This window comes from Lathamus discolor, chromosome 1 (assembly GCF_037157495.1).
Source record: "Lathamus discolor isolate bLatDis1 chromosome 1, bLatDis1.hap1, whole genome shotgun sequence".
In the NCBI taxonomy this organism is placed as follows: domain Eukaryota; kingdom Metazoa; phylum Chordata; class Aves; order Psittaciformes; family Psittacidae; genus Lathamus; species Lathamus discolor.
In genome coordinates this window covers 59,970,477-60,231,652 of record NC_088884.1, presented here as the reverse complement: position 1 = coordinate 60,231,652, position 261,176 = coordinate 59,970,477, and the positions used below count along the sequence as shown (strand labels likewise).

General features: G+C 41.3%; 4 protein-coding genes and 2 long non-coding RNA genes across 10 annotated transcripts; 5 read left to right on the top strand and 1 right to left on the bottom strand.

The window, feature by feature from the left end:
• Nucleotides 1-32,845: 32,845 nt before the first annotated feature.
• Nucleotides 32,846-54,440, top strand: LOC136011378 (patatin-like phospholipase domain-containing protein 2). Of its 3 annotated transcripts, XM_065673071.1 has the most exons (10): nt 33,422-33,735; nt 39,003-39,235; nt 39,974-40,039; nt 42,906-43,115; nt 44,208-44,268; nt 46,372-46,587; nt 47,533-47,665; nt 48,864-48,980; nt 52,524-52,569; nt 53,257-53,343. In XM_065673071.1, the coding sequence occupies exons 1-9, from the start codon at nt 33,549-33,551 to the stop codon at nt 52,552-52,554; spliced, it is 1,254 nt and encodes a 417-aa protein (XP_065529143.1). In that variant the 5' UTR covers nt 33,422-33,548; the 3' UTR covers nt 52,555-52,569; nt 53,257-53,343. The 3 variants fall into 3 exon arrangements, with proteins under 3 accessions (XP_065529133.1, XP_065529143.1, XP_065529125.1); XM_065673061.1 differs by lacking the exons at nt 33,422-33,735; nt 52,524-52,569 and adding an exon at nt 32,846-32,917 and having other exon boundaries at nt 53,257-54,440; XM_065673053.1 differs by lacking the exon at nt 52,524-52,569 and having other exon boundaries at nt 33,423-33,735; nt 53,257-54,440.
• Nucleotides 54,441-55,841: 1,401 nt separating this feature from the next.
• On the top strand, nt 55,842-72,730 carry SAMM50 (SAMM50 sorting and assembly machinery component). Its single transcript, XM_065673039.1, has 15 exons — nt 55,842-55,981; nt 58,174-58,284; nt 59,409-59,510; nt 60,367-60,454; nt 61,647-61,753; nt 63,653-63,783; nt 63,990-64,077; nt 64,645-64,773; nt 65,461-65,532; nt 66,654-66,740; nt 68,864-68,934; nt 69,681-69,748; nt 70,569-70,715; nt 71,596-71,737; nt 72,529-72,730. Exons 1-15 carry the CDS (start codon nt 55,961-55,963, stop codon nt 72,572-72,574), a joined length of 1,410 nt encoding a protein of 469 aa, XP_065529111.1. The 5' UTR covers nt 55,842-55,960; the 3' UTR covers nt 72,575-72,730.
• Nucleotides 72,731-81,084: 8,354 nt separating this feature from the next.
• Nucleotides 81,085-84,625, bottom strand: LOC136011368 (uncharacterized). Its single transcript, XR_010611359.1, has 3 exons — nt 83,970-84,625; nt 83,391-83,567; nt 81,085-81,793 (listed from the first exon to the last, which is right to left on the bottom strand). It is a non-coding gene; the product is annotated as an uncharacterized LOC136011368 (long non-coding RNA).
• Nucleotides 83,230-150,946, top strand: PARVB (parvin beta). The gene is made up of 13 exons (XM_065673018.1): nt 83,230-83,595; nt 113,658-113,747; nt 116,461-116,531; nt 125,858-125,960; nt 129,238-129,378; nt 130,241-130,356; nt 135,921-135,979; nt 137,789-137,808; nt 139,596-139,657; nt 141,334-141,402; nt 143,664-143,765; nt 145,595-145,667; nt 150,783-150,946. The coding sequence occupies exons 1-13, from the start codon at nt 83,481-83,483 to the stop codon at nt 150,857-150,859; spliced, it is 1,098 nt and encodes a 365-aa protein (XP_065529090.1). The 5' UTR covers nt 83,230-83,480; the 3' UTR covers nt 150,860-150,946.
• A 5,348-nt stretch (nt 150,947-156,294) lies between these two features.
• On the top strand, nt 156,295-180,520 carry PARVG (parvin gamma). 2 transcript variants are annotated; one of them, XM_065673006.1, is made up of 14 exons: nt 156,295-156,463; nt 159,563-159,801; nt 160,951-161,052; nt 161,521-161,585; nt 164,618-164,720; nt 165,724-165,864; nt 166,290-166,405; nt 168,431-168,486; nt 169,382-169,404; nt 171,312-171,373; nt 171,491-171,559; nt 172,860-172,961; nt 176,749-176,821; nt 178,661-180,520. In XM_065673006.1, the coding sequence occupies exons 3-14, from the start codon at nt 160,974-160,976 to the stop codon at nt 178,738-178,740; spliced, it is 969 nt and encodes a 322-aa protein (XP_065529078.1). In that variant the 5' UTR covers nt 156,295-156,463; nt 159,563-159,801; nt 160,951-160,973; the 3' UTR covers nt 178,741-180,520. The 2 variants fall into 2 exon arrangements, with proteins under 2 accessions (XP_065529078.1, XP_065529070.1); XM_065672998.1 differs by lacking the exon at nt 159,563-159,801.
• Nucleotides 180,521-205,864: 25,344 nt separating this feature from the next.
• On the top strand, nt 205,865-214,518 carry LOC136007157 (uncharacterized). Of its 2 annotated transcripts, XR_010609511.1 has the most exons (4): nt 205,865-205,972; nt 206,592-206,711; nt 213,516-213,610; nt 213,700-214,518. It is a non-coding gene; the product is annotated as an uncharacterized LOC136007157 (long non-coding RNA). The 2 variants fall into 2 exon arrangements; XR_010609512.1 differs by lacking the exon at nt 213,516-213,610.
• Nucleotides 214,519-261,176: the final 46,658 nt, after the last annotated feature.

Sequence of the window (261,176 nt, the reverse complement as noted above, 5' to 3'; positions counted from 1 at the left end):
AGCTTGAGGCGGTTACCTCATGTCCTAGCACTCGTTACTTGGGAGAAGAGACCAACCCCCACCGCACCACAACCTGCTGTCAGGAAGTTGTGGAAAGCAATAAGGTCCCCCATGAGCCTTCTCCAGACTGAGCACGCACGGCTCCCTCAGCCACTCCTCATAAGACACATTCTCCAGGCCCTTCACCAGCTTTGCTGCCCTTTTCTGGACCTGCTCCAGCACCTCATTGTCTTTCTTGTAGTCCTTATCCTCGCGCTGAGCCAGGCACAGTGCAGGTGTGTGTGTACAAGACAGTGATGAAGGGGGTATGCACCCACTTTTTTTCAGCTACTAAGATTGTTCGCACCTTTCAATGTTCAGGTTTAAACGCGTATCTGTTTTTTACGCACTAAGCTTTTCTTCCTGGTCCCCTCTTCCCGATTTCTTTGCATCTGGTAGGGGAACAGCTTTCATTACAGCATGAGGCAGGTGGCCTCAGGCCTGAGCACCCAGACCCTGACTGGACAGGTGTCCAGCACATCTCCTGCCAATTCTGACTTGCTGCCTGGGCTTCCCAGGCAGTCATCAGAGCTGACCCATTAACTTCCTGTCCTGGGTTCAGCAGTAGCAGTCATTTTTCTCCTTCTTAGTAGCTGGTGCAGTGCTGTGGTTTTGACTTTCAGCCTGGGTGTGAATCTGGGCTGGTATGTGTTCCCAGTTACCTCTATACTTTGGGAGGCTTTAACCACTTGGCTTGCTTAATTGCAGCATGTTTCACAGTCGTGAATAACCTGGGCAATAGTGTCGATTGTTAAGTACACCCCTCAATCATGAGCTCATCTGCATGTTGCATCTCTGCCCTGATGGCCTGAAGTGTCACGGGCCCACTGGGCCAAAAATAATTCACCCTTATGTTGCCAATCTAAGTCCATCTGGGCCACTTCAATCCTAGCAGCTTTATCCACTTGTTGGTTGTTCTGGTGTTCCTCAGTGGCCTGACTCTTGGGTACATGTGCATCTACATGGTGTACCTTCACCACCAGGTTCTGCACCCAGGCAGCAATGTCTTGCCACAGTACAGCAGCCCAGATAGGTTTGCATCTGCGTTGCCGGTTACTCTGCTTCCATAGCTGCATCCACCCTCATAGGGCATTAGCCACCATTCAGTGTAGAGATAAAGTACTGGCCACTTTTCTCGTTCAGCAATGTCCAGGGCCAGCTGGATGGCTTTCACCTTGGCAAACTGACTCGATTCACCCTCTCCTTCAGCAGTTTCTGCAACTTGTCGCCGAGGACTCCATACAGCTGCCTTCCATCTCCGATGCTTTCCCACAATTCGGCAGGACCCATCAGTAAACAAGGCATATTGCTTTTCACTTTGTGAGTCTCATGCCCTGCCAGGGAGGAGGGGAAGCTGCGAGGAAGCAGAGACAGGACACCTGACCCAAACTAGCCAAAGAGGTGTTCCATACCACAGCATGTCATGCCCAGTATATAATCTGGGGGAAGTTACCTGGAAGGATTAGATCACTGCTCAGATCAGGCTGGGTATCGGTCGACGGATGGTGAGTGGTTGTATTCTCTTCCCTTGTTATCTCCCTTATCATTATTATCATTGGTGGTAGCAGCAGTGGTTTGTGTTATACCTTAGTTACTGGACTGCTCTTATCTCAACCTGTGGGAGTTACATTCTTTTGATTCTCCTCCCCATCCCTCTGGGAGTGCGGGGAGGAAGGGGGGAAGTGAGCGAGTGGCTGCATGGTTCTGGGTTGGCAGCTGGGCTTAAACCATGACACTTACTTTGTTCAGAGGCCATTAGCAGCAGAAACCATCTCTATCCCAACACTACTGGGGGCTGGTTACTGAGGGGACAGCCCTGTCTGCACCAGAGCTGCTGACTGCCCATCCCTCATCCTTCCTATTACAGCAGCTCCAATCTCACTGCTCCTAGCAGCACAAATGATGCTTATGGCAGAACTCAAACAGTACTCCCAAGCTTATGGGAGTACTATTTAAGTTGCCCAAGTTACTTGCCCAAGCAGGTAACTACCCTGGTCTTGCAGTTCAGGGTATTTAAGGCCTATCGGTGCCTGATGGGAAGGTAAAAAAACTTTAGCTTCCATTAAGATGTTTGTACTACAGAAATTAAGACCATTTTAGCAGTTTGGTCTGGCATGAATGAAAAATTAATAGTAGTTAAACAAAAAGAAGACTTCTGTTAGTTTCAGAAAGGTTAGTGAGGAGTTTTGTCTTTGCTTACGCTTATTAGCCTTATAACAGCTGATTTATTTTGTGTTGAATTATTGTCCTGGGTTTACCAGTAGCTGTTTTTCTCCTTCTTAGTAGCTGGTGCAGCACTGTGTTTTGACTTCCAGCCTGGGCAGAGAGCTGATAACACCGATTGTTTTTAATTGTTGCTAAGTAATGTTTATTCTGGCTAAGGACTTTGTGAGTCTCATGCTCTGCCGGGAACGAGGGGAGGCCGGGAGGCAGCAGAGACAGGACACCTGACCCAAGCTAGCCAAAGAGGTATTCCATACCACAGCACGTCATGCCCAGGGAGGTAGCTGGGAGTTACCCGGAAGGGCACGGTCTCTCTTCAGGGGGGTCAAACTCGTTCGGCAGTGGTATTGTATTCTCTTCTCTTGTTATTTTCTCTTATCATTATTATCATTGGTGGTAGCAGTAGTAGTGATTGGTGTTATACCTTAGTTACTGGGCTGTTCTTATCTCAACCCATGGGAGTTACAGTCTCTCAATTCTCCTCCCCATCCATCCCGGAGCAGGGGAGGGTCGGGGGAGGAGGGGGGGTAAGGAAAGAGGGAGTAAAAAAAAAGGGGGGGGGAGGGGGGAGAGAGTGAACGAGCTTTGTGGTTGGGTTTAAACCACGACAATTATGTATACTTCTGTAATGGTGATGAAATGGAGCTCTTTGAAAGCTTCAGATACAAAGCGTTTGTAGCAGATATTTGAAAGAAATAAAACAAGCAAAACAAAGGAAGAGGGCACACTGACTTATAAAATAAATGTATCTAAGTACTGAGTAAATTGTAGCTCATTTCAACCGAGTTTACTAAACTGTGAACAGCAACCAGCTGGAGGTTGTGTCCTGTCAAACTGTTCTACAGGAGCAATCCTGGGAAAAGCAACAGTGCAGACAGCTCAGGGCAGTAACTACTTTCAGCCTTTATAGTTCCATCTACCAGCATGCATAAATCAATGATTTTTCTGTAGTTTACTGACATTTGTTCATATTAATAATAAACTACAGACATTGAAACTATGATTAGGCCAGGTAGAAAAAGTCCACCAGAAACTAACATCGAAAGTATTGTTTCATTAAATGTAAATGGTTTGCAGGAAGGTGTTAGGTAAACAAAAACCAAAACAAAACAAAAAAAAAAAAACCCCACACACAACAAGCAAACAAAAACAGAGAGAAAAAAATCATCCTACAGTCAGTGGTTGAATAGTCAGATTTGCCCTAGAAGTTAATAATGCAGGTTCAAGTCCCTGTGATGCTGTTCACTTTTGAGCCTGCTTCTTCAGACACTGAAATCAGAATTATCTTTTCACATCTAAAATAACTTTTCCAAAAAATAAAATAAAATAATGGTTTGACAAGAATAACAGGCAGCTGGTCAATACATGTTCTGTGTTTTAAGATAATGTTGTAAACTCAGCAGCAACTGGCATTCTGGCACTGGGGCCTGTTCCTTTCTTTCCTATAGTGTTTTAAATGGTTTCATTTCTTCTTTTTCTTAATAAAATAATTCAAAACTGAATTTTTTCTATGGGAAGTAGAGTTGGGGGCGGTTTAGCCAACCTTTGAGGTAAAATTGATTTATTAGTCTTTTCTGACAATTAAAAGCATTACGCTATACTAGTAATTAATAACTTTAAAGTCCAACTAAGCAGACTTGAATTCTAGTCTCTATTACCTTTTTTTTTCTTTTTGATCCAGACTTCATCCTCAGGCATGGATATGATCTTGGCTCAATACATCAAGTGGAAGGAACCATACTGACAATATGAAAAATCTGTTTCTGTTTTCTCTTTAAGTTAACAGGAGTTCTACAAAAGCAGCTTATGTAGAGCCAAAAGCCAGGCAGGCATTGCACAAGGGGCAGAACAATACTTGGAGCTATCTATCTCTTCAGCAATGGCTGCCTTCATTTATCTTACAATGTTTTAAATGAAAGAGCAATTGAAGCTTGGTGTGGCTAAGAAATCAGGTGCCCTGGACTAACTGTGCTTGGAAAGATCATCTCTGTGTTACAGTTACAGTAAATCCTAATATAGGGATTTTGGATCTGTAGTGCACAAGTTGCACAACAGATATATCCATGTGGATATTAAGTATACAGGTTGTACTGCATGCATGCAGATCACCAGCCCGGTGCTTACTCACATCTGACACATCCAAGATGCATCAGATTTTGCTGGGAATTCAGACAGCTGAACTACAAAATGCATGAAAACTGTTTTTTTGGGGGGAATTCCCTATTAAAAAAGACTACAGTCAGTACATTATGCTCAGAAGCAGTGCCTCATTCACAAACAGGGTAGTCTACAAAAAAAGTGGTGAAGCTGGTAGAGCATTTTTCATTTACCCAAGGGTATATGCAGACATCCTGAGTGTGATCCAGTATTAAAGCTAAATAAAAATCAAATATGCTATAACTGATGAACCATGCTGGAGTGTTTCACTTACCCTCAAACTTGAGAGAAGTTGTGGAGGGATTCAAAATATGTAGCCTTCTTTTTTTCAGTTTTAAAGAAAACCAAAAATTAACAGTGTCTTGGTCTAGTTGAATGTGTTCCCAACCTTTTCTGTCACACTTAGACCATTCTGTAATGTAACTGACTGCAGAATGTATAGCTATCCAGTGTCCCCATGAAGCAGCAGGAAGTAAAAGTTTGGATTCTCTCAGAATGCAGCCTGGGACCAACTTCACAGAAGTCACTAGATTCTCCTCTTTACAAAGCTCAGTTAAGAAGAAATTTGAGAAAAGAAGATCATAGAAAAAGAATGAAATAATGTCCCTACGAAAATGTCATTTTAACATCTGCGAAAGTAGGATTCAACCATGGAAACATACTGCCCTATGCTGGTTTGGTATGTCTGTATTTCTCTGGTCCATCACTGCAAAAAGCACTCCTATACCTTTGCACTCCTGAGGAGTCAGAAGCTGTCTCCCTGTTTCTGCTGTCAGATGTGCCTACTTATGAGCTGAAGATAACATAAGAATGGCCCTGGCTTGAGATGCATGCCTACTATTGCACACACAGGAATGAAGTTTCAGTTTTCAAAAATCGGTCGGATGAAATAAACATAAATCTGGCCACAGTCTTACCTTTTTATTAAACTACCGTAACAACAACTTGCATCGTGGTTGGAGGGGCATGTTCAGATGAAGAAATTGTTTGCACTTTTTGGGATGCCAACTGCAGTTTAGATTTAGACATGAAATCTGTAAATGCTGTCATAAGTATTACATGAAGCTGATGTAGTGATATGCTAGTAACAGCATATGACATTGTATTAATGGACCAAACATCTGTGCACTAGATTGGTGTTTATAAAACACTGCTGTTCAATGAAGACACGTGAACATTTCTGACTCAGCCCAAACATGAGCCATAGCTGTGTGAGGTTTCAGCACGTGACCCTAACACAGCATTTAACTCTTCTGCTGAATGTGGCTGAGGATCAAGCCATTAATCAGCACTCACCATCTTTTTTGGTTGTTTGTGGTACCTGTAACCAGGAGTGAGTGCTCTCACCTCACAATCAGGATGTTAAGGAATATGATCCCTTTCTGCTAGAATTTCCATGTAACCTTAACTAACCCAGTCTCCCTGTGCTTTTAATTTCCACCTGTCAACACAGTGCAACTACTGTAATTCACCTCACAAGGCTATGTGAAGATAAATCTCTTGCCTTTCGTTACACAAGATTCACGGTCTTTCTAGGAGGCAAGATTGATGCAAATTATTACTTCTTTGATGTGATCCTCATCAATGCAAGGGTTTGTCTTTCTCTCAAAAGTGTTTATAACTGGCACTTCAAAGATCCAGTTTCTCAGTGTCTCAAGCTGCAGAAGACCACTCAGCATTAAATTCAGTAGCAAAGCAAATCACTTAGTGCACCAACTCTGAGCTGGGGCCTTACTATATAATACCTTTCACAAATTTACAGTGCTTCTAAAATTATACCCTACAGCATTTCAAATTCAGCAGACTTGGATTATGAGTACATGTAGAGGTCATATATCATCTTTATTCTTAGCACGACACTTTCCAGCAGGCCATGTAGGGATGGGGTTTTGGACAAGATCAGCTTGCCTTACCACCAGCCTACACAGTATAAAGGAAGCCGTGGTCACTTTGCTGATGCATCATATACATTAAGCGCAAAATGAGGGCAGGAACATAAAAAGGCAGATAACCAAAAACAATCACCAGGCTGTCATATCACTTCAAGGGAAAAACGTAAGAGGTGCATCAATATCTTTGGTGAGTCAAAGCAGAGATCACGTGAAAGGAAGATGAGCAGCAAATGTCAGCACTGCGGATTAATGGCTTTGCTTTCCCAAAAGGTCAGAATTGCAGTTTTGTAAACCCTCACCACAAATTGTGCAATGATAATTACACCAGACAAGACAGTATGGGATACCTTGCATAACTTGGCAAGCATTACTGTAAATATTTCCCCAGTGGGTTGTAGGTGGCTCTAGCTATCTGCACATTACTATGTCCACTTTGAACTTGTGACAACAAACAGAAACTTTTATTAAAAAAAAAAAAAAGAAAGAAAGAAAGAAAGAAAAAACCCAAACAAATGAAAAAAAGAGCTATTTTTTAATTGGGGATAATTTTTGTAGTGTAACTGTTTATGGCTGGGACTAAGCCATAAAGAAAGAAAATTTCCAACTTAAGGTGCCCTAGGTTTCATCAGAAATGTTTCCAAGGTGGCCTTACAGGCACAGTGCTGGCCCAGGACACAGGGTAGCCGGGTCCCATTGCAAACTCTTGCCACTTCTATAGGTGAAGTTGGGTTAGTTACTTTGCCACTCTTTGCTTCCATCACCCTTCATTTTAAAGGGGGACAGAGACAGTTGATCATATTTATGTGTTCATGGGAAAAAGTACAACTCGATATTGATGCATAACAATGCTATAATTATGCTTATTATTAGTCTTACATTCATTATTTATGTCATTATTGAACTTAAATGGTCACTAAAGTAAACTTAGGGCACTGAAGGCAAATGATTGTTTCAAGGCGGTAACTTGTTTTTCAATGTGTTAGGAGAGGCATACAGCTGTGCCCTTTGGGTATGCTAGTTACATTATCTCTGCATAATGAAGGTTGTGCAGCTATCTCATATAAACCTGCTTTATCTTTGAGGGACTTGAACATCTCAGTGATTCAGTACCACAAAATAAATCAGTTCTACAGGAGTTTTTGTGATAGTTACAGCGGGAACACCATAGAAACTGAAGCCTGATAGGAGGTGAACTGAATGTGGCTGCTTTAGCACTACAGGTTGAATAATTTTCCCTTCTAAATGCCTTTGAATGTATCTATCTCAGAGCAAGTTGCTGTAGAAATGGCACAGATGCAGTTATTCCTGATGAGAATCAGTGAGAAAATTTTCATTTGTATTATGCTTCTAAAAGTATATTAGTTTGGGTTTTTTTTATCCAAACATGGACATTGAGGTATGAGGATGGATAATCTTGAAGTCATGGGCATTAAACCACACAAGGTCCTATGATGAGTTCCTGAATGGAGTTTGAAGTGTATGCTTTTGTATCAGTCTTCTGCTGTTCAAACAGCTGCAGAATGTCATGTCCAGTTAACTGGGAGCATGTGTACATGAAAACACAACTCCGAGCTGACTCTGCACGCATCAGGCTGTGATGTAGCCAGATTTGTGTAGTGATGTAGGGAGGCTTTACTGCTTCCAGACAGCAGCTCAGCCTTCTCTGAAGGCCTCAGCTGTGGATGAGCAACAGTATGTGGGTTTGAGGGCTTGGGACGGTATTAGACTAGGGGACTCTTCACTGTGCTTTGTGATGCCTATCCTTCAGGCACTTTCATAAGACCAGCAACCCCTAGCAATTACAGCTTTATAAATCAGGCCTCCAGGCTTGGGGGAAAAAAAAAACAGTGTTAAAGGAAATTAGCTGCTATAGCTGTGCAGCTATTCTTACAACAAGGATGTAGATATCAATAGTGTCACAGCAAAGAAAGGAGCTGCTCAGCTGGGCTTCTGAGAGTTGCTTTAATCATCAACAAGTGTTGATCATGGTTATAGGCTACTTACCTCAGAAGGCAGTAAATATGCCATCCTAGACAATGTCTCATATGATTTCAGAAAGGTACAGATCAACAGTCTCCGCTACACATTCATTACAAAAATTGCCTCGCCCCATTTACTATTGAGTTTCTGGGAGGTACAAGGCCAGAAGGAAGGTTAGAGAGACTGAGGGGGAAGCATTTAAAAAAAAAAAAGTGTGTGTGTGTGGGAGAAAGAGATCTCTGCTGCTGAGGTGAGCTACCTAGAATGTTGGGGAAGAGACAGGACGATCAAAAAAGGTCAGTGTAGTCAGTCTCAGAAGAGTGGAAGTGCTTACCAGTGCTTAATAGAGGTGGACAAAGGAATTGAGGGCAGTGGGAAAAGGAGGGCCACATAAGGGGCTAAAAGATAGTAAGAGCAGATTTATATGGCAACATAATCCACACTGAGCTACTCTAAATATTTATTAGGACTTAAGATGAAGACATTGAAGAATATGTGACTTGAATTACATGAGTCCTGTCAACATGAATGTGGCTATTCACACACTTAAAATGACCATGTGCTTTCATACTTTATTGCATCAATGTACCAGTAATAGAGGTGTTAAAATGAGTGGGAACTGATAGTAGTAGTGTCATTAGTGACACAGCTATTAGAATGTTCTGTATGTTTATGCATGTATGTATCACATACATATGCACTTAACTAGTCAGCTACTACTTCAGAACAGATGTGAGACAAGCTATGATGATCAAGAAAATAGTTGCTGTTGATGTCAGTCCTGACAGTTCCTCTGCAAGTTGTTCTACTTCATATTCTGTCTGCATGTGAGCACACATCCATGATGGTTGTCAAGGTTAGGCTCATTCTCAAAGGCAGAGAGTCTGGTATTGTAAGTTACATTACCTGAGCCTCAAAGCATACACCTCAGGAAGTGTGATGAGAACCTTTATCTGGGACACTAAGCAGCTGACTCACATGGTTCTCACAAATATGCCCGCTTCTTATTTTTAACTCCTGGGGCAATCCTGGAGTAAGGATCACCTTCATGCTGTGTGAGACACTAAATAGCAACAAAATGTATATCACATAGACAGCCTGTTTGTAAGAACATAATTGTTACAGACTAGAATCAATGCAAAATCCTCCTTCCTTTTCCCTGGTCAGCATCTTTGGAGCAGGTGGTGCCTGGTATGTTACCTGTGAAGTTGAGCTACAGTAGTACTGCTATCCAACACTGACCTCAGCTGAACACATCTATCACATTCTCAAGAAAAAGTAGGTAGTACCATATATGATTTATCATACATGATTTATCATACATGATTTATCATACAACTAGAGTCCTTCTTTTAATCTTCAGAAGAAGCTTTGGGAGTTTTCTTGTCTGAGTCCAAAATCTGTTTCCTGAGTTGTTTCCTAGTTACTCATTTAATTCCTAGGTGTGTGGTGAAGAAAGAGGAATTTTGAAGGACTATTTCATCTTCTGTAATTGTAGGCAGTCCTACATTTACCCTATCAAGGATGACAGACTCGATGGGGTAAATATCCTGGGCACCTATCAACTGCTGCTGCTAAATTCTAGCAGAATACGTAGCCGTGGGGAAGCATAGTGGTTGGAAAGAACTTGAAAAGGTGGAAGGAAGTGTGGTGACAGATGCCTTGAGGCGGATAGTTGCTCAAAGTATCAAAATGTCATTCCTACAGCTCACAGTATAGAGAGTACAAGTTGCAGGTGTGAACCACAATCTTGCTGCTAAGTGAACACAGGGTAAAGTAAATCTCCCTTGCAGTTATTCGAGACAGTGGTGCAGTAGCAGGCACAGGCTGCTGAAAGGGAGGGAGACACTTTCTCATGCAAGTGTTTGAATAACACTTCTTATTATGTAGAGGTAGTGCAGACAGAATAGCTGATAGCATTTGAGAAACTGCAGACTAGATTTTCCCCATGTTTTACTAAGGCTTGTGCAAGTTGTGGCAGCCACTGTAGTAGTCTTCAGACCACGTGTACTTTCTGATCCTGCCTGTTACTCCTTGCACAAAATGCACTCCCTGAAGGCTTGTGTGGCCCTGGAAAGGAAGAAGCGAGGCTCTTGCACTATTCTTACAACAAAAAGTCTGTTGAGCAGGGAGCAGAGATGTGAGCAGTGCCTACAGCATTGCCTGCATGAATTCCATAAGGCATAGGGAGAAAACCCCTCAGGTACCCAAGAATGACTACACAAAACTGAACCTTCCCTGCATGTCAGATGCCACAATTGGTTCTGTGAGAAGAGCTATATTTATTCACAGTGGCCTGATCGTGCCCAGGTATCTGTAATGAAGATTAACAAACCACAGTAGTAATGTGCATATAGTAATGCATGTTATATGCCAGACTTCAAAGCCACTCTGCCCTGCAAGTTATGAAGAGATACACAAGTGGAAGAGCAGACTTTTTTAGTGGCATTTGCTGTATTTGGAAGTGAAGCAGTTCAGCTGCCATATCTATGTTGCCTATTGCAAAGTTTAGAGATTTTTATTTCAGACTACCTTCAACTCCATCCTGATACTAATGCTTATAGCTAACAATATGGTTCTTCAGACAGTCACAAGGACAAGTGCAGTATGTGCTGGCATGTGGCAGTATCATGATGATTCTGAGCATATCATCAGCTGCATCATGGAAGCACCTGAGAATAGTTCAGATGTATCATGTCTTCTGCAATTGGCTGTAGTCATCTCCTGTGAGTGGACCTGTAATGAGGACAGAGGTTACAGGCTTTCAAGAATATGTCATATGTTCAAGCGCAATATGACTTATGTTAACCGGACTCATTAATTAAGCTGGCAGATAGCTCTGTATATTTTTCTTACTCTGTATGTTATAACTTAAGTAGCAAGCCTACCTGTTTGCTAATGTCGTGGTTTAAACCGATCCACACATCTTATTCATTCACTCCCCCCCACCTTTTTCTTTTTCTCCCTCTTTCTTTCCTCCCCACCCCCCACCCCTCACGTCCCCGCCCCACCCCCCACCCCCCCCCGGCTCCCAGAGGGTTGGGGAGGAGAATTGAGAGAACGTAACTCCCATGGGTTGAGATAAGAACAGCCCAGTAACTAAGGTATAACACAAATCACTGCTGCTACCATCAATGGTAATAAGAGAAAATAACAAGAGAAGAGAATACAATACCACTGCCGAACGAGTTCAACCCCCCCAAAGAGAGACCTTGCCCTTCTGGGTAACTCCCAGTTACCTCCCTAGGCATGACGTGCTGTGGTATGGAATACCTCTTTGGCTAGCTTGGGTCAGGTGTCCTGTCTCTGCTTCCTCCCGGCCTCCCCTCCTCCCTGGCAGAGCATGAGACTCACAAAGTCCTTGGCCAGAATAAACATTACTTAGCAACAATTAAAAACAATCGGTGTTATCAGCTCTCTGCCCAGGCTGGAAGTCAAAACACAGCGCTTGCACCAGCTACTAAGAAGGAGAAAAATGGCTACTGGTGAACCCAGGACAGCTAAATGTAATTTGGAGCCTTTGGAATATAGTAACCTGATATTATTTCTACCTTTATTATCATAGTTTTAATCATAGTATCACCTTTATTATAGTATTACCTTTATTATATATAGTAATGGTCCATTCTATTTAGGTACTGAATGTTAAGAAAGCATAGGTGTGGGGTAAAAAACCCCAAAGCCAGCAAACCCCTAAGACTGCAATTTACATACTCGATCTTGACTCTTTTCTCACTAGTTTCTATGGTACTGATCATATGAATTAGGAATGTAGGCTTAGTCTCTAAAAAGAGAAACAATACGAAACAGATGTACTCCAGGAGAGATTGCTCCGAAATTTAAGCATGTGGATGGTAAACAGAAGTCTTAGTTTCCAGTCCCAGGTTTGCTTACATTTTCTTGAGGTTCTTAAACCTCCTCTTTCTGCACTTATGAAATGTAGTGAATGTCTTTATCTTAGTGTCTCGGAGTCTTTATGATGATTTTACTGAAGCTTCCTCCCTTATAGCAGCTTCTAAGCTAAATGTGAGAGTCCTAACCACATGTCCAGTACTGTGTTCTTCTCACCAGAAACTCCAGCTCCAAGTACTTCATACTTGTTCAGCCTTCAGTCACACAGCAGAGCACATGACTTTGAAAGATTATTACAACATTACAACTTATTCCTCTTATTTGTCTTCTCTTGCAAGCTTAGTAACTCTGCCACCAGGACATGTATGTGTTACCACCTAATGAGATGAACAGTACAAATCCACTCAGGGAATAGCTGATGTCTACACATTTAGTATAGTTTCTATAAGACAGCAAGGGGGCATCAGAGTAATAGGAAAAAATAAGGCCCAGGGGAGCTACTTTTATGACTTAGGAAAACTGAACAAAAACTTACTTTTTGTCAAGAGGCAGCTGCAATGCAAATGTAATTAAAATCTTCTGTGGGAATGATGTAGAGGAAATGAAATTTATCTTGTCAAGCACTGAAACAGAGATGACAATTGCTAGGGAAAGAGGCTGTTAAAAGGTAGCTATTGCCCACTAAATTCTGTATTGTCAGGTGTGGGAGTTTCTGACCTGGTACTGCAAGCTATTCTGGTTGTGTTCAGTACCTTGTGTGGCTTGAGCAGGAAGCTGTTCCAGGAGCAACAGGCAAGGTGTCTGAGTCTGCCTGTGCTCAGATGCCATCTGAACTGACTGCATTAAGCCTCAGAAATACGTCTCATTTTCTCATATATGAACCTTCCTTGTGTTTACATTGAAGGAACCTGAATGGGGGCCTGGGGAAACAAAGATGAAAAACACATTTGTGAAAAAGCTTCAAATCCCCATCATCCATCTCCTGGACTGTGTTATACATGTTATATGTTATATGGACTGTGTTATCATGTTATACACTGGGTGAGAACTGAAGCCTCCCCTCCCTGCCCCCTCACTTCCTGTGGATGCTGCAGGCTAGAAAAGTTTTGGGGCCAGGAGGAGGGAAAACTTCAGAAGGGCATCCCAGGAGTCTTTGGCTTCTGCTAGTGGGCAAACAGGGTGTGGGGGTATTGGCTGGCTTAGTGATGCTGTTGCGATTAGGCTGGGATTTGGTACCCAGCTCTAGGGCCCTACGGGTAATACATTTTTATTAAATTTATAATATTTCTCCCATTCTCTTATTTGCTCTAAAAATCGTAGTAGAGAGTTCTTCAAAGTCTTGAATTGCACTGAATAGTCATAATAAATACAGCTTGCTCAGGTCGCACATAACTGAAAATGCTCTATTCAGCAAAATTTTAAATAGCAGACAGAAATCAGGATATAATCAGATGTCACTAAATCTTTGCACTACTTTGAAATAGGTAATAAAGGAGCTTTCTTTGGATGCACATGAGAAATCAACATGAAGCATAAAGTAAGACAGAAGCCAGTCCTAAAGGGGCTATGTGCAGATGAACGCAAAGGTCTTTCAACCACTGTTAGCACAGATAAAAGCTTCCTGGACAATTTAACCCCAAGCCTACTAAATCAACAACTGAATCAGTGATGGGTGTTCTGAAAGGCTGTGGCAGGCGGAGTACTTTCATTGTGGAGGTGATTTGGAGAAATGTGTACTCCAATTGCAAAAGCAGCTCCAAGGGTCTTACGCACTTAGGAACCTGTCAGAACCAGAGGAACAAAAGACTATAAAACAGCATCTTCAATTCCAAATATTCAAGCTAGCATGCTATGGAGAATTTGTTCTATTCATCTTTAAATACCAAGCCAGAGTGCTTTAACTTTTCATATTGCAGCTGTGACATTCACATTGCTGTTAGGTAGAAGTGCAACTGGCACTGATGTGCCAAATATCTTATGCTTTACAACAGTTATGCTTAATTTTTGAAACGATCACTAGGAAAAGGAAAATGCGTGGGAGCACTCTCTAAACTGTAACAACAGTGAAAGTGTTCCAGTCTTTACTATTCTCTTGTTCAGCTGTAGTCTTCCAAAGTACAGCTTAATTATTTGAATTTTTTTTTTGCTCAGAAGCTCAAGCTGAAGGTGGTATTCTGGATTGCTGCTGAAGATAAGGCTTTCCTTTGTAACAAGGGATTTAAAGGCTTCAGTTGTGGCAGTACATTTGGGCAGGAAATGCTCTTCGGGTAGGTCTTGTCTGCCTTTCACACATAGACCCAAATCCATTATCAAGCTTCAACTTCTTACTCATAAGGGAAGGATGTATGTTCAAAAAGCATTAATGGTTCCTAAACTACTTAGGTATTTACACCAAGAATTACACTGAAACTGCAGATAGCCTATAGAGGCTCTCTAAAGCACCACTGTACATTGACTACGGGCTGTACTGAACAAGTAGCCTGTATTATTCTTGTCAAATTTCGTTTTCAAATGGAGACTATCTTTAACCAGAATCACTGTTTATTCATTCCTGATATGGCCTTCACCTGAAAAGCATTGCTTTCAAGTGATGAGAAGTTGGGAAGCTGCAGTGTTTTGGATGGGTGTCACTGCTTCTCCAGACAGAGTACATCAATAGGAATGTACACACACTGTGTGAGCATCCCTCTGATCTGTGTTACTAGTACGTCACCTAAGCTAGCTCAGTCACTCTTGCATTTCTATAGGAAGCTAAACTAAAATGTATGGCTCTGCATTGTGGCAAATTAGGTACGGTCCCATTGCTTTTACCAACTTTGCAGTTGGGAAGAGTTATCTCTTAGAAAGGGGTAGCAGGGAGACAAGCCATAACTGCTCCATGGATTTACAGCCAAAGTGAAGTTTACAAATTAAATAGCATGTCATTGGTCTTCAGTGATTCGACTGCTTTTGGTTTGCACTGCAATAGACATTACCAGTCAAAATTTCTGTGTTACAAAATGAATACTTTATTATAGGAAAAAATAATGTGTCCACTACTTGTTTTACCTAGCAGTATTTCCAGTGCTAGAGTACATGTAATAGCAGGATAACTTCAGGCAATTTAAAAAAAAAAAAAAGAATACTGTAAAATTTCCTACACCGAGGTTCAGACAATGCAATTTCCATTCACACGCTGAAACTGCGATCACTGATGCAACTTCAGATGCTGCTTCTTTCAAGGAGGTGGTTTCCAATTGAGGGTTACAGATGTCATCTCTCTAACACTAGTGGCATTGGGCATAAACTGCATTGCTCTACATCTCTCCTCTGTCACAGGGATGAAGCAGTCATGGATTTAAATATGGATTTAAACGGATTTTGGTTAAAAAAGGATACCTCATAGACTAGGTACATATGTGCAAGGAGAAAGCAAATAAACTGAAGAAAGAATGGCACTTTAGCTGTAATAGGGAGTCCGTTTTCCTTCTCAGTATTAGGTACTGCATGACCTAACCTTTGTAACTCTTGTTTAAACTATCCTTTAATTATACTGCTGCATTTGCAAAAGCCAGACATGTGCTGAGTGCGGTTGTTAGGATTTAGCAAGAAATTCAGCCTGCCAGATTTTGAAAATCTGACATGAAATGGAATGTTCCTTCTTGCACAACAAACTAAATACATTTCTAGTACTTTTGCACCTAGCATTTCTCACTTGATTTATATCAGTATTATGTTCCATGATGTTCTGTGCAAGTGAAACTGGAAGAAATTAGTAAGAAAGGAAAATCTGGCTTAATGGGTCTGGCTTTGGAATTGAGATACCAGAACCCCCATTGCTTTTGCATGCACTTTCCAGCTACTGAAACTCTGAACTCTGCACTGGAAATAAGACTGCATTAATCTGAGCTGGACTGAGTGGGAGTTACATTCTCCTGATTCTCCTCCCCATCCCTCCGGGAGTGGGGAGGGTCGGGGGGGGGGGGGGGGTGAGTGGACAACCTGTGTGGATTGGTTTAAACCACGACATACTTTCACATTCATATATGTTTGGGATACATGCCTCAAAGAACTTATGAAAATGACATTATTGCAATGAAATGTTCTACTCTGCTCTGTAATCTCTTTTCTTTTTTTTGTTTTAGGTGCTGTTCCAAGATTTATAGGCTGTTTCATACAGCCTTTCTTCATATTGTTCTTTTTTCTAATCATGAAATGAACATTTGACAAGCTTGGTTGCATTTTCATGTTTTGCAATGTTGCTCTGAGGATTGAACTTATTTTGTCATTCCAGGAAACCGCAAATTAACCAAGCTTACTTGACCTCAGGAATGTTTTTAAACAAAAGATAAAATCTTTAAATAGGATTAGGGCTGTCCCTTAAACTTAATTAAAGCAGCTATTTTGTGTGCATTGAATTTAACCATTCCTGTTCTGCAGCAATGACAGCACATATTCCTGATCCCACAAAAGCTTATCACATTAAAGAACAGTTTCAGACTGCTGTTCCACCATACTTTCTCATAATCAGTTACTTCCCTGTCTCCTCCTTTTCCCTAGCCTCAGCTGTTCATTCTTGCTTATTTGTTTCTGTGCCAGCTTCTCAGTTGTGTTATTTTGACTGATGCTGTGGCTGCTTATTCACCTTGCAAAATAGACCATGATAAGGAGATATGATGAGAGAAGATAAGCTGAAGTCTTCTGTAAGTTGAGTTTTAATTAGGAGGAGGAAGAAAAGGTGTGAGGGTGTTGACAGTAAGTGCTTAACTGAGAATGATTTTATATTAGAGTCAGGCTTTTGGTTGGCAGAATATCAGTGAATGAAATACAGAATTTATACAGAGTAAGATTTTGCTTTACAAGAAAACCAGAAATAAATATGCATTAGGAACAATGCAACATAGAACTATTCCCTATTTGTACTGCAGGGTGCTGTTTCTTTGACTTAGAGTCTGTGCACTGCTGATGGGCCACAGCACATGAAAAAGAACAGAGAAAACTTGGCAGAAATGAAATAATCTCACATCCATTTCATTCTGAGAAAATAAAAATATTTTATAATCCAATATTTAATTGGTGGTACGTGGTGAGCAGGATGACTATGATGAACACATTTTCTTAGGTTTATTTAGAAAACAGTTCAGTGGTCATTCAGATCTCTCTTCCTCTTTTTAAAGGTAATATGTAGGTCTGAGGAATTAGTCACTTAGCTGCAACTGGAAGATCACAGCGAGATGTGGGGATAACTTTGTTTTGTCCACATTTTCTGCGGGTATTTCTCTGCAGCTGAGTTGAACGTATGCACACTTTCTTCAGAGCTAGGAAGCAGTGTGTTATGGCTTCAGTGAGGAGACTTGGTAAATTTTGAGGACAGCTTTGGTCTGGTTTGATTTCTAATGAGGGGAAAAGGAATGATAGTGTTGGTTTAAACAGAAGACTGGGACTGAAGTTCTGGATTCACTAAAGCTAACAGGTAGCAAGGAAGGGAACGGATACATCCCTATAATAGGGGACATCACGGCCAACTCACAAGATTAGGACTTGTAGGGTTGTGTTTATCAGTGTTCATTGCATTTTTTAAGGCTTTTTGAGGTCTTAGCCTGAGAGCTGACTAAAGTCTCTATAACTCAGGATCAATAAAGTGCTCATGAGTGGTTTGGGATAACTACTGGGCAAGCTGTGCACATCAGGCACATCTGTTGTGCCTGACACCAGACCTTTTGTATTTCCAGGATTCATCAGTAAGTGATTAACAACTGGACAGCCAAGAGCTTCTAGCTGGACCTTCCCATTGAACTATGGGGAAAGCAATTCCTACACGCCCCTTCTGTTGGACATTTGATTTGAATTTAAATTATATGAAATTGTGTTTTACAAAGTGACTGGCAACTTAGATTTGTCAAAAGAGCCTGTGAAACTAGCTATACCCCTACCCCACTGATTTAGAAACTGATCCAGGATGAGTGGTTTATCTCTGCATACTCCTTGAAAGAATTATAGAATTATAACTAATCTCAGTTGACCCATCAGTGGTGACCTACATGAAAATATTTTTAGCTGTAGACTCAATAAACCTCTTAATGCCTCTTTAAGAAGGCACCTGTGAAAAATTTTCTTTTCTGGATTTTTCATTTTCCATTGGACCAACAGCCCTTGGAGTACTGATGTCAAGGGCTGGCTTTCATAGTTTACTCGTTGTTAATAGATGTTTTCTATGAAGAGAAATGGTTTCTTGCCCCTGACAATGGTAGGAAGTCCCACGGTTATCAATATTTCCACTTTGAAAAGCCTTTTGGCCAGATTAACGGGGACAGAGCTGCAGCACTTGCTGGAGGAAGGCTGGAGTGCTGCCTTGTGTTAACAGCAACAGAGCATGGGGTCTGCTGCCCAAAAAGGCGAAAAGGAAAAGGGCAGTCAAGGACACACAGAAGCTCAAGTGGTAGCAGTCCTAAGATTTTAGGCAGGAAGAGTTTAGTCCTGGTAATGTAAAGCCACCTGATGTCACCTTCTCTTCTAGCAGTCATTGTAATGAGTCAGGAACAGAGCAGCTGGTGACTCTTGAGCAGGTGCTGCAGCTTGTACAGATACCTGGGTCATGAACTTGTTGCAACAGGCTTCCTATGCCTAGAGGACAGAGACAGGCATCTACAAAACAGTGCTCCTAAGAGTGATCTTTTTGTCTTTCTCTCTGACCTTCACCCTGTCCCTTGTCTAGCTTTGTCTAGCTTTGTCTAGCTAGACATGCTCCTAGGCCAGCTTCCTTGCTCATTAGGTGGCACCAGTATGTCTTAACTCTCACAGTGGCCAAGTACCTCTTAAAGAAATAACCTCTCATCATGTCTGGATAGCAAACAGAAAGTGGATTTTTACTTCAATTGTTCTCTATTATAGTCTCAATTATGTTACTAAACATACCTCAGCCTCAGTAACTACTAGATGTGAAATACAGGCATTAAATGGATGCTTATAGAGCTTTGGATATAGAAACAATTGCTGTAGACTCCAGTATGGTTTCCTGTATGTCTATAGCAAACACTGTGGTCTGTGATTTGCCAAAATTGAGTGAACAGCCTAGAAACAGCCAATGTGCATGGACTGAGACCAACTGGATTCACCTTTGTGGCAGCTAATCATGACTGAATCTTGGTATTTCAAGAGACTGCACCATGCACCTCTTTAAAGGGTGGCTACAAAAAAAGACTGACTCTTTTCTCACAAGGAGCTATGTAGAAAAGACATGGGGTAATGGGCATAAGATTCTCCTGTGGAGAATCTAACAAGAGCAAAATTTTTCCCAATGAATGAGAACAATTAGCCATTGTAATGATCTCCCCAGGGAAGCGGTGGACTCCCCAGTGTTGGATACTTTTAAGATTCAGCTGGACAGGGTGCTGGGCCATCTAGTCTCAGTCATGCTTTGCCTGGAAAGGTTGGACCAGATGTTCCTTCAGGTCCCTTCCAAGTTGGTATTCTATGGTGATGCTTTTTGAGTCCAGGATTTCCATGGCCCACACAGAATAGCATTCTCTTGGTACTCAGAAAAAGGCTGAAAAAATGTAAGCAGACACCAAGGTTAGAAAGTGTCTTTAAACACTTATGTGTCCATGTAGTCAAACCATTTATGCTAGTAGTTTGTCGTAGAGTATCACCTCAGTTTATAAACCTATGATGCAGGACAGGATCTAAAATTGTATTTCAGTGTTTCTGCTGTTAGTTGTTCTGTAGATACATGCATTATTTTTTGTGGTACAATGGAGGTAGGCAAAACCACATGGAAGTCTTACCTGAGTAGAGAGCTATCAAAATATGTACAGTAAAGTATGCCAGAAACACAGCTAACCCTGATGATACACTGAAAGTTCCCATGCATAAGGCATTATTATGTAGCTGAACTTCAAAATGTCCCCATGAAATCATGCTAAGCTTCTTGTTCTGCTTGGCAAACTTAATGCAAGATAAATATTAAAGCTACCAAGCATGCTATCCTTGTGTTTTCTGAATATGCAGAACTTGTGCTTATTTTGATCTTGGCAACAAATGAGATTAAAAGAGGTCATCTAAAGATAAGATTGCTTATCCCAACTACTTGTATTCTTTCTTCCTCTTAGTCTCCCAGTTAATCTTCACTTATATTGCTGCATGCCTGGGACTGGGGGCTGGGGAAAGCAGCGGTGCTTCTTCTGAGCTAGTCTAGAATTACCTCCCTCTTGCACGGAGCATCCAGAAATGATTAAACACTTTTGTGTGGTAGGAATAAACCTACTGTTGTGTTCAGAGGCAAAAATGTAAGAGCTTGCTAAAGGAGAGTGAATCTTCTGCCTGGCACGTGTTGCAGTCCTTATGACCTTCCGGTGACCTTGCTGTATTTCCTGGTGTCGTGGTTTAAACTCAGCCACAAAGCTCATCCACTCACTCCCCCCCTAAGAAGGAGAAAAATAACTGCTACTGCTGAACCCAGGACAACTGGCAATAATCGGTGTTGGCCTCATCTCTTGCACAGTAAAATACATATCATCCCCTTTTAGTGGTGGCAGAGAAGGGATTGACCTGCTAGCTATCAGGGCTGTGGTGTCTTACTCTGAACACCATCTTTTGCTGAAGTGAGGAGCACAGTTCAGCTAGATGTAATGAGTTTGTGACTGTGCTTTGCCTAGGTGTGTGTGCACACTGAGGAGGGCTGAATTGGAAATCACTGGGCAACCTAGCTAGCAGACAGCGACAGCATTCCCTGGAAGAGGAGTGGATAGAAGTAGGGAATTTTCTTACTGAGAACTTGACTTCAGTGAGATTAATCTTTATTCTTTGCTCTTAAAATCGACTGAAGCAAACCAACTTTGTTTCTTGCATTGACTGAAATAAATATTTAGTTAGGAAAAGGACAATTGCTGTATTTGTTCCTATTTTGGGGGTAATAGAATCCATTCCCCATGACAAGTCAGGGCCAGACCTATCACTGTGGGCAAAGTTAAAGTTAAGATTTTCTCTGAATGTAACAGCTGGGAATTAAGATCAAAGTCTTGTTGCTTCACAACATAAATGACATGTCACTCCACAGCCAAATTTCATATTGCAAGCCAGCATTCAGCAGCTGGGAAAGAAGTGGGGGAAGTGGTAAGCATGGGGTGATCATGTGGCACAGTGGCCTAGATTAGTAAATTAGCATGGATTAGGGAAGGGAAAGGGAGAAAATGACTTTGTGCGTTTGTGCATTGTACATGGACAAGAATTTAAGGCACAAGGAGGTGACAAATACTGTTTTGTAAAACAACTTAAGATTGTTAGAAATGTAAACTGTGTGGTCCACTGCAGCGTTCCTCAGAATGCATACATACAGACATCAGAAGTACATCAGGAAGCATCTGTATGTGCCTGGGGTCTACTGAGAGCAGATCGGAAAGGGTGCCAAGAAACCCCCACTTTTGTCACAGCAGAGAGAGAAACGTCAAAAGACTGGAATTCTGAAAGAACTGAAGGCAGATACAGGAGCAGTCTGTTTTCCACATCATGTTTTTCTGCAGGAATAGCAGAGGGCAGAGGAGGTGAAGGTCAGTGTCTTCCCATGCCAGGGGCAGCTGACTGACCCACTAACAAGCTTTGGCTGCCACTGTGCTGTGCTCTGTCCCTCATTGCTGAGGGAGGGAAGCAGCAGCTTCCCACACCTTCTTGGCTTCTGCCAAGAAGGGAAAGACTGCCTCTGGTAGCCAAATCAGCTTTCTAATGGAGTAAACTATCCACTTTCATCTTTCTGAGTTTAGTGGATTGAATTGACATACAAAAATGGAAGAAGAGGAAGAAGGCACATATAAATCGGGAGTGCAACAAGAGGCAAAGGGATAAAATATGGAAGTATTGGGAAGAACCCTTGGTCTTGCATTAAAATAGAGCTGGGAAAGATGTCAGTACTCCTGGTCCAAAGAAACATCTTAGAAGCTGCATAATTATTTCAAAATAAGAAATCCTACAAATAAGGACAAAATAGTGAGGAAGGTCCCAGAGCACGGGGTATCCCTGTAGAGGAGGGGTTTGAGCAAATCTCACTGAGAAAAAGGACAAAGTAGCTATTACAAAAAAGGGACCAAGAAGAGATAATCAAGCACCCATACGTCCTAGGAAACCAGTCACGTGTTTCTCTTGTGAAAACAGTGGGTGTCTGTAGATGCCAATGGCGATTATTAGGGTGAGGCTTAAGGTGAATAAAGGCTGTGATGTCCTATATGTGGCTCTCAGTTTAATTGTCACTGGCCTTGTCTATAAGCACAAGTGAAGATCAAAGAGGAGAATTATTCAGACTCTTGTGATTTAACATTTGGCCAAAGAATGAACAGGTAAAAATAAAATTTTATATCAGTTCCAATTAAATGACAGACATATAACACAGGACAATTTCTTCATTCAGAAAACTCAGTCTCACGGAAATAAGAAATCACATGAATGTGGCAGTTTTGGTAATTTTCCATGATAAAAGAAGGATTGCTTCAACTCTTATTTTTAACTTTAATAGCCAGTTCCCTTCCAGTAAGGTAAAATATTTAAAATCCTTTGGGTTTAGCTCCATATTAATAGTAATTTGGTTCATATATTTTAACATTACCAAATTCAAGATTTTTTTGTATGAATTTATTTCTCTAATGACAAATTTTGCCATATATGCTTATCAAAGTAAAATCTGTATTACAAAATGTGTGTTGTTACAGGCTATTCATTTAACATAGGACAATGGCCCTGTGGTATGAATTTGACTGAACTGATTGACTGAGAAGTAGAAAACCAGTAAATGTACAATGAGAATGTGCATGCATTTTACTCTTAAGAAACAACAAAAAAAATATGTAGCAGTCAGCTCTGACCGATAAAAATAACTCTAAAATTAACTTACTCTACATGCAATATCAAATTCCGATTAGCTACATGAGTTAGTTTCAGAATGATTCAGTTAGAACAGGGAAATGAGATGCTTTTTTTTAGTAGATGAATCTTGGGATGGGCTGCAATTTAGACAACTTTTGTCACTGCAGTGGCTTAAATGATTCCTACAATCTCTTCCTATGGAGGCCAACAGTAGTTTCTTGAATGATGCAGACCCTGATGCTAACATTGTTTATGCAAGCTGTTGCTAGCTGAAGAAGTAACCCTAGTTATATTTGAATTATAGACAGTAATGGCTGGACTGTGGGGGAAGACTCTATCTTTCACTTGTCATCTTACGTGCTCTCAAATCCCTCAATAATTTGTTCTGCTGAGTTACTTATAATACTTTTGGGTAACAGTAGAGAAGTGGTTAGTCCCGTAGCAAGGGGAGTGGAACTAGATGATCTTTAAGGTCCCTTCCAACCCTAGCCATTCTACGAAGTCCTGTCAAATACTGACTTTGTAGAGAGATGGTTGTTTAACTGCTCCTTCACCATCATGTCCTACACTGTTGTGTGAAACCCAGGCCTTAATTCTCCAAAACCTTGGAGGATGTACGCCAGGGTCTCTAGTCAAAGGAAAAACTTTCACTGACCTCACTTACTCACGGTAAGATTGGAGTGTGAGTTTGAGTGCACTATGAGAAAATCCTTTTCATGTAACTGTTTCAAAACTGATAGAGTTGCATTGTTCTGATCATACTAGTCACTGACTGGGGACATTGGGCAACTTCTGAGCATTGTACATACAGAAGACAACAAATGACCTTTTCTGCTCTCACTGTCTGCCCCTTCCTTTGTTCCTCCTCTTTGCTGTTTTCTTCAACCAAAGACAGGGCTAGAGCCCCCTTCTCTGGACATGTTTTACTAGGAGAAGAGAACGGCAGCAGTTCCCATCCTGTCATTCCTAGGGTAGCATGTTTGCTCAGGATCACAACTCCTTCCTCACCCCAAACCATACCACAACTACATGCAGCCTCTCTTCTAGTTATCCCTGCTCCTCAACTGAAGTTCAGGCAACCATACCTCTCAATGGCATGTCTCCTTACAGTTCATCACTGCTGTCCTATTTTACGGGTGTTGGACAACATTTTGTCTTTCTGGTTCAAATTTTATATTTTTCTCACTGAAAAGCATCACTGGAGCAAGGGGGGAACACTCAAAGTAAAAGTGTTATTCAAGCAGAGCAGTTTACTGATTTCTAAAACTAAATGCAAATTCACCAGCAGATTTGAAATGTGAATACAAGGATTTGTAGCAATTCAAGATCTGGACCTGGCATTTATTTTTAAATCCTAATACCAGTGGATAGGGAGATATTGATTTATAATGGCATGTAAACAACTGGAAGTCTAGAGTAATATTCTTGCTGATTGTGAACATCTGTAGTATTCCTGGTTAAGTTGGGAGCTTAACAGGCTCTTATTTTCTTCTGCATAGATTATTTGCCTACTAAACAATTAGATTGCATCCAGTGCCATATAGATGAAAATGAAAAGGTAATTAGACCAACAAAAGGATATAGGTATTATTATATTTGCCATTTCATCAGCTCTTTTGAAACACTTGATCCCCTGGGATAAAACTGACAACCTAGAGTTAAGGCTATGCCTAAATATCCCGTGCAAAACTTGGGAAGAACGGTGATTCTTGCACAGTTAGCTGCCTAAAATAACTGACAGAAGTGTGATGAGGACGGATGTTTACTTTGGGCCAATGAGAGATGCATAGCTTAAATGCCTTCCTCACTGACCTTAAATGACATCCTTCCTCTATAAATAAAAAGCCCTCTATTCCTGCTAAAGCAGAGCTATAGGGCAAAGAGCCTTCCCCATGTCGTCCTTGTTACACTGTAATTCAGTTATTAAAATCCTTCCCCAGTTCCTCCTTGTTACACTATAATTCAGTTATTAAAATAACTAACTCCTAATAATAACTCCTGGAGCAGCCTCCTCCAGGATGAGGAAGGTCATAGAATCATAGAATAGTTAGGGTTGGAAAGGACCTCAAGATCATCTAGTTCCAACCCCCCTGCCACAGGCAGGGACACCTCACACTAAACCATCCCACCCAAGGCTTCATCCAACCTGGCCTTGAACACCGCCAGGGATGGAGCACTCACAACCTCCCTGGGCAACCCATTCCAGTGCCTCACCACCCTAACAGGAAAGAACTTCTTCCTTATATCCAATCTAAACTTCCCCTGTTTAAGTTTTAACCCATTACCCCTTGTCCTGTCACTACAGTCCCTGATGAAGAGTCCTGCCCCAGCATCTCTATAGGCCCCCTTAGGTCCTGGAAGGCTGCTATGAGGTCTCCAAGCAGCCTTCTAATCTCCAGGCTGAACAGCCCCAACTTCCTCAGCCTGTCTTCATACGGGATATACAACAACTCTTGTAACACAGCTGGCTGGCCCATCGATGAAGCTGGAGCCAGCTCTGGTGGTTTCAGCCTTTCTTCTTTAGCTATATTCTGCTTATTACTTACACAAGCAATATTTTCTTTTATCAGAAATGTTAGTTCCACACTGCTCTCATGAGTTTCCACCTCTCAGGGTTGCTGAATGAAGGACCAGCTGTTTCTGTGTCCACAGTTTCTCTGCAGAATGGGAACCTCTGTAAACTAGTGCATATAGAACAATCTTCATGCATATTTCCTGGCTTATGTATCATTGTGCTGTAAGACAAGATTCAAAATGCATCATAAATCTTAGCAAATATTCTGCCAGAGAAATTGTTCCTTACGTACATATCTAACTCTAGAATAATTCCCTAAATATTATTGATCTTAGAGTTGGGAAAATCAGTATCTAGCCTTTAGAGCAGTAACAGGTTTGAAATATTTTCGTAGGTCAAGGCCAAAGAGGAGGCTTTGCTGAGAATCCCAGCAGCTGTTGCAAGGTGCTAATGATTAGGCCTTTTTTTATGACAAAATATTAGGTCTTTAAGATGCAATATTATTCACCACCCAGCATTTACCACAGAATCAACTCGATTGAAAAAGACCTTTAAAACCACCAAGTTCAACCATTACCCCAGGACTGCCAAGTCCACCACTAAACAATGTCACTAAGGGACTCATCTACATGGTTTTTGAACAACTCCAGGGATGATAATTCCACCACTTCCCCAGACAGAGTAATATCCGTAATTGTAGTTAAAAATAATAACATAGTTAATGTAGAAATGACCCAGTTTAAGAGAGAAAACAGTAGCCCCATTGCAAACAGAAAAAAGAACTTGTGCTCTGTGAGCCAATATTTGAAAAATCTAACTCTGGTGGCTACCTGAATCACCACCACCACGCGCACGCGCACACACACACACACACACACACACTCTTCATAAGCTGTAGTAATTTTTCTTAGTTTCTGTCTTCAAGAATAACAAACCCTTCAAATTAACTAATAAAAAAAAGCTAAGGTTGCAAGTTAGCAATGGGCATGGTCATTGCTCTATCTTGTTTCTACAATACATAAAGCTTTGTGGGATCTTTTGCAATAAACTGTTGCCACATACATATCAGGCCACAAAGTTACAAAACTAAAATAATGTGAAAACATATTTAAAAAGGACCATTTTCATATGAAATAGTATTAAGCTATTTGTTCCATGCAATAGTTCTGAAATTATGAAGAGTAAAGGCAATGGTTGTGATACTAGACCTGAGAAGCAAATTGTAACTCTTGGTATTTGTCTATTTAACTTTGAGAATGAAAAACACAGATCACACCAAGGAATTCAAGACATGACAATTTATTGTTTCTCCTACCAGAACCAGTTACACTGGTTTCTAGCAACCCTTCAATATGAAAACATGCTAAGAATAAATGCTGAAGGATTTTTCCTGCATTTAGAAATAAATTGACAAAGCAAGACTGGTCACAAAACTCAATTGTTGCTTTTATTTCTTTAGCATGAGGTGGGTAGCTCTTGATTATTGGTGACTGGATTACATGTGCTGTCTATTAACTATACCCCTGCCAGTAGTGCAGTGATGCCAAGTGCATGGTGTGCAGCCTGTGCACCTTGCACTGTGCTCTTCTCTGTGTGCTGTCATTTAAAACATGTTGTGTTCTTGAGAAAGACCTACTCACAAACAAGTTCAAAGTTGGTCAAAGGCAAATACGCTTAACATGTTTTGTTAGTTAACACATGTGTGGTATTATCTTTTCTAAGTTTGGCTTACCACATTTCTCCCTCCCATGTCATTTGGAGTAAGCGAGGGTTGGCAGCAGAACTAACGTTTCAATAACCAGAATTTTTAGGACATGGGATGCACCTAGATCTAAGAACCTTCCATATGTTTTGAGATTCAGCAACAGTTAAACACAATAGTTTACACGATACCAGCCAAAGTAAATAGAGAAAGTGCTCCCAATATCGCTCCCAAAATTAAGTTTCCAGTCTTCTAAGAGTGTACCGCTTGAAACAGGGCCCATTAAACAGTTTTTTTCAAACACTAGCCCTGCTACCCCCATGCTTCACCTACATGACAGAGAAAAATAAACTGACTCTACAATGAGTGCTGGATCCTAGCAATGGATGCTTGATTATTTTTTTTCTTTAAAAAAGCTTATGGTAGAAGCCTACAGAAAACTCCCGAGGTTGCTTATCTACCTGGTTTTAGAGCATGTACTGTTCCTTTCACACAGATCTCCATAGCTCATTTCCCTTTGCCTAAAGCAGAGCCTGTTAGTTCACATTCTCAACTAAAACTCAGAGAACAGACCTCTTAGCTTAGTTCAAAGCCACCATTAGGATTATTATGTGAACTTGGAAGCTGCACTGAAATTGCTTAAGCTGTTAGTATTAGATGTGTACAAACCAACTTTTGAGAGCATACTCTTAAATTTCAACAGCTTCATTATACACTACCATAATCACAAATATAATCACCAGACTCTTGACTGAAAACCCAAAATCTCACTCAAATGCTGGAAGATCAGGCTAAAGGGAAAAGCAGGTCAGTAACTTTCACTAAAATGACCTACTTTCCATGACTTGCCAAAGAAACCTAAGAGTAATTAACTTGAGACCTTTGCAAGCTTAATGGGCCATGATAGGATATGCATAGAGAAAAAAATCCCTGCAAAGTGCCTGTGTCTTTGCTGGTTGGTACCACTGACTTAATCAGAACTGGAAGCCAATAATGGAACAAGAATGATGCTTATGCCTAGTGTAGTTTCTCTGTGAAGGTTAGCGCAGGGTGTAGTAAAGGTATTTCAGTTGGTGCTGCAAACAACTTAAAAACTGTGAAAACATATTTTGGCCAGGCAAATGCAAATACCCTTTCTTCACCCCTGCTCCCCAGCATGCAGCCCTGCAGCAGAAGGCGGGGAAGAGTGGCTTGCATGTGGTGGCTTGGCCCAAGGAATGTAATGTGATTCCTTGTGCAGGTTATGATTTGTATTTGTCCTCAGCTTACCTCCCTCTGTAACACAACACTCTCCACTCCTGTCCTGGGGCTCTTTTTGTATTTTAAACTGTAAAGGCTGTTTAACAGTCTTCTGGCCACTGATCCAACAGGATTTCCTGTATGATCTGCCCAAGTAGGATGATTGTACAGGATGATCATACAAAAGGGGTAAAATTAATCTCTTATTGATTATAATTTCTGTGACAAATTGGCATCTTCAGGGAAACATAAACAGGAGTTACCTGAATAACAAAGTATAGCTCATACTCTTTCTCTCCTGCACGCATTGAAACAAGAGGGGTAAACTTGCAACATCCCATGTAAGAGATCTCAAAGAGAATGTAAGCAATCCCTTTGTTTTCCTCTTTAGATCCTTTTAGGAAGAAGAGAACAAGGCTTTCTATCATGAGACAAGGTTGCATTATTCACCAAAGGCACCTAAACTGTGTTATCAAATGTTTTGTGTTTCTTCAGAAGGTTTTCAAAGTATAGCACTCCCAGAAAGGTGTTAGGCAGAGACAAAGCCTTGATGGTTTTAGATTAGGTAGATTATAATTTAATAAGGACAGAATAATGTCACACAAGTACTCAACAGACTGTACTAGCAAGTTAAGGCAATTTTCCTGCTCCAGAAATTCTAGTGGGTACTTTGTCGTCCTTCTGGAGAAGTGCGAGGCTATTGATCTGGCTTAGCACTCAGTAAATCAGTCTTTCCCCCCAACTTTGAAACTGACCTTGCTAAGTAATAGTGGGCCAGCTTTACTACTTGTAGGTGTCCCTTTCCACCTCCCCAAGAAAATGGCTGAGGACAAATCAATCTCTTCCAAAATGCTCTATGTAAAGTGAGAGATCAGTGATTACTAATGAATCCCTGAAGTCGAAAAGATCAGAGAAAACATTTGCTGTTTCCAAGCAGGGCTCAGCAATTATCTCTTGGAGCTCATATCCCTTTCTTTCTGGTGACAGAAATTGTCATCAGATTTTGAAGACTTGCCCCCTGTCCAGGAGAGCTCTCATTACCTCCCACTGGTGCTCTATCCTCTGTGGTTCCTTTTCCTATAAATTCTATGCCTTCCGCTAGCCTAGTACTTAAATGGTACCTTTCTTCTAAGGAGTTGAAGGCACTTTAAGTGCACAATCAGTTTGTCTTTTCTTTTACAATAGATTTGATTTAATCTGCATTTTAGGAAAATGTCATGCTTATATAATAATTAACACTGTATCTAAATGGAAAGGATTAAGAGATAAGATCTTGGTGGTTATATGATAGGATAGATGGCAAAACTTAAATTTGTCATGTTTATTTTATTTCTGGCATAGCACATAATGGGGTTGGGTTGATGTCTATTTACAGAAGGTTGTTAAGTGGCATACAGGTTTCCTGGTAGATTGTATCCCCATGAAACTATATTTGATTTTCATCATGTTGCCTTTCAGGCCTTACTTCATATTCCTGGAGTTATGGCGAAATGATTACAGACCAGATTCAGTAAAGGGTTTAGGATATGTCTACAACACAGATTGCAGTATAGTATATGTAGTAACACTTAAGATAAACTGGACAATCTTCAAACTGCGTATTATACAACCACAGTAGGGTTAGTTGGTAGTGCTTGTGATGAGGTTGCATCAGCTTTCTCAGATGTCCCAGATTTTAGAGGTAGCTCCATGATCTTTATCCTAAACAGCTACATGCAGGGCAGCTAAACCTCTAATTGGATTTAAATGAACAAACTGAAAAATTTGAAGGAAAAAAAGAGAAGGAAATAAGGTATTAGAACAGGTTTTGGGAGGAAGGACAATTATCTTTATAGACCTGAAGATAAAAGGGAGATGAAATAGACAGTGATTAGCCAAAGGTTCAGTGTTTCAAACCAATCTACCTTTTTGGTGAGACAGCTGCTTTTCCTGGGAAGGGAAATGGGATCCCTTCTGCCTATACGCACCTCAGCTGACTTCCTTTTCTTGCATCAGAAACTATTTGCTAAACTGGAGATGATGTAGTGAAGAAATAGCAAGATCTGTCAGGGAGCAGCCCAAGTATATCAAAACAGGCACTGAAAAAAAGTAGCCATATGCATGAAGGGGAGTCCAGTGTGGGGATCAAACTTTGTGTTGCGTACTGGGAAATTGCAATACATGTAAAAAAAAATCTAAGATGAGAGGGGAAGGACCTGGATTTATCAGCTGATCCTAATATAAGTAATCAGAATCAGTGATTCAGATTCCCTAGCAAAGACTGTGTAAGAGTCTAGTGAAATCCCATCTGAAGGACTGGCTGAAGAACTGATCAGAGAGCATTTGCAGCAGCTTTCTCATGAGAGGAAGCTAGAGGGGCTCAGGTCCCCAGGTGCCACAGAATGGGGGCTGGCAGGGAATAAGGCTTATCACTCAAAACAGCATCAGGGAGACATATAGGTACTAGTGTAAAAGGACAAAGTGCAAGAGCAGATGGTTGTGAACTGGCCATGTATCATTTTGAGGTGGAAAAAAGACTCCTCCTAACTGTTAAAGAAACCAAGCTCAGGAACAGCCTCCTAGTGACAGTTTAGAGGTACAAAATACTTCTAGCTGGGGTTGATCTTAACTGGCAAAACTGAAATTAGCCCTCAAAAACCTGTCGATGGGATAATGCTCTGAAAATCCCCTGCTCCCCTGCCATTTCGTTGCTCTCCCTGACAAAACTCTGGAGGTGTTGAGAAATGTCCCTTTCTGAATACCTCAGTGTCCCTTTTCCAAAAACATGTATTAAAAAATGCACGTCTTACTCTCCTGCACTTAAGCTCTGAGTAAATAGCATGAGAGTATATATGGAGAGAATATAAAATATAGCAGAGCTGGCCCTTTGGAAGAGTATCAGAAAAGACAGGGGTCACAGTCACCTTTCAAGTGAAATAGGACTCTTCCAGGAAGCATGGGATATGATTTCATCTCCCTTTTCAGCTCCTTCCTTCCCTGTAAGCTGAAATCGGTTCAAGTCTCACACCTTCCTCTTTTCTAAATAAAGAAAAGCACTCAAGTGGCAAGGCAGGATTGGGATTGGGACACTCCCTGCTCTGCTCATTGAAATGAGACATTGAATGGATGAAGATGCATGGCCCAAAAAGACAGAGGTGGCTAGAGAGCTAAGTTAGATGTGGGAAAACTGGAAGTATGCTCAGTGCTTGTGGTGCTCACTCAGAGGCAGAATCCTGAGTTTCTTATTGTAGTGTTTTGTTTGAGGCTTGCTCCCTGGTAAAACTATCCAGTGATTGCTTAGTACAGCTTCAGCTCGAATCCTGCGCTATCTACCTGGCAATGTGCTTTATATAAATAAAAGTACGAGCTCCTCTTGGACTCTTTTGAGATGTTTTTAAATCTCATCATTAGGATATGATGGTGCATGCAAGTAGCTGAAGAGGTTTTTTGCAGTCCTTAAATTCTAGGGGATTTCAGACATGCTGTTCTCTGGGTTGTTTTGCTTGGTTTTTTTTTTTTCATAGTCCAGCTCTAGGGAGCTTCCCACTGGGCAAAGGTAATTGTTGTGAATTCCCTTCTGAGCCACTCAATCTCCGCCAGCAGTACAGAAGGAGCATAATGGAAACTCTTGTATTTGTGGTGATGGAGAGAGGTCACATCAATTCCTCTAGCAGCTTTTAGAGGAAACCAGCTAAACCCTACCTGGACTTGTTCAGATTAATTTATGACTTCCAGAGGACTGGAGCAAAGAAACATTTAGGGCACATCTCTGGCCTGCAATGCAGCACTCTGCAGAAATACTTGAACTAGTGGAGAGGCAAATCATGTGCATGATGGCATTGCTACACTGACATAGAGAAGAGTCAGGGCTCGTTGACACCAACACAGCACTTTCTTCATCATACAGGCATATTATGTATCAAATACAGGTCTCACACATGCTGTACTAATAAACGGACAGGCGTGCTTGCAGCCAAGCTAGGCATTGTGATGGGCCACTCCATTAAGCAGTTCTGTGAAGACAATTGCAAGTGATATTAATCAGTTGGTGCCAGTCACTCTGTCAGTGGACTTCAGATTTTCTGGAGGTCTTCTGGTGCTTAAAGATGCCATTATAAGACCTCCAAAAGCCCATCAGTACCTGATCAGTGCTTGGTTTTGATGAATCAATTAGCTGGGTGCTATTGAAACCCTGTTGGGTGACACTGCTCTAGGCTTCAAATGACATTCGGCTATTCTGTTACTTCTATCTGTAAAATGTTGATAGAACATCAGCACAGAATTGTGTAAATTAATGATTTGAGATACTCAGGAAAAAAAGCAGATCATCCTGTAACCTTGCCCTTTTCAGCCTGGTATTATTATAATTCATTTTCTTCACTATCACTGCAGGTTTATTAACCAGTGCTTGCTTTTACAGGAAATACATATGACCGTACGTGGTAGCGTGACACAACCCTTTGAGCCTTCCGATGATCAGGCAAAGTGCTAAACCCGCACCTCCCGCTGCCGGTAAGGACTGTGGGAGCTGGGCCGTGTCTCGCCGCCCCTCCGTGCCCGGAGCAGACAGAGCCAGCTCTTTCTTACCCTAAGACTAACGGGCGCGTTTCAGCGTTACGAGCCGGCTGCCAGGCTCTTATTACCTAACCCAGCTTGGGCCCTGTTCGGCGGCCTGCGGCTGTGGGTGAGGGGTGCGGGACAAGCTCCGCGGGACCGATTCGTTCCGGAGCGGGGACAAGCTGTGGCTCGGAGGGTCTGTGAGCCCGAGGGGCCGCCCTGGGCGAAGCGGCTGAGAGCAGGGAGGCGACTGACGGGGCTGCGGGAAGCTGCGGCGGCTGAGGGGAATGCAGAAGGTGCGCGGACAGAGGAGGCGAGCGGGTGCCACGGCCGCTCTGACCAGGGAAAGAGCGGGGGGAGGCGGGGCTCCATCTGCATCTGAGCTTGGATTAGCTGGGGGCGTCTTGGGCCACTGGCTGCGGGGCGCGCGATTGGCTGCTGCGCCGGCCGGCGGCGCTGGGTGCGGCCGCCGCGTAGAGCGGAGGGAGGGCTCTGCCGGCCGTGCCGCAGTCGCTCGGTGGCGGCCGGTGGTGCGGAGCTGGGCTCTTGTTAGCAGCGCGCCGCCGCTCCTCGCCCGCCGGTGACGATGTTGGACCGCGAGGGCGGCTGGAGTGTCTCGTTCGCCGGCTGCGGCTTCCTGGGTGTCTACCACATCGGCGCCGCCACCTGCCTGCAGGAGCGCGCCCCGCACGTCATCCGCGACGCCCGGCGCATCTACGGCGCCTCCGCCGGAGCGCTCGCCGGCGCCGTGCTCGTCGGAGGCGGCTCTATGGGTCAGCGGCTGTGCCCGGCTGTACCGCGGGCTGGGGCGGGGGCCGTGAGGGAAACGGGGTGAGGCGGCCGCGGTGGGCTGCGGGAGCCGGCAGGTGGGGCAGGCCGGGCCGGCGGCGGGGGGCGGCTAAGGCACGGCCCCGGGAGCGCCTCGGCCCCCTGCCACCGGCGCTGCGGGCTGGCAGGGACGGCCGCGGGGTCTGCGGGGCTTCCCTCATTTCCTTTCCAGGTCCTTTCCAGTTCCTCTCTTCCTCTAGCTTTCTTGTTTTCTCCCCCAGAGAGGAACCTGAAACATTAAATCTGAGCTGGTTACGTGTCCCTGTAGGTGCCGGGCTGTCTGTTTTGATCCGTTCCCTTACGTCTCAGTCTGTTACCTCTGTATAAAATACTCATAAATCATGAGTTTCCTTGAGGGCAGGAGAAAAGGCAGGTGGTAAAGTTTGCGTGTCTGCACCACGGCTGGATATTTTGCAACCTCCCGGGCTTAAGAAATGATCTTGACAGTGCCTCAGATGATTTCAGCACTTGCATAGTCAAATGGTTGAGTTTACTAACCGGGTGCCAGGACAGATGTGTGTCCCTTTAAGGAGTTCCTGTGCCTCTTGGCTTTGAACAAGTTGTGGCTGGAGTTGCACATACCAGGGTTGATGACAACTGCTCTTACCTTAGTGTGAGGTGGAGGAATTAAAAGCTTTTAGCAAGTAGCTGGATCCTAGCAACTGTCAAAGCAAATGGACTAACACTACCATCAGTTTGAAACAAAATACTCGCGCTTTATTGGGAAATAATGCGTCTATTCTGTAGACATCTTTGCATATGAAGTTTCAGTTAGCTTTAACTTGCTGCTTCTTAAAGCTTCTGCTTTCTTGAGGTAAGGCTAAGATAAGGTCAGGGCTTAGGTTAGCTTTAACACGCTTTTCCTTTTTAATCCATGCGCTGTGTGTATTGCATAGCTCACTTCGGTATATGATTAGAAACAGTGGATTGGTTAAAATCACTGATTGTAATTGTGATTTAAGTAATAGAGTTGATCTGGTTTTGAATTTATATAGGATAAAAGATGTTAGTTTGCAGCTAGCCACAATCCTTGTGATAAGCACTTATTTTCTAGCAGTAGGAAAAGTATACCTTGCTTTTACCCATTTAGGGTTCATGAGAACCTAAATGTCTATCATGTCTGATTCACCAGATAAATGTACATTAAAGCAAGCTTGATACAAGTAAAATATCTAGGTGTTAAGGATGGTGACTGGAATGCAGTTATGAAGTAGATGAAATCTGAAAATGGTTTTCCTTTTCAACCAAAGAAATCCGTTGACTAAAAGCTTGTCTAGTTCATTACTCAATACTGACCAGTTTTGATAATGGTACCCTTAACAGATTTAGAACTAGAAGATTTTGTAAATTCACATCTCATTTTATTTACAGAAGGAGAAGGAAAACAATGAGTACTTACTTTGGGGATTTGGGGAGGGTTTGGGTTTGCTTTTATATTTCTGAGGGAACAATCCACTGACTAAACCAAACAGAACTTGTTGGTACGTGCAAGAGGATAATGCTGTGAAACACTTGTCCCTGCTGCTTAGCCACTGATCTCCTCTGCATGTGCTTAATTTTTTCAGCTTTAGCAACAAACTTGTGCTACTTGAACTCTTTAGTTTGCTTGCTGTAATGTCCTAACATAACACAATTGAGTTGTTATGAGCCTAACACCAGCTTTTAAAACAAATCTTATTTAGCCACAATAACTATTTTTTGAACATACCCAATTTTAAGTTGCAAATCGTTGTAAATGGCTTAAGAAGGAAGCTGCTTTAAATATTTCAAGTGTTCTTAAGCACAAAAAATGTGAATTATTTACCTAAAAGCATGTATTATTAACAGCTTTTAAATTTTTTAGCATTTTAGTACCTGAGACTTGTGGACTTAATATTATTCTGTTGTCTTTCCGTTCTCGTATGCCAATTGAGATTTTTTGCTTTTCTCTAATAGAATATCTGAAATCTGTGAATCCATGTAAATTCATCAAACTAAGAAAATATTCCCATGTTTATTGTCTTTTTAGCTTTTTTTTTTGTTTTTTTTAGAGTTTGTGTGAAATCAGAGGATTGTAAATAGGCTCTAAAGAAACACTATGTTGTAATAATTTATTTCATTAGTTCATATTGTATGCCTCCCTTACACTGATGCACTTTAATATGCAGTATTTATTTTGCAGTTGTTGTTGTAAATCATAGAATCACAGAATAGTTTGGGGTGTGTTTTCACAGTTGCATTTCACTGTGGAAAGACAGAGCCAGACTCTTCTCTGAGATGGGTAATGGAAGGACAAGAGGCAGCAGGCACAAGTGGGAGCATGGCAAATTCTGGTTAGGTATAAGGAAAAGAAAATTACTGTAAGAGTGGTAAAATGCTGGAACAGGTGCCCTTAGAGGTTTTGGCATCTCCATCCTTGGAGGTGTTCAAGACTTGATTGAACTCAGCCCTGAGTTAGCATGCTTGCTAGTGCAAGCTGAGCATGTATGTGTATAGATGAACAGGGCTTTTGATTAAAATTGACATGCATCTTTCATCTTTTCTTTGTGTTTCATGTTACCTGTTGGATAGGCAAACTGAGAGTCTGTAGAATTTAAAGTTTGAGTAAATGTAAACATCAGCCATTCAGTGGCGTGGGGAAGTGTGCTTTTCCAGACTGAGGAAGAAGTATTGTTTATTGAATTTGGTGGAAGGTAGAGGGAGAAGCTTAGAAGTAGCTGTGCTTTTGAGGATGAAGTACATTCCAGGCTATTCTAAACTGGAACTGTTAAGGTGCACTCCTTTGTTGGATCTTCCCTATGGATGTCCTGGAGATCTGGTATTTCTGTGGTGATGCGGTCATCCATTCTTGTGGGGCGCTAAAAAGAGCAGGTTTGGAGGGGCTCTAAATATGATGTCAGGTTTTACTCTGCGGGAAACTAACAATTACTTACCCATTGAAAATAGAACTGTAGAAATACAAGAAACAGTTCACATTTAATAGAGGCATTAATTTCTTTAGCACTCTTGTGTTCCAAAACCTAAAATCCTAGTCTGTCAGCTTTAGCCCTCTGTCCCTTTCTGAAAGGATTCCATTTTGTAATACAGCAGTCTAAGAGGTAACTATTTTAGTCCTGTTGAGGAAGGAACTGAGAAGGAAAATAAGTTGGAATAATTCAACAAACTTAAAGCAGTAATGATCAGCTTTTAAAATTTTCAGCGATGGGTAGTTATTTTCTGAAAGGAAGTTGAAATGAGAGTTCAGATTTAAACTGTTAAAGGTCATAAGTTTTGCTGCCTTTAATGGGTATGTAAAATGAGCTGATACTTCCTGATATTTTTTACGCTGAGAGGTAAATAATCACAAGACAAGGCTAGTAGAGGGCACTGGTTTACTTCGGTTTTCTGCGAAAAAAAGGCCTGCAATGCAAATGAGTGAAGATGTTACCATGCTTTAAACTTAAGTAATAGCTTGAGCTTCAATTTGGCAGGATGCTAGCTAGAAAAACAGGATCAAGACCCGTCGGAGAAGTGAGAGCGTGTATATTTGCTCATGTGTCCATGCATCCACTGCTCTTGGTCTGTTTGTGGGGTTTTTTTTGTGCCTAGAAGATTGAACATTGCTAAATTAGTCTATTAAAAAACAGTAAAAAAGGAGGTGGTAATTTATATCTGAGTGCATGAAAATTAGAACTGATAAAACTGTCTATAAGGCTGGTTTTGGACATACCTTCTTTACTTGCCAGAATGTGACTTGTGCCATTGTTTCAGTTGCATGTAAAATGTGTTTTACTAACATAAGCATGTATTTGACTGTGAACAGTGAGCTGTATTTAAGTTGTTTGCTGTCTTCAGGAGTGAGAGAAGGGGTCAGGCTACTGGTATCAGTGGATTCATGGCCCAAGGCAAGGGTGAAATGACAAAAATTTGTAGTGGTAAAAATGGAATGTTCCTGATAGCTCAGGCTTTTTGGAGGTGTTCTCTTTTGAACGTAGACTCTTGATTTACTGTGTTAACAGTGATAGGTATTGCTATTTCAGGTGGAGGGAATAACATTGTAAAAGGATGCTATTATTTTATTATTTTTTTAATGAATCCAAACTCCAAGGCTTAAGCAGGATTATTCCAGTGCAGTGCTCACAATCACCTTGATAAGTTGAATCCTCTCCATTCTGGAAAGGGTCTGTGTAAGTTGAAATAATGCAAGTTCTGAAAATATTTTTAGATGACCTTGCAGCATATCAGTCAGGTTAATAATCTGTTACTTTGACCTTCCTCTCCACTCCCTTTCCTTTACCAAGTTGACAACCTTATCAGGGAATTTCCTAATAGTATGCCCCGGAGAAACAGCATAAAAATTCAAATGAAACATTTCAGGTGGATGAACTGTTGTTCTTGCTATGACTAAGTGTGTGGTTGTTAAAATGATTTTAGTGTCCTTCAGGAACAGTCATGTCTTCTGTATGGGTTTTGTTTAGTTCCCAAATCCTGATTTAATTGGAGAAAAAAATGATTTTGTCTGTTACATGTTGGTAAGAACGCACCTGTTTAGGTGGAGACCTGTGTGTGAGGCGTTACAGATTTCATCCGCATTCCTTACCTTACTGCTTTAAAATCTTCCCTCCTGATATTCCTTACCATAAATCCACCTTTAATATTCACTTTATTGTGTTTGTATTTAAACGAAGATGAATGCTGCTCTGAAACCTTAAGTTTGGTTAAAGTCCAACAAGTGTTACTAGCTGTGACAAACCCTGTGCTCTGCTTCTTTAGCAGACATACTGTGGACCTTAAATCTGTGCCTCATACACTCCAGGTTTTTATGGATGTTGTATATGGAATATTTCCGTGCATACATGCTTATGGAAGATCACTCATCTTTGTTTTTTCTTACGGAATGTGTTTCTTGAATGAATAATTCCTAATGGAAACACTTTATATGGGTATTTTATACCTATAGTCTACATATTTATTACTTTTAAGTAACTTAGTGTCTGGGTCTTTACCAGGAGTTCTGTTTAAAAGTCTCAAGTGACTCTGTTCTCCCAAAACCTCTTAACTGTCCGCTACTTTCTAACAGAGTTTATTTTTGCTGTCAAAAAGTTCTTGAATTTTCATGCTAGCAGTCAGAGGGAAAAGTTGGAGCTCTCGATGTGCTTTATTACTGGAAATGTGGGTTTTTTTTTTTTTTGTATTTTTTTTTTCTTCAACATACTTCCTGTTCTTAAATAAATGCATTTTATATTTTTTTCAGCTCAAGCTTGTGCAGATGTCTTGGCATTAGCCAAAGAAGCTAGAAAGCGAAATCTTGGTCCTCTTCATCCGTCCTTTAATGTGATAAAGATACTAAGAGATAGACTGATGAGAAATCTTCCAGAAAATACTCACCAGTTGTCATCAGGCAGACTGTGTATTTCACTGACCAGAGTATCAGATGGTAAAAATGCATTGATATCTAATTTTAACTCTAAAGAAGAAGTTGTCCAGGTATGTTTATTTTTGCCAACTTTTAAAAGTTTCTGTAATTTTAACATCATCCTTTGGATTTCCATTTTAAACAGTTTAGGATATTGTGACTTTGCAGTATATTAAAGGTGAATTCAAGTTTCATCACACTGTATTAATTTACTAGTTTTCCTAGCCAATGTATCTGCAAGCTGTTGGAGTAAGTACAAGGGATCATTCATAGAAAGAATAAATGTCTTTGAAGTTCAGTGTATCTAATGAAAATACATTCTTCACGAATTAGATTTTTTTAAAGGTAATTTTTACAAAAGCATCAATCAAAAAGCAGTCAAAAATGGGACTTCAACATCCTTATTATCATTTACAAAGCTAGCTTAATATGATTCCTGAATGTTGATAATTGTGTCCCCAGTCAGTTACTTTGATTAATCAGATAATGTATAGCTTGAGTGATAGGTCACAGACTTTGCCTTCCTGATTAGCATCTCCAGAAATGGTCTTTTAGTGAGTCTTGACATTTTTTTTAAATGGAGTGTGATTACATTCTAAAAAAGAAATGTTGGAATACCCTCACCCTGTTTAAAATAATGCTTTTCTTCTCTCCCCCACTTTTTTTTTAATTCAAATGTACTTGCTGGGGATTATTTTTTTGATGCTTGCTCAATTGTTTTTGCTAAACATCTAAAGAGAGAAAGATAAATAGGAATTTCAATAGTAGAACCGTTACTATTTAATTCATATGGTCTCATTTTCCTACAGGCTTTAATCTGTAGTTCCTTTGTCCCTATTTATTGTGGCCTAATTCCACCATCATTTAGAGGTGTGGTAAGTCTCTATTGTTAATATTTAAAAGTAGTCCTAGCTATTCTAAAAATATTAAGAGACAATGTATATGGGTTTTTTTACTGTAAAATAAATACCTTCATCATAGCTTCTAGTGCTGTAGCTGTGTGTTACAACTTTTCAAAAAAAGCGAGGAAACACTAAATGTGTGGATGATTTGTTATGTATATTTCTTCTCCACCCTGCAAAACACACAGACACCATGCTGTCCCTTCCTGCCCCCATCAATCTGTTGCTTTCTGATGCAGTAATTAAAAGAGGGTATTCTAAGGCAGCAAATATTTAACTTAAGCATAAATATCCATTGAAGGAAGTGATGCTTATTCACCTGCACAGATTTATAGGAAGGATCACTTATACTTGTGTGTTTGTTTAAAAAAAAAATAAAATCTTGTAAGACAGTGTCCTGATTTTGGCTGGGATAGTGGTTAGACCGTGACAGACAGTTTATTGTATATCTTTGTGTTCTTGCTGTAGGTACATCTGCCTTTAAAACAGGATTAAAGTTCAGTTAGATATAAAAAGAACTTTTTAATGTCTCTGTCATTTGTATTTAGTGTAAGAAAGGTTGCTTTATAAAGGTGAAGTGTCAGCATGTTTGTTCTATTACATTACAGGAACTGTCGGTTACAAAACCTCTTAATACTTCACGGCTATACTGGGTTTTTTAAAATCCTACATTAAAGGGGCAACAACTGCAGAAAAGTTAGTGTAGTTTGTTGCAGGAGTTCTGATTAACAAGCCTGGAAGCAGATATACATGTGTTACGGTGTTGTATTAACTTGCATTTGCTTTTCTTCCAACTTTGGTGTTTCTTACACAAGGAAGCAGAAGGATATGGAAAGAAAATTCAAAACATCTTCACGAGTGGTTGATTTAAAACTGTTCTCAAGGCAATTTGGAAGTGCTGAAAGGTCAAGGATAGACATAAATGTATTTTCTTCTTCATGCTGAAATTTAAGCAAAAGTGATAGAGCTGTATAGGGATTTTTCTTTATCTGTACTTTTAAACCTTGTATGTCTCCCTAAACTCTTCCAGATTAAAGGTGTTATGAAAACAGGACGTTGGACTGAATCCAAGGTTTAGGTGGATCCAGGCTAATCTGGCTATTCAGTTCTTGTCACCAGACAACGTTATTTTAAAAGGCTTAGTTCAGAGTACAAAAACATACAAGTGATGCTTTATTTGGTCCTATTTTGAGGGAAGGAAAAAATCATTTTTTCCTTTTGATATTTGCAGTTTTGATTTGATTTTAATATTTAGGAGGCATTTTGGATGTAACTTTGTAAGAGCACCACAGTGGAATATGTTTGCCATGATTCCTGTAGGGTTTAAACACAGTAAAATGTCCAGTGTGTAAACTTTGTAGTATCTTGCTGTTTACTGGCTTGGTGCTTCAGGCATGTATACTTTAAAACAAAAAGATAGAAGGATAACTCTCAGTAGGTATATGTAACTACCAGTTGTGAAGCTTTTGGGTGTGGTGGGTTTTGTTTGGGGTTGTTTTTTCTTTTTAACCCTTTCAAATACAGCAATGGTTTTTAGATTACAAAATTACTAGGGGGAAGAGATAGGCAGATACTCCAAGTAATTAAAGCCATTTACCTCTGTAGAACAGTGACTCAGTTGTATACTTACAGCTTTTAATAATTTCATGAGAAGGCTGTGTGCTGTGGCTCCTCCTTTGACAAACCTGTTGTGTTGTACTTGGAACTTCCACTAAGGACTTGGTGATTGCACATGTACTTTAGTGATTGCATTACACACCTATAGGAAGTTTGTCCATGGCAGCTTGCTGGTGGATCTAGAATATTCAGGAAAGCTGCCAGGTAGGAGTGGGCTGCTCTACAAGAGTATTTTGGACAAATTGCTCTGAGCTGTCATCTTCCTAATTCCTGATTTGTTTCTCAGAATGGTGGGGGAGTGAGTTTCAAGGTAGATAAAACTGATAATTCAGGTTGCTCCTGCTCAAATCACCTATTCTGTAAACATTTACAAGGACCTATGGATCATGTCTGTTGCCTGGTTAGGAAGAAGGGAAATGAAGCTACTAAACCAGCAAAGCTTGTGCTCTTTTGCCACTGTCAGACCAAACTAGCTCTGACTTGTTTGACCCCACTGAAAACATGGATATTGTGAGTGAATGGAGATGTTTTCAGCCACAGCAGCTGCTGCACTAGAGATTAGTTGCCCTGATACAGAACTGTTCAGTTCTTTGATCTTAAAATGTCTGAGATGGTGAGGCAGTGACACTACAGAAGTGGGCAGTCCAGCATGAAGGAGACAAAAGCATAATCTGGAACAGCTTCTAAACTTGCACTCAAAGCAGAATAGATATCCATGAATGCTGGCAAAGTTTCTGAAGCATAGTCTGCCTTTTACATGCAGTTTCTTTATGTCCAAATATGCTTTTATATAAAATTCTAATTGCTGAGAGTACGTTACTCTTATTCTAACTGAATGGTTTAGTATCACAGACCTTTAGCTTTAAAAGGTAGAGCTATTATTTTACTTGTATTTTTTCTGAAGTACTGCCCTCTTAGCTCTTCAGTTGGTGCTGCTCTCATGTGAGGAAAAGGAGACACTTCCACTACTTTTTCTCTGCATGTTGTATAGGATTATGATCTTTGAAATGGACTTCCTCTTTCTTAAACATGCAGAAATATTCCAAATAGAGTATTCTTGGGCTGTCTTTGGAACTATAGGTAGCAATGTGTTATAATTGGCATTAGAGGCAGGTTACTCACTGTTGTTGCAGTCTTAAATACTACTTAATTCTTGCGTGGGAAATATGCTAGTTAGAAATTTTCAGCCTTTGAGACTTCTTATTTCTGTTAATTTTTGTAGCGCTATGTGGATGGAGGAATCAGTGACAACTTACCTCAGTATGAATCAAAGAACACCATCACAGTTTCGCCTTTTGCTGGGGAGTGTGATATCTGTCCAAAGGGGAATTCTGCCAACTTCCATGAAATGAATGTGACCAACACCAGCATTCAGTTCAGTTTGGGGAACCTTTATCGTTTAACACAAGCGCTCTTTCCACCAGAACCTAAGGTAAGTCACTGCCTTCATGTCATCACTAAAACATCTTTCCATATAACGGCCTTGCTTTTGCAGAAAGCAGCAGTAATCTTAGCATTTCATTTAGTCATATAAACTTTTTTGGTGACATTTCTTGTTCCTATTTTTTTTTTTTTATCCATTCTCCTTATTTTTAGTCTCACTTGGACTGCAAATGCATGTCCTGCTATTGGCTTTCAGCACATGATTCTATCATGGTATCAACATTGGTAAATTAGTGCCTCTTAGTTTGTGGTCCTTTCATGTTTACCTGCTAACCAGGTGCTTCAGAACTTAGAAGTTCTAAAGCTTTGTGGTTTTGTGAAGTTCTCAATCAATATTTCACACAGGCAAGTTGCCATTAAACTTGGCTAAGCGCTGTTAATTGCAGATCTGATGAGGGAAATGCTCGTTAATTGCTGTTGTGGAAGCTGAAAATAAAGAAAGCAGACCTTGTGAATTGGATTGGGATATACTGCAGAGGAGAATTAATGTTCCTGTCTGCTACAGATGTTTGGGTTTATTTTAATGGAGGGCTTTTGACCACTTGGAGAAGAGTATTAAATTCAACTTGTGTAGGTTTTAATTCTCTATTTTGTTCTGTCTAGGAGTACTGTGTAGGTGAGCTGGTGTTGCATCTTGTGAAATATGTTTTCATGTTGAAGATTAAGTCTGAGTTTGAGCATGAGAATTGCACAGCTGGCTTTTCATAGTTTTGGAAAGTGGGAAGCAGGGGCATTGGCATACTCCAAGCCACCCTGTTTCACTGTTGCTTGCATCTGCTGAAAAGCTAGTCAATGAAACAGGAGAGGAAATCTTGCAAACTGAATGCTATCCTTTTAGATGAACAATTCAGGATGTCTGTAATAGGTAAAAAATAAGTTTGTGTATGCATGATCCTGTATGCATAACTACAATATGCATAGATATATTAACCGGGATCTGTTGAATTACAGCAATTGTTCATGTAATATTTCTTAAAAGAATGGAGGGTGAATGGAAGCAGCTTTTCATTCTGCAAACTGTTGATCTTAAGTTGACTCTCCTTTTATTTGTCTCTCTGACTCATTTACCCTATGCTTGCAGGTACTAGGAGAGATCTGTGAGCAAGGATATTCAGATGCTCTTAAGTTCTTGAAAGAGAATGGTATGTTACACTTGTGGATTATTACTAATGATGTGGTCTTAACCTGAGCTTACAAAAAAAATAAAAGGGTGAGGGGGGCTTTATGTAGCTAAAAATGGGCTAGGTCTGAGGTTTTCAAAGGGATTATAGTTAAGTTTATTTCTTGTAGAAATCACAGTTGTAGTAACTATTCACTTGAGGTAAGTTGTGCTGGTGCACAGAAACTGAATTTCTGGGGTTTTGTCAAATTTGTGTGCAGTGAATATTAAGGTATTGTTAAGTGAAATTACCAAAGATTTCCAATTCTAGGGAAGTCATTGTTATTTTTTTCTGTGTTAGTCATGAAAGATGGGAATAAGCTATTGTTTCCCATTCCTGTGAAACCTGTATTGTCATAATACCCCCTGTCTTCTATCAGCCAAGTGAATTTCTAGGTAAAGCCTAGCCAGTCTAGAACTGGATAACAATATAAACTCAATCACAGACAAATTCTTACTCTGTATCATGAAAGACTTTAGAAGAAGACCACTTGTAATGCAACAGTTGCTGGGACACAGATAAGTCTGGGAAGACTTGAAGGTTGCTATGTTCCACTCCTAGAATTCTTGTAACATATTTTGTATTAATATGTTAATGGTCTGCATGCTTTGAGACAAACAAGTTAAAGACAGTAACTTGATATTGGCATGAAGTTAACCATGTGTTAAATATGCCTAATCCCTGTAGTCCGGTTGGAGAAGCAAATGGGTACTAGGTCAATTTTGAGGAATGAACATGTAAATATGATGTTTGCACTATTGCAGATAGTATCAGCTACAGTACCGTAATGCAGTCATATTGATGTGCTCATTGCTTATACTCTGTTATAACTAAACATTAAATATTCAAATTTCTTGGAACAATTTTCTTAATGTCACACTTCTGTTTAAGAGCTTGATTTTCAAGTAATAATATTAAATATTAATCAGAATGTCCTGCTTTATACCTTTTTACTAGGTGATTCAAAGCACAAGCTATACAACGAGCTTATAATTTGTGTTTGTCTGTGCTAAGATGGGTTTTATTGCTGTGCTGCACCCATAAGTTTCCTGCACCTATGTTTCCATCTGACACTAATACTCGAGATTCCTTGCAGCAACTCCTTGGAGGAGGAGCTGTCCTCTCCCCCATTCCTCTGTGTATTGCACTACTGTCCTCCTTTTCACACTACTGATCCTGTGATCACCTTTGTTCTTATTCTGCTGCAGGTTTGTCTTGCTTCAAGCTTAGTCAGTGATAACTATAACCTTTTCAAACTCATTCATTATACATCTCTTTTCTTGTTATTTCAACCGTAGAAGTTAATTTTCCTCTTAATCTCTAGCACTTCAGATAACTACCCCCCCCCCCCCCCAAATTCTTTGTATATTCTTTTGACATTTGTATTTTAGGAATAGTTGTAAGTAGGATGCTGATTCTGTTGTATGTAGGTATGCATCCCAATAAAATTTGGTAGCCTTTGAGTCTAAAGAACTTCATAATGACTTTCTGGAAACCAAAGATAAATACCCTTCTTTGTTTTTCATTTGTGCTCATTATCTAGTGCTTGTTTCTAAGGTAATTACCAGTTCTATTTCCTAACTGGCATCAGTTTTGCAAGGCAACCAGTGTTGATTTAGATCTGTACTTTGGATGTATCTTGTACCCTACTCAGTTTCCTTCTCCACCCTGTTTTAGCAATGCCTTGAAGTACTCATGTGATACCTGCCACTTCAAATTTCCCAAATGTCTAATGTGTTTTAGGTGTGTTCTTTCAAATAAATCAGTTTTTCTCCTCTCATTTTGAATTATTTGCTTTCTTGCTGGAAAACAACTCGGTAAATGACCGTATATTTCCAGTGCTGTTCCAGTTAATTGTTCACTTTCTCGTTTAGAACCTGTTTGAAAGTAAGACCTAAATGTGCAAAAGAGTATTCATCAGTGTGATCAAACATTTGTGGGATTATAACAGCAAGTGTATTTGATGTTGGGTAGATTATGTTCCCTCGGGGTAGGCCTCTTTACAGATACACAGACTTCAGGTACTGTACAGGTACTCTGAAGACCTGCAGATCAAGCCTAAGTGGAAGCTCTTGACTCTTTCAGGTATTCTGAATGACTCAATTTATATCCACTTGTCCCTCACGAAAAGAAATCCTCATGAGGCTGCACAACACATTGACCATACAAAGAAAAAAGTACTGACAGAAAATAATGGAGTAGAAACTTTGAAAATGGAAGCACTCGGTGACCAGCTGAAGCAAAATCCTTGGCCTTTGGAGAAGAGCATATTTGAAAGTCTACCTCCTAGACTTCGTAAAGGTGCATGCTTGAGAGTGTTTCCTGCAACTATGAATGGCAAATTTTGATTTATTTTTTCCCCTGCTTTCTCTTACAATTTTCCTAAGATGCTTTAATTTAATCTTATAATTGCCTGTGATATTAGACTAGCTAATAAAAAAAAAAAATTATTTATTTATTAAATGTGAACATTTACATTTTAATTTAGATTGAAGCGGGAGGAAGGAGCTACTTTCAGCACTGCAGAGTTGTGAATTGAATTCTCATTTGGTTTTGAATAAACTTTGTATGTGCACAGTATTTTTGTAAGCGTATATTTCACACCAAAGTTGAGCATCAAATCCAAACACTAGTTGTCCCCATCTCATTTTTAAAACAGACTTCTGTAGATTTCCAGTTCTGTTTTTCTTGTCTTTTTAATAAGCTGTTAATAGACTGAAACCACATCTGATATTTCTTTAATCTATAACTTTCATCTGTATTTTTTTTGTGGATGCTGATTGGTATTTACAGGATCTGAAACTTGTCATCCTAGTGACCCAGGAGAACAAAATTTGAAGTGAATTTCTTACAACTGTGTGTAACAACTGGAATATGCACAACTCTGGGATTTAAGCAAAGTCCTTAGAGTTAATTGAGTCTCTAAAAAGACGAATGCTATCTAAAATACATAAGTATTTTTGGAGAGGTGAACTTCACATCCTCTTAGATCCTCTTATTATAAATTGATTCTTCGACTTACTGTCTAAAAGTTCTGGGTAATGCCTTTTATCCCTGTGGTATGAGTCTGTGTTTCTCATATTTTAAAATAGCATAGAGAAGGTTTAAGGAGATTAATTCTTCCATTTTCTGTCTGAGCCCTATTCAATAACACTTTATAATTTTGAGTGAAGATTGCCAAACTTTGAATTATTTAAACTGTTTTCAAATAGTCTAACATCTTTTTCAAAAATAATTATTATTAAGCACTGCAGGAAGCTTGTAAAGAACAGAATGGATTCTACGCTCAGTTCTCTAAGCTCTTCCCTATGCGAGTGATATCCTATCTGATGCTACCATATACACTACCAGTGGAGTCTGCTTACTCCATTGCATTACGGTAAGGAACAATTTTAGAATTATTATACTTTTGGAAATTTATTCATTGAAAGTTTATTCAGTGTTATAGGCATTCTGGTACTCTAAAATTTCAAGTGGCAACTGTCCAAAGGCTCTTATTTCTACCTACATGATGCATCCTCCGAAAGTCCGTATAGTCTAAGGCTAGACAAATAAACAAATTGCTGTTATTACTAGTAGCTGTCTTATAATTGTTCAAAAGAAGCACCCTCATTTGTATTTCCAGAAGCACAATTTTATTACTGTTAGTACATTCTGCAGTGGTATTTGAACTCTATCCAGATAGTTCATGTGCTTCAGCTTCTTTCTAAAGTCAGGAGTGAAATTCAGTGTTTACTCACAATATAAATTTTCTTACCAGGCTTGTTTAGGTTGACTGAAAGTTGTGCTCTTGAAACAGACTTAATTTTATGTCTTTTGATTCTCATAAATGAGAAATTACAGTAAATGAATGCACCATGAAACCCAAGCTTTGTGCTTGCTAAAGAGAATTCCAGTCCTTGAGCAGTAGATGTCATTACTGTCTTTAGAAAACACTAAAAAAATTGAATGCTGTGTAAATGGAGCCACATAGAAGTCCACTGATTTTTTTTTTTTTTTATTTTTTTTTATTTTATTTTAATGTGCCATTTCTGTGCCATTTTGTGGTGGATGGGAGGAAGCAAGTTTCAACAGAGTTTTTATGTGGGTTTTTTCCCTTTTTCCCCTCTGGTGTAAGTGACTTCAATTAATAGCTTCATAAGGAAAAAAAAAATACATTTGTGACATAGTTCTGTTTCTGCCTTCTGTTTGTTCTTCTATCGTGCTTTGTTTTTTGTTCTTCCTTCCTCATCCACCTAACTTTAAACTGACCAGAAAATTCCTACTGTGCAGAGAAAGAGGTCTCAGAGAGAGGAGTATTTTGCAGGCTTCCTAAATGTTGGTCACGGGGTATGGAATGCACATATACTGGTCAGCCACTCAGCAAATCAGAGATGAATGGTCTGTGCTGCCCCTTTTAGCTTGTAGAGAAGATTGGGCTAGGTGGGGAATTAACAGGAGGTTGGGAGGACCTGGAGACCTTGGTGGGCGGTTAACTTGGGGAAATGAAAGCTGTGGGGGTGTTTTTTGAGGTTGTATGTAAAAATACAATGTGAACTAGATCTACTGCTTACATAACAACTTGGTTTTGATTGTAGATTAGTAAACTGGTTTCCTGACATGCCTGCTGATATACGATGGATGCAAGAACAGCTTTGCCAGATTGCTGCTACAGTTTATTCCCAGGCTAAAAGCAAGCTGTTCTGTATATCCAGGTAAAGTGGAGTGCTGCTGCCTGCAAATGATGCATTTTTATAGCTGCTTTCCCTTTTATCAGAGCTTGAACATGTTTCTCTCTTAAAACAGGGTTTAATAATTTTCTCAAAGGTAACACAGAACAGTTCTCTCTGCTTCTCATCCTTAGCATTGTTTCTGAAGTATATTTTTCTGGTGTTTTTTATAACTGATGAATGACTGCTACACGCTGTAGATGAAGATCTGCTTGCCTATTGGTAGGCTTATGGTTTTTGGGGATAGAGATGGGTTATAGAGCAGGCATTGGACTGAGAACAAAGACCTTGCTTCTTCTGCTCCACAGTACCTGGAGCAATCGGAAAGAAAAGAAGAAGAAAAGGTGGCCCAAGATGTTCTAAATCAGCTGTAGTGTGTAGGAACTGGAAAACGTTGAGAGAAAGACTACATTCTTAGGAGTCTGGACAGGAAACATTGTAAGTTAATAAGCAGATTAATATGAAGGACAGTCTTGTAAGATAGTTGGGAAGAATTAAAATAAGACATGGAAAAGTTTTAGGAACCTCTATTTCTGTGGAAGAGGAACCTCCACTTGAACCTAGTTGTAAGTGGGTTCATTATGCTTCTCTTGCCAAGCTGGTCTGAGATTTAGCCTTTTAGACTTCTTACTTCTGTAAAGTTTTGTAGCACTATGTGAATGGAAGAATCAGTGACAACTCACTTCAGTATGAATCTAAGAATACCATTACAGTTTTGCTTTTTTATGGAGAGCGTAGCATTTGCCTAAGGAGTTCTGCAGACTTTCACAGAATGAATGTCAGATACTCAGCTTAGATTTTCCTGCTATAAATGGACTTGTTGCTGGAACAGAGCTACACAGCTGTGTCAGAGCAGTGCTCTGTATAGCAAGTAGAGAAATGTAAACTGTCTTTGAGGTCCAAATGCTTACAAATATGAATTGGAGGGATATCAATTTCATGGATGGACCACTCGGTGGATAAAGAACTGGCTGGATGGCCGAACACAGAGTTGTGGTCAATGGCTCAATGTCTGGCTGGAGACCAGTAACGAGTGGTGTCCCTCAGGGATCGGTGTTGGGACTGGTCTTGTTTAACATCTTCATCGCTGACATGGACAGTGGGATTGAGTGCGCCCTCAGCAAGTTTGCCAATGACACCAAGCTGTGTGGTCCGGTTGATATGCTGGAGGGAAGGGATGCCATCCAGAGGGACCTTGACACGCTTGTGAGGTGGGCTGATGCCAACCTTATGAAGTTCAACCACGACAAGTGCAAGGTCCTACACCTGGGTCGGAGCAATCCCAGGCGCAGCTACAGGTTGGGCAAAGAAGAGATTCAGAGCGGCCCTGCAGAAAAGGACTTGGGGGTGCTGGTCGATGAGAAAATGAACATGGGCTGGCAGTGTGCGCTCGCAGCCCAGAAAGCCAACCGTATCCTGGGCTGCATCGCAAGGAGCGTGACCAACAGGTCGAAGGACGTGATCCTGCCCCTCTACTCGGCTCTTGTGAGAGCTCACCTGGAGTATTGTGTGCAGTTCTGGTGTCCTCAACATAAAAAGGACATGGAACTGCTGGAACAAGTCCAGAGGAGGGCCACGAGGATGATCAGGGGACTGGAGCACCTCCTGTATGAAGACAGGCTGAGAAAGTTGGGGCTGTTCAGCCTGGAGAAGAGAAGGCTGCGTGGAGACCTCATAGCAGCCTTCCAGTACCTGAAGGAGGCCTATAGGGATGCTGGGGAGGGACTTTTCATCAGGGACTGTAGTGACAGGACAAGGGGTAATGGGTTAAAACTTAAACAGGGGAAGTTTAGATTGGATATAAGGAGGAAATTCTTTCCTGTTAGGGTGGTGAGGCACTGGAATGGGTTGGCCAGGGAGGTTGTGAGTGCTCCATCCCTGGCAGTGTTCAAGGCCAGGTTGGATGAAGCCTTGGGTGGGATGGTTTAGTGTGAGGTGTCCCTGCCCATGGCAGGGGGGTTGGAACTAGAGGTCCTTTCCAACCCTAACTGTTCTAGGATTCTGTGATTCTATGAAGTCTGAGATTTGGTCTGAGAAAGATATGACCTACTCTGTAAATCCTACTTTACTGTAATTTTTCTGATGATTGTCTCAATGCCTGCAGTTGCTACGTAGGAGGTAGAAGGGGAAGAGAAATTAGCCTGAGAAACTATTAGGGTTTAACATAATTCTTAAATTCTTCATAAAAGCTTCCAAGAGGTAGCTGTAGCACTGGAGACTCCTAAATGTAGCAGTTATTTCAGTTAAAGCATTGCCGTATTTTACATACAACACGTTCTTAAATTACAATGAAAAATACATTTCTTTTTGAGCCAGGAGTCCTTTGAGCTTTTGTTTTCCTGTTTTTAGTAACAAAGATAAAGAGCAAGATCAAAGATGCTCTTTCTATCCCTGACAATGCTATACAGTGAACCATTAGAAGTGCAGGGTTGATATGTCTGAGAACTGCTTGATCCGACTTCCTTATAAAAAGCTTTGCCAGGTTCTGGATGGGCATTCTGAAAGATCCAACTGATAAGCTTCATCCCTTAGAAGTACAGAGTAGTCAAACATACTGTTAAAGGCTCTGGCTTAATGGAAAACTTAATGAGGATGAAGCTTGGGTCTCCTTCCACCTTTGGAAGTATTAGATGCTGGCTTTCATATTAGGTTTCTTTTTATAATATTCATATTTATCCAGAATTTAGAAGCATCTAATTCCTGTGTACAAATAGCCTCTCTTCTCCCTTTCTGAAATTCATTAAAGCCTTTCTGTGTATAACCCTAGCTGGCTTTTGAGGCCAGCTCTCTGAGCAAAAATGTAATCCTTCATATATATATTTGCTATCATCTGACTGTCATCTCTTCATTTATTTGATACCACATGTAATCCAGTGTCTACTTTTTTCTTTCTCAATGATATTTCTGATTTCTTTCCACAAGAAATATGTGTATAGTCATCTTCCTGCTTTTACCCTTATTGAACAGCTTCTTGATGTTGCTCATACTCCAGTCTTACCAACTGCGAGGCTCTACATCTGAAACAGGCATTTGGAAGGCTCAATATCACAAGACTGTGCTATATCTAACCTCCAAGAGGGGTCATTTGGTCACTGAGTCATGATCACCCAGGAACATTGTTTCTCTTGTGGAAAGAAGCTCTTGGCCTTAAACAGAACTTGATGGTCGTGGCTTTTCCTGTGTGCTTTTATGGTATCTTCAAAGGGGATAAGCTCCCACTAAACTGTTTACACTCTCAAATTTTTCTGAAGCCTTCTGTTAAGTAGATTTTCTCTTCAGGTAGAGAGGTCCTAAGACTGTTTGTAGAATCCTACGCTGTATTCTACTGGTGGGCTCTTTGGGCTTATACTTGGTTTCAGCATCCACCAAGAACTTACTCTGCTGCTTTTGAAGAAAGTAATCTCTACTCAACCTTTTTTTTTTTTTTCAAGCTTTTCCCCTTATGTCATCAGATCTAGCTTCTGTTTTGAAATCAGACTTAAATCTCAATGAAAATTTGAGGTGTTTATGGTTTGAAAATCCTTTTAGGAAACTTAACCTGGTGGATGGTATCTTCTAGTGCACCTAAACTCAGGTATGGAAACTGGTGTTCAAGTGTGTGTTGCAAGTTGGGGGGGGTTTGTGCATGAGAGAGGGCATTGCACATTGTTACAGGAAGGTTTAAAGAAAAAATCTGGTTTGTTCTTGGTGATAACTTCAGTTTCTTATTTTTCAAATTGAAAAATTTACCTGGTGATTCAGGTACTGGTGTAGAGTGTAGAAAATTTCTGTTCCAGGTGGGTGATAATTGGCTGATTGTAAAGGTGAATGCAGAGATGACACTTGAGAAGCTGAACAACTGCATTTGCTTCTCAGCTTCTAAATGTTGAGACTATTCTTGTTAATTTTCAGTTAGTGCTGTGATTCGTAAATCAGCAAATATTCCAAATGGGTAGCTGGGAGTGGGGAGATAGGACTAATTAAGAGGTAATGTACAAACTGGGTCTACCCTTCTGAGCTCATCAGAACAGTGTGACTTCAAATGTAAGTATTTTATACTTACTTCTGAGGACAGCACATAGAGCTGCCCCTGTGATGGTTTCAAGATCCTTTTCCTGTTGTCCCATATCCTAATGCATTAAATTGCATTTAAAATTAACCATTTTCCTCTAGCCTTCTTCCTTATACGAAGATTGCCTGTAAGACATCTGAACAGTAATAAAAAATAGTAACTGAAACACTAATAATCTTTTCTCTTTTTTTTTATTTTTTTTTTTAACAGGAAAGACAAATACACATCACTAAGAAAATGTCAAACTGTTCCATCTACTATGGAATTTCATTCTTCATACTGCCACCTTAAAATGCCTCGTTCTTCTGCAGACCTTGAAACCTGGCTCTGGGAATCTTCATGCTTCATGCACTCAGTTATGAAAAATGCTTCTGCTAATGTACAGGAGCGTTCAGACATGAACTCCTATCCTAATTTTCCCCCAAATCCTGATGAGTCTGGGTTGGAAATAGATTTTGACTCTTCCTCAGAGTCAAGTTTCCAAACTGCTCCAGAGTATTAATTTGGAAGTAGCTTCCAGAGTTTCCAAAATTCCAATTTGGCAGAGAAATTTCTTTCCTAAAGAACTAAAGATCACTTTGATTATTGACAGTAAGTCTTGGAAAATTTGTTTACAGCTTCCTGACAAATCTGCCTTGGGAATCCTATTGTTGTAAGGATTATAAAAACAGTGGCTGCTATACTAAGAAACAGACTACAGTTCTGTCAAAGCACCAGCTCAATCAACTGTAGAAGACATGTAGTAAACAGTGTTTCTCTGGAAATAAGTTCTTTTAAAATCTACTTTCAGAATAAAAATGTAAATTCTGTAGCCAGATTTAGACAAACAGGCACCGATAACAAAACCTTTTAAAAAATATAATTCTTAACAGTAGTATGTGTTAGGATTAATTTTATAGCACTTAAATAAAATTGGACTTGACTACATAAAGGGAAATACACAAAGGAGCTTTTTAGTGGCCTCCAGTGTCCATTTGCCTTATGTTTAAACATATTGTTGTGTTCACTGAAAAAATGTCTGCATGAGATACTGTAGGAACAGTAATATTCTAGGTTACTGTATGTATTCCATAGTTCACATTGCTTCTGCTCTATGGCTCTTTCCCTCTTCAAATACTACAAGGGAAAAAGACATAGGAAATGGGATGCATTCCCCTGAAGTGTAAACAGGTACAGTTTCAGTGGTTTTTTTGAATATAAGAATTTAATACTTGACTAAGTATTGAAAAGTAGGTAAAATAGTGACTGATTAGTAGTAAACAGTAATCTGACAAGGATGTTAAACTTCACAGAAGATGTTAACAAAAGAAATCAGCTTATAGCAAATGGGGAATGATGTTTAGTTCTCATCTCTTAATTGCTGCCCAATCATTCCCAATTTATTCCCCTTCTCCCCCACCGACTTTTTTTTTTTTTTCTTCCCTTCCTTCACTTTCCTCTTGCTAAAGGAAGGAAGGAAAAAAGGGTCCCTGCTGTCTCAGTGAGGTGTGATAGCCCAGTGGAAGTTTTCCAAGACCAGTTGTTAGAGGAAGCAAATGTGTAAGACTTGGTGGGAGTATCAGTATCCAGGAAGCTGTGCAAAGGTGTCAGATAATATACAGATAAAATACAGATCTGTATTTAGTTGATGAGCATTTTAAACACTTTGCACTACAAAGGTTCTGCATGATTTTAATAAAGACAGCACATTAGTGCATGAATACATCAGGAGAAGTAAATAACTGCTAAGATGAACCACTCTTTTCATGTTTTGTTACCATGGACAATTTTTTCCAAGTAGAAAGAATCAACAATGGGTTTAAAATGGAGTTTGTGTGTGTGTTTGGGGGTAGGCTTGTGACATTCGGAACCTTGTCATTGAAGAACGTGAATTGCATGCAAGCTGGGTGCAGCCCAGGGAAGAGACTACAGATGCTTGCTGGAAGTAGCTTGTACAAGAAGTGGCAATGATGTTGAGACACTCAAGGAGAGGGAACTTTGGAGTCTGAGCTTTGGGATCCAGAACTCTGTCAAATAGCAAAATGTAACATTTATTTGGACCAGCCTTTAAGCAGTTTCTGAGTTGCGATTTTCTTAAGCTTGAAGTGGTAAATTTTGCAATGTTATGGTTGATTTTAGAATGGTGGGGGAGAGGGGAGAAAGTGTCAAGCTGTTTCCCTACCACGGAAGGATGGTATTCAGCTCTTTTGTTAATTTCTTCTGCGTGTGTGTGTGTGTGTGTGTGTGTGTGTATGTATGTCTTTTCAAATTTGCAAGAAAAGTTTGAAATGTTACTCTAACTACAGTTAAAATACACAGGTTCTGTTTTCTACTGTCTTCATTTATAACTTTAAAACTTTCTATAATTTAATTTTATAATATTCTGCAAAATGTTGGTTTTACCAGTATGTGTGAATTCAGGCAGGAATGCCGAGTTCTCCTTCTTTTGTGTGTTGGAAGAGTCTATTACCTACATTTAAACCAACTTTAACCACTTGTCCTGCGGTGCACAGCTCCAGTCCTGTCTCCTTTTTCTAAAATAAAAAGACAATCTGTTACCGTGTTGTCTGAGCTTTCCTGCCTACGGTTCACCTCGGAGGTGCGTTTCTTTCACTGACTAGTTCTGAGATCGTTAAGAGTGGTGACTTGGGTTACCACGCCGCTACCGTCCCTGCTGCCACATCAGTTCACGTCGCCTCCGTCGCACCCCCAGCAGACAGCAGCACCTACCGCTACCGCACGGGGGTACACCCTGACCCCGGGGGCGGAAGTGTCCCGGCAGCACCGGCTCCGCCCCGCCTCTTCCCGCCCCTCCGCCCAATGGGAGCTGGGGCGGTGCCCCCTGTCATGGCCGCCCCCGTGCTGCGGCCTTGATCACCCGCGGCGCCCGCCGTCTGGCTTCACTGTCCTCGCCCGCCGCCTCCCCTTGGCCGCCATGGGCACCGTGCACGCACGGGTAAGCGGCGCGCAGGGGGCGGGCCCGCAGCGGTACGGTCCCGCGGCCGCGGGTCGTGCTCTCCGCTCCTCGACCTTCGGGCCGGGCCCGGGCGGGGGCAAGCGCCAGCCGCCCGTCTCCGCCGGGTGCAGCTCGGGTCGGAAGTGGGACTGGCAGCATGGTCTGGCCACCTTGCTGGGCCTGCCTCAGGGCCTCCGTGCCTCAGGGCCTCCGTGCCTCAGGGCCTCCGTGCCTCAGGGCCGCGCGGCGGCGCCCCGGGCTCCCTGCCCAGTGCCTGCGGGGGCAGCCGGGCCCGTGCCTGCCGTGCTGCCAGGGGTGGGGGCAGGAGATCGGAAAAGGGGTAAGGGGTAGGAGAACGGAGAGCGTCCCTGCCGCTGCCAGCGTCCCGGCGCTCGGAAGCGCCTTTCCTTCCCTCCCCGGGTCTTTCCTTCCTGGCCGGCGGCGGTCGGGGTTGACCTTGCCGCCGGGGCTGGCAAGAGCAAGGCTGCGTAAATGAAAATACTAAAAGGAACAACCCCCCAGAACAAACTACAAAAGGGAAACTGTGCTACACGTGCAGCCCGTACGGTGAGAGGGGAGGTGGGAGGTTTGCACTTCCCTGGTAAACTGCAGCATTCCTTACAGAGGCATGTTATGTCTCGCACATCCAGAGCGGTTGGAGGCCTTTGTGAGCAGATGCTTAAATCTCTATATAGCATTACTTAAAAAAGGAATTTAAATAGTTAAGCGTTTGTTGTGGTCAGACAAGAGGTAGTGGCTATAATGGTAACAGGAAAAAGTCTCTCTTACTTGTCAGAAAATAATTTCAAATACAGATATGTAGGTTCGGAAATACTTCAGGCTGGCAGTGAGAAGCTTCATTAGAGAAGCATCTCGGGATGTTCTAGGTAAGCAGTCCACTCCTGAGCAGTCTGCTGTAAGAGGTGTGTGAGACAGGTTATGAGAAAGTCAAGCTGTAAGAATACCAGTGGAAAGGCTGGTGGTGCTGTACGCTGTAAAGCAAAAGAATCACAGAGCAAACGTCAAGTCCTTGTGAATTTGACTTGACCCCTAAAGCAACCACAGGGCAAAAACTGTTGTGGATAATTCAGGTGTAATTAATGAGCGACTGACTTATTTGGGAGCTAAGAATAGACTGGATGATTCCTCAAGATCCCAGCTAGAATAACACCTCTTCAAAAGCCTTTCGAAAACCAGCAGGTTTCTCTGTAGTGTTTGGTTAGACTGAGGAACACCTGCTGGGGGCTGTTAGGGCTCCATAGTATTTCATTACCAAGCCTAATCTAATTTCTGTTTCAGTTTTGTTTTCCTTGTATTCTTGGTTTTGTATCCATCTGTAGTATAAACTGATACACAATATTGTGTGGATGTGGAGTGTCTCATGCTTGCCCGAAAATTGCTGGGAGTGAGAGAGGATTCTGTCTTCATTTAGGTGGATTCTGATAAGTAACAGCAATTTCCTATTCCATCTGTCCTTAAATAATGCAGCAAATACTGTATTAGTGACTTAAGACTAAAAGTAGATTTACTGAGTTATCCCGTCCTGACCTCTGCTTTTGCAGGCAACCCGCTATTCTGTCATGCTTGAATCTGTTATCTTCTGATAAAGTGTTATTTTAGGACTCTTTAAGGTATAGGAAACAAAGCCCCACTGTGCTGGAAAACATTTTAATTAAACTTTTCACCTGTGATCCATAAGGCCTGAAGTTCTTAAGCATTACTTAGAAGGTTACTTTAAAAAGAAATATTAAAGTATAGATTTGTAGGAACATATTAAAAAGTAACAAAATGCAGACACCCTTTTTAAAAAATTGTTCACATTTCTCTCCCTCTCAAACCCCCAAAATAAGTAGTAACACTGATTTTTTTTTAGATTTTTTTGTTTTAAGAAGGTAGAATTCATCTTTCGAACAGGAAGCGTGTCTTAATAATAAGGGGTGTTTTTTGGAAGAGTGCAGAGTGCTTTAGAGAAATGACTCAACATGGAAGCTATTCACAGCTTTCATTAGAAGGTGCAGAAAGCAGGTAGGTAACAAGTGTGCTGGTAATTCCCCTCATTTTAGTTCTTCCCTTTTGCTTTTTTTTCCCTTAGAATCTGATGAGCACATTGTCAGGAACTGTATTTTTTTCCTTTGCAAAAAGCATAATTCACAAATCGGTGTGCCATATTAAATGCAGTTTTATGCTTTCAGAGTTTGGAGCCTCTTCCAATGGGTGGCCCAGATTTTGGTGCCTTGGGAGAGGAAGCTGAACTGGTTGAAGTTGAACCTGAGCCCAAGCAGGAAATTCTTGAAAACAAAGATGTAAGTACATGAAAAACATCTGGATTTTTTCTCTTAAAATAAATGTCATGGCACCTTGCTTGTTTTTCCCATGTGAACTTTCTAAACTTTGGTTTTAGATGTGAAAGAATTAAATGTAGTACTGGGACTTGAATCTGGTGTTGTCTAGTTCCTGTGTTTTTTAACCTACCACAAGAGTTACTAAATTCAGCTCTGAGATAATAGACCTGTCTCCAGATGCTGCTTTCCCCTCTCTCATAAGACATCGCTGCTTGGGAGAAAACCAAGCAACTGTCCTTAATCTGCTAGAGTGCAGTATTAGCCAAGTTAGGGTAAAACACCACCTCATGAATTATGTTGCTAAGCAAAACACGAACTTCAGCAGAGGATGGTAACATTTGGGTTTTTTAACATTTCACTTTTAAGATCGTGTCTGTCTTTGCCCATGATATGTTTAGTCATGCCGGACGGCTGAGATACCATTATTTTAGTTTTTATTACGATTTTCCTTTCTCTTGTGGTATTCAGAGTCATCCTCTCTAGAAGCTGGACAGTAACATTCGGGTTTTATTGAGGTCATTATGTATATGTTCTGATAGGGTTTTCTTAAAGCAATTTGCAGTAATGCTAGGTGGCTCTCGTGCTGTTTTATTGTATGTGAACACACGAAGCATTTGCAGATTGTTGTTTGTTACACTTACCCCTGTATTTCTAACACACTGTAGTAGTGAGCATGGCTAGTAGGTTTGTTTTTTCTTGTGTGGCTGATACAAGAAATAGCTAACTACAACAAACTACACGTTTTGTTTTACATGTCTTAATATCTCAGTGTGATTTATGCAGTGACTTACTTGTCCGTACAAGACTGACAACTAAAATCCCAGAAGCTACAATGTGTTACTCTCTCTTCTGCTATGACCAGTATTAGCTTTGTTATTAGAGTTCTGTTTTCTTTAATTTTTGAGTTAAGGGAACAACTTTCCAGAATTGTAGATAGCACTGTTTTCTGGTAATGTAGATCAGCAGTAAGACCTAAGAATCTTCAGGATTTTTCACTTGGACAACAATATTTTTTTGTGCACTGGTGATTTTGATACTGTTAGATGCAAACTCAGCACTTGTGTTTAAACATCTGTTCTGTTTAGGTGGTGGTTCAGCATGTGCACTTCGATGGACTTGGAAGGACCAAAGATGACATTATCATGTATGAAATTGCTGATGTTTTCAAGGCTAAAAATCTCATTGATGTAAGTACTGTAGTAACAGACCTACTGTTTAAAAATACAGAGTAGGATTTTCTTTTTCCTGCTTTGGGCTACTCCTTTCAAATACAAGGCAACTTTGTAAAGTTTTATGATGATTATGATCTTGTGATATGGAAGCTAAACTTAAATATGAAATACTGGCAGGTATTATATTTTCTGATGTATTCAGCTCAAAGAGGTTGTGAGATGGCAAAGGGTACTCTCAGATATTTTTTCAGCTTCAATCTTCCTATCTGAGAATTGCTAACTTGATAGGTGACACTTTCAATTAACTTCTTTACGATAAGTTACTGTATCTTGGCACAGATAATTGATGCCAATCTCCACAATGGATCAAAGTGAGAGTTAGGCTGTATGCCCTTGCACTCATAAGTGGTGATTCTTTCTGGAGTATGGCTGGCAATTAGACCTGTAAATTGATGTAAATTTAAACAGATTAAGGTGTTTGAGGTTTTTGCCTAAAGCATAGGCCCCATAAATAGGTGTGTAAATTTTAACTACTGAAAGTTAATAATTGAATAATAGGTTTAAATATTTATAACAATTGGGAAGCAGACTATCAAAAAGTAGGCAATGTGCTGAATGCACTGTGTTTATTTCTTTACAGATTGAAGTATTAAAGTGTTTGTGATCCGTTTTTGAAGGTGCATATATGTGTTTCTATACAAAATCTGTGAATATTGTATGACTTTACTTGCATTCTAACTTTTTTATCCTAGTTGGGTTTTGGTAACCCGAAAATCTCAAATGGACCAGAGGGTCTTTGGAGGTCCCTTCCAACCCAAACTATTCTCTAACTCTATGGTTCTGTGACTAAGCTGCTTATTTCATCCTGTAGGTGATGAGGAAATCGCATGAAGCTCGTGAAAAGTTGCTTCGTCTAGGAATCTTTAGACAGGTGGATGTTCTGATTGATACCTGTCAAGGTATATATTGCCTCCTTAATCCTCACTTTTTTTCCTTATGCAAATGTAGACATATATATATATATACACATGCGTACCTATAATGTATGTTTTCGTGTGTAATAGGTTGGACTTTTCTGTGTAAAAAACTTACTCTCTCATATACCTTTATATATTTTAGATGTACACGTAGGTGTGCTATATATACAAGTGTATGTCTGTAGATATATATGTGTATATATAAATAGCACTTGTATACATGCAAAAATGAGAGACTTTCCAGCGCTATAATAATTACAGTACATATTCCTTCATACAAAGTATCAGAGGGACACTTGAAGAAAAGCTTGAAAATGTGTCCTGTACTTTCACGTATCGCACATCACATAACTGATATTATATCAGCACATTCCTGGTGCTTGAGGAAATGCTAGTAACTGTATCAGTGCTTGTGATTAAGAACTGGCTTATACTATATGTGGGACAGCTGAATGTGTGCAGGTTTCAAAGTAAGGCTCAGTCTGCATTCTTGGACTGGGGGTTGGTTTTCAAACTTGTTGCTGTTCTCTTCAGCAAAGGAAAGTTGTGTTATTGAGAAGGAAGTGCAGAGCAGTCGCACAGGTTGCTGTCACATTTACTTCAAGCAGAATTAGGTACCCTTGACAGCTGTGTTTTCAAACAGCTGCTGTAGCCAGAGCCCTGAGGCTACTGGGCAGTTCTGCTGTTCAGCACTTGACTACAGAATGCTGGGAGTTCTGCCCTAGTGATGGTGTTCTTCTTGCTATGTCAGGACCACTTTAATTTCTGATTATTTTAATGTAAGAATTTATATACATCTTTATTTTTGTGGGTAGGTAAAAAACAAATGTTGCTGTTTCATAATTAAACTAACGTGTTGATAATGAAAGCTAGTCACGCTGCAGTTGAACCAAATTCTGCACTCATATCCAAAAGACATCTTTTTCTCAAGCATTTTTCTTTGTAATGTGGACTTACATTATCATTTAATTCAACCAGTTTTCAGATAATTCAAGGCCTCTTATGTCTGCGGGGTTTTATAGTAGCTTTTTGGAGACAGCATAGATTTGTTTGGCTGGTTTAGTGAGAGGTGTCCCTGTCCATGGCAGGGGGGTTGGAACTAGATGATCTTGAGGTCCTTTCCAACCCTAACTATTCTATGATTCTATGTTTGTTTGTTTATTTGTTTATGTAGGAGATGATGCCCTTCCAAATGGTTTAGATGTAACCTTTGAGGTAACAGAATTGAGAAGAGTAACCGGAAGCTATAACACTATGGTTGGCAACAACGAAGGCAGTATGGTATGGATTATTTCAAATAACTATTAATTCCTTCTGATATTCCTCTTTCTTGTTTCAAACCTAGCAAGGAATTTGGGGATCAAAGCCAAATTATTTTCTTGATCCAGCTTTACTAAGGCTTTGCCAGGCCTTTGTCTCTAAAGAGTCTTTGTATTAGTCAGGCTTTCATTCAGCAAAAGCCTATTTTGAGCTAGGGAAGAATGCTGTAGCTTCCAACTCAGTAGGTTAATGTTTTAATTCTTAAAATTAAATGATTTTTTTTTGTAGTATTTAAGATGCTTTATCTAGCGGAGAGGTTTGTAAGGAGTTTGGCATTTCATTTCTGTGAGATCTGTTTAGAATGTTTTTCTTCTCAGTTGAAATGCTTTATATTTAACTTAGAAATTGTTCTTGGGTTTTACTATTTTACCCTAGTACAAGTTAGTCTGGGCTGCAAAATGCAAGGTTTTCCAGAACCATATAAATTGTGGAACTTGTTTCCATTTGATTCAGTTAAGGGTGGATCAGATTAAAATCTTGTGTGAAAAATATTTATCAGCTGAACAAAAAGTAACAGCTGTACTGTTTTCTGTTAATGTCTTGTTAACAGAAGTGCTGGTGTTAAGTACATCATGCTCTCAGGTGCTCATTCCTGCACCCTTTCTGTCTTATGTGCACAGTGCAGCTGTGCCTGGGGCTGGTAGATAAGCCAGATCAAGGGACTCATCCTTTTCTTCTTAGGGATATTTTTAACATGGATAAAATACTGCACGACTCAGGTGATGCTGTTTTGTAAGTGCAAGATGAATAGGAATTCAGTGAGTTGAGAGCTGCTTATGCAGCTCCTCTGCCAAGAGCAGTGTCCAGATATTGTGGTCTGAATGAAACCAGTAAGAAATCCATGTTGGTTCTAGTGCCTTTGGAAACAGTCTGAAAGCTGCTTTGGTTTCTCTTTTTGTACTTGGCTGTTATTTGATTTTAATTTGTTGTGGAGAAGCAAAATGTTTGAATGATACAAAGGCATGATGCTGGTATTGGCAGCAGAGATTGTTCCCTTAAAAGCTGAATAGATTTGACATTTATTCTAACCCCTTAAATTCATCTGAAGCCTATAGGTCTAACATTTTGTACTAAAATTTCTGGTTAGTTGGATAATTATATTGTAGCCATCATCACAAAGTTCAGGTGCCTGATTTGTTTCCAATAGCTGTTAGACAAAGGCAATCAGCATTTTATACCTTTTTTTACATCCTTTTAAAGTAGAACATACAAGAGTAGAACAGTCCTAGCACAGGTAGTGTCTGTGCTTGGAGGAAACCTGCTCCATCCTTTCTGCCAAAGGACCAAGAGCTGCCAAAGGAATTTGTGCCAGAACAGGCAAAAGCGTTTAACTAGTTTCTGGAGAACTGTAATGCTAATGTTGTACTGCCATCGGGACTGATTGCAAAAGTATCTTGTTGCTCAAAACAAAAATACAGAAAAGTGGCTCTGTATTAATAATTTCCCACTGGCTTATTGCTGTGGTTTCAGTGAACCCTACCTGATGATCAGCTAAAAGTCTGTAGTTGTAGAGCAGCTGCTTATGCCAAAGATTTACTCTCCTGAGCTTTGAAACTGGCTGGGAGATGGTGCTCAAAATAATAGCTGTACTGATGGTACAGTGAGAATGCAGATTAAGTCAGCCACTACTGGTCAGCAATAAAAATTGGATGATTAACTGTAACTTCTGCTGTTGTCATTGCTTTTTCTAACACTGTAAAGAGAAATCGAATTTAAAAGAAAAAACAAATTCAGTTGCAACTGTATTGTCTTTCTCATTCTCATCATAGATATGCTTGTCTTCAGCATGTGATTAAGATGTATGACTGCAAACTATATGAAATGTGAAGGTTGTTTTGTTTTGTTTTGAATTTTCCATAGGTACTTGGTCTCAAGTTCCCAAATCTCTTTGGTCGTGCAGAAAAGGTAACCTTCCAGTTCTCCTATGGAACAAAGGAAACTTCGTATGGCCTGTCACTCTTCAAACCACAGCCTGGAAGCTTTGAAAGAAAGTAGGTGATACATTTTTAAGTACCTTTTCTTTTAGTTGAAGGAATATAATACAATAAGATCTTTCATTGAGTAGTAATTAAATGTATTCATTTCCTGAGGATCTGTTAATAATGTGGCAGAGCTGGTTTCTTAAGGTTTTTTTGAGAATTGAAAATTCCACCTACTTAGTTTCACTTTCAAACCTACCAATAATGTTGTGTTTCAGCTTTTCAATTAACCTGTACAAAGTAACTGGGCAATTCCCTTGGAGCTCTCTTCGTGAAACCGATAGAGGGATATCAACAGAATTTAATGTAAGTGTAGCACAGGTGTTTGTGGAAATCATGCTTCCTTTACATGTAATTCAAGTCACAGCTGGCTTTTGCAAATATTTAGCTGACTTTTTCAATGATGGAAACACTTGTGCACAGGGCTAACTTGCCATTATTTGAAAGAGGTCAACATTTTTAAAATGGTGGAGGTAATAAACCTTAGTCTTGTTAGAATTCAGTTTTATTTTGGCTGTATAAAAATACCAGTGAATTTTTTCTCCAAATTTTAAATCTTTAAAGTATCATTTCAGAGAGGTGGCTGGCTGCTTACCTCACTATATCAGCCCAATTGAAGATACTTCTCATTTGGGATGGAGCAAGTAATGTGCACCTACTGGGAGAAACTGTTTGCTGGTGCAGGAACTCCCTGAAAATGGGTTTCTCTCTGATCCTAGCAATTTGAAAAGAAAAAGCGTATTTAAGTATAAAACAACGTTCATTAGAAAGATTTTTCAGGGAAATGTTTATTTCCAACCCTAACTATTCTATGATTCTATGATTTTCATTTTGTAGCAGTTTTTCATGTCATACTCAATTTTTTGTTTGTAGTTTCCAGTCTGGAAGACCAATCACACACTGAAGTGGGAGGGTGTGTGGAGAGAGCTTGGCTGCCTTGCTAGAACAGCATCCTTTTCTGTTCGAGAAGAAAGTGGACACTCTCTTAAATCTTCTCTCTCTGTAAGGCTTTTTCCTGATATTTTTTTAAAGCACGTTATTTTGAGTCATAGTTACAAATTACATCAAAGGAGCTTTTTGTCTTAGCAGGTTCTGTGTTTTACTTCAGACATCTCTTGCTGTGTTTGGTCATTCACACAGAGTCATCCAGGAGGTCCGAAGAGAGAACATATTTTCATAGTTGACTTGCATAGGCCAGCTTGTTCTTTCTGCGGGGCCTCCCTCTGTCTCCCCCTATGTCTCTCTTTTGCAGAATGGTCTTGTTTTTGTAAAAGACAGGATCAGCAAATTTGCTCATCCTAAAGCTGCTGTGCCCTTTCTAAATATTATTTCCTATAGCAGTTTTTGGTCACTTATCATCTTTAACTTGTAGATTACGAATTGTAGGAAAGAAAGTATTTGCAGGTTACTGTCATAGGCTTGGTAATTTACACTGGAACATTGTTGCTGCTATGTTTCTGGTGTGTACCATGGTCAAAAGATATAAATGCATGCATTTAGTGTGGCCTCTAAATTCAGAACTAAATTAGTCTGTAGGTATATTGTTCCCAAGTCCATGGAGCTACACTAGCCTTAGCTGGAGCTGTGGTAGTCTTCTGCTGTTTGCACAGTTTTTGAAAGAAAATAATACAGTCACTCTGAATCTCAGCAGGTATGAGAACCTGAAAATACATTTTTGATTCTTTTCAGCATGCCATGGTAATTGATTCCCGGAACTCCTCAATCTTGCCAAGACGAGGTGCTTTGCTGAAAATTAATCAGGTAGTATTAAATCACTTATGCTATTACTGGATTTTATCTGTAAGCGTATTTGAATAAGTCTTCACCTAATTGATGTTCATGTTAAAAATGTCTACAAAGTTAAAATTAATCATAAATTGACCAGGAGTCAGTGATGACCAGTATTTACTTTTATAATGTGTGCCTTTTAAAATCGTGAAACTGGTTTTATGATGGCAGATTTTCATTTTAAGACCATTGGTCTAAAACAGCACAGCCATTTTGGCTCGCCGTTAGCATTAAATTATTTTACTAGCTGAGATAGATACATTATCCCTGACTACACTTTACAGTAGGTATTAGTCCTTCTTTTCTAATACTGCCATGTAAGACTACTGGACTCTTGGCCTGTTGCTACTTACAAAGTCTGTAAATCTTAGATTTAAAAATGGAAGACTTGAGTAAAACTAACTCTCAAAGTCATACACATGTATCATCTTAGCACAGAAAATGGTTTTCACTCTTGCTACTTTCAGAGCGTTTAGAAAAGCTGGCTTTTCTGGTGTATGAGTTACAACTTCAGAAACATTAGCTTCTGCAATGCTTTAGAAGCAGATTGCTTTGAAATGCCCTTGGAAGTAGAAGTAGTACTGTTTCTATAAGCAGCAGGGAACTATTCTGTTTCTGAGTGAAAAAGGTGGTCATAATTCAGGGTTTTGTTAACATACCATTTGTTAGGTGCTCCCTCTAACACTGATTCAAGTCACTTGTTACTTTCAACTTGCATTGGTGTAATGCAATAGGCCTGCTGGTTCTTCAGCGCTGCCTTAGTGCATATGAATCTTTTCAGGTCTAGGTAAATACAGTAAGAGTTCTGATTTTGGGTGTTGAATTTTCCAGCTCCATTCTATTTTGCCATCATGTACAAGATGACTTAGAAAGCAATACCTTGGCTTAATATGTGGAGGAGAAAAATGCTGTTCATTGTTCTAAGGGTCATGTGTGGTTTTTTGTTCGTTCAAAATTCAGTTTTCTCTCCATACCAGTGTATCTGTATTTCTTGTACAGAAAGCACTGCTTATGCTGATGCAGACATGATGAACTTTTAGAAGGAAGAGACATGTAATATCCATTACAACTTTCATAAACTTATGTCTTTGCAGGAGTTGGCTGGCTATACAGGTGGAGACGTGAGCTTTCTGAAAGAGGATTTTGAATTTCAGTTGAATAAGCAACTTATCTGGGATTCGGTAATTTTTTTAAAGATAATTTAGTGATTGATCTGATTTAGCAAATGAGGTTATTAAGTCTGTGTCTTATGATGATTTTTCACCATAGATAAGAAGATGATTGTGGAAGTGAAAGATGGATGGTGTAAATATGTTAATTTGTTTCTTTGAAAGTGAAATACTCTTATTTTTAACCTGACGTTCCGCCATGTGCAGTCACGTGAGAAGTGGGCACTTTGGAAAGAATGACTAGTCTGACAGCTAACGATGTGAACTGTTCTCCTTTCAGAAGTAATGTTGGGCATGTCTGTTCTTTGTGATCTTTATAAAGAGTGATTTTCCAAAACCGATGACAGCCTTTGTTCTGTCTCTTTCATCTGGTTATGAATATTCTGAATAATCTTGGTTTAGTTTTCTTTTGTCATTGTAAATTGTGAATATTTGATTGTTAATTTCAATATCATGGCATGTAATTATTTCTTCTATGTAAAATTACTGGGAAAGAATGGGAAGACTGATTTCACTGCAGCGCTAAGCCTGCACTAAAACATTTTGTGCTCAATGAACAATTCAAGTTCCAATAAGAAAGGCATGTGCTGCAATGAGAAGTTTATATGAGACCCTAGTCTGCCACACCATAGGCAGAACACATCACAGGTTTTATGGTGCAGTGTCTGCAGTAGTATTTTGGTTTAGAGTCACTGTGTGGTTTTGAAATTAAATTCCTATCCCATCATCACTTAAAGTCTTGATTTGGTTAGCAGAGCTGTTCTTGTGTATCCCAACAAGATTTCCTTCAGAGGAAACAACACTGTTCATGTTTAATGAACTTTATGGGAGCATAATGATTAGGAGATTCAGGCAGCTTTACAGTTTCATACCTGAATGGGGAATTAAACAGCAACTTCTATTATGAAGATTTAAAAATCAGAGGTTACAATAATTTGCATCCCAACATACCAAAAGAAAAAAACCAAACCCAAACCAGAATGAAAAAGCGTTTAATGTGAGGCAAATCGGTTTGACCAGTAAGGCCAACACATTTTAAGGCTGTTTTCTGTATCCCTTTCTGACTATGTTATTATGTTTGCGCCTTCCATGTGGTAGGAGAAAAGGCATTGCCTGATGAGTGCACTTCTAATCATCTTACATTTATTTGCTGACCTTTAGCTGAGAAAGACAGTGTATTCCCCTATGAAGTAATTTAATGGCTTCATAGCTACGCAAAGAGGACTTGTTCTTACCCATGACTGTTAATATGACTACATTGTGAATGGAAGTGAAGTGTATCTCATCATGTGGTGTACATAATTTTATATCACCCATTGTTCATGAGTGTAGATTTGGCATGCAGCTGGCTTTTGCATATGCCATGTGTTGTGTAACCAGACGTGTGTACTGCCTGAATATGGCAGGGGAAGCATCTGGGGACACTTGGGGCAGAGGGTAGCACGAGTGTGCTGTAAAATTAGAGATATTATCCAACACCTTTAGGCTAGGTGTTGCCAATAGATCTCACCATCTGGCAGTAGTACTTCTACTTGGTACACAGGCACCAAGCAAATGATTAGATCATTAATCTATTTATTATAATGATTTGTCTCCCAAGAATTACCATATAGCAGTATATAGCATATCAGCAGTAATGCTGTATGTGTATTTGATGCCAGTAAAGTGAGTTGCAGAAGGTGGTTTCCTTTAATTCCAAGGCTAATTTACAGACAGGTAGTAGTTGTACATTTTTGCTTGTTATTTGCTTGACTTAGCCTCTGTGGATTTAAAATTGCCAGGTCTAATTTATGGCGGCAGTGTTGTCTTACTTCAAGACGTGAAAATTCATCAGAAAATAGGAGCTGGATGAGCGTTCTATTCAGCAACAGTAAAACTGGCGCTTGGTGCCCATGTGCTATTGTCAACTTTTTCAAGGTGTAGCGCTGCATAAACGAAAGAGGGCAGCAGTGATCAAGAGCTCCCTGAAAATGCCGTTGCTGCTGTTGATACCTATGCATACACTGTGATCATCTGTTAGTTTTTGTCAGACTAAGGGGAGCTCTGCCTGTTACTGAGCGATTAAAGTTTACTAATACTGTTTTAGGGAAATTAAGTAGCATGTATTAATAAACAACTTCTTATTCTCTCCAAAGGCTTTTTCAGCATCACTTTGGGGTGGAATGCTAGTACCTATTGGAGACAAGCCATCCAGTATAGCTGACAGGCAAGTTTTTAGATGGTTCTTAATTTCTTTCTGCAGGTAACATAGAAAACTATAGTAGAAGAGCAAAGTCATAGTAGTTTTGTTTCTGAGGAGAATCAAACATTTCTAGTTAGCTTTAATTGCATGTTAGTGCTCAAGCCGTACCTTTTGGTTTTGATTTTCTTTTTGGGATAGTTCGTAGTAGCTCTGCCTGCCAATATTTAGGGTTGCAAAATGATACTTATCATCTGCAAAATTTTCTGTCAGGCATAGGTAACACTGTAGGTATTTTTAGACATAAAGCCATATTGTAGGTGTTGGCTTTTTAGGCAGTTCTGCTTTCTTAACACCTGTGTTTAAAGATCTCTAGCAGAAGCCATTTAGACTTAAGTTTGTTTACAATAAATACTAAATACTGAGTGTCAACTTCATATATGATTGATCTTAACTATAGTATTTCTATCAAAATTATTACAACGGACAGAATCAGTATTCTGATTCTTCTTTAGTGCTGGGGATGCTTCTGTTTTGATGTTTGTAATTGATGGAAGACTTATTTTTATTATTAATACTCCCATTTATTTTGAAAATTCTATCGAATGCATGAGGATTTAAATATCATTTCTTGTATTTCTTTAAATACACTTTGCTAAACCAGTTACAAAGTTACCTGTAACTCTGAAAAGCATTGACAGAATTTTGGCTAGATATTTTCAAAGACATCCTTTCAAGGGAAGCTTTAAATTGAATTTGACTGTATTCACTAGGTTTTACCTTGGCGGACCAACAAGCGTGCGTGGATTCAGTATGTACAGCATCGGACCCCAGAGTGAAGGTCTGACATGCTTAAATTCCACTCCTCTGACAATACTGTAAATATTAGTGTGTAACAAAGAGTCCGATTCTGGCCTTAAGCTTTGTATAGCTTAAAAATAATTGTTCCCACTCTGCATTTTGAATCTGAGAAGTGTTATGTCATTATGTGTTAGTTCACAATGGAATACAGCCTGGTAGTTCTTAGTAAGGCCATTAGCTAATTTTATAAACCAACTGTGTGTTCCAACTTGCACACTTCCAGTATGTCAATTTAATTAGTAAGCAACCTTCAAGCTGAAAAGGGTCCCAAAAGATGGTTATAGCAACATCCACATTAAATCTGTTTACTACAGTGTATATTCAGGTAGCCTAGGGGAAAGGTAATCTGATCAACAGAGGTGTTTTGAGAGCTAGGAGCTTCCTCAGTTTTATTGCTATTGCCTTGCTGTTATCAGTGGATTCAGTATTCAGTATATTTTAAAGCTAATTGTTTAATTTTATCAATTTCCCATTTTTAGAACCAAGGCAGGTGTTTCAGTGGTGTTTCAATGTTCAGGAGGTAGTCTCTGATGAAACACAAGTGGGTGCTTGTGTCTCAGGCGGTCCCTGGTGAGGGAGAGAATTAAAAAGGCTCTTCACTTGGAAGGTTTAAAGAATTGTGTAAGTGCTAATTTCTTTACTTGATAATGGTGAGGTTGGAGAGAGCCAGAAGAGAATGGCAAGAGTTGGAAATGGTAGACCTAAAACAACTTAAGGATGTGTTTTTGTACCTTTTAATAACTGGTTCTTTGAATATATGTTACAGTATATGCTTTTACTCTAACATTTTACCAAAACAGGTGATTACTTGGGAGGAGAAGCCTACTGGGCTGGAGGCTTGCATCTATACACCCCTCTCCCTTTCCGGCCAGGCAGGGGAGGGTTTGGAGACCTTTTCCGAACACATTTCTTCCTTAATGCTGGAAACCTCTGCAATCTGAACTATGGTAAGACTCAGTAGAACTATGTATAATTCTTCTATATATATGAAAGCAAAAAAGAGAGCTTTTTCATGTCTGTTTACACAAAAGCAGTTTACTTACGATGTATATTTTGGTGCCTGTAAAAGGCTACTGCTATTAACTTGTATATTTGACAGATTGCCAGTAATTTTTTTAGCTCTTTGCATAAATTCAAGCACAACTTGTACAGAAGAGAACTGGAATGGTAACAGTAATATCTGTGAATAGTTGATGTTCTCAGACTAATGGGGTAATTGATTAACACCTGCTATCGTACACTGTTCTCGAGTGAGACTGGAAGATGATGTTCTAGTGGGATTCTAATGTTTCCTAGGATGAACTAAATAAAAAGTGGTAGCATGAGTGTAGGTGAGGGTGCAATAGCTGATGTGACTTTTTCTCCCTCTCCCATTCCCAACTTTTTTCAAGATGTATTTAGTGTATCAGTGTATGACTTTTCAGTATCATTTTAATCAATTTGGGGGTATCGTGATATTTGATGACTGCCTCACTTGATGGAAGAGAAGCAGCATCCATATGGGAGTGAGACACTTTATGCACAATTGAAGAGCAGGTTAACTGATTATAAGAGACCTACTAAAGATATTTAAGTCTTTAGTATTCACTTCCATATTCATGCATATAGGTACCCTATAGTGGGAAATGAAGATTAACCAGCAATCCAACTAAATCATAGTAGTTTGGGTCCAAGACGGAGTTCATGAGAGTTACGGGTAGTAAATAAATTTTGAGTCTGCAGGTGGTGCTCCTAAATAGTGTGGCTTCTAGCTATGAAAATCCAGGTAGCTGCTGACCATCTTGACAGCTTACTTTGATCCTTGCTCTCCTGCTCTTTTGCTTTTAGGTGATGGTCCCAGAGCTCACTTGCAGAAGCTGGCAGAGTATATCCGATGGTCTTATGGTGCTGGAATAGTGCTCCGACTTGGAAACATTGCTAGATTAGAACTTAACTACTGTTTCCCCATGGGAGTACAGTCTGGTGACAGGTTTGTTTTTTACACTAAATCCTTTAGTAGTAACTGTTTTTAAAGGTTACTGCGCTTATATCTAGTTTTGTCAGAGAGACTTGCTGCCCTTTAATTTTGTTTATTCTGTGCCAGTTTAGAGATATTTCAACGCTTGATTCTCTTCTTTCTGCTTGCTATATTCATACTGGTTTCACAGTGCTTCTTGACTGAAGACTCTGTTTCTTGAGTTTCAAAGATCACTGAAAGCAGCTGTTGAAATGTATGAATAGCTGTGCAGCAGGTTCTATGTTTTTATGGGAAATGATTGCTCAAACAGATCATGGTATTTTCTTAAGTCTTCCGAAAACAAATGAGTGGATAAATACCGAGTTTAATGTCTGCTTGAAAGATGAAAACAAGTTTAACTATAGGTAAAGAGAAAGGGAGAACAAAATAATTTGTTAGCAATGAATCAGCAGTAAGAAAGCATCAAGCAGTAAGAAAGCTTCAGGGGGGCTGCTGTTACCTGTGAAAGCTATGTGAGAAACTGTATTTGGTACGGGAGTTGGATTATGTTTTTGCTTCTCGTTCATATGAAATGTGAATTAATAACAGCAATTTGAAAATTATGGGCTTGATTTTGCAAATGTAAATGCTCTGTTTGATACAGTGGCAAAGCATTTACTTAAAAAAGCCTATGTCAGCTAAAATTTGAATTATAACTTTCCAAAGATTGAAAACCTTGGAAATTTGGGGATAGGGAGAATTGATTTTAACTTCATCAGGGTCTTATATATCACTTACGTTATTTATTACTTGTTTCTTTTCAGGATATGTGATGGTGTTCAGTTTGGAGCAGGAATCAGATTTCTATAATACAGAAACATTTTACATCAGTATATGAAATTGTGCTCTGCAACTGAAATCAAGACTATAATACAGCTTGATACTTTTGAAAAACAGTACACATCTGAGCGATTTACCTCAGACTCCACAAGAAACTGCATTAAAGAATTATGCTGTAAAGGTTCATTGTACTTCTGATTCTTATCAAACATGGGAGAGTGTGTGTAGGATTCTAGCTACTTGAAGTTAAAGCTTTTAATTATTAGTTACTTAAAATATTAAAAGATTTGTGTCAGGAACTGGTTCTTGAATACAGTTCACATGATTATAGTTGTCATTGGTCTGCATAGTCTTCACTCTTCCAGCCACAAGTTTCACAAGTGTTGGGACAACCAAGTGTGAGTATGGCTAAAAGTGGAAGTTGAGGGGAAACAGTTTTCCTCCATCATCAACTTCCGTGAGCAAATGACCCTGAAAAAATTCTGTTACTCATCAAAAAATATGTTACACAAGTAGTGGTTGTGAGTGAACTTAAATGTTCTGATTTGAGTATCTTAGAGTCATAGAATGATTTGGGTTTGAAGGGACCTTAAAGATCGTCTAGTTAAACCCTTGTGCCATGGGCAGGGACACCTTCCACTATGCTAGGTTGCTCCAAGCCCCGTCCAACCTGGACTTGAACACTGCCGGGGATGGGGCAGCCACAGCTTTTCTGGGCCACCTGTGCCAGCGCTTCAGCACCCTCACAGTAAAGAACTTCTTCCTAAAATCTAATCTAAATCTACCCTATTTCACTGTTGTAAATCATCTATATTTAAATGCCTTCTACAATCTGAATTGCATACTGTAAAAATTTAAGTTGGCTGTCTAGCACAGTAAATACTAAAATTCAAGAATGTCTTTGAAAGATGCAGAGTTCTCAACTTTGCAGTGGTTTTGAGTGTTTTGATGCTCTCAGCAAAACTATTGATTTGGGTCTTCGGAACAAATCCTTTTGTAGCAGCTGCAGAAAGGGATGTATATACGTGTTCATGTGATACTGCTTTGTTTGATTTTGTGTGAGAGGCATGCCAATCTACTGACTTCTTTAGTTGCTGATTACACTTAAAAGTGACCTCATACTTTATCAGCTGGCATATATTCCAGTTTCTATAAGGTCAGACTAACTCAATAGTAGTCCTAAAAAATTATCTTTGAAGGTAGTTACAGACTAATTTTTTTATATGTATTAATCCCAAATTGTCAATCCTAAGAGAATCTGAACCTAGAGTCCACTTTCCCTGCAACTAAATTCACATTTTTTTGTTATTAAGTTGGTAAATTTAAAATCATAATACAAAGAAGTAGAACAGAAATACACCAGCTATTACACACCTGGTTTCTCCTACCGTGGTAAAGACACAGGTTTGGACATAACTGGCAGGCTACTTTGCTGAATGCTATGAGGACTGCCATGATATCGTGTTCCCGGTCAAGTTAAGCTGTGACCCCACTCTCTTGAAAGAAAGCACAGTTTTATACATTGCTTCAGCACTGGTATATATTGACGTTGCTGTAGTACAGTAGTTAAATCTGTTGATAACTCACTTTCTAAAATACAAAGTCTAGAAACTTCTGCCTAGTTTTGCAGAGCTCCGCCTGGGTAAACATCCTTTCCTTCTTGCAAAGGCTCACAGATGTTCAAAACAAAACTGTGGGAATGACAGAAGTCAGGTCTATTTCAAAGAACAAAGTTTACTATGAAAAACCTTTTTCAGTGTATGTATCTAACAGCTACTGTAGCAAATTCATGTTTAACAAATAACTTTCTGATGTTTTGTTGTTGTTATGAGATAAAACATGGCACTATGTTAAGAATGTCAACAGATGTTACTAGTTTTTCTCCAGCACTATCTACATTTTGACATATAAAAGTATTTTTAATGGGAATGTTTAGATACCAAAATGCTGTTAGGATTTTCTCCTAGGAGTTTGAAGGTTTTTTTGGCCCTTTTGATAAAATTAGATGTATTTTATGGCCTTAGGAACTCTTTTGTGCACGTTTGTTACTAAAGGCTGCTCAAGTGTAATACTTGAATATTACGCAAGAGAGCCCTAAGCGAGTATCAGTTTTAGAGGGCATAGTCATCTTCCTGAGTTGAGCAGGCCTACAGAAACAGCCTTGGCCTCAGGCTGCACACCAGGAAGCACCTAGTCCACAAGTAAGTTTTGAAAGAATTGTGATCCATACGAGAAATTAAGGGATGAATTGGGGAAATGCTGAAGGCTGAAGAGGCCTTTCGGGCACGTCTGCTGACAGATCATGCTGTATCACACATAGGAGGATTGTCCAGTAAGGATAAAGGGAGGAAAACTATGTTACATGAGCCTTTATCTGGGTCACTCTTTCCCTACCTGTATTGCAGGATAACATTTCCTTAGAGCGTATAATAAGTGCACAAAAGCTATTACAGTATATAACATATCCCTGTATTCCTTGGGATGACAACTGTTACTTCTATAGAATATTGATGTGATTAATATATCCCCATTGAAAATTTGTTGCAGAGGCTCTTAACAGATGGATAAGATAGAGATCAGAATCCTACTAGAAGCTGCTGTCCTGCTAAGCAAACTCTATGGCTGAACAGCTCTGGACAGATCTGAAGCAATTCTCTTGGGTGATTGCATGTCTGTCCAGAGTACATCTGTGAAAGGATAAAAGGTGCAAGGATGGCCTGCAATCATATCTGTGATTCAGAAGCATGGTATTTTCCTAAATGGATAGTTTTGGAAGACACTTTACCGATTGTGTAGTGAAGGTGTTCTTGCTTTTATAGCCATGTGCAGCGTTAGGGACAGTAAGGTGGTGGTAAATGCTTTCAGGTGGTACACCTGAAGTGCGCACCCATGTGCTTGTGAACATTTTATGTGAACAGTGCTGAGGATGCAAATGCCATCTGAAGCACAGAGTTTCTTCAGTCCTCTCTAGAGCCTAAAGGAGGCCTAGGGAGGAAAGGAAGGCTTTTGAGGACAATGGCTGTACAGCCTTGGTGCTGAGCCATTGGGAAGGTAGCAGTGATGTGTCAAAAGCAGGGCTAGTATTTGTATCACCAGTTCTAGGGTGGTGATTTCTTGGAGCTGTTACATTAAAAAGTTGAAAATGCTCTTTGTATCGGGAGATCTGGTTGTATTAGGTACTGTTAATGAGTGAGCTGTTAGGGAGCTTTGGGGAAGATGGAAGGGGACACTGGGAGGGTGTTAGAACACATGGGGCAGGTTTGCTGCCGTGCTGTTAAGAGCAGAACTGTATTTGATTTAAAAATAAAATACAATGCTGACCTCAATAATACTGAAACGTGCCTCAACATAAGTATGTTTGGGTTGCTTTGTGCCTTTTTCATAGAGCTCTGTACTTGCTGCCAGTGGAAATCTCTGCAGAGATGTAGCAACTAATGTGTGATACGTATTTCCCTTCCAAAATACCTGTTGGTTTTGTTGGGCGTCTGTGTTGAAGTTGCTGTCCACATTCTGCTCCTTGAGGGGGGCATTGAGAGGCTTCCTCTTCTGTGTGCAATAAAACGCACAGGTCCACAGAAAAATAAGTGGGGTCAGGTTGGGTCTCCCTCTTCTGGGGTGTTTGAGCAGTTACTCGGATGAAAACATCCCCTGTGATGTTTCAGGGGACAAAAAAAATGTACTCCTTCATGGGAATATTAATTGGGCAGATGTTTGGGAGATCATCCGGAGCTTTGTATGGGGATAACATCAGAAATTCATCCTAAAATTACAGAATTTGGGTGTACGGGATTGTAGGTTTGCTCTACCATTCTTGTCTTGTTTTTAAAAGGGCTGGAGCTTGGCAGCTACAGCAGTAACAGTTCTTTTCAGGAGGATTTTTACACAGCTTCTCTCCCACGGAAAGGTTTTTGTATCAATGCAGATATTATCACAATAGAACAAGACTGTCTGTAATGACTTTCTGCTTTAAAAAGTGTGTGGTTTAGCTTTGCTTCACTACATGAAGAACTGTGAAAGACCATATATTCATTGTTTTGTGATACATCTAATTACAATAATCTCAGGTTGTCTAAAACTTTGAAAATAGTCTAAAATGCCATAAGGCTGAGGTAGAGGAAACTCAACAGCTCCATAAAAAATAAGGTGAGCAATGTTAAAATGAGCAAATGTAAATTCAGACTTCCGAATGTTCAGCTAAACATTAAAGCTGACAGTTTAGGGCTGAAATTAAAAACAGATTTTGAACTAGGTTTAGTCTTTCCAATGTAATTATTTCCTAAAAGACATGTTTATGCTCTGGCAGTTTTCTTAATGAATATTCGCTCACAGGAATCTCATCCCTGATGAGAGGTGGGGCACCAGGGAGCATTTTCTGGGCTGTAGAGCGCTGGTAGCTCATTCAGCATGGAAGGTTTAAACAAGTAACATAGCTGGCTGCCTTTATCTTTCTCTTTAGACAGAGTACGCACTTCAGACTAAAGGCCGTTCCACTCATGCAGCAGCTGTGTCAGTTTTAATGGCCATCAGCCAGTTAAGTTATTAAAGACTAACACACACTTGATGAAAGTACGGTTACAAGCTCTTCATTTCCTATTTAGAAGAGCTCTGTTTGTTTGAACCATCGTGATGTGAGTCAAAAGACTCTAGGTTTTGGTTTGGGTTTTTTGAAGCATGCATAATATTACTTTCTGTTGCCACAGGCTCTCTCCTTGTCTCAAACAACCCAGCCTCCTTTTACTTTGCAGAAGGCTGACATTTTCTGCTTGGCTACAAATTTAAGCATTTCTTTATAAATACATAGGACACTGAAGTCAGAACTGAATGGGTCTGTGTGGATTTGTTTCAATTAAAAGGCGCTTGCTTATAAGTCATTGCATCTTGAGTGCTGTACTTGAGTCAGTTAATTTTATATGCCGTTTGGACTGTCTGTATAGCTTGTGAACCAATTTGTCTGCTTTCTTGTTTGAAATATGTATTCACAGATTTTCTGATTACAATTTCATTTAAAAAAATATGAGGATTGATCTTTTTCTTCCCTAGAGATTGAATAAAATGTTTTTTCCACACTGCCTTAAAGCTAAATATTATATCAGACTTCAGTATGAATTTATTTGTGCCTTAGTGTCACTTGTGTTTTTTGTATGGATTCAGGTTATTTTTGATGGATTGAAAATGGAGAAATTGCATTTGTAAAGTGTCTTGTTTGGCTTGTGCCAGCAGAATGCAGTTGACGTCCTCACTAATTATTTCGTTTTGCAAAGATGCATAATAACCTTAAATGAAACGGGCCATTTAACTGATGAATGTCTTTCTGTGCACCTCTTCAGCATAATTAAGGCTACTCCTTTTTTTAAATCCTTATTTTTATTCTGACTTATTGATTGCAATTTGTTAACTTACAACATAGAAAGTTACCTTACAATATAGAAAGAACCACAGGGACTGTTCTCTGTGGATGCGATGTGTGCCTTGTCTCTGTCTGGGCGCATTTGCGGCATAGGAGTTGATTTCACCATCAGTATTTATATTTCACACACAAGTCTCATAGGTTGTAAGTTGCACTCTAGGAAGATTTTGAGGGCATCCCTCCAAAAAGCTGGAGGAGCTGTATTTGAATTAAATTATTTAAGAAGTGATGCAACTTTTCAACACTCACCATACTGGCGCTACTGCTGTTAAATGCTGCAACAACACACTTAACTGGCAAACCTGGTACCGAAGGAGCATGGCAGCTGTGGCTTTGGATATGTAGACACAGAACTGTGTGAAAGATGCATGTATTCATACCGTCTGTGAATCTGGATGGCAACCGGTTATGAATCTCATTAGCAACTCCAAGGGTTGAAATATTCACTTGGAAAACATGGAATAGTTGAAGTGTAGTATTCAAAGTAAAATAAGTTTTTGGTATGCTAATCCACTTTTTTTACTAGCAAGAGCACAGAGAGAGCCCCCTCCTGCATAGGAAATCAACATAAAGCATTCATTAGATAAAGCCTGAAACCTCAAAATGATTTAAGTGAGAGGTGGATTTGTAACTGGTATTGATCCCACCCTCAGGAAGCTCTCACGCTCTAAAAGCCTTTGCTATGAGCAGCACGCTTGTTTCAGTAATAGAATTTATTTGTTCTACTAAGGAAACAGTATTGATAAAAAATAATCATCATCATTGCCTTTATGGGCAAACACAAGATGAGCTTATCTTGCTGTGAGGAATAAAGAGCAAGTATTTGCAGGGATGAAGTTATTTCACAAAAGCTGGGCAGTGTGCTAATTAAGAAAAAAATGCTCCATTTTAAGTTTTAGATTTTCTACACACTCCAAAATCAGCATAGCATAAAGTTCGCAGCTTTTTAAAGGCAGGGTTATCTATGAGCTAACGTAAACCTTTCTGTAGCAAAGCACAGCCTGAGTGTCCTGGTGCAGCAGTAACCTTTAAAGAAAAGCTGAGATGGTTAGGGAAGTGAGCGTGTGAGAATATTTGTTCAGCCTGGAGAAGATAAGGCTTTGGGGAGACCTTACAGCAGCCTTCCCTAAAGGGGGGCTACCGGAAATCTGGAGATAGACTTTTTACGAGGGCATGTAGGGATAGGGGAAGGGGGAACGGCTTTAAACTGACAGAGGGGAAATTTAGATTAGACGTTAGGAAGAAGTGAGAGTAGTGAGACACTAGAACAGGTTGCACACAAAAGCTGTGGCTGCCCCATCCCTGGCAGTGTTCAAGGCCAGGTTGTATGGGGCTTTGAGCAATCTGGTCTAGCGGAAGGTGTCCCTGCCCATGGCAGGGGGATTGGAACTGGATGATCTTTAAGCTGATCCCTTCCAGCCCAAACCGTTCTATGGTTCTGTATCATAGTGCTCAGTACACAGGAACATGAAGCTGGGGCAATGTGAAATAAGGCTGTGTGGTCACTGCAACTTGCACTGACAATGTATCAAACATTTGGTGCAGATAGAACCTTATAAAATCCCTTCTGTATGCTCCATTCAATATTGCTCAGAGGATGCTTCCTCATATCCTGCAATAAAACCTGATCAGAATTGAATGCTGTTGGCAAGTTTGGGGCTTGCCAAGGAAACAGGAAGAGAAGTTGAGGTTATAACCAATGTCTTAAGCAGGATTTCCACTTACTGGAATTTATTCTGAAATCAGGAGAAAGAAACTTTGGGAAGGAATAAGAAAATAGATTTTGTGTCAGTTTCAGGATACCCCAATTAGACCTCCAAATAAAGGGCATATTTATCTGGACAGCAATTTATTACATGAGCCCTTAAAGATCTCTGGCATCATCCTCTGCTTGTGCAGCTCCCACACTTGACAAAGTGGTTCTTTTCATCCTGGACAGTGCCACTTACATACTAGAGTTTAATTAAGTATGTGGGCCATATTGGTTATTAAATTGTTCTGCACCCCTCTAAGATAGTCCATGGGCTGAATGGGGGTCTGGTCAGCAAAGGTCATTTCCTCAGTCCAGAGCTGCTGTTGCAGTCTGCAGTACGCTGGCAAAAAGAGGTGGGCACCACTGCTCTGGACTGGACTGGTCTGGGGGGCTAGATCTACTTGAATCTGGAACATGTAGAGAATGCTCCACTAATGTGACAGTGCCAGGGTATGCCTCATTTGTATGTTCTTTGTAGTACTTTTTACTGTTCTTATGCAAATAAAATAGTGAAGTTTTATGCTTGTTTCCATGATGGATTCTATAATCAATTAGAGTGAATCCGTGTTGCTCTCAGGTTTGGGCCAGATGCGAAGGACTGCCCTAATTTACACTGGGGCTTGCTGTGTTCCCTGAAGTTCTCAAACATAATGCAGTTACAATTTTGCCTTGCGTGTTTTTCGAGTCACACTTTCCTCAGAGAGGCTTTGTCTGCGATTTCCCAAGATTTTTGTTCGTCACAAATCCATTCTTAAGGTCAGTGTTCCTGGGGCTCCTGAATGGAGAAGCTCAGCTGGCCAGGATTACCACTCAGCATCCTGGCTGGTGAAGCAGACCACAAGAAGTGTGGCTTGCATGAGCAGCTAATGCTGCTTGCATAGCCAGTGAGAGTGACCATTATGTTAAAACCCATAGTATGCATTATTTTGTGAGATGTTTAAATGATGTGATAACACATAACAAAGTGGTAGTATGTGGCTGTAAGGAATTATGGATGTGGAAATAATGCTCATTAATCTGGTAAGGAGCTCCTTGTCAAAGCTCCCTACAATGCAGGACTCAGAGTAGAAACTTCACTCCTGGTTCTTGATGGCTTTTGCCAGTGATGCACAGCAGTGCTGCAGGTCACTTCAGATCTCGCTGTGCTGGAGCAGTAGGTGGCTTGAGCAGAGGAATGTTTTAAACTTGAAATTTAATCCATTAAAGGTGAATATGAAAAGTAGCTGCTCCAAACCTCCCACTACCCCTCAGTTCTATGCCTTGAAACAGTATTTGTTTATCTGCCACTCTGCTGTTGATTTGCAAATACAACAGAAATGGAGCCTACAAGGCAAGTCAATAGTTCAAATGCAGAAAGAAAATAAATCAGAGAAACAGGTGTGCAAGCACTATTTTCTTGAATCCTTCATTAGCTATTGTGTCAGATATTACTTTCAACAGGGAAAAGCAAAATATTTTTACACAAAAATTCACCACAGATTTTATACAAAAATATATCAATTTTAAATTGCAAGATAGGTAAATTAACATTATCTGTAGATTTGGAAACTGTTCCATGTTCTGCTAATAGCAGTTATGACAGAAATGCAAAATGCTCAGTCTCTTAAAAATGCTTTCAGGCAGAATCAAACTGCATCCTGTGCTGTGTTCCTCTTTGGACCAAAAGTCACATTCCAGTTCAAACACCTTCCTGTTTTGTGTCTGCATTCTGAAGGATGGCTGCTGTTTCATTTAAGGAAAAGACATTCTCATGAAATGCAGAGTGTTGTGCAGCTTTGCTTTTCTTGCAGTTTAGGGCATGAATAGTATCATAGTCTCAACAGACACAGTAGGATAGTTGCTGAGTGCAGTGGGCCCCTTTGGCCTGTGACTGCAGCATGAGTTACATACAGGCTCTTGATTAAAGTTCCCTGCATTGTCCACTCCTGAAATGTGTAGCTCTTCTTGAAAAGCATCTGAACTTCCCTTCACCACTGTTCTGCCACTCACAGAAGCAACACTCCTCCTGTTCTTCAGTAATGCCTTTATAATTGCAAAGCTGGATTAAAACATGTCAGTCCAGTCTGGCACCTTCCTCTGAAAGCACCATCTTAGAAGAATAACATAATAAAACAAAGTTAGTGTTCACACTTGGATGTATTTAGAGTTGGAATTACAGTCTACTCAAAACAAGTCATTATTCCATCATATGAAGCTGTAAATTCATGATAACCTCCAGTTTATAGAAGCCATTTGAAAGGGTCTTCCCAGCCATAGTCATGTGTTACGTTCCCTCCACTTCCCTTCTGCAGGCTCTTGCCTTTGAGTGACTTTATGCTTAGTCACACTGGAAAGCTGGGCTTTGGTTTTGGTTTGTTGGGGTTTTATTTTGATTAGTTGCCTAAGTGCCTGTAGAAAAGCAACAAGCAGCAGGAGGTGAGGGACAAGGGTAGATCTTTGTGAAAGGCGGGATTAGCTCAGGTTAAAATCCCTGGTGAAATGACACAGTAAAGTATCTCTGCTATTTTATGCTCTGGATATGTTGTGTAGTGTTACTTCTGTGTCAGGTCAAGCATGAAAATCTGTCCTGTACGCTGGGTGTGCAGATCCGATGCCAAGTTCCTTTGGCTTGCATGCCGTTCTTTGTTGGGGCAAGGGCTGCCGACAGGGAGCCACTTGCAGGAGCACAGCCAAAGGTTTTGTGCATGATTTTAGGTACCCAGTAGTCTCATTAAAGTCAATAGGACCACTTCAGGGGCTTAAGTATGTACATGGGACCTTGCAGGATCAGAGCCTAACACCATAAACTCTTCAGGATCTGTTTTTAATGTATATTCCACAAAGCCCTTGTCATGCTCCTGGGTGCTGTAAAATGATAAGTAATAAGAAATTCTCTCTGTGGGATCAAAACTAACTTTCCAGTTTTGGCCATTTTTGCATGCATTCACTAAAGCTTACGGCTGCAGCAGTGCTCAGAGACCTGAGGGGTGACGGCTTCCCTCTCAGAGGTGCCTGTGAGCCTCAGTACACGTGAGCTTGGCAGAGCCTACGACCCCTTTCTCAACCTTACCACATGAGAGATGCCAAATCTAACAGGCTATATGCCAGGAGGAGAAGGCAGTCTGGTCATACAGAAGAGGTGTGTGGCTCAAAATTAGGAGGCAAATCTCAATGTAGCCAGCAAGAAACTGCTAAGCAGAGCACTTAGCAGTGGCAAATGGCACACGCTAAGAGTCTGCCCTCAGTTTTGTCCTCTGTCCCGGCTGTGATGGGACCGGGGGATTTGCTTTCCTGCAATGCTCTTTACCCGCTTTTCCCCCACCCTCATGGGTCTGTCACAGAATCACTGGGTGGTTTGGGTTGAAAGGGACCTTAAAGCTCACCCAGTTCCAAGCCCCTGCCATGGCCGGGACACCTTCCTCCAGACCAGGTTGCTCCAAGCCCCGTCCAACCTGGTCCCTGTGAGGCCGGCCGGGGGCCCGCGGGCCCGGGTCAGCCGCGGTCACCGCCCTGCGGGGCAGGAGGCCTGGGCAGGGGGCGGCCCGCCCCGCCTCCGGCGGACTTCCCGGCCGTGGCAGGGCGCTGTGGCCGCCGGCAGCGGCTCCCAGCCCGCCCCCTGCCCCCGGCTGCGGCTCGGGCTCAGGCCCACACCCCCGCCTCCCGCTGCCGGCTCTGCTCGCTCGGTCGCGGCTGTCCTGCTGATTTACCCGCTCCCGGGCTTTGTTCGGCGCCGCCACAGCGCCCCGGGCGGGACAGCACTCGGGCAGGCTCCCCCGGCGAGACCCTAAGCAGAGCCGATGTCCGCCGCTCCCGTCCGATCCCCGACGCTGCGGCCCCACAGGATGAAGAAAGACGAGTCGTTCCTGGGCAAGCTAGGCGGGACGCTGGCGAGGAAGAAGAAAGCCAAGGAGGGTGAGCTCGCCTGCGCGGCGCGCAGGGACGAACGCGCACCCGGCCGGCGTGACTCCCTGCGGCTCCCTGTCCCGTCCCGTCCCGTCCACCCGCGGGGAGCCCACGCTGTCTGCGCCGGCAGCGCCTGCGGCTCCGGGGGGAACGGGGCCTCGCCCGCCTGCCTCAGCCCTGCTGAGCCCCAGGAGGCGCGCGCGGCCCCGGGGGGCGGCTGGCAGTGGGGAGGGGGGGCTGCCGTGAGGCATCCGTGCCTTAGGGGGTGCCGGGAGGCGCCGGCCGCCGGGCCCCCCTCACGCCGGTGTGGGGTGTCCGTTCATGAGGCGTGCCTCAGGGGGCTTGGCCGCTTCTGCTACCGCTTCCCAGCTCCGCTTTCGTACCTCTGCCTGGAGCTGGGAGCGGAGCCCCCGAGCCTGCTGTGAAATGAGTTCCTGGTGACCAAGGAGGCAGCGGGTGCCGTTTCTCTTCCAGTTGAGAGTTGAGGAAGCCACGAGGGAACGATTAAATCCACCTGTGTTTCATTCAAGGCCCACTTCATCCACAGGCTTTAAACCTTGCCAGAGTGCTTTTCATAGCCAAACGCAAGATCACCCAGCCCTCGAGCACCAGAATTTCACGTGGGCACATCTGCGCTGGGTATTTGTTTGGGCTGTCACCACTGGTGCCCGCCAGTGTTGGTCTCCCTCTTTGGTGTGGGTAGCCTGGAGGAGCTCCCTCAGCTTCAGTGGACGGGCACCCACTCCCTGTTGGGGTGCTCAGCCCCACTGGCACCCATCCCCGCTGTTGAGCGGGGCAGACGCCTTGGGCTGGCCTTCTCATGCGGGTGCGTGCACAAGGCGTTCTCAGAGCAGCCCGCTTGCACAGGAGGCCATGCGGAGATAGCACTGTTTAGTCCCAAGCAACACGACTCTTTTGTTGTTGTAGATAGGGAGGCAGCGTCTTGCCGCTAGACTTGATAAAGATGGTCCATCCCTGTGTGCACAAAGTGTACCTTTCTCCCGAGTGTTGTCTTCTCCGACACTGGTGTACTCTGTGCTCTTCCCCTTCCCAAACTGACCGGATGCTGGCTTCTGTGGACAAACTTTCCTCTGTGTTATCCGCAGTCTGCCAGCAGGAAACCTTGGTGCCCTTGCTGTAAGATTTAATGCGATTTTGACTAGCTGCCTCGTTAAAACTGGCCTTGGTTTTGTTTTAGCGTCTGCTGGGTACAGCATAGGGATGAAATTCAACTTTCAGCCTGCTTTCAGCTGGCTGTTGAGTGAGCATGTTTTATCCCCATTGGGTATTGCCAGCAATGTTTACAAGGTAGGTTTTTAATATTTAAAAATAAAATATTTGGCCTCCAAACCTTGTTCAGGGAAATTGCTTCCCTTTCCTTCTGGCTGTTTTGGTGTGGCCTACTGGTATTTCCTTTATCATCTATTTTTAATCACGTTTCTCTGACGTGGTTTTGCTGAGGAGCAGCAGAAGCGGTTGTGCCTTCCTGATGATCTCATTTGCTTCTGAAGGAAGATGGGGGAGAAAGCTCATCTCCAACCACATGCTCCACAAGTGTGCATTTCATTCAATGGTGGCTTCTAAGCTTAAACAGGTTGGCATTGTCCCTTAAATGAGAAATGTGGTCATTGCTAGGTGATGGTTTTTGGGGTGACCGCTTTCAGCAGGAGCCACCCTCCTGTTTTGCTGAGTTTACATGTTATTTTACCTACTCTGGTGGCCACAGCTCTTCCTGGTGATGGAAGGGCCTGTTGTGGTTACTGGCTTCCCCACTTAGTGGGGAACCACTGCTGTGGCTGTAAAGCATGACAGTCATGCTTCTGTCAGTGTGATGGGGAGGAGACTAAAACATGTGATGGGGCTTTTAGTGTGAGTATTTCTTCCAGCCTGAAAATGTGAAGGGAGCAAGACTGTCTGCAAGCCTGTGGAGCACCCATTGGGTGTGACAGACTGAGGTCCTCCTTGTAAGGGGAATCAGCTTATTACTCTTTACATTTCACACTTTCTCAGTGGGGTAGCTCCCAAATGCAGGCTCTCCAGACCACGGCTGTCAAATTGGAGGGGGCCAATGGCTAAGCCGTGGTGAGGTAGTGTGGTGAGGTCTGTGTCAGGGGGAGAGAGCCAGGTCCATGGCTTGTGGGTAGGACCTGGGCAGCAGCAAGAGCAAATTTCAGGGCTAGAAACTACATCTCTGTATGTGAGTGTGAAGCAGAAGTAAATTGGAAGCTTATGTGAGTGGCATTCCCTAGCTGAGTTGATAGACCGTATAGGAGCCATATGGTCAACTTTTCCTGTGCACTTGGGCGATTCCTTCCCTCCCTCTATCCCCTCAGGCGGTTTCTGCTGGCTTTCTCTAAGGGGACCAGCAGAGGTCAGAGTGATCTTCCCGGAGTAAATGCTGCCTTCTCCACCGGCAGCTCTCCACAACAGCAAATGGAAATGCTGACTGCTGATTTGCCACAACCAAAAATCGGTCTTGCCTCCTCTGCCTCTAATGGCATGGAAAGCAAGGAAGCCGAAGGGTTCTTTGTATGTGCTCCTTGCTTCCACTGCCTGTCTTTTGTATCGTGTAAATACAGGCCTGCTATCACCATCTCAGCTGTATTCATATAACCACCTTATCCAGGTCTGTGCAAGAGCTGTAATCCAGTTATATGTATCCTTTTCGTCTTTGTGGGCAACATCTGCACCACACAGCTCAAAGATCCTTATAATGATAGTGAAAAAGTTTTTTGCTTGTTACTTACAGTTTTCTTTTAATTATGGGTGGCAGCCATTTCATAAATGGCTACATTGTGGGGCTACCAACCCACAACAGTTAAGCACTTTAGATAACAGTTAAGCACGGTTAACACACTCTAGTTAAGCAACTAAATTTAAATTTATTTATTTCTAACACACTGCAATCTAATTTTAGAGAGCCTATATTGGGAGAGAGGAGTGTTCATCAGGCTTGTCAAGGTGGCCAGTGTAAGCTCATACCCTCACTGTGTTAAGGGAGGATAAATAAGGTTCCTAGGTGCACTGGTGATAGTCCCTGTGGCAGTATTTGAAGTATTTACTGTATCATATAAACAACTTTGCTGCTGCTCTTGCTTTAGCAGAATGACACCATTCTTTGTAACCGAGTGCTGATAGGTGAGGTAGGGTTAAGACCTTAGGTCAAATTCATCTATGTTTTTAAGTCCAGTTCTACAGGTTTTGGAAAACCTGTAGAAAGGCTTCCAACTGAGGAAGCCTTTGAATTTCTATCTCAAACCCTGCTTTACACTATTACACCTTATGTTTATGTTTCTGAATTTTTATGGCTGAACTGACTTACTAGGCAGTCCTGACAGAAAAGAAATAGCAGCCACTGTTGTTCATGGGGAAGTTGTTTTTACCCTGGTTTCCTATGGAAGTGTGGGGTGGGTGATCTCACTGTCTGTTTGGCTCCTCCCTTCCTCTTCCTTCCCAGGAATATTTTTAACAGTTTGGCTAAAAGTGCCCCTAAGGGAAAACTGCCAGTCTTGAGGATTATTAAATGACTACAGATTGTGTCAAAATGAGTCACCAATGAGTATAGAAAGACCTTAGTGGAGTCCCGCAGCAGAAAAACTTGCAGATGAGCTCAACCCTTACATACTACTAAGAGACCTCACTTGGGAGGTATGCAGCCAGAGAAAGGACCTGACCATGGGGAGAGCGCTGTGTGGAGATGCACGTTCTTAATCTTGCAATCAGTCGTGACACACATCCTTAAAAAACCAGGATGTTCCAGTGCTGGTGTGACCACTTGGTTTTTACTCCTCACCCCGCTATTAGGCTATGTGGAAATCTGCAAAAATCTAAGTTTTCCTGATGTTACTGTGATGTGGCTCTGTTGTCCTATATCTTGGGCTTTCAAGACGTGCCACATTAGTGATGTAATTAATAAACTTGTTGCACCTGTTCAGGAACTCCAGAATCCACTTTAAATACCTTAGGAAACTATTGGGATGCTGGCAAAGCCCACAGTGGGGTACAATTAGTAAGCTAGATGATCCCTTAGCTTCTTTTCAGACCCTGTAAAAGATATAAAAGATACTGTTGCAGATAGTGCTGTGTTTCATCTCCCTCTGTAAAAGGAACTTAAAAAAAAATCTCCCCTTTCCTGTCGGTCAGAATGATGTCTTTGTACTGAAATAATGGAGGGGGTTTGCTGCAAGCTTTGCTTCAAGTCTGCTTGCAAAGCTTTGTTTTCTTTTCCTCCTAACACACCACATGAAAGATCTGGGCAGCAGGTGTTTGGCTAAATAAACCTTCTATTATTGTATCTGTTCATGTGTGTGTTTATATATAGCCTATATGGAGGAGTCAGTGAGAGAAATACAACAGACTTAATTGCTTGCTGTTGTTTCCCTTGACACGATTTTGGGGTGGGCATAAGGGTGAGGAACCTGCTCCAGATTTATTGTGCCTGATGAAATCAATAGGAGGGGGAGAAAAGAGATATGACAGTGCTGCAGAGGGCAGAATTATTGCGACAGTAGCAGAATAATGTAAAGGTTTTACACATATCAAGGAAGTTAAAGTATTGATCTTGGGGTGTGTGCCTCAGCATGGCTGTGAAAAGTTTACTGTTGCATATGCTTGTGGACTGGCCAGTTTGGTCAATAGCTTGGTAGATGTACGTTTCAATAAATGGCAAGGGTTTTTGTGCCTTAGATAGGTGGCAGTTGTTGGCTATTTTGGAGGGGGAAAAGTTGGAGGGTGGGGAAGTATCATCTGGCAAACCAGTGACAATTCAGGGAAAGAAGCTACCTCCTGAGATGTCTCTGGTACCAGGATCCTTAGGCAAAGGTGCTGCATAATCTGCCAGTTTCTCACAGCTCTACCCATGCTAAAACTCATCTCCAAATTGTTCAGGTGGGACTGCTCTTGCGGCCTGATCCACTTTAGCTTTCTGGGGGGAAGAACATGGGGAAATAAGCTCAACAGCAGAATTGAAATGAAGGAAACAGTTTCTTTATTGTTCCTTTGAAACTGATGGGGCTGCTTGTGTGGGTAATTGCTCTCTGGAGGGAAAAGAGGTTCAAAACCAGATCTCCTTCACTGCCGTTGTATTGACGAGCACATCTCAAGTCTGTAAGACATCCCCTTGAATGCAATAGGGTGGGAGAGTTGGGCTTGCTTAGAAAATGGATCTCATCTTTCATTTGAATATGGTATACTGAAAACTGTTAAAATCTTTTCAATGCTGTCTGTTACACAGTCTCCAGGGGTGTATCACTGTAAACAGACTGCAAAACATTGAACTTCTCCATGTCTGTGTGCTGTGCCTTTGCTTTACCACTTTATAGTGGCTGCCTGGGACTTGTAACAAGTATATTTAGCTTTAAAATGATGCTGACAGATGCCTGTTTGATAGATCCTAAGAAGATGTAAGGTGGTAAGGCATCCTTAGGCTAATATTCATTCACCTTCCAGGGATCACTCATGTTGGTGGTATTATTCTTGCCCAGGATTTTTGTCCCAGTCACATCCATTCCTGACTATTGCAGACTGCGTTTCATTCTGGCTGTGCCCATATATCCTACTTTATGAACTGGTGCTGGTGGAATAATTGCTTTAACCTCTCTGTAGTGGAAGAACTGGGGTTTGGCATCACTTGGTGCCTAGAATGCTCAGGATGGCGGTGTGCTACTGATGTGGTGCCTGCACTCTAGCTTTTGTCCTGAGGCATGTCTGCATTTCTGACTAGTGGTGAAGTGCCAGTTAACTTGCAAAATGCTGGCTAGGTTTGCGGTATTTCTTACCCAACAGGAAACTTCATGAGCAAATCTGCCTCTCGCAGATCCGTGAAGTGCTATATGGGATAAGCTTCAACTGGTTGCTTCTTACTGTCTCCTGACCTGATAATATATTTTTAAGGCACTTTATTTCAATAGACTGGTGTAGGAGCTCACCCCAATCTAACTTACTTTCCATGCTCTTAATATGTGGCAGTGAATTAGTCAGATGGAGAGAAAAATACAAAGTGTGTAGGGTCTGATACCGTGGTCCTGGTTCACACACATACATTTGCTGCAGTCTTAGAAGGTAGCTGGCTAGGGAAGTGTGTTTGTGCATTGTAACGGGCTATTGCTGCTGCAGTATCCGTACAGAAGATGACTTAGGTGTTGGTTAAGCAGAATTACTTGCTTTTAAGAGAGGAATTTGCATGTAATTTTATCAAAGCTGCATACTGTTTTGGATATGTATATATATCCCTAGAAAGACTGTGCAGACTTATGCAAATTCAGGTTTAATTTATTATTCCTTTTACTACTAATTTAAGCAGAGACCTAAATTTCCAGTTGGAACCTGTATAGCATAATTGCTGAGTTTCTCCTGTAGGGCTCAAGCATATTTCTGACCAGGTCTGCTTTCAGTCTTGCTAGAGTAGTGCCTGTTTGGGCTCTGAAACTGTGTTCTATTTGGGCAAAAGCTGTGCTGTGGTTATAGTTTGCGTCAATGTCTCAACCAAAATTATCTTTGCATGCACAGGAATGATCCTTTTAATGGTGTCATAAACCCCTTATTTTTCTCCTGTTACTGCAGCTAGGCTAGGATGGTTCCCCCAGTGCAGCTTTAGGCACAGTCTCTTGTTGAGACAATAGAGTTTTGAATTACAGCTGAAAGTTTTCTTCCAGATGGGATGCAGCAAAATGTATGAAATAGCTCTGTAGCTCTTCAGTTGTGGATCGAAAAAAGTGACTTGCTTTTACTTAAGAAAATCAGACATTTTAAAGCTGTTCTATTTTCAGAGTTGCGTTCATTAACATAAGATTTATTGGAAGAACACTGTTATGTTCCATCATAAAACCTTAGTAAGGTGGTTATCAATGTTTCTGATTTTCCAAAACAAGATTTTGAATTTCTTAAAAATGCTAATGCAAGGATTTGGAAAGCAACATCTTTCCTCCTTGAAGTCTACACTTACTTAAAAGCCATTGTTCAATGATACCTGTTTTCATTTCTTCTAAGGGATTATTAATGCTCACATCTTGGGAGAGACTTCCAGAAGCAGGCGTCTGGCTGTTTCTGTTTTGAGGAGTGTGTGGGTGACCCTGGTGAGACTTTTTGATGGATGGAGGGCTGCCTGTGGACCTGGGAGAAATAGGGGGATCTGCAAAGTGACAACTTTATGCAAAATCTGTGCAGATGCTCTGTGCTGAATGGTGTGAAGAGGGAGTTCTTGATCCCACTGGTGGATCTGTGCAGGGAGATCAGACGGTGTTCTGCAATGCATTATCATAGATGTATCTAATCATATTGACTTAAGTACTTGTGTTTTTAAGAGTTGTGATATTTAGATCTCTTTATTAGTACAAATGTGTCCTACTGATTTGCATGTCAGCAATACAGGAGTCCAGAAGATTTAGTATTGTTATGCATGTAACAGTATGTACTTCAAGAATTGTTATAGGCCAGCTGATCCAAAACCAGATGAAGCTGCTGGAGTCTTCTAGTGCACTGGATCATGCTTTGATGTTAGGAGATTTGGCAGATTAGTGGGCAGGCTCTTTCCGTTATGAAAGTGTGTCAGAACAACATATTACTCAGGGATCCATAGTAATGTGGTCTGTGGCAAAACCAGCATGAGGCAGTCTGCTAGTTGCAGGATTCGGTGTTTCAGCAGTTACAGGTTTGGTGTTCAACTGGGAAAGAATTTTAGTGTGTACACCTTGTGCATAAAAGTGTCATGGACACAGCTGAGGAGATTCTGGTTGTAGCTGTGGAAGGGCCAGTGTTGCTGGTACTTCAAACCTGCTCATGAGGGATTCTGATGCCAAATTGCTGTTGGTTTTCAATGGGAGTTGAGTGTACAAATCTCTTGGGCATCATGAGAAATCTTGACCTGCAGATATGCACCCGAGAGGTTGTCTGTGTTAGGGTTTCTGGGATGTGATGGCTTGAAGGGGACATACGATCATACAGAGACACTTGCATGTATCGTAGAGAGTAGTTTTCTGCTATATATATTATATATATATAAAAGAGGAGTTTTCTACTATATATATATTCAGTTATAATATCAATTGTTTGTGATCCTTGTCACCCTTGTTACTGCTGGTAATGCAGAAGGCTCTGTGTGTGTGCCTTCCTAACCTTGGAGTCTTGTTTCCTTTCAGCGTTTTCAGTTTGTCTGTGTTCTTATTCCGGTGGGGCAGAGTCTTCACTTCAGCAGCAGGCTGAGGGCCAGCCCTCAAACTCCTCACAGTAATTTCAGGAGATGTGGAGGCTGGCAAAAAAAGAAGGAAGGGAAACCTTGTTTCCCAGAGGTTTCTGCTTGTGCTGACCTCTGCTCGTTACAGCAATTGTGACTTCAGCAAACCTCTAGGTTCTTTGAATAAACGGGATTTGGGTATTTTGTTGCAGAAGCCAGTGACTTGAAAGTCAGTCAGGTTGTTCCAGAGAAAGGTCTGATCTGTATCAGTTTCTGGACGTAACTGATGGCACAAGCTCTGTTCTGGTCAGCTCCTCATGATGCCCAGGTGCCTTATTCTGTACAGCCCTCTGTTGGGGAGTATCTAAACCAGCAGTTCTTGTGTGAATGACAGTGACTCCAGTTTTTGGAGTGGGCTGAGTATGGAGGGAAAGTGAGAACAGGAACCTCTATGTTGCACAACTAACAGGTCAGTGGCCGAGTCATCTCCCCAGGGTGAACCATATACTGCTCAGTACTCTTCTGTTGGCCAAGTAGAAAGCTGCAACCCCGAATTCATTACTTCTGTTGTGTATGTCTAGTTTAGCTGGAAAAGTATTATGGCTAATATATGTGGTTACAGGGTTTTGTAATTTCAGTCCAGTCAAGTCTTGCTCTGAAAACCAGATGTGGAGAGAACATGTACACCTGGCAATGTGTACTGGCTGAGAGCAGTGGCTCCGTACTCCTTGGGCCCTTAAATCACTGTCACTTCCGTGTGGAGGAACATATATCCACACAACAAAGCTTCTCATTATAAATCCTATACACACGATTTGTTTCTGTGCATCCGCTACAGACCCCTCTCTGGAGCTCTTAAGCTGAGAGGGGAAGCCATGGGATGGGATTCTGGTTTTGGGTTTATTAGTGGTGAGCAACAGGATCTTTGGGAATTCAGTTTTGCCTCTTAGTGCTTTTTTTCTGGAAGTTAAAAAAGGCTGCTTTATGATCCCCAAGACCTGTATGGTGATCATATATGAACTCTTGTAAAATCTCTTTTCAATATATGCTCCATTTTGGTTCTAAAACAAGCAAGCTGTTCTGGCTCCTGGAGTCTGGTTCCTTCTTTAGTACTTCTTTCATTGAGTGGTTGAACCATAAATCCACTGAAAAAAGAAATAGTGTATTTTCCATTATAGCTGCCATATGGCTTTATTGTTAAGTTTTAATTAGCTGAAATGGCTGCATACACAATTTATTCGGAGTAAGGAAGGAGAGTGTGAGAGCTGGATGAGGAGGAGAGCTATTCTGGTCCCCCTGTAGAGGCATGCTGTCTTTTTTACTCTCTTTAAATAGAAAAATGTGTAATCCTCAGAAAGTGTCTTTTCCACTACGTCTGTTTGGCAGATGTATGCATGTATGTTATTAAACAGATGCAGACACTTCTGTCATTTTAAAATAGAATAGTGTTGTTGTGCTCTGGCTTGTCTCGTTCAGCAGATGGATTTAGAGGCTTTGCAAAAATGACAGGATATTCTTCAGAAATTGTACAATATGAGAAAGTATCAGGGCATCTAGGCTTGCAGTTTCTGCTTAATATATCTTCCCTGGAGTAGGGTTATAAAATTGTCCCTTGGGATTATTGTTTGCCTTTTTCCCTGTGCATGGCTCCCAGTATTGGAGTAAATTGGTTCCACTGGAAAGTTAGGCTGCAAGAAGCTAACACTATAGATGTATCTTGGATCTGTTCTGAGTTTGGTCTGACAGGGATCTTGAATCTATAATTAGAATCATAGAATTGTTTAGGTTGGAAAAGACCTTTAAGATCAAGTCTGACCGTTAACCCAGCACTGCCAAATCCACCATTAAACCATGTCCCTAAGTGCCGCATCTGCAGATCTTTTACAGACCTCCAGGAACGGGGACACAACCACTTCCCTGGGCAGCCTATTCCAATGCTTGACAACCCTTTTAGGAGAAGAAATTTTTCCTAATAGCCAATCTAAACCTCCCCTGATGCAATTTTAGACCATTTCCTTTTCACGTATTGCTTATTATTTGGGAGAAGAGACCAACATCCACCTCATTACAATCTCCTTTCAGGTAGCTGTAGAGAATAATAAGGTCTCCTGGAGCCTTCTTTTCTCCAGAACCCCAGTTCCCTCAGTTGCTCCTCATACAGCTTATGCTCTAGACCCTTCACCAGCTTTGTTGCCCTTCTCTCCTGCTCTAGCACCTTAATATCTCTCTTGTAGTGAGGGGCCCAGAACTGAAGCAAACACAGTATCTGAGGAGCAGCCACACCAGTGCTGAGTACAGGGGGATGATTGCTGCCCTGCCCCTGCTGCCCACAGTGTTTCTGATACAGAAACACCTGGGCACAATCTGGCTCATGTGCAGCTCTGTCAGTCAGCACTCTCAGGTCCTTTTCCCCTAAGCTGCTTTCCAGCTACTCTTCCCCAAGCCTATAGCATTGCATGGGGTTGTTGTGACTCAAATGCAGGATCCGACACTTTGCCTTGTTGAACCTAATGCCACTGGCCACAACCCATTGATCTAGCCTATCCAGAACCCTCTGTAGAGTCTTCCTTCCCTCCAGCAGACCAACACTTCCACCCAACTTGGTGTCATCTGCAAACTTGCAGAGGGTGCACTCGATCCCATCGTCCAGGTCATTTTGAAAGATACTAAACAGAACTGGCCCCAGTACTGAGCCCTGGGGAACACCACTTGTGACTGGCTGCCAACTGGAGTTCACTCCATTCACCACCACTCCTTGGGCTTGGCCATCCAGCCAGTTTTTAACCAAGGGATGAGTACACCCATCCAAGCCAGGAACAGCCAGCTTCTCCAGGAGAGTGCTGGGGGATACAGTGTTAAAGACTTTCACAGAATCACAGAATCCCAAGGGTTGGAAGGGACCTCAAAAGATCATCTAGTCCAACCCCCCTGCAAGAGCAGGGTAACCTACAGTACATCACACAGGAACTTGTCCAGGCGGGCCTTGAATATCTCCAGTGTAGGAGACTCCACAACCCCCCTGGGCAACCTGTTCCAGTGCTCTGTCACTCTTACAGTAAAGAAGTTCTTCCTGATGTTAACGTGGAACTTCCTATGTTCCAGTTTACACCCATTGCCCCTTGTCCTATCACTGGATATCACTGAAAAAAGCCTAGCTCCATCATCCTGACACCTACCCTTCACATATTTGTAAACATTGATGAGGTCACCCCTCAGTCTCCTCTTTTGCAGACTAAAGAGACCCAGCTCCCTCAGCCTCTCCTCATAAGGGAGATGTTCCACTCCCTTAATCATCTTTGTGGCTCTGCGCTGGACTCCTTCAAGCAATTCCCTGTCCTTCTTGAACAGAGGGGCCCAGAACTGGACGCAATATTCCAGATGCGGCCTCACCAAGGCTGAGTAGAGGGGGAGGAGAACCTCTCTTGACCTACTAACCACTCCCTTTCTAATGCACCCTAAGATGCCATTTGCCTTCTTGGCCACAAGAGCACATTGCTGGCTCATGGTCATCCTCCTATCCACCAGGACCCCCAGGTCCCTTTCCCCTTCACTACTTTCCAGCAGGTCAACCCCCAACCTGTACTGGTACATGGGGTTGTTCTTCCCCAGATGCAAGACTCTACACTTGCCCTTGTTAAATTTCATCAAGTTTCTCCCCGCCCAACTCTCCAGCCTGTCCAGGTCTCGCTGAATGGCAGCACAGTCCTCTGGTGTGTCAGCCACTCCTCCCAGTTTTGTGTCATCAGCAAACTTGCTGAGGGTGCACTCAGTTCCCTCATCCAGGTCATTGATGAAAATATTAAACAGCACCGGTCCCAGCACCGACCCCTGAGGAACTCCACTAGTCACAGACCTCCAGCTAGATTCTGCGCCATTGACCACAACTCTCTGCCTTCTTCCTTTCAACCAGTTCTCGATCCACCTCACTACTTGATCATCAAGCCCACACTTCCTTAGCTTATCTATGAGGATGCTGTGGGAGACAGTATCAAATGCCTTACTGAAATCAAGAAAAACTACATCTACCGCTCTACCATCATCCCTCCACCTAGTCACTTCCTCATAGAAGGCTATAAGGTTGGTCATACATGACTTCCCCCTCATAAAACCATGTTGGCTGTTCTTAATGACCCCCTCATCCTTGATATGCCTAGTGATGGAGTCAAGAATAAGTTGTTCCATCATCTTTCCAGGGATGGAGGTAAGGCTGACCGGTCTATAATTACCCGGGTCCTCCTTCTTGCCCTTCTTATAGATTGGTGTGACCTTTGCCATCCGCCAATCCTCAGGCACCTCGCCCGTTTCCCACGACTTACCAAAGATGATGGAAAGTGGCCTAGCAATGACCTCCGCCAGCTCCCTCAGCACCCGTGGGTGCATTCCATCCGGACCCATCGATTTACAGATGTCCAGTTTGCATAGCTGATCCCTAACCCAATCCTCATCTACCAAAGCAAACTCCTCCTTTGTCCTGACTCCTTCTGGGGCTATAGAAATCCGGGGCCCTCGGGGACAGTCTGCAGGAGTAAAGACAGAGGCAAAGAAGGCATTCAGCACCTCTGCCTTCTTTATATCCTCTGTCTCCAGGGTACCCACTTCGTTCAGCAGTGGGCCTATATTGCCTCTTGTTTTAGTTTTATTTGCTATGTATTTGAAGAAGCCCTTTCTATTGTCTTTAACCCGACTAGCAAGATTGAGTTCCAAGGAGGCCTTAGCTGTCCTAATTGCCTCCCTACATCCTCTAACAACTGTCCGATATTCCTCCCAAGCGGCCAGCCCCTCCTTCCATAATCCATAGATTCTCCTTTTCCACTTGAGTTTGCCCAGCAGCTCCTTGTTTAACCACGCCGGTCTCCTAGATCCCTTACTTGACTTCCTACTCATTGGGACGCTCCGATCCTGAGCTTGGAAGAAGCGGTCCTTGAATGCTAACCAACTATCTTGAGCCCCTTTACCGCCTAGTACACTTTCCCATGAGACTTCCCTTAGCAGTTGACTGAAGAGGCCAAAGTTGGCCCTTCGGAATTCCAGAACTGTGGCTTTGCTAGGTATTCTATTCCTCCCACACAGGATCCTAAACTCCACCATCTCATGGTCACTGCAGCCAAGGCTGCCATTGACCGTCACCACTTCGACCAAACCCTCCTTGTTGGCGAGTACTAAATCTAGCAGCGCTGCTCCCCTAGTTGGTACGTCCACCATTTGCATTAAGAAATTATCATCAATGCACTCGAGGAACCTCCTAGACTGTGAATGACTGGCTGTGTGAGTCTTCCAGCAAATATCGGGGTAATTAAAGTCCCCCACGACGACTAAGGCATGTAGTCGCGAGGCTACTTCCAGTTGCCTGTAGAAAGCCTCATCAACTCCTTCATCCTGATCAGGAGGTCTGTAATAGACCCCCACAACTGTATCACCCGTGCCAGTCAGCCCCTTGATTCGTACCCACAGACATTCCACTTGCTCCTCATCCGACCCCGGACAGAACTCAATACATTCTAGTTGCTCTCTCACGTAAAGAGCAACTCCGCCACCTCGCTTCGCTGACCTATCTTTCCTAAAAAGGACATAGCCATCCATGACCACATTCCAGTCATGTGAACTGTCCCACCATGTCTCTGTAATCGCCACTAGATCATAACCTTTAGCCCGCACACAGACTTCTAACTCCTCCTGTTTATTCCCCATGCTGCGTGCATTGGTGTACAGGCATTTCAGGGAGCCAGTCCTAGTACTCTTTTTCCCCTGCGGGACAGGGTCTAAAGAGCTATCCTTTCCCACAAGTGAAACAAGAGATTGATAGTCCTCCTTAGCCCGCCATCCTTCAATCCCTAGCATGTTCCTCTTGGGCTTGTCCCCAACAGGCCCAGTTAAATCCCCTCCCCCCTTCCTAACTAGTTTAAAGCCCTGTCAATAAGCCCTGCTAACTCCTGCCCCAAAACCCTTTTTTTTCTCTGGGACTGGTGTATCCCGCCTGTCACCAGCAAACCAGGTGTCCCATACAGCAGCCCGTGACTGAAAAACCCAAACCCCTGCCTTTGGCACCAGTCACGTAGCCATACATTAACCTGCAGAGTCTTCTTATATATCCCTTCACCCTCGCTTGCAACAGGTATGGAGGCAAACACCACTTGCGCTCCAGACCCTTTAACCAGCCGTCCCAGGGCCCTGTAGTCTCTCTTCATCGCCCTTACGTTCCTCGTAATAATTTCGTCACTGCCAACCTGAAAAACCAGCAGCGGGTAGTAGTCAGACGGCTGCACCAGTTCAGAGAGCTTCTTTTTAACATCTCTAATCCGAGCCCCAGGCAGGCAGCAGACCTCCCTGTGGGGTGGATCCGGTCGACAAATGGGCCCTTCTGTTCCCCTCAGAAGGGAGTCACCCACCACAATTACTCTTCTTTTCTTCTTGGTTGGGGAAGTTCTGAGGCATGTGGGTGAGTGACTAGCCCTGGGTGACTCACAAGATAGATTTGCCTCACCATCTCCATTCACCTGGCCCTGAATTTCCAAGACCTCGTACCTGTTATTCAAGGGCAACTGGGAGGGAGGAAGGGATTGTGAGGGTTTTCGCTTACCTCTCCGAGGAGGAACCTCCCTCCATCCATCCTTGTCCATTAAGCTCTCTCCTTCTGTCTGATGGTAGGAGGGAAGGGGATCCATAGCTTGTTGAACCACTTCCCTCTGCCCTTGCCTTAGGGTGTGGTTCCACCAATCTATTTCACTTTCACACTCTCTAATGGCTCTCAACCTTTCTACCTCCTCCCTCAGTTCAGCCACCTGCCCGAGCAGGTCATTTATTTGCTCACAGCGAACACAAGCAGTGTCACTGGCTCCCTCCAATACAAGTGCCAGGCTCAGGCATTCGCTGCAGCCAGAGACCTGCACAGCTGCATGTCTGCAGGAAGGCTCAGTCTGGATACCCACATTGGTACTCACTGCAGCTTTCGATCGTGTTGTAACCATGATCTATCTGGTCAATCAATCCGTCTACGTCCCTCAGCACTCCTTCCCCCTCCTGTACTCCAGGCGAGTCCTCTCGATGAGGCGGTTGGAACGCTTCCCTGCCCGCTCGCCTGCCCGCGCGCCTGCCCGCGCGAACTGCCGCGCAAACTGCCTCGACCCTCTGCCTCGACGCTCTCTGTTTGCCGGCTCTGTTCGCCGCGCTCCTGGTCGCCGCGCTCCCTGGGAAGGTTTTTTAGCCACTCCCAGCTGGTGCCACTCCTCCTGGCTCCGCCCCCTGTGAGTCAGCCCCTCGCGGGAGCTGAGCTTCCGAGTCCTGGGCAAGTCCTGTTCAGGACTTGAGGCTCCCTCCTCAGTGGCTCTTGTCGCTCTGAGGTGAGGCTCCTGGACGCTGATCTCTCCCCTCTCCGCTCCGGTGTTGCAGGCGTCCTCTCTCAAGCTACTCACCTCAGCAACTGATCGAGAGTGGCCCTTGATGGCCGGTTTGAATCTGACACCGAGACTTTATTAGCCTTTCCCTTATCCACCTTGTTATAGAAGGAGATAAGGTTAATTAAGCAGGACCCGCATTTCATAAACTCGTGCTGACAGGGCATCATACCTGGTTTTCCCGTATGTGCCATGTGACAGCACCCAAGATGCTCCATAGTCTCCTTCAGCACCAGGGTCAGACTGATAGGCCTGTAGTTCCCTGGATCCTTCCTCTGGCCCTTCTTGTAGATGGGCACCACATTTGCTAATATCCAGTCAACTGGGACCTCCCTGGTTAGCCAGGACTGCTGAGAAATGATTGAAAGTGGCTTGGCAGGCATTTGTCGTGGTTTAAGCCCAGCCGGTAAGTCAGAACCATGCAGCCGCTCGCTCACTCCCCCCACCCCCAGCTTCTTCCTCCCTGGCTCCCAGGGGGATGGGGAGGCAAACTGAAAGAATGTAAGCCCTGCGGGTTGAGATAAGAGCAGTCCAGTAACTAAGGTATAACACAAATCACTGCTGCTACCACCAATAATAATAATGATAAGGGAAATAACAAGGGAAGAGAAAACAACCACTCACCACCCACTGATTGATACCCAGCCTGACCTGAGCAGCAGTCTGGGCCTTCCAGGTAACTGCCCCCAGTTTACATCCTGGGCATGATGTGCTGTGGTATGGAATACCCCTCTGGCTAGTCTGAGTCAGGTGTCCTATCTCTGCTTCCTCCCAGCTTCCCCTCCTCCCTGGCAGAGCATGAGACTCAGAAAGTCCTTGATCAGACTAAACATTTGAGCAGTTAACTAAAAACATCGGTGTTATCAGCGCTGTTCCCAGGCTGAAAGTCAAAACCACAGCACTGCACCAGCTACTAAGAAGGAGAAAAATGACTGCTACTGCTGAACACAGGACAACATTTATGCAGTCAGCACCATCGTGTGGATTCCATCCTGCCCCATAGGCTTGTGTGTGTCTTAAGTGGTGTAGCAGGTCATTAACTGTTTCTTCTTGAATTATGGGGGCTTCATTCTGCTCCTCATTCCTGTCTTCCAGCTCATGGACTGGGTACCCAGAGAAGAGATGATCTTCTTAAAGACTGAGGCAAAGAAGTTGTTACATACCTCAGCCTTATCCTCCTCCTTTGTCACTATGTTTCTCCTGCATCCAGTAAAGGATGGAGATTCTCCTAAGCCCGTGTTTTGTTGCTAATGTATTTCTAGAAACATTTTTTATTGCCTTCTACACCAGTAGCCAGATAAAGTTCTAGTTGGGCTTTGGCTTTTCTAATTTTCTCCCTGCATAACCTCATGACATCCTTGTAGTCCTCCTGAGTTGCCTGCCCTTTCTTCCAAAGGTTATAAACTCTCTTTTTTTTTTTTTTTTCCTGAGTTCCAGTCAAACCTCTCTGTTCAGCCAGGCTGGTGTTCTTCCCTGTTGGCTCGTCTTTCAGCACATGGGGATGTCCTGCTCCTCCACCTCTAAAACCTCCTTCTTGAAGAATGCTCAGCCTTTCTGGACCCCTTTGCCCTTCAGGAGTGTCTCCCAAGGGACTCTGTCAACCAGACTTCTAAACAGGCCAAAGTCTGCTCTCTGGAGGTCCAAAGTAGCAGTTCTGCTGACACTCCTCTTACTTCTCCAAGAATGTAAATCTGTTATTATGGCATTATTGCTGTGCCCAAGATGGCCTCCAGACCCACGAGTACTTCTCTGTTCACAAAGAACATGTCCAGCGGGGCACCTTCCCTAGTTGGCTCCCTCACCAGCTGTGACAGGAAGTTAACTTCCACAGACTTCAGGAAACTCCCAGACTCTTTCCTCTCTGCTGTATTGTATTTCCAGCAGACATCTGCTAAGTTGAAGTCCCCCGTGAGAACGAGGGTTAGGTATCATGAGACTTCTCCGAGCTGCTTGTGGAGTATTTTGTCTGCCTCTCCATCCTGGTTGGGTAGTCTATAACTGACTCCCACTGTGATATCTACCTTGTTGGCCTTCCCCCTGATACTTACCCATAAACTTTCAACCCTGTCATAACAGTCATTGAGCACTAGACCATCAAAAGACTCCCTAGCATACAGGACTACCCCACCACCTCTCCTTCCTTGCCTGTCCCTTCTGAAGGGTTTGTAGCTATCCATTGTAGCACTCCAACTGTGCAAGTTGTCCCATTATGTTTCTGTGATGGCAGCTCTGTCATAGTTTTCCTGCTGCAAAATGGCTTCCAGCTCCTCCTGGCTGTTGCCTATGCTCGTGTGCATTGGTGTAGATGCACTTTGGTTGGGCTATTGATCCTGCTATCTTTCTGGGAGAAGAAGCCCTAATTTCTACCTAGAATCATAGAATGGTTTGGGTTGGAAAGGACTTCAGGATCATTTAGTTCCAACGCCCCTGCCGGGGGCAGGGACACGTCTCACTAGACCAGGTTGCTCAAGGCCTGGTAACCACTCTCATGACATGACCACCTTCAGTTGCTTCTACGGTTTCTAACACAACAATAGCCCTTATGTCTTTGCTGTTGCTTGGCTCTCCATCCCCTGCCTCCACTGATACATCAGACTGAAGGACCTTGCTAGCACACTGTCCATTAAACATTGGTGTGCTGCCCTCAGGTTTTCTCTACCCAGCCTGGTTTTATCTCTTCCCCTCTTTGAAATGTAATTTAAAGCTCTTTTAATGAGCCCTGCTAACTGCAGCACTGCAGGTAATAGCTGCAATAACACAGTGACCAGCCATAGTTTAAATTATCACCTTGGATCCTCAGTATCTTTTGGCTTTGCATCAGTTAGTTTAAAAAACTAACCTGTGGTGGCTGTTGCTCTGCTGACATGAGTATTAAAAGCAATAAGAAGGCTAGAGAGCTATGCTTGACCAAGCCGTGACTCTGACATTTAAGGTGTTTGTTTTATACTGTCTTTCCAACTGTTTATTTCTGATCCCTTAATTCCTGTCATTTGTATGTTAACAAGCAGATCACAGATACTAACATTTGCCAAGCTAGTTCAGCACCTGGTTAAAAAGCTCTTCTGTCGGCTTTTTAACTTACAGGGAACACATGTGGATTTTCTTTTTCATGGATAAACTGGTAAAACAAATTATAATTTTTAGTGAGTTATTTTTCTTACCATGTATGGCATTACGTGCAGATGCTGTACTGTCCAGAATCGTGGTAGAAGACATCCTCACTGGGTGCCTTCATTTGTTAAACAAATGTGCTGTTGATCCAGTGGTTGGTAAAAGGTTTTTCCAAGAATGAAAACAAAATTAATTTGAAACCAGGGAATTCCACTTTCATACAGAATGCACAGGAGTTAGGCACTGTTGTTCCAGGGAGGCTGAGTAATTTGGTGCTTCACCCCATAGCTGGCCACATGATTCTGTGGAGCCGTATTGGGAGCATGGAGGTTTTGATATCAATTACACTGGAAGAGTACAAATGGAGTAACTAATTCCTGTGGAAAAAAAAGGGGGAAAAGATCCTCATGGCTGCCTATGTTGCTGCTCTTATGCCCTTTGCCTTGTGGTCTGTCCTGAGATGTATCCTGTTCAACATCTGCATCAATGACCTGGAGGAGGTGATAAGAGTGCATGTTCATACAGTATGCAAGTGGCACTTGAGGGCAGGGGGACATAGGCAGGAGAAATGGGCTGACAGGAGCCTTCTGAAATCCAGCAAGAAAAAGTGAGGAGTCCTGCACTCAGGAAAGAAGAGCCCTCTGCAATGATACAGGGTGGAGACTGCCTGTCTGGGAGGCAGGTGTGCAGAAAAAGACCCTGCGGGCCCTGGTGGGCAGTGAGCTGACAATTGCCAGCAGTGTGCCATTGCTATGAAGAAGACCAACTGGGCTGTTATCCTGGGCTGGATAACAGGTGCACAGCCAGTAGATTGTGAAAAGTGATAATCCCCTTCTACTCAGCACTCCTTAGATTCCATATGATGCATTGTCTCCAGTTTTGGGCTCCTAAGTATAGGAAAGACATGGCTAAACTGGAGGACAGTTAGCAATGGACCAGACCTGTGAGGAGAGCTGAGGGATCTGGGTTGTTCATCTTATGGAAGAGAGTGCTTCAGGGAGATCTTTAATAAGCAGCCTGCTGATACATATGTGGAGATTATTGAGAAGGTGGAGCCAGGTTCTTCAGCGTCATGCACAGTAGAGGAGAGACAACAGGCATAAACTGAAACATAGGAGGTTCAGTCCGGACAAAAGGAGAAACCTTTCCATGCTGGGCACTATGAAACAGTGGGACAGGAGGCCTGGAGAGTTTGTGCAGCCTTCATTCTTGGAGGTCTTAAGACAAGGCATGTTAAAGCCCTAAGCAACCTGGTCTGATCTCAGAGCTGACCCTGCTTTGAGGAGGAGGTTCAGCTAGAGACCTGCTGAGGTCCTTTCCATCCTGTATTAACAAATTATCTTACATGGCTCCCTGGCAGCTTAGACTCTTCAAAGGCTGGAATAAGGACATTTCTTAAACAGCATGAAGTCTGTGGTTTAATGATTTATGAGCATGTGAATACAAGGGTGTGCAGTGGAACTGCACTTCTCATCAGGGTCCTTTTACAGACTGTGAACTCAAGTACTAGGAAAGAACAATTTTTTTTTTCTGCCTTTTTTGCCTGTCTGACCTTTTAGTGAGGAGAAAAGCATGGATTTCACTGGGTGGCCACTGCTATGGCTGCTGCTTTAGTGAGAGTGAGTTGAAGAGGCTGTGTAGTTAAAAAGCTATTTTGTGATTGACCAGAAGCTGAGCTTGAAAGTTTTGAGATGTCTAGCCCCACTGAAACACCACCCTGTCTAGGTCATAGGACCTTGTATGTGCAAAGGCTTTAAAAGAGACCACAAAAAGCTAGAACTGCGCATCATGTAAAACTTTGGCATGTTGGCTAAGTAAGCATAGTAGTAGCTGCAGGTCTTTCTGGTACATGGTGAAACATGACATTTTCTTCTGCTTTGGAAGTGTTTTGATTTGATTCTTGGGCTGGCTGTTGTTTCATGATTGTGTTTTGTTATCCCTTGAGGGCTGTGTTTGGGAGACTGGAGTGGAATAGCAGTCAGAGGCCTGGGCTCCACTCTTCCTGAATGGTCTTCAGCAGTTCCGTTAGGACATGGTGGTGCCTATTTCTTACTTAAACCTGGCAGAGTTAGACATCTGAATGCTTTTGTGGCAGCTGCCATCTTCATTGTATCTTCCCCTTCCCCTGTGGACTGGCTTTTATCTGACTGTGGGCTATGAGTTCCAGACTTTCTTTTACAGTGAGGTCTGTGGTGCTTATTACTGAAGTGCTTGTCTTGGCAGGCTCCTCTGGTGCTCAAAGCAACAAGTAAAATAATTTTCCACACATGACTTGTTTGGAAACCATTGAGAAAAATTCGTCATAATTTGCATCGTCTGCTTGTATAGTGAGATATTTCAGTTCACTTTCAATACACTGCTTTACTGCCCTGCATGCAGGAAAGATAGAGCTGGGCACAAGCAGCCTCAATATATGGTACTCTGAAAACTGTCGAGTGTTTAGGTTAAAGCTCCTAGTGTGGAACTTGGCCCTCCACTTGTCTGGTGCTCTGTTGAACTGAAAACTTGTATTTATTAGCAAACCCTCAACATGTGTGTTACAAATACAGTTGCTATAGAGGAGTGTTTTTCAGGGGTTTCCTTGTCTTTGTAGGTGACATTTGGGCAACTCCAGCAATTAGGCACGTGCACTTTTTGTGGTTTGCAGGATCATTTATCTTGGCTTATTCTTTCTGTAGAGTCATGTTGCACAAGCAAAAGAGTTGCTTTTTTGGAATTGCAAGTCATAGCTCCTTTCCATTTGTGTGAAGTTTGTTGAGCTCTGTACTGTCAGCTGGAGAAGACGGTTGTCTGTTACTTCTTATGCTCACCTGCCATCACTGCCTTCAGAAGTGAGTCTGTTACTCTATACTTCTCTTGACATGTTCAGAAGAACAAGCAACATCAAATGTTTTCATGTTTACACAGTAGACTGCTTTTGGTTGTGGTGGTTAACCTTTTTATGCCTTTGGAAAAGGGGTAAAGGATATGGGGAAAGCAGTAAGCTGAAGCAGGTAAAACTGCACGGTCAGTTAACTAGGGGAGTTTCATTTGGGTACTAACCAATGAAGTGTCAAACCATGAGAAGGAGATGGAAGAAAGTCGATGGAGGGATGGAAATCAGCTCAGTTATGTGTTACCATAAGCTGTACCAACCAGCGTGCATACTGAAATGCTGCAGCATGTTATGAGCTGACTTCTCCTGGCTCATCTGCACGAAGGGGAGCATTTTTCTGTTTCAGGCAGGGAGGACGAAATGTCAGAATTATTTGTTGGGAGCTGCTTAAAAATATCCTTACATGTCTCAGGCATGAAGAAAGGGGATTAAAAAATGTGCTGTTTTCAAAGCTATGGGATTGTCATTGTAAGATCAGTGCAGGGAAGTTGAAGCAGAGCTGATGGGTCAGTAGGTCAGTGTGCGTGCTCAGTGTCCTACTGGGTGGCTTTTCTATACTTGAAAACCTCACCTTTGTAGTTACGATTTTATGAATACTTTAAAATACCATTCTTATCCATACTCTTATTTTTGTTGGTTGAGTGGGGTTTTTTTGGGTAGGGATGGTGTGGTGGTGTTGGCCAGCGTTAGTGTTTGTGTGTCTACACAGTGAAAACTATATTTTTTTCCTTTCTTATCTGGTCTCTGCCATAATGTGGCTTCTACAACCACTAGTGCCAGCAAAATGGAAGGATGAATGGCTGCTAGGGATGGAGGTGAAGTCTGGAGTATCCCTTTGCTGATGTCATGGATGTTTGCTTGATGAAAACAGCTATGTAACTATGCCTTAAGACAATAATGAAAGAAATGAGAAACAGGGATTTACAGTGAAGTGATGAAGTTTGACTTTTAATTTTAGATCCATAGCTCATTGTGTGCTTCTGTTAAAGTCTGCATCTTCCTTTTCTGCCTTGCAGAACTTACTTCAAAGGATTCCTGGTTAAGTATTGCTAAGTGGGTGTCAGACCTGTTGCAGAAGGAGCAAATGCTGAGATGAATTCTGGTCTGGTTCTTTGGTAGCTGTGAGGCTTGAATAGGATTAGTGTGGCTGCTGGAAAGAAGACCTGAATGTTAAATACAATTGCTCTGTGTTAGTACTGTGGTCTCACCTAGGCTTTTATCACTCTGTTTATGCCCAGGCAGCTGTGGGTCAGCTGTGGCTTTGTCAGTTGCTATCAGAGCCAGGTGGATACCACAGGAGTAGTCTATCTGTTGAGTTATTCCAGCAGCATAACTGCTTTGCTGGCTGTTGTACTGCCCATGGATGACTGATCAAGGTCAGGCTGCTCAGTGTGGCAGTGGCTGGGTGAGGACAGGATCCTTCGTCCTCCTTGGCAGCTCTAGTGCTGTACTTGCAAGCACCTGGAGCAGAAAACTGGTTCAGCACACAGCAGCTTGCTTTTAGCAGGGTTTGGTTTCTTGCTGAATTGAGCCCATGTAACTGGCTAAAGGCCTCTCTGCTTAGTAATTACAGAGTCTCATTTTGTTTGGTTTGGTGTTCAGTTACCAGTGCTGATCTCTCTGCTTAGTAATTACAGAGTCTCATTTTGTTTGGTTTGACGTTCAGTTGCCAATGCTGGTGATGTTGACAGCCACTCGCGGTCTGTTAGTGCTCCTCTCTCCCAAGCTGCTGCATCTCTGCCTGTTCTCATTCTGCGCCAGCATACCCCTGCTTTTATCAGGAAGGCTGGTACATGTGCATGCGTTGGCCAGGTCAGCTGTAGCCACATTAATATTGGCTATTTCAACACAGGTGTCACCCAGCAAAAAATGCAGATGCTTTTTTCACACCCCCATCTCCCCCCAAACAACTTGATAGTAAGATAAGACCTTTCATGGGTGGAAATCTGAAAGCAGTAATTCACCCTCACAAACAAAGCTCCAACTTCTCAGAAGCATTTCCAACTGGCTCAAGTATTGAACATGCTGCTACCACACTACATACAAATTTTACCCCTGGCAAGAATAAATGGGAGATCTTTGTTTTGGCAGTCACAGAATACACTGTCATCTGTGTAGGTTTAACAAATCTGTATAAGCAAGCGTGGCCTTCTCTTTGCAACTAAACTAAAAGCATTATTGCAGCCTTTTCCTAAAAGTTGCCTTTAGCTTTACTTTTCCCCTTTTTAGGTTTTTTAATTTCTTTGAGTGGCAGAGCTTGGCCATTGTGATTGCCTTGTCTGCCTACTGAGACACATAAATAATTTCCTTTATTACCACAGTTCTGCTCTGAATGCAGTCCCTTGATAGAGAACCTTTATGTGGATCTGGTCAAGTCTTTGTGTCTGATCTGCCTGGGACCATTAATTCTCTATTATAATTAATGGAGGCTTTGTCTTTCTCCTGCAGTCTCTAGCAAAAGATCTCAGAGCCTTTTGTAAATGTTAAGCGATTAGTAATGCAGTAGCGGAGTTGCGAGTTGTGTGTGTGGTTTGTCTCTAGAAGAGACAAAAACTCTCAGTGTACCAGCATGCATTATGTTTGGGGATGGTTTTGAAATCTTTCAGTACAAGTTTTTTTTTTGAAAATGCCATGTTTTGTAAAACTTTTTTTTTTTTTAATGTTCCTAGAAGGCTACAATTTTGAAGATGACTTTTTGTGAAAGAGTTTTAGATGCCAGGGGAAAATCTTGTGTGTGCATGGCTCCATGTATTAGTCTGTGACAGGCAAAGAGAGGAACAGGTTAAGAGACAGGCACTGAAGAGTCTTTACCCACCAGGAACCCATTGCCTTCTGGTCTGACACCTTCTGTGGGAAGCGTGAGCTCCATCAGATGGTGAATCTTCCATGCAAGGGTCAGAAGCTTCATCGGGGGAATGTGTCCTATGGCCCACATCTCACCTGATGTGTGAGTGAATGAGGGCTGTGTCACTGGTCTGAATGGTGTAGAAGTGATCTTGAATGTGGACTTTCTATTTTGCACGTTTATCTGAGCTCTTAGGATAAGAGTTGCAGGTAGGTGAGTCACTGTCTGAAAAAGTGCAGCTGGTCACAGTTTTGTCTCTGGGAAGAGCAAGGAAACTGGGGAAGCATTGAGACATTGGGGGCAGGAAGAGAGCTTCCCGTGCAGTTATGGGATCATTGCACATTTCCTGTCTGTGTGCTGCTCTGATCCAAGAGGATGACAAAGTTACTTGAACAAATCATCTGTAATGGAGCCGAGGCTTACAGAGCAGTCTTATAGCTTCTAAAGTTAGGGTTTCATCATGAGATGAAAGTGCATCATGTAAAAGTTGTGGTCAGGCAGCACCGTGGAGCCAGCTTGGCACTGGTTGAATGTGAAGGAAAGCACCATATTCAGAGACCCGTGATGAGCGTCACAACAGCTGCTGCTTTCCGTGGGACGGGATTCAGGCTTGCAGTCAGAAATAACTACAGCTAAAATTAAGTAGCATTTACCATCTGTTTTTGTATGAGGCAGAGGCTTGCAGTCAGTTTTTAATAACAAGGCAGTGAATGGTAAGGACTTAAGACACCAACTGTGCTGTTGATATCTTTTAAAATACACTAAAATCATTAAGAGTGAAGGTAGAAAGGATGAAATTGTTGATAGTTCTCTTTCTTATAAAAAGGAGAAAGTGGGGAGATCTTTTTATCACCATCCTGCTGACTTTAAAGGCCATTTCCTGTCTTGTGGGAGATCCTTGACAGCTGTGGTGGCACTTCCAACTTTCTGCAGCTGATTGCTCCTGTTCTGTGCAGTTTGCCTGTAATCCCATGCATAAGACAGCCTGCCTGGTGTACAGATGTAGTGCTGTAGAGCACATGTGTATGTGATTGGCTCATTGTATTAATTTGTTTGAAAGGCCAGCACAGCTTCCAATGTGTCTAAATCATGTTGACTGCTGACACTGCCAAGAGATTGTTAAAACATTGGAGGGCTGCCAGGAACCCTTGCTGCTTTCCTGGGGACCAGGAGAGAGGTGACCTTTTCCTCATGAATTTAAATTTCTGGTTTAGGGAAATACTCAGGGTTTTTTTGCTGAATGCCTTGGCCTCTTGCCCATCCCGTGTTACATTTGGATTTTGATGGTGCTGGCGGATAGGGTACTGAAATGGTTCAGAGGACTAGTGCTGCCTGTTAGCTGGGGATTGGCTCCAAGAAGAGACCTGCAACCAGAATGGAGGGAGGCTCTAGCAGACATCTGGGAGAAATCATAGCTAATTCTGCCAGATACCTTTCCAAGACATCATCCCTCTGTGCCTGTAGTTACACCTGTTTTGTCCTGTGTAAATTCACAGCTGAGTCATTTAGACCATTGACAAGTTTTACATTAAAGCTATAACCATTTAGCAGAGTCTGTGTTATGGGTCAGGGTGGGGGTAAACTCTTTCCATGATCAGGAGAGAATTCCCTGGATGATGGGGCTGCTCATACTAGTTCTGCTGGCATATTTGAGGGAGACCTTTGCCCTGGCGTGGTGTTCTGCTGGGAGCAAACAAACTGGCCAGGGGCAAGAGATACAGGGAAGGTTCTGCTGGGGACCAGTCTGGATTAAGTGATGATACACCATCCTGTATTCAGTTTCTTACCCCTTCATGTCTTCCTCTACTGAAAGTTTACTCTGACCGATGTACGAAATGAAATGATCAGGCTTTAGAGGAAGATGTTTTACACAATTCTCATTTGGAGAGAAAAGAACATTTGCAACACAACAGGGGAAAGTGTTTTCTGTGGGGAAGGAAAGGAACTTGGGAATGGGCAGGTGAAGAGCAGGCAGTAATGCCTCATGTGGAACCTACCATGACTATCACCTGTTGTGCCTGCGCATCTCTGCTCTACTTGTAAAATGCCCTCCTAAATGGATGGCTCATTTGATGTGAGGATCTGCCATAATTCTTTACAGCAAAGCCACAGTTAAGTGAGATGTCCCTGTCCATGACAGGGGGGTTGGAACTAGATGATCTTGAGGTCCTTTCCAACCCTAACTATTCTATGATTCTATGATTCTATAAGTCAAGGAGCTTGGTGTTTGCCAATTGATTAATATCCATAATCTTCTAAGTACCTTTGGGTTTGTGAAGGCATGGTCTGAATGCTGTTCTTTGTTGTAAATTTCCATTGAAACACCTATCAGGTTCTACCCTGTTGCTCCATCCTGACTATTATTTTTAACTGTCTCCACTTGCTTATTGTGGTTTCTCTGTTTTTTTCCCAGTCTTGCGACTTGGTTTCCTTTTCCTGCTTCTATTTCTTTGCTCAACAGTGATAAGTAAATACTGGGGGAAGCAAGCAGGATAAAAAGTCCTCAGCATTTGTTCAAGCACAAGGACTTCTGGAGTGCTGCAGGTGTTGGGAACACCCTGGAAAATTTCTAGTCCTAAGTGCATTTGCTTCTCTGCTTCTGGTGGCTGTTGATCTTTGAACCTGTGTGTTCCTGGGCAGGCTGTCGGGGTGGGGAACTGAACTGTGCTTTGTCCAGAGGGTACAGATGACTTTCTCAGGAAGCTCCTTGAAGAGAGAATGTCATCTTTGAGGTGCCTACTCTTAGGGGGCCAGCATCAGGCCAAGCGGGGCAACTGGCTAACTGCAGAAGCAGCAAGGATAGGGAAGGAATCCTGGCTGGGAGTGCATGGCCAAATGCTGTGTCCTGCCTCCTGCCCCCCCCACACCTAGCAGCTGGAAGGCTATCTTAGTGCCTCCTCTTGTGTCACCATGCCCGAATTAACGCAGGTCTGGCAGTCCCGAGGTGGTAGCTCTTTATCCAGTTGCTGCCACTCCTTCGGTGTTCAGACTGCCCATTTGGTTCATTTGTGACCTGTTTGTGCTCCTGGGGCCAGGATGGCAGGGCTCCTGTGTAAGAGGCCCAAAAAAGGAGGTAGGAAGCATTATGTTTGTAGCAAGGTATCTTCATAAGCTGTCTACCTAGGACATAGTGTACAGACTCTTTGTAGGCAGGGCTGTCCCAGGGCAGCAAGCTTTGCGGGGGGGCTTTCTGCTGAAATAACTGTGTCTCGTTGCTAGCCGTAGCAGAGGATGTTTTGGTCCTGCAGGATCTGGCCTAGCCACAATGGATCTGAAGTGTAGGGGTTTATCTGGCTCTTCATGTTGTGAGGGATGGGGGCTTAATACACAAATTTGTATAATTTTTTTCTTCTAGCTTAGTAAATTGCTCAGAATCAAGGTATTTTTGTTAGGAAAGGTAGAGTTCATTTTTATATTAGAAGAAAAAAGAGCAAGTATGTAATCTTCGTTGATTTTGGGGGAATAAAACTAGTTTAGCTGCATTTAAAAGTATTCTTGCTTGAAACATATGCAGTATTTTATTTACATAGCTTACACTAAAGACAGTACCATGTATTCACTGCCCAGAGGAGCTTAGCAGCTCTTTTCTGCATTTCAGAGCATTAGGAACAGCTATGCCCTGACCTTATTGAACGCTTGGCATTCCCCGAATGACAGCAATGCTATGATAATGAAAAGAGAGTTAAATCTAGAAACAAGGCCAGTTACTTCCAAAAGGGGTCTGATTTAAGTGGAATTTGGGCTTTTATAGTCCTAGCAGGGTTTATCTTATTTGCAGTCTTCAGTTTCCAAATTACTTTTCTTGTGCCTCCTTGTGGATGTATTCCCGTTGGTATCACAGTGTAGGAGCTGCTCCAGTGGGAAGGCTCTAGTGGTGTGTGATGGAAACAGACTGGGTAAGGCATGTTGTTAGAGCTTGTTTGGTCTGTTGCATGAGGCCTCTTAGCTCCCTGACTTTTGTTTGAAGAGTTTTCCAAGAAAATGAGAATGAGTGCTGAAAAGGAGTAATTAAGAGTTTCTTTAATAGCTCCATTTATTAAGGACATTAAATCTCAGCCTGTAGACATTGTAGTCGAGAGTGCTGTTCTGTTACCTTCCCTTTGCATACGAACACAGTACAGAAAGCAAGCTGCACTTACTGCTGGCAGCCCCTTTCCCCCCAGGCTTTATGCCATAGTAGCTGTAACCAGCTGCTCTAACATGGTTCATAAGCCATAAGGTCTCAAAATACAAGACTGTTCTTTGCTGCTTGTGAGGATTTAAGTCATGTTCAATTTAATGCTGTGAACCAGAATTAATTAACATCTTGGAACTGCAATTAAGAAATGTGCTAACTTGTTTTAAGCACCTGTTTCAAGTATCCGTGTGAGAAGGAGTGGGGACTGCAGTTTATTCTGCTTCCTTCTCCTCTGGGGCAGTAGGATCTCTGTGTCTTCCTTTCTATCAAGCAGGATGTGATTCTATGATAGGGAAAAAGCAAGTACTGGTGCAGATTTTGTTACATTTGCAGGCTGCATGCAAATGATTAGCCTGTGGTTTGATTTTCCAGTGGGAAAGGGGAATAGCGACTGTTCTTGAAAGAAGTACTTGTTGGCATACTGTGCCTTTTAGTTAACTGTTCCTTCTTTTTTTTTTTTTCCCAGAAAAGTTTGTCTTACAGACCTCATTTATTTGGAAATCTTTGTTTTTCCCTGAAAAGAGTATGCGACTTGGACCTCTCCCACAGAAGACTGCAATACCAAAAATGATCTTAGCTCACACTAGCACAGAACTATCACTGAATAGATGTCACAGTGTCTTTATATTTCCTGTTTTAAAGGCACGTATTTCAATAGCTTAGTTTACAACAAATAATTATTATCAGAGTTTATGGGGAGACGTGCCTTGAAAAGTGTTAAAGTGTTATAGAATTACTAGTGCTTTTCTTACTGACAAACTCTGTGAATATACTGAAGAGTTATTCGGTACTTGTCCTCAAGTTTAGTTGCTCCCATGCGGCAGGACATAGGGAAGTATTTTAATACCCATTTTATTGATGAAGGGTACTTTACTGACTTCCCCAAATGAGAGTTGTAGGTTTAGGACAAGAGCTTGAAATCACAAATTTCAGATTTGTGTTCACCAGATCATTCCACACCTGTTTTTAGTTGGTGGCAGTGCTAGAATTAAATACATTTTCATCTTTATTTGGTAGGTCTCGCTTTGATTCTCTGAGACTTTTAATGAGGCCAGTAGCATATTGCAGTTCCTGGTGTTCTGCCGCTGGGAAAGGTGGTGATGTCTGGGGGTCATGCTGTCGGAAAAGAAGTTTGTTTTTACAGTTTGCTGTCTGCTATAGATCTGGGCTGTCCTGCAGACAAAGCTCATCCCCCTCAGTTTTGGAGAAACAAGCGCTCTGAGGTTGCTTTTACCACAGGATTGGGTTTCTTGCGAAATATTTTCAGCCAGTTATGTGGTAGCTTGGTTTAATAAGAAGCTATAAAAGGATGTTACTTTGATTTTATTTTCCACAGTGGCTGCGGTTCTTAATTCCACCAACTGTGGTCCCATTTTGAAATGGATCTACCAGATGTTTTCTCATATTATGAATACCCTCTTCAACCCCTAAAAATCTGCCAACTTTGCATTTATTACAGTTTTTCTTTCCTTTTTTTTTTTTCCCCCCTCCCCTCTGTTCAGTGAGTGACCTCCAAGAAGAAGGAAAAAATGCTATCAATGCACCAATGAACCCAAGCACCGTGGACATTCATCCAGAAGACACACTATTAGGTAAAGTATTCATGCTACAGAACTCGACTAAGCGTTTGGTAATGAAGGTGGCCACTGTGACCCTCATATGTTTTACAGTGTAGATTCCTGAGTTGAAACTGTGAGAATTTGACATGAGAGTTGAGAACTGTTGCATGTTACATATAGACTAGAAATTAGAAAGGTCTAAAGTGAAATTTAAAGAGCAGTGCCAGCTATGCAGATACACATAATCTAGTTTATGGGAAAATTGACTTGTTCAATGAATTGGCAGAGAACTTGAGTTCTTCTGTGACCACACTGAAAGTAGATAGAAATTTTGCAAAGAATTAGGTGGAAAATACTGCTGAATTTTTCTGCTTAAGATTTACTTCAGTTCCGTTAACCCATTGGCCAAGTGCATCTCAGACATCCTTCTTTAGGGAGGAAGTAGTGTCTTTTCTCTCTCTCTTTAGATAGGGAACTGAAGTGCAGAAGGACCAACCCACAGAAAGCCTGTAAAAGTATGTGTTGTGGTTCCTGAGACTGCCTTGTCTCAATGCCCATACTACTCTGAACTAGTGGATGCCGTGTTCCTACTTGGGTTACTGCTGTCACTTTGTAAGTGACAGTGAAGCAAAATGGGACCTGATATTGGATGAACAGATGAGCATTTAGGCTGCTAAAAACGGTAATTAAATGTAATGAGGACAGAAGTATGTAAAGCAAGCAGTGCTTTATAGAAAGAAGGTAAATATTCAAATTCCTATTCTCTCCATCTCCCTGTGTCCCTATAAGAGTAGCAGCATATTTTAATAATAAAAAGTGTTTAAATATTGTTGGAATAATACATTTCTTTCCTATAATTAGTTGAAACAGGCTGTCATGAAGACAAATAATAAAACAGTAAATTAATATCAAGAAGAGTTAGTAATTTGGATTTTCTCATTAGAAAATGAGTAGGAAATGCAAAGTACTGTTCTTCTGGGAAGTGGGCAAAATGTTGATTGTGTGGATCAGGAGTGTCTCCAGTTAAACCTTCTGGGTACCACTAAAGCTATGTATGACTTTAGAAGATGCAGAACCACTCCTAAAGGCCTCTCATGCAAAGACATGACCACTGGTGAACCTTAAGCAAAGTTCTTTGGTGAAGAACATTATGGGTCAAATCTTATTCAGGGTTTGTTAGTGTATTTTGGGTATGTAGTGGGTGTTAATTCCTTACAATTAGGCTGCCTGACTCATCCTAGGCAGTAATGAGGAAGTAAAGGAAAATAAAATAGCAAAAGAATTCACATTTTTCATAGTTTTTGGAAATTTGTCAAGTATATTCAGATAGCAGGGTCTTATTTTTTTAATAAAGGGGCCCTGGAAACTACTGAGCCCAAATTCAGTGAAGTCTAAGGTAACCAGTTAGATGGTATAGTCTGTCTTGTGTCTAGGATGTGCAAGTGTCATGTTTCCCATCTGACAGCAGTGAAGTCTAGCACTGCAATAGGAAGTCACTGTAGTTTGATCATTGTCAGGTTTTTAAAGGGTTCCTCTCTGCAGTGTGGCAATGGCCTGACAAATGGTCATACTGAAACCCCGCCTTTGCTGTCATGCTGGAAGAAATTGAGAAACCAATAGGAAAACAGGATTCCTATCAAATCCATAAGATTTATGTATAACTATTTTAGCTCAAGAGATGTGAATCTCCTCGTATAGCTGTGGCACTGTCACACATCTGTATGTTCCTGTAGTGTAATAGCTAGGGTTTGCTTTACACTGAAAGGAACAGATCTAACCTAGATCACCCCTACCACTTGGCTACTAAAGGAACTGAAAAGAAGGGTGTAGGCAGAGGTCTGCTACTTGAAAGCAAGCACCAGAACTTGAAATATGAGACTTGCTCCATGTACTTCTGATATCCGTATCTATGGTAGCATATAAGCACGTACATAATGCATGTCTGTATGTGCTGTTGTGAAGGTAGTTGTGCCGAAGGCTGTTTGAATGTTAGGCTTAGCTCAAGTTGATTTTGCTATCAACAATTCTGTATCAAATCATAACTTCTAAAAATTAATCTTTATATTCATGCCTCTTACGGTTGTTCTGTTGGCCATTGGAGCACATTTCTCACATCTCTTCATCTCCCAGCAGCAGAAGAAATAGAAGACTTTACACCTGAGATTTATTTTATGTTCATCCCCCATGCACAAGTACAGCTGATATAAACCGGGGTAATTCTAATTCTACAACTTAACCAGTGGCTAAAGTATTCGTGCACTCAGGGTTGCATGTGGAAGTTTCAGGGAAAGCAGAGGGCAGAGGCACAGACTGTCTGCCAAAGTCTTACCGGTTGCACTGAGTGTAGTGCCATAAGATTCATGATGGTGTCATTTGGGACACGTATTTTCAAATAGAAATTAGATACAAATCGAGGAGAAGGAGAAAAGCAGTTGACTGCACTTTTTGGCGTGTTAATATGAACATGCCCCACAGGGTATAGAGGACAATAATTTTCCTGAAGTATTCTGCATTCAGTAGGGTCTGAGGTGGGGAAGTTCAGTGGGAACAGTCTTATTTTAGGGAAGTTATCTTTCTATGTAACTTTAAAAACCTCTAACACTTTGAACATCCCTTGGTAAGATGATGACTAGGCACTGCAATCTTTTGGTCAGCTGACAGGCTACTTTGTTAGCAATTGTTGCAGTATTTCAGCAGTGTACATTTGAAGTGGGTCTCACTAAAGTTTCCCATTTTACTTGGACAGAGGAGAATGAGGAACGCACTATGATTGATCCTAACTCAAAAGAAGACCCCAAGTTCAGAGAGCTGATCAAGGTAAGAAATCACTGTTTTATCCTTCTTCAAAACTGGCGAGCCAGAGTCGTTTAGAAGCTCGTTACCAAGACTGCAGTTGAGGAATTACAACTTGCTACTGAAGTATATCTATGAAAACTGAGGTCATCAACAAGATAAGGCTAAAAGTAACGAGTGTAACAAGAAAAGGCAGAATATCAGAGTGCTCATGGTAGTTACAGAGTAAAGCTCCATTGTCCCTTTATGTCCTTGTGATTATCGCAGTGAGGATCAGTGCTTAGCTTGAATCTACCTGCAGTCACTGCACATAAACTTAGGTTTCTTCTGTTGATGAAAACAGGGAAGGAGCTTTGGAAAGTATTGGTAGATTTCAGGAGAAGAAGGAATGAGACTGAAATGAGCAAGGGCATGGTAGGGGGCAATGAAGAGACTTCTGGTGTTACAGGAAAGTTGGCACTGAGATTCTTTTCGCCCTGTATTCTGTTGTGGGCTTTTTGTAAAGAAAAGTCCTTGGTTTGCCTGTGTGCAGATTATCCTGGATCTGTATTGCCACTGGAGACACGTGTCCAAGGTGTTGATAATGGTGTTCCAGCTGTGCTGATGTGAAGTGTGGCTTCCTGCCTCAGCAGTCCTCATAGTTTCTGCCAGGTATAATGGAGAATTTGATCTTGAGGGGCTAGTGTTTAGGAGAACCTTTTCTATGCAGTATGTTTTCGAGGTTAACATAGTTGAAACTTGAGCAGGAAGAAAAGGGATGGCAATTCTGAACAAATGTGATCCCTTTCCAAGAAGCGTTTGTGCTTGTGTTATACTTCTCTCTACACTTCCTCTTTATTGTTTTTAAATTATTTTAAAAACGTATTTTTGTTAGAAACAACAGTGCAGCTGGATGGGCCTGAAAACTTTGGGTAAGTGTATACTGTCTCCAGATAGGGGTTGGGCTGTGGCACATTGCTTTCAAGAAACCTTTCAAGAAACCTTGCACCCTGGCTGCACACGTCTGTGATTCACACAACACCTCAGCATACTGTTCACCTGGTGCATCTTTAAAACAAGCCCTTTGATCTGTTATCAACACTGTAATAACATGTTTAGGATTACAAAACCACATCAAACTAACTTCATCAAGGAGCTGTGCTCATATTTGTTATTCTAATTTACCTGGAATACATTGTGGTTTTAAATTAAGTGAATTTGCATGTTATTTCTTTGTTAGCACCTAAATCCATTAATTCTCTCAGAAGGTATAACAGTCTTTCACTACTCTTTGAAAATGTATTGTGGTTTCTTTGCTAGTGGAACAGCGATATTATCATAAATAATTCAGCTGAACTAGGGTTATCGCAGTGAAGGAACCAGGTGCACTCTAGATATATCTGGGCTTGATACTGGTCCTAGAACTGTGTTTAAATTGGGAATTTTGCAATTGAATTTGAATGAATGTGAGTTAGTGGGTCTTCCTTCAGTGTCATAGTCTAGCAAGGTTATAATTTCCAGTTTAAAAACCTGAAAAACTTCAGGAAGAAGGAAAATTGGGGCAAGAGCAGCGCTTGAGAATGCGTCCAAGTGCTTACAGTGCAGAATCAGGCACTGGTTTGCTACACCAGTTTGCAATTGTGTAAAGAGAACAGTGTCGTCAATTGAACTGGAGCAGATGGGGTAGGGAGCAGCATGTAACTGGATCCTTGGGATCATCCTCAAAAAAGAGACATGTTCTGCAGGGTTCCTACTTGGAAATTATGTAATTCAGGTAATTGCTAATCATATGTATACCTCTCAGCAGCTGAGAGTTTTTACAGAGATTCAGCTAGAGAAATATTTAACACTATGTTGGTGTGAATCTGTAAGGCAGGGAGAGGTTTGAATTATGTTGGCAAAACCTATTTTATGCCACAGAGTTTGGATAATGCAAAAATTGAGCAATTTATTCCTTCTTTTCTGTTGTTCAGTGGTTAATGACATTTTCTATGAGCCCCAGTGCTGGATGTGAATTAGGTGTGCTAAGTACTATGCAGTGGCCTGCAGAAAAGACTGTCTGCCCCACAGAGCTTGAAATGAAAGATCTCCATGGACTAGGAAGGAGTGAGGAGCTGAATAGATGGAGGTTTTTATAGTTCAAACTGGTTCTCTCTTTTCCCTCAGAGAGGAATGTGTCAATAGCAACAGCAGAGCCTCATGCTTTTGAAATTTGGCAGTATGACTAGTTTCATTGGTGCCAGCCCAAAACTCTTTCAGCACCAGAGTTAGATGTGCCAGTGGTTTGCCATCATTGATTTTGAGTGTTTCTGTTCTGTCAGTCATATGTAGTTGGGTAAATGGATCCCAGTGCAAAGCAGCAGCAGAGATATGTGTTGCTGACACTGCTTGAATATCTCTTTGTCTCCACAAAATATTGTTTTAATTTCTGTTAGCCTCATGCCATAGGAATTCTATGCATAGTGATTGATCATTGCAAGCTTATGTGAGTGTTCCGGAGTGATTTTGAAAGAGCTGTTGTAACTCTGGAGTGACAGATTGTGTAGCATTGTGGTAACGTGGAGGGACCAACAGGAAAAAAAACCCCAAACAATAAAAAGCCTCAGTTCTCACTCTTATGAAAGCAAATATATGGTGAATTCCTTTCTTGAAGGCTGCTTAGTTTGGGATGCTAAAATATGTGCTTTAAGTCCTCTTACACATATGAACATTATTAGGAACTAGAATTATGCCTCAGAGTGTTGTTTTTTATCATCACTGATGGTATTCTAAAAATAGTTGATCACAATTTGTCAATATGAAGTGTTTAACTAGGTTCCCTCTGTGGATAGAAGCCTTTTTTTCCTTACTTCTCCTGCTCTGTGTGTAAGCAAACACAGTTTGGTACATGGCCAAACAGACCTAAAGTGAAAGTTCAGATCAGGGAAAAAGAGATGAGTTATCACTTTATCTATCTATCTGTCTATCTATCTATCTATCTATCTATCTATCTATCTATCTATCTATCTCTCTCTCTATAGATAAAAAATAATTTACCCATAAAATCTCTAATTCTGATGTCTGAAATGTGTGAGCTTCTTTCACTCATTGACCAATATTTGCTAAGTGACAAGTGGACAACTTACTTAAAGTAGGCATCTGAATTATTTGGGCTCTTTTGTGACTGGATATAGAAGTGTCTTGTGATTTATTGCTTTTTCTTGTATACTTCTGAGTCAGGTTTCCAGTCTATATGTTAGTGTGAATCTGTTTAAAATTCAGTTTCTAGTAATATATACAGTTACCTTGGTTGATTCATGTCAGTAATTTTAGAAAGTGTTTGGGCTTCCTTCTAGCTCTGTTTTGAATACTTAACGATAAAGAGGCTGATCTGTGTGTCCTTTCCTCATTGTTCATGGATGTTTCTTTGTGTATTGGGTGTAAAGGTGGAAGGAATCTTTTCCCCCACTTTATGGTTCAGATACGGCTGACAGGTAAAAGTTTCAAAGGCTTCATTGCTGATTGTCATCCTAAACATAATTAGGGTTAATAGGCTGTAGGAATTTAGCTGGAGACTTTGAAAATATATTTTAACATTTCACAAAAGTGGCAGATTTCCTAGGGTTTTCTAGTGTATTTTGGTAGGAAAAGTCTGAAGAAGAGCTTTTACTAATTGAATCAAAAATTTTAGAACAGCAGCTTGCAGGAATTGGGTCCCATCTGAAGGCACCTTGCCTGACAAAAGGGAGCAAGTCATAGTTGCAAGATGCTTTCCCTCCCTGCAGGGACTTCCGTAAGATCAGGTGACACTGCAACAACTTTTGGCTTTTAAAGCCTCATCTAAACTTAATGCAGATCCAAACACTATTGGTCTAGATACTGTCTGAAATGCATAAACATTCTCATTTTGTAGTAAAGTCATTCACTGTCATAGAAATTATTACCTTTTTCCATGTTTAACTTTACGGCTTTTTTAAATTCACTGTGGTAAAGAGGAAACCAAAATAAAGCCACTGTCCTTTTGGTAAGGTTTCAGTGTGAAAGTGTGCTTCCTAAATGCTCCGTGGTCTGCTTTTGAAAACAAGAAGCCTTCTCTTTGTTTACAGGCTGCCAGTGCTTTGTGCTTGGTCAATAGATTCTAGGCTGAATTATGAATCTTCAATATTCATTTCCATGCTCAACCCTGAAGCCAGTTAAGCTTTCATACCTTTGATCTTTCCTTCCTAATTTTCCCAGAAGTCAGGGGTAAAAAAGTCACGGAAATCAGGGTTTTCTTTCTTTGCAGCTTTTGCTGACTGGGCTTCCTGTTTTCCCATTGGGCCAGATGTGTTCATGTATTTTGTTTTTCATTTTGTTCATTAGTATAGTGGTGACTCTGGGGTCATTACACCTTTGAACTCTGCAGGTTAACTTTGAATGTGCCTCACTAACATGGAAGCAGAACAAAATCCCTTCACTGAGCTGGGGAAGTTTGATGTTGCATGAACTAAAAAAATAACCCCTAAGCTGGACAGGCAGACTCATTTTTCCTTCAAGATTACTAGCACTCTTGTTTCAGCTGTCTGCCTCATGGTGAATTTCAGTTTTCAGCTCAGTGTTTAATAATGCAACATGGCTCATTTAAGTGGACATATACATTTGCCCTAGAAGTGATATGATAAATCAATGTGTCAGAATTTAAAGCACCACTGGAAATTTTACAACTACAAATGCATGTGTCTGAACATTTGGCGCAGTTCAGAGATGTTTTATATGAGTATGGATGGATATGCTTGAAAGGACAGGCATGGTTTTGAGGACATGGGGATATTGCGTCAAAGTTTTAAAATGATGCTGCTCATCCCCTATACTATAGAAAAGTAAAGAAAATACTAAGAAAAGCAGCTTTTTTATGAAACATATGACAAATTAAGTGATGTAACAAACATTTCCATGTACCTGCATGCTGCTTTGTAGTCTCAAGCACTGAACAAGAAAATGAGTCTCAGGTACATTGAAGATTGTTAGCTACATGTGATCACTTGTGGTAGCTTCACCAGCCATTGTAAGGAGAGGCATGGTATTAGGGCTGACACTGGGAGAACAGGCATTGCAATAGAGCACTTCCTCAGTCCTCCATCGTTTTTCACACCTGTTACTTAGTGCAGCAAATGTATCCCAAGCGTAAAAGGTGGTATTGAACTGGAGATGTGTGAAGCACAGGCACAGAACTAAAGGAATGAGGACAGGAGTATGAGACCAGGCAGGTTGAAGTGAAGTATATTTTCATGCACAGGAAGAGCTCTCTGCAACTTGTCTGCTTCCCCCAGGTACTCCGTGCCTGTATCAAGCTGTTGAATTTTTTAGCCATTCAGGTAATTGAATATTTTCTGCTTCAGTCTTTGCACGAAGGAGCAACTACAAAGAATTGGAGACCTGACTTTCTGTGAGTAGAGAGAGCATATTTCTGCATGTTTGTCAGTTCAATAACCATTACAGTTCTTTAGTTCACTTGTAAAATTAAAAAAAAAAAAAAAAAAAGAGAGATAAAAATCCTGTGCAGAAAGTTTTTTTTCCAGGTTTCTAATTAAGACATAACCAGGAAGCCAAGAGGTGAGACAGCAGATTTTGGAGGTTTGGCGGGTTGTATTTTAATTACAGCAGTTGTCAGTCTTCAGGGGCTTGTTCAGGGACTGTAAAGAAAAAACCCTACAAAACAAAACCCACTTGAATTTTATTTATTTTTTAAATATAAATCTCAAATTAGTCTTTTCTATCAGAGCTAGAGTTGTAGTCTGAGTACTAAAAAGCTAGAATGTTCTTTGGGATATTTTTCTCTCACGTGGGTGCTGAACTTTTAAAATAATAAAATAACTGTGGCTAGACCTTGTTTGATTTGTATCTCTTTTATGTTTTGTCTTTTTTTTTTCCCCAAAGTTTTCCAGTGCTAAATTTCCCTGAAACATTTAAGTAACACATAGTGTAAGTATTTCCTTTTTTAATACCCTGTGCCCAAAGCCTCTTTGTGATTCCTGTACGTCTACACTCTTGGAAATGGGATGTTGGCCCCTACATTAGGAGATGCTTCCAGATTTTTCTTTTTAATTCCTTGGCATTTTCTAGAATTCTGACTTCAATACCATACAGCACAGGCCAGACAAAATAAAACGTTTATTAATGGTTTCAAACGTATTTTGTTTTTAGATACAGTTTAGCAATCTGAGTCTTCCTTTAACAAAGTTTCTGAGGACTTCTGGAAATCAGGCCTCTTCCTAGAGGGACTATAGTGGAATCTGATTATAAAATTATAATTTCAGCTGAACTTCAGATAATTTTTTGAAGTCTACTCTGTAATTCTCATGGAAGACCTAAGTCTTCTATGACTTTGATTTCTTCAGTTGTTTTTCCGTTGGTGTCTGTGTGTGCCAGATTTGTATAATTTTGGAATTGGGCAGTCACCTTGGAGACTCACTTTTCTGTATCACTGGTGAACAGTTTTCAAGGTGAAAGATGATATCCTTTTTCTCATTGTCTTCCAGCTGTGGTAATCCTTCACTAACTTGTCTAATGTCTCGCTCTAGCCTTTCACCATAAACGTTCTTCTATCCCGTGAAAAGGTTTGAAAGAGACAAGAATAGCTGATTGGAGTTTTCTCTCCAAGTGTGCTCATGGTTCGCACCTTTTATTTAGGCTGCATCTTCTTGCATTTAACTTCTGCTGGCTATAACCTCTGATGAGCTAATTTTGGTTGGGGTTTTCAAAGGAAACTCAAAGGTTTGATGCCCTGTGTCAGATGATAGCCAATATGTTACAATTTTTTGAAAACCCTAGCTTTAAACCTAGAGGAGAATGACTGGGCAGGGAGAGTTTATGTGGTCCAGAGGCTTCTGAAGAGGCATGCTGAGAGCTGCTAGAGGATGAAATGCAGGAAGAGCAATTGTCTTGACATTTTTCTCTGCCCATGTGATATATGTGTCTGTCTGTGTATCTGTCTATCTATCTATCTATCTATCTATCCATCCATCAGCGTGTGACATAGAAGCAAGATGGTTTCCAGGGGCAATAACATTGAGCACATCCTTGTATATCCACATCTGTTTTCAAATAGCTTCTCCACTGTGCCTTTGCCTGCTCTAGGGAAGACGAATTTTGATACAAGCAGCTGGTATTGACTGGTGAATAACTTACCATAAAAGCTTTATTTTGGAAGAAAGCTCTTTAGAGGAGTAATTATTATTACTGTGATTTTTAATTCTTCTCAGCAGTGTATAGGGCGAAAGTGATTTACATACATGAGTATTGGTACTGATCCTTACTTTCCATGAGTACATGAGTATTGGTACTGATCCTTACTTTCCATGACTTGCCATATTTCCCAGCTAAAATTTGCCACTTACTTGAACTATTTTTGGTGCCGGGTATCAGCCCTGCACATTTTCAGCATACTTATGGAAGTACTGAAGATACAGATTAGAGGTACATGAGGCAGTATTATTTAATGTTTTGATTGTAAACTTCTTTGTGGACACTAAGCCTAGCAAAACTTACTCGAGGTTTGTAGATTGATTCAGAGAAAACTCCAGGAACAAACTTGCCAACAAAGTTTTCAAGCTGACAAGCAGGTATTCTTTAGTGCGGCGCCGGGAGACACGGGGGATAGCTCCTCCTAACATGTGTCTCACTCTGTTGCTCCACAAGCCGTCCTTATATAGTCCCTGGGCATACATACATTACGTCATTTTCCAGAAAGTTCCCTGCATGCGTACAGAATTGTGGTGGTGGTCTCTGAGGGTCGTTTACTTCTTCCAACAATCTTCATCACATCTGGCAGCCTTTGGAGCACGCGCATTAGATGCTCATACCAGTTTAATTGTTTCGTTAGCACCAGAGACATAATAATCCTCCTATCCTCCTACTTATCAGTTAGTTTAACTGTAGCCCATCCTGGACACCTGCCATTCCCAGATACTCCTTATCCCTGTGTCCTGTTCCTCTAGACTGTTTTTCTTAAAACTCTGTCAACTATAACGATTTATCTTGTAGAAGAATGCTCAGTGTGTTCTCTAGCTGCACATTATTTTTTTTCTATGTATCGTGCACTTTAGTAATTTTCCATTGCTACTGTTACAAAGCCATTACTTAACATTACTTAAAACTGATTCTAAAGGTTTATATATTCCATTTTGTGATTTACTGTTCCCCTTGTCTCAATATTTAATGAACCTCAGTAGCCAGACTGAATTACCTAAATATCCTTGTGACCAACATATTCAGATGCTTGTGTTTCCCAGGATTGCCAAGGTGGGTATGCTAGCCCACTTCTATTTTCTTTATTTGCTTTTGTTTCACAATCTCTTGTATATTAAACCCCCCAAACTTTCTTAGTCATCATGACTGCTGGTAAGAGGCAGAAGTGTGGGATCTAATCAGAAAGTGAATTTAAAGAATCTACAAACTTATATGAAATTAAAAATGTAGAATTTTTAAACTAGGCTTATTGCTTTAGGTAGCTCTAGTGTATGGATTTTGCATGTCTGTGATTGCATTACTCTTACAGAAGCAAGGATTTAGTAGGATTTAACACAAAACCATAGGATTTTTGCGAAAGTAATTTAATTTTTTCAAATAATAAATTGGAGGAAAGCATTACTGCCAACTTCAAACAGTCAAGGCTGTTTTTCCTGTAACTGTTTGGAAATTGTTATCTTTGGCACCTGGAAAACTTAACTCAGTTCCTTTTCTTTCTAAAGGTTCTTTATGTTCATTCCTATTTTGCAGGTGATTGATTTTTATAGCTACAGTAGTCAGCATATGGGGACTAATATATGTGTTGTTGAATGGTTATCAGGCCCACTTGACCAAAATTTTAATTCCAGACTTACATATTTTGCAGTAGTTTAAGATAAAATGCCTTATCTTATTGCTAATGGCAGGGATCTAGCTAGTGGGTCTGTTTAACTCCTGTTAGTAGGAGCATTCACTCTTTATCCTTTTGAAGCTCTTCTTTCTGGGACCCCACTCATGTCCATTCAGGCTAGAGGTCATGGTGGGGGCATGGGACTATTGTCATCTATTGGCAGGTCTGCTGCTCATGTAAAAGAGGTAAGACCTAGAGAACATAGATACTAGCAAATATTATTATTGTAGAGCTGCTAGTTGCTACTTGCTTTAGGATTGGTGCAGTCTGGAGACATTTTAATGAGGAAACATAGAGGGCATTAAAATTGCAGTGCCTCAAGACCCAAATTATAAACAATAGAGCAAAAGCATCTCTTTGTGTTATTTCTCTGTAGCTTGGAAATACAATAATATGGTTAGTCTGGCTCTGTTTTATATTCCTGATTACTGCTTTGAATGGAAGGAACACATTTCAATGACTTTTAGACATTTGCCTCCTCTTTCTGTATTTTCAGGTTCTAATTGACTGGATTAATGATGTGCTGGTGGAGGAGAGAATCATTGTCAAACAGCTCGAAGAGGACCTTTATGATGGACAGGTGCTGCAAAAGCTGCTAGGTGAGTTCACACAAGAGAAGGCGTCCTCAAAGACTGGAAGGGGCCCAAAGTATCTCTTTCAAAGCTGAAGACAGCAGCAGGTCTGTGCAGTAACTCGCTGTCTTACCAAGTATAGTTTGTTTCACTGATAGCTACAGCATCAGCTTCTCCATCTGTTCTTCTCAGGCTGTCTGCTGAAAGGGAGGGAAATCCAGATGATTCCTAGGTATTTTTTTTCATGGACTGAGTATGGTCCAGACAGCTGAAAAAAGATGAAGAGATGGCAGAACAAAGGTGAGGAGATTTGTGTTTACAGTGGGGAACCAAGAAGAAGCCGTGTGGTCCAAAATTTTGTCTACATAATTTGCTTCTGAAAGCTCTTGGGCTGAGAGCTTTTTTGAGGTCCTGAGAGAATTACTTTTTAGGGAAAAAATGCGAAAAAGAAAATGCATGGCAGTAGGCACTTATGTACAAATGAGTCATGAAAGGATATACTCAGTTAAGCAGTTGTGATTTTGTAACCCCCTTACATCTTTGCAATGTGTGTGTTCATGCAAGAAGCACAATAGAGAAAACCTTATGATGATGCAGTGATTTATGGGGGTGCTTTTAGTGAACAGAGAGACTTGAAGCTTCAAGTGCCATTGTAATTCCACAGTTTCTTGGAGACAGTCAGACTGCTCTCAGTTTACTTATGACATGATTTCAAGAGTGGGCTGGAATGTGGGATGTTTGTGTCAGAGTGGGGCAGGAGGACCTAGTGGTGCTAATTAGCCACTGGTGCTAACAGATGCTGCTTACTGAATTTTCTGCATATGCACCTTAAAAAAAGGTTTGCAGTGTTTTGGCGAACATTCACAAACTTTTAAAATTTGTTAACGCCACTTAACTTTGTGCACAATTGAAACTCCTCAAAAATAACCTGAGGAATAAAACAAGAGTGCTTTTAACACTCTACGGTCAGACTGCAGCTGGGACCCTCCAGACATGGTGGGGAGCAGGGGTGTAGAGTTAATTTTAGCTGAGCAGTATTTGTATGAATACAGTTGTACTTCTTAACACATAGACACTGCTGTTTCAGCATCAGTAGTGCATTTCACTGTAGCCATTTGTCACAGCTTTCACTGCTTTCTTACGCTCCCTGTGAAGGAGTTGTACATACTCTGTACAACTGTAGCTCAGTTGGACTTGAGCTATTTTACAGGTGGAAAGGTGGGCATGAATATTTTGCAGCCTGAGACTCCAGCTGGAATGGCTTTTCCTCATTTTCTTCCTGTTGGGCCTCTGGAGGGCAAATGATTCTCCCCTGACCTGAAACTATCTCAACTAGGCCACAGTCTTGTGTTGGTCCCCAGTAGCATCTTGGTTTCTTCAGCAAGACTTACATAACTTAATCTATCATTATTCTGCTATCTCACTGATGGAGAAGGCAAAGCACTTCATGCTTGTGGTGGTGCTTCTGGTGCTTGAGGCCTTAGAGTTAAGTCAGCCCTCTGTTGTCTTCTGTTGCCTTCGGGAAAGGCAAATGAAGTAGGGCTGTTAAACTTCAAGTAGTAGTTAGCATTCTTTGTGTGTTTCAAGATCTGTCTTGATCAGCTTGTCAGTGGGATTATTTTGAAGCAGTTTGGAGTAAGAGATTAGGAAATGGCTGTTTTACTGATTGAGGTGGAGCTTCTTGTTTAGTTCATTTTATTGAGGTGCAAGTACTGCCACTCAGAGAGGCTGGAGTGGCTTGATACACATGATGGTAAGGTGAAAGGAAAATTTCTGCTTGCTGACTGGCAGCTAACCTGGGCTCAGAATAGCCATAACACGTGACCAGCAAATGAATCTTGTACAATTATTTTAAAACATCTGAAATAATTTACAATAATAGTTGCATGATTTGGTAGTCAGTTTAAGAAAGACCTGGCGACATCTTGGCTAATAAAAGTTTTTCCCATTAATACTATTCAGACACTGATAAAAATTTCCTACTGTAGATTGATAAAAACAGTCAAAATGTTTGAAGTATTTGTGAGTTGATAACTTGCAAATCTCTTCTGTTTGAATTATTAAAGTACTTTAGTATTTGTAATTTTTTTAAAAATGAATATATAGGTCTTCTTCAGCTAGGTAAAAGGTCCAGAAGAAACATATTCTTGAATTTAGGAGCAGAAATAGTTCCATTATTGGAATAATGGATTTTGACAAGTCTGAAATGTTTCTGGAAGAATCTTTAGAATTGATGCCCATCCCATTTTGTGAAAACAGGTTTGTTGTAGTCTGGGTTTTTTTTTTTTGTTCCAAAGTCTGATTAGTATTATATAATTGAGTAAGCTCAACCAGTCCTGACCTCCTACTCCCAGCAACAGAGTGAGTTTGGCCATTTTTTTTTTCCCCAGGGCAGAGGGAGAAAAGAGATCAGCTGTTCCCATTGCTCTGGTGGCTGGAGGCCTCTACCCCACCTACCTCAGCTCTCTTTCTTCTTCCTTTTTTATTTTTTTGTTCATTTTTGGTGAAATTCAGTTCTTGTGTCTTTGGCAAGGGCCGCAGTGCAGAGGAAGAGAAGAACGACTTTGGCAAAAAAAATTGTATTACAGAAACAGAATTCAGATTTTAGAAATGGCATTTTACAGAATTTCCTGCATTAGTTCATTTTTGGAAATAATCAACCCTGATGTGACACTGTCGTAACACCATCACAAGATTGTGCCAACATACTTCTTTCTTTAAGTTAGTTCCACTAAGCCAGTACAAATCTGTGGGTCATGTGAGTCTATTACTCTTGATGGTTTGAGGAGGCAAAATTTGCTTTAGCTTAAATTCATACCTTCAGCCAACCTGAAATAAATGTTACAAGGCTGAAGTACATGTTCACACAATATTTCCTCCTTTTTGTCCTAAATCAGCTTTTATTTTTTTTTTTATTTTTTAGAAAAGTCCATTAAACTTGTGCAGATTCTTTGTGTAGAGAAGGCTGTGTTGTGCCAAATGCTTTTCAACAGTCAAAGAAAATGGGTGGTATGATAAATACTGCCTTGGTGCCTGTCTGAAAGTTGTTATATATTTTGACACCTGATGGATGAGCATGTTCTGCCAGACCTTACTAGTTTTCTATCACAGGTTTTACTGGAATTGACACAGTTTGATGAAAGGCTTGCTTTCAGCTATTCTACTTTCTGAGGCAAATCATTCCCTTGGAAAATTTATAGCAGAACCCAGCTCTGCCCAGTGCTCTGTGCATGTTATTCACACCCAGGCCTTTGTTTAATCAGATTTTGCATGTTCTTCTTGTTGTGCTTTTTTATGAATACAGAAAAATTAGCTGACCGTAAACTCAATGTGGCAGAAGTGACACAATCTGAAATTGGTCAGAAACAAAAGTTACAGACGGTCCTGGAAGCTGTCCACGATTTACTCCGACCCCATGGCTGGACAATCAAGTGGAACGTTGACTGTAAGGACTCTGTTATGCTTTCTGTCTCAGCTTCACAGGCAAGGAGGGTATGATAATCAATAGGTTAATCATATTCTCTGTGATGCAGTGTGTTATTTAAAATTGTTTATTTGCATAGAGGGTGTTACCACACCCATGTATAGATTGTAACTGGTACCTTCTTCTGAGGTCTTTGTTTAGGGACAAATGTGTGTGGCTATAATGGAAGTAATTTGTTTCTTTAAGGATATGCTTTCATTAGAAAGTTTTTTGTTTGCTCCCTGAGTTTGAATCCCTACATATATGAGAAATATGTTAGTCATTCAAGTACTAGAGGGTGGTCTAATCCTTCAGGCCACCACAGTGTGAATAAAAGGATCCTGCGTGCTGCTGAAGGATGCAGCTTCTGACAGCCTAAGCAGAAAGTGCCCTCTGTTCAAGTATGTTACAGTCCAAAAGTGAGAATGGAATGCGAGAAGTGCCTTTACCTAGGTAGTGAGTGGGGTTCATCTTTTACAGCCAGGAAAGCTTGTGTTAACACTTTGAAAGTCTGCTAAAAGCGGTATACTCCAGTATTCTCCAGTGCAATGCGAAGCAAGTGGTTGGGTCTGCCCATCTTCATTTACTCAAGAGGGAGTTGAAGCGTTTGGACTCCTAAGTTAGGCATGTAACTTAAAGGGAGGGTTGAATCGAAGCTTTGCTACCTATAAAATTACATCGTAGGCTTTGTTAATTTAGGAGAAAGAGGAAGAAGGATAAAAAGAAAAAAATTATGTTGTTCACCAAAGGCATTTTTCACTGCCTTTCCTGACTTTTTCCCAGAGCTGTTTAAAATAAGGCCTCAGTATTCTTTTATTTGCTTTGTTTTCCTTGTTCCCTGCAGCAATCCATGGCAAGAATCTGATTTCCATTCTTCACCTTCTGGTAGCTTTGGCAATGCATTTCCGTGCTCCCATTCGACTGCCTGAACATGTGTCTGTGCAAGTGGTAGTTGTGCGGGTGAGTATGAATTCAGAAGAAAAATCGATCAGAACAATCATTATTTCTCACTGATTTTGCAGTACTGGGCTGCTCTCATCCATTCCCCAGACCTCTTGTAATTTAGAAAATTCTTGCCTCAGTTATTCAGTGAGTCCTAGTCCTGGGAATGCATTTTTGGTGTGCTTAAATGTCCCCAGAACACCATATCTTGAGTATGTTTGGGACCACCATTTGCTACTGCAATATCAAGCTAAAAATATGTGATGGGATTTTGTTGAAGAGAGGTGTGTCTGCAATTTCTGGCACTTAATTAAATGATTTTTACCATGCATTTTTTGTACCATTGAAAGCCATTGAAACACAAACAGCATGGAAAGGAGTTTCAGCATGTAGAATCTCCCTAGTCTGGGAAGCCTGTTACTGATGTTTTAACTCAGTGATTTACCATGCAGACTTTGACATGTTGTTTTCCTTGGCATACTAATAGACTTTCATCGTTTCTTTCACACCCTTGTGTTTTTGTTAGCTTTCCTAAGATATGGAGAAGAGATCTGACCCAAGGCACCCTGAGTTCTTGCCTCCTGCCTTAGATATTGCTCTAGTTATTTCTTTCTCTGCTTGTTGTTGTCCATTTCGTTTCGCTCTACAAAGACTGTATTATTGGAGCATGTGTACTCTTGCTTTTTATGTTGCCTTTTATTCTAGCTGAAGCTCCTGTGCAGTATGGTCTGCAGCATGTGAACGAAGCTTCTCAACAGCTGTTGAAACACCAGGCAGAGCTGTTCCAGCTGGCACTCTGATCATGCCATGACTGTTTGCTGTGTTGCTCACAGTGCTGCTGTTGCAAGGCAGGCTCAGCTGGCAGCAGGCTGTGGAAGTGCTTTCTGTACGTGCCATTTACTGTTAGAGCTGTCAGGCTGCAGTAGGTTTCCTTTCAAGAACAGGAAAGAGAAGTGATCTTGGACTCCATTTGCAAATGTGGATTCCCTTACCAGATGTGGTTGCACAGCAGTTGATTAGGCAAGCCTCATTTGCGTTACATTTGGATGTGTTTTCCAGGCTGCCTGCCTGAATGCTCTAGAGGTACAGAGTGTGATGTAAATGTGTAATTGATGAATAGTCCCTGGCTCACAATGAATGTATGTACTGTCTTTAAGAGGTGATTTTGAACTGTTTTCAGGTTGCTGTAATTCTTTCATGTTAAGAACAGCGAGTTAGGTATAAAGTAACATGAATGTAAATAGGGAACTAATTTATTTTTAAATTTCTTTTTACTGTCTTGGAAAAGTAAGGAAGAAAATGCAAATATAAGGTGGTCAACAGTCCTCTGACACCCTGATGCTAGAAACCTCCTTCTGCCCAGTAGTGACATGTCCTCTGATAAGTCAGAAAAAAACCTTAGGTAAAGAGGAAGAGCTTCCCTTTCCTTGTCCTTAGTTGAAGCTCCATGGCCCTCAACCTCTGTAGCAAAGGGAAGGCTGTGGAGAAGGTGTTTCAACATCTTTTCCTGTTGGAGGCATATAGAGAAAACACCTACTGAGAGCATCTGGTTCACCAGAGTCCCTTCATCATAGGACTAGACAAGGCTGAGGTGAAGACAGGATGAAGTAAAAGCTGATGGAAACTAGGGAAAGAAAAAGAGCAACACCTGTGTTTCCAAGGGAGTGCCTGAAGGTGTCAGAGCAGTGGTACAGTGAGAGTTAATTTAAGCTCATGGGCCTGTAAGCTCTTGCTCTTGGACCTCGAGGCTGGAGTCCTGGAGATGGTTTGGCAACTGCTGGCTGTGAGCCTACCTCAGCTGGCTGCATGCAAGAGGAGGCTTGTTTCAGTCCCCCTATTCCACTGTTAGGAAAAGCTTACAACTCTTCAGCTTTGCTTATTTAAATGGAAACCAAGCACAGTATAAACTTGAAGCATGTTTCTTCTGGAACAATAACCTGGCCTTATAGTTTGGTAAATTGAATTTTTGTAGTGCAGCGTTCATTGCCTAGTCTAAAATTACATGCTGGTTCAGTAACAGATCTCTTTAAATGGATTTTATTTAGCCTTTGTTATACTAATGACAAACAGAAGAATGGTAATAAGGTTAATATTGTTCCTTATCCAAGTCAGAAAGCTATTAAGAAGATTGTTATTATTATCAATTCCTTGTTAAATGATCTCTTATTACAGATCACAATAGTGATTAGGGTTCTGTCAGACTGCATCAAATTAACATAAAGTGTCTGTTCTGAGAGGTTTTAGTTTAAATGCCTCTTCTTGCTTCAGTATGTGTTTAAGGGGATTAATCAACAGTTTGTTAAGTGACTTCTTTGTAAGCTTTGCAGAAGTATCAAGAAAACCTTGCAAGATATTGTGGGAGTATTGTGAAAAGCACACCCACACTGAAATTTTCTAAACTAGTTAAATCTCACTTTCATGGATGACTTTGGCACTTATGATTATCATTATCAACTTTGTTGAGCTGTCCTCAGGCTGTGCAGATTCACAAGGTGCTTCTTGCCCAGAAAGGCTGTGCTTCCACTATGAAAATAAGAGGGTCATACTGGTTGAGCATGTTACTGCTTAGCCAAGTTGTGTGCATTTCCATAGCCCAAGCAGAATACCTTATTAGCTTGGGTAAGTGTTGTACGCTTTTCCTTCTCTAATTCTTAGTGTTCTGCTCTGTAAAGCCAGATAATACAATTATTAATATATTCATATATATCTGAATATTATGACAGCAGTATGCTACATGGAAAATATTTATCTAGATCTTCATGAAATGATGGTTATTCTTCCTTCCCCTAAATTCTTCCTTTCCTTTAGCATCTTGACAGACCAAGACTTTCCTAAGGTGCCATATTTTAATTAAAATTAGTTATTTGGAGAGGACATTCTGCTTTATCTTCCTTGCCAGGAAGAACATTTACCTGTCTATCTGTCTGCCAGTATTACCCAGAACAACTGCAAGACTAACTCCCAGTTTTGTTTACATTATTTTATAATGGACATCATGAGGTAGCCCCTTGCAAATGTAGAGCTCCTGAAACTTAGTTACTTTGAAATCCATGTCCTGAATTGGTTTTCTTGTTGTTTTTTGTGTGAAATAGAAAACTTTGTAACCCAAAAGAGTTACAAAACCCTTCATGCCCAAGTTATACATGAAGTATTCTGGCAGAGCAAGGGTTAGATGGATCTTCTAATTAAGAAACTGTTAATAGTACTCCAAGTGCTGAGTTAAGAGTGTAAGATGATAAGTGGTTTAATACTGGTGTCACTCAGCATGTGCCTGTTGTTCCAGTCCTCCTTACCGAGGGCAGGGAGGAGAGAAACTCTGTGGTTTCAGTGCGTGCTTCCAGTGAGAACTGAAAATCCTGAGATTTTTCTTCCAACTTACTACTGCCTGATATTTGAAACATAAGCTTGCATGGTGAACAAATACCCTAGTTCAGGAAAACAAAAACATTCTCAGGAGTAAGTGTAAAAATTGTGCTTAGGGCTCACTATTGGTTATTTTTACAGGGCTCATGAATTGCTTTCTTTTGCACGTAGCTTTCCTCGCCCTCATTATTAAAATGGCAGCATGTCCCACCTTGGTGCTGCTGGGAGATGTGAGGCATTATTACAGTAATTCCCTTTTAGTCGGAGTTGCAGACTGCAAGGTCAGAGGCAAGGCAAGATGAAGCATAAATGTGTCTGGTAGCAGTGTGTAAGGAATCAAAGTTTTATCAAAGAATGACATTTGCTTTTGGATTGCAAGGCCAAGGGACCAAGGCTTGCTGTGTGAGCAGCCAGCTCAGCTGCCTCAGATGGGGCTACACAGAAATGCTGCCATTTGCACTTATTGGGAAGTCTGTTGGCATGCATTCCTCTTTCTTATTAGGGTTTTAGAGGCATTATTCGCTAGTCACCACTTACTGAGTTTTTGTTCACAGTTTGTAGCATATTCTCCTGGGGTACATGGTGCCTGGAAGGTCCAGAAACCTGTATTAATAAAGCAGAGATGTGGTGGGATGAAATAAAGACAATGTTGTTTTGTATGCAAGAAAACATTGCCCTGTCAGATGCTTCCTCATTTTAACATCCATGCTGTCATCCTGGCTTGTCTTACCAAACTTTCTGGCTCTGTTCCTGTGGCTCCCTCAGGGGAGCAGGATGAGATGTATGCATGATAGGAAAGTGAGGGGCTGTGAAGACGTGACCAGCTGACAGTATCCAGCACAAGTCCCAGCTCAGGCACAGGGCTGTTAACAGCACAGGGATGGGAGACAACAGCTCCCACAGTGCTTTCAGCCAGGCTCCCTGGGAAGTGGCTTGAGAAAGCAACTCTGTCTTCATTTGTTGAGTAGGGGGTGAAAGAGTAGGAGTTCTTCTTACTGGTTTTTAGATTTCAATTTTTATTTCTTAGACTGCTTCTGGGGAAGGATATGTTTCTCTTCAAAGCTGTTCTCCCTAGTAAGCTCCTGTTTGGGGTTCAGCCGGTGAAAATGTTTGAGATGGCATACGTATACAGAGCTTGTGCCTGGAGGGGGGTGGTGGTTTGCCTGCTTACCTGAGCTAACAGCTTTATTAACCCTGCTGTAAGTCATTCTGACAGACCTGGTTCCTAGATGGCTGCTGAGATATGAACTCTTAGTGTCAGCTTTCTAAATGCAGAGAAGGGAGGAAAGAAATTCCTTCATTCACGCATAAAGTTGTATCCCATAGTTTTGGAAGGTAGTAGTATGAAAGGGACCCACAGAGATGTTAAGAGAGTTTTTGACTTGGGTAAAAGCAGTTCCATCCTCCAAGAGGCACATGCCACATCTCCAAAACTGTGGAGAAGCTCAGAAACATTTGACCACATCTCAAGGGGCTGTGTCTTAACAGAGCTGAAGAAGCTGCTATAAAGCTGTTTTGAAACTGAGTCTCACTGCATGCTAACTTTATATTGGCTAGGAGTTCCCTTATTCATGCAGAAATTATCCCAAGGAGAGAAAGCCCAGTAACAAGGAAATACTATCCATTGTGAAATCACCAGTTTGGATTGTTATGCTCCCTACCTTTTCTTAGTGGATGTGTTCCTGACAGGCATATGACTGGTGGCCTCAGGAACATGCTTGCTTTAGGAGACCTGTCCTCATGCCTGAAGAGCTCTGCCAGCACACCAGAGCCCTGGCATGGGTGCAACTGTGGGTGTTATTTCAGCCCCAGGCCTCTCTGGAGAGCCAGGCTGCCAATTGTATCAGACTGTCAGTTGACACCATCACAGTAACGAATCCCCTCAGGGAATTTAAGACAGGGCTGACAAACTCTCTTTAATTTGTGTTCCAGGCACGATGTTGACTCTGGTCTCAGGAGGAGAATTGTTAGCGAGTTTGTTGGCTGCAAATATATATGTGCACACATTTCCCAAACATCCATTCGGCTGTCAGCCTGATAAATGCCACTGTTCTGGGTGTGAGCCCTCCTATGTCAGCTGTTTCACCTCTACCTCTACAAAACTTAGCGAGCATGCTTTATCCAGTTTTCCCCTCTGGGATTCTGAATGATGCAGAGCCCCTAATGAGCTTTTCCATTCCTAATGCCGTCTCAGTTTCTAACTCCATCTTCCTTTCCAGAAACGCGAAGGTCTCCTTCAGACCACTCACGTTACAGAGGAGCTGACGACTACGACAGAGTAAGCACAAAACACATTAGCTTTGGAGTGTGTCTGTGGTGCGTGATGTGAGACCATTTATGAAGACATAAAAGGCACTTAATCTTCCCCAGCCCTTGCTAAATTAACAAATTTCCTTAATGTGGTGCTTTTTTAACTGTATAGAAATAACTTGGTCTCTGCAATATATTTCCAGAGACCAAGTTATTTCTATAAAAAAGAAAAAAGTGTCTTCTTGTCATTCTTTTGTTACAGAAACTTTTAACTGAATAATTCATTAAAAGTGGCCTTTGTGGGCCTTTTTCCCTCTCCCCACCTTCTGGAGGTAGCCTTTTATAAAATCACAGAATCACAGAATTACAGAATTATTTGGGTTGGAAAGGACCTTAAGATCATCTAGTTCCAACCCCCCTGCCATGGGCAGGGACACCTCACCAATTTCTGTCTAGTGCAGTTGCCTCTCTGAAGTGAAGGTCTTAATGTAGGTATTTTGGGGAAGAATTAGTTTGACAAAAGACAGTTCTTTGAAATACCTCTCAAAACTGAAGTGATACCCTGCTAAAATTGTAAGGAGAGATGGTCTCTGTTTTCTGTAGTACCTCAGAACTAAAGATCAGCAAAAATAAATAAATAAACCTCTTACCTCTCCAGTTTTTGAAACAGATTACTTTGCTTCATGTTTTTACAATTTGTTTTATGAGGAGAAGGCTAGACATGCACTTTGGCTGCAAATAAAAGCCGAGATTTTCCTTCTCGTGGCCTGAAGGCAACTCTTCTAAGAGGGCAGCTTACATGTGCTCTCCTTCATTTTATCAGTGTATTGGCTCCCTGTAGAGTTGGCTCAGCTTTCCATGACTTTGAAGATAAATGAAGTACCATGTGCCTAACTCAGTAGGGAAGATCATTCAGATGGAAACACTCAGAAATGAGATCATAACATCTCTGTGTGGACATTAAAGATCTCATAGTGTTTTTTGTAGTATCAGAGCTCTGCCTCATGTTTGTGGGCCAAAATTCCTCCACTTACTCCTGTGCTCTTGAACGGTGTAGTTAGCTTGTCCTCTCCCTCAGATGTGGTTTGTAAGATGTAATCTGTGGATTGGGGTTTAGACATTTTTTAGCAAGAAAGATGTTTACAGATTTGCATGTGTGCTTGTACATGTATTTTATTAAGTTATTTAATATTACACAATATGAGGGGTTTACTGTTTAATGTGTTGCATACCCAGATAAAGTATAGCTACAGAAAATGCAAGGATCAGCAGAATCCAACATTTGTTGAATACTTTCAGATTCCTCTGTGCAAATCAGGGCCTGATTCCCAGCTGATAAACATCTGATATGTCTGGTGATGTCATTGGCTGTGTATATAATTCATATGTAGCCGTTTTATTTACATAATACACAGGTGTGATGTATGTTTTCTTTCTTCAGAGAAAACAGATTAAAGTGAGATAGATAGCATTGTTCCTTCTAAGCTGTGTGGTGTAGTGTGTGATGGCTATATTTGTGGAAGCTACACTGAAGTACGTTTGTTCATTCACTCTTCATCATAAAACTAGTTATGTAGAAGAAATCACAATTATGTGTAAAACATAATTACCCATTTCCATTAATTTCAAATGTATCTCCCTGACATCAGTGGTGGTCTGCTGGGGACGTTCCGGCAGCACGTTGGGTCTGGCCTGCGACATGCTCAGTCTCCTGACTTGGTAGGAGTGGTTAGCCCTCGGCATCCTGCAGGAAAAAGCCTGTTAAGTCCACAATCTTGTCTTTTTAAAGTGATATTCATGAACTAACACGATATTTTTTTAATGCTCTGACTTGCAGGATGATGATGGGAAGATTTGGTAAGTAACAGTTGACCGAACTTTTTTTTAATTTATGTCAGGCACAGAAATCTTGTCTGTTTTCCATCAGCAGATCAAGACAATGGATTGAGTAATTCCATGGGTCTGGAATGTATTGTGGGGGCACAGGTTTCATTATCCACACAGGTCTGAAGCATAATGGGTAGAACTAGATAATCCAGTATAGAACCTGTGCTCTTTAGACTGGTCTCATTGATTCGCTTTAATTCATAAGTAAGTGATAGAGAAAATGCTACATTTGGAATTATTTCCTAGTACTGCTGTTAGTTGATTTCATAGAATCATAGAATAGTTAGGGTTGGAAAGGACCTCAAGATCATCTAGTTCCAGCCCCCTGCCATGGGCAGGGACACCTCACTCTAAACCATGTCACCCAGGGCTCTGTCCAGCCTGGACTTGAACACTGCCAGGGATGTGAATACATGAAAATTACTGAAGCAAAGGTGTATGGTACAAGGTCTAAGAAAGCTCTGTTTATCTGTCCACTTTCAGTGACCAGTCAGCCCTCTCTAATTCCTTTGCATGGAGTATCATATCTCCTCCATGTTCACTAGATTTAAGAGTTTAGACCTTACCAACAATAGATCTCAACTCTAAACAAAAACCATGGGGCTTTTTGGTGTTGCTGCCAAGAGACTTCTCTTTTTTAATTTAGTTTTGTTAGTGGCATTAAAAGATGTGGACTCCGGTAAAAGACTATGTGTGATGAAGAGCAAGTCACTTAGTTACACTATTACCCAGTTATAATATGTGAACCATTTCCGCTCTTGCAGAGTATCTACATTAATAAATAATAACGTAATTAGAAAATAAGTAATGTCATGAGGCTACAAGGGCTAAATAACATATCTTCAGATACAAAAGGTATCTGGATAATAAATATGCTTGTTTATTTAACGATAGAAAACTATCCAAATGTGTTCTATAAATTAAAAGAATTAAAATGTGGAAAAATTGTTATAAACTATGTTGAAAATTTTAACATCTTAAACCCCACACACTTTTCCAGCATTTTTTATGTAGGGTTTTGTTTGTTTTGGTGTTTTTCGTTGGTTTGTTTGTTTGTTTTTTTATTTCTAAGTTTTTATTGTTTTATTGGATGAAAAAAAGGAAAAAAAAGGAAAAATTTCAGTCAGCCTAAAGCTGCCACAATGTGAAATGTTGCACTAATATAGCCGATTTAATAGATTTTAGATTGGGTTAGATACTGTTATATAAAGGCTTGAGGGTCCAAATTTAATTTAAATCTTTATATAAGCTCCGCTCTTCATACACTGCTGAATTGGATGTCACTTGTGTTTAGTGTTTAGCTTTACTAAAGTCATGGGTATTACCAGTAATTTGAAATTAACCAAATTAATATCTGATTTTGACGCAGAGTAGTGAATGCAGCCATAGCTATCACTGCAGCTGTAGTGCACCAAACCCAAGTGATGTTTCAGTGGCTCCATTGTTTAAGTTAGGATTCGGACATAGTAAAAAAATTGTGTTTCATTTTAATTTTTCTTCCACCTGCCTATTTTGTGTACCAATTATGAATGGCAGAAAAGGGAAGTCAGTTAATAGTATGTTTATTTCCAGTTACCTCTAAAGTCCCCAGGAGAGTTTGCTCTGGCTAGACACCAATATATGGTGATAACTTTTATCTTGAGTCTCTTGTTACAAGGCTTTCTGAGAAGGACCTTTAAGCTTGGAACACATAACCTGCTTTCCATACTTGGCTGCCGGAGGTGTACTGATTTATTTATTTTTCTCCTTAAACCCAGAGCGTGATGCTTTTGACACACTTTTTGATCATGCACCAGACAAACTCAGCGTAGTCAAAAAGGTAAAAAACAACCCACCACTTTTATTTTCTGTACTGCTTTTCTGCTTATGCTTTTGGAAAGGTAACCAGAAAGATCTGCGAAAGAGAAGAGGACACTGAAAGAGTGAAAAGGGTGTTTATTCCCCAGAGATCACTTTTTGAAAGCCAGCTGATACCTGGATTCCTTGGCTTCGCTCAGGCTTGTCTCATTACTCTGGTTTATTGGCCAAAGCTTTTCTAAGTAGTGCTGCTTGATTCGATCAGAGTTATGCAGGTTAGAAAAGACTACTGTGCAAAGTATTCACAGTGGTACAGATCATTCTGACTGGATACACACATTTATATCCCAAGTGCTGCCCTCCAGCGAGGAAGGGCTGAGCTGTACGCTAATGAGCAGCAGGCAGTGGTGACCAGGCTCAACAGTAGCCGGTCCTGCATGCATCTTCAGCCTCAGTCTCCCCAAGAAGCACTTGCTGTTTGCGTTTCAGCTCGTTCTTGTGCTAAAGATGGTCTTCCACAACCGGAAGATATTTTCCACAGTACCCTGAAATGTGATTCACTCATAAATAAGTTTGATAAATGCAAAGCTTTTACAGAAGAAGTGATTTTGTCCCAGGGTTAGGGGGAATTAACACTAATTCATATGGTTCTCTGACTTCTTGTCCATCATTGCAAAGCACACCTATTCAGACATATTCTTGATGTTGCTCTTTGTGCTAGGCAGAGTGGAGAGGTAAAGTAGCTGTTGACCTCTGCCAGCTGGTGCTAATTTTAGAGAACACATAATGGGGAGATTCCACTTTGTTGCATCAGCTAGTTCCAGCCTGGCTGTTGTGCTATTAGAACAGTAGTATGCAAAGATAAGTCTTGTAATTTGTCCCTTCACTTTACTGTGAAACAGAGGATGTAAGCGTTTAAAATAATGCTTTTAAGTGTCCAGAAGATTTTATCTTTCCAATCTGACACATCTTCTAGAATAACGTTTTTAGAGTTATAGAAACTGAAGTTAGCTCTGTACATGCAATAAAGTTTTGACACCCAACTCTGTCCCTTTTGGAAGTGTTGTAAGCAGGCTGGCAGACTGCTGTGCTTCATGAAGTACATCTGCACGTATCTGGCTCTTAGTTGCAGGATCTTGCAGGTCTGCTTTCTGTGGGAACAGAAATTACAGACTTGGGTTACATTCTGACTGTAATTCGATAATTGATATGCACACATCACTCCAGGAGCAGAGGTCTATGCGGAGCAGTGTACTCCTGGCATCTTCTCTTGGGAGACTTAGCTTAGTGTTGCTGATGCCTTGCTCTCTGGCAGCGGATCTTTTCCAATAACCTGAAGAGATTAGTCTGGAAAGTAAATGCACCTACTGCTTGCTTCATCTTCACAACCAACCTATAGGAGAACTGATGTCATCACAGCTTTTTCTCATGTGACTAAAGTGTGCGTTATTTGCTAGGAAAAATAACGAGTAAGCTGTATGTAATAGCACCATCTGGTGACTATTGGCGTATGGTGCAACAAAAAAAGGCTATATGAATGGGTTGTTTTCAGTTTTATGTACTTATTTGTGCAAAAGCAAATACCACACATGCATATTTATTAAGCTAAAAAAATGTCTTGGAAGATTGTGTTAACTCTTTCACATAGGCACTGACTGTTGTGTCTAACATCACTGGTTCTGGTGTTTTCTTTTATAGTCTCTGATCACCTTTGTGAACAAACACTTGAATAAACTGAATTTGGAAGTAACAGAGTTAGAGACTCAGGTAGGAGACTTTGGGCTTTTGTATGTAATCTAACTCTGTAAATTGCAATGATAGGCAGTCTCTCCATAAAGCCTTTTTATAGAACTGTTAATCTTTGGGTATATTAATTTATGGATCAAGGGTCTGTCTTTTAAGTAGCAATGACATTCACTGGTGCTTGCCTCCTTTCCCCTTGTTTGCACATACTTCATGTGGTTACTGATTTGTATTACAAGGTGAAATTCTTGGTTATTTAATAGGGTTATGTTAATGACTGTAGAATATGGCTGGATTTTAGGGCAGCTTATCTCTTGGATCAAAGTGGAGTGCTGCAAAGCAGTTGCTATAGTTATGAGTTGATGATGGGTTGTGTCTTTACCTAGTGGTGAGGGTTCAGGATGAGCTGATATAAGCTCTTAATAGCTGGTTGCCTGGGGCTCTCAGGAGGAGTGTGGACTGCACTGTGCAGTTCATCATAGAGATATCAGGGCTAGCTTTGATCCCATTAAAGTGGGACTAGAAACAATTTTGCTGTTGCATCAAAGGCCTTCATGTCCACTTCTTTACCCTGCTATTTTGTGAGCACATGCACTGTGTTTGCTGCTCAGCAGTGTAGATTAATTACCCAAGCTCCTGTACTACAGTGGTTTGATGGCCAGTGGTGTCCAGGTTAGTTTACTTAAAGATCGTGGAGGTGACTGTCAACCATCTCTGTCTGCTCTGAGGAGTTCTGTGCCTGTAGCACAGAACTGGGTATGGAATGTGTTTGGAAACCTTAAATAAGTGTGAATTTCAGTGTCAGTGGGGTAGTTCACACTTTACTGATAAAATAAAGCAATTTTCAGGGTTGGGCTTGGCTAAGCAGAAGCAGATACTTTTCCCAGAGTTCACTGAACTGTGGAGAGATGGTTATCTTACTGTCCCAAGCACGGCATCTAGAGAGTTATACCAGGAGTATGGGGAAATTGGTTTGATCCCGGCTTAGTTTAATACCAGTCATTCATTGCTATTTTATAGCTTTGCTGAAATAAATGGGTGACTGGCTCTGATATGTCACAAGAAATTGTTGTTTAATGCCTTAGAAGTATTCAACAGGGTTTTTTTTTTTAAGGTTAGTGAATGTCACGTACAGCTGTATCAGGATCACAAGTGAGAAGTCTGTTAGGAATACGTAACATTAGCCAGTAAGTAGTGCTGCTGTCTAGTAAGAATACTGAATAGTATTGCTGAAAGTATTTAGTATATTATTTAGTATTTACTGAAACTGTAAAAATCTATCTTGACTTGGGAAAAAAATTACTTTGTGAATTTAAACATCCTACCTGTGACAGAGGAGACTTAATTTCAAGCGCTGATTAGGGGCAGAGATTTGAATGTCCAATACACATGGTTTAAGAGGGATTGTGCTTGAAATGACCAGGTACTGTAGTAGTAGGACTGGGAGTATATAATGTGCAAACATATTTCCCAGGACTCTTCTTGTTTTGTTTTGTTTGGTTTTTTTTTTTTGGGGGGGGGGGGTGTATTGGTTTTGTTTTAATTTGAAAAAGCTAAGTTAAATACTGTAGTAAAGTTGGCAAGATTCTTCAAGCAAATCAAATTAATGTGAGGAAAAGCAAGGACATACATACTCTAACCTTACCCTGAAGTATTCAGTAGCTTACTAAATAGGTAACTGGCTGGAACTGAAGATCTTGTTCTCAGTCCCTGCCTGTTAAGACCAAATATTCTGCACATCTAAGGAGTAGAAATTATAGATATCTCCCAGGTGAATTGCTTTTAATTTCTGCTTAGAGCTATTTAGTGTATACAAGTAATTTAAATAGTCTTTGGCACGTGAGCTTGCATGGGTTAATGCTATAGTCATAGCTGATGGAGTTCCTTGTTTTGCTCAGGAAATTAAAGTAGGGAAATAATGCTACCAGATGTAGGGAGAAAGCCTTGTATCCTGTGTTTTTCCTTTTCTTTACAGAACTGTTAAGAAAGCAGCTATATTAACAGGCTTTTTAGAAAAGACTAATTTAGCTTGCTTAGCTGCACTTGTGATTACGAGGGTATAGGTGAATTCAGGGAGCAGATGAAACAAGGCCCTAATTGCTTGTCACACTTGCTGTCAGTTCCTTGCTGTGACTCCTGAACCACCTTATACTTCTGTGCTAGCAAACAGTGGTAGAAATCAAAGTACATAATTTGGGCCAAGAATTCTTTCTTCTGCTTGTTTATGAATGCTTATTTGAAAACAGATGCTTTCACCTAAGAATATCATCAGTATTTCTTTTTAGTTTGCAGATGGTGTTTACTTGGTTTTACTCATGGGTCTCCTTGAAGACTATTTTGTTCCACTTCACAACTTCTACTTAACACCTGAAAGTTTTGATCAGAAGGTGGGTAGAAACTTCAGGTTATATTATTTTTGGTTTGTTACCAGATGATGTTTTCTAATAATTGTGTCCTTTCTCTTTGTATTCAGCAAATCAGAACCTGGTATATTCTTCTCTTCAGGAGCTGTAGCAAAGATGCACTGGCTGTAGCACTTGATAGTTAATACCACTAAAAGTTGCTTGTGAAATGAATGGGTAAATTCTGGGCAGTTAAGGAAGAAGGGTACTCTGTTACTAGCATTAAACGACACACAAAGCTCATGAATAGTTCATTTTGAATGTTGTATGCTGCACAGGAGCTTGCTAGAGCAGTGGGAGAAGGATTATGTCTTATACAAGCTTTCTTTTATAGCTTTCTCGTGCTTTTTTTCCTAGTATCTCCCCTGTAGAAATGCAGGATGCTGAGTTGTAGCTAGAATCTTTACGATTCATTTACGATTTTGTTGTTAACAGTTTAAGTTAATAAAGATCATTATTAGTAAAGATTATTGTTCCTGAAGTAATGTGTGGTTAATGTTGTGTGGAGACTTTGCCTCGAGGATGGAGGATTTGTAAATCAGAGAAAGAGAGGCACACTCTGTGTTTTGGGGAAAGGAAAAAATACTTTCATCTTGAAAATGACTGGTTTTGTCACAATGAATGAGGAGGAACTGTAGCAGGTAAAAAGAGATTAGTAAAGTCCTGAGCAATGAGTACCAGTAAAAGGGGCCTTTCTTCCATGTTGTAGGGGAGCTTTGTATGTGTAACTCCCAGATCTTCAATATGAGTAGCTTTAATTAAATCTCTCCCCGTATTATGTGTCTCCAGAACTGTCATCTGCAGTAGCAAAAATGCACAGAATTCATAATCAAAATTACCTTGCTTAATTTTCAGTAAGTATGGATGAGAAAGCTGCTATTCAGGTCTCTAAACCATAATGTTCTCTCCTCAAAGGAGAGACTTTTTTGCATTTTTCCTTTTTGTCCATTTTCTCTCTTCTGACTTCATGTTCACATATGATCTTTGCTGGCTTGCTCAGGAAGCACTTTCTGTACAGTTGTACCTATCTGTTTTTTCAAGTTCACTGTAGGAACTGTCACCACCAAGCATTTTTTGAAGCATTTGCTTCATTCAAGAAACTTATTATGACTTTCATCTCTGTTTTCAAGTAGAGGATGTCAAAGAACCAAGAGACTAAGGGATTATCATAAGGTGATGCAACAAGCAGCCTGGCTCCTTAATGATGTGATATTGATGTTGCTTGATATGCAGCTGATACTGGTGCAGAAAAGAGTAATACTGTTTGAAAAAAAAAAATCTGTTCAATGTCTTTATTCCTTCTTTCTTGCTCACCTATGTGTATTTTCCTGTCTCTGTTCAGTTGTTCCTTGTAGGAATGTAACAGAACGTAACATAATGTTGATGGCGAGTGCCTTGTAGTCGGAAATGTTGATCTTGGGCTCAGGCTGCAAGAACTCAAGAAAATGCAGCTGTGTTGTAGTTGTTACTGGGAGCTCTCTAGCCTCTGCCACAGAGACAGAGACCAGGGCCTAATGAGGTTTCCTGGTTCATGTGGTACGCAGGCACATTTTTGCAGTCAAAATTTGAAAGTCTTAAATTACTTCCTTTGTATTAAAAAGTGAATATTTACCCTACAGTGATACAAGCTTTCATTTCTTAGTCTCTCATATGTACTTTCTGCTGTGCTTAAACGTGTAAATGTTTAATATTGATTTAAATAGAATTATCATTTTCTGTGTCAAGTGCAGGGAGAATAAAACATTACTAAAATTTGATTAAAAGCTTTTAATTCCTTTATAACTTTGAGATTCTAAGCACTTTACCTCTTTCAGGTCTATAATGTTTCCTTCGCTTTTGAGCTGATGCAAGATGGAGGACTGAAGAAACCAAAAGCTCGTCCTGAAGGTATGGACATGCATGTGGCTTCAAACTGTATATAAAAACATAATAGCAGGTGTTTGAAGTTCAACTCCATTCAAAGACAGTAGCAGTAGTGCCACAAAGTAGAGCTGTAAATGCGCTTCTTGATAGTTTTCCGAAGGATTCGTTGTCTGTTTCTGGGGTATATCCTTACCGGTGTTTCTTGTCTGGAGTAGATTCGCTGAGGTATGCACATCTATCTTTAGTGAATAGCCCAGGAGCTGTTTGTTCAGTGCTATGTTATAAATTCTGCTGGTATTCTCAGTAACAATCCAAGCAGGAAGCTTTTCATGGTCTATAATTCTTACAGTTAGCACTGGCTTGGACCCTTGTGATCAGATTTCAATGGCAGATAAATGAAAGGCTTTTGGCTTTTATTTTGTTTTGCTTTGTTTTGGTTTTTTTTTTTTTTTTTGAGAGAACCGGTAGCAAATCCTTTACTTGATTTATGTGAACTTTGGAATCGGAACATAAAAGTATAAAACCTGATTTTTTTCCTTTAAAGTCTTTGAGCCTTGAATTACTTGGAGGTGAGGTCTGCATTATTGCGAGCACTAGGGATAAAAATAGGAATTAATCTTTATGACTGCAAAACGAGCAATTTTTATTCCTGATGTTACAAACTACATACGTGTTAGAGGCTTACACAGAACAAAAAAATGAGAAACACTCAAGAAATGTTAGTTTTGAATTAATATGAGACAAAGTGATGCAAAGTGATGATAATAAATAGATTAACAAATAGTGGAGATAGTTACAGTGGGGGAAAAAGGGCAAAAGTCAATATTAAATGCGTACGTATCTTGTCAGTATTGTTCTTTTAAATTTGGGGTTGAAAATTGCTACTGAAGAATTCAGTGAAACAAGCTAACTTGAGAAGGTAAAGGAGTGTTCTGAGTATTGGAGTTGAGTCAGTAGGTATGTGAGGAAGACAGACACTGGAGAAATATGAATGCGCAATCAGAAAATGGCAGTTTTTTTGAGTGGAAGGGTTAAAGAGATTGCAGTAGGAGACCAAGTCAGCTAGCTAAGTCTGTTTTGAGAGAGAAGACTTCTGTAGTTGTTTGTTTTTATTGGTTGATCTACCAGAGGAGACTATCTTCCCATAAGGCTATCTCATATCCTAACACTATCATGAGTGGTAGAACACTATAGCAGATCTGTTTGCTCCTAACAAGGTGTGTAGATTCAGTAAGCAGCAGAATATGTTTAAGTATTTTATTGATTATAAACTTAATTATTAGTAGAAGTTAGGGAGCCAAATTAGCCCATAGAACATTCATTTTCACTTTTACTTGCTGCAGGATGTACGGTCTCTTGTACATTTGTTTGTACCCATTTCTGGCATCAGTAGTTCACAGCTGCGGGAGTGAGCATGCTTGTGTGCTGGCTTTGTGACTGAAATTGCTATACAATTGACTGTTGCTCTTAGAAAGCTGCTCCTGTAGAGAAGACTGTAACATTTTGGGCTTTGCTTGTCACCATAGTTTCATCGAATCGTCTGGATCTTGACAGTACAGTCATGTAATACATGTTTCTTAGAAAAGCAATTAATTTTATCATCATTTTCATGCCCTCTACTCTGCTCTCATGAGACCTCACTTGGAGTATTGTGTGCAGTTCTGGTGTCCTCAACATAAGAACAACATGGAACTGTTGGAACAAGTGCAGAGGAGGGCCACGAGGATGATCAGGGGCTGGAGCATTTCCTGTATGAAGACAGGCTGAGAAAGTTGGAGCTGTTCAGCCTGGAGAAGAGAAGGCTGCGTGGAGACCTCCTAGCAGCCTTCCAGTATCTGAGGGTGCCTGTAAGGGGAGGGACTCTTCATTAGGGCCTGTCATGATAGGACAAGGGATAGTGGGTTAAACTTAAACAGGGGAAGTTTAGATTGTTTATAAGGAAGAAGTTCTTTACTGTAAGGATGGTGAGGCACTGGGATGGGTTGGCCAAGGAAGTTGTGAGTGCTCCATCCCTGGCAGTGTTCAAGGCCAGGCTGGACAGAGCCTTGGGTGAGATGGTTTAGTGTGAGGTGTCCCTGCCCATGGCAGGGGGGTTGGAACTAGATGATCTTGAGGTCCTTTCCAACCCTAACTGTTCTATGATTCTATGATTCCATGATAGACTCTGATGCTCTGCAAAAAGTTTGTGTATAGTATACACTGTTAATGCCATGTTAATGCTGATTTATTGTTTGTTCCTAAATAGGCTGGAAAGCCTGTTACGTAAATCCATGAATTGGGTAGTAAATGCCTCTTGAATTAGCTGTAAGATTTTCATGTAAAACATTCTCAAGAGCATAACATCACAATTTTTATTTCTATAGCCTGTGATTTTTGCAGTGCTTTCAAAAAAGAGGTCTTGTTTAATATCTTAGTGTGTCCTCGTATAGGTGACAAACCAAAATAGGAGCATACGGGACAGCTCCTCTTCTCTGTTCTTCCAGCTCAATTGAATAGATTGAGCCAGGAGTGGAACTTGATGCTGAATTATTGCAGCGGAAGTATGTTGTAGTGGATTAATTTATTAGCCCCTAATGGGGTTATGGAGTGTGAATGTTTTAGATTAATGGAATATTTTAAACTATTTTGATGCTTTATGGCCACTTTCAGTGAACATTTTATTAGTTGTTGTTGGTAATGTGCATGCTTTGATCTTAAAGTAAGAAACAGGAGGCTGAGAATATGCTTATTCCTGGGAATGCCTCTTAGACAGTGATCAGTAAGGAACACCGTAATCACACACACAGGGAGGATGCATCTCACACTACTGGACTCTTTAATGCAGCAAAGGCATAACAAGATCTGAAAGTTAGGAAAATGTTAAACTAGAATTACAGCTTAACTTTTGCAGCAGTGAAGATAATTAACCATCTGTCTGAATTGTCAAGGGATAGAGGTGGAATTTCCATCAGTGTAAGATTTAAAAAGAAAAAAACAAAACCATGCAATGTTAAGCTTATATTTTAATTCAACCAAAGGTTAGTTCATAGCCTCAATGCAGGATTTCCAAGGTAAAGTTCTCTCAGAACTGTGTTTTATGTAAGATCAGACTATGTGACCACAATAGTTTCTTTTGACCCTTCTGACATGTCCTTACACTGCCAAGTAAAAGAGCTAGGTCCATTCCTTCTTTTAGTGATGGCACCTCCCATATCTCTCATTCCTCAGTATAATCACATGGTGTGATTGGCAGCAGGTACCTAGCTCATATTGCTGGTGGAGATTAGTAGGAGTCAGTCAGCCTTAAATGTCTGCATGAGGGCAGATGGAAGGTACCCATGACAGGTCTGGGCTCCCTTCCAGCCCCTGCTTATGCTCTTTCTGGTGCCCTTACCCCTTACTCTGGGACTCATGACTGCTCTCTCCTTAGGACGTGTCCTTGGTTTCCTAGCTGTGCTTCTGGCTTCCAGCAATATTTCTGCTCTACCCTCCAGATTTCTAATTCTCTCCACTGGCACCTAGATCTTGGTTGATAGCATAGGCAGTTCCTGCCTCTGAACTGAAGTCAGCCAGAGGCAGAAGCTGCAGTCTGCAAAACTTGATCATGCTGCTTCATGCCATGTCAGCTGAGATGGAGGTTATGGTGGTTGAAAATGGGTGGCGTGGGGAAAGTAAAACCATTTGGGAGGAATGGAGCAAATACACACTACAAATCTCTAACCACTATAGAGCTTTTTAGGCCTTTTTTTTTCTTTTTTTTTTTTTTTCATTTTCATTGAGTCAGCACTCTTTTGTTTAATTGTTTAGCAAACAGAAGGGACTGCCACCATCAGTGGGTCATATCTGCTGGTAGTTGACTCTTCTCCAGGTATTTGCCTTGATTTCCCAGCTTTAGAAATGCATGATGGTTGTAAAGTGTTGTTTCCCCTGGCTAAATTTACATTTTAAACCCATTTCTGAGGGAAGTGATCATGCTACAGAGGAATCAGTGCTAATTCTGACTGTTCCCTTACTGAGACTGCTATGGTAATAAGCAACTTTCTATGATACCTGTAAAAATTAGAAGTGTGTTTCATATTTGAGTTATCGAGATAAGACCTCTCTTTTTCAGGGAGTGCTACTTCACAGCAGTTAGGATCTTTCTTTGGAGCAGGAGAAGATTCTTCTGCAAATGCAAAATACAAAATCATGAGTGAAATATGTAGAATAATACAGGGAAAAGGGTAGAAAGGAAAGTTAGAAATTGTACTGAAAATATCAGATGAAGTGTGGGTATTAGAGTGTTATCCAGCATGGGGTGGGAGGGGAAGGGAGGAGAGGTCCTGGCAGTGATTCTTCGAAACAGGCAGTAGGTGTTTCCCGTGGATCTCACATTGACTGTATTCAGTCTAAGTGTTTTTGTATTCCTAGTTCCTTGAATGATTTTTTAAATTACCTGTTCTTCCTTACTTCTGCTTCTATATATATTGTTTACTGTCTATGTTTTGTTTCCGCCTTCGTCTTTGTTCCGTGTTACATCCAACCTTTATTTCTATCTTGTCAGCCTTCTTTGTGCTATGCCTCCTCCCATAGGATTACATGTCTGTGGTATTTCCTGGCATTTTATTATATGCAAAGGGTTGGGAGGTGCTAACATAAAAGCTTTTTGTTGAGAACTGTTCCAGACCTGTTCCCTCGCCTAGCATGGTAAGAAGGGGTATTAGATAATAGAAAGCTTAGAGTCTGCTAAGAGAATTCAGGCTTTGTTTACTTGTGGGCTGTATCATTGCAGAGTTGTGGATATGTGAAGTTCAGCATCTCGCATCATGTGTGTGGCTACTTGCTTGCTTCTTCTGTGGCCAGTGAAGTCATCAGTAGTATTTCTCAAAGTCTTTATCCCAGGTCCCAGGCAGAAGTATTCTTTCTTTGTAGCCAATTTTAGATGAGGAAGGGAATTACCTTTTTTCCATTTTGCAGAGAAGTTAGCTGTGGCTTTGTTATCATGAAGCTATTTAAAAGTGCATCACATATGTGACATTTAAAAAGCTTGTCTTGGGGAGATCAGAACTCTGTGGGGTTTTTTGTTGCTGATCCCACTGGCTCAGAGAGGACTTTTGTTCCTTTCAGGACAAACAAGCGAAAACAAAAAGCAAATTAAGGACTTCTCCTTTTCTTTCACAGATGTTGTCAACTTGGATCTGAAGTCTACCCTCAGGGTTCTATACAACCTGTTCACAAAGTACAAGAACATTGAATGACCGTGGAAGCTGCTGAGGTCTTCATCCTTCCAACCTTAGGCAGAAATTACAATAAACACACCCTCTGCACGCTCCCGTTGTGCCTTATGCTATACTTCATGCATTCTTTCTGCAGTTGATGTGGTCTGTCTGTAGCTGTTTATATGACAATCCCACTAAAAATAATGCATGTGTATTCTCTAAGTCACTTGAAAATGTGTAGATATTTCGCACGTTTACTAGAAGATACTGCTGGGTCTGTTGTTTGTAATGATCAACAAATGTTCTTTTGATAAAGGAAATATACCACTAACTACTTTAATAAGCAGGGAAAACATGAGGCCTTCCTCATGGCTGGAGCCTCTTTGATTCTACAATAGAATTTCTTTTGCATAGTCCTTGATTGCAGCTGGCGTTTGATGATTTTCCGGGCTTAAGAGTTAGCAATAGAAAATCAGCATTGGAATTTATATAGAAGCTGAGCCTTTTCTGTTAAATAATGTTTTTTATGTTCTGTTGGGTGGGTGGGGCTGAGGGGAATTATAGGCACTATCTGAAGCTAGTGGCAAAAGCTTCAGTTTTTGCGTAAATCTCATGCTACTCAGTGTTACTTCCATTCGGTGTTTACACAAAGTCTTTCAGTAGAATGACCAGCTAATCTTTTGATGTCTATTTTTTTATTTCATCTCCTTTCTAGGAGAAAATTGGTTGCTAGAGCCACTGTTTCCTGTTAAACACATAGCTTCAATCAGGTCTGCCAGGAGCTGGTCAAATGGGCGTGGGCTGGATTAATGCATTTTGCCCGTGATCCTTTCTGAAAGGAACACAGGGAATAATGAGCTTGACAGTTTAAAGGCTGACTTTATTTCATGTAGCTGAGTTAAAGGCCTTTTGGAGTTATTGGCACCTGTACAGATCTGGGGCTCAGGCTTTTATAAGCAGAGTTTTATGTATTTTCTTTCCTAAAGAGAAAACCTGAATTTCTATATCAATAAGAGCTTGCTTTTACTTAGGGATTGCACTGGACTATTGCAAGAGGCAACCCAATGGTTAGCACTTAAATGTGAAACTTCAGTGACTAGTTATGCTCCAAACTAATTCCATCAGGTTGCCCTGTGCCATTCAAAGAAATACTCTGCTAGGCTTTGGCTTAGTCCTACAGTCTTTTAAGGTGTTACGGATTTTGGTGGACTCTGTATTAAAAAAGGATTGCTAGATTTATCCGGTAGACTCTAGTTACCTTATAGTACTTCACAGGTTTAATTTGTAGAGCTTTTCCTGGCTGACGTGGTAGGTACAGCAGTGTGTACAAGAGGGCTGCGCTGGAACATGAGTCATCTTGAGTAGAATTTTGAGGAGAGCTTTGCTAAGGAAGTGGGATTGTTATTTCCAGACTAAATTATTTGTGGAATACACTTATAATAGTGTGGAGTGCAACAGATTTGACTGCTGCTTTTCTGTATCATAGCAGTAACTATTCTTTTATGGGCAGCCATCATTTTGTGTGAAACATTAGGCAAAGTGCCCCGAAGAGGAAGCAGGTAGTATTGCTCTTCTCCAGGGGCTCACTGAAGTCCTGTTGTAAATAGGCATCTTCTTTCCTTAAAAATTGATTTCTTACACTAAAAGTTATTTGCCCTTCTGAGTTCAAGAGGAAACGTGCTATTTGAATGGTATAATTTAAAAATTGGGAATTTCTCCTTCCCTTCTCAAACATTTTCTTTTAATCTCAGAGAGAAATGGGCTTCTGCATCTTTGTTTCATATTTTGGGGTTCTGAGTAGTGTTTGAATGATTTGGATCACCTCCCATCACACCTCCAAAACGAAGATGGAAGGAAGTTGCCCTTTATTTCCATGAAAAAAAATCATATCGTATCTGAATCTTTAAGGTTCTGTGAGGAATTATTGCTTTTTTGTGCTTTAGAAGGGAGCTGACCTCTTGCTGTTTATACAGAGCCTAGAACAATTGGACTTGATTTTCAGATGGGGCTTCTAGACTTTACCATGACACTAGCAATTGTTACAAAGGAGACTTTCAGAGGCACTAAGTCCTGGTGGGTCAGCTCTCCTGGCAAGTTAATGAAATTGTTCTAACCTTTCATGCTGTAAAACAGGGGTGTTATGAGGCTGGAAGGTGATTAAACTGAAAGGTCAAACTTTCAGTTCAATGCAGTGTTACTTGTGGAAAACAAGCCTGTTAAAGAGCTTCTCATTCCACCCACTTTCCTTCAGGTGATGTGGAAGTGCCAGTACTGTTTGTATTCTCTGAGCAGCTCGGAAATACCTTCAGAGAATCTATTTTTTTAAAATTGCAAGCAATATTAATAGCAAAAGCAAACAAAATAAGAGGAGATTGATAAGAGCAGTTTGGCTTTGGGAGGGGTAATGACTATTTCTGAGGTGGTATTAAACAGCTGGCATCTTCGTTGCATGTGAGCAGATGTGAACATTTTACAATAGCTTCTGTTTTGTTCAATTATTTGTTTCTGGTCACTCTGCAGAAACCTGAGGCCCTCCTGTACAATCTGAGTCATGGGTCCCTATTAGCATTCCTTACATTAATATCCCTGTCAGTGAAAACTGCAGGCTTGATGCCTTGAACAGCTTGGGGGCAGGTGTCATACCCTGTTTTGTTATGTTTTTAAGTCTGTTGGTAAATGTTGTACAGGGAAAATACATTTTTCATTCCTTGGCTCCTTGCTGTCTAGCCGGCATAGATGCTGTGTTTATTGCTAACCAGATTGCAAGCAGGGTGGATTTAACTGAACTCGAGCTTCATACCAATCAGTCCAGTTTGCAGGAAGAACAATGTAGGTAAAGCTTCTCTAAACACCTGCTTTTGTCATGCCTTTCTGTTACATATGCATGATACTTAGTTCTTTTGCTCTCAAAAAAATAAAGTCATTGTTAAAAATGTTATTCATTAACTCTTTGTGCTGCTAGAGTTTTAGCTGTGTTCCTGGGTACCAGGAGGGTAGTTCTGAATCTTGTTGAGTTCATCTGGAATGTCGAATGCTCTGTGGCATTAAGGCTTCTGCATTTGTAAGTACATAATGAATGTTTGTCTTTTCCACCCTGTACAGCTTGCCTTCTAGGTGCATCTGCTTGACATACTCAGTTCCACTGAGCTCTGTTGCCACAGAAGGCCAGATACTCCTCAGCATCATCCTATTTTTCAAGATGAAAAACAAACAGTGGCAGATATTTTAAAATCAGTTTAAACCTTTGTGTGATTTCTGACCCCTCTTCCCCACACAGCAGTGCTTTCAGTGTTAATGTATTTTTTAAGAGTCTTTTCTACTGTTTTTAGCAGTGTTTACTCTGGATTTCTAACTAATAAAACCCAGCCTTGCAGATAAAGTTCTGGACTTGTCACAAAGCTGGATGTCTCCAGCATATGACAAGAGTTGTGTACTGTAAGCAAGTTACAATGCAATGCTATGTTTGCTAAAAATCACAGCAGGAGTGTTATGCATGGTTTGTGACAGTTGTACTATTTATTCAAATAAATAAATAATGATCACTTGGCTTTCTACATCTCCTTTGTTTGCTGAATGGACATGTCTGTGTGAAGAACTTTTTAAAGGTGAACTATACCCATCTTTTTCATCAAGGATTCTAGATGTACAATGATCTCTGAAGACCTAGCAAAGCAGTGATCTTGGATTTCTGGCCCTGGTGCAGGTGGTAAGATTGTACAGGCAGACACAGATGAGCTCTGCCTTTTTATTTGGCAGATGGACCTGGTGAAGCTATTTGCCTTTTGCCTTCTACAAGAGAAAAGTAACTGAATTACACTCTTTGGTACTGTTAGAAGACTTAAGGCCCAGTTCTTCTGCAGCAGCACTGAAGTGAAGCCTGACATGCCACAACTAGTCCCATATGTGCCTACAGAGCACTGGGGAAGTCAGAAGTGCAAGTAAATCTGCAGTGATAGTGAAAATGTCTCCATTTGTGTGCTTCCCTTTGGTCTGGTATGGGGAGAGCACAGAGTGGCTCTCCAGTAAAGCAAGGCCATGTGGAGAAGCAGGAAAGTGAATTATCAGAAGTTGTTATTGGTGGAGTGCTGTTGATTCCTTGAATTGTTCTTCAATGGCTATTTCTATGAGGGCCAGGCGTACGTGTGTGTGTGTGTGTGTGTGTGTGCATGAAGTGTGCAGTGGGAATGTACAGAAAGACTGATGGGGGAGAAGGGCATGAAATCAAATGCAATTCCGATAGAGAATTTATTAATGCTATTCTACAAAAGGCTGGATACAACATGCACTGGTAGCAGCATCATTTCTCAGAGGAAAAAAAGTGCTTGTCCATGTGTGTTTCAGACTTGTTTTTTTAGCACTGGTTCACTGTTTTGTGAATGAGGCTTTGAAGAAAGAAGTCCTTTGTGTTGCCAGTTGAAATGGGAAGAGACCTAGAAATTACAGATGGATTTCCCAACGTTTAATTCTTCCTCCTCCCTCTGCTGATTAAAAACTGGATTTGTCCAGAGTTCCTTAGAGCATCTCCAACTATACCTTCCTTTTGTTTTTTTTACTTACTACATTTCTAGGCTGCTTCACTTCTGCATAGAAGGTACACTGGGTCTTTGCTAATTTGATGTATAGTTCTATTTGCTATCTGCTTAGAAAATACAGGTAAATTTTTCCTTTCATTAAGGATTTTGGGTTATCAGTTACTAAGAATTCTTGGCAGCTGGGAATCTGTTTTCAACCCACTTTTCTTACCCAGTTTAGCTCATTCATTCTTGTATGTGGCATGGAGCTAAACACAGTAGTCCCTTAACAGCATTAAACCAGACCAGCTTAATTAGTGTGCCTGCCTACTGTCTCATTCAGGGATTTCATGGAGGACTGCAGAGTTGCATTTGATTTCTGATAGAGTTAATGAATGTATTTGGTACCAGGAGGAAACATCCAGGGAAATTTGTTGGTGTAGGGAGCTTTCCCACTTCAATCAGAGCTGGAAAAGGGAAGGAAGAACAGCAGCACTGCCTAGTGGAGATAACTCTTGTCTCAGATGAAAGTTTTGTGCTCTGGTGTGGCTAATTCTCTAGGGACAAATGAATTAATCTTCCTCTGCCTAGGTTTCTCCTTCTACCAGATAGGTATAGTAGTGCTTATCTCCTTTATAAAGGGCTCAAAGGACCACGAGTAAAAGGTATATTGTAGCACCATGATTTTGGCTGTTGTTGGCATTCTATTTTTATATGCAAAGAAAAGCGCTCTGTGAGTTGCCCCAGATGCAGACTAGCAAACGGTCATGCTACACAGCGCCACGGAAGAATGATCGTATCTTTTTAATACTTTCTGGTATTTCAGGGGTTGCAGGGTTGCATGTTTCCTGCATTTGTATTTCTGTTTATTTTAGCCTCCAGCAGGGACCTAGCACATAGACAATTAAGTTCCTGTTAGAACCGTGGTTTCATTTTAGCAGCAGTCAGTACCGGGCTGTACAACTTCCCTCTTGCGTACTCTGCGTACGTCACGCTGCCCTGCATGGAAGCCTGCACCTTTGGTGCGGGACACTGCAAGCCTGGGAAGCAGTCCCCTCTCCCCATAAATTTCATCACACCTGCTGGGACAAGATCTTAGAAGAGTTTCTAGGAATTACCGAAGGAGAGAATAGTAAGTTTGGGAAAATGGACTCTTTGGGGTGCTTCTTTTTAAATTATATGTGTGTATATATGTATATTTAACTGTAAGACTTTCTGTGTCCACGTGTATTTGCTTTGTGTATCTTGCTAAGATGACATCCCTTCTGATGCTAAGGGGCCAAAATATCTCTTGAAAGGTCTGGTACTAAAGAGGGAAGTAAAAGTAAGTTTTAAACTTATGTATTCTTTCTTTTCCTCCTTTTTTTTTTTTTTTTAATGATAGTTTTCTGAAGGCAGAAATTATTACTATATTACAGATATTACTATTAATATTCCCACTTAGTTTTTGTTCCATCCTTTGTGCGATCTAGTTAGAAAACTAGGAAGTATGTTTGAGCTAATACGGAGTAGGGCTTTTGTCTTTTCAAACAGGAAATAAAACAGTTGAAACGATTTGGTAACACCGGTAAGTGCTTTGTGTATGTTCTACACCTAGTTTGTACACCAGAGACCACTGGTAGCTTATTAATGCTTTTTATTGTTTATCAGGGATATCTGGGAGCCAGACTGTGTGAAGTAGTAAAAGTTGAGCTGATGCAGCTAAAGAATTGGTTGTTTCTTTGGTAGTTGTGGCATTGCAACATTGTGCAACAGTCTAGCTCTTGATCCGAGAAAAATTTACTTGTTGGCTGCCTTAGGTGATACAGGAGAAATAAAACACCTCTTGACTTTAAAATAGACAAGCCTGTAGATCTATGACGTTCTCAGATAATGAGGACCAAATTATGCTATTTCATTGAATCATAGACTGGTTTGGGTTGCAAGAAGCTTGAAGACCATCTACTTCCAACTCCCTGCCATGCGCAGGGACACTTTCTACTTGACCAGGTTACTCAAAGCCCCATCCAACCTGGCCTTGAACACTGTCAGGGATGGGGCAGCTGCAGCTTTTCTGGGCAGTCTGTGCCAGGGCCTCAACACCCTCATCGTGAAAAATTTTTTTCCCAGTGTGTAATCTAAATCTCTAATTTCATTTGAATAATCAATAATTAAACCCCAATATTATTTAAAAATGTCATCATGAAATGCCTCTACAAAATGTATTCAAGCGGTTGTCTCCTACAATGATCTGTTCTGTATATTACTCTTTGAAAGGCTGCTGTCTGGGACCAAGCCTCACAGTAATTCAGCTTGCCACATGAAGGACTGCTTGCAAATGCTAATTATTAGTAATCAGCAATGAGTCTATTAAATGCTAAGGCACTGCAGTTCTCAGGCTCTGAAATTTCTGTAGGAAATCAATGTCGATAAATGTGAGGTAAAACACACTTCGGTGGGGGGGGGGGATCAATACTAGCTCTACAGGTAAATGATGAGCTTTGAGTGGTGTGTTGCTGTTTTAGGAATAAGATCTTGGGGATATAATAGATAGTTCCATTAAAGTGTCAGCTCTGTGCTCGGCAGTGATCAAAAAAGCAAATAGCATTAGGAATTAGGAGGAGAGGAACTGAGAACAACATTCACAGAATCACAGAATCCCAAGGGTTGGAAGGGACCTCAAAAGATCATCTAGTCCAACCCCCCTGCAAGAGCAGGGTAACCTACAGTACATCACACAGGAACTTGTCCAGGCGGGCCTTGAATATCTCCAGTGTAGGAGACTCCACAACCCCCCTGGGCAACCTGTTCCAGTGCTCTGTCACTCTTACAGTAAAGAAGTTCTTCCTGATGTTAACGTGGAACTTCCTATGCTCCAGTTTACACCCATTGCCCCTTGTCCTATCACTGGATATCACTGAAAAAAGCCTAGCTCCATCATCCTGACACCTACCCTTTACATATTTGTAAACACTGATGAGGTCACCCCTCAGTCTCCTCTTCTCCAAGCTAAAGAGACCCAGCTCCCTCAGCCTCTCCTCATAAGGGAGATGTTCCACTCCCTTAATCATCTTTGTGGCTCTGCGCTGGACTCCTTCAAGCAATTCCCTGTCCTTCTTGAACAGAGGGGCCCAGAACTGGACGCAATATTCTAGATGCGGCCTCACCAAGGCTGAGTAGAGGGGGAGGAGAACCTCTCTTGACCTACTAACCACTCCCTTTCTAATGCACCCTAAGATGCCATTTGCCTTCTTGGCCACAAGAGCACATTGCTGGCTCATGGTCATCCTCCTATCCACCAGGACCCCCAGGTCCCTTTCCCCTTCACTACTTTCCAGCAGGTCAACCCCCAACCTGTACTGATACATGGGGTTGTTCTTCCCCAGATGCAAGACTCTACACTTGCCCTTGTTAAATTTCATCAAGTTTCTCCCCGCCCAACTCTCCAGCCTGTCCAGGTCTCGCTGAATGGCAGCACAGTCCTCTGGTGTGTCAGCCACATTGTGAATACTGTGGTGCACCTCTCTAAATCTGGGCAGGTCTGATTCCCAGTGCTTCACCAAAGGCTGTGATAGCACTGGAGAGAGTTCAGGAGAGGGCAGCCAGGAAGATCAAAGCTATTACAGACTGGTTTCCATGTGAAGGACAACTAAGATGAAGGCTTTGCTTCCTCAGGTTTGGAAAGAGGTGACTGTTGAAGGTGTAGATATACATATCTACTACTCCATGCAGACATATAACTTGAAGTAGTAGCACAGTGACATGAAGAATGTGAGTCAGTTGGTCTCCTTTGCACTGTGCATAGTAGGGACCTTCAAGGAAAGCTGGGAGGTGGCATGTTAGAGCAAGCAACAAGGTGGTAGTGCTTCACGCAAGGTAAAGTCATGATCTTTGGCTCCTCATGGCTGAATGGCAATACACATACTCAAGGGGTGAATAGGAAGTTCATGGGAAGTAAGTATGTTGACAGCTTCTAAATACTAGGATCCCAATTTTAATGTAGGAAGGTTGGACTGCAGGCTATTGAAGAGTTTTAAGCAAGTATCTGTATATGCTTGCTCTCTTCGTGGTTTTTTTTCATCCTGATTTTCTGCTGTAAGGGACTGGATGCTAGACAAGCTATCAGTACTAGACAAGGTCTCCCGGTATAGCAACTTTAACACTCAGACTGAGTAGGACACACAGGTCTGAGGCCTTAGAGGATATTAACTTATGCTATTGCAAATTATTAATTTCAGGTCTTTTCTTACAGGCCTCCAAATTTCAGTTTAAAGAGTGGCTTCTGATGTTTGTGGCCAAAAAGAGACAAAGGATGTGGCAGGTAGTACACATCACTTAGATGTGTAAATAGTCAAAGGGAGTAAGAGATGTACAAGATGAGTTAGTGTAAAAGCAAAGCTGAGTTAGTGTAAGCAGTGGTTTGCGCAATTGCAGAAGACTTACGAGGAGGACTTCCTAAGGTGCAACAGCTGTCAGAAACCTGATTTCAAAGTAAGTTGTCCTTAGGTTGCTCTGTATTAATTAACTTTTCTCTTTCAGTTAATTTCATTTGGGTAGTTTAATCTCAGACAGTGCAGCTGTTCCTTACGCACTAAATGACTCATTCTTAATTTTACCAAGAACCTTTTTAGAGACAGCTTTCAGTTTTGCAGCCACCATAATAAATCCAATTCTCTTGTGACCCTTTCTCCTGGTGGCTTGCTGGGAATTTTGTGCCTAATTTGTTTTACCAGATTGATGTGCAAAAGCATCCAGTTGCTATTTCCTACCGATATTCTGACTGAAAAATGCAAGTCAGGGAGCCTTGAAAGGCAGGGCTGCTAATAGGGGCATCTTGGCTATGCAGTAGTTGTCTCCCATGTGAGCCTCTAACAAGGAGCATCCCACATTCTGTTAAAAAAGAACAAGGGTAGTCAGCCTTCCCTCTCCTACAGTGGCCTCTTTCCTTTCTCTGGCTTCTGCTGTCCTCCAACACAACTCCTAGCTGGGCTGGAAAACCTCACCCATAGTTTTGGGTTTGTTGACAAGGTATTTTCACTGTTGTATTGTGTACTGTCATTCTGCTTTCATTTGAGGACATGTGGGTTGGGAAGGAAAGTCATTCTGCAGTCTGTGTTTGAAATCTTTAAGAAGCCATGCAACTTCATCTAATATAAAGATGGGATTGCCTATCCAGAAACATGCCATATTTTCCCACAGCCCTACCAGATGGTCTAATAAAGGGAACTGCTTACATTTATAAGCCTGTCTCAGTAACTTATCTACTGCATTCTTCATTTAATACTTCTTAATTATTGGTTATTTTCATAGCAGATATCCATTGATACTTTGGAAGTGAAAGCTTTTTAATTTCAATTGAAATAGGATTTTACTAATCTAATTCAGATGAAACAGAATTAGAAAGAATTAAGGCAAGTTTTAGGACTTTTGAGGCTTTTTGATGATTAACAGAAAAAAGTCTTTTTAACTTCTTTTTTTCTTTGCACACTTTTCAATAAGTTTTCAGAATTTTTTCTTTTAAAGCAACCCACCAGTGATGAAATAGTAACAAAAAAACCCTTCCGTTTATTTTATTCTTAGCACCAATTTTGATCTTTACGTGCCTTTACTCATGTTCCTTTTCCCCATAATTTTTGCCAGTTTACCGTGAGTGAGAAAAAACAATGGATCCAGACTTCTTAAATGCATTTACACAGCCTGCTGCAGTTGATCAGTTCCTAGCTGAGAACATCATCGCTCAAGGTATGTACTTTATGAACTAGGAGAGAAAAAGGTCCAAAGAATGACCTGAAGAACCAAGCAGAAAATGTGCAGTATAACTGAACTGTGTATTTTTCAGCAGTGGTCCCATGGTTTTATAAGCAGTGGGTAAGAAATGTGTGTGTTCTTTGGCTGCTGATTCTCTAGAGGCAAATCTTGGAGGAGCAACATAAATTTTAGCTGGTTCTTCAGCTGAAATTTAAATTTCACATTTAAAGATCTGACCAAGTTTGTTTTCCTCTTTCCAGAATTTAGTAAAATCTGTGTAGATCTTACTTTTTTGAATTACATTGAAGCGTAATTTCTAACAAATAAAATAAAAAATGTCAGTGTGGGTACATATGGCAAGTAGCGATATTGGGTAATACTAAACTGATAGCTGATTTTACAGCAAACTCACATTAGTCATACTTGAAAATTGTAGTGGATCTTGTTTGCTTCCTTTCATAGGTGAGAAGAAGAAATTCATAAAACCATCCTCAAGCAACAATCCCAAACTGGAAGAATTAAAACTGGTACCATTTCTTTTACTATATTGTTTAACACTCACCTTAAGTTGTTTTAACCTGTCGTGTTAATGCTAAACCCTGTAAATTACACAGCTGTTTGGCCTCAGTCCCCCATGCTTTCTGGATGGGGATGAGCTCTGCTTTTGGCACTTGGGCTCCACACAAGTAAAATCAGAGCTTCAGCTTAAGCACAATGCCAGGATGGCTAAGGCCATACAGAACCAAAGTTACAAATGCCTGCTTCAGCTTAATCACAATGCCAGGATGGCTGGGGCCATACAGAACCAAGCTACAAATACCTGCATCACCCAAGAGTGGTCACTGCTGTGTGTAGAGTGCAGATTTAAAACCTGAGTTTTATCTTATATGATACCTCTCCTAACTTGGCATGTGAGCCACAATGGAAGTGCCCAGTTGATACTTCATTGTAATTATAGTGTAATAGCAATAAGAATCCAGCTGGAACTGTGACTGAAAGCAATCCTATATCAGCATTTACTGTGACTAAAGAGATGCGTGGATACATGCAAGTTTGCTACTCTGATCCCATGATAACAAGTTTTAGGATTGCTGTGCTGATTTGCATTAGGCTTCTGTCTTGTCTTCTACCTCCAGTGGCAGCTGGCTTGGCTGCGATGCTGCATGACAAGGATAGCATAGAGCAGAGGGAAAAGGGATGATGGATGTTCAAGTCACCAAGAATTCAGGAGAAAAGCTTTCAAGTTGTTGTATAATGTGTTGTCTGCTTGAGGTAACTGTGAAGAATGAATCCTATTTCACAGGAAAGCATTTTATTTTGAAAATCTCCCCTGTGTATTCAATCACCGTGTTTCTGTAATGGTACAGCCCAGGGGAAGGCTAGCATACTGATATTTCCTGGAAGAAAAGTGGCATGTCTCTTATGAGACCAGCACTTCTTGTATTATGGAGATACTAGAATTGTTATAAATATGATGTAAACCAGCTTAGGCTATTTGCTGGTGTGTGTATATTGTGGCATTCATAAATCCATAAATATGTGCATTTCTTGATTATGTTTTCCTAAACCTTTGTGCACATTTGATGAAAAAGAGTTGATTTTTGTGTCAGCTTTTCACAATGTTTTTATACAAAAGACGAAATCTGAAAGGAGGTGCTGCAAAATGCAATTATGTTGTCTACAGAGATACTAAATTTATGTCTGCCAAAAATGAAGAGCTTTCCTCAGTTTATGAAGATTTCTGTGAGCTTCAGTGCTTAATCCGTTTCCTGTCAGAGACTCCTGAAACAATGTTCTTCACTGTCTCATTTTTTTTCTTTGGATGAAGAGGAGATAGAAATTGGGTCCCAGGAAACGAAGTCCTCTGGATGCCCATTGGTGCCACTGGTTGCCTTCTTAATATAAAGAGTTCATTGCTCATCCAGAGAAGAGATTGGGATGGGGGAGGACAGGGAGGTATCTTCAAGGGAAGAGTAAGGGAAGCAAAGAAACTTGCTTGGGAGAAAGACGCTGTTCCACTGCACTTTTGTTTTGAGGTAGCTTTGGGGAATTAAGGAATGTGAAGTGGATTGCTGTAGTTACTGTAAGTATTGAACTGTACCTAAAATAGAAGATAGTTGCATTTGAAGGCCAGTAGGAAACTTCTTTAGACACAACTCTCTGCTCTGCAGCTGAGGCCCAACAACTGAACTGAAAACCGAGTTGTGTGAGCTGCAGGCTGTGGATGTGGCTGTTTAAAGCCAAGACAGTAAACGAGTGATCTCATAGGTGTATACTCAGCAGTGCTTTCTGCTTTTCCAACTTCCATCTGATTGTGCTGTTATATTTGTGGTACCCCTCTGTCACTTACACGTCTAAAGTGTCAATAGGTCTTAACCTGTTAAGCAGCGTTAGTTGAGGAGCATGGCTTTCTGCTCTGCAAAATTCTTGTTACTTCTCAGCTGAGAAAGCATATTCCAAACACTTTGACAGCTTCTCAGTTCAGGCAAGTGCCATGCCAAGCCTTGTTTGTTTCTTGTACGGTTTCAAGCTTCTCAGAGGTATTTTATGTTTCCAACCTGCTTTTTACATTTTTGTTAATGTTGGCTAAATTACAGGGATCTGCTGTGAATTTTTGCCTCTGTTTACAGCGAGTGAGAAGGGTATTACCCAAACAACAAACTCCAGACACTCACTTGTAGCAATAATAGAAATACAAGCAATACCCATCCCTTTTCTGAAAGGTTCTTGTTAACAGCCGGCTGTGGCTGCTGCTTTTCAGTTCTGCTTCAGCAGGTCACCTTCCATTTCTATTGACACGTGGATAAAACACGTGCTTGGAGAAGTGCAGAGGAGCTCCTTTAGTCTCCCATGCAGGAGCACAGTGCAAAAGGAAGGGGCTGCAGAGGCAAGGGATGTAACTGGCAAGGTGATTCCTTTCCAGCTGTAGATAGCCCTTGGCTTCCCAAGCAGCTTCCCCTTGCAAAGGCAGGAAGGATATTGAAAAGGGTGATAGGAAGACTGCCACATAAGAAAGTGAAGTAATCAAAATCCTTCCCCCCCCCCAAAAAAAAAAGTATTTGGGGACAGATTAGGACAAAATTGCAGAAAGGAAAAAAAAATAGGAGAGGGAAGAAAGGAATTGCTAGTAACATAGATGATTACAAGAAACAATGAAGAGAATAAGTGAAGCCTCTTGTCTTACAAACTTTTGTTTGTTGAATTTGTGTGAATTCTGTGATGTCTGATGAAGGCAGAGGTTGGGAAAAGTACTCTGCAGCCTCTTTCCTTATGGAAGAGGGAGTGAGATCTGTCTCTCCACCTGTATAACCATGTCTACAAAATTCATAGGAATGTAATTTGTGAGATGCCTATTTCAATTGAAAATTAGGGAGAACTAACTGATACTTTGTTTCCCTTTAAAAAAACAACCAAAAAGCACAAAGGAAGTGGAGGTTGAAATCAAACCAAGGTGTGAGATAAAGGACTAATGAGAAAGGCGAAACACAATATAGCACTGAGTGCTGTACTCGCTAAACAACAAGAATATAATTGCCAGCTACTTTGTTTTCCTTCACAGTTGTTGATTGACTGGATTAACACAACTCTGAAAGAGGAACACATAGTAGTTAAAAGTCTGGAAGAAGATCTGTATGATGGGCTGGTACTTCATCATCTCTTGGGTAAGCTGCTGTTCCCAAACACATGATGGAGTTACTTCCAGATCAGAGAATGAACCTCACAAATTGCACTCTGCTGGAGTCTTACTTCTTGCTGATGGAGAAAGCACTATACTGGGAGCCATCTCTGATAATTGCAATTCTGAACAAATGCCTGATGATCCACTATTGGTTTTATGTAATTATTTTTCTTCTAAGAAAGTATTTTTACCTGCTAGTTAACATAATAGAAAGGTTAACTTTGAAGTGTGAAATTACAGTGCTTCTAAAGGGAAGGAGGGCTTCATAAACCAGGAGCACAAAGGTGATTTCTGATGCTACCAGAAGCATTGGATGGAATCAGCACTATAATTTATATGTTTTCCTTCTTTTTTTTTTTTTTAAAAAGAAGGAAAAAATAGGTCTAAAGCACTGGGTTGGAATGGGAACAGATGGAAATCTAATAGGCTCTCTGCAATATGAAGTGCATGTATAAAAACAGGACCTCGGAGCAGCCTGTTGTTCTATTTCTGTTTCTCCATATCTCTTGTTCCTACTTCATTTTTCTTCCCCCTTTCAGTTTTTTGGGGGATGTCTTTCAAATCGTATCTCTTTTTCACTAAAGCTGAGGGCAGCAGCATGAGCAGGATTGGCTTATTTTCACAGTTTACTTGCCTGAGCAACAAGCTGGGATCTCTTCTGTATGTGAGTTGATGTTGCCTGTGTACACCATTTACAGGAAAGATGCACTCATTGTATTCCTGTAGCTTCTACAGGAGTGCTAAGATGGGGACAAGTAATAACTTGCCTCCTCTCCCTTTTTCAGAGTTTCACTGATTTTATTGAGGCTTTCAGAAAGCACAGGATGTGGGTCTGTGATGGAACCTATTCAGTGGTAGCGAAAACTTAAAATAAGAATTTGTGTGCTTTGCTGTCATTTTATGTTTATCTTGTTTTTTTTTTTTTTCTCTTTTTTTCCTTATGATGGTATTGAAATACATCCTTCTTCCTTTGGACTCTGTCAAAGAAAACCTAGGATCTCTCAAGCTGGATGTTGACAAGATTGCATTAACAGAAAAAAAGCAGCGACAGAAACTCTCTGTGATTCTGGAAGCTGTGGCTAAGTGTTTGCAACTGGAAAAAAATCAGCTGAAATGGAGTGTGGAATGTAGGTGCAGAAGTGAAATTGGAGAAAATCATCCACAACAGGGCTTCCTCTGCTGTATGGCTGCTATGAGGCAAAGGGGTGCCAGAACACTGATTAAATAACCTGTTTTCAATTACTAGTTGAATCAAAAGTGAGACAGGACTAACTGACCCTGACTGCATCATGCAAGCCACATCCTCTAAGTGTGTGGCTTGTAGACCATTTCATACTCCTCATCCTTTGGGTGTATGTCTCACAAAAAGGACTTTTAAGGTGTGATATTGCTAAGTTGTGGTATTACAGAAACTGCAGTATATTTCACCTGTGTTATAGCCCTCTCTGACACTGGGATCCTCTGCACAGGGAGAATTTATGACATTAAAGTGAATTTATGATATTACTTGGTTTGCACACTAACCATTGTTTTCTTTCTTTACATGGAATAGCTATCTTGACAAAGGACTTAGTGAGCACACTGCATCTTCTGGTTGCAATAGCAAAGCACTTCGAACCCAACCTGGCCATGCCTCCAAATGTTCAAGTGGAAACAATCACCATTGAGGTAATTATAGTGTCAGTATTTGTTACAGTAGATCCTAGAGACCTTCTAGTGAGACTAATTTACTTAGAATTAGGGAGAAATGTGTGTGCAGCTGTGAAAGAGATATTTGTATTCTGTGAACTGTGCCTTTTAATTTCAGTTTGTTGGTCTAGGCTATAATGTTCTCAGTTCAGATGATGTCTCTTTAAAAAGTTAGAAACACTCTGCTGGTTTTACTCCTTGATCAAAGGAATGATCCAAACAGAAAACAGCTGTTGATCTCTGTAAAAAAAAAGGAAAAATAAGAAATTCTGCTGTTAGTATCTCTAAGTGTTTTAAAATAGAAGCCTGCACTTGTAAGTCATGACGCTGGTATAATGCCGAGGGCTTACTTCTTTAGGGGAAGGGAGTGTTTACTCCCCTTCAATTGGGGTCACATTTTGGTATTTTTCTCTACAAGCTGAGATCTACATGCTTTCTTCCTCTATTTTGTTTCTTAAAGTCAACTCTGGGACTTCAGGAGAACATCAGATATTCCTCAATTTGGGATATAATTGCAAAAATGTGTTACAATTTTAACAGAGGGTTTGCAGATCATTGGTGTTGGGAGCCAAGTGCATGGTCTGTATGGCATGACCTAGCACTCTTCCCTCATTGGAGCTGATCATAACTGGAACTGAAATGAAGCATGCCTTTGAGTTACCTGTGTCACTTCAGGAGGTTTGAATGTGCCCTGGAGAGACAGCTCCTTCTAGGGCTTGGGTCTGCAAAAGCAGCTGTTGTGGCCGCAACCCAGCTGAGCATTTCAGCAGAGAAGTGATCTCTCTGATATCTAATGGGACTCATTGTGAACTCGGAGCTGCCCATGCTCCTGTCGTGTTGGTCTGATCAGTGACAACCCAACCTTCCATCTAATGCCTTATGGGCCTGAGAGTGCCTCAGCAGATGCTGCTGTGAAACTGCAGCATCAGAAAGGGCTGTTCACCCTGAGACAGAGAAGGGGCAATGGAAATAACAGGGTTGTGGTAGTGAAGTGATCCCCTGTAAGGAGAAATCAATGCCCTTGATGGGAAAGGTAGTCATTAGGTCAAAAATGAGGAAAGCTCCTAGAGGCACAGCTCAGAAGAGGGGACAAAGGCAGGAAGGGAGAAACGTTGAGAAAACCCAAGGCAGACCAGAGAAGGCCTGGCCTTTCTGCAACATGTGCCTGCAGGAAGGACCTGTCTTGCTCTGGTGGGGCTAGGTGCCCTCTTGTTCAGTGGTGAGTTGACACAAAGGAGTTGGCTCAGCATGGGAACAGAGAATGTTTGTCACTGCCTGAAAAAGCAGTGAAAACCAAGGAATTTTCTGTGATGAGATGTGTGCCAGGTGTCTGAATAAAGCGGTATGCTTGCCCATCCTCTCCTGTCTCTTTAGAGTGACAGCTGGATTGAAGCTGTTCTTTTGATACTATGTGAAGTACTAAGATCTATATACAGGAAAAAACATGCAAGAACATAAGCAGATATCCCAGGTGGCTTTGGAAATAGTAAGAATTGCCATCCTAAATCTAAGCAACTCACCAAACCTCTGCAGGGGGGATTCATTGATGGGTTGCAGGCCATGGTTCGAGGTTATTATAAAGCAGAGATAACCACCACCAGTCCTGCAAAGCTGAAAAATGCATCAAGCTGCTTTGTGCAGGCAGTGATTTCCTTTATATAATATAGTATAATCAAGACTCCAGGTGAACATGCCAGCCTCTGAACTTCACCAGCTGAGGGCTACTCAGCTAGCAAAACGGCTACTGGTAAACCCAGGACAACCATGTACCTCTCCTTTGGCTTCCTCTTATGCGGAAGTAAGTAACTTATGTTTGAAGAGTAAAGAAAGCAGAAGGGAGCAGCAACCTCTCAAACTGCCTGTAGAAATTGTACTGGACTTCTCCAATAAATTCCCTCTGGTAATCATTTAAGGCAGCAAACAAATCGCGAAAGCCTCATTAATGGTTACAGGGTGGGTTTTTTTGTGTAACAAACCCCAAAGTATTTATTGTCCTTTCAACAGAACACCTCCAGAGGATTAAAGACAGCAAATGCAGTGGAATATATCACAGAAAACAAGTAAGAGGGGATATATCTGTTTTCTACATTGTCAGTCAGAAAGGAAATACTGTGGGGCTTTTCCGCCTTATAAAAAATAGCTGGGGATCGTGATGATGACATAAAGCATAAACCCAGGTGTACATATGTATACAAACTGTTTCTCTGATTTCCTTCCTTTTTTTTTTTTTTTTTTCCTTTTCACTTTTCAGATTTGGTATTATGGTGTAATGCCCTTCTTTACTCTTTATATAAAGTTACCTAAAATAATGTGTATGATCATTTCTGGGGCTTAGTGTTTGTCGTAACCATGGAATATAATAACAAATATAATAATAAAAATCCAGTGCTGTAAAATTACCTGTCCCAGACTAAACTGGAAGTTTTCTAAAGCCACAGTGGTTTAAATCTACTTTTATTTTGTTGCTATGGTGTCATTAAATAAAGGAGGCAGTTCTGATTTTACTGTGAAAGAAAAGACTGAGCTTGCTGAGTTTGAAAGGTACTGTCATTATTAAAGGAGTCAAGTAGCAGTATCCTATTTATATGTTGAGAAAGTATGGATGTAATTTCAAGAGCTAGAAATGGATTTGCCTACTATCTTTTATATAATAGAACATCTTCAAATTCTACTATCATGAGCAGCATAGTGGAAGAGAATATTATGGGTTTGGCTTATAAAATAAGTGTTCATTGGTCTGTAGGCCACTTAAAATTTCATATACTTCCAAGAGCCTGCACAGTTATGCAGTGTACTTAAAAATGTTAGAAAGTTACTCTGACATAAAACTAATGGCACTTTGCACGGTGTCTCCTGCTTTACAAGATAGCTGATGGCCCAGATAAGCTTTGCTTGTGAAAAAGATTAGTTCTGATGAATGCTTTTTCTAATTCTTGCTTTTTGTTGCACTTTTAGGGAGAATTTAGAAGCGCAGTCAAGTAAGTACGGGCATTGCCAAATTCAGTGTTTTACTGTTATGTGCTATTCTATACCACATTATGATCATTTCTCAGATAAAATCAGTATTGCTTCCACTACAGTTAATAGAGATTCATGGATTTCTCCTAGTGTTTTTTTTTCCAAATGTCTTCCGTTAATGTCTGTTCATACCAACACAACATAGTTCAGAAATTGGGTGGTCGCTTTGCCCAGGACTACAGACAGCAGATGGGAGGTGAGACGAGAAATGAAACAGTCGGTTGATGACCCAACAGAGAAGACTGGCTGGGGGTTTACACATTGACCTCCTTCACTGTTGGAACTATTTATGAGCATAATGTCTTGAGAATTGTGTGTCTTGTTGCTACCACTTTCAACGTAATTTCCTTTCTGTAGTTTGCAAATGAAATTCTGAAGTCTACTGGTACTTGACTACGGATGGCAGCTCAGTAAAGCAAACATCCCCAGAGTTTTTGCCCTTAGGGCTTTTGAGGGCTGTGAAACATTTGAGGTGAAAAATGTCCATCTGGGCAGAGCCAGCGGAAGGCTGAGGCACTGCTTCAGGCTTCGATGTGAGCTACTCTTCCTTGCTGCAAAGAAGCACATTGCATCTGCAGTGAACCAAGGCAACTGTTTTAATTCTCTGCTGTGCCCTTTATGTTAGCATTTTCATCCTTCGTAGAGGTACAGACTCTCTCATTTAGTACATATTTATCATTTATTCCACTGAGTGGTCTCTAATGTGGGCTGTAACCTTAAAAACCCCCTCTGTAAACAGGTGTTTCTTCCAGTGGGCTGATTCTGCTGCGAAGAGAAATCTGAAATTCACTCTTCAAAATGCTCCCTCTTTCCATTTTTGACACAGCTTGCTTAACAGAGAGAAATCTGAAAGCGTGGCTCCAGAAGAGGGCTCTCTAGTTTGCAAGACTGTTGAAGGTTTCACACTGTTGCTCAGTGATTTGTTTGATGGATTCACCTATTCCCTGATGTTGCTCCTGCAGCATCCCCCCAACAGGGAGAATAGAGAAACCAGAGGAAACCTTTTTGCAGTGGAGGCTTCTCTGTTGCTGGCTTCTAGGAGGAATCTTCCTTAAGCAAAGCTGCCTTCACTTTCCTGTACTGTTGAAACTAGTTCTCCATTTAGTTATGCTTCCAGAGTGCTCTTGATTTTTAAGGGTATTTTGAATACCTTATTCATGCTTGAAGCAGAGCAGTCTTGTGGCCAGGTTACCGTGAAGAGATGTGTCCTGTTCTTGCTAAACCTGGGCAGAAAATGGAGGTGAGGGTGGGCATACACAAGGATTTCAATGAATCCCATTTCCTTGGAAATCTTTTGTGCTAGTTCTCTGCCGCAGCACTGCTGACACTGGCTCAGTGCCCTCATTTAAACTGGATGGCAGCACTGGTTATATTTGAGGTCTGTGAATCTGCAGAGGAAGGGCAGTGTCTCCAAACCCAGAATCAAGTTTGTGGTTTTTTTGAAGGAAGGGGGCTGGTTTACTGCAAATTTGATGCAACTGATATTTATGTTGAGCTGAGTAGCTGTTCTACTCAGCTTGCAGTATTTTATCACAGACGTTCAGGGTTTAAAGAAACATAACAAAAGAGGTAAACTGTAGAGACGTGGAACTTGGCCATTGCTCAGGCTGGTGGCAGCACAAATCTTGAGAACCTCTGCAGGCGAAAATTACAGAGGTGAATGAAGTAAATTGTGTTCTCTGATGTAGTCAGGCTGAAGGGAAGCCACTCACCCTGTCCCCTGTGACATACAAAAGCAGGAATTTTCCCCATCTCCCTGTGGCTCTCTTCTTCCTTGACTTGTAAGGTGTGAACCTTCTGGAGCCACTTTAAATCCCTGATCCGACAGTTATTCCAAATAATGACAATTAATGTTGTTTTGATACAGAAGATGATGCCTTTGATGAATTATTTAGCCGTGCTCCAGATAAATTGGATGCTGTAAAAAAGGTAATTTACATTTTTAATAGACATCAAAATTTCTAAGGTAAAACATAACTTCTTTTTCAGTGTTGAAAAAAAAAATATCTTTTCTTCCACCCTCTCTCCCCATTCTGTTTTCTTTAGGTATTACTGCAATTTGTCAACCAGCATGTTGGAAAATTAGGACTAAATGTGAAAGACATCAGCTCTCAGGTAGCCTGCTCTAAGCTGCATGTTAACCATGTTTTGTCAGCTGTCAGTGTTTACTCTAACCATTAGGATTCCTCCCTTTTGCTGTAGTAATTTGAAACATGGCAACATAACAATTATTTCTAGCTTCAGGTTAAGATATCAGACTTCAGTCTCTGAAGTTTCTAAAGCTAATGAGTAATGAAAAAATATAACTTTGTATTGAGCGGTGCCTTTGTAATGCTATAGAGGGTAATTTTCAGAGTCTGCCCAACTCCTGTGGGTGCTCTTTCTGTCATGATGGAAATAAAGGTGTTCTGACAACTAAACTGAAAACCAAGCTGATTGCTGGTGCTTAGAGATTTTTGATGCTGGATTTGCTTCACGGTAGGAAGGCGTGGTTTTCACTGCATTACAAAGTCCCATCCTCTGACTCGGGATAACCACCCTGGGTGCTGATGAAGAGGGACACAACTGCACCTCTGCTGTCCTCCTCCACTGCTGCTGCCTCCAGGGAGGGTGAACAGCAGCTCATGCAGAGCCAGGGAGCTGCAGCATCCTCCCTGCACCTATCCAGGGAGAGAGTGAATGATGGGAGATGAGCTCAGGGGTGTCCCTCATGGCTTTTTCATTCCCTACTTCTGCAGTCACACATGCAGAAATCAGCTCATTGATCTCGCTTTACTCCAAGCATTGAAAACCTTGGTGCAGGTGCAGTCCCTGCCATTTATGCCACGCAAATGAAAAGCGGAGCTGTGCTTTCATGCTCTTCTGGGTTTTCCTGGTGGGTAACTGTGAGAAAGGAAGTTTCACAAGTGTTTTGTCGTAACAAACACTTACAGGCTATCCAGGGGGTTGTGGGGTTTTCCTCTCTGGAGACATTCAAAACCCACCTGGACACGTTCCTGTGCAACCTGCTTTAGGTGGCTGTGCCTTGGCAGGCGGGTTGGACCAGATGATCTCCAGAGGTCCCTTCCAACCCTAATGATTCTGCGATTCTGCAAAATCTCAGGCAGTAGGCACAATTTTCTTTTGTTTATACTTACACATTTGTCACTTGTGGTTGTCTGTAGTCTCTTCACATCTGGAATAGTTTGTTTTAATAGCTGTCTTTTTACAAGGTCTTATTTTCACTAGCATGAACTTGGGAGCCTTATGTAACTAAATACGAAGTTTACTATAGAAGAGGTTGAGGGAGCTGAGTCATTAGGCTGTCTGCCTGCCAGAGTACCATTTAAATTCCTTTATTGCTAGAATGGCATTTGTTGGAGTAACTTACTAAAAGCCAACATAATAAATAATATTAAGATCATTCTTCATCTAGTTTGCAGATGGAGTTATTCTGCTTCTGTTAATTGGACAACTGGAGGGTTACTTTCTGAATTTAAGGCATTTCTTCCTGACTCCAGCCAGCAGCATGGAAATGGTAGGTTCTTATTTAGTTGCTTAGAGCTTGAAGCTTCAAACGTCTATTTAGTGCTTCTGTTTGTCAGTTAAACAAGAGCTCTAAATTGCTGCTGCTGCATGTGAAGTCTTAAGCATTTAGCGTTTGCAGGATAGTGGTTTAGGACAGTACAAACACATGCACTGCATGTTAAAATACCTTGGAACAAGTCAATATCTTCTTCAAAGTTAGTTGTTATCTCACGGGAGGCAAACTATTGTTACTTGCATTTTTTTTTTGGCAGAAACATGCTTCCGAAGCCTTCTGGTGAAATACAGAGGGTCTGTGTAGTGGGGAATTGGTGTGCTGTCTGTCCTGCAAACAACATTTTTCAGTGGATGACACCCCTTGCAGAGCAGAACTGGTTTCCTTAGGCTGTCCTAAATATATAATCAAGACATGAACAGAACATTTTGAGGGCCCCCTCCGTGCTTTGGAAGCTCTCAAGAGTTTACATTTTTTCCTTTCCGAAGGCTGGGAGCTGTAACCTACCCAGCCAGACTAGAGGTTGACACTTTTTTCAACCTCTACCAGGCAGATTTCATCATTGCTCTAAAAGAACAAGCTGGCATCAGACACGTGCCAAATGCCCCCACCACAGGTCTGGGGTGTTACCTATTTTGAAGTATTTCAGATATTTTCAAAGAGTCTCCACTGCAGGCAGAGATTTTCCATGTGATCACTGAATAGCTCTGAAAGTCTCGAAACCTGTTTTTCCTGGGTTGTATTCTGTTAGATCTGTGAAGGTGAAATGTGTCACATCCTTTTTGCTTGAGAACTGCCAGAGAAGGGAATCTCTCCTCTGGCATGGTTTGCATTATAGCTTCCCTGCACAGACAAGACTTTCATCTGATTCCCAACTTCCCTGTAGTTAATCTTCCTGGGCAATATTTATTTGTAATTAAAATTCTCAGAGGTCCTGTATTAATATATAAATACTCCTGTGGAGTTTTTCATCGAAGAGTTTGAATCACAATTGCCTGAGACTTACGTTCAAATTCTGTCAAAATCCATTGCTGTCAGTTGAGTGTTTAAGGTATTAGGAAAATCCAGACTTTTTCAAATCTAAGAACAGGGAAAATTTATTTTGAAGGGTTGAATCAAACAAAATCAAAGCGTTTCCCTGCAGTTATTTTTCTTCCCTTTTTCCTCTTCCACTCAGTTTTCAATTTTTTTTTTTCCTCTGGTCTATTGACTTGGAAATAATTTTTTAATATTTCTATTAACTTTATTTAGAGGAAGTAAATGATTTTTTTTAATTTAAAATTTAATATAAAACCTTTTTATTTTTGGTTCAGTTCTTTTCAAACCCCACAGATCTTTTTCAGGAAATGAGATACCCCTAAATTTCACGTACAGATCAGAGCCCTGACCTCATAGTTCTTAACTTGCACATGCTGGTCATTGGCCTCAGAGAAGAATATAATGGGGTTGGGTACTGCTTCAGTACAATTCTGTATGTCCTAGTAATTTCATTTCAGCAAAGTTACTTCCGTGTACTGGACTTACTGCTGAACAGTTTGCCAAAGTGGTATTTACCATTTGTTTCTCCTCTGATGTTCATTGCAAGATGAAAAATGAGATGACAGTGTAACTAAAAATATTGAGCGACCACAGTTCAACTGTCATTTGTACACAAAATACGTCTTTCAATTCCCCTGGGCTTTCTAACTCCCTGTCATTTTAGACATTAATTGGTACTGTAAAGTATGAAAATGAAACTTTTCCTGAGATTTAAAACATGTCACTTGTGTTATAAAAATGGTGACAACCACACGCGCTGTTATGATCGGTGCAGTGCATCAACTTTTCATTCAAGCTGAAAGCTTGTGGTTGAAAGCTGGTACGTGCACTTCACGAATCACAAAGAAGGGAAATTGGGATGGAAGCAGTGATTCTGAGGAGGAAATAGAAACAAGAAATAAGGAGAGCAGCAGCCCACGTTAGAGGGACAGGAGGGGTGAGGAAAGCAGGTGCAGAAATCCAGGAGATGACTCACCTACAAGTGTAAGAAGACAGCAGTGTGTGGGTAGGTTTGTTGCAGTTTTTTTCAGTGTTTATCACAAAAAATTAGGTTTACAAGTAGCTGTAAAGGAAGTCCATCTCTGGGCACTCCTGTGTATAGAAAGATGTGTATTCTGAGACAAAGAGTATCTTCACAGAATAGGTTAGGCTGAAGTTAAGGGTGAACTTTGCACAGTCAGGAGATGAAGATGATGATGATGGAGGGCCCCTCTGCTCGTCAAAACTGTATGAACTTGGTAGTTTTGCCAAAACAGGCCCAGAGCTGAAAAACCCTAAAAGTCCTGACCTCTGTCCAGTTGTAAATCCTAAAGAGTTGTCCAGCTCTTCTGAGTCTGGAAGCACAGGTGGATGAAACAACTTATTTTTCTAGGTTTTCTTTCTTTGGTAATTATCAGTATTTCTGTCTGAAGATTTATTTTGAAATCTGCATGTTGTTCCTTGCAAATGTCACACACATTACAGAGAAGGAAATGGGCCCCTTTTACCTGTGTTGGTTCATTAATGAAACATTTGATTAATTCATTCCAATCAGAAAATTGTGTAGATCTGTATGAGCTTAAGCTCACCTGGTTGCTGACTATCAGAGGAAGAAAACAAGCCTGAATCCAAACTGACACTCAGTCTCTTGTAAACCATACAACCAGGTAAAAAATAGATCTATTGCTTCACTTCAGAGCCCACAGTTTTGCTTGGCTTATGCTTGGGGGACCCATGTGCTTATTGTCAAAAGATAATAGGCAACAGCACAGCAGTAGTTATGACATGCCTCCCAAAGGATAAATTGCTCAGTAGCTTAAGGAATGTATGAAGAGACAATTTGAAGTTTGTTCAGGCACTGAGGGTGTTTAAAAGATGTGTAGATGTGGCATTTCGGGACATGGTTTAATGATGGACTTGTCAGTCCTGCGATAACAATTGGCCTTGAAAATCTTAAAGGTCTTGTCCAACCTAGATGGTTCTGTGATTAGAAGAAGGGAGCCTCCTAACTACCATTCAAGTAAACAATTACTCTTAAGCTGTTAGAAGGTAGTAATGGCATGCAGTATTACTTAAAAAATCGTTCATGACTACTGCATGTATGTGTGATGCTGCTTTTATGTGGGGAAAGTAGAGAACAACCAGCAAGGAAAAATCAGAACCCTCCCCCCAGCCTTCATTCATAGATGTGTGCTTAATTTCTCGTGAGTAATATTAAGGATATCATCACTGTTGTTACTGTGTATAGACATCTTTATATATTAAAGCATGAACTTCTAGCTCACAAATATTAGCTGATCAGAAGATTTGCAGTCTTTGTAACTCTGAATTAAATAAAGAGAACTTTTTCCTTATGTTTTTTTGTTTGTTCCAAATATGGAAAACATATGAGCATCGTTAAAGAAACAGAAATAAATTCCATGCATCTATTAGACCCTGTTATGAATCTAGCCTGTTTTCCCCATGGAAACATCCATTAGCACAAGACTTTCACATGCAAGGTCTATTTTTAAATAAATGGTTTCTTCTGCCCATCTCATGGGATACATTTTGTAGGAGACGGATTTCACATCCAATTTTATATGATAATTGCTAGATATTGTGAAGAGCACTCCATCAAGACAAAGGAGACAGATATGAGTACATATTTATGAATCGGTATCTTCAGCTACTAAAAAAGTACTTTTTAAAGCCTCCCGGCCACTGCGCTGCTGGGTGGAAAATATTTTCTGTTATATTGATCTTTCTCTCTTTCTCCCATCAACAGCTTCACAACGTTAACCTTGCATTGGACCTGCTGGCAGATGGAGGCCTTCTGAATTTTTCAGTGAACTCTGAAGGTGAGTCATAGCATGCAAACTTGTCTGGAATAGAATTGCTAATATCCAGGCAAAAGTTATGGCAATTGAAGAAAGCAGATTCTGCAGCGTGACACTGACACATTTCATTATATGACTGCCCATAGCTCCTCATTCAGAATGAATTGTAATAAATGTGAGAATCGTTTTCAACAATATTTCTGTACTAAAAATGTTGACTGTTATAGGTTTAGTAATTTTGCACTAAACTTAAACTATATAGTAGGTCAGTATTTGTTGAAGATTTCAGTGGCAGCTCCTAGGGAAATTACAGCAGCTGAGCTGGACAGAAAATTATCTTTCTATCTCATAAGACAGTGCACTAAAACCAAGCTCATTTCATATGGTAAGATACCTTGCAGAATATGTCCTGAAAATCAGAAACACTGATCACTCTTTTCAAACCCAGAGGAGCTCATGGGTCAGTCTCCTGACTGTGAAATTCATAGGTTTTAAGTTGCTCTTCTGCCTAGTTCAGACCTGGGAGCTGAATCTTGATCTCCTGCATCCAAGTGAATGCTTTCATCACTAATTCAATGTGCATGCCTGGTTCTTTGGGATGAGTCTAATTTTCCAATTGAAAAAATGGTCCAATGACAAATTTTTGACCAGCTCCTGGTGGGATGAGAGACGTGGTTATGTTAATGGGTGGTGCTGTGACTGCTTAGCCTGACCCTTTGCAGGGCACATGATCTCACCCCATCATTCCTTCATCAAGCTCAAAAGCTTGTTGAATAAAGAAATAAAATCTTTACTAAAAATAGAAAACCTTGTCTCTTTCTCTGTTACTTATTTATGAACAAGTGGGTGCATGTGTTTAGTATATAACTATATACCATATATATATGGAAATGTAGAACTTTTGTGTTTTCTTTAGTTTTCTTTTTCCACTAATGCTTTGGTGATGTCAGTAATTTGTATGATGGGCATGGGTGAATTGTAGGCTTTTTGCCATATTACATAGAGCTAGGAGTTTGGAAAGCTATTTATGTTAACTTTGAAAAGAGTAATCTGTGTGAGCTCAGATTTCCATGCTGAGGTCCACCTTTTGTCTGAAGAGAGATAAACCTATGCTTTCTTTCCTTCCCTCTGGCTATTCTGCATTGCCTCAAACACAGAGTTGATCAGTAAAAGAATACTGGTGCGAGCACCTGCAGATTCTTTAGCTTTACTGGGAAAATCCTCAGCTAGTGATTGAATTTAGTATGATTTAGGGGTACTTATTGCAGCTACACTATTTAGACTTTACTAGTGTTTCATTATTAGTCTTTCTCCTGGTGATTTACAGCACTGTAAGAACAGTAAAAGCTCTAAATCAGTTACCCTGTTCCATTACAATTATTAAATACAAGAGCAGTTGATTTAGCCGAGAGCATGGAAGCTGAAAAGCAAATGTAAAAAGAACACAGCCAATGGCAGTGAAACATAATGGAAACGTTACAACCGAAAAATAAAGTATCAACTAATTCCCAATATGATTCTTGCCATACAGGAATCTTTCAAAAATAAAATTGTAAAGCCCTAAATGATCCAATCTGTTCTTTGCTAGTGAAGAATTATTTCTTACTATGCATTATTTATCCTGTCTTCCAGCAAAACAATGCAGTGAAATGAACTTCTCCTTAAGTTCATTTAATGAATAAATAATTTTTCTAGCTCTGCAGTTCCTGGTTTGCTTCTTGTTACAATTAGATTGTCTAAGTTTACTTTATAACTGAGGAAAGGTGGAAGATTGTCTTTGGCAATTGCAGTCTGTTTCTGTTCCAGGGATTTCTAATGCTTCCCATCTGGTTTTGTTGTTTCTGGTTTGTCTATCCACAGATATCGTGAATGGAGATATGAAGACTACAATGCGAATTCTGTATTGCTTGTATTCCAAATACAAATCCAAGGAAACATGAGGAGCAAGGCTAAGACCTTGGGCTTTGTTTCTTGTTGTGTTGTTTGTTGTTTTTTTTTTTCCCTAGCATGTCAGGGTCATATTTTTTGGATTCCCACCTCTGTTTGCCACTGTTTATGTGCATGCACTTGTGTCTGACACTTGCTGTATTAACATTGTATATGCAAGTATGTATTCATGCAAGTTTTCACATAGGCCTGAGTAACTAAGTATGCGTGTGTCCAGGGCCAGTGTATTGTGTAATTCTGTGGCTGTAGCTCTTGCTACAGACCCTGTCTCCTGTTCTGTCTGAGCCCCTCTAATGCTAAAAAGAAGTGCATTCTAGGCTCTGCAATCTTTGCTTCTGGAGGTGAATTTGGAAGCTGTAATTGCAACCTCCCCACTTTCCTGCTTGAGTGACTATAGAAACTAGAGAGTGGAAAGAGCCACCATGGCACCTCTGGGAAGAGGAAGATTGCAGACACACTTGAAATTCAAGTTTGAAACCTTCTTCAGACAGAATGCCAGCTGTTCCCAGACAAGAGGATATGGATTGGATGCCATATGCACAGGTAGCAGAGATGAAAGCTGAACTTACCAAATGTCTGATAAGGTTCCACCGTGTGCCTGCTTAAATACGGAAAAGGGATTCAGAATGACATGGTGGCATGACACTGTGCTGTAACAGAGAGGTCTCCTGCACAGCTGTAGAAAGATGTCCTTGTTTCCTTGCTAAGCTAATGCTGAACTGTGGCCAGCCCCAGCATGTTGCAGCCCCAGTGTAATGTCTGAGTAGCAGGAATGCCAATTCCTGTGTCAAGCATTGATTGACTGATGGCTTGGCTTCGCGAATGAAGACTTGGGAAGGGCTTTACCCACGCTTACTACAAGCACAGTGACCAAGGGCATGTGGGATAGGCAAATCTGTTGGGAAAAAAGGCTGCTTAGGCAATCAGGAAGTTTCCGACCAGGCATACTGCAGGAGTAGCTAACACGACCATGCTTTCTCTCCAGTAAGAGGTAGATAGATGCTGTCTTTGTCTACAGCTGAGGCCATCATGGGCGGGAGTAGTGAAACTCTCAGCTTCTGCCACTTCTGACAGCATACTCATGCTGCAGGGACTCTAAATCCCCTCTGAGACTCTTGGCTGGATTTGCTCAGCAACTGTCCTCAAGTATCCCAGCAACTCTCTCTGGATGCAGTGAGGCTAGTCGCAATTTACGTTAGCTGTCACCCCCGGTCATTGTTGGGGGTTTTAAATCAGAACTCCTTCAAAACCTCCATATATTTCCTTGACCTTAAAATTATGTGGTTTGTGTTGCATAAAGCTTGAGATCTAATAAAAAATGTTTTGATATTATTTTGGCTTCCATCTAAACTTATTTAATTTCCTGTTGTCAGTGACTCTGACATTAGATCTCTGGTCTGATCCTCCATCTGTGTGTTAATGGGAAACCAAAGCTTGCCTAGTGCGAGGGCTGACATTTACAGATGAGAATTTGTTGTGTCTACCTGAGGATCACATGGCCTAAGAAAGATCCTTAGATAGCAACGCTGATAAGTCTTCAAGTCCTGCCTTTGATAATGGTAATACTGCACAGCTGCAGGAGGAAAGGATTCTGAAAACTGCCAAAGCCTTATACTTTTTGCACCAAGAATTACCTTGTTATTCTTTTACAGAGAAAAATCCAATGTGTGGTGCCAATGTGCTGCAAGATCAGCTTGCTTCCCTAGCAGATGTTGGTTTTGTGTGCTGTTTTGAACGATTTAAATAAAAAATACTTGTCTTTTTCATGTACAAGTCTCCATACGTGTCTTGTTTTATTCCTTAATGGGCATAAAACAATTGAAGGGGAGATGTGAGAAGTGTGTTCTCGCTTCACAGATCCCTGCGGCTGTTGCTGTAACATGGCAAGCGGATTGTAGAATAAATCATTATTGAACAGATAAAACTGGGATGTGGCTTGTGGAGAGCAGGGGTGAGAGGGTAAAAGGACATTTGGTGGTGATACAGTAACAGCATGGCCTTTTCTACCTTGGAAGCCAACCTGAATCTCTTCCCCTGTGTTGGTGAACAGATGTCATCTCCAGTGCGTGACTTTCGGTATAACCTAGAGGCCTGTGAAAACATCAGTGGTGGGGGGTTAGCTGGTACTGCCCTGGTTAGATGGTTATTACTGCTTAAGGAAACAGCTGGGTTTTATTCTGTGTTTTCGGAGTTTTGTTGTCCACTCCAGCATAAGTAAATTCAGTGCTTGTACTTCTGCAGATTCTTGGCAGGGGAAGTCTAGCTCTTGTTATTTAGTAAAGTAAAAGCTCATATTCGCTTCCCCAAACCAGCTTGCCTAAACCTGTTACGAACAGGTCATTATTTCGAAAACATACAAGGGAAAAAATAACAACTAATGTGCTTGAATCACAAATACAGTGAGACCAAAAATGAATGTTTTAATCTGTTTTTTATGCTGCTGTTTATAAAACTCTTGATGTCTCTGAACACTTTGATAAAGAGACTGTGTTTGATTCTGAAAACATATTACACGGTTTTACTAATCCGTCGTGCGGGCACCCACTCCATAAACTGGTGTAGAGTATATGAGTGCACTGTTTACATTTGAGATGTAGTCACAGACTTGGCATAGTTTTAATAATAAATATAAAGGGACAGAGCTGAAAAGAGTATTCAAACCTTATGAAAACGGAGAAAAAAAAGATATATATACTACTGTTACCAGATGTTACTTTTCCATTGCATCAAGATAATGTATTTCCCTTTTTCTCTTGCAAGTGTAATCAAATGAAAACCAGAGCTGCTTACTGTTTAAGCTGGCAAATTAGCTATGAAATTTTGAATAGACGAAGCTCTCTCTATGTGAGCCTGTTCGTTGACAAGTAATTAAGTTTACAATTTTCATGTTTAAATCCAAGATACTAAGTCTATTGTGGTGGAAAAGCGTGATGGAAAAGCATGGTGGACTATTAAGGTGGTGTTTTTGTTTTTGTTGTTTGGTTGGTTTTTTTTTCTATCAGCTCCATAGATAAGTATGCAAGCTTAACTGCGCTAACTGTCCAATTTTCCAACAAAGTCCTTCATGAACTGTGTCATACTCTTGTTTCTTACAAAGAAAATTCTGTCTGTTTATCTTTTAAATAACCAGTAAGTGGTCCAAGAACTCTTGAGCCAGAGAAGAGTCGTACAGGAGCTTTTGTTGTTATCCATGTCTCAAAGGTAAGTGGTGTGGTGGCTTTGTGGCAAGGCAACATCCGGGATATAGAAGAGATCTTAAGTGTTTCTAACTCCTGCTTGCTGTCATCTTTTCATTGTCCTGTCTTTCTGAAATACCTGGCCTTTTAAATATAAATATATTTTTCTAGAGGTGAGTGGCAGAGGTCTGTGGAGAGGAGCACAGCTGGGAGGGTCAGTTACCACAATGACTGTAAGGAAAGCAGCAGATGCCCAGAAGTTTTTGCTAATGGGATCAAGAGTCCAAGACAGGTACTGGCTGTAAAGCCTGGCAAGGCAAACTGGAGATGTGTCCCTGCCATCAAAACCCCTTCCCCTCAGAAGCTACCTCCTGTTGGCTTACACTGCCCTTTTTTTCACACCCTCATGTGGCTACAGCCCTCTAGCTGGGACCTTATGGTGTGCCTCTCTGGAAATGGGGCATTTGAGTCCAGGTGGAGAATGCTGGCAGCCCCCAAATGCACTTGACGGGTGGGAGCAGCGCCTGTACTCCTCTGTGGTGGTGCCTATTCTTACTGTCTACCCTTTTATTTCTTCTCATTTTTATTCCTATGGTTTATATGGTGTCGCTTCTTGCAGGGAGACATCCGCACAGTTGCTTCCAAAAGTCTATTTTGCAATTAGGCTTTCAAATCATGAAAGCAGCTAATTCAAATTCTTCCTCCCTAGGAGCAAAAAAGGCGTGTGTGTGTTTGTGTCTGTGTGAAGGGATCTTGCTGTTCTTTCTCTTACAGGCTGCTAAAATTTCCTCAAAGAATAAAAGCCTTTGTCAGTTTTTACACATGTGATTTATTTTTTTTTCCTAGTCAATTAATATTATAATAAAGGATAGATTAAAGTGTTACTTTGGAGATAACAGAATAGTGTATATGAACCTTTCTGCCTGCTGTGCAGGTGGATGGGTTTCCTGTGCTATTCAGAATTTTCTAGGATGGTGACCAGGTGTGCAGGACACAAAGAATAAGATATGGAGAGATGAGTTTTGAGGCTAAAAATAGCGAAATCAAGAGAGCTGTACTCTGGACTGGAACATCTCTGTTGTCCCATCTTCTCCATCAGCCAGTTGTACTTTCTAAAGCTTAAAAATGAAAACATACAAAACAACAAGTGACCAAAAAAACCCACAACAAACCACCTCTGTCTTTGGTGTTTTGATTTAAAAAAAGTGCATCAGGGCACTGGCTTTTCTCCTTAGCACCTCCACTTTTCTAAGCCTTTTCCCCCATGTCATTCTATTACAGCTGGAGTCCCCTAAGCCTTTCTATGCCAGCTGCTAGCTAAAATGGAAGTTTCTAAAGATTTTATCCACTAGTGCTATTTCTCAGGCAGTGTTTAACAAGTTTCACACACCTCAACAAGAGACAATAAAATAATCCGAAGTTGCAGATAAATATTTGAGGAGAAGTGAGGAGATTTTTCAAAACCTGATTAAAATTAATGCTTGGTTGGGAACTACCTAAATTTGGGTCCTTAAAATCTTGCTGTCAGGAAATGCTGGAGAATTGTAGTTTAGGTGCTTCATGCTCTCTCGGACACTTGTGTGCAAGGTGCCCATCAAGCTTTATCTCCTATAGAGAGCTGCAGTCTGTGCTGGGCTTCTCCTCATGCTATAGGGAGCACATGCTCCACAGCAGCTGAGTGCTGTAATTTCTTTTGGGAAATGGAACCGAACTGAGAAGTTGTGCCGGTGATGTTATATGGCAATTTGAAATATATGAGCTGAAATGCCTCTAGTGTAATGAAAATATGCTTTTTATTTTTTTGGGGGGAGGGGGATGGGGTGGGGAGGGACTGGGATGTGTCTAAAGCCCCATTTTCTCATTGGGGAAGCATTTGCTCTTAATGAAAAAACGTCATCCATCACCTTCAGTCACCACTTTCATGCCAAGGCAATCTGTATCTCAGGATTGTAAACTGCAGAGTATACTTTTAGTTAGATGTCCAGGGGGCTGATGGAACCAGTTTGTCCCTGGGCTTCAATGTCTTTCAGGACCTTCAGTAGCATAATCCAGTTGCCAGCCCCAGGCCAAAGAACAGAATAAATATTTTGAAGTCTGTGAGCACAATGCAGTTAAGAGTTTAGGGAGCAAAAGCCAGGAAAAATAAAATGTATAGAGTAAAAAAGCCACAAGTTTCAAAGTAGTTTCTTGTCATGGATGTTTTTACCAGAAATACTATTGCAAGTGTATGATACGACCCAAAGTGCATCTAAAGAATGTAATTCTGTTATGAAATAGGAAAGAGTTTAGACAGTTTGGACCACGTTAAGTTATGATACCCTAACAGCAATATAACGAAGTCTTAGTGGAAGCAGATCTGTGCGTTTTGTCAGGGTATTCTACAGAGGCATCAACTAAGATTGTACAAAAAATGAATCAACCTCAGTTTGCAGCCTCATTCTAGAAACTGACTTTTCTGTATGTTCTTCACCCTGCATATTTCAGTACTTTGCCATTCTGAGTCCTTGCCCTCCAGTTTTTCTCCCTCTTGTGCTGGCCCAGGTGATCAAATAGCTCCTTCCCCACTCTGTTCTCAGAGCTGCTGTGGTGTCACTGGGAAGGTATCCTCTAAAGAAGTCATATTTGCAATGCAGAAAAGCTGTGAAAAAAAATCTGGAAACACCAGCTGGCTGCTGTGTGTAAGAATTTAAAATGTGGTATGCAGGAAGAATTCCTTTATTGTTCCTCCAACAGGAAAAAAATATCAAAGACAGAAGACAGTGTTTGACTGGCCCAGTATGTTAGGGATGCAGAAGTACATCCAGGTCACAGTGATGAGTTAATTTTTCCATCCTTGTTTTACCTTTTCATGCAACACAGCTAGGATATACATATGTATGTGTGCGTGTTTCTAGTTTTCTGGATGTGTTCTCTTTTTGGCAGTAAAATGTTGAATAGAGAGGTTTTGGCAATTTCTGACTGTTTGAGAACTCCAGCAGATCAGACTCCTCTGACACAGATGTTGTATACTGGGATTTTCTGTGGTTGTGCATGGGATTTCAGGGTACCAGTCTCTCAGTCGGCTCTGGTGGGAATGTGCCCTCTGCTGCATGGTTGTGTGTAGGGGAGTAACTTCTCCTGGACGTGTCAGGTTTGCACTGTGCAAGCAGAATTAGGTATGTGAAGGACACGCCTCATGGTTGTGACACCTCAGATTTGCTCTCTGCTCACTCTGCAGGTTTTATGAACATCCTTCTGTGTAAAAAATGTTGTCATGATGATGACTTTCACCAATAGCAAACAGTAACAAAAGGCTGGACATCTCCTAAAGTGAAGCTTGGAGACTTTTTGTTATAGCTTTCACACCAAGACTCTTCCAAACCAGTGTGTCTTTGGTAAAAGAAATGAAAACATGTAATTTCTATATGCAAATACCTGTAAGGCTTGTATCCTAGTAGTGTTACGGAGCTTGAACCACAGTTTTGATCTCAGTGCTTTCCTAGTCTTTAAAGTTACTCATGAGATCATCAGCAAGATGTGCTGCAAAAAGACTTTAAGTTCTCCTGACAATGTAGAGCATCCGGAAGGGCAATGAAGTCTATAGAGAAAGAGGTTTTCTAGGATCTTGGACATGAAGCCAAAAGGGCAAGAACTGTTGGTAGAATTTCTGATAGGGGATCCCCACTGTAGAAATGTTGACGCTGGCTCACTGCTAAGTTTAGAAACCATGTAAAACATGTACCATGCACTTTATACAGAGCAGATGGTACAACAGGCTCTACTGGTTGCAGTGTCTCAAATAACAGATTGTCTAGAAAAGTTTGCTTGCTTTTGGCAGACAATTTAACTCGGCTCATAGCGTGTTACTGAAGTTCACTGCGCATCTCTGCAGAAGTAGGCAGCTAACACATTTTATGTCATCTGCTATACCAAAAGTTTCTTAAATAATAATAAAAAAAAGCTAGAAGTTGTGTCACTGCTTGTTCTCTCGAGCAGAAGTGGAGAGAGGAGTCTCGAGTGTGTGAGTAGAAAAAGTAATCTTAAATCCATAGAATTGATATGTATCCCAAAGCCACTATCTCCTTCCTGTTGGTGTAAAATGATCTTTTCATTCTCTTCTTAATATTCTTTTTGAAATAATTTCTTTATTTTAGAATGGGAGAAACACAAAAATCTCAGAATTGATTGAAAAAAGATACAGCTTCTGCAATCTTTTAACATCTACACAGAATAGTCTATTAGGTTTAGTACCAGCTATGACCAGCCATATTCAATAAACCAAAGTATTGTTTCATCTTAATAAGAACTGAGCATACACAAACATGGATGTTAAAGTATTAATAAAGGTATCTCTGCACAGCTTGATCGTATTAAACATGGTCATATTGCAAAAGGATCCTAGGAAGGACTAGCTTCTCCAGGTCTCTCTCTGTATGTCACGGCACATTTTTCTCTCAAACACTTCCTTACAAACATTGCAGTGTAATTCAGGCAGAAGTACTTAGTTGAGCTGGCAGTCACCTGGACTGGTCTGGTGTGTTCAACAAGCAGGTCAAGGCTTTACATCCAAGTGACTTGTTCTTGCAATGCTCTTCTGGCTTTGTCGGATGGATGACAACCTGAAACTGTCAAGTTACCTGCTTGCTATTAAGCTGAGCATCCCAAAGACCAGAACGGTGTTTACCATCTGAGGAGCTATAAGTCCTGCAGACTGACGGTGTGTGGGATTCCAAGGGGCGGTAAAGTCTTTAAAATGGAATTTTTCTTTAAAAAAATATGACATCTGTAGCTGTGAATCACTCTGCATGTTTCACATTTCATCCTCTTGTTGCACATCTTTCATGCTAAACCCCTTTGCCAAGGTGTGTCTTCTGTGAATCCATCTATGCCAAACCAAGGATGAGAGTCAATAATATTACTAAGTTCTTCAGTGTAAGCCCTAAACCCTCATGTTTCTTATTTTTGCAGATCACTAGTCCAGTCACTCTCTTAGCCAAATTGGTGGCCAGCACTGCGTCAGATGTGATTTGTCTGTAGGTGCAAGATAAGACTTGTGTGCTAGGACAAAGGTGCAAGAAGGAGGAGGTGTGCTGGTGTCCTCGCTATACACAACTCCCACAGGTCTCTGAATTTTTCAAGGATGACAGCAGGTTCCCTCCCTGCAAATCCAGCCTGCTGACAGACGGTGCTGTTGCCAGCTGGCATGGTTTTATTATGACTTTGTTATCAATCATGATTTTCAAGTTTTCTCTTGCTCAGCCTGACTGCCATTTCTCATTACCACCAGCAGAGCTGCCAATGCCCTCAGTCGGGTGAGGGGGCTACCATTTGATGTGTCTCTTTGCCATGGTCATTTCCATCTCTTAGGGTTTCCAGGGAGAATTAAGCTGCCCGGAGAATGTAACTGCTCGGAGTCTACAGTTCTGTGGGTGAAGGGAGGTGACCAGCATCTCTGTGAGGGTACAACTTGTGAGGAGCAGCAAAGACCCCATGACAGATGTGAGCAGCAAGGGAAGTAGACTTAAGGGCTGCAAGAGAGGGGAATGTGTTACCTGGAGAATAAGGGGGCACAGGTAGCCCGGAGGAGGAAGAGACTTGGATGGGACTGAAGGGGAAAGCTGGAAAGTGCGCAGGGAAGAACTGTGTTTTCTCAGCAGTGTCACGGTTCTTCATGTTTTACCATCAATGGAGGTGGTGACAGTAAAGAGGACATGGTAATATAGGCAAGAAACCTGCCCAAACCTTGACCCAGCAGGAGCAAGCTGGGTGGTTGGGAGCCTTCAAGTTTGGGTCTCTTAGAGCAAAGGGCTTAGTGACCAGCAGGCTGAAGAGTCTGTTTTACTGTCAGCTTATGTGAGCTACTAAGGTCCTAATCCTGTACTGCTTTTGCTGGTGCAGAGCCTGAGAAAGGTGCTCTCAGAGCTGACTCTTTGCTGGGGCCTTACTGCATAGAAGCTGGCACTTCTCTAATGTGCTCGCGGTGTCTTTTTGGGTTACATACTGGTGGGCAGCCAGTACTTCCAAAGAAGTTTTTCAAAGGATTGGTAATCAGGTGTAGCAAATCCATCAGCAAACAGCCCTACTGAGCACACTGGAAATATCTCTGTTCTCTGACTTCTCACTGCCTTGCTCCTTGTGAGTTTATTCCCGCAGAAACTGGGTATGAAATGCTGCCAGCACGTAACAGTAGTAACAAACAGGCAGCTTTGCACAGGAGCAAGCGACCACACAGAACTGAGGACAGAAGAGAAGGTCTCTCAGAGGTAACTGTATCCGAGGAGAGTTGGAGTGTGCACTGGGGCAGGCAATGCCTTCCCTCCTACCCCCTGCACCCAGAGCAGGCATTGACACTGTCCAAACTTTGTGCTTTGTGGGTCCCTTGGCTGTTTTTTTTCACGTCGCCCACCATAGGTTTAACTGTGAATTCAGTGGGAGTGAAGCCAAATTAGAACATTTCGGAAAAGCCTTTTCAAAATATGTAGTCTGCCGTTCTTGGGGATGTTGCCTGGATGCCTTCCAGAGCAGCTCCCAAGCTGAGCAGGAACGTCGCTGAGTGCTTGTGACAGTGACAGAGAGCACCTGTGCGATGCAAATGGAAGCAAGAGTGGGATGAGTGTGGGCACCTGGGTGCTGACCTGTTATGGCAAGGACTATGGACATGCGCATTGGAGGTTATCCACCTCCTGTTCACAACTTTTCTCTGGAATAAAATCTATTATAAACGTGATGGCTCTAGAAAGCTGATTTGTTGCTGGCCTGGATCCAGTCCAATCAAGAAACGCTCCTTTAAAATCCTAGTAGCAGCATGAAATGTTCACTTCAATTTTGCTCATAAGCTATTTTTGATTAACCGCAGACACTATGCTGACTTTTCAGTGGCAATCTCTTCACATACTTAGTCAGATTTGCACGTAGCAAAAGGTATCTGAACATGAACAAGGACATTTCCTTATTACTTTCTGATATTACAGATTTCCTCTTATCCAAGCATGGAAGCAAATCTAGTATTAGTGGTTTCAGAATTAATTGTCTATTGGGGAGCTGAAGAAAACTGTTTATGGAAATCCTGCTTTATCTTTGGAGAAATTATTGTGGACAACCTGTACTTTGCAAGGAAGGGGGTTGGTTTTTAACTGATTGATAATCAAATATGGCAAAATCCATCAGCAAGTAGCCTGACTTCGTGTACTGGAAAATTAACAAATAGCTGGAGGTATGCTCCTCTCCAATGTTATTTTGTTGTTGATTTGACAGTGCTAGTAATCCGATTGCTGTAAGTTTAATTTCATACATATCTTTCCATGAGGATGTGTTTTAAAGACTGCTTTGGCCTGGTGCCCTCTAATGAGGCTTTATTTTTTTTTTTTTTTTTAAAAAGAAGGTGCTTTGCAAACTAGATTGCTGTCATAGCAAGGAAAGCCAGTGTTTCTGGATGAGGTGACCCTTGTGCCCTGCTGGCCAGTGGTGGTGGGGAGCTGCCATACTCTGCAAGCTGCTTTGGCCGGCAATGGTCTCTCCAGGAAAGTGTGCCATCACAGCCTCAGGCACCACTCCTGTGGGGAGGAAGGTGGCTCTGGGGAGATGGCACTGCTATGGGGGCTCCCAGTGGGCCCAGATGTGGGTGAAGATGGGGGACGAGGAGGGGCACTGGCGCAAGAGTGGCTGCAGAGCTATGACCATGGTTAGCATGTCCCTTGGGCTGCCCAAATCCTCGCTCAGTTTTGGCTGAGACGACCTGGTGTTGCTTCCTGACTCATGAACAGATGAAAGGCGGTCTCTGTGGGGGGCTGGTGGAGGCAGCCCTGGGAAGTAGCCCTCCCACCCCTGTTCTCTGATCAAACACCTCCTTGAGCAGCTGTTGTCATCTTCCTCACATAAGCAGGCTCATTTCTAACAGGGAGCGCATGTTCATGGAGGAGTGCAATTAACGTTGGGTCTGCTCATAGGGAATACACCAGGCTCAGCCCAGTGCTTCACAACACCCACCTACACCAGGGAGCAGCTCTGCTGCTTCAGAGACTTGGGATAAACCCCCTGCAGCTTCCTCCTCTTAAAGTTATTGCTTCTTGGTTTCTTCCTGGTTTATTTTTCAGTTCTTTTAATTCTGGCTTTTCCAGAAGTCTCTACCTTTGGCACACAAGCCAGCACTTGTTTGGCTCTGCAGCGTCTGCCAAGTCTTGCACTTTTCCAGAGGCTGGGCAGGGGTGAAGGCATCTACTGGATCGTGGTGAATGTGAAACCATTTCAGAACATAACACAGCTGCCGTGCGTCTGATTGTAGAGTATGGTGAGCCAGCAGCGGTGGGGGGGGATGTTATCTGGGCAGAACATGAGTTTTTATGGAACACAAGGTGGGGAACATCCATCGTCTCAGGAGTCTTGATGGGTGCACACAAACATATCAAATAACTTCTTTTTAGGCTCTTTTATTTTTCATTTTAAAATGCTCTTTCATTGGGTATCTGTAATGTCTGACACTGTGTATGCAGGGTGTGTGTATATGTGCTCATCTGGCTTTCTGCAGGCTAAATTCTGCGCAAAATTCATTTCAAAGTGCCTAAATGAATATAATGAATAAATTGCAAATAATCCAGTAAATAAGAAATTTCGGTAATCATTTTCTGATACGTGAAATGAGAATCTGAACAAACTCATGCTAAATTAATTTTTCTTGAGAGTGGGGCAGATATACCAAGTTTGCTGTAAAGATTGTATTTAGTTGCAAATCCACATCTCTCCATGATTACAAATCAAGGCAGAGATCCCCTTTTTATTTACAAAGAAAAAGAATGAAGCGCTAATGTAAAACAATATCTCTTAACAGAGTTGCTTTACAGTGACTCAGTGTTAGACACTCGGAGGACAGCTGTATTTGGGTTGAATCTCCTCCTACCCTTCAGTGATGAGATGGCTTGTGCACTGGCACATGAGACATCATGAATCTTTCAAAGCAACAGTGGATGCCTATGAAAACAACCATTTCCAAACAAGAAATTAAGACAGTCCAATTATATGTAATAAAGGCAGAAGCGGAAAGCTCTGCAACCTGCTGAGATAAATGTTTTCAAGCCTTGGAAATTCATAAGGCTGGAAATACTGCGAAATCTATGCAAGCTGATCGAGACAGTTCCTGTATGAGGATTATTATTTTTAGGACACCATGGTCACACTTCCAGCCTTTCTTCTGTTTTCCAGATTCCAGTGTCTGAGGCATATTCCTGATAGTTACCATGGGGAGAGCCACTGTGATAGTGGCACCTTTATATTCTCTCTCTCTCTCAAAAAAAAAAAAAAAAAGCCTTTGATGTGGTAATTTCTTATTTTTTTTATAACAAAATTCTTCAACAATTGCCTCAAGTAGAGTGGGGGGCAACTGAGGGCAAATCTCAGATAATGGGACTAGAAAAATAATCGCATTAGCTCCCAGTAGTTCCTAGTAGAAATATCCAGGCTTATCTGCTTTCAAAGGATACTCCACTGGCTTGTGGCGTTTTTAAAAAGGAAATAAAAAGGTGTGCAGGGGACAGGAGCTGCGGACCTCTCTTTGCCACTCGGAGCCTAATGCCATTAGAAAGATGTTTATGTGCAGTTTTTTCCTTTCTTCTGGGATTTGGTTCCCCCCCCACACACTCCTTTAAGCTGTGTATCTGATGCTACACCATGTCAGTAAATACACTAAGATGCAGAATCTGGCTACAGACTTTTTAATTTTGCCTGGGTTTGCCTTATCTTTTGCTCTCTGGCACTAAGGAGTGGCTGGGGCAGGGGGAAAAAGAGAAGTGGGGATTCAGAAAGGGAAATTACTGACATTGCTGCTGTCATCCTGAAGTTCTCCCTGAGCTGTTGTGGGGCTGGAGAGAGGTGCCGTGCCTGCTTTGTGCCTTTGTTAGTATTTTAAAGGGAGAATGGTCCCTCCCACAGCGGTGTTTCAAGCCCAGGTGCTGCGGTGCCAATAGAACAAGGGTTTCTGTTCCTCTGCTTTCATCCTGTCTCTCTCTTAACATTTCTTTGCCTGGGGGAAATGGACTTGGTAAATGAAACAGCTTTATAAATATTCTAAAGATAGCTAATCATCAAAAAATCATGCAAGAGAATGGTTAAGATGGGCAATGATAGCTTTGTAGCTTGCAGCTTTGCTAAGGAAATCTTTACAGGTGAAAGGCTGAGATTTTGTGTCTTGTCAGTACTGAGCAGCTAGGATTTAAAAGACTGAAACAAAACACCATATTTTAACATTCACACCAGGGAGTGAAGTAACAGAGAAATAGTCTATAAATCAAGAAAAGCACCAGTGAGGACTGGTGCAGCAACCCAGTTTGATATGCTCTGAGCAAGGTAGGGATACTACGTTTAGACTCAGTATGATAATTCAGACTTCCTGGTATTGGAGATTGCTGTAGATGCTATAGATGCTATAGGGTGGACATGATGAGACGATGTGAAAGGACTACATGAGAATTCCTGCCTTTAGTTTTAAATGACAATCCTCATGGAATGGTACGCAAAATAATTTGCTGGAAGGACTTATTTGTGTTGATGTCTGTATTAGGCATAGGGTCCAACTTCAGGTGTTTGATCTTAGCCCTGGAACCGTGCATAGGCAGGTCTTTGCGAGAGCCTAAAGTTGTATCTCTCTGGTGTACATCCTCCAAGTGAATTCACCCTGGCCTGTGTCACTGCTTACATGATGTGAGGAATGGCACAGCCTGCAGCTTCAGGAAGAGGAAGGAGGTCTGTAGCTTTGAGGAGACAAAAGTAAGGGTCTTGTCTAGATGCACATATCTGAACTGAGCAGTCCTGCATGGTGGAGAGTGGGACTGCAGAATAGCTTCAAAGCAGGGAAAGGAGGCAGAGGGTTAGGGGTGTGGGGTTTTTACTGTTTCTACTGGACTTTCAGGCTCTTGCAGCTTGGCAATGTAAAAACCTAATACTCCAGCAGAGAAGGGTGGTGGGAGAAGGACAGGCATGAAAAATGTGAGGGTTAGGGTGGTGAGGCACTGGAATGGGTTGCCCAGGGAGGTTGTGAGTGCTCCATCCCTGGCAGTGTTCAAGGCCAGGTTGGATGAAGCCTTGGGTGGGATGGTTTAGTGTGAGGTGTCCCTGCCCATGGCAGGGGGGTTGGAACTAGATGATCTTGAGGTCCTTTCCAACCCTAACTATTCTATGATAATGAAGTGTGAGGAACGGGCAGTCTGATTGCTCCGTGTTAGGCTTTCTTATGTTTGGGTTACTATATTATAGAGTAACAGAAAAAGCACTTTTACTCTGCATAAGTATTTCCAAAACCCACATGGACAAAGAATGTGGAATATGGTTCAATACATTGCTGAACAGAGGGAGAAGTCCCAGAGAACAAGTTACCACCAGCAAGGGATTGCAGAATCTCTTCTTTTGGCACATTTTGCTGCCAGAGGACTGCTGGGTCCTCAAAGAACTCCCTCTACCAGTCCAAATCCTCCATGCGGAAGGAAAGCTACCTCTATTAATTACTCAGCAATACACTACATTTTCTGGGGCGCATGGCAGCTTCGGAGAGTTTGTTCCTCCTGGTGTAGCGTGAAGCCAATTTTCCAGCCATGCTACAGCAGTCACTGCTCCCCTGGGCTTTGCTGAGAATTCGTTGGCTCATTACCATATGCATTTTCCTCTTCTATTACAAGTGTATTCATTTGCTCCCATTTAAGTCCTTGTTTTTTGTATCCAAATGGTAAGGATGGAGGACTCTCCAGAGGGGCTAGCCACTGCCAAGCTCCCTATTATAACTTATTTTTGTTTAATACTTCACGAACACAAGCATTTGACATAACAAATCCCATTTTTTTTCTGAGGCCCCTAAAGTGCTTCAGAAATGCCAGCTAACTGACCCTCACAGATTTCCATAAGGTAGATCATGACTATTATACCCATATTATTTATAAGCACCCTGTTGAAGACAGAGGGTTATTGAACTTACTTGTCCCTCTGCCTCTTATTCAAGTTACACTGATTGCATACCCTACCCAGCTTTTTTTAAAGAGATGTTTATATCACCTGCCTTCTATTACTGAGCTCATTCCAAGGCTTTTCACCTTTAGATGTGGCTGGCTCAGAAGATTTCACTACAGAATAGAATTATACAGCATCCCCCACAAATAAATACACACACACATATATATATATAAATATTATCTCCTACCATGACAGAATTGTTTCCTGACACAGCCTATTGAGCTGCCCTCTGCTAGACGTTTGTGTCAGCAGGGCAGAGACATTTTATGGGGCAAATTGCACATTTACTCTGTTTAAATTTGATATTATACCAAAATTGTAATTTGCTTGATTCCATTTCACTTCCTCCAGTAATAGCCAGCTTTGCAGTTCTCCAGTGTTTATGTTTAATTTTCCTTTACATGCTTTTTAGGTTTTCTTGGGTCAAGCCCAACACATTTAGCTAGCTTGATTTTTCTTAAGAAACCAAACCTGTCACGGCTTTAGCTTGCTCTTGCATTTTCCTCCAAAACTTTGTGGCTGTGATTTCATTGTCACAGGAGACTTTGTACTTCAAGTGAAACGTCTAAGAGGTGATGAGCTATAAGATGTGAATTCTCAGAATAATGAAAAGTAATTGGAAGTATTAAGTTACATCATGGGACAAGAATTGCTCTGAAGATGTGATAGAGCTGTCATCGGTGGCATGTTGCAATACAGATCCAACGGAGCTGTTGAATATTTATGTATTGCACCCACAGATACGCAAGAGAGAGGTTTGGGGTGTGCAATGGAAGACAAACCGCAACTTGTGGTACACAAGCTGTTTGGGTGGGTTGAATTTGCACATGGACATAGTGCTAAAGACTTTGCACAGCAGGGAAAGAATTCAAATCCTGCTGTTACTGTCACCAGCCAGCCAATGGAGAAGAACCCATACACAAAGGAGAAATGACTGTGAGGGTTAGAAAGTAAAAAAAAAATGGTTTAGGGGAATGTTTCTTTTTAATGAATTTTTCAGACAGACTATTTAATTATGAAATTACAGCTAATTTAGCTGGAAATGGGATTTTGAAGCGGATTGCTGTAAGACACCTTAAGGCCTTACAGTGGCTTAATCCTTTACTCATTTTTATCCTGTTTTTCTTTTGTTAGCTCAACAGCAGAATATATCTGTTCTATAGAGAGAAATCACCCTGGCAGTGAGCCTGAAATTTGCTGGAGTTGCAATCACCTCTTATAGCTGAACTAATCTCAATACTTCATCAAATTTCTCATGCAAACAGGTGTTTTCTCTAATATCTGTTTAAACCAGACTTCTACACTTATTGACTACAGCACTAGCAGAGGCAAAAGTGAAAAGAGTCCAAATGAAATCAAAGCTGATTACTTAAGGATTCTGCCTGTCTGGTCCTGTTTTCTGTGGCCCTCAGCCTCTGTAGTAAGAAAGATACAATAAAAGGCCTTTCTCAAAGCCTGTTGTCTCCTAAGGGCTTAGGGACCAAGTTCTGTCCGCTTCCTTTACTAATTTGCATAAAATAGTGAAAACCCCCAAGTACTTCAGTTTGTTTCCCTTGTAAAATGGATGAACCGATAGGTCTTCAGAAGTCTTAGCAGTTTGAGTTGTTACTTCTGACTTTTGGGAGAGATTTTCCAGATAACACCAGAAACTATTTATATTCAATTAACTTTTAGTTTGTTTGTAGTTTTCTAATTTTGCCATAACTTGAGTAAGAGTGAAAGGTATTGCAGGTATTCAACAAATGATGGTTACTTACCATCACTGTACTTACCGTTAATGCTCTCCATCTCCAAAAGGCCTCTGTTTTGAGTATACTTAAGCAGGAACATGTGCTAAAGCATAACTTCACACGCCTCAAATACTTCACTGCCATGCTATGGGAACTCTTCCAACTGGTTGGCGTTATACTCAGTTGAAATCCAGAGAAATCACTTCAGCAGCAAAAGGCATATTTCCACTATGATGTCTTATGTCTTAATGAAGCCAATCCTCTGGAGTGCCTTCTGAATCTGCTGTCTTATGGAATTGAGTATTTATAAATGTGCCACAGGAACAATATCTTGGTTTAGCTCTCTGTTCTAACTTAGTGTTGTGTAGAAATATCTTGGAAAAATGAATGGAATTTTGGAATACTAACAAATATCACTACAATATCACAAATTCCAGACTGGGAGCCCCAGGCATCAAAAGATGACTCTGGGGTCTTTTCTTCCCCTAAATTTTCAGGGTCTCCTCAACACTGTAGTGATTGATAGAAATCTCAGGCACTTGTGGTCAGTGTGACAGTCTGTTCAGTGAATCCTGACAGTCATTTAGATAATCATGTTGGGATTAACATGACCCTAAATCTATGGCATGCTTATAAGGTAATTTGTGTGTGCCAAAACATGTATTTTTATTTATCTATTTGCCTGTGACAGGGAGGTTGGAACTAGATGAACTTTAAGGTCCCTTCCAACTCAAACAATTCTATGATTCTATTTATGCATGCATGCTTGTATTTTACACAACACATTCTACACATTTTATACATATGTGTTTAAAAATACATTAAATTGATATTCTATATATAAAATCAATGTGGGTTTTTTTCCAAAAAAATGTAGTGAAATTTTTGAACAGGTGGGGTGTGTTAGGTTACAGAGGTTCAAAATGAACAGTGATATTCAGCTCAGGAGGAATGTTAAGGCATTTTGACTTCTGTTTTAATAGTTGCATTTAACTGTTCTTTTTCTTGGTTGCCTTCACACAAAGTCTGTGGTCACCTGAGGCACAGAAGTGAGTGTGAGTATCAGAAACTTGTGCTGAAGGATGAGGAGCATCCTTTGATGGAGACATCAAGATATGCTGCCTTCTTGTGGTGTTGTTTTGTTGGGAACTGTGATAATATTATTTTTCTTCCATCCTGAGAGTTTCACACTTAAATTTTACCTGTAAAATCAGAAATTACTTCAAAATCGAATTAGTAAAGACCCTTCATGAGAAGTAGCAGCATTCATCAGAATGCTGGAACTTTCTGGGGAGAGCAACTTTTGCACCAAACTAGTTTTAAGAACTCTTAAAGTTCTTAAACTCTTAAAACTCTTTAAGAGTTTTAAAAACTCTTAAAAATGATGGCATCATTTTGAAACCTGGCTCAACTAACATGCTGGGTTTTGCATACAAACTACAGAAAGGCTATCACCATCATGTAAGCATTCTCCCCCCTGCTGTAGAACTTCAGCAAAAGAAGTTAGTCTGCATGTGTCTCTGGTGCATTTGTTGGGAAGAGATGATTGCCTAATCAGCACAGTATATTTCTGCCCTGAATGTATAGTTTCTGGCCTTTCCAATACACTGAGTCAGAGGTCAAGTTACTCTGTATGTGTATTAATTTTATTATTCATTCACCGGGTAGAGGCTATTTATTTAAAAACAGGTACAATGCCATTGGCAATAATGTCACAGACTCTAAATGAAAGCTAATTTATCTGGTTGTAGAAGAAGCTGAGAGCAGCAGACAGTAAGTAGAGGTAGGAGCAGTGGCGGCAAAAGGAGGAGAGCTGTCTGTGAGGGGTCTTCTGCATATGGAGGCCTTCAGAGGCACCCTACAGAAAACCTGCATGTGAGCACATGTTTAAAAGACTGCATCTTCATGTATATGAGTAAGGGAGATGAATTCAGATCCCCCCCACCATGCCTTCAGTTTTAAGCATCTCAGCTGCTGGCTGCCTGCTTCTTTCACTTCTATAATATTATTTTTAGTATGCTTCTGTGTATTACCTGAGGTTGTGGAAAAGAGAATGAAGCTGTTTCCTTCGTGCAACCTCAGCATGATGCTTATATGGACCACCAGCATGACTGCCAGTCCACAGAGAACTCTAGGGTTAACAATGCGGAGGTAACAAAGGGTAGTGGTGGCAGGTGGCTCACTCTGTATGAAACAAAACTAGTAAGGGACGAGCTATGCTCACCAGAAAACAGTAAGCCTTGGACTTATGTTTCCCTTCTCATGCTGGAGGGAATCACAGTCTAATATGCACCCTTGTGTGAGTCTTAGAATCATAGAATGGTTTGGGTTGGAAAGGACCTGAAGATCATCTAGTTCCAACCCCCCTGCCATGGGTAAGGATGCCTCACAATAAACCATGTCACCTAAGACCCTGTCAAACTTGGCCTTGAACACTGCCAGGGATGGAGCATTCGCAGCTTCTTTGGGCAACCTGTGCCAGTGCATCACCACCCTTACAGTAAAGAATTTCCTTGTATCTAACCTGAACTTCCCCTGTTTAAGTTTGAGCTTGTTGGGAACGAGCTTGTTGGCACCAAGCAGAGAGTGCAGGTGTTGGCTGCTCAGCCCTGGAAACTCCATGAGGTGCAATGAGGCAGAGCCTTTGGTAATTTTTTAGCTCTGATATCATTGCTGTCCTACTGACGGCAAGAACAGTATGGGATCACGAAGAAGCACCTTCTGCCCTGTTCAAGCTGCTGCTGTAACACAGAAAGTAGTGGTTTTCCAAAAAGATTAGCAGAGAACAACACATTTCCCATCCACAAGCCCAAAGTGTAAATTATCTTGTCTCAAGCTCTTAATCTGAAAAAACCTCAACCCAAACCCCCACAAAAAACTGCTTTAAGGAAGACACCTAAAATCCATTTAGATGGCTGAGGCAAGGAACTCTTCTTTAAGCAATCACAAGCATGGATCTATGCAGGCAATACTAAGCAATTTCAATAATGGCTGGTACTATCAGCCCTGCCTCCGAGAAAATTGAATACATAGTGTGAGATTACAGTACAGAACCGTTATTCAGCTGTTGCTGAGGCATGGGGAGAGACTACTGTTATTATGCATTTGAATTACAGGGCATGAAGATTAATGATGTGCAAATTAGCAGCATTGTGCTACAAGTAATTTTTGCTTTCATAAACCGCTATCATCCCTGAATGCCAACATCCGTTTACTTTATAATGTTCAAATGGTATATTAAATACCAAATTAGATATTGACTCATCTAATTTTCTGTGATGAAATGCATCTAATACAGAGAAAGTTTGTGCTTCTGTGAACTTCTGTTGCCCCTTTGCCAGAAATTGTTATCAGAAAACATTCACAACATGCAGCTTTATTTAAATTGCAGAGCTTCATGACTATCTAATATTATTTAGCTTTTCAATTAGAGCCAAAGTATTAACTCTGTCTGCAGGTTGGTCTGCCGTCCTGGTAATTCTTACCATTTCATTATCATATCAACATCTTCAATGATTGCTGCATTTCTTAAGGCAAATGGATTTTTTTCCTGGGGGATAGATAAAGACAATTACTGCTTTAACCATCACAATGCAATATTCTGCTGCCAGGCATTTTTTACCTTGTAATGCAGCTAAGACGTATCAGCAGTTGCCTTCCTTCTCCTTTGATTGTGTTGTTCGTGACAAACAAACACTTTTTCTCGTTAATGTCACTATCTCTCCCTTTTTTTTTCTCTCTCTCTTTTTACTTTTAATGCCAGGCCAGACAGTGTGTGTCCATATCCGGTGTTTGAAAATCCCTGAGGTTTCGATTCTGGCTTTCCTACATAGAGAATTATGCTGTTATCTGAAAAGAACAATTAATTTCACTGGGGCTACATAGGCATAAGGACTACTCAACTCAGGTGGAAGTTACCAGGTCTGCTTCCTTATGCTACTAGATTTAAAACAAATAATATTAGTTAGCTGCTGCTCATAATGAAAAAAAGAAAAGAAAAAAAAAGCAAGCTTTAGATGTTAGTGTGTTTCCCACAGTTCTTATGTTCCTTTGAACAGTCTTCTACCCTGTTCTGCTCTCTGTGACCAAGTTTACCTGGGCTGCAGGCAGTGTACAAACCCCTTTTAACACTGCCTTCCTTTGGATGCTCTGAGCCTGCTGCCAAGCATCTCTTCCATTCCCTAGAGTCTTAGGGTCTGACAGCTTCAGAAGATGCTGTGCTGGCACAAATGCTCAGCCACTCTCCCAGAGGAATTACTTTGTTTTATTGTCCCTCAGAGGGTTGTGTGATGGCTCTTTTCATTTCCTTTGCCTCTTCTCTCTCTGATCCTAATGCTCACACATCTCATACCAATCCTGTACCTGGCCACTTGGACCCTGGCTGGGTTTCTGCTAGCTACTTCTCAGTCCCTGTCTGGCCACTCCTTTGGTGTCAGGAGCTGGTGAGCTCAGTGATGGGGCTGCACCCCTTTGAGCTGCCCCTAACAGATGGGAGCCCCAGAAAGCAAAATGTCAGTGAGCAATCTGGGTGCTCTGCCTGTCAGCCCACCCAGGGCTGAAAGAAGGCTCAGATATGGTGGGATTTGAAATATCGAAGTAGTTTTCCATGAATTCTGGCAGGAGTCGAAACATTGAGATGCTGACCTAAAATGTGCCTCGACCAGCTCTTCAATGATTTGAAATAATGACTATTAAAAGGCTCTGACCAAGTTTAAAAATCTTCATCCTGGCTGTCTGTGGGTAGTGCAACTTTTAAAATGGCTTAGAGTCACTTAAAAGTCACACTATCCAAAGACAATGAAGGAGAAAGATCATATCTCCTGATATTTCGTTTTAAGCACTAGACATAAGTCTATCACCAAGGTAGGAAAGTGTTAGCTTGGGGAAATATGGAAAATACTGAAAGCAATTTCTTAATGAAAGTTAATTTAGACTGTGTACAATCAGGGAGATCTACGTGAGACACTGAATCACATATGATATTGAACTGAAATAATACATTTTAAAGGCATGGCCCGGATTTAACACTTGCTTTTAATTTCATGGAATGCAAAAAATTTGAATTTACCGTCCTGGCTATAGTTAGTTCTCTGTTAAATGGTCTGCTGAAGAAGGAAACGTTTGCCATTCTCGAGAAATACTGTTGCCAGAAGTTTTAGAAGGAGTAAACCTTGACATGCACCCACCAGTGTTCCTGCCCTCACATGATGCTTTCGTAGGTTTTAAAAAAGGGTTGGACATAAATTCGAAAAAATAAGGCCTATTTAAGATCACATGAGATAAAACATGGCAATTATCATGCTTCCAAGTCTTTGTGGATCATTTAGGTCAGGCAGATTGTATATTGAAATGTGTTATAAGAATTGTTAATTGCCAGTTGCCAGTTTAAAATCTTATTCGTGATGTCTGTGATGATCTGAACTACTCTTTGTTTCTCAGTGTATGTTTAACTTAGAGTGGTTATATCGTGCTGCAGCTGTTTGTATGGTATGAAAAGGTGTGGAATGATGTCTGAAAATGTATGCATCTTCTGAATTCATCAGCAAAGAGTATAATATCTTTAAGTTGATTGCAAAAAACCCAAGGAAATAAAACACAGCACGCATGTTTCCTTCAGTGACCTGCTGGACAAACTTTGCTTCCTTTGGTTTTCACATGAGGTTGGATGTCTGAGGATTGGCATGCTGCCTATTAATCTGAAAATAAGCAGCAGCTGGCTGGCAGTCAGGATACATAATTCAGTACCTGAAGAGTTTAATTCCTGCTGCTTCTTTTGGTTTTAGTCTGGCATATGCATAGTGTTTAAAAGGTCTACAGGCTGCTTGGTAAAATATGACATTCCCTTCATTAGCAAATGTTGGGCTGTCAGAGGTGTGTCTTCTAGTGTCAATAATGGAAACTCATTTTTGTTACTGCTGCATATCTGTTTGATCCTGTGGGACCAAAACAGCTGAAGAAAGTAAGTTTGCAATCTAGGTTTAGTCTCAACTTAATAATGAGTGCTGGCTGTGAGGTAGAATTAGTTTTATAAGTAGTACAATCTTTACTTATAATCAGATTCCAGAACGGGAATCTGATTATAACCTTTATCCAGTCATGCTGATACACAAAACCTTGGCTATTGGGTTAGACAAGATAGAAAACAGACTGTGGTGGTCAAGGGTAGGGTTGATATTTTGGAAGATGTTGGGATGGGCCTTGGTCTTGCATGTTTCTTTTTAAACTAGCTTTTAAAATGTGTCTGATATATAGCCTGACAGCCAGACCTGGGAGTTTCCTAAGAAAAGGTGATAATCTCTTTAAGATGTTGTACATATATCTGTGCAGAAGAGAACAGATAGTGCCTTGTACCAGTCAGACCTGTAGGATCTAAATTCAAAAGCAAGTCACTTCAGCAGCACTCTAGAGAAGCCAAGCAGCTTCTCTTGAATTAGGGAACATGCCTGAGATGCTGTTTTTCCTTAATGTTTGAATTAGTTTTGAGTATATACGTCAGCATTTTTGAATGCTTCAGAAGGAACTGTGCTTATGGAGATATTTTTGACAGTTGTTTTGTCCTGTTATGATTTTATCTTCTAATCTGTGACATTATTTTTAATTAAACCACCAGAATCATGTGTTATTTGCATGAGTAGGGATGACAGGGTACACCCTTAGCAGAGATGATGCTTGCTGAATCAATAAATCAAGGAGGGGAAAACAGCCAGAGCAATAGTTTGAAATAATCCTGTATGAAAGACCAGTGTTAACAGCAGCTTGAACTCTGGCCTGGAGCCATTGCACCATTGCACCTGGGTCAACAACGGAGATAGAGACTGGTGGTTTTATGCATGCATTTAAAAAAGCTTGTAATCTACAACAAATCTACATACTGTTTGATTTTCATACCCAGGTCTGTATTTGCAAGGACGGAAATTAGAACAAAATATGCTTTCTTTGGTGAAATGATGTGGCTATTCAGCACAAGTGGGTGAAATAGTCACACCTTTGGAGCAGAGCCTGCCTTTAAGGGTTAGCTCCCTTTACTGAGCTATAGATGCTCTAAAGGTGTGGGTCCATGTTTCCTCATCAAATGCATGTTTGTGTGCACCAACACCAAAGTGAGTTCATGCAAATCTGGACACAGGCGGAGTTACTATTCTTTCAGTCAGTGTCTTAGTGACACACACACAACTATTTGTTAATCTGGATGAATAAAAATCAGGCTGTTAGGAAGATTCTGAGATGTATCTCATGACTTCTACACAACCGATGCTTTCATCTCATGCAAATTATCACTAATTAACATACACACACTCCCCCCTGCCAGTATACATTCAGGCATCACGCAGGATAAACAAGCCAAACACAGCTATTATCGTTTTAATTTGACCATATTGTAGAAATGTCAAAATATTAGCTGGGAAATTTAATCCCTACAGTTTTGTAGCATATGTTTTTCCTGAAATGAAATCAAGGGTAGCAGTCATCTTCCTTCAAGTCCTCCCACAATATTGCAGGAATTCTTTTCCAAAAATTTATTTGAAACATCCTCATGTGTTTAACTGGCAGGAAGTCAGAAAATATTTATATTTCTCTATCCCTTTCCTAACCTTATTTTTAATGAAAGTGCAAATAGGCAGGAGGCTGCCTGGGGTGGTAGTGGGACCTCCATTTTAGAGATAATCCAGCATTAGCTGGATGATACCCTCAGACACTTAAAAGTACTTCACAAACAGTAATGTTCAGTTTTTTTGCTGTTGTAACCTTAGGAACTGTCTCTTCTTTCATGGCTTTGAGAGCTGATGGTGAGGGGTGTCCCAAGAGGGACTCTGCCTCCAGCAAACTTCAGTTTGTGTCTGGAGGTTAGATGTGGTGTTTCAGGGAAGATGGATGTTTTTTCCTTCCAGGTAGCAGTGTGAATGGGGGTTCTAGGCTGAGTTGTTTCTCTGACACCCTGGCGCAGCTTTCTGCTTCCACAAGCTACTGCACACACACTGCCTGTTATTATGGCACAAAAGCAGTTCCCATTGCTACACTGCTGAACAGCCTTATTGGATATTTGAAGAAAGGATTGGGGTCTCATTATTTTTTCATAGAGAAGCCTTTATATTTGGGAGCTCTTAGAGTGTGCTTTTCTCAAAATGCATAATTTCTTTTTGGGTCAAAACACAGTCCCTTTTAAAACCGTATTTGCTTCTGTTCCTTTGCTGTGCAAACATCACAGTTATTTCAAGGTCCAGTGTACTTTGGTCCTAAAGGTGTCATAAGTGTGGATTTTGTGTGTGTGTGTTCGTTACTCATTGCGAGAAGTCAGTACTTGAAGATAATGTATTCTGAATAATGCATTAATGTATTTTAAAAATCAAGAACCATAAACTAGAATATTATTTTAATGTATTTTAGGGTTTATACATTAACTCATAGAATCATAGAATGGTTTTAGCTGGAAAGAACCTTAAAGACCTTAAATATCATCTAGTTCCAAACCCCCTGCCTCGAGCGGCAACACCTCACACTAGACCACATAGACCAAGGACCCCATCTAGCAAATAGTAACACTTGTATGTAAATCTGTCATCATTCCTGTTCAGGCTCTGATTCGGGCCGGTCACAGCCTTGTGAGGCTGCAGTTGATGGTTCCCAAGGCTGGTGTCAGCCCCTCTCTCAGCCCTGTAGGAAAGCTTCAGCCAAAAGGGTTTTGCAGTTCTCAAGAAAGAGGTAAGAGAAAAATGTCTTGATTTTCACAGGATAAACCCCTTATATATGTTTACTTAAGGCGTTCATCCTCAACCAGGATGATGTGATGGTTTAACATCTAATGATGAGACAAGTGCCATGCCACCACTGTGCTTCTAGCTTGACCTGGCTCTTGCAGTTTGCACATTCCAGCAGAGACTCATTGGGATGTTGCAGCCAAACCCTTCGAGTGAATTTGGTGCAATGAAACATCCATCCTTCCTCACCCAGGTGACTTTGTTGCTGAAAGACAATACAGAGCTCAGTGGCAGTCTGTGCAATTGGGTCTTCATCACTGCACGTTACGGAGCCATCATCCAAACCTTGTAGATAAACAGGCATATCCCAGATCACTGTGCATTTCCAGGGTTAGCTCTGGAAATTCTGCATATGAGGTTGTGTTTGATTGCATTTTCTCTCTAATGACCTATGAATTGTTGCTGCTTTCTCTATGAAATAATGTTTAAAATTTGCTTGATCTTAAAAAGGAATATACATTGTGGGTTTTGTGAGGGTTTTTGTTTTCCTACACAGCATTGAGCAGTGCTTCCTAGAATTGTTATACAGCACCTGCATATATGCCCAAAATATCTCAATTTCTTTCAGTGTAATGATTTTAAGAAACCTGTAGAGATAAGAGCCAAAACTCTTCTGTATGATCTCCATCTATTGTAGGACCTTAACATATTAGAGAGGGAATTGTGCAGTATTTGGAATTGCAACTGTGGGATTTTGTTTGATTGTTGGCAGTATATTGGACCATGCATAGTTTGAATTGACCACATTTTCAAGTGCTTGAAAAAGGGGGCAAAGAATCTCAACCTTCTAATGCTTCTGTGGCTTCTTTGCACATTTTTGCTTCTTTGCTGTAGCTCTGAATTTTTGCCTGCAGAAATCACGTATTCTTTCTATGGGAAAGACAGGCAACAGTAAGGAATGTTCAAACAAAACTAAACCAGTGTTTCCTTCTAAATGCAAAGCATGCAAAGAAGCATGTAAGCAAATTCATAAATACAGCCCTTTGTTTTTTCTAACTGGTCAAGTGCAGGTGGTGAAAAATTACTGACTAAAAAAGTATACTGTTGAACATTTTCTACTTGGTGTGCATAGGAACATCATGTGTTGCTACAGCATTTACTGTATTGAAGTTCCTCCAAGAGGGTTTCCTGTGAGATGCACATGCATTTTCTTATTCTTCTCATCTTCCTGTACATGTAAGGAGCAGTACAGATCTTAATTCCTGAGAGGAAGGTATTTATGCAAAATTCAGTGATATTAGCTGAACTATTTCTTATTGAGGAAGCTGAGGAGTATTGAAATCTCCGTGAGAACAGGTGGCTGCAAAATTAAGAAATCAAACTCCAAATAAATTGGAGCTAATCAACTGATTGTGTATTTGATTAGCTCAAATTATCTGACCCTGTGATTTTCATGGTTGCTAGGTAGCTAGTTGATGACATTCCTGAAACTAAAGGTATAATATGATCTCTGACCGACGGATATGTATGTAATCAGTGACACTTGGAAGAGCCTCTGATTTTTTGGTTTGTGGAAGGAATGTATGCAGGCACGCAGAGCTATTTATCTCTGAGGAATGGTTTGGACTTGAGAAAAGATGTCTTGCAATGCCAAAGGTACATTCTTTTCCAAAGCTATTACAGTTTATCAACAAAATTGTGCAATGGAGTCAGTGGTTGCTCAAAATACTTGTTTAACATGAGCAATTTTGTGCAATTTCACTGCTGGGGAGGAACCCCCAGGATGCAAATGGGCCTTAACAATGGGTACACAGGTGAAAGGAGGAAGGCAATTTAGGTATGTCCTTGGGGTGGTGGGCTGGAGAGAACAGGTGTGGAGAGGTAACAGGCTGTTTTAAAAGAAAATGTGCTAGTTGGGCTTTATTTGTTGCTTTTGAAATTATTTTTATTTAATATTTTATTCAGTAACACAGGCAGAAAATTAAGAATGCATTAATGGAATTTGTTGTCATGAAGCTGGGAGCATTTATCAGTCTGGGGATGGAGGAGTAGCAGGCAGCAGGATGTAATAGAAGTCTTTGCACTTACAGAGGAGTAATGCAAAAAGTAGTAGGTGTTTGTTAGCTATACAGGTGCTCTGGCTGAAAATTAGAAGATATCCAGCTGCCAGAAAAATAAGATTTTGAAGTAACTTTCCTATAAGGATAGTGGGGGAGCAACTATTCTTGAAATAGAGGTTAGTCAGCTACAGAATTATTTATACATTTACCTGCAGCATCAGCCTTGATGATGCTGGAGACCCTTCCAGCAACCTTATGTGCCTGCATTCCTAATCATGCTGTCCCAGCTTCCTGTGTTACTATGCAACGCTTTGCACTTTGGAGAAGAAACCCAGGTAGGCAAGCTGGATTTTTCCTTTGCAAGCCTAGAAAAGAAGCTAAAAGGTAAATAATATACTTAGGGAATGTAGCTGTCAAAGTCTCTCTCTGAAACAATGTTGATGTTATTGCATTCAGAGATATATTATTTGCCAAGTTTATATAATATATTGCCAGAGGTGCAAAGGCATGGCCAAATACTGGAATCGTCTCTGTAAATTCATAATATCATCCTTAAAACTATGTGACATCATGGAAGCTCAGTGGTTTCTCAGTAACATTATTTTTCAAAACTTTACATGGCAAAGCAATGCTCCCTGCCTCAGCTCCCCACCTGAGTTATGTTAAAAAACATAATTATTTTTGTCACATTCAAAAAGCAGTCCAGAAGCTTACTCTCCAGTGATTTATGTTCAATGATTTTGTGTGTTAGGGAAAGCATTTTAATAAGGCAAGTCAGGCATCATCACTTCTCCGACTGATAAAAAGAGAAGGAATTTTTGTCATGTATTTTTTTACTAGTCATCATCTTCTATCAACTATCTGTCATTAATAAGGAAAAGAGTTAAACCCCTGTTGCTTGCCTAACGCATTCTGAAGGTATTGAGAGCTGCAGGGTTCAAGCAAAAACATAAATGTGAAATATGTATCTCTCTGCTTTGTTGAATAGGGATAAAAACAGAGATAAACTTGGACCTTGTGCTGATTTGAAGATCAAAGGACTGATAGATGAACCTGGGCAAATTAAAAGACCTGTTGAAAATGAGAAGTGAAAGGCAGAAGGAAAAAGGTTTAAGGCAGAGATTTTTATTTAATTATTTCTTCTAGTAGTTTCTCATGGCCCACTGAAAGCTACTGTAGAATATGGGATCTAATCTTTGTCTGGTCCCAATAATTCCAGCTATGACAAATACTGGGAAAGCCACTTTGAAGTTAACATACTGGATAGGGTTGAGGGAGGAAAAAAGGTGTATGGTGTGATGCTCAGCTCAGGGACTCTGTGAGTGGTTTAGGTTTCAGTGAGGCAGGAATGTCCAAAAATTTTACTTTTTTTTAATATTTTTTTTTTATATTTTGTCGCAGAAGACTGAGTCTTGTTTGAAGACTGTTAAAAATGTTAACTGGCTCCAGTGGGCTGCTTCTGAATGTCCTGGAGGTTTGGTTCCTGGCTACAAAATGAGATGATTTATCTCTCCTCTTTCTCTCTTTCCTATATTTAGACTATAACAAGGAGTATTTTTAACTTTGTGAGCATGCTATGATTGCTACAATAAGGCTGTGGATGAAGCTGTGATTTCTACGTGCCATTGTACTACAATGTTGTCATAATTTCAGAGATTTATGGGAGTGATGTAGGGGAATTCCCATATGGTCAGTGAGGAGACAAAACTGGCTGGGGGGGGGTGGGGGGGGTAATACTGGAATGTGCAAGATGCTGAAGATTGTGTGCTATTTTTTTTTTTTAAACAAAACCAACTTGTTCAACAGCCAGGCACAATTAATAAACAAAAGCACAATTCATCAAGCCTCTTATACGTGGGAAGGCAACTTAGACTGATGCTCTATGTTTATTCAGTTTAACATTAGACTAGCTTGTTTAATACAAGAACCTCCCCTGAAGGACTTAAGTTCTATCATGGTATTAAACCAGGTTGCAGTTAGGTAGAAATAAAATGTATTTAAAACAAAAAATAAAATATGGGGAGAGAGAGAAGCAACCCTTGGCTTCTCTGAGCTACAGACATGAGATCTAAAATCCTGATAACTAAAAAAGCTAGAAAATATCCACGTGCTAGGTAAAACCTCTGATCTCAGGTTGGCGGTCATGCACTCGCTTCAGCCTTGCTCACCAAAATTACCTATCAGCCTTTCTCATTTCACTTGCACAGGAGATGAGCTGGTCTTCACAAAAGGATATTTTACTGAACTTCCTTGACAACCTGACCCTTTCTGTATTTAGTCTCTAGTCTGTGACAGAAATTCTCCTCTGTAAGGGCTTTTTCACTCTTTTCAGAACACTCTGTGTCACTATAAGGTCAACTTTTTGCTCCCTCCCAAGGAGATGATCTGGGGGCTAGAGCTGGTAGGATTTCTTGTACAGCTAAGCTTTCTACATCATCAGCTTTCATTAGATTTTTCTCCAACTCCTTAATTTCTCATCCTTAATAGGACAGCCAGGGATGAGCAAATACAACATGCTACCATGTTAATGATGGTTTCAACATTATTCTGATTTTTTTCTGAGCTGTATCTGTAGTTTATGTCCCTTTTTCCTGTTTTAAATAGGATGTTATTCTAATGTGAGTATACTGGTTAAAGTTCGTCAGGGATGACTAAATACGCTTTGAGCCCTCCCAAGGAACACAAAGCTTTTAAAACTACTGGGAAAACGATTTCACAAATTTTCTGTAAGAAACAAGAAAACTTCAGTAGTTCAACTACTGTGCAGGTGTGATAGAAGCCATGCAGTCTGATCTCTGCACACTCCCGTGTGGGCTAAGTGCCTGCTTCCATCTCTGTCACTGAGGCTGGAAAGGGCTGGTGAACACCAGAGACCAGAATGAACATGGGGTCTTAGCGTGGACCTGAAAGGATAGGTGCAGGTTTAGTCTGAAGACTCTATTTTAGTTAAAATTATCACTCAAAAATATTGGAAGTTACTTCTTGATTTTGAGAGTATGTAGGGTTTTGCACAAGGGAGTCTGGGCATGTTTGAGTCTGAATGCAATGTAACCCAGAGGTGACAAGCTTTCCTTAGGAGCAGGGTCAGAGGGCTCCAGCTGCTGAATTGGGAGGAAACTTTTCCCACTGCTTGCGAACAGCAAGAAAACTCCTCTTCAGCACCAGTGGGGATTGCCAGCATCTTGCTTCCACTAACTTGGCAAATTATCTCATCACTTGCTCAACTGTTCACCTGTAATTGCTCACACTAAAAGCAAAAAATAAATGTTCTGTGACTGCTGAGTTTAACCAGGTGTTAACTCAGACCACTGGCAAAAAGACACTTTATCTCCTTGTAGTCTGAACGAAGTAATGGGGATTTCTGCTGCTGGCAGGGGAACTACCCCATGCTGTGCACCCTGCTGGTGGAGGGCTTGCAAAATCTAAGGTAACTCCTTTAAAGTGAGCTTGGCTCACTCTATATAGTGTTACAGCTTAGAGAGTGAATACATAAAATGTCATCTACCTGCCTTTTTTCCCTAGCTGACTGAAAATTATGTTACTAATGCTCACATGTTCTAAAGGGCATTTGATCTGCTTTGTTTGCTCATGCCATGTTAATTTTCTTTGGTAAGAAGATTACTAGAAAGTAATTGAAAATACATAATAAAAAAAAAAAAATAAAAAAAGGTTGGGGAATACTGGTCGAAAGAGGAAAGGTTATGGGTTATGTCTATCTGGCTGGAAAAGAGAAATACAGTGTCAATAATAGTGAAATAATAATTTAATAATGAATCTAATAATAATCTAATAGTAATCTGGAAAAGTTGTGGTTGCCCCATTCCTGGCAGTGTTCAAGGCTGGATTGGATGGGGCTTTGAGAGACCTGGTTTTGTGGAAGGTGTCTTTACCTGTGGCAGGAGGTTGGAACTGGATGAGCTTTAAGGTCCCTTCCAATTCAAACTATTCTATGATTCTCTAAGAGCTTTGCATCCACTGGTACAACACTGTAAAAAGTTTACATGAGATACTCACCTATGTCAAAAAGTATTCAGGGCATTTTTTCTGAGTAAATGGATAGCCTAAAACCATATCTGACATTTCCCCCAATATGTGAATATTCATGTACATTGGGCTGTACATTATGCAGCCTCTGTCTGATGGTGTTGTTAATCCTCCCATGCTCTTCTGAATTTGGCTCCTCTCTTCTGTTGTTGACACTGTCCCGTTCAATTACTACAGCTCACTGTTGAGGCGGCATGTGCTGTGATAATATCTACAGCCTTTATTACTTTCTCCCATGGCACAGCAGTGCTTATTTTAACCTTCAATAAAAAATATTTCTAGGATTTTCCCCTAGTCACTAAGTGCTTTATTTTATGCCCTGCTGCCTGTGGATTTCATCACTTTTATGTGACACAAGCAAGGATGTTCTGGATCTCTAACGGAGGTGTGCTGCCTGGGGAGCGTGAGGAACAGCACTGGCCCCAGGGAGTTTGCTGGCAAATAAATGAAACAAGGCAAAGAGCAGAAGGTTGACAGGTGTGATCCCTCAAGCATCAGAGATCAAGCTTGGATTGGGACCTATTTTTGACCTCTAGCCCAGTGTAACAAGTCTCACATTGGCTTTCCTGCATCCTTCATTGTAATTTGTCTTTTAAGCATTCCCAGAATTAATTTTGACGCATCTTCTTTCATGATCTTATTCAGAAAATATACTTTTTTCCAGACTCAGTTGTATATTAGTGTCTATCTTGTTGCTCTAATTGAAGTTCTCTTCACAGCTAGAGATCAAATTTTACCCTTTAACTGTTTTTATGTCCTTCACTCAGCATCATGTAGTAGGAATTTTTGTCACACACTCAGATTACTCCCTGGCTATAAAAGCATTTCCACTTCAGCTTCTGCCAGAATCTGTGGTGAAGTCTGTAGAGGCACAGTGTTTTTCTTTTTCTTTTTTTTTTTTTGCCTGGTTTGTTCTAGTTCCTACTACCTCTCTCTAAAAAATAAAGTTCAGTTTTCTTGACACCGGTTCATTATCTCCACATGTGACCAGGAATGCAAAAAACTAGTTTAAGATATTGTTCTGTTACTGCTGCCTCTGCTACTGCCAACTTGCCTCTACTTTCTCAGAGTTACTACTCTTTTCAGTTGGTGCCTCTTATTTTACATGTGGGAATGACATCTTGTTATCTCTCAAGTGCAAACCTCATTGTGTTCTTTGCTTCAGTTTTAGCTGTAACGCTTTCTTCTTTGCTTTTCTGGGAATGTTCCCATCTGTCTCCTCTGTGGGATCAGGCACATTATCCATCACAAATGCACAGATTTTCTTTCCTTTCTTAAATTTTGCTGTTGGTCACTCTTTGTCGTTCCTTATTCCTCCAAGTTGGCCGTGATCCACACCCATCCACCGCCATTGATCTGCTCCCATTCATTACCATTTAGCAGTGGAAAAGTAAATGGCAAACAGTACTGCATCTCTTTGAATGCTTTTGCCTTTTTTCTTTTTTTTTTTTTTTCAGTATCACGTTATCAGATATTTTCCAGCACTTGCCTTATTCTTGAAAATGTGCCTAGCCGAGATTCCTCATCCTTCCTGAACAAAAGCCTCTGCTGATATTGTAGAGCTTCTCATTACAAATCATTAGGCTGGGCCTGCTGTGACTTAGACTGTCCACGTTTTCATATCTATTAGTGCTGGCTGTGCTTCTGAAAAGAGCCATGCTCCCCTTGTGTAATGGTTTCCGCTGCCACCTTCTCAGCAACATGTAGAGAAGGTTGTCTCACTGGACATGTAGCACTCTAAGTGTCTCCTGTTTTTCTTATCGGTGGTGACACCTCCAACAAGGAAGCAGTTTAGCGTTGTTGTCAGCTGGTTTTATTTTGGAGTAGGTCTAAAATTTTTAAAGATGAAGAAACTGATTGTTTCTTGAGCTGGGCACCCGATCTATTTTCTCTAAATACCTGAGTCTATTCATCTATTATAACATAATATCTTCTTGTCAGTGAAATCTCTGCACTCTTTTTTGTCCGCCTTTCCATAGCAAAATCTTTCTGTCCTACTGTGGTTAATTTGAAGCACAGTAAGATAATTCAGGTCTTTTGCATCTAAATCTGTGGATGACCAGTACTCTGTAAAGCTCCTGAGCTTTCTCAAAAGGAGGTACTTAAGTCTGAAAAATATCATAAAATATAGTCATACGAGAAAGAGAAACAACTATAGTCACATTTGCAAATGATTGTAAATACATAGGGAAAAAAACCAAACCCCAACATATTCCAAGTAATTAAAATAAAAACGAACAGGCTGTTGTAAAAATAGGTTCTGACTGTGAGGCCTTCTTGGGAAAAACAGGCTCCAGAGGAAGGACCAAAAGCATTTTAAAATGTCTGGATGCTGAAGCAGTGTGGATGTTTTTTTTTGTGCAGGAGCTATAGTAGGTGGTTACATATGGGAGGTCCGTGTGTTATACAATGGTTTCAATGCAAATGGAGTCAGACTGTGACTTGGTTTATTCCAGACTTGATTAGTTGTGTAAAAACTGGCAGCTGTAGTTTTGTTGTAGTAAGATCATAACATAACTGATTAAGCAATTCTGCTGGAATATCAAATGAGTTAAGGACTTCTGCAGTCATAAGGCTAGACTCTTTGCTGTTGTAAAATGCAGGATGGCTCTAACCTCAACAAAAATCAGATTGTCTTACACTGATTGTGGGCATCCTCTCCATCTTTTCTTTTAACCTAAACTTGTTTTTTTCATTGAAGCTTTTTTAATTTTCATTTGTTTTTATTTTTTTTTTTCTGGGAAGATTAGTGTGGATTTGAAGCCCAGCTACATCATCTGTTACTGAAGCTAAATCACTGCCTGCCACCCATGCTTGAGTAGCCCCTCCTAGCTCCCTTAGGGATATATTTTGTCCAATTACTACAAATTCTGGGCAAAGCTAGCCTTTGAGACAGACTCATGGACTGGGGAGTAAATCACTTCCCTTGAGCCCTTGAAGAATTCTTGGAGCATCAGGACTGATAGCCTTGCCAGCCATTGTCTCAGTCCTGATTAGATCCTGCCTTACTTTATCATCTTGTTTACAGTGAGATTTTCCTTAGGAGAAATAAGAAATCTAACAGATTCTTCTCTATTAATTCTCATTTGGGAAAGGTAGTGCTGGATACAGATATTCTCAAAATTAATGCCAGAAGATATGATTTCTACATTCAATTCCCAACTCTGCTATTCATTCCTTCTGAAGTGAGGTATATTGCACATTCTGCTTTTTTTTTGCAGCATTTTTAGTTGGGTTTTTGGTATTATCTTTCTCCTGATTTCTTTTTTATCTATTTAGATGCTGTCTTGAACAGTGTGCAGTCAGTCCCACTTTGCAACAAAAGAGCTGAAGCAGTGATAACCCCAAACTCGTGGCTTTTAAAGTGATTTCATTCCCAGTATGACTGAGGGGTGTTTCATCAAGTGTCAAGGCACCTGGTTCTTCTTGTAATCAAGGGAATGTGTTGAAGGTCACACATACTGATTTGTGCCTAAGCAAGGACAATGGCTCTTAACAGCTATACTCTGATACCTGAGATGGGGGACTGCCTTCTTCTAGAAGCATAACAGGTATTGGGTAACTTCTTCTACTGGGAACTGAAAAATGACACTGTGTGAATGGGTAGAAAGATGTATTCCCAAAGTCTAATACCTTAATTCAAAATTGCCTGGAAGGCAGCATGATGGATTGCCAGCAGAATTTAATCCTTAATGAGTTTCTTCTCTGACCTTATAAAGCCCAGTGTGGCTTAACACTTTTTATCAGCTTCAGTTAAAGCACAGCATCTATTTGGATGAAATTACTGCTCAGACTAAGAAGATATTTTTTGTAGCCGCAAGGGAAAGAAAAGCAAGGAAGAATCAAGACACGTGTTTGGAAATTTTGTTTGTTTGGTTTGGTTTTGGTTTTTTTTGGTTTTTTTTTCTTCATTATAAAAAAACTGTATACTGTATACATTATAAAAAACTGTAAAATATAAATGTATAAATGTAAAATATTGTATACTGAGCAAATTCTTCTTGGAACAATAACTTTTTCAGTGCACCCTCTCTCTCCAGTTTTGGTTCACTTTCTCCCACAACTCTGATGTCAATTTCTATGATTCTTATACTTGTTGTTCATGCTGTTATTATTAATAGAATACCATTATTACTTGAAAGCAAATAAAGATGATATGACATACTGACTTGTTAGTTTTGAAACTATTTTATCTTTTTTATCTATTTAATTTCTAGAGTTTGTAGAAACTACTTGTGTTTGTGCAGAAAAGTATTTCCCATCAAATATCCAAGCAACGCAATGGTTCCCAAAATATTTCTTCTATAAATGCTAATTAACCATTTTGAAAGCTTGCTGAGAGGAGAAATAATACCCAGTGACTTAGGTAATCAGTTGTAGAATGTGAATTGTGAATAGCTATCGGGGAACATGCTATACCATAGTAGCGGTTGGTAAAACTCAGTGAGTGGTCTGTATGTCGAAATATATGATCTCAGGTTCCTTTGCATAACAAAGACATTTCTAAAGGTTTGGCCATTTCTAGCATGGTACATGGGCTGGAGGAATGACTAGATCTGTACATTAAGCATTTATGTGAGTATTTCTCACATACGCCAGTATTCCCAATGAATAGCTGGACAGCATGCTGTTATGGCCTTCTACACACTTAACTGGTAGCTCATATGTAGTTTTGTGGAAATGAGTTGGACATGTTCATAGGCATTTTCATGAGACTAAGGATTTGGAAGCTGCCAGTGCCATTCCCACTCTGGTGCCACAGTGGCATTTTGATCAGACTTTGAAGGTTAGAGTGCCTCTGTAGGATTTTCTAGTGCTTCTGATGATCTCAGCAGGTTGATAACTGTGGCTCTGGCCTACTGAACAGAGATTTATTTTTGAAGGTACTTATTTTTTAGAACCAGTCTAGTATTTAATTTTGATGCAAGGATGTAAGATGAAAGGCAACCTTGAAAAATTTCCTTTGAAATCAATGATGTTACATCCTCTTTACCCAGACCCAGAGCTAAATCGCAGTGCTCTACATGCCACGTGTTATGCTTAGCAGCCTAGTACTTAGTGTGTCAGTGCAATAGTGAGTAGAAATCATTTATCATGGAGACAAAGGGAGATTTTTTTTAAAGGTTTGCTTCTTGCAGTATATCCAGTATCTTATATTATATTCATAAGCTCCCATTTTCATTTGAATACCTGGTCTGCAAGATTTTTCATTATGCTTAATGGAGAAATGTGGCTGAAGGTGGGAGAACAGTAAAGCTAACGCATTTTCGGTAAGTTTTGTAATGAAATTCTCCTCTATGCCTGTCTTTGTGATGAGGAAATTTTGCTGAAATACTTTTGCCCCCCATTACATATTAGAATCTGCCCTGCTTTTTTCATTATAACTTTCTCTCTTATAAAGATGAAGAATATGTGTGTTTTGGTGAAAAGGAAACCCACTTCCGAAGTGCAGCCCTTTGCTCTTCTAATTCTATTAAACTTTGACTCCTAGGATGTGGATGGCATCATGACTGTTGCTGATGTGCCACAAGGTACAGAGGCAGTCTGGGTGATGACACATTAAGACCTTTTAGCTATTTATGATTTGCTGGACCATCGGTTTCAGGCTAACCTACATTTATCATTCTGATGCTAATTTGCATGCAAGCAGGGATAATTTTCAGTAGTTCTATTTAGAACTTTTGATGAACGTTAGCCTACTGTTTTACAGCTACAAGTTCTTGCAGAAATTAATATTTTAGATGGGAAATAGGAATGAGAGTGTATATGAGCATAAAAAAGGGGAGAGAATGCTTGTTTATGTGAACATATTTTGTAAGCAAATGAGGAAAAAAGTATTAATTACTCTGCACATCATTTCGCATTAAGACAATTTTCTTTCAGTCTGGTTCCCAATCCACCTTTAACAAAAGCAGCTGGTAGAAGCAGACCAGATAGATAGGTAAATCTCATTTGTATGAATATATCAGTGTATGAATGACTCAGTCTCAGTTTTTTCACTCTAATTGTCCCAAGTTCTGTAAGAATAATGGCCTTTTCAAGTGTTGTTTCATTAGTAGCTGTGTCACTCTGCTACCAGTCACCCAGCTGCTGGTATTGTGAGTGCTTCCCTCATTACTAGACATCTGCAGAAAAGCAGAGTGCACATTTGCAATGGAGTCCATGAGAAGTGAAACTGTGGAGCTCATGTATTTGTGCCTCACTCAGCACCTTCTGTGCCAGCCCCATGGAGCAGCCTGTCCACTCAGGTGGATAGGGAAAACCCCTACAGAAATAATTTTCTCCAATGCAGCTTGCAGAGAAAGTGGTGGTAATGCAAATTTTTGCAAACTGACAAACCCACTGTATCAGAACTACAGTTTTTAGACATTTCATGAAATGTAGTAATATCTCCTATTTGGAAGACTAAGTGAGCAAATGACTCTTCATTATACACTGACTAATGTTGCTGGTGATTTGATTTACAGGGATTACTAATGGCTTTTATATATGCTGCTTGGATGTGTAAGATCTCAAAAAAACCCCAGTGACACCACCCCTTGAATCAAACTCACTGTGGTCCTGCAGTTAATGAAATGACAGCATATACTTAAAAATGTTCAGCATTGCACCAAAAAGGAGCCCAGATTTCATAAGTATTCTGTTAAGTGCCTGCAAAAACATGTGATGAAGATGGATAGGACAGTTTGGTAGAGAAGCAGCAGCTTTAGGAGCCATCTGTGTTTTTACTGATGAGAATGAATTTTAACTAATGAAAACTTCAGTGATGAATGTTGTGCACATTGCAGCAACTACACAGTGTGATTAGATTTTATGTAGTAACTGAAAAAAGAGAGGTGGGAAATCCTTCATGGAACATCTGTCTTATTTTCAGCTGCAGTTGAGTAATGGTGTTTGTTTGGTTTTACCCACAGCTCTGAATTGACAAATCCTAATGGAAAATTTCAGAGAAATTTTGCAAACTTTATTTAAAGAGCAAATGTGCTTGAAGATGTGGAATGATCATATCCTTTCCAGAAGTGATCTCTGTCAGACAAGGTCAGGGTTGGTGATCATGTCCCTGGAATCTAAAGATCTGGGCTTCTTTATACAGCGCAGCTTACCAGAGCTTGCTTAAAAAAGTAAAAACGAAGACAAAGAAAATCCTGATGGTGATTAGTGATCCTTATGTATGTTAATAACTCTTCTGGAATGACTGGAGGAAAAAATCAGAAACAATTTGGGTTGCATACTTTCTGTTTTCTGGGAAGGGCATACGATTTTGATGGAATAGCCCGTATGTTGGGGATTTTAGGTTTTCAAATAGATTTGGCTACCCTTTCCTAAAACATGTAGTTTGTGGAAGTACCTTCCATGAACTGGACAACTAGTCTTCAGACCCTGGAAACCTCCGTAGGTGGGATATCAGCTAGGTTAAGTACCCCAAGTATGTACCCCTATGAATTACTCAGATTCCTGTTACAGCAAAAGGATAGAAAGGAGGTTTCTCAGTAAATGTGTCTCTGCCTGCTGCAGGCACCCAAAATGGTGCCAATACACCCCAGCCTGTAACCGCTGATTTCTCTGCCTTACCTGTCAAAGGAGTGTGGATACAGATCTTGATGCTAGATAAGAATCCCACCCTGCTTCCTTACTCCCAGTGTGGGGGTCCTCTGGATGCCTTTGTCTTCCTGGAAATGGAAAAGGAGACTCTTTAACTCCTTTTTTAACCTGGATTTCACTCTACAGGAAAGATTACATCAAAGATATTTCTCTTTCCCATTCCCTACTGTATGTAACCTTCTGTAATCTATTGCTTTACACTAAACCACCCGCAACTGCTCTGTTTAGTGTGTTTTGAGATAACTGTGGTTCAGCTGAACATGAAGCAGAAAAGGGTGAAAAAAATGCAATAATGAAATTTTCAACCTTGAGCACGTGGAAAATGCTGGGTGTTTAGAAGTTGGGAGATTACAAATAAATATTTGAAAACTTCTGATTCTTCCCCTGAGATTTTGAGCATTTGCATTATCCTAAGTTTTCTTTTGGGTAAATATTAGATGCTTTTTTGAGGGTGTTGGTTTTTCTTTCTTTTATTTTTTTTTCCCCATTCAGGTGAATGTCAAGATTCTCCTGGAATAATGCAAGTCTAAGACATGGCATTTAGAAAAAAACACCAGATGTTATTGAGAACTACTTAAGGGTGCAGGTTTACTCCATCTCATGACAGATATCTGGGACCCAGACCATTTTATTATAGCTCTGTTGAATTTTATTTCTTCTAAGGTGCTGGCCACCATCATAGCAGCCAAGAGTTACTTCTATTTTCATGGCAAATGAGTGTCCCAAGTGTCTTAATTATCAGTATGTAAGGATATATAAAAATTGTATGGCAAATTCTCAGTAATAATATGACCCTTTTAATGCATGACATTATCATAGTCTTCCTGCTATTTGAATTTGCCTGCAGCTGCTGTTTTCTGCCACACTGATTTGATGTGATCTGTCACAGGAGACCTTTTCTGAAAGAAGAAAGAGAGAAATAAAGCTAGAAGAGAGAAGAGGAAGGAAGGCTGGCTAGAGTAGCTTCTGTTTTCCTTCTTTCCTTGGCTCTAAATTGCAGGGGAACATGTGTGGAGAGTTAAAAAAAATAGATCAGTTAAATGAAAATTAATGTGCTTGCATAAGGGTTTGGTCATCAGGATCTAAACCCCGGCATTTCAATACTGTAAGACTTATAGTTTTGGGTATACACAATTACTACAACAAGGCTTACGAATTATTAGTATTTTGCAGGGAGATTATAAGACATCATTAAAGATGAAAGGTTATTTCCGGTGCTCAGCTAAGTTTTAAATTGCATCCTTAGAGTCCAGGTATGACCTTTAAGTGAGCTTGGGGCAGACAGCAGTGTCTGAAATGTGAATCGGCGTGAGACTGCTGAGCAGGGATGCCTCTCATGGAGAGGCAATGGATCATTAGAGGGGACACTTCTTCATATTATTCAACTTTGAACTAGATTTCAGCACTCATTATCTGGTTTATTATTCAGAAAGAAAGACACGCAAGAAGGCTTCTGTTGCAAAATTGCATTAAATTGCTCTTCAGAGATTGAATATATGCACAAGCTCACTCCTCTTAAGCTACATATTTGGTCTGAAGGAATCTGTGTAGCTAATCCTAAACAGTGCATAGAACCCTCTCAAACTTTGTTTTAATTAAATAGCATTTACATTTTTAGCATCCATTTTATTACCTTTTCTCCTGCTCATCACATAACAGTGATATTTTTTCCCCCAGTAAATCTTTCAGCAGATAGGCTTTTTATTGGCAAACTCCCTTTACAAAACCATTACAAAAATTAATTTCTTTAGAAATGTTGGTTTTGTGTAGCTCCCATACTTATTTAAATGCTTAAACCCTTACTCTACACCCATCTACATTACTGCTAGCAATTCCCATGTGTGAAAAAACTGGAGCTGCCTCAGATGCTGGAGGCACATTACAACAGCAGCCTATGCAGCGTAGGCTGGAGTGTATACGGCTGACTGGTCCCACTTTAACTACTGAATAATTAAGATTATATTCCTAGTCATATGAAGGAGTTATAAAGCATTCTCGATTCCAACTTGTTAGTGCACTCAATATATTCAACATCTCATAGTTCCTTCCAGGGAAGTTGGGTAGCTGCATCTGACCATGCTGTTCTGATAAGCTGTATTTTCATACACCTAAATAATACCAATGTTTTGTGGCTGACAAAATCCCATCTAATTTCCATAGTTATAGTTGTTGGCTTGCTCACCAAAATAATTGTGTTGTAGAAACCTTTTACAGGATGACAGGAAAATTTATGAGATGACAAGGAATGAGAATTACCTTCTTCTAGTATTTTGTTACACAAATATGATTCACTAGGATTTGGACTTGAAGGGATTTTCAGTAATTCTTTTTCTAATTCTGCCTTTATGAATGGCTAAGCTTTCTGGTGTTAATAAGTTGCCACATCTTTAGGGAAGACAATGAACCACTACCCATTCTGATAGAAGAAACTATGTCTAGCAATTCAGGAGTAGAATGAAGAATAAGAATTGGGGAGATTATGCTCTGTAGAGTAACACCAGAGCAAGAATACTATGGTTCTTCAAACTTTTGAAGTTTCTTATATTAAACTTTAAGGAAAAGGTCATGGCTAGGAAGAGGGACCTCTTTACTCCCATATTATTAGGATGTTTTGAACTGATAGTACTGCATTGTAAAACCTTGTCTTTGCTCTGTGACTTGTGGTTTTAAGTTAGAAGGAATTGATGTGGATGCTAAGTTGTGAAAACAGAAATTCCTCACAGCCTCGTTTTTGAAGCTGACACTATACACTGGCTGAGGCTTTGTCTCTAGAGCTTTAGGACAGTACCTTGACATTTTCAAAGAGGAGTCTGTACTGCAAATACATTTTCCCTATGTGAACTCTACCTCTATAAACAGCTCTGTGTACCATTTAGCTAAGTGTTGAAGTGCTTTGTTTGCACCAAATAATTGCGCTTGATTTTGGAAGCATTAATTTAGATGCCTTTTGAAAAATGTGTACTTCAATATCAAAAGAGTGCAATAAATGGATCCCTTTTTATTGTTGCTCAAAAACCTCTGGGTCTGTAGTTTTACTTGCTTATATAATGATGGTTTTCGTACATTTCTTCCACAGGATCTGAAACTCTTAAAGCCAGTATGGGTTGCACCTGAATACCTTGCATTTAACGGATGCGATATATACCGATTTGCTGCAATGCTACATGAGATTAAGGACAGGAAGCAAAGGGACTTTTCAAAGTTGCATTCATAGTAAGTGATTCCCAGTGGGCAGTGGAGAGAGCAAAGAGTCAATTTGAAGGCAAAGCAGAAAGCTGGACAGTCCTGATTTAGAAAGGTTGCTCAGGGACCTCAACAAACACAAGAATACAGGATCAGCTTTTTCTGTGTCATCAAAAAAAAAAAAAAAAAACAAACAACACTCCCAAACCAGCACCTGCACTGTAGGGATTTGTGTTTTGGTTTGGGTTTTTTATTTGGTGATCGCTGGTCTAACACCAAGATTTAGAAATGCTGACTGTTTCTCAAAGCCTTTATATGGGTCTGTTGAACATTAGCTACTTTGCAGCATTTATACTTGCATCCACCTGATTTCAGAGTCTGGTTTCTCCTGGGCTGCTGGAGTTAGAGATTAATCCTGAGTGTTTTTCTGAGGGCTGGCACTCCGTGTGTTTTGTAAAGGAATAAATCATTAATTTTCTTGACTTGGGAAATTGTAAATCCTACAGGTTTCACAGCAGAGTGATTAGAAAGGCCTGTATAATTAGAATTACATTTTTTAGACCTAATAATTTTTAGGATGCCAGAACTAGAATATTACTGGATGGTTGTGCTCTTATTTTGTTGGTGGGATTTTTTTATTGTTTGCTTTTTTTAAAGTGATGGTTCAATAGAACTTTTTAAATATATCTGAATTTTCCTCAGATATTAGGCCTTTAAAATGACCTTGTTTTTAAGCTAAAGATGCTAATTGTGTCTTTGAGCTGGACCAAATACAGCAAGTCCCAGAATTTGAACAAATCAAGATTACAGTCCCCTTTTCCTGATAACTTTGGTTTATATCCTGCTTGGGGGAAGGATGCCACCTACTTATTTGGAGCCATTTCTTGTGTTCCAAGTATCCTGGGGTGCACTGCAGGCATGCATCCAAGTCATTCCACTCCACCCCTACCTAGTTTCTATGATTTGACAAGGTCAAAGCATTTGATGTCCTGTATTGTTAGAAAAAAAACACTGTGTGAGATGGTTTACAAATTAAGGGAGTAGTTTGTTAGATACAGAACATATAACGAAAAAAATTAAAGGGCATAAAAAGTGAAAATGACTTATCAGTCACTTATATTTATGTGAAGACATACTCAAAAGAGAAAACTGTTCCTTGTCCAATACCATCAGGCAAATATTCATCTGGTGTCTTTGCAGTAAGTTTTGTGTAAATTGTCAGGGGAAAGGGTCTATAAGACAACTTCAAAGTATGCTTTTCCTCTGGTTGGTGTTGGAAAGGTCTGGTCCCTGCCTTTAAGATTTGTTCATCAGATTCAAAGGAATTCTGGAAAAAAATGGTAATATATAAATAACATTAATTCATTTTCAGTAACACTGGTGCTAGGGAAATTTCTCTAGGTAAATGGTGGCACTATTTGTCTTTCTGGTCAGAGCCAGCGCCTGTTCACTGTGACAGCTGCTATTTCTTTTCTGCCTGTGCCTGTCTGAATCACAGAGCTTGACACCACCTCTGTCTGCACAGCCTTACCCCTGCTTTCTAATTTCAGCCCCTCCATACAAAGTAATTTCATCCAAATGATCTTCTGTTACATTCAGTTGACTTTAGTATCCAGTCCTAAATGCCTTTGCCACTTCAAGATTGACACCGACTTTAAGTCAGATAACTTCAAATCCAATTTAAATTTTCTTTTCAGTGTTAGCCATGCTACTTTGCATCTCACGCTTGTGACTGGATTACTTATAGCCAGAGACTCTGCCTGTATGAGTGATTTGCCTTTACGAGTGGTCATGGTGAACCATTTCCGTACTCTTCTCCAAATTAATGCTAATTGTATTGCACTATTAGTCTCACAAGAAAAAAATAAGTAATTGTATGTTGCTGATGTGTTCTAGTTGGCTAAACAGCCTTATTTGGGAAGCAGAACTGGGTTTTTTTTTGGATGTGTGCTGTTTTCCTAGCAACCAGGGTGGGTTGTGGGTTTGTTTTTTTTTTTTGTGTATGTGTGTGTTGTTTTTTTTTCTTCTAAGATACTAAAATTTATATTCTACTCCTATGCTACCAGGAGCTGAAGCTGTAAGCGGTGTGTCTGACCTCTGCATCCTGTGATACAATGTTCCCTAATTTCTGTGCGAGGCTTAGTAAGATTATCTTAAGGTCCTTTCCAACCCTAACTATTCTATGACTCTATGCTGGTAGACCAATGAATGCTGAGCACGCAGATAACCTCATGGCCTCCTCAGTGCCATTTCTCCTTCATCCTGTTGACTCTGGAAAAGATGTCTTTATGGTTTGTTTATTTATTTATCCTTCCCCCCTCTCTTCTACAAAGGCTACACTAAAGTGTGTAACTTCAAAAAGAAATGAAATACAGTCAACACACTCCTTGTAAGAGTACTTCTTTTCACTATAAAAGAAAAATGTCTGCATGAAAAGTTTACCCGTTTGTCTAGTGGCCATAATAAGCTGCAGGAAGTGCCACCACCTGGAGAGCCAAGGCAGGAGGAAGGAAAGGGAATTAAGTAGCTGAGCTCTAGAGTAAGGAACTCCAACACAATGGCTGGTTTTGCCAAGAAGAACCAGCCCTTTGAAGAAAGAAAAGCAATTTTCTATTGAGAAACCTAAAGAAAGAATAAAAAGCTACTGCAAACCCACAGTGTTTGGAAAGGAAGTGACATGTTGAGGGAGTAACAACATAGATTATTTGTAGTCTGTGGCCCTTAAGGAGGGCTGCTTCCATTTGTTCGGTTTGCGGCTGGGCAACAAGCCCTAGTGCTGCCCCACTTCACAGAATTGCTGTGTAATCTAGAAAGGAAAAGGTTTTCTCCAGCTTCACCAGATAGATGCTAAGAAAGAAAAAAATAAGTGCAGCTGCTCAGCACAGAGGAGCACTGAGAGGATCACCCTGAGCAAACAGGCATGAACGTCTCAGCCCAGGTGGGAAATCTGAAGACCACTTTGGTAGGAGCCAAGGTGACAATTGTAGAGGGCTGTAACAAAATCCAAACCCTACCATAGGAAAGTTCTAGTTTTGAAAACAAGACAAAAATCTTTTACTGCCGTTCACAAGGCATGGCTGTCCTTGAGGGCTTAAGAAACAAAGCTGAGGAAGATAATTCTTGGACCCCCACACTGATCATTTGGTATTGCTTGCCCACCAGACAATACCTGCTGGTTGCTCTCATTTTGAAACTGTGTAGATATCGTCCCCAGCTTCCTGGCTGTTCTGGGAAATGTGTTGCCACACTCCACTCCCCACAGTCCCTCTGCCAAGGGCTCTGCAGGGACACGTTTTAGTGCTTTTGAGATACTTGGCCTCCATCTCCCATGCTGGGACTGATGATGTTGAACATGGTTATGGGGAACAGAAGAGCTCATGAAGTGGTACTTAACTGTGTAATAATTTCCTGAGTGTCAGTGCCCAAACCTCCAGCAGATTAATTTTGTAGTAAACAACGTACTACTTGTTTATGAATCAAGTCCACAATCTAATAGCTGTTGCTAGAGCTGCACTGGACTTGTATGTTGGTGACCTTTTTTGTCTAAGGATGGGGAATAATAGGACAAAATATGTTGCTGCTCTGAGAAAGCTGTTGTTGAACATAACTGTCATTGACTCAGACATCCTGGAGGTTATTTATTTTCCTCATGAGATAATATAACTATAGGAATTATAAATGGAGAAAAACTATTGAAGTAGTTTTCTCCCTTTCAGGACAACACAATGCTCCTGCATCACTGTTTCCTGATTCTTTACGCATCTACTAGCCCTTAGCCATTGGAAGTGACTTTGCTAATATTAGTCTTCAACTTTATCTAATCCTTCTGAATAGCTATGAGATAAACAACATTTAGCTCCCTAATAGTTTTGGGAAGTCAACTAAATTAATTAGATGAAACCACCTAAGAGGTTTTAAGGTTTTTGTGGGGGGAAGGGTGTAGGGCTTGTTGGGAGAGGTGGTCAGTAAAGGTCTTTGGATCATATGTAATCTCTTGTATTTAAATTCTGTCATTGCAGTGATATTTTAAAGTAGACAAACTCTGCAAAAGCCTTTAAAGAAGTTGATCCCATGCTAGGATAGAAAGCACCCTTTCTAACTTTTGAGACTGTAGACCTCCTTGAAAGGATCTTGTATTTCTTTTTCTGATGCTGTAGAAAACCCTAAACCACTCTTTTCCCAGGTGAGACTTGCAGTGTTGGTGTGTTCTTTGTGACATCTTTCTTCTGTGATCTGATGTTCCTGATTCTGAGCAACCGGATTGCTCTGCCATTTTATCCGGGACCTGGGAAACTTCAAAGCAACATCCTGAGATCAAGCCATTGAGGTAACAAAACCTCTAATTTTTTTTGGTTTGTGGAAGAAAATGATGTTCAAAACCTGGCAAGAACAGGACGTTCAGACATTGTAGCATATATTGGTGCCATAAGTGTGTGTGGAGAAATTCAATTTGGTTATGATCACAGCAAGACTAGAAGGTAAACAAAACATACTAAATGACAGTAACTGAGCTCTAATATGTGTTGTCAGCTTTCAAAGCTCTGGCCTGAAAGGCTTATTGTGTATTTTCCCAACCATGTCCAGGTAATGTGTCTGTTTAATATTTTCATCAATGACCTGGATGAGGGAACTGAGTGCACCCTCAGCAAGTTTGCTGATGACACAAAACTGGGAGGAGTGGCTGACACACCAGAGGACTGTGCTGCCATTCAGCGAGACCTGGACAGGCTGGAGAGTTGGGCGGGGAGAAACTTGATGAAATTTAACAAGGGCAAGTGTAGAGTCTTGCATCTGGGGAAGAACAACCCCATGTACCAGTACAGGTTGGGGGTTGACCTGCTGGAAAGTAGTGAAGGGGAAAGGGACCTGGGGGTCCTGGTGGATAGGAGGATGACCATGAGCCAGCAATGTGCTCTTGTGGCCAAGAAGGCAAATGGCATCTTAGGGTGCATTAGAAAGGGAGTGGTTAGTAGGTCAAGAGAGGTTCTCCTCCCCCTCTACTCAGCCTTGGTGAGGCCGCATCTGGAATATTGCGTCCAGTTCTGGGCCCCTCTGTTCAAGAAGGACAGGGAATTGCTTGAAGGAGTCCAGCGCAGAGCCACAAAGATGATTAAGGGAGTGGAACATCTCCCTTATGAGGAGAGGCTGAGGGAGCTGGGTCTCTTTAGCTTGGAGAAGAGGAGACTGAGGGGTGACCTCATCAATGTTTACAAATATGTAAAGGGTAGGTGTCAGGATGATGGAGCTAGGCTTTTTCAGTGATATCCAGTGATAGGACAAGGGGCAATGGGTGTAAACTGGAGCATAGGAAGTTCCACGTTAACATCAGGAAGAACTTCTTTACTGTAAGAGTGACAGAGCACTGGAACAGGTTGCCCAGGGGGGTTGTGGAGTCTCCTACACTGGAGATATTCAAGGCCCGCCTGGACAAGTTCCTGTGTGATGTACTGTAGGTTACCCTGCTCTTGCAGGGGGGTTGGACTAGATGATCTTTTTAGGTCCCTTCCAACCCTTGGGATTCTGTGATTCTGTAAACTACTTGTGTTGTTTCATCTATTTGCATTCATGGCAATACGGTAATGATAAATTACTCTTTTTTTTTTTTTTTTTTTTTTTTTGTGAGAGAATACCCTCTAGATTTCAGAATTTATTCATTCACTGAATATTTATATAAACTTATCTGGAGAAGGGCAGTGTCTTACTGGCCTTCATTCTTCCTGAGTCTGAAAGTGGCTTTTGCTGCTTCTTTCACAAAAAAGCATTCTGAAGTGCATCCATGTGCCCTGTGAACACTGAATAGTGGCAAAGCAAGTAATATTTACCCAAGTAAATATTTAGGTAGCACACTTTAAGTGTGATTTGATTGTCTAGACCTAGAGTCCTGGAGCCACTTGTGATGTCTTTATTATGTGAGGCATTTCAACCCTGATGGCAAATATGACAAAGGTGATGTGATTTGAGACACATATCTCTTTCTGAAAGGATGGCAGCTGAAGACTATGCAGGGCATCTCATTTCACCTAAAATGATGCAGGATATTTCAGTAACTGAATACCACCTTTTACTGGCGAAAGAGGGGAATTAGCAACACTCAGAGTACTTGTACTTCAGTGTATCTCTGGAACACTTAGCCTTCAAAGGGCATTCAAACCCCTGGGCTGGCACATGGCAGTGCAGGAGGACGTGAGTTGTCTTAGAATTCACCAAATCCAGTGCACTTGGCTGAGGAAACAATGCCAAGGACAGGGATGTCTTTGAAACCCTTTTGCCCTCCCAGAGGCAAATTCCCAAGGCACTCACTGGTCAGCTGAGCCTCACAAAGATTTGCAGCCTGAAGACCTTTCCTGGCAGTGCCGGGGACCTTAATATTAAAGTGCAATAGTCTACTCCTTATTGCCATTCATGCAACTCCTTTTTCCCAAAAGGATGCTCCAGGCCCCATCTCCAGAGATGTGAGTGCAGAATATGTTTTTGATGTCCTCCCCGCCCTGCGTATGGATCCCTAAATGCCACAACAGCACTGGCAGAAACAACCACTCTTGAATTCTCCACCTGCACGTGTTTGAACTCTTGTGCAATTAGACTAGCTGAAATGTGACACATGTCTGTTAAATAACTGAAATGGGTTTTCACAGCCGGCTGGCCTTCAGAGAGGCTGTGTGGGCTGAATAGATCACTATCAAGCAGGGGATGCATGTTTGCTTTTTTTTTTCTTTCCTTGGGAGAAGGTGTTATAACAGTGATTAAAGTAAAATTCACCTTTTTCCTTACAGATTCCTCCCCCAGTAGCTTTTGCTGGAGTGAATGCATCCCTTATTAATAAGGCAAGAGGAATCTTTGAAGAATTTAGACCATCTGTGTCTTACCACAAGGTGTCTATTTTCTTCCATAACTTCTTCCACACCAAAATCAAAGGCATATCTTTTTTAAAGATATGATCCTACCACTTCCCTTCTTTCTTCTCTGCTTCTCTGGCTTAAGCAATCTCCCTTTGAAAGTCTAAGGGTACACTTACTTTATCTCAGTTGTGAATGTTTTCCATTAAGTTCTTGGAACCCTGCTCCTCTAAGTCTGCTTTCCAGCCCCTGGCACAACACTTTTGAGTTTTGCTGAGAGAAGATGAAACAACAAGGTGTATGTGAGTGGCACCAGACACCCCTGATGTTGTTTGCTGCTATTTGATAGTAACAGTTATTTGATAGTAACAATAATCTATGGTTTTTTTTCTACAAATGCCAGAGATTTGGCACATGCAGTTGGACATATTGTGCAAGTGAATACCTCAGGCTGCTTTTTTAAAGACCAAGTTTCTAGCCCAAGCTCTACCAAGCAGGAATTTTTTTCTGCTCTAAGCCAGCATATTTTACAAAAGAGGAGATGTGTTTCCTTGCTTTTCTGGGATAGGCACGCAACAGTAACATCTCGGAAGGATACAGCTGAGAAGAGGTCTGTGATCTGAGGGTAGTTTATTTTCTATTCAACCTTCTTGCACGCAGTGCAGCCCTAATTTGTCTGGCGCAGCAGGCAGTTGTGTTTTACTGAAGGCTGGGCATCTGCAGAGAAGAAGGGGCAAAAAGTGCAAGGGTGTCATGAGCTACTTCCTAACGAGTAACAGCTAGGGTTACATTTCAGCTGTTTCTGGATCTCCCCACAGGCACTTGGGCTCCAGTTCTGTTACCAAGACTGAAACACCAAAGAAAATGCTAACTTTAAGTAAAAAAGTAGGTGGACGGTCCTTTCCTGCTGCCAACATCACAAGTGTTGATTTGAAAAATGTCTACCTCAAAAAGGTAGCGAAAGTGTTTGTAGCTCACAAAAACTGATTATTTGACTTAAGGTAAAAGGTCCGTGAGGTAAATTCAGCAAAACCATGATATGACCAGATTGCTTTATCTAAGTTTTAATGCATTTCTGTGTTTTCATGGAAATTATTAATGGTGTTATTGTGTTAATGGTGATGTAACTTCTGCCTGTTTTAGTGGAAAACAGCAGGTATCTCTCATTCTTATCATAATAACATTGCTCTTCCCATTTTAAATCTAAAACATGTCCATGTTAAGAAAAACAAATGCCAAAACTAGTTTCCTCACTTTTGCATCCTTCAGTTACTCTTGTGACAGATTTAGGATCTGCCTGTGCCAAAATGAATTCCATTTTGATGGCTGAACCTCTCTGCCTTTCAGGATTATTCATGCTGCCTGATGACTGTTCTCTGGTATTTCAGTCTAGTTGTTGATTTAAAACATCTTTCTGCAGCAGGGACCTGATGCCAGTTGTGGTGCAAGAAATGTTTGCACCTGCACAGCCCAAGGTGGTATGGTGGATGTTCCCTATACAGTGGCCAGGAAGGCAGCAGCATCACTTCTTGTAAACCTGAAGGGAAGCAAGAGGAAAGCACCCATTTCTCTAGCTCTGTCGCCAGTGTAGTTTCTGTCTGATGTGTTGCTGGTTAGAAAAGGCAGCTCAGTTCCCTGCTCTTTTGCATGGCGTGTTTTGGCCAGGAAGAGCCGTCAGCAGATGATGAGTGTTTGCTGCCAGGAAGCTGTTGAGATTTTTGGTTGATTTATATTTTAAAGACTTTCTGAAAGGGATCAAGCGGCAATCCAGAGGGCTGTGCTGCAAATCCCCCTTCCTAAATGTGAGGGCTGAAGAAGAAGGTTGCCAGAAAGCCCAGAGCTCTTGTGTGAGTGTCTAGGACGACAAGGTGAAGCCCTGCAGCCTGGGAAGGGTGATGGGCATGGACACTACTTGGACCCATGCAGTTAGAGATAAAGACAGTGACTTGACACGTTAATGTTCCATCTTCAACACTTGATCTCCTGCAGGAGTCAGGGGTCTCTTTGCAGTGAATGAGTGGTTTTGGATAAATGGCAGGGGCTGTTCACAGCCATTTAAAAGTAGTGGGCAGGGAGTTTAAGCTCTTTTTTTCCTCTCTCTCATCCTTGCCTTTTCTATTTCTTCTGTTCATTAATTCCTTTTATATTTCCTTCTTCTTACACAGTGAAACAAAACTGACTGTTCTTCTGTTTCTAGCTGGTTTATCTCTCTTTCTCATGAATTAGCACAATACTGAAAAATCTGGACTGCAAATCAAGCATAGATTGGGCTCTGCAAGTGGGAAATCAGATCTATTTTACTTCAAAAAAAAAAAGAGTGATAACTCAGACCTAAAAAAAATGCTTATAGAAAGTTCTCTGACAGCAGCGCTTTTTAGATGGTAATTTCAATTTACTAGAGTGCGCTTCATCCCAGGTATAGGCCTAGTGGACAATCAGATCGAAAAAGAAAATGTTTCTTAAATCATAACTTTGTTTCTTAATTTTTAATTGGTACTTACATAAAGCTTTGCCAACTGCCTTAGCACCAGATTTTCAAATCAATTTTTAAGTAACACCTTTACCATTGAGTATTATTTAGCACAAACTGGCACTGTAGAGCAACATGAATTCCATTCTTACACCATTTGCTTTTAATACCTACCGCTGCTAACGCAGATGGCACCCATGTGACACACTAATTACATACACAGTTTAATAAACAGAAGGTTTCTCATTTGTGGTTTCTTCTACATATCCAGCTTGAGGTGAGACAAAAGAAGACAAGAGCTGTACGGCAAAGCCTCAGCAAGTGTGAAGCTCTGCCAGATTTCAGACTGTCTCAACTGAAGGCTGGTGCACACACAGCTAACACAAAATCTAGATCATCTCTACACTAGAACTCAAAGGTCTTGCATCAGCATGCACAGGGACATCTTCTTTAAGCTGTCAGTGCTTCAGTGCCAGGCTTGCCTGGCTGCTGAGCTTTGTGGTTTGCTGTTCCTGATCAGTTTATCCCTCAGGACTCCATCTTTCAATGGAGAGGATAAGAACTTTGGGAGAAGTGAGCCCTGTTTTGGTGATGGTGACAGCTTGGGGGCAGTGCATGTCTTTTCCACTTCACAGCAGCTGATGGATGAAAACCTGTTGATAGTTCATCTGCTGTCTCTAGTTGCTTTCTTACTCACTCATGTAATTTTGTTTTAATATATGCCATTCCTCATCTTTTCTGTGCATAACCCCCTTCCTAAAGTGAGCTAGAAGAGATGAACTGGTCTCCTTGCTTCCCCTTGCAAAGCTTCCTCTGCAGGGATAGGAGCAATGCACACCTAGCAATAACTCGCTATGTATCCCTGCGTGTATAGCATTTTCTGAAGGTCACAACCTTAACATTTTGCTAGCCATAAGAGGCTGCTTCTAATATACTAAGGCTCTCCGATACTTATACAGCACAAAAGAAGGTGTTTTCTCGTTTGCTTTATGAATATCTTAATTTTAAAAGATGATTATTAGGATGGTGAGTAGTTCCAGCTCAAAATATTTTTTAGTGATATTAGTAATATGGGTAATCCATAAACTGTCAGATGAGATAAAGTCTGATGGCAGCTGTGCAGAACTGGATGATGTTTTAATGAAGTGGGATAGGTGGGGTGAATAAGATTAAGGAATTGTAAGTAGATTTTTTTTGTTCTAAAGTGGGGGATGACGCATCAGTGGGAGATGAGAGGCAGATCTGAATGTGTTGGTTAAACAGAGGCTGGTCTAGCTGATTCTACTAAACAAAGAAATCCAGGGAACAGGGAAATATTAGTATTCTCTTTTAGGGTTACAATGGTTTTGGCTGGAATTGAGTTAATTTTCTTCATAGTAGCTTGTATGGGGCTGTGTTTTGGATTTGTGCTGAAAACAGTATTGATAACAGGGATGTTTTGCTATTTTGCTGAGGAGTGCTTACACAGCACCAAGGCCTCTTCTACTTCTCATACCACTCCATCGGCAAGTATGCTGTGGTTGAAAAAGAAAAGGGGAGGGGACTCAGCTGAGACAGCTGACCCCAACTGCTCAGGGGGACACCCCATACCATATGAAATCACACTCAATAAAAAGTGGGGGGGGAGAGGGGGGAGAGAAGGGGAGACATTGCTGGGGATGCCATTGCTTGGGGGTTGGCTGGACATCAGTTGGTTGGTAGTGAGCAATTGGGGGATTTTTGTTTCACTTGTTTTACTTGGTTTTGCTCTTTGTTGTTTGCTTATTTAATTAAAACTTATAAAACTGCCTTTATCTCAGCCCATGACTTTTCTCACTTTTACCATTCCCATTGTCTTCCTCATCCCTCTGAGTGGGAGTGAGCTAGTGACTGTGTGGTGCTGAGCTACCTACCAGGGTTAACCCACAACAACAGCCTTGAAGCCTCATTTGGCATCATGTGTTTAGTCACAGGTTCTCACATTCTGGAAAGACGCATTTGTACTGGGACAAGTGCAAAGAAAAAATACTACAGTGAGCAAAGTTTCTGGTTTAGGCTATCAAAAGCTATAGTTTATTTGGCTTGGCCAAAGACATAATGCAAAAGGTTATAATGTATGCTACTGAGACGCTGTTAGCATTGGAAGTGGTGAAGAGCTGTTTCAGTCATCACAGATGTGCAGCAAAGCTCACGTAAATCTTCACATAAGGCAATTGAACAGGTTTATTGAGTACATGTTAGATCAGATTTCATAAACAATGAGGTAGTTTAATAATTTACTTAAGACTTCAGCCTGATCTCCAGCAGATTGAGCAGTCTCTATAGGAAAGAGAATATGAGTGGTCTGACAGAAATATCCCCTTCAGTCTTGGGATGGTGATGCTGCCCTTAGAGGCTCTGATTTGTGCTGCTTCTGTTTAAATTTGTCTGGTGTGCACAAAGCTTAGATCATATACAGCAGATGGGTTCAGTACTTGTAAAAAGTCAAGTATTTCTTCATCATGTTACATGAATTTCATCTTTATTTTTTTAACACACTGGTAGTCAGTTGCAAATATTTATAGTTAAATTTCTATTTACACTAGTCAGTCAACAAGTCATACACAAGTTAAGAGTTGTGTTTGCTTCTTGTTGTTCCTGTACCACTTTGTTTTGATCCTCCTGACTGAGCTCTTTTGGATGTGCTTTGGTTCGGGGAATGACTGTACTTGGGATTCTGCTGCTTGTTCTAGTTTCCTTTACTGTCCTCATCGATGCTAAGAGGTGAAAGAGGCTGGCCACTGCCCAAATTGTAAGATTACTACATGCTGCATGTGGAGGAACTTTGAATTAAAGAAGTATCTTGAAACAATTGAAGGAGTACTAGTGGTACAAAATGAACTATTTAAATTCATAACCAATTTGCAGAGTAGAAGGTTTCCAGGTATCTAAAAGATGAAGTTCCAGGGGAAAAGTAACCTACAAATCTGAGAAAAAGGACCTGAGATCTACGCTAGAGCTTCATGAATTTATGGAAGGGGTTTTATAATACAACAGGCAAATTCATGTAAATAGAAAATACAACTTGGGATTTGTGTGTAAGTATTTCTAAGGGGCTTTAGAAGGAGAATGGCTTGCTGTTTGTGTCGTATGGATATTGTACTAACACCATGCTTTAGGGCTTCAACTGTCCACTTGCTGAGACTAAAAAGGAATTTATTTCTCCTTGGGTTATAACTAAATCCAAGAGATAGTGGTGCTTGAATGTTTTGCTCAGTGATTCACAGTGAAGTACCTCACCGCATCTGGAGACCAAAGAGACTGCCAAGCACTACACAAATTCATTTCTGGCTTTCCATACCAAAATTAAGCATGGTGACCTATGTTTTTTCTGGGAGTTAAATCTTACCATTCCTACTATTACAGAGGCTAAAGACATTGGTAATGTTCTTGAGATCCCCTAATGTCCTTCACACCCATTCCTTATAGATGAGTGTTTCTGATCCTTTACAAAAGATGTGATTTTATTGCCAGGTACTGGTAATTGTTTTGTGGCTTTAGAGGAGACGCTTCTGCCAAATAGCTCTTCCCAGCCTCACATTTGAATGTTCCCACACATTTCCCTCTCTTCTTCATACTCCTATAGCTGAGCTTAGAGAGGTCTTTACTATTCTTTCCACAGACTCATGCTTCTATGTTTGCCTTCACAAAACCTTTATGAATTACCTACATTGGGTTGTGTGTGCAAGAGAACAGAATCTCTGGATCAGAGGATTTTCATGGTAGTAGTGGAATACTATTAGTGTTACTGTACTGTATTATGTGTGAGCTGTTCACTGTGGAGCCATTGTATTTTGTTTAATACTGCACTTGAAGTCACTTCTTTGTGACACTGAGGAAATGTAAGCTCATTAAACTTCAAAATGTGGATGTGTTTCATTAACCTGTTTTTTTCCGTTTCCAAGATTCTTCTAAATAATGGCAAAACCAGGATGCTTTAACCCATGATCTGGGATAGTTAGCACTGCAGCCCAAAGCTTAGGCTGATGCAAGGAGTAAAAAGGTAACTCTGAAGGTCCAGATCCCCTCTGCTCTCAAAATGACGCCATTTTTTTTCACCCTCAGCAAATTTTGTGATTTCCAAAAGGAAAACTGTATTGATCAACACAGATGCTCTCTGAAAGTCTTTGAGGCAGACACAGACGCAGAGCAAGGGTCTGAGGAAGGATAAAGGTGCTAACTCATAAGGCTTGTCAAGCTGTTGCTGATAAGCAAAACAGAAATAATTACCTCTTCATGAATAGTTAAACTTGGTGAGTTAAGAGGTGACTATGTTCCACAGCCAGCTTAGCAAAATAACTGTATCCTGTGTGCTTTGCCATGAAGCTGTCTGAATTTGGAAAGCTGGTCCCTTAGTTTTAGTCGAGCCTCGCAAATGCTCTAAGCGCATTTAGTATATGTAAACTAAATTAATGTTAAATCACTGTGCTCTGTGGTAGTGAAAAATACAGAAAAAAGCAAATGGTATACACAGCAAATTAACGTGATTCAGCTGTCAGACTGTGTGCATCAGTATTTCCCCCAAATCTTCTCTAAATGGAGAGATTACAAAAGTACAATTTAACTTAAAGAGCAAATATTTAATACATTCAAAAATGGTGACATTACTATGTCTCTTCCTGCTTAGTCCTTCACCGCTTCTAGTTTTAATTTAATATTCAAGCTTGATAATTTTGTTTTCTAAAAATAGTCTGCTAGACTATACCTTATATCTTGTTATTTTATGAATTCTCCTTTGGACATTCCAAACCATAAAATTCAGCCCCCAAACTTGCACTGTAAAGCAAATATTGTTCTTTCCTTGGGCAGATGAATTATTAATCAAGGTTGCACTTGGTTGGTGCAGGAAGTTCTGGTGAGTTCAGTTTTGCAACAAGGCTTTAAATCTCGTATTGCTGAGCCCTTAATGCAGGCAAGTAGATATAAAACGATGAATTATAAATGTTATGTTGTCGAGATCCAAACTAAGGGAAAATGTGGCAGTTCAGAAGGACTGCTATCCATCATCTTGGGTCTCTCTGAGGCTGGTGCACAGACCAATAGTGTCGTTGCGTTGGTCTGCAGCTCTGCTTGGGTTGCTGTCAGCAGCAAAGAGTGGCTTAGTTGTCATCAGGGTTGGTTGTAAGGGTTTTTCTGTTGATTTTCTTTCTTTTATTTTTTCTTTTTTTCCTACCACCAATGAGTTCTGTAATATTGACACTCATGGGCTTTTAATAGGAGTAGGTAAAGAGCCAAGAGCATGAACACAAATTGTTATCTTTTGTGGCTTCTTGGAGAAAACACATTAAGTTTGTATTGAACAGAATGGAAAATAAAGCTTTCTCCAGGATGTTTTTTTTAAATAATGTGTAGCATTGATGTTTTACGCATTTAGTTGGAGGCATTATTGAAGTGTGCAAATGCTGTTGTAACTGAAGGGCTGCAGTAATTAAGCACTGAAGGATGTTTTCCCCCTGGAGATTTATTTTTGGTGGTTCTTCTCTGTTTCAAAGAAAAATTGATTGACAACAAAGAGCCCGGATGAGAACAGAAACCTTTTGAATAAATCAGGATGTTTAGTTTAAAAATTTTCTTGAGTAGAAGGACATGTTGTAATGTACCTTAATGATTTGAGAAATTAAGAGGAGTTTCCACCCCTAAATGTCTTCTTTTGTGACCCTGAGCCAGGTCATCGAGCACAATCCTCTAGGAAGAGATTTGAATCTATGCTTTTCTTATTTTGTTCTGCTTCAGACAGAGTGAGGACCCTACTCCACTTTAGCAGGATATTGTGCTATTTCTTCAATAATGTCTAGTCACAAAGCCCCACTAATGATGCAGAGGTGGGAGAAGGTACCTTGCAGGCTGGAAACAGTCTTCAGGAGAATTTCCTAGAGTGATGATCTCTTGTCCGAGCAGCATGAGATTGACCACTGTCCTTGTTCAACTGTGGCACAGCATTAGCTTGCAGAGAAGAGACTTGCTGGAAAGCAGCATGGTTGGGGTGGATCTGGATGCTTGCTGTTGGAAGGTGCTGTTGTATGAGCAGTCCCTGCCCTCACCCTTAGGACAGGCCTTTCTTTCCTGGAGATGATGTGTGAGAAAGCACTTGCTTAGAAACAGTTTGTTTGGCATTTCATATAAACTTTCTATACCTTTCTGGGTCTGCTAATGCACAATAAGGCTGTCTGGAGAAGGTGTGTTTTTTTAGAAGGACCAGAGTTTCCTTCTAGCAGAGGCTGCGGGAGTTGTTATATGGTCTTTTCATGAAGACATTCAGATGAAAGTTGTACTCCTTATGCTTCAGTGTCTTCTGCTGTCCTAGCCTTATCAGGCGTGATCATAGCAGGCTTCCATGGTTGCATCTTTCAGCAGGCTTGGGGGAATCTGTATTCCAATGCTGTAGCCTTCCTCTTTTAAGGAAGGCTTATTGCATTTTGGCACACAGACAGAAGTGAGAATTTTGGATGGGTTTTTTTTTTTTTCTTTATTTCATTTTCCTCCTTCTGCCTCCATAATCCTCCTTTGTCCAGCATAAACCCAGTCCTATCTCACAGTATCCTTTCCTTGACTGAATTTGAGCCCTATTTTCCTTTCTATCCTATCAATTATCGAATGATATTTCCAAAATGTCTCCCCACAGCTGTAGCTGTGGTTGGACTGTCTGCCTTAAGAAACCAACCCCAAACCTGAGCACAACCACCACCCTAGCTACTGGGAAGAGTGGTGAGAAGGGTAAAGGGGAAGGAAGAGGGACGAAGTCACAGAATCACAGAATCACAGAATCCCAAGGGTTGGAAGGGACCTAAAAAGATCATCTAGTCCAACCCCCCTGCAAGAGCAGGGTAACCTACAGTACATCACACAGGAACTTGTCCAGGCGGGCCTTGAATATCTCCAGTGTAGGAGACTCCACAACCCCCCTGGGCAACCTGTTCCAGTGCTCTGTCACTCTTACAGTAAAGAAGTTCTTCCTGATGTTAACGTGGAACTTCCTATGCTCCAGTTTACACCCATTGCCCCTTGTCCTATCACTGGAAATCACTGAAAAAAGCCTCTCTCGATCAGTTGCTGAGGTGAGTAGCTTGCGAGAGGACGCCTGCAACACCGGAGCGGAGAGGGGAGAGATCAGCGTCCAGGAGCCTCACCTCAGAGCGACAAGAGCCACTGAGGAGGGAGCCTCAAGTCCTCAACAGGACTTGCCCAGGACTCGGAAGCTCAGCTCCCGCGAGGGGCTGACTCACAGGGGGCGGAGCCAGGAGGAGTGGCACCAGCTGGGAGTGGCTAAAAATCTTTCCCAGGGAGCGCGGCGACCAGGAGCGCGGCGAACAGAGCCGGCAAACAGAGAGCGTCGAGGCAGAGGGTCGAGGCAGCCGGCAAACAGAGAGCGTCGAGGCAGAGGGTCGAGGCAGCCGGCAAACAGAGAGCGTCGAGGCAGAGGGTCGAGGCAGTTTGCGCGGCAGTTCGCGCGGGCAGGCGAGCGGGCAGGGAAGCGTTCCAACCGCCTCATCGAGAGGACTCGCCTGGAGTACAGGAGGGGGAAGGAGTGCTGAGGGACGTAGACGGATTGATTGACCAGATAGATCATGGTTACAACACGATCGAAAGCTGCAGTGAGTACTAATGTGGGTATCCAGACTGAGCCTTCCTGCAGACATGCAGCTGTGCAGGTCTCTGGCTGCAGCGAATGCCTGAGCCTGGCACTTGTATTGGAGGGAGCCAGTGATACTGCTTGTGTTCGCTGTGAGCAAATAAATGACCTGCTCAGGCAGGTGGCTGAACTGAGGGAGGAGGTAGAAAGGTTGAGAGCCATTAGAGAGTGTGAAAGTGAAATAGATTGGTGGAACCACACCCTAAGGCAAGGACAGAGGGAAGTGGTTCAACAAGATATGGATCCCCTTCCCTCCTACCATCAGACAGAAGGAGAGAGCTTAATGGACAAGGATGGATGGAGGGAGGTTCCTCCTCGGAGAGGTAAGCGAAAACCCTCACAATCCCTTCCTCCCTCCCAGTTGCCCTTGAATAACAGGTACGAGGTCTTGGAACTTCAGGGCCAGGTGAATGGAGATGGTGAGGCAAATCTATCTAGTGAGTCACCCAGGGCTAGTCACTCACCCACATACCTCAGAACTTCTCCAACCAAGAAGAAAAGAAGAGTAATTGTGGTGGGTGACTCCCTTCTGAGGGGAACAGAAGGGCCCATTTGTCGACCGGATCCACCCCACAGGGAGGTCTGCTGCCTGCCTGGGGCTCGGATTAGAGATGTTAAAAAGAAGCTCTCTGAACTGGTGCAGCCGTCTGACTACTACCCACTGCTGGTTTTTCAGGTTGGCAGTGACGAAATTATTACGAGGAACGTAAGGGCAATGAAGAGAGACTACAGGGCCCTGGGACGGCTGGTTAAAGGGTCTGGAGCGCAAGTGGTGTTTGCCTCCGTACCTGTTGCAAGCGAGGGTGAAGGGATATATAAGAAGACTCTGCAGGTTAATGTATGGCTACGTGACTGGTGCCAAAGGCAGGGGTTTGGGTTTTTCAGTCACGGGCTGCTGTATGGGACACCTGGTTTGCTGGTGACAGGCGGGATACACCAGTCCCAGAGAAGAAAAAGGGTTTTGGGGCAGGAGTTAGCAGGGCTTATTGACAGGGCTTTAAACTAGTTATGAAGGGGGGAGGGGATTTAACAGGGCCTGTTGGGGACAAGCCCAAGAGGAACATGCTAGGGATTGAAGGATGGCGGGCTAAGGAGGACTATCAATCTCTTGTTTCACTTGTGGGAAAGGATAGCTTTTTAGACCCTGTCCCGCAGGGGAAAAAGCGTACTAGGACTGGCTCCCTGAAATGTCTGTACACCAATGCACGCAGCATGGGGAATAAACAGGAGGAGTTAGAAGTCTGTGTGCGGGCTAAAGGTTATGATCTAGTGGCGATTACAGAGACATGGTGGGACAGTTCACATGACTGGAATGTGGTCATGGATGGCTATGTCCTTTTTAGGAAAGATAGGTCAGCAAAGCGAGGTGGTGGAGTGGCTCTTTACGTGAGAGAGCAACTAGAATGTATTGAGTTCTGTCCGGGGTCGGATGAGGAGCAAGTGGAATGTCTGTGGGTACGAATCAAGGGGCTGACTGGCACGGGTGATACAGTTGTGGGGGTCTATTACAGACCTCCTGATCAGGACGAAGGAGTTGATGAGGCTTTCTACAGGCAACTGGAAGTAGCCTCGCGACTACATGCCTTAGTCGTCGTGGGGGACTTTAATTACCCCGATATTTGCTGGAAGACTCACACAGCCAGTCATTCACAGTCTAGGAGGTTCCTCGAGTGCATTGATGATAATTTCTTAATGCAAATGGTGGACGTACCAACTAGGGGAGCAGCGCTGCTAGATTTAGTACTCGCCAACAAGGAGGGTTTGGTCGAAGTGGTGACGGTCAATGGCAGCCTTGGCTGCAGTGACCATGAGATGGTGGAATTTAGGATCCTGTGTGGGAGGAATAGAATACCTAGCAAAGCCACAGTTCTGGATTTCCGAGGGGCCAACTTTGGCCTCTTCAGTCAACTGCTAAGGGAAGTCTCATGGGAAAGTGTACTAGGCGGTAAAGGGGCTCAAGATAGTTGGTTAGCATTCAAGGACCGCTTCTTCCAAGCTCAGGATCGGAGCGTCCCAATGAGTAGGAAGTCAAGTAAGGGATCTAGGAGACCGGCGTGGTTAAACAAGGAGCTGCTGGGCAAACTCAAGTGGAAAAGGAGAATCTATGGATTATGGAAGGAGGGGCTGGCCGCTTGGGAGGAATATAGGACAGTTGTTAGAGGATGTAGGGAGGCAATTAGGACAGCTAAGGCCTCCTTGGAACTCAATCTTGCTAGTCGGGTTAAAGACAATAGAAAGGGCTTCTTCAAATACATAGCAAATAAAACTAACACAAGAGGCAATATAGGCCCACTGCTGAACGAAGTGGGTACCCTGGAGACAGAGGATATAAAGAAGGCAGAGGTGCTGAATGCCTTCTTTGCCTCTGTCTTTACTCCTGCAGACTCTCCCCGAGGGCCCCGGATTTCTATAGCCCCAGAAGGAGTCAGGACAAAGGAGGAGTTTGCTTTGGTAGATGAGGATTGGGTTAGGGATCAGCTATGCAATCTGGACATCTGTAAATCGATGGGTCCGGATGGAATGCACCCACGGGTGCTGAGGGAGCTGGCGGAGGTCATTGCTAGGCCACTTTCCATCATCTTTGGTAAGTCGTGGGAAACGGGCGAGGTGCCTGAGGATTGGCGGATGGCAAAGGTCACACCAATCTATAAGAAGGGCAAGAAGGAGGACCCGGGTAATTATAGACCGGTCAGCCTTACCTCCATCCCTGGAAAGGTGATGGAACAACTTATTCTTGACTCCATCACTAGGCATATCAAGGATGAGGGGGTCATTAAGAACAGCCAACATGGTTTTGTGAGGGGGAAGTCATGTATGACCAACCTTATAGCCTTCTATGAGGAAGTGACTAGGTGGAGGGATGATGGTAGAGCGGTAGATGTAGTTTTTCTTGATTTCAGTAAGGCATTTGATACTGTCTCCCACAGCATCCTCATAGATAAGCTAAGGAAGTGTGGGCTTGACGATCAAGTAGTGAGGTGGATCGAGAACTGGTTGAAAGGAAGAAGGCAGAGAGTTGTGGTCAATGGCGCAGAATCTAGCTGGAGGTCTGTGACTAGTGGAGTTCCTCAGGGGTCGGTGCTGGGACCGGTGCTGTTTAATATTTTCATCAATGACCTGGATGAGGGAACTGAGTGCACCCTCAGCAAGTTTGCTGATGACACAAAACTGGGAGGAGTGGCTGACACACCAGAGGACTGTGCTGCCATTCAGCGAGACCTGGACAGGCTGGAGAGTTGGGCGGGGAGAAACTTGATGAAATTTAACAAGGGCAAGTGTAGAGTCTTGCATCTGGGGAAGAACAACCCCATGTACCAGTACAGGTTGGGGGTTGACCTGCTGGAAAGTAGTGAAGGGGAAAGGGACCTGGGGGTCCTGGTGGATAGGAGGATGACCATGAGCCAGCAATGTGCTCTTGTGGCCAAGAAGGCAAATGGCATCTTAGGGTGCATTAGAAAGGGAGTGGTTAGTAGGTCAAGAGAGGTTCTCCTCCCCCTCTACTCAGCCTTGGTGAGGCCGCATCTGGAATATTGTGTCCAGTTCTGGGCCCCTCAATTCAAGAAGGACAGGGAATTGCTTGAAGGAGTCCAGCGCAGAGCCACAAAGATGATTAAGGGAGTGGAACATCTCCCTTATGAGGAGAGGCTGAGGGAGCTGGGTCAAACAGGACTTACTCACGCAGTCTGCATGCCTGAAGGACACGACAAAATTCAAGACAAGCAGGAGACAGAGAGATGTGGAAGCACGGGCTATGGTTTGCCTTTGCCCAGAAAGGCTCTCCTCTTCTTCCAGAGGCAGAGATTGTGTGCCTCAGTAGCTTGGGAAGAGAATAAAGTCCATATTTTCAAGTGATAGGGTGACAACATGGTTCTTGGTCACACAGCCTACAAAACAACCTGGGGAGGCAGCTCCACATCACAGCTTTAATCAGATACCCTAGAAATACTTTGCAGCCAAGTCAGCTGAAAATGTAAGACCCGGAGAAGCTCTATTTTGCATCCAAAGCCAAAGAAAACTCCTCATTTCTGTAGTTGCCATCCAGGTTCGCAGCTTTCAAGCTGTCATCGCTTTCCATATCACACTGCTATAAATCCACACAGCTATTGTTCTTCTGTGAAACACTGTGTGTTCATGGATAATGCTTTCATTAAACCTTGTAGCATCATGCCGATTCACAGAGCCAAGAGTCACTTATTGTTTGCCAATTATTTATTAGGTGACTAATGTGCATAAAAGAAGCATTTATGAATATACATCCAGTCAAAATTTATGCTGGACTGATTAGTGTTTACAGTGGTTGGCAAGGGGCTTGTACAGAGGTGAGAGCTGAAGTGCAATCCCCAAAAATAATAGGACAAGATAGATGCCTGAGAGTAGTTGATTTAAGTAGGTAAGAGATGAGGGAAAGTGAAGAGGTGGAATGGACTGTTTGATGTGGTAGCACAGCAGAGTTTGTCAAAGGAGCTGTTTTCTCCCAGAAGGTATAACTTTGTTCAGATTTCTGTGGGTATGTGTCAGCCATCGTCGGCAGGAATGGACTAACTAATTCTAATGATGCTGGCATGTTTCATTTTAATGTGTTTACTAACGTTCACCTTCTGTTCAGGGATGATCACACTGAAAAATCTTGGCATGCAAACATCAAATTACTTGGAAGTTGCTGTTCTACAAGGACATTTTGTGCATTTCAGAGCTGACACTGAAAAACAAAATAGAATCCAAAATCTGCAGCCTTTTCTTTTGCATGAACCAAGTTTTCTGCACGTTGGGTTGTTGGTAAAATGTAGAAGTATGAACCAAGGTCTTGAGAAACTCAGTCTTTCCCATGGGAACACAAAGCCTTTTAATACTCATCTTTGCAGAGTGCCCATTTGTTATTGCTGATGTTAGGCTGATGCACACAAAAATCTCTGTGCGCAGGTGTGCGGTGAGACAGCCATTTCAGTAGGAAACCCTGTAATGTTTTTCTGACTCTGATGCAAAATATCAGAGCACAAGAAATCTGCACACTGAGGAAGGCAGTGCCTGTGCTGCTGCTGGCACTAATCTCTCCTGAAGTGGGGAGATGGTTCTGGATCCATTTCTGGCACCGGAGGAGAGAAAAACAACAACTCATCCAGATCTGGGATGTGTCACAGAAACTGCTGCTTCCTCATCTGTAGCATATCAAGGCTCCTGCTGAGCTCACAGTCTAGATTTCATCCTGATGTCATCAATTTCCCCAGTGTCTTGTGGCCAAACAGGTGCACTGTATCACCCTTGGTAAATAAGATAGGAGGTGAATGGTGTTTGAGACTTTTACACCCAAAGTGAGGCTCTCTAGATTGACATTTCTTAGAACTGTAAAATATCAGTCTTTTTGGTTTTGTTGTTTTGTTTGTTTTTTTTTTTTACCCTAGGGCCCAAAAGTCCATCCCCCAGAGTGGTCCTGCATAGTGGCTGCTGCAGGACCAGCAGTAATGCCAGTGGGGAGATCTCCTTTGCTCACTTGAGGATCAATAGCAGACCTGGTGGCAGCCATGCCATCACAGGGTTGCTAGTGTTGGATAGGCTTGGAGTACTTTTCATTTTTTGGGCTTTGAGTTTAGTATGTATGGGTGGAAACCCATTTCTTTTCACGTGCTTCCACCAGCTGATCATCATGCCCTCTCTGAGCTTCTTGCCTACAGTTTAATATAAATCACCAAGAAATCCCATGGGGTAGGTAGCATCAAACTGTTGCCTATCCCTGTCTGGGTAGATGGAGATGGGAATTCTGCTGCCTCACAGCTCAGCATGCCTGTAGCAGAGCTGTTACAGTAGTGAGGTCAGAAGCAGCCAGGCAGTGCGGTGTTCCATTTAGGGAGATGAAATTTTAGGGTGAGGTCAGCTCACAGGTGCAGGCACTGCTGTTTACTGAGTGCCTGTGGAGGGGGGCAGATGGGCAGGCATGCAGTATAAGTTGGGGACAGCCAGCAATGCTTTGGCTGTCGGGGACCCTTTGTTTTGGCACTGGAATGGAAGATGCTCTGGGGTTTTTGATTATTTAAATTTTGTGGGTTATACACAGTATGGAAGGGAAAGCAGTGATATCCCAGAAGAGCCCCCCCTATTTTTTCTTTTTTTTTTTGTGATGATTAAAACAAATAAATAAAATCTGAGGTACTCTTGCAATTTTTTTTTCTTTCCATTACCCAAGTATAAGTGTACTTGAAGGGATGGTGTTACATGAGGGCAAACAGCAAATCCTTCCTTTCAGAAAAGGGGGGAAGGTACTTTATTTATATAGCTGGGGCCAGATTCATTCCTTTGATCATGAATTGCAGCTTCTCTGTTACCAGTATTATTTCATACTTCATCTTTTCTCATCTAGTTTCTTTTCCTTTTGATCTTGCTCTGTTACTTCTGCCAGTTGTGCTACGTGAGGAGAATAAGTAAACTTGAGACCTAAATTGGCACGGGAAAGACACATCCCTCTATCTAGTAAATTATTTGTGTCTCGTGTCGGATGCCTTGGAAGTTTGACCGGGATGCAAAACCTTAGCGATTGTGCTGGACAGTAAAACGAAGAATTTGTCTGGCATCCATCTGGCACCATCTGCACAGCATTCCTCCTGCACTTGGCTTGTTATGGTCTGGTGTGCTCTAGTGCAAAGCAGGCATGCAAATATACAAACTCTAAGCTCTTGGGAACAAATCCCAGGGTAGACTGTGGAATTCGGTGACCTTTTTTTCCCTCAGGAGCTCTGTAAGGCTGGAGGCTGCAGTTTGTACTTTCTTTTAACTTAGAGATAAGGGAAAAAAGCTTAAGCATGCCCCTTGTGAAACCCAGAGGTCAAAAGGAGTAAAGCTATGGAGACTCCTTTGCCTCCATACTGCTTTGGCAGATAAACTAGTTTTGCCTCTCTAGGAGGTGAAAGAGCTTGCAGTCGTATTAACAGTGCAAAAAGAGCCAGGAGGCCCATTAACCCTGCTTGGTTCAGTGCTTTTCTTGAGGCCATTTCAGAAGCCTTTCCAAGCTCTTCCCTTCACTAGCTAGTGGGTTTCTGGATAAGCCCCCTTTGTGGGCGAGCCCTTGCCCATAACAATGCTTAGTCGTATTTATTCAGAGGAATTTCCAAACTTCTCTTTGTAACATGTTGCAGGAAGTAATGATGTGTTTTTGTGACTCTCTTGAAAGACACAAGGGCTCAAATTTATCATGAACTCCTGAAATTTTGACCACGGAATTTACTCGATTGATTCAGTAAGTAGGTTTTTCTCTCCTACCCCTCCTTTTGAAGTCCCATCCTCTAGAGGCAAGTGACTACTTGAGAGAGAAATTCAGCTTTCATTTTTTAAGAAGACGTTTCCAGCTTTCATAATCATAGATAGATGTTTAAAAAAGAAAACAAACCTCGAGTGTTAACTAAAGCACCCAGGAAGATAAAGAGATTAAGACAAACCAAGAATTGCCAGATTGCAAATAATCATTTTTAAGCTGAGATGCCTCACCCATTAGTTTTTTGTTTTGGAGTATGACAGGCTGTCAGTACAGTTTATGCAAGGTAACAAGCTGTGTTCCACATTATATTACTAGTATGTTGCAGCTATTGCATTTTTCCCTTTATGTGATGGGTTTACCCAGTGTAGTCAGGAGGATCCAGATACATATGTAGTACACAGGGTACGCTTACAATGCCTGGGGGGGTCCATAGCAAGCTGTGATACCCTTAAATCCCTGGTTCATATCTGGCCTCCAGTCCACAGTGACTGAAGCATCCTGCTGATTTTTTCCCAGCTTGCAAGCCAGTGTGATGGGAGTTGGGGATATATAGATATTATTTCTTTTTGCCTTATTTTTTGTCTGTGACTAGGTAAAGATTAGGTCGTGCATTGCTGATTCCCATCCCTTCTTTTAGCTGTGAAGTGCTTGCTGGTGGCTTTGCAGGGGGCTGATGCAAGTGACTGTCTTGGCATGGGGCTGTGAGTCACCACATATCATCAGCTTATTTATGAAAATAAGTAACTGAAAGGGATGAAAGGGGCTAGGGAGAAGGTTTAACAGAGTGATGCCTGTGCTGTTTTGTGCCATGTTTTAAGGAGTGGGTTGTTTTGGTTATTTTTAATAGGCAGTGACTTAACATCTGTAAATTGAGTAGTTTTTCTTTTCCTGCTTGGCGGAATGTCATGGCCCTCTCCCTTTGGATCTGTTAAAGATAACAGTTAATTTGTGTTGTACCAAAGGGACATTGTTTTGCCCAGCTCATTTAAATGCAGAAATCATCCTTTGAAGTGCCTGATGTGAGCTTCTCCATCCTGCATGAGGTCCTTCATCTCTATGGCTGTGCGATACCCCTGTGGCCATGGTGGAAATCTCATGTAATGTTAGTTGTAACAAAATGTTAGGGAAATACTGACAGACTTTGCAGCTGCATGTGACACTGAGGAAGCAGCGGCGTGTGACCCGGTGTTTGCTGCCTAAGCTAGTACAAGGGCCCTTGTGGGAAACCTTAGAGAAACTTTTCTCATTGACATCTGGCCCTTGGTGACTATTTTTGTCTTCAAAGTCCACGTTAGGTTTAGCGTCCAGGTAACTTAATCTCCACTTTCTATTTTTGTGCCTTTGAGAAAAGTGATGTGTAGCCTGCTGTGTCTCATAGGTATTTTGACTTCACAGCTGTGTCTTTTCCCTTTGATAATGATTTGCAAAAGGATTCTCTTGTCCTGTAATAAGGATTGATAGGCTGTGTGCCAGGTCTGCACAGAGCAATAAGGATGTGAGGACCGGAGAGCTGATGGGAAGAGCAGGCACTGGGGCCAAGCAGGTTAGTGCAAAAACTGCTGGCCATCTGTAAAGACAAATTGAGTTTCTGTAAATAGCGTGACATTTGAATTGAGGCGCCTCTCTAATCTGAATTTATACTTGTGCAAAAAACCAACCTGGGATTACATTTTCCAGCAGCTCGATTGATTTAGTTGAACTTGCACAAGTGTTGCTGCTTGGTGTGCACTTGGGAGATCTTCTGTCCCCAGTGCTGAATGCTTCATTTGTGTTTGGTGACAGGCTGATAAACATCACTGGGCAATTTTGTTCTCCGCACTGGGGCAAAGGGATTAAAGTGTGTGAGTGGTTTAAGGAGATGGGACGTGGCAGGATTTCACTTTCTGAAAGGGGACTCCTGGCTGATGACTGCTCAATGATTTTTAAAAAGTGTTTAGTGAAAGTAAGTACAAAGCAAAAGTTAATATGTTAAGATCATTACTCCTTAGTTTCTGTACAAGCTCTGTTATTGTTCTAAGTGAAAACACAGCCAGTTGCCCAGTGGTAAAGCATTAGGCATCAGGACTATACTATCTTTGGGAAGGCAGCAAAGGTTTTGTGCTCAGTGGTGAGGTATGAAAAAGGAATAAGCTAACCTTCCTTTCACATGCCACGTAGAGCTCTGTGGAGTGGTGAATGACTTTCTGAACGATCTCACAGGCTCAAAAAGCCCCTGGGCTGGGCAACTGCAGGAACAGCCAGCCTTGGGGAACAGAGGCTTCTCCCTGCTTAGCAGTTTGTCAGTGTGGGTCAGGCCAGTTCAGCAGCTGTTGGGGTAGACGTCCTGCCTCATGCCCTCAGCATAAAGGAGGTGAGCCATCGTGTTTCCTGCCTGCACTGTTTTCTGTGGGTTTCTGTTTTCTGGGACTGAATGTATTTAGACTTAAACTCTGATTATCTGCCGTGTGAGACACATATCAGTCCAGGAAATTGACTTTATTTATTTCCATTTTGCTTTGAGTAACCTGGCAGAAAACTAGTGGTAAGGAAGGGATTTGTTTGTTTGTTTGTTTCCTTTAGAAGTGAAATGCCATTTAACAGTGACACAGTGACATGCTGTATCTGTGTTAAAGATTTTGTAAATACGGTCTGAAGTGTGTCTGGCTTTGGGTTGTGTTTAATTAATCACCCATTAACTATCATTAAGATACACTATTACAGCAATTCATGACCTGAGATTTAGTAATGCTTCAGGTACTCTGGGCATGCAGAGTTGATGGGATGGAGGGTCAGAGGTAGAGTTTCTCTGTGGCTTTTCCTGCTTGCTAAAGTCTGATTATACTACAGTAGAACCAGAATAAAGCACAATGGGGCAACATAACTCTCTTTTAATGCTAGTAGAGGACAAATTAATTCTTTCCGGGTGTTTTAGAAACTGCAGCTGATCTGAATTGTGTCACTTATTGTTATTCAACAGCAATAGTAATTGATGTGTCTTTAGCCTGATGCCTACTTCTCTTTACACATGTATAATGAAATCCTTAAAAAGCTTTGAATATTTATATTGAATATTATATTGAATATATATTTGAATATTGACATCTCTGAGTTCTTTGCAGGTTTTGAAAATCCCCTAATTCTGGAGTGCTGGTTTCCACTCAAGTGATTTCTGTATGCTTCCATGTCACTAGCGAACCCTTGGAGGACACAGACGATGGGAGGCAGACGATGGCTGCGGCCACTGCAGCTGAGATCCCAGTATTGGGCCCAGCTAAACTTGGTTATTGCTGAAGGCAAAGGGCATCACATGGGTTCTGCTCTTCTCTTGCAGTCAGCCCGCACAGAGCCTGCTTGGGATCAACCGAGTCCCCACCAGTGCTGCAACTCAATCACCGTGCTGGTGCAGTGATGCATGGAGAAGGGGGAGGCGACTGCATTGCACGCTACCAGCTTTGCAGACATGAGCAGTCTCAACCATTTGCTTGTTCTCCAGCATCTAATTTTCATGATCTGTGTTTCTGCTGCACAAGTGAGTACCAAATCAGACTCAAAAGCGAGTGCCGCAGAAGGCACTGTATGTTGCTGGAAAACAGCCCGATAAAATAAACAGATGCTGTCATAAAAAAATAGAGCAGAAAGTCTGTTAGAGATTCTCGCAAAGAAAAGGAAAGTATTGTCTCATGCAGTGTACACTGAATTTTCTGGGATTTATTGTGGTTATTTTGACCTGTGAAGTTGCTGAAGCCTCAGCTCCGTGTGTATGTTGCCGTGAGGCTGAACATGCTTAGAAGGAGTCTGCATCCAGCGCTGAGAAATGGCAGTGGCTGAATTTTTCAGCAATACCTCAGTGTTGACACACTGTATCTCTGGCCCTTCAGAGGACCTAGCTAGTGAGTTTTACATGCAAAGAAAAATAGTTGAGGAGTATAGAATTTGCACTCAGAGGACCCTGTCTGTTTTTTAAATCATTTTTTTATATATTTCAAGAGAACAAGACTGCTTCTTGCAGTCAGCTTCCTTGCAGAAAATCTGCCAAGATAAAATTGGTAGAAGATGTTTAGAGGAGTAGGCCAGTTGCAGGGAGGGAGAATGAAATGGAAACTCTGCTGCTTTGGGGTAGCCTCAGCTCTCTGGAAGTAGGAAGAGATGAAGACAGCATCGGCCTGAGATATTTCCTGAGGACAAATTTTACAGCTCTTCAGAGGAGGCTGTAGAAAAGCTTTAGCAGGTTTGGGAGCAGCATCTTGAGGAAGGCTAGAAGATTGGGAATCCTCCTTTTCTCTGTGGCCAACAGATACAACTCAGACTTCGATGTTATTGAGATGTCCGGTGATTTAACCCATACTGGATCTTCCACATTTAAGGATACATTCTATGTCTCTGGTACTTGGCTGTATTACTGCACTTAGGCAAAAGCAGCAGCTACTGTTAATAAGCAGAAAAGGACGTGGTAGAAGTGGTATTGTAGCAATGACCTCAACAGCACCAATATCTGAGCCTCTTCTCAACCACCTATGATTTTGCCATTACTAGTTTTACCTTTGCTGACATGTTATTTTGTCCAAGACGTTCCTATTTTAACCATTTTAAGATCTGGCACTCTGTGACTGCTTTTTTGTTTGTTTGTTTTTTTTAATTGGATCTTTTGGTCCATTCTAAAATGTCTGTTATAACTTAGACATAGTCCATTTGGTAGTCCATTTGCCAGTGAGGTGCTTGGATATTGCAGTGCCCTGGCACATTTGGAAATGTGTTTCCCTCTTTGGGTAGCATTTTTGAATAAATCCTTAGGGGAGGCTAGTTTGGATGCAGTTAGGCTTGTACTCTCACAGTTACCCTCCAGGGAAACTCCATCAGGCCCTCAAAAACCCAAATAAACAAATTCGTTTTTTAAGGTTTCTCTGATAATTGTTTTTACATACTTTAGGGGAATTAATTCCACAGCTTCTGTGGTGTTTGGAATTCCAATTCCTTGTCAACACTTCAACTTCTTAAGAAGTTTTGATTGTTTTGAAGAGCTTTCCTAGAAAGTTGATGTTGGAAAATCTTTCCCCTGTTACTGAAAAAAAACCCCACCAAAACCCAAAAGTGTTGTATGTTTTAACATTTAACGCTGATCATTTTACAACCCTACAAATAAAGACGATGGAAAATGTCAGTCCATCCTGGTTCACGTGCTAGTTGCTGACAGGGGGAACTCCTAACCTGAAAGCATGGACTTCGTCATCTCCAACTCCCTTTCAGCTATGACAGATACGCATTTTCTGTGGATCAGCACAGGTAAGAGCTTGAGCAGTATTAAGGGCATATACCTGCTGATCAGATAATAGATTATTTCACTTCTGCAAAACTGTTGAGATCTGTGGGGGAGCTCCCCCTCCTCACTCCAAGTTAAGCGTTTGCAATGACTGCGTGCAAGAATTCATTTTATTTCCATTTTAAACTTTGGAAGAAAATATAATATGGTACATAAGGCTTGAAAGATTGTTGTTTGTGGCAGTTCTGTTGTTTTGGGTTTTTTTTTAATCCATTTTGGAATACATCTTTCTGAAATATTTGCAACAGAATATGATCCAACTTAATTTTCATGAGATTGTTTCACTCCATTTTCTTCCAATTTTTGATAGAATTGAAGCAGCATTTTCTACTGAAAAAAACTATCAGTGAAAAAATGCCTGGGTTCTGGCAATCTTCTGTGTGTACCCAGTTACACATGGACCTCATGATGTGGTACTGCTGCTCTTTGGTCCATGGGCTTATCCTTATCCATGCTACTTAGGCAGGCTATCATTTCTGCACAGCCTTCATTAACCTTCCACCATCCTGCAGATTTTCTCTTCCATTCTGTGATGCTCTTCTGAAAAGCTGTCCTTGCCTCTGCTTACATCTTTTCCATACAGCTAGAAACAAGTACTTCATAATCTCAAAATGAAAAATATCTTTCAACACAGAGCATATGCAGAGGCTGTGCCTATTGGAATTCAAAAAGTTGTTGCTGGTTCATTAAATGTGGAGGAACAGTGACACTGCTTTAAAAGGTATAATATTTATTTTTGGTAATGAACGGTCATATTTACAGTTATCAGTGCCTGTCTACTATGAAACGACAGCAACTTTGCACTCAAAAAAATTCAATATGGAGAATACATAAGTGAAAGGTTAGAATTAAAAAATAGTAAGCTAAAACAACGTATTCTCTTTGGTAGTGTATGAAGGAATCCACTAAGCCCTAGAAAGAACCCTTAAAAGCTAATTTTTCAAGACCAGGTTAAAGTATGCTTGTTGGTGCCATCTTGGTTGGTTTTTTCTCTCTATTCTGGTTAAGAATGTTTGTCCTTAACTTTTCAGTTTCGATATGTGCATTTTCATGTTTGTTTTTCAATTTTGTGGCATTTTGGTGAACAATTATTTTGCTAACTCACTAGGCTTTTTCTTTTTTTCTATATTTTTGTATTTATTTGACTTTCTACAATTGCCCTTCCTTCAGCACAGCTCAAGAGATAGATAGGAAACAGCTGTGCCTTGTTCATTGGAGCACACAGCAGGGTTCCTTGTCTCTGACACCCACAGACAGAAAAGGGTGTCGCCAAAATCTCATTTTTCATCTTGGTCTGTTACTGGGATATAGACCACATCTACTCTTGCTGCTTTGTACGCTTAGCAGATGGCTTCGCTGTAACATGACATGAGGATCAAGTTTGTTGGCTTCTTTTGTTTGTTTTCTTTTTTTTTGTTTAAGTTGCTGTGGAATTTGGCAAGGTGATTTGACTGTCTAGTCCCCTTATTCAACACCAAACCACCCAGGGCAGAGGCGGCACTTCAGCAGCTGTGAGAAAACCCACTACAACTGGCTGCAGGTGGCCATGTGCCCTAATGTCGCACTGGGGCTGCCAGTCGCACTGGAGCTGCCAGTGTGGAACTGGTTTGCCCTGTTTCATTTTTTTCATTTTCTGCTTGAAAGTGATGGCCTGGCACAACGATGTTGAGGAGATGCCCCATTACTGGCATGCAGAAATGATGCTGAGCAGTGTGGGATGGGGAAGCACAGCCCAAGGTCCCACCTCACATCTCTGGGACTGTGAGCAATGCCTGTTTGACAGCTTGACTTCCCCAGTCTCCTAAAGGGTAAAATACATCTAACCAAGGGCTTCGCTTGCTTCTGCTAACTGATAAATTGAGTCATATGTACCAAAACATTCTCTCTGCCATCTCTTGTAGGGCAGTACTGAGATGACAGAGCAGAGTGAGATGCCAAGTCCCTGCACTACATGGGAGCAAACACTTCCTCAATAAACCTCCTGCCTGGGAGCACAGGGATCAGGCACAGGCTGAATCAAGTGGGTCTGCTCTACTGCACCACACATCCCACTATTGCAGCCTCTCAGAGGAAGGTGTTGTCAGAGGGATGGCCCTGCAGCAAGCACAAGGTGGCAGGGCTGAAGGCGAGCATGTTGTGTGGTATTTCTCAGTCAAGTGGGAACTTAAAACAACTGGCAAGGTGGAAAGACATTTTAACCCTGCCTTAGGACTCACTAAGCACAACCACAAGCCTGGTGATTCAGCACACTGAAGTGAAGGGCGTATTTTTCTGCAGAAGATTTTAAGGGGTTTGCTGGTGTGAGGCAAAACCGTTGCTGTCATCAGTAACACCAGTTGCCACGCTGACGTTATCACTACCCATACCATGCAGGCAACTGGCAACTTTAAGCTTCCAGCTATTAATCCCTTTAATCTCCTTGTGTTCTAAGCAATGCTGTAAATTAGCAAAGCACCTTTTCCACCCCATCCCCTCTTTTCTCCCCCCTCCTCTAGAAAACAAATTGAATTCACTTTATACTTCTAGAATAAAAGGCAATACTGCAGGAATTGTATCCAAATTGAAATGTTCCTTTTTTTTTTTTTTTTTTTTCATAATACGTTCTTGCCAATAGTTTGTTTGTTTGGTGTGTGCTAATTTTTGGATAAAAAAGAAAAGTCCAGAGACAGCTGGATATACATTAATCTTAGCTAAAAGCTTTTCAGCACATTAACCCTGGAAGGCAAAAAGGATGTGAACACAGCTGGAATGAATGATTGTTTTCTATTTCAAAGGAATATTCATAAAGCTCTTTATTTTGGAGCTTCAAACTGACTATTACAGAATTATCTCTTTCCGCCTTTTTCAGACTTCCCTTTGCAAGTATCCTGAGTCTGATTTACTATATGTTTATTTCTGTTGAGCTGCTGAAATATGTTGCATGAATCCTTCCCACCCCTCATCAGGAATAGCAGCGGTAGCTCTGATTTCTTGGGGATTTTGTCTGTTTATTGCTGCAAATTCATGAGAGGTAAGACTAAAATCAAGGATCATGGATCATATGCATAGCTTGGTGCTTGTGCCACGCTATTGTAGTAATGTGCCTCTTGTGTCCTGTAGTTGCCTAAAAAGTGCATCTTTTATGCTTTGGTACTGGAAGGCAGCCAAAGCCTTCAGAAGGGTATGAAGTTTAACAACTGAGCATCCACCAGCACGAAGGCCAAAGTGTCCGAAATGAAGTGTCAGAATTCAATTGTGGATGAACTGATAACAGAAGGAATAGAGCAGGGAACAAAGGCTAATTAAAAAAAGAATAATAATGAAAACCTTTAATGGCAGTATGACATCAAAGTGTTTTGATGGGAAATATTGCAATTAGGTTTTAGTTGGTCCTTTGTCATTGCTTTGGTGGGGATTAAGCATTGCTGCTGACTGAAGATGTGTGTGCTTGAGCTCCCACTGCTTTCTGCTGGAGCTGGAGCTGCTGTGGCTGGCAGTGGAGCAGAAGTTCCCCTGCTTGACAGTTTATAGAAGTCAGAGAGCTCTTCACTGTTCTAGGGCTGAAGACTGGTAATAAGGACCGCTATGGCAGCTGCTTAACCTACAGCTCCCTTTAGTCACCTCTGAGGAAGCTCTCGTTTTACTCTCCCTCCTGTGTGGAGCACAATGGGATATTGCATCCCTGCTCCCTGGCACCTGGCCGCACTAACATATGGGTGTCCAGGTGGTGTCCCTCGCCCACCCTCCTGATGCACTGGCCAGAGAGTGCTGGTACCTTCAACTTACTGCTTGGACCTGAAAGTACAGGGAGTGGAAACTCTTCACTGAATTTCCAGTGAAGAAAAAAACCTTCCTTATTGTTCATTTATCATCATTATAAGGAATAACTTGAGCTCCTTAGGGAGGAGAACTTCCATATGTTGCTGTAATAGGGCAAGTCCATAATGAAATTTTGGCTTCAGTTTCACCATAAGCATTTATCTCCTTTGTGCATTTCAATTTGGGGGAAATAGGAAGCTTAGACCATCTATTTTATTCTCTCCTGGGGTTTATTAATCACTAGAAAGCAAGCAATACTTCCTGTAGACTGTGGTTATTATTGCTTTGTTCTGGCTTCTAATATAAATGTGTTTGAGATGTTCTGCTTTTCTAACTGAATGTTTGCCTTAAATCAGTAGTTCCGTTTTGTTTATTAAAACCAAACATTCCCTTACTGAGTATTGTTGTAGAATTAATTACCACCCTTTTACTGAGTTCCTTTCTTTTTCAACAAGGGAGAATTAAAGTAGCAGATGCTGGGAATATATTAGCAACAGCAGTTTTCATAGAGCTGTGACTAAGGCCTTGAATTTGCTGTTTTGTTACACAAGTGTCTTGACCTAGAGACTTCCCACATCAAGGCAAATATGAGGGAAATCCCTCATATTTCTGTCCAAGAAAGCCCTCCTAGAAGGGCCTGAAAAGAAGACCATGAAATATTCTGCCCTGAATTCTACAGGGCATTCACAGAAGAAAGTTTAGAGCAAAAGGTTAAGGAGGAAACTGAGAAAATGCCTACTGATTCGGAGAAAATTTTCTCAGTTTCCTCCTTAACCTTTTGCTCTAAACTTTCTTCTGTGGATGCCTTATAGAATTCGGGGGCCATGCTGACCTATAAAAACCTGGTTGCCACCGAATGTAGTCCACTCAAGCTTCATACATGTTTGTCACACCCTGCTTTTGTGCCTTGGAGCTGGACAACATGTGGAAAACCATCCTAGTTCTGCTAAAGCCAATGACTTCAGGTATGTCAGGGTAAGTTTTTTGGCCAAGAAACCTGGCTACTTGCCTGAAATGGCAAATCATGCAGTTGCTTCGGCAAAAGCTTCATGGTTTTGCGCAAGTCCCCACCCATGCCATTCGATTTTATATTTTCCCATGAGTTCGGAATTTTTTTATGTGTATTTCAGGGAGTAGCCATTTGTAATGTTCATTGTCCTTATAGGAATTCTGGAGGAATTAGTGGTATAACTTGACTGGGATGGCAGAGCTGATGGCTCAGCTGGAAGATGCCACAGCAGAGGTGAGCCAAAGTCCAGCAGACATCAGCCAAGCAGACTGAAACTGTCTGGGTTTGGGCCGGATCACTCTTTGTGCTTCCAGATACACCCTGGGTCTATACTTGCACATACAGGGTGAGTGGCTTCTTCTTTTGATCTAAGGCAGTCTCTGGGTGTTTGGCTTTGTGGTGGGAAAAGAGCCTGGCTGAGGTATGCAGCTGCTATTTGGATACTAGCAAACATCCGTGCTGATAAAGAGGAGTTTTGGTTCCCTCTGGCTTAGAAGGTTCTCAGCTCACAGTTAGCAGGCACGCAGATTGGCCTTCCTTCAGAGGCCGCTATTTTTACCCTAATCTGCTCCAAAGTTTATTTGCTGGTTGACAGCTCACTAAGGTTTGTCTGCTGAGTTCATCTCATGAGGGCCTGGACATCAGCAAAGCCAAAGCACAGCCTCATGGTACAAAACTGGATGGCACTGGGGCAGCAGCAAGTGCAAACCATGCTCTTAAGTGTTTTGAGTTTTAACAACTGCTTCCTTCCCTTAGCACATGCAGATGTTTCTGGCTCATGGGGTAAAGGATGCAAATGACCCATTGCATAGTGATGGAGGGAGGTGGGGGGGGCGATGGTGGGGCTGGAAATCCACACCTGCAACAAGGGGAGACCTGGAAAAATCAATGGCAGTGTTTCAGGAACTGAGCCCTGTGTTGGCATCACATCTAGGAGGCCTGTAACTCTAGTGGCTACAGATGTGGGGCTGGAGGGGAGAATGGGCGTTTTGCACCAAGTGGAGAACGATGGTGAGTAAAGACCATGGTCCAGCCTAAGTATCCTTCATTTAGCTTTCAGGGAGGAGAAGTGAAATGGAAAACCGGCTTTGCCCAATTTGTCCATTCCTGCCAACATGGAATGTGTGTCTCTTCAAAAGGACGCTAGAAACTTTAGTGTATACCTATCTGTGTTGTGGGCGAGGAGAAAGGAGATTTCTTAAGATTGGACTCCCATGTAATAGCATGGCCTGATTTCGTGTTGTCTAAGCGTTGGGAAATGGGAGGAAGAGTTGAAAGAGGAAGATACAGCACTCAAGCAGTCCAAATATTCCTATTTCATTCCAGTCCTAAATCCCTTTCAGGGTCTTCTGAATGTCTGTGGTATTCCTTTCGTTACTGTGAGACTCAAGCACCTGAGAAAAAGGAGCAGGCCCTCAATCGAAGCCATCAGCTGATGATGTCTTGGCTAAAAAGAAAAGTATTCATGTGCTGACTGGGAGGGACAATGTTTTGGAAGATGAAGTGGTTGGACCTTGCAGCTAGGTGTTTGCTTGCTCAGTACCAGGAGGCACTAGCAGATGTGTGAAAAAAGCACTGTCTGCTACCGGTGAAGAAGTAGCTCATTGTATATGGGCAGTGGTGGAAAAAGATATGAAATGGAGGAATGATGGCTACACAGCAGAAAAAAACTGAAGTCACCTGCTGTGCCACTCAGCTGCAGTCCAGGAACTCAATAAAAATTTGCCTGTGGGCTTAAGCAGTGCTTTTTACTAATGTGGCGTTTGTGCGAGCAGTATAACAAAATGTAAAATCTGTGAGACTCACAGTATTGTGAGTCCTTTTCCTAGGATTGGGGATTTTTGTTTTAACTGAAGATAATGTGCTTAAGCGTCCATGTGGTTAATGAAGGGAATGGGCAAGGTTGTGAAATGTCTTTGTGCTTCTGCATGATAATAGCAGATACAGCACACGGTTGGTGTGTCTCCTTGATAGATAAATTCCCAACTGGCTTTTCCTGGAGGCTGCCTTAAAGCCTGTTTATTCAGGGAAAGAGAAGGTGCACTGTGTGGTTAAAATGATAATGGAGTTTATACAGCAAATCTCAGCTATCAGTAACTAGAGGTGGTACTTCCTACTGTGCTACCACCTAGCCCAGCAGCATTTTGCAACATAAAATCTAATAAAATCCAGACAAGATCCAGAGAAAGGTGGCTTTGCAGTGAACAGTTTGATATTGTGCAATACTGGTTATCAGTGATATAATAGACTCCTGGACCAGCAAATACTGAAGAAAGGAGCTGGTATATTCTATGCTGGGGGCAAAAACCTCAAGGTCAAATGCAACGTGGCTTTTTAGATGCTTCTAAGATTTGAATAATTTTCAACAGCCCTACCTGAAAAAAAACATGCCTTTTTTCAGCAGTGACTACAATGCCGTTAAAACCAAAATGAATTAAAAAAAAGTAATTTGGGAGAATGCCTTAAATTAACAGTAGAGTTTAGCTGGCCAAGATGAGACTATTCTCATATATTACCTAGATCAAGATTTTATTGTTTGTTTGTTGTCAAAGCTAAGAATTTAAACCCAATTGGTGCTGGTAGCTCTCATGGCGACAAAGCAGCAGCTATTTGTGTTCAAGTGCTGACACCCCTCATGGCCCAGAATGCAGCTTGAGACTCCCAGCAGCTCTTATCCAAAACTTTACTGATGCATGCAGCCTCTTCATTTTATGTCTGCCTTCCCTTATGTGCTGTGGAAGAGTCAACAGTGAGACAAATAGCTCATTCCACTGGGATAGCAGTGTGAGTGATAAGGAGGCAGAGACATGATCGAGAAAAGTTACGTTAATATTCTCTAGCTTCAAAAAAAAAAGGAAAAAAATAATCTAAAAATAAAGCAGGCTTGCACAATAGCCAAGGTGAGTTTGCAGGCACATACCTTGTGTTAGACGAGTGTGATGCTTTAGCTGTTATGAGCACAAGCCACTGGGGAAGTGTGGACTGCTCTCACTGGAAAGCTGGGAGAGTACATGCTTCACGAAGGTTTTATCCTAGTGAATGCAAGAGACTCAACAGGATGCTTTGTTTCCAATTTGTATTTTGTTAGAAAAGTATAAAAAGAAGAAAGGTGCAAAGTCTAGCTGATGAAAGTGTAGGGAAGAGAGGCAGAAGAGTTTCCCTCTCTTAAGATGATAACTTTTTATTCCTTTATAAAATTCTACTGATTCCTCATTAGCCTTAGAAATAAACATCAGTGATGGAATTGCACGAAAGGTTGAAATTATGAACTCAGATTTGGTAAGAGCCTGATGCTCTGTAATTCAGCTGTTCAAATGAGAGAGTTAAAATTCTGATTGGGAAAGTAAAGCGATTATCTGGTTCCACATGAATGCCCCCACATACCTAATACATCAGTGTGTTTTTCCACCCCAGTCTCCATTTTCTGCACAAATTAAATTAACTATTGAGAATAACTTAGGTGAGAGTGGCAGGCTTTGTTTTCTTGGAAGTAAATATCAAAACTGAAATACATTTTCTCTCCTGTCCTTTTGTGCATGTGATCAACAAGCACATCAGTGCTGTCTCTGCTTTCCAGTAAGAACAAACAATTTAAAGGAACTGGCTGTGATGCTCCTGTTTGTTTATGATTCAGTGATAATGCCTTGGTAATGGCAGTCTGTAAGTCATTATCAGCATTTTTACATCTCCTATGGAAATTCCAGAGATATTTAATTTGCTCACTTGGTATATAAAAGCTATTCCGGCTGAGCATAATGTGTTGAATACAGTTCTTACTCAGTTACTAGAAGTGCACTGTAAAAATTGTTGAAACTTGGTAAGGGAGCTGTAACACACCTAATACATCAATTTACTGTTTTTCTTCTCATTTTTCTTGTAAATTTAGCTGTTTTCATAATTGCAAGGGCAGTTTGGGAGCACGGTGTCTTTACGTATCTGTTTTTAAAACCCTTTTGCCCTCTCAATTTCTGCAACATGTCTCCATAAGTCTTAGCACAGTGGGATGCAATTGTGGTCTTAGAGCTGCAAAAATCCTTAAGAAATACTGAAGCATTGCTTTAATGAAAATGGTGCTTAGCAATGTTTTAGCTGATGTTTGTAGTTAGAGGAGCTGCAGGAATGAACTATGTAGCGTGAAAAAACTGACATTGCAAAGGATTTATCATATTTTCTTTCTATTTATTATTTTTTTAATCTGCCTTTGAAATGTCTGTTTTTTTGACTGCCTAGGTGTATTTCTGCAGCATAGCCTGGGGTTAGTGATCTGATATTGAAGGCATAATTGCTAATGAGAAAAAACACATCCTGTGTTTGTAAATATCAGCATTTCACTTTGACATCTGTCCTAGTTTCATCTGGGATAAAGTTGTTTTTTGTTTTGTTTTGTTTTCCTCAGTAGCTGGTGCAGTGCTGTGTTTTGGCTTTAGTCTTAGAACAGTGCTCATAACACACTGATGGTTTTAGTTATTGCTAAGTTGCACTTGCCCAGATCAAGGACTTTTCAGTCTCTTCATGCTCTGCCAGTGAGGAGGGACACAGCACGACATGCCCAATATATAAACTGGGGAGAGTTACCTGGAAGGAACCGATTGCTGCTCAGGTCGGGCTGGGTGTAGGTCAGCAGTTCTTGAGCAATTATGTTGTGCATCACTTGTGTTTCTTTTTCTCTCATCTCTCTTTCCCCTATTATTATTATGCTTTACCTTATTTAAGTTATTAAATTGTTCTTATCTCAACCTACAAGTTTTACATATTTTTTGGTTTCCGCAGTTCTCCTCCCCATTCTACTGAAGGGGAGTAGGGCAGAATGAGTGGGCAGCTGCGTGGTACTTAGTTGTGGCTGGAGTTAAATTATAACACCACCAAGGATTTGGGATGAGCTAATAAGGACAAGTGCTGGACAGGACAGCAGCTGGGGAAAACTTACCCTTGGAAGAAGCAGGACAGAGCAGAGTAAGAACTGTTTTCATCTGGGGAAGCAACCTGTACTGAGAGGCAAGAAGCCCTTCCAGGACTCTCCCTTCTGCCCACTTGCTGTGTTAGGTCCTAGGCTCCTCACGTGTATTACTGAAATTTTTGTGAGGAGTGAGTGGATGGAGGAGAAACTGTAAACATAAGAAAACTACCAATAGGAAACAGCAACTTTTTTTGTGTGCAATTTTTGTGCACGTGTGTTTAATCCAGTGGTCAAAAATATTCCCTTTTACCAGTCTGCAAGACACAATTTCAGCTCAGAATGCTTAGTATTTTGGAGCACTGGCAAAGATGCCTCCTAAGCGTGAAGTGACAAAAGGATCTGAGTGTGTTCAGGAAGTCAAAACCTTCCTGGAAAAACTGTCCAGATCCTTCAGCCTGTCAGGGAAAAACAGAACAAACCAAAACTCTCTTGCCTTTGTGAATTGTTGGTCCTGCTTTTTTGCATACAGCAAGTTAAACTGTATTCATCCCTGCCTCGGCTGGTGAAGTGGATCGAGCATAACATTGTGTGGGAAAGAGTCGTTTGTGTGTAGAAGTCAGAATGTTGCTTTCTTTCGGCTCAGTTGCATGTTTGGCCTTCTTAGCTAGCCTTTAGTAGTGGAAAGGTTGTTTATTTCATAGCAGCCTGTGCTCAATATCCCACACTTCTCTCTTAAGTATCTGGTATTAGCAGCTGCTAGAATGTGACGAAGAA

What these genes read in the sequence shown, in the direction of transcription:
- PARVG (XM_065672998.1), top strand. Translation starts at nt 160,974, where the DNA reads ATGGATCCAGACTTCTTAAATGCATTTACACAGCCTGCTGCAGTTGAT. An exon ending in AATTGGATGCTGTAAAAAAG is followed by an intron (nt 171,374 to 171,490) that starts GTAATTTACATT and finishes TGTTTTCTTTAG; the next exon opens with GTATTACTGCAATTTGTCAA. An exon ending in TGAAAGACATCAGCTCTCAG is followed by an intron (nt 171,560 to 172,859) that starts GTAGCCTGCTCT and finishes TTCTTCATCTAG; the next exon opens with TTTGCAGATGGAGTTATTCT.
- PARVB (XM_065673018.1), top strand. Translation starts at nt 83,481, where the DNA reads ATGTCCGCCGCTCCCGTCCGATCCCCGACGCTGCGGCCCCACAGGATG. An exon ending in AATCAAGTGGAACGTTGACT is followed by an intron (nt 129,379 to 130,240) that starts GTAAGGACTCTG and finishes TGTTCCCTGCAG; the next exon opens with CAATCCATGGCAAGAATCTG. An exon ending in CTGAAAGTTTTGATCAGAAG is followed by an intron (nt 143,766 to 145,594) that starts GTGGGTAGAAAC and finishes TACCTCTTTCAG; the next exon opens with GTCTATAATGTTTCCTTCGC.
- SAMM50 (XM_065673039.1), top strand. Translation starts at nt 55,961, where the DNA reads ATGGGCACCGTGCACGCACGG. An exon ending in CCTGGAAGCTTTGAAAGAAA is followed by an intron (nt 63,784 to 63,989) that starts GTAGGTGATACA and finishes GTTGTGTTTCAG; the next exon opens with CTTTTCAATTAACCTGTACA. An exon ending in AGCAACTTATCTGGGATTCG is followed by an intron (nt 66,741 to 68,863) that starts GTAATTTTTTTA and finishes TTCTCTCCAAAG; the next exon opens with GCTTTTTCAGCATCACTTTG.
- LOC136011378 (XM_065673053.1), top strand. Translation starts at nt 33,549, where the DNA reads ATGTTGGACCGCGAGGGCGGCTGGAGTGTCTCGTTCGCCGGCTGCGGC. An exon ending in CACCATCATTTAGAGGTGTG is followed by an intron (nt 40,040 to 42,905) that starts GTAAGTCTCTAT and finishes TAATTTTTGTAG; the next exon opens with CGCTATGTGGATGGAGGAAT. An exon ending in TCTTTCCACCAGAACCTAAG is followed by an intron (nt 43,116 to 44,207) that starts GTAAGTCACTGC and finishes CTATGCTTGCAG; the next exon opens with GTACTAGGAGAGATCTGTGA.